Raw genomic sequence first — 288,358 nt, 5'->3', positions numbered from 1 at the left:
AGTTCGAGGGGTGGAGCCTGGGCAGAGTCTCAGGGGGCCCTGAAAATGTTGCCAGTATGGGGCCCCAAAATTCCTAGTGGCAGCCCTGCTCCTTCCATTTCAATATGATGGCTTGCACAGTACTTCTTGGGATGTTTAAAGTTTTGGAAATCATTTTCTTTCCAAATCCAGCTTTAAACTTCACACCAGTATCACGGACCTGCCAGTTGTTTTCCTTGGTCTTCATGATGCTGTCGGCGCTTCAAACAGAACCCTGAGACTATCACAGAGCAGGTGCATTTATACGGAGACTCTATCATCATTAGGCATTAAGGACAACATTGGATCATTCAGAGATCCACAATGAACTTCTGGAGTGAGTTTGCTGCACTGAAAGTAAAGGGGCCAACTATTGTACGCCCCACTTTTCAGTTTTTGAATTTTCACAAAAATTTTAAATAACCAATAAATTTCGTTCAACTTCACAATTGGGTTTCACTTGTTGTTGATTCTTCACCAAAAATTTACATTTGGTATCTTTATGTTTTTTTTTAAATTCGTTTATTTATTAAACATAGAATAAAATTACAGCATACATATTTGTCCTTGTCATTAATCTGCGTGGTTACATTACAGGGATTGGAAAGGACAAAACATACATATGTCAATCATTTCACTTTTAGAAAAACAGTCAGAACATAGGGTTCTTAAACTACAACCCAACTGAGCCTCCAAAACTACTAAGCCGCCACTTGATCAAAGTCAAATACATTACTTATCTTGTTCTTTCCCATTGCGCAATATTTGCAGATCAAAGAACCAGGTAAACCACATTTCTCCCATCTAATCAAGTCACAGAGTGAGATGAGAGGCGTTCCATCTATCCCAAATTTTACTGAACTTATACGGGCAGCCCCTATTTTGATAAAGAGTACGCTCATAGGGGACAACTGCATTCACCAGTTCAATCCAGGACCTAACTGAGGGGGGTGAATTCCCCATCCACCGCATAGCTAGCAACTTCCTTGCCAAGAAAAGTGTTTCTCGTAGAAAAATCCCCGTATAGTGTTCCCAGGCCTCCTCGTCCCACACTCCGAACAGGCAAATTAAGGGTTCAAGAGGAATTGGAATTGATAGTATTGAAGCTAATAATGACGTCACCTCCCTCCAGTAATGAGAGACTATGGGGCACTGCCATATCATGTGTGCAAAATCAGCGTCAGGTGAGTGGCAACGCAAACATTCCGACGTCGAGTATCGACCCATCCGACAAAGTCTCAACGGAGTCAAGTATGACTGGTGGATTATGTATAATTGGGTCATCTTATTATTGGCCGATGGGGAGACTCTGAGGGGTGATTCCAAAATATCCTCCCATTCCTCACTTTGCATATCAGGAAAAAGCCCCTCCCATTTGCCTCTCACCGAATCCACAACAGAGTTCGTTCCCGCTGATAGCAGATATGTGTATAGGGACGAGATAAGACCCTGAGGTCCCTGGGACTTAAGAATACCTATCAGAGGCAAAGAGGAGATGTTACGGTTCATCCCCTCATTCCTGACAAATGACTGAACGGCAGATCTGAGTTGCAGGTATCGGAAAAATTGAGATCTTGGAAGGTCATATTTATCTTGTAGTTGTTCAAAGGACATAAAAAACCCCATGTCATATAAATCTCCCATCAAAAGAACCCCGTAGGAAACCCAAAATTTTGTAGACGGGTGATTCACTAACATCGGAAAATAACTGTTATCCCACAGAGGCATCTCGGCTACAATGTCCCCAAATCCAGTAACTTTTCTAATTTTCTTCCAAGTGGATCTCGCCAATCGAATCATGGGCAGCAAACCAGGAGCACTTATTTTCCCCGATTCCAAAAGACCCAGCGGACACTTAGCACCAACAGAACTAACTAAGTGATTTTCAGAATTAGGGAGATAGTTATGAGGCATCCATTTACATAATGCTTTAGCCTGTCCCGCCAAATAATATAAAAAAAAATCTGGCAGTGCCGCTCCTCCCTCCTGTTTAGGTCTTTGCAGAGTAGTTAGTTTGAGCTTGGGCCTGCCTTTCCCCCACACAAATGAAGTAACGTGAGAATTTAAACTGGTAAAGAAGAATTTTGGTACAGTTACTGCACTATGTTGAAGGCAATAGTTGAATTTAGGGAGCAAAATCATTTTTATGAGATTAATGCGGCCTGCTACTGACAATGGAAGCTTACTCCAAGATGCAAATTTCAGTTTAGTATATTCCAACAGGGGGAGAACGGTATCTTTATGTTTGAAGCATGATATGTGGGAAAAGGTTGAAAAGTTCCAGGGGACCGAATACTTTCGCAAGGCACTGTAGTAAATACAGAGCTCCTATGTATAATGTCACTGGTGATCCCTGAATTATCTGTATACTATACACTATATACAGAGCTCCTGTGTATAATGTCACTGGTGATCCCTGTATTATCTGTATACTTTACACTATATATAGAGCTCCTGTGTATAATATCACCAGTGATCACTGTATTACCTGTATACTCTACATTATATAGTTTATACAGGGTTAGTGTGTATAATATCACCTGTGATCACTATATTACCTGTACACTATATACAGAACTCCTGCGTATAATCTCACCATGGAAATACATAAACATTTTTCCCCTGAGGAAGCTGCTCTTTTTTGCAGCGATATGCGTGGGGGTTCCCCCATTGCTTCCTCTCTAACACCATGGATCCTTCAATCTGTATACTTTTTTATTGATTATTCTCTATGGGACTTGTTTATGTATTTCCACTATTGTACACATATATACTTACTGAGTGATACTATTGCTAGCACTTTTTTGGAGCTCTTTATATATGTCTATATTTGCATGCTGGATCAGGGCTTCTTAACCCCCCCTCCCGACACATGCCGTATATGTGCAGTGTTGTGGACGCTGATTTCCTGCAAAATGCCGTACATATACAGTGTGATGATGGTGCGGGCTCACACCTGCAGCAACACCTACGATCAGTGCTAGCTCCAATCGTGATTATTTAACCTCTCTGATGCCGCTGTAAATAGTGATATCAATGGGCATCACAGAGGAGCTCACTCTCTGCTCTCATCGGCACCACGTGATTGCAATTGCTTTGGTCTCTATGGTGACACCGGGCCAAAATATGGTAGCAGGGTCACCTAGGGATGGTGGTCTGTAAGCTCCTGCTCAGAGCAGTAGCTGACACACCTCCTCCCTGCCTGTGAGATGCTGATCTGATGCCCTGCAATGCAAAAGCTTTGGAGAGTATTAGAGCGCAGGAAACATTGATTTTAAGAAATTGTAAAAAAAATTTTAAAAAACATCACAAAATAAAGAACTAAAAAATAATTCAATAAATACATTTAGTTATGGAAAAACAAAAATAAAGTACAAATATTTAGTATCGGCGTGTCCATTCTGACCTGACCTATAAAAATGTCACACTAGTTGACTCCTTCAGTGAACACAGTAAAAATAAAAATAGAGTGGCAAATAACTTTTTTCTATAAAATAATTGTTAATGTGTAAAAGCACCAAAACAAACAAATGATATAGATGTAGCATCGCTGTAATAGTACTGAATAGGGTTGAGCGAAACGGATCGTTCATTTTCATAAGTCGCCGACTTTTGGCAAAGTCGGGTTTCATGAAACCCGACCCGATCCCTGTGTGGGGTCGGCCATGCGATACGCGACTTTCGCGCCAAAGTCGCGTTCAATGACGCGAAAAGAGCCATTTCTCAGCCAATGAAGGTGGACACAGAGTGTGGGCAGCGTGATGACATAGGTCTCAGTCCCCACCATCTTAGAGAAGGGCATTGCAGTGATTGGCTTGCTTTCTGCGGCGTCACAGGGGCTATAAAGGGGCGTGCACGCCGATCGCAATCTTACTGCTGCTGATCTGAGTATAGGGAGAGGTTGCTGCCGCTTCGTCAGAAGCAGGGATAGCGTTAGGCAGGGTACATTAACCTCCAAACCGCTTGTGCTGTAGCGATTTCCACTGTCCAACACCACCTTTTGTTTGCAGGGACAGTGGAGGCTACATTTTTTTTCCTCAGCGCTGTAGCTCATTGGGCTGCCCTAGAAGGCTCCCTGATAGCTGCATTGCGGTTTGTACGCCGTTGTGCAAACCAACTGCTTTTTTCAAAGCACAAATCCTGTTGCTCCTTCCTTTCTGCACAGCTATCTTGTTTGTTTGTCCACACTTTTGACTTTTTTTGTGCAGCAGTCCACTCCTTGTTATTGCTGCCTGCCATACTTTGCTGAGATTACTGCAGGGAGATAGTAATTGTAGGACAGTCCCTTTTTTTTTTTTCGTTATATCTCTTCAAGCCACTTTCTGCCACAGAAAATATACTCTAATACAGTGGCCCAGATTTATTCACTAGTGTCCCTAAAGAAAAAAAAAATAAAGGGTGCAGATTAAAATTGACAAATCTGCATCAGTGGCAGTCCTGTGTGTGGCATCTGTGTCTCATTTTCTGGCACAGAAAACATACAGTCTAACAGTGGGCCTGATTTCTTGCCAATACTCACATAAATAAAAAAAAATTAGTGGGAGATTAAGATTGGCATTTCTGCTTCGGTGCCAGTGCTGTGTGTGGCATCTGTCTCTAATTTTGTGCCACAGAAACCCAAGTGTGTAATACTGTGCCAGATTTCTTTTAAATTCTCCCGGAAAAAAAAATAGTGGGATATTAAGATTGGCATTTCTGCTTCGGTGCCAGTCCTGTGTGTGCCACCTGTCTCTAATTTTGTGCCACATTAAACCTAGTGTGTAACACTGGGCCAGATTTCTTTTAAATTCTCCCTGGAAAAAAAAAAACAAATAGTGGGAGATTAAGATTGGCAATTCTGCCTCACTGCCAGTGCTGTGTGTGGCATCTGTTTCTAATTTTGTGCCACAGAACATATACTGTATAAGAGTGGGCCACATTTCTTCAATATTCTCCCAGAAAAAAATAAAAAGGGGGAGATTTTAATTGTTAGTGTCTGCATCAGCGTCAGTCCTGTTAGTGGCATATCTGTCTGCCACTGAAGCTGTGTACTGTTATACATTGGGCCTGATTTTCCCTGCAGTCTCACCCACCTATAAAGGGATATATAAATCCAACAGAAGTTTGAGTTCACTTTGTAACTGGTTTTACAGTAACAAATACTGTTAGTTTGGTTACGTTTTTCAAACAATGAGGAAGTCTGGTGGAAGAGGTCGTGGCCGTGGGCGGTCATTGCCAGCTGGTACTGATGGTAGTGGTGGTGGAGCATCAGGTGGTCGTGGGAAAAGCAATATAGCACCTAAGTCTCGAGTTGTTGAGCCAGGTTCGTCGTCTGGCTACACAAGGTCTCGAACGCTCCCTTTTCTGGGAGTAGGAAAACCGCTTTTAAAGCCGGAGCAGCAAGAACAAGTTTTGGCTTTCCTTGCTGACTCAGTCTCTAGCTCTTTCGCCTCCTCTTCTGAAACTGCTAAATGTAAAAGCAGCGCGTCGTTAGTGGATGTTCACGGTCAGGGACAAGTCGCTTCCTTGTCTTCTTCACCAAGAACAACAGAGAAGGATGCGTCAGGCGACATAACGGGTTACTCCATGGAGCTCTTTACACATACCGTTCCTGGGTTAGAAAGTGAAACAGTTAACAGGCCATGCCCATTACAAGTTGAATCGGACATGGAGTGCACAGATGCACAGCCAGATTACTATGCTGTTCCTTTGACTCAGACCAGAACATTGCCCTCGCAGTGTACTGATCCAGAACCAGACCCTGATGAGACTATGGTGCCCCGTCACGAACGCTATACCACCGGCTTACACGGTGACACAGACGAAGTTGCACACGAGATAGAAGAGGAGGTCATAGATGACCCAGTTGTTGACCCCGATTGGCAGCCATTGGGGGAACAGGGTGCAGGCGGCAGTAGCTCTGAAGCGGAGGAGGAGGAGCCGCAGCAGGCATCAACATTGCAACAGGTTCCATCTGCCGGGCCCGTATCTGGCCAAAAACGCGTGGCAAAACCAGTTGTAGGACAGCGTGGCCATCCGTTTAAAGAAGCTCAGTCTGCAATGCCTGAAAAGGTATCCGATAGTAGAAAGAGTGCCGTCTGGCATTTTTTTAAACAACATCCAAATGATCAGCGCAAAGTCATCTGTCAAAAATGTTCAACTACCTTAAGCAGAGGTCAGAATCTTAAAAGTCTAAATACAAGTTGCATGCGTAGACATTTAACCACCATGCATTTGCAAGCCTGGGCTAACTACCAAACGTCCCTTAAGGTTGTAGCACCCTCGGCCAATGAAGCTAGTAAGCAACACTACATCCCTTCCCTCACTGTAAGCCCACCGTTTACTGCACCACCTGCAGTAAATGTGCAGGTTTCGTCGCCAGGCCAAAGCAGTCAGGGAATCACCAGGTTCGTGGTAGGAAACACTGCATGTAGGGCACCAGCAAGAATACCATCTCCAACCCTCTCTCAGTCTGCCATGTCCACCGGCACCCGCCCTAGTTCCACCATCTGCAGCTCTCCAGTCCAGCTCACCCTACATGAGACTCTCGTTAGGAAAAGGAAGTACTCATCCTCGCATCCACATACACAGGGTTTGAACGGCCACATTGCTAGACTAATCTCATTAGAGATGATGCCCTACCAGTTAGTTGAAAGCCCTGATGGACTACGCTGTACCATGCTGCGAGCTACCCAGTCGACACTTCTTTTCGAGAAAAGCCATCCCAGCCCTCCACCAGCATGTAAAAGACCGCATCGTCCATGCACTCAGGCAATCTGTGAGTACAAAGGTGCACCTGACAACAGATGCATGGACCAGTAGGCATGGCCAGGGACGTTACTTGTCCATCACGGCACACTGGGTTAATGTGGTGGATGCAGGGTCCACAGGGGACAGCAATATTGGGACAGTTCTGCCTAGCCCACGGTCTAGGAAACAGTTGGCTGTAGGCGTTCGCCCCCCCTCCTCCTCATCCTCCTGCAGAAGCAAGAGCTCGTCCACAGACTGCAGTCACATGACCACTCCATCCGCAGCTGCCACTGTTGCACACGAGGTGTCCCATTATGGGACAGCTAGTGGCAAGCGTCAGCAGGCTGTATTGGCAATGAAGTGTTTGGGTGACAACAGACACACCGCGGAAGTTCTGTCTAAGTTCTTGCAGAAAGAAACTCAGTCATGGCTGGGCACTGTACATCTTGAGGCAGGCAAGGTAGTGAGTGATAACGGAAGGAATTTTATGGCTGCCATAGCCCTTTCACAACTGAAACACATTCCTTGCCTGGCTCACACCTTAAACCTGGTGGTGCAGTGCTTCCTGAAAAGTTATCCGGGGTTACCCGACCTGCTCCTCAAAGTGCGCAGACTTTGCACGCATATCCGCCGTTCGCCCGTACACTCCAGCCGTATGCAGAACCATCAGCGGTCTTTGAACCTTCCCCAGCATCGCCTAATCATCGACGTTGCAACAAGGTGGAACTCCACACTGCACATGCTTCAGAGACTGTGCGAACAGAGGATTGCTGTTATGTATTTGTGGGAGGATACACATACACGGGCAGGCAGTTGGATGGCAGACATGGAGTTGTCAGGTGTGCAGTGGTCGAAGGTACAAGACCTGTGTCAAGTCCTTCAGTGTTTTGAGGAATGCACACCGCTGGTTAGTGCAGACAACGCCATAATAAGCATGAGCATCCCCCTAATGCGTCTGCTGATGCAAAGTTTGATGCACATAAAGGAGCAGGCATCTGCAGCCGAGGAAGAGGAAAGCCTTGATGACAGTCAGCCATTGTCTGGTCAGGGCAGTCTACAGGACAAGATAGCGGGCGAAGAGGAGGAGGACGAGGAGGATGATGGGGATGAGTATTTTTTGAATGAGGAAGCTTCTTAGGGGCCAATAGAAACTGTTGGCGTTGCAAGGCCGGGTTCAGGTTTTTTGAGGGAGACAAGTGACGTAGATTTGCCTGAATCTGCCCCTCAACCCAGCACAACCGCAGATTTCACAACTGGAACTTTGGCCCACATGGTAGATTATGCCTTACGTATCCTCAAAAGGGACCCACGCATTATTAAAATGATGACCGATGACGATTACTGGTTGGCCTGCCTCCTTGATCCTCGCTATAAAGGCAAATTGCAAAATATCATGCCACATGAGAACCTCGAACAAATATTAGCAACCAAACAAGCAACTCTGGTAGACCGTTTGATTCAGGCATTCCCAGCACACAGCGCTGGTGATGGTTCTCACACGAGGTGCAGGGGGCAACAGGGCAGAGGTGTTAGAGTTCCTCAAATCAGGAGTGGCGTTGGACAGAGGGGTTTTCTGACCAGGTTGTGGAGTGATTTCGCAATGACCGCAGACAGGACAGGTACTGCAGCATCAATTCAAAGTGACAGGAGACAACATTTGTCCAGTATGGTTACTAACTATTTTTCATCCCTTATCGATGTTCTCCCTTAACCGTCATTCCCATTTGATTACTGGGCATCCAAAATAGACACCTGGCCTGAATTGGCAGAATATGCATTGCAGGAGCTTGCTTGCCCAGCAGCTAGTGTGCTATCAGAAAGAGTATTCAGTGCTGCTGGTTCAATATTGACCGAAAAAAGGACTCGTCTGGCTACCCAAAATGTTGATGATCTAACCTTCATTAAAATGAACCACTCATGGATTTCGAATTATTTTGCCCCACCTTTCCCGGCTGACACCTAGCTTTCCTATAAAAATGTCTTGCTTGTGGACTGGTCTTACTGACTGTTCCAATCTCTTAATCTGCAGCAGCTGTTTGTCCAGCATACGACATGTTTACACCTCCCTAAATGCGCTAACTCCCCCCCCCAACGGGGCCGTGTTCTCGCCACTTGGCGCAAGCACCCGTGAGAGTGCCGTTTGTCTGAAGAGGTGGGTGTGCCCGCTTTTGGCCAACGGCACTGCCACTGGGTCCCTCATAGTACAATAAAGTGTCTCTGGCGGTGGTGGCGCGCAACCAACGTCAGACACACCATTGTAACATGAAGGGCCCTGGGCCTGTACCGCCGGCCACAAGAGAGTTCCCCCCCCCAGCTCAAACAGTGCTCTACCACTTCCAAAATTATCTCTCTCAGCTCCACCAATGTTTAGTCTATGCGCTGACATCCTTCAATGCCTGGCACTGACAATACCAATTTGTTGACATGTATGATGCTAGTTAAAATAGTCAGGGTCAGTGTCCTATATTGACACCAGTAAATACTTAGCGGCGCCAAATTACTATGTCTGAAACTCAGCAGAGGAACCCACCCCTGTACCTAAGTATGCCACCCTTTTGTTTTTTGGTTTAGTTGTTTTGAGAGACATTAACATCTATTTATTTTTGGGGAGTACTAACTGTGTCAGACACTCCTTACAATCGTCCTCCGCTGAACAAACCAATGCTGCCTGTGTACCCCTGCAAGATAATTCTTACTGCATTCAGCCTAATTTTTTTCATTTTAGGACTACTAAGTCTGTCTGCGGTCCCTCCTTCCAATAGTCCTCCGCTGACCACACCAATGCTGCGTGTGTACCCCTGGAACCTATTTAAAAGTGCATAGAGCCTACTTTCTTTATTGTAGGCCTACTAAGTCTGTCTGCGGTCCATCCTTCCATTTGTCCTCCGCTGAGCACACCAATGCCGACCGTGTACTCATGTACCTTTTTTTAAACCTGCAGTGAGCCAACTTTGTGGTGTAAGGCCTACTAGCAGTGTCTGTCTGCGCCACTTAATTCAGCTGTTCTCCTCTAAAAAAAAAAAAAAAGGCTGGTTTTCAGCCTGTCAGAATTATAAAACTGCATTGGGGCCACAAGTTTCGTTGTGGTCTACAAACTGATTCTTCCGCTCCAAGGTGTTCTCCTGGTTGTCTTTCCTGAGCTTCAATCTTCAGGCTCTCATTAAATAGTTTTTTAATTGAACAACTGCAGTGGGGCTACTAGTTGGGTTGGGGCCTACTACCAGTGTCTGCCGCACCAAGGTGTTCTCCTGGTTGCCTTTCCTGAGCTTCAATCTTCAGGTTCTTGTTAAATAGTTTTTTAATGGAACAACTGCAGTGGGGCTACTAGTTGGGTTGGGGCCTACTACCAGTGTCTGCCGCTCCAAGGTGTTCTCCAGGTTGCCTTTCCTGAGCTTCAGTCTTCAGGCTCTCGTTAAATAGTTTTTAATCGAACAACTGCTGTGGGGCTACTAGTTGGGTTGGGGCCTACTACCAGTGTATGCCGCTCCAAGGTGTTCTCCAGGTTGCCTTTCCTGAGCTTCAATCTTCAGGCTCTTGTTAAATAGTTTATTAATGGAACAACTGCAGTGGGGCTACTTGTTGGGTTGGGGCCTACTACCAGTGTATGCCGCTCCAAAGTGTTCTCCAGGTTGCCTTTCCTGAGCTTCAATTTTCAGGCTCTCGTTAAATAGTTTTTTAATGGAATAACTGCAGTGGGGCTACTAGTTGGGTTGGGGCCTACTACCAGTGTCTGCCGCTCCAAGGTGTTCTCCTGGTTGCCTTTCCTGAGCTTCAATCTTCAGGCTCTCGTTAAATAGTTTTTTAATGGAACAACTGCAGTGGGGCTACTAGTTGGGTTGGGGCCTACTACCAGTGTCTGCCGCTCCAAGGTGTTCTCCAGGTTGCCTTTCCTGAGCTTCAATCTTCAGGCTCTCGTTAAATAGTTTTTTAATCGAACAACTGCAGTGGGGCTACTAGTTTGGTTGGGGCCTACTAAAAGGTGTATGCCGCTCCAAGGTGTTCTCCAGGTTGCCTTTCCTGAGCTTCAATCTTCAGGCTCTTGTTAAATAGTTTTTTAATCGAACAACTGCAGTGGGGCTACTAGTTGGGTTGGGGCCTACTAACGGTGTATGCCGCTCCAAAGTGTTCTCCAGGTTGCCTTTCCTGAGCTTCAATCTTCAGGCTCTTGTTAAATAGTTTTTTAATGGAACAACTGCAGTGGGGCTACTAGTTGGGTTGGGGCCTACTACCAGTGTATGCCGCTCCAAGGTGTTCTCCAGGTTGCCTTTCCTGAGCTTCAATCTTCAGGCTCTTGTTAAATAGTTTTTTAATGGAACAACTGCAGTGGGGCTACTAGTTGGGTTGGGGCCTACTACCAGTGTCTGCCGCTCCAAGGTGTTCTCCTGGTTGCCTTTCCTGAGCTTCAATTTTCAGGCTCTCGTTAAATAGTTGTTGAAACAACACTGCATTAGGCCTACAAGTTGGGTCTAGGTTCTACAAACGGTGTCTTCCGCTCCAAGGTGTTCTCCAGGTTGCCTTTCCCTAGCTTCTATCTTCAGGCTCTCGTTAAATTGTTTTTAATATAACACTGCATTTGGCCTACTTTTTTTGTTGGCCCTACCAACGGTGTCTGCCGCTCCTTGATGTTCTCCTACACTGCACAAACCAGTGACACCTGTTTACTACTGTTACCAATTTTGAACTGCATTTAGCCTACTCACTGATTTGGGCCTACTCACTGTGTCAGCCTCTTATTACAGTTGTACTCCACTGAACAAAGCAATGCCCCCTGGTTAGTCCTGTTACCAATTTTGAACTGCATTTAGCCCACTTTATTCTTTGGGCCTATATCTTTGTTTCTTCCTCATCCTGCCCATTGCCCAGCCAGTGATAGATGCGTCTGCTGGTACATTGACCCAGAACGCGCATGGGAGGCGCCCCCGCTGTGCAAACACACCGCCGTACTTTGAGGGGCCCTGTGCCAGTGCCAACGAGTGGGCCCCCCATGCTTGCTCAGGATCACAGCACTTGCAAAGTTTAAATACTTACCTCTCCCTGCTCCACTGCCCTGAGGTGGTCCAGATTACCTGGGTCCACTAAATACTTGAACCAGCCCTACCCCCCACAACTTTAGCCAAATGACTCCCAATTTCCAATGCCTAACTATTATTATAAGGTAAATTAAGATTGACAAGCTTCAGTAACAAGAATGGATGTTTTTGCCATTAAAATGGGCACTGTAGGTGTTTTCCTGGCCTCCACTCACTGCCGACTATGCTTCCCCATTGACTTGCATTGGGTTTTGTGTTTCGGTCGATCCCCGACTTTTCGCGATAATCGGCCGATTCCACTCGACTCGACTTTTGAGATAGTCGGGTTTCGCGAAACCCGACTCGACCCTAAAAAACTAAAATTCGCTCAACCCTAGTACTGAACAAAAGAATTAAGCTGTCATCACTTTTACCTCATGGTGAATGGCTTAGGCTGCTTTCACACATCAGGTTTTTTGTTTCAGGCGAATTCCGGCTCTTCCGATAAAAAACGGAATAGAAAACCGGAGAAATCGGATCCGGCATTTCCCCCATTGAATATTATTGGTGCCGGATGGCCCAGCGTTCCTTGCGGTCCGATGCCGGATCCGGCGTCGAGTCGATTCCGGCGTCTGGAAAAAACGTCTACTGTAACGTTTTTTGTCTCCGGCGAAAAAGCCGGAAAGGCCGGATCCGGCCTTTCTGGCTTTTTACAACAATGCATGTCTATGGACGCCGGAAAGCGCCGGATCCGGAAAAAGTTGGATCCGGCGGCCGTATCCGGCTTTTTACACTGAGCATGCTCAAAAAACTTTGATCAGCCCCCTGGACTATATATAAAGCAGGGCCATGAGGCCTTCAGCCATTTCCAGCCCAAAAGCAGAAGAGCCAACACCCTGCCACACCCTGCCAAGACGAAAGGAGCCAGAAACCTGCCAGAGAGCCTGCCCGAGAGCCTGCCACAGAGCCGAGAGCCTGCCACGGAGCTGAGAGCCGAGAGCCTGCCACAGAGCCGAGAGCCAGCCAGAGCCGAGAGCCTGCCACAGAGCCGAGAGCCTGCCACAGAGCCGAGAGCCTGCCACAGAGCCGAGAACCAGCCACAAAGCCCAGAGCCAGCCACAGAGCCGAGAGCCTGCCACAGAGCTGAGAGCCTGCCACAGAGCCCAGAGCCAGCCACAGAGCCGAGAGCCTGCCACAGAGCCGAGAGCCTGCCACAGAGCTGAGAGCCAAGAGCCTGCCACAGAGCGGAGAGCCTGCCACAGAGCTGAGAGCCGAGAGCCTACCACAGAGCCCAGAGCCAACCACAGAGCCGAGAGCCTGCCACAGAGCCGAGAGCCTGCCACAGAGCTGAGAGCCGAGAGCCTGCCACAGAGCCCATAGCCAGCCACAGAGCCGAGAGCCAGCCACAAAGCCGAGAGCCCAGAGCCAGCCACAGAGCCAAGAGCCGAGAGCCTGCAGCCATGTCTTCGGGGAGCCCTCCTCCTCCTCGCCGTCCTCTGTTATGATTAGGTAATTCAGAACCACAATGGACCTTGAAGTTCAGAGCACACAAAGTGACCTGACAATAACCAAAAGACATAGGACAAGCTCTGAGACGTGGGAACTCTGCTGACCGCAATCCCTAATCCTATCCAACCACACTAGAGGCAGCAGTGGATTGCGCCTAAGGCTCCCTATGCAACTCGGCACAGCCTGAGAAACTAGCTAGGCCTAAGATAGAAAAACAAGCCTACCTTGCCTCAGAGAAATACCCCAAAGGAAAAGGCAGCCCCCCACATATAATGACTGTGAGTAGAGATGAAAATACAAACGCAGAGATGAAATAGATTTAGCAAAGTGAGGCCCAACTTACTGAACAGACCGAAGATAGGAAAGATAACTTTGCGGTCAACACAAAACCCTACAAACAACCACGCAGAGGGGCAAAAAGACCCTCCGCACCGACTAACGGTACGGAGGTGCTCCCTCTGCGTCCCAGAGCTTCCAGCAAGCAAGAAAAACCAATTAAGCAAGCTGGACAGAAAAAATAGCAAAACAAAAATAACACAAGCAAAACTTAGCTTATGCAGAGCAGACGGCCACAGGAACGATCCAGGAGGAAGCAAGACCAATACTAGAACATTGACTGGAGGCCAGGAGCAAAGCACTAGGTGGAGTTAAATAGAGCCGCACCTAACGACTTCACCACATCACCTGAGGAAGGAAACTCAGAAGCCGCAGTACCACTCGTGACCACAGGAGGGAGCTGTGCCACAGAATTCACAACAGTACCCCCCCCTTGAGGAGGGGTCACCGAACCTTCACCAGAGCCCCCAGTCCGACCAGGATGAGCCACATGAAAGGCACGAACAAGATCGGCAGCATGGACATCAGAGGCAAAGACCCAGGAATTATCTTCCTGACCATAACCCTTCCACTTAACCAGATACTGGAGTTTCCGTCTCGAAACACGAGAATCCAAAATCTTCTCCACAATATACTCCAACTCCCCCTCCACCAAAACCGGGGCAGGAGGATCAACAGATGGAACCATAGGTGCCACGTATCTCCTCAACAATGACCTATGGAATACGTTATGGATGGAAAAAGAATCTGGAAGGGTCAAACGAAAAGACACAGGATTAAGAACCTCAGAAATCCTATACGGACCAATGAAACGAGGCTTAAACTTAGGAGAGGAAACCTTCATAGGAATATGACGAGATGACAACCAAACCAAATCCCCAACACGAAGTCGGGGACCCACACAGCGTCTGCGATTAGCGAAACGTTGAGCCTTCTCCTGGGACAAGGTCAAATTGTCCACTACATGAGTCCAAATCTGCTGTAACCTGTCCACCACCGTATCCACACTAGGACAGTCTGAAGACTCAACCTGCCCTGAAGAGAAACGAGGATGGAACCCAGAGTTGCAGAAAAACGGCGAAACCAAGGTAGCCGAGCTGGCCCGATTATTAAGAGCGAACTCAGCCAAAGGCAAGAAGGACACCCAATCATCCTGATCAGCAGAAACAAAGCATCTCAGATATGTTTCCAAGGTCTGATTGGTTCGTTCGGTCTGGCAATTAGTCTGAGGATGGAAAGCCGAGGAAAAAGACAAATCAATGCCCATCCTAGCACAAAAAGCTCGCCAAAACCTCGAAACAAACTGGGAACCTCTGTCAGAAACGATGTTCTCTGGAATGCCATGTAAACGAACCACATGCTGGAAGAACAATGGCACCAAATCAGAGGAGGAAGGTAATTTAGACAAGGGTACCAAATGGATCATCTTAGAGAAGCGATCACAAACCACCCAAATGACCGACATTTTTTGAGAGACGGGGAGATCCGAAATAAAATCCATAGAGATATGTGTCCAAGGCCTCTTCGGGACCGGCAAGGGCAAAAGCAACCCACTGGCACGAGAACAGCAGGGCTTAGCCCGAGCACAAATCCCACAGGACTGCACAAAAGAACGCACATCCCGCGACAGAGACGGCCACCAAAAGGATCTAGCCACTAAATCTCTGGTACCAAAGATTCCAGGATGACCAGCCAACACCGAACAATGAACCTCAGAGATAACTTTATTCGTCCACCTATCAGGGACAAACAGTTTCTCCGCTGGGCAACGATCAGGTTTATTAGCCTGAAATTTTTGCAGCACCCGCCGCAAATCAGGGGAGATGGCAGACAAAATTACACCCTCTTTGAGAATACCCGCCGGCTCAGACAAACCCGGAGAGTCGGGCACAAAACCCCTAGACAGGGCATCCGCCTTCACATTTTTAGAGCCCGGAAGGTATGAAACCACAAAGTCAAAATGGGAGAAAAACAGCGACCAACGAGCCTGTCTAGGATTCAACCGTTTGGCAGACTTGAGATAAGTCAAGTTCTTGTGATCAGTCAAGACCACCACGCGATGCTTAGCTCCTTCAAGCCAATGACGCCACTCCTCGAATGCCCACTTCATGGCCAGCAACTCTCGATTGCCAACATCATAATTTCGCTCAGCAGGCGAAAACTTCCTGGAAAAGAAGGCGCATGGTTTCATCACCGAGCAATCAGAACATCTCTGCGACAAAACAGCCCCCGCTCCAATTTCAGAAGCATCAACCTCGACCTGGAACGGAAGCGAAACATCTGGTTGACACAACACAGGGGCAGAAGAAAAACGACGCTTTAACTCTTGAAAAGCTTCCACAGCAGCAGAAGACCAATTGACCACATCAGCACCCTTCTTGGTCAAATCGGTCAATGGTTTAGCAATACTAGAAAAATTACAGATGAAGCGATGATAAAAATTAGCAAAGCCCAGGAACTTTTGCAGACTCTTCAGAGATGTCGGCTGAGTCCAATCATAGATGGCCTGGACCTTAACAGGGTCCATCTCGATAGTAGAAGGGGAAAAAATGAACCCCAAAAATGAAACCTTCTGAACACCAAAGAGACACTTTGATCCCTTCACAAACAAAGAATTAGCACGCAGGACCTGGAACACCATTCTGACCTGCTTCACATGAGACTCCCAATCATCAGAGAAGACCAAAATATCATCCAAGTATACAATCAGGAATTTTTCCAGGTACTCTCGGAAGATGTCATGCATAAAGGACTGAAACACCGATGGAGCATTGGCAAGTCCGAAAGGCATAACTAGGTACTCAAAATGGCCCTCGGGCGTATTAAATGCAGTTTTCCATTCATCGCCCCGCTTAATACGCACAAGATTATACGCACCACGAAGATCTATCTTGGTGAACCAACTAGCCCCCTTGATCCGAGCAAACAAATCAGATAGCAGCGGCAAGGGGTACTGAAATTTGACCGTGATTTTATTTAGAAGGCGGTAATCTATACAAGGTCTCAGCGAACCATCCTTCTTGGCCACAAAAAAGAACCCCGCTCCCAATGGCGACGATGACGGGCGAATATGACCCTTCTCCAAGGACTCCTTCACGTAACTCCGCATAGCGGCGTGCTCAGGTACAGATAAATTAAACATTCGACCTTTAGGAAACTTACTACCAGGAATCAAATCGATAGCACAATCACAATCCCTATGCGGAGGTAGGGCATTGGACTTGGGCTCATCAAACACATCCCGGTAATCAGACAAGAACTCTGGGACCTGAGAAGGGGCGGATGACGAAATAGACAGAAATGGGACATTACCATGTACCCCCTGACAACCCCAGCTGGACACAGACATTGATTTCCAATCTAATACTGGGCTATGGACTTGTAGCCATGGCAACCCCAACACGACCACATCATGCAGATTATGCAACACCAGAAAGCGAATATCCTCCTGATGTGCAGGAGCCATGCACATGGTCAGCTGGGTCCAGTACTGAGGCTTATTCTTGGCCAAAGGCGTAGCATCAATTCCTCTCAATGGAATAGGACACTGCAAGGGCTCCAAGAAAAACCCACAACGCCTAGCATACTCCAAGTCCATCAAATTCAGGGCAGCGCCTGAATCCACAAATGCCATGACAGAATAAGATGACAAAGAGCAGATCAAAGTAACGGACAAAAGAAATTTTGACTGTACCGTACCAATGGTGGCAGACCTAGCGAACCGCTTAGTGCGCTTAGGACAATCGGAGATAGCATGAGTGGAATCACCACAGTAGAAGCACAGCCCATTCTGACGTCTGTGTTCTTGCCGTTCAACTCTGGTCAAAGTCCTATCGCACTGCATAGGCTCAGGTTTATGCTCGGATAATACCGCCAAATGGTGCACAGATTTACGCTCACGCAAGCATTGACCGATCTGAATGGCCAAAGACATAGACTCATTCAGACCAGCAGGCGTGGGAAATCCCACCATGACATCCTTAAGGGCTTCAGAGAGACCCTTTCTGAAAATAGCTGCCAGCGCACCTTCATTCCATTGAGTGAGCACGGACCACTTTCTAAACTTCTGACAATAAATCTCTATCTCATCCTGACCCTGACAAAGAGCCAGCAAATTTTTCTCTGCCTGATCCACCGAATTAGGTTCATCGTACAGCAATCCGAGCGCCAGGAAAAACGCATCAATATTACATAATGCAGGATCTCCTGGCGCAAGGGAAAATGCCCAGTCTTGAGGGTCGCCACGTAATAAAGAAATAATGATCCTAACTTGTTGAACTGGGTCACCAGAGGAGCGAGGTTTCAAAGCCAGAAACAGTTTACAATTATTTTTGAAACTCAGAAATTTTGCTCTATCTCCAGAAAACAAATCAGGGATAGGAATTCTTGGTTCTAACATAGAATTCTGAACCACAAAGTTTTGAATATTTTGTACTCTTGCAGTGAGATGATCCACACATGAAGACAGACCTTTAATGTCCATCACTACACCTGTGTCCTGAACCACCCAAATGTCTAGGGGAAAAAAAAGGCAAAACACAGTGCAAAGAAAAAAAAATGGTCTCAGAACTTCTTTTTTCCCTCTATTGAGAAGCATTAGTACTTTGGGCCTCCAGTACTGTTATGATTAGGTAATTCAGAACCACAATGGACCTTGAAGTTCAGAGCACACAAAGTGACCTGACAATAACCAAAAGACATAGGACAAGCTCTGAGACGTGGGAACTCTGCTGACCGCAATCCCTAATCCTATCCAACCACACTAGAGGCAGCCGTGGATTGCGCCTAACGCTCCCTATGCAACTCGGCACAGCCTGAGAAACTAGCTAGGCCTAAGATAGAAAAACAAGCCTACCTTGCCTCAGAGAACTACCCCAAAGGAAAAGGCAGCCCCCCACATATAATGACTGTGAGTGGAGATGAAAATACAAACGCAGAGATGAAATAGATTTAGCAAAGTGAGGCCCAACTTACTGAACAGACCGAAGATAGGAAAGATAACTTTGCGGTCAACACAAAACCCTACAAACAACCACGCAGAGGGGCAAAAAGACCCTCCGCACCGACTAACGGTACGGAGGTGCTCCCTCTGCGTCCCAGAGCTTCCAGCAAGCAAGAAAAACCAATTAAGCAAGCTGGACAGAAAAAATAGCAAAACAAAAATAACACAAGCAAAACTTAGCTTATGCAGAGCAGACGGCCACAGGAACGATCCAGGAGGAAGCAAGACCAATACTAGAACATTGACTGGAGGCCAGGAGCAAAGCACTAGGTGGAGTTAAATAGAGCAGCACCTAACAACTTCACCACATCATCTGAGGAAGGAAACTCAGAAGCCGCAGTACCACTCGTGACCACAGGAGGGAGCTCTGCCACAGAATTCACAACAGTCCTCGCCGTCAACGCACAGAGGTTAGTATGAACCTAAGGTGTGTGTGTGTGTGTGTGTATCATGTATTTTTTTATCTTTCATCGTAGGAAGCTGATGAGGCTGAGTCCCCAGGAGAAGAGGAAGAGGTGGTCCCCGAAGATGAGGGAAGGGGTGGAGAAACCCACGGAGAGGGCTCACAATTGGTATGTATCTGATGTATTGCGGAAACACACCCTACACTACACACAAAACATAACACTAGATTCTTACAACAAAATACATAGAAACGGATACTTTCAAACCTCACACAACACATACAAAACATATATATCACATGGCACACAACACATAGAATGGCTACCAACAAGCACATAAATTTTTATTTTTTTCTTCTACAGTTTGGAATCTGGTGCCCAAGCAATAGGTCCTTCCAGTGGCTCCCAGGGTTGTCGGCGACATTCACGTGGCGGCCGTCATCGTGTAGGTTTTTTGTTATTTTTTGGGTGGAGGTTAGCAATGTTTCAAATTTGGTGTTAATTTTTTTCCCCCTTTTCAAACAGGTTTCACAGCGGGCTCCAGATTCGGACGGTGAGGAGGTCGGCCTTGATATTGACCTCCTCATCGATCTTGTCAGAGACGGAGCCGTTGTGGAATATGGGTGACCGCCGCCATGCTGATCTCTCAGTGAGAGCAGCAGGCCACAGGAACGATCCAGGAGGAGACAGGTCCAATACTAGAACATTGACTGGAGGCCAGGATCAAAGCACTAGGTGGAGTTAAATAGAGCAGCACCTAACGACTTCACCATATCACCTGAGGAAGGAAACTCAGAAGCCGCAGTACCACTTTCCTCCACCAACGGAAGCTCACAGAGAGAATCAGCCGAAGTACCACTTGTGACCACAAGAGGGAGCTCTGCCACAGAATTCACAACAGCAATGACAGAATATTGTTTGTTTCTCTCTTTTTCCACAGTACTGTTGGGAGCACTCGGGAGCACAATTGAACACTTCTGGGGCGATCCCTCAGGAGGCCGCCACCGAGGGACACTTTGACAGTGAGGAACCCTCTGCACCTTCCCACTCTGCACCTTCTCACTCTGCACCTTCCCACTCTGCACCTTCCCACTCTACTGATCCCTCTTTCCCATCCACGAGCGCTGGAGCATCCTGGCCGGTTCTATTGCATGTAGCTGCTGGTGAGAACATAGCATTTCCTGTACCCCACCCCTCTGCTGCAGCCACCTCTAGTACACCTGTAGCATCGGGGCGGTTTCGCCAGAGGGGTCAGGTACATAGTTATGCTCCCGAGTTCTTGCACCTGAACGCATCGTCGAAACTGTCTGAAAGTTTTGTCTGAGCAAATGGCTGCAAGATTCAATTTCATAAATAAAAGTATGCTCGAGATGCATACACTTCTGGTAACGATGCGTTCAGAGGCAAAACAGTCACCGAACAACACTTTTTTTCAGTCGGTGCTTGAGCAAATGGAGACGCTATCTACTTCTCAGCAGATGCAAGTAATGTAATCCTGCCAGTCTACTCTAGCGCTAATTGCCTCTAGAGCAGATAGTCTTTCCAACCATCCTCCAACTGGCCCCCCTTCCTCCACTGTCCACCACTACAGCCAGTACCATCCTCCTGACCCGTATCGCCAAACTGACCTTGCCCCATCCCGCCCAACTCGCCATCACCCACATCATGCCCCGTCCCAACAGCCACAACACTTTCAGCGTTCCCGTGCCCCTTCCCACCAGCCACACCACCAGCCCCATGCCCCTTCCCACCATCCACACTACCAGCCTCCCGCCCATGCCACTTCCCACCCATATGATCCCGACCCATACAACTTCACATCTACTTCATCCTCGCCTCCTCTCCCTGCCCACATCCAACAGACTCTATCACCCTCTTCCCAAACATCTTCTACACACATCACTCATTCTGCCACCCAATCCTCACAAAACATTTCCTACACCCCTCCATCCTACCAAATTTCTAACCCCAATCCCACTTTCTTGTCCACCCGCTCAATAGCTTTCTCCACTCCTTCACCCCTAACCGTTGAACATTCTCCACCACCATCACATTCCTCTTTCCACACTCCCACTGTCGAAGTGTCCCTATCAGACAGTGCCTCCGATAGTATCTCCACCCCGACGTATGAAAACATTTAGTACCCCATTTTTTTGCGTGTTGTTACATTATGTTAATAAAACTTTCTGGTTGAAAACGCTCTTGTATTTATTCATTAGGCACAAATAACACTTTTGTTAAAAAAGGTTTATTGGTAACAGTAGTACTTTGGGTAAAACCCAAAAAGATGCACATCTTGGTTTAAAAATAAACTCAAACAGGTACCCAACATGGGTAAAAGGTAAACCCAAACAGGTACGCAACATGAGGGTAAAAACCAAAATGGTACACAACATGGGTAAGGTAAAAACAACAGGTACGCAACATGGGTAAAAGGTTAACCCAAACAGGTACGCAACATGAGGGTAAAAACCAAACTGGTACAAAACATGGGTAAGGTAAAACCAACAGGTACACAACATGGGTAAAGGTTAAAGTTATTACTAGGTACATTCAAAGTGTTTAAACTCTATCATCCTGCCAGTGTATTCTTCCTTGGGGTGAAATAAAATATTCTGCAAAGTGATCCCGTATTCTGGAAACTGTGGCAGAACTTCTGTATGTCTGGTTGCTATAATCCATCAAGGTGGTTTCGGCAGAGTGGTCCTCAATGGAAAGCTGTTCCTTGGATATAACATAATTGTGTAGGACAACACACGCTTTCACCACCTCATCCACAGTGTCTGTCTTTAAGTTTATGGATGTCAAGAGAACTCTCCATTTGGCGGTTAGGATCCCAAACGCACACTCCACCATTCTCCTTGCACGTGTGAGTCTGTAGTTGAAAATTCTTTTAGTATTGGTTAAACCACGGCTGGAGTAGGGTTTCAAAACATGCTCTGAAAGCTGAAAAGCTTCATCCCCAACACATACAAATGGCATTGGTGGCTCAGAGGTTTGAGGCAGTGGTCTTGGGGGGGAAATTGAAAGGTTTGTCCATATAAATGCCGCCCCATAGAAGACAGTTTGAAAACTTGCGAATCATTAGAACGGCCATACGCCCCAATCTCCACCGCTACAAATTTGTAATCCGCATCGGCGATGGCCATCAGCACGATGGAAAAGTACTTCTTGTAGTTGAAATACTGAGATCCAGAACCAGCCGGTTTCACGATACGGATGTGTTTCCCGTCCACCGCACCCAAGCAATTGGGAAACTGGCACACTTCCAGGAATCTGTCAGCTACTTCCAACCATGTCTGCATTGTGGGATGTGGAATGTATTCTTCATGCAGACAGTCCCACAGTGCACGGCAAGTGTGCCTCACTATTCCTGATATTGTGGAAATGCCCTGTCTGAATTGAAAATGTAGGGAAGACAGGGATTCACTGGTTGCTAGGAATCTGTGAAGAAAAGGAAGGCAGAAATTACTACAAATTCAAAATATCAAATAAAGAGTCCACAACAAAAGTTGATTCAAAAAGAATGCTTACCGAAGAGTTACCATCAGACGCTCAGCTGGGGTAATGGAGAATCGGCAATAGGTATCACTCCTTATCAGATGTTGAACCCGCTCCACCAATATATCAAAGTTCTCCGCTTTCATCTGAACATAGCAGAAAAACTTTTCAGGGTCACCCCGAAGCTCCATATACAACGTTGAAAAGACTCCCCGGGTCATTCTCTGTGCCGTGATGGGGTGGATCCACAAACGGCGTCGTCGTGTCAGACGCATGACACGCTGTCTCTCTTCCTCTTTCTCAATCACAATAGCTTTTAATCGATTCGCCTCTGTGATGAAATCCACGTTGTTCTGCAGAATCTTTGCAATAATGCCATCCATCTTGCTCTGTATCTTGCTCCTCTCCAACCCGTCACAGATGTTAAGAACACTGTATATATAGTTTTCAGCCGGCCAATCACCTTTTTAGCCTTTCAGGGGGCGTTTTTAAAGCCGGATCCGTGAAAAACCGGAAAGAAAACCGGACGAACCGGAGGCAACCGGATGAGCCGGATCCGGTTTTTCGCCGGATCTGGACACCTGATCCGGCAAAAAAAAAAAAAAAAAAAAAACGGATCCGGCTCATCCAGTTGCCTCCGGTTTCTTTAAAAAAAATACGGATCCGGCGATGCGGCGCGATGCCGCATCCGGCATCCGGCAAAAAACCTGATGTGTGAAAGCAGCCTTAAAAGAAAACCCCGAAAAATAGTTCCTAAATTGCTGTTTTTTGTTCATTCTGCTGCCCAAAAATCGTAATAGAAAGTGATAAAAAAAATGTTGTGAACGAAAATGGTACCATTTCGTCAATACGTCTTTTGACTGACCTGAGACATAAGAGACTAGCATCCCCATACAGGTGACAATCCAGCAGCTGTCGGCTGTACACTATAGCTGACAACTTGCTGCATCAGCCACGATCAGTGTTGTCACCGTCCATATCTGTTTAACCCCTTAGATGCTGCAGTCAATAATGACTACATCATATAAATGTTTAAAAGTGTGGCTTCTCCCTTTTTATCCCCATAGGCGCCCTGAGATCATGATTGTGTGGTCCTGATGTTTGCCATGGCAATTCACGACCAAATAGCGGCCTTAGAGTCTGCCGGCTACAGTGACCTGTTCAAAAGTCAGCGACATTTAGGTGGTAAAAATACACTTTTTAATTCTGTCATGTCTCTTTGCATTAATTCCTGAAAATCACCTGAAGGGTGACGGCAAATTTAATATGACGAGGGGGGCTGTTTTTAAAATGGTATCACTTTTGGGGGTTTTCCAATATATAGGACCCCTAAAGTCACTTCAAACATGGATAGGTCCCTAAAAAAATAATTTTGTAAATTTCCACCCACGAAAAGATGAAAAATTACTAATACATTTTTAAACCTCCTAAAATGCTAATAAAATAAGGCTACTTTCACACTAGTGTCGGAATCTCCCTGTCGCAATGCGTCTGGCAGAGATTCCGACGCTAGCGTTTGACGCACTGCACAACGGGTGCAGCGGATGCATTTCTCCGGCGCATCCGCTGCCCCATTGTGAGGTGCGGGCGGAGTTCCGGCTGCGCATGCGCAGTCGGAAAAGGCGGTCCGTCAGGAGCAAAAAACGTTACATGTAACGTTTTTTGCTCCCGGCGGTCCGCCACAACACGGCGCAACCGTCGCACGATGGATGCGACGTGTGGCAAAGCGTCGCAATGCGTCGCTAATGTTAATCTATGGGGCAAAAACGCATCCTGCAAACAACTTTGCAGGATGCGTTTTTTGCCATAAACGACGCATTGCGACGTCTGGCAAAAAACGCCAGTGTGAAAGTAGCCTAAAATAACATTTTACAAATGGAGCTGATGTAAAGCAGACATGTGGGAAATATTATTTATTGATGTTTTGCTATGGTATGACTATCTGAATTAAAGGGACTCTGTCACCTGAATTTGGCGGGACTGGTTTTGGGTCATATGGGCGGAGTTTTCGGGTGTTTGATTCACCATTTCCTTACCCGCTGGCTGCATGCTGGCAGCAATATTGGATTGAAGTTCATTCTCTGTCCTCCATATTACACGCCTGCGCAAAGCAATCTTGCCTTGTGCAGGCGTGTACTATGGAGGACAAAGAATGAACTTCAATCCAATATTGCAGCCAGCATGCAGCCAGCGGGTAAGGAAAGGGTGAATCAAACACCCGAAAACTCCGCCCATATGACCCAAAACCAGTCCCGCCAAATTCAGGTGACAGGTTCCCTTTAAAGGGATAATCAAAGTTTGAAAATTGCTAATTTTGCTTACATTTTTGTCAAATTTCTGATTTTTATAATTAAACACAAAGCATAACCTAAATTTACCATTATCATAAAGTATAATGTGTCACGAAAAAACAATTTCAAAATTACTGGAATTTATTGAAGCATTCCAGAGTTATCACAAAGTGACACTGGTCAGATTTTTAAAATTTGGCTCTGTCATTAAAGGGTTAAAAACACACCACAAGAACAAGCCCTAATATGACTGTCAGCAGACATATGGAAAAGTTATAGTTCTCAAAATATGGCGATGAAAAAATTAGTTTGCAAAAAAAGTGTCCTTTAGTGTGTGACAGCAGCCAAACATAAAAAAAAAACTATATACATCTGGTATCGTTGTAATCGCACCGACCCGAAGAATAAAGTCGTCTAATCACTTATACCGGACAAGGAACGGCGTGAACAATAAATAAAACTAATTGTTCACTTGCTGTTGATTTGTTCTTTCTGCCTCCCAAAGATCGCAGTAAGGCTTGGCTCACATTTATCCTACACTGTATGCTGAGCGGTTACATCGGGGCTTCCATGTAAATCTCTAAAATACATGATTCAGACGGTACCCCTGGCGAAATATTCCCTATGATGAGTAGAGATGAGCGAACCTTTTAAGGTTCGTTTTGCCGAAAATGTTTGCCAAACAGTTCATTGAACCTCATTAGAATGAATGGCAGGTTAAACCAAATGTATATACAACTCCTTAAGGGGTGTGTACACAACACCTTAAGGCCCCAAACAGCTAAAAATAGGGTCAGACATGAGAAGTGGCATCAATTGACCCACAGTAGAAATTTGCAAATGGCACAGCAGCAGTCAGCCATGGGCCATGCATGAGGTATCAGGATCTTGCCCTGCATTTACAGCTTAGAATTGAAGTTTCAATGAGGACCTGGTGGTTAAAGGAGAGGTGTAAGCCTTCTTAGCTGGGAGCCCTGATACCTCATGCAACACCTAAATAATTTTTTTTAAGCCGCACTCAGATTGCACAAAAATCCATTTCATACAGTACAATTGGTAGAAAAATGTAAGGAAAGTAACACAGGTAGTTGACTGAAAGTGCAGGCCTGCATGTCTGGGAGCCCTACTCATACAGTCAACCTACCAGATGACATCAAACCCGGAGTTTCCACATTTCAAAACATTATTGACACACGCTACTAAAGTGGTATCAATTTCCACAGCATAGAAACAGTATAATAGGCCTCCGATACACCTTCCACCGCAGGTAACCCACCAGATGAAGTCCTGTGATTGCCAGCCCCTACAGCCACAAAAGGTACCCAGTCAGTGAAATGCAACGCCCCGGGCCCCCATGTTTGTTCATCCAGGTGTCAGTGGTGAAATGCACCCTGGCAGATATAGTTTTTTTTCAGAGTGGGTGATGTTGTCTGCGACATGCTGGTGTAGCGCAAGCACAGTTTTCGTTGAGAAGTAATGGCCAACTGGTACTGGGGGTCTGCGACTACCATCAACTTTCTGAACCTGTCTGTATGCACCAGGCGTAAAGGCAGCATTTCCATGGCCAACAGATTGGAGATGGTGGCGTTTAAGCTCTTAGCATGTGTAGGATGAAACATTTTACATGACTACAACTGTGTGACCGAAGGCTGGCTGCTGTGCCGAGAGAGGGTGGAGTACACGACAAACTGCTGGACTGTAAGTAAGGTGCTGGCAGAGATGTTATGGTGGACTGAGAAAAATGTGTTGCGCTAGGTTACACAAAAATAGCACTCATGTCCACTTTCATAACAGCTTAAGGACTCTCTCACCACAAATTTTAGGGGATAAACAAGTGGAGTTTCTGCGGCTGGAGACCTGTGTGAGAAGATTTGGCACGGTGACGAGGAAGAAGCAACAGATGTTGTTGATGGGACGACCGGTGGTTGGCTACGACCAATAGTCTGCATTTTAGTGCAGTGATATTCCCACACTAAGGTTGATCGCGCATGTGCCGGGTCATGCATGTACTTGTAAAATTATTGCAATTTTTGCCGGAGTTTTTTTTTCCAAATTTGGCAGACAACGTGAATTGAATCATCCTTTGCAGTCTCAAAAAAGGAGCAGGCTAGGCCGCCCTTGCAAACTCGTGACCGATGCTGGTCACAGACAGAGTTGGGGCTGAGGATGCAGTGCTTGTCGTGGTTGCATCACTTTGTGTCTGTGTGGAAAGCCGCAAAGCGGCTGCGTACCTCTGAGTTCACACCAAGGGGAATCTAAACCTCATCGTCATACTCTCTGTTCTCACACTTCCCACCCCGAGAGTCACCCTTCTCTTCCTGCCCTGACACCACAGTACAGTCCGCGTGCACCTTTGGTATCTGAGTCTCATCAGGATCACCTTCAACCCCCGTGGTTAACGTCTGGTGACGAAAGTCTGGATTCTGCTCGGACCCTACTTATTTCGGCCCCGCATCTAACACAAAAAAATTTTGGGCATCGGAACAGATTTCCTCCTCTGGATTCTGTGATTCTTCAGAGTAGACCTCTGATGCCCATGGAATAGAATGTGTGAACCACTCTGCAGAATGGCTCATCTGTGGTTCAGCACAGTCAGTTGTGTGTTTGGAAATTTGTGATGCGGGGGAAAGTCTTAGTTACTCACCGGTTAACGGTGTTTTTCGGAGTCCATGACAGCACTACGGAGAGAGGGGATCCGCCCTTCAGGAACAGGAAACCTACAGATACATAAGGGCGGCACCTCTACCACGCATCAGTTGGTTTACAGAGCACAAGAGGACCACCAAGGTTAATAGCATACATAATAAACAATAATACAATAACTAACTATTCACTACCCGTGAATTATATAAACAAAGGAAGAGGTGTACACCCAGAACTTAAGAAGACGGGAGGGTATGTACAGGTGCTGTCATGGACTCTGAAAAACACCGTTAACCGGTGAGTAACTAAGACTTTATTCGGTCGTCCATGACAGCACTACGGAGAGAATTACAGAGAGTAACTAACTAGGGAGGGACTACAGCTTGCAGCACCCTTTCACCAAAAGAGAGGTCAGAAGAGGCACCCAGGTTCAATCTATAGTGGTTATAGAATGTGTTTGGGGAAGACCAAGTAGCAGCCTTACAAATTTGGTTGATCAACACCTCCAATCTTTCCGCCCACGAAGCCGCCATAGCTCTAGTGGAATGCGCTTTAAGACCTTCAGGCGCCGGCTTGCCCTTTGAGATGTATGCCAGCGAGATAGCCTCCCTGATCCATCTAGCTAAAGTAGATTTCGAAGCTCTATGCCCTTTCCTACTACCCTGATAGGACACGAATAGGGCGTTATCTATCTTCCAGGGATCAGTTACTGCTAGATATTCCAGGATACATCTTTTTACATCTAAAGTGTGGAGCTTCCTTTCCTTATCATTAGTAGGATTGGGGAGGAAAGATGGAAGAACGATTTCCTGTGTTCTGTGGAATCTGGACACTACCTTAGGAAGATATGCTGGATCAGGGGACAGTATCACTCTATCATCCCTAAGCTGCATGTAAGAGGGAACCCTGGATAATAGAGAACAAAAGAAGGATTCCAGCTCAACGAGGCAGTGAAAAAGTAAAAACTTGGTACTTTATTCACTTCATATTAGAAGCAGAGGATAAAACATCAGCACAATATAGATAAAAGCACTATCTACGCGTTTCAGGTGGCACAGCACCCTTAATCATGATATTTGGTGTATAGCCTGTTCCGTGCTTTTTATGTTAGCATCCGGTGAACACACCGGTGCAGTAATCAGGTGGAGAAGTGATCTGCTGAGAGTAAAAACACCTGATGGTAAATGTGAACCACCAATTGGCCACATAAGACAAAAAGTTCACGGAACAGGCATAGAGAAAAAAAAAAAAATACACATATATACTTTGGCTATACATAGAACGAGAATATATGGAACACAACAAATCTAGTTACTCAATCATTTAACATTGGTAATTTTGTGCAAAGACAATGTCCGAAATTACATGAATACGCAAACTGCATGATGGTGAATTTTTCTTGAGATGGAAAAAGGTAGAACTTAAACGAAATCCAAAGAGGAAACTTCGTAGGGTAATCCGCATGCATTCACCTTGATTAGTATTAGGAGATGCCATCGCATATGGAAAAGATGAACAAATTACTCTAGATAATTTGACTAATCCAAAACCTGTAAAAGTATATATGTAAGCACAAATATGATATGATGAACAAACAAAGTAACTAAATAAATGACTATAAGGAGCATATTGCGCGTAAACATGGCGTAAACATGAGAATAACATAACAATGTAGTATAGTAAAGTAAAATAAAAAACAATAGGAAAATCTGCTTACTAGAGAATTCGCAGGCTCCAATATGTACATATAATAGCTCAGATACCCTACAGGAGCAATAGACAGGTGACTACGTAAGAAAGGTGAAAACCATAGAAGCTGTAACACTAATGAATGTTATATAAAGTGCGTCGCAAAAGCGACAAACTGTGCAAGAGGAAAAAGAGGAAAGCTAAATGGTAGTGTGTACCGAATGACATAACGTCGTACATGAACGAGACAGCACGTGCACACATAGTGTGCCGATACAGAGAAGACATTAAAGGGAAATAAGGTGCGTGTAAGGAATAATAGAACTAATAAAAAAGCATGATATCCCTTCTTTTATTAAGGCCATTCGGTATTCTGGTTCCCAATTTGAAAATCCACCATGTCTCCCTGTTTCTCAAGGTTACCTCAATGTCCCCTCCTCTAAAAGGTCTATGCGTTTTTTCAATTGCATAGACCTTGAGGGAAATCAAGATTGGATTGATGGAAATTAATGAAATGTTTTGACACCTGAGATATATTTCTATGGATATTAGCATTATCTATATCATAAATGTGCTCGCGTATTCTAGTTTTCAACGGGCGTATGGTGCTCCCAACATATTTAAGATGACAAATCGTGCATTCCATTATGTAAACTACATTGTTGGTGTTGCAATTAAGGAATGTTTTAATTTGGTATGTATTTTGGTCATTAGCATCCGTAAAATCGGAGCGCTTCTGTGCAAATTTGCAGGTTTTGCATACTGAGGCACCACATTTATGAAAGCCCTTTACGCTGAGCCAATTGGAAGGTTGTACATGGGGCATATTGAGGGAACTGGGGGAGAGGCTATTACCTAAGGATGGTGCTTTTCTAGATACGATTCTACATCCACGTTTAAGTACAGCAGCGATGTCAGGATCCTCTCTTAAAATAGTTAGATTATTTCTGATCAATTTGCTTATAGAAGCAAATTGATTGCTGTATTGGAAAACCAGAGTAATGGGATTAGTGGGAGATGTTGTTTTATTTTGTTGGGATTTAAACCGGGGTTTTTTGTCAACTATTTTTTCTGCCCTTTGTAGGCACCATTTACTATAACCTCTCTGTGTGAGTCTACCTTTAATGTCCTCGACTTCTTTAGCATAGTCCTCCTGGGTACTGCAATTGCGTTTTGCTCTAATCATTTCACCTACAGGTATACTTTTAATTGTATGTTTGGGATGATGACTATTTGCTCTCAAGATTGTGTTCCCCGCTGTAATTTTTCTGAATGTGGTTGTGACTACAGGATAGTTACTCACACCTTTGAGTTTTAAATCCAAAAACTCTATGCATGTGTGTTCCTGACGAGCAGTGAAACTAAGGTTGAAGGGATTATTGTTAAAATATTCAATTAGTCTGTGCACGGTAGATACATCGGAATTCCAAATCAATATGATATCATCGATATATCTACCGTACCAAAATATGTGATCCCTAAATGGATTCTCAACATTGTAAATATAAGACTCCTCCCACCAACTCATAACCAAATTGGCAAGAGAAGGTGAGTACTTGGCCCCCATTGAAACACCACTAATTTGCATGTAATAGATTTGATTAAAACAAAAAAAATTAGTAGTGATAAGGAATTGAGTAACTTCTATTACATAAGATTGAAGATCTAAGGGAAAATCACTATATTTTTCCATATGAAATTTCAATGCATAGAGTGCTATCTTAGGTGGTATAGACGTGTACAATGAAACGACGTCTGAAGTGATCCAAGAGAAGTCAGTCTGCCATGTGAGATCTCTCATAACATTAAGTACATCTGTACTATCACTAAGATAGCCAGGTGTTCTCCGGACGAGAGGCTGAAGGAGCTGGTCAAGCCACTCCCCCAGTCTCTCACCCAGAGACCCAATACCTGAGACAATCGGTCTCATAGGTGGAGGATATACATTTTTGTGCGTTTTAGGCAAAGCGTATAGTACTGGGGTAATAGGAGTCGCAACCTTGAGGTAATCACTCTCTTTTTTGTTGAAAAAACCCAGACTAGAGCCCTCATCAATCATTCCAAAGATTTTATCCCTGATAGATGGAGTGGGATTGGCAGATAAACATTTGTATACAGCGGAATCAGATAACATTTTGTCAACCCAAGCTATATAGCTATTTTTATCCATAACTACAACGGAGCCGCCTTTATTGGCGTTTTTAATGACAAGATTATCATTGTCGCGTAATTCTCGTAGTGCCCGTTGCAGTTTAGGTTTAAGATTACTGTTATGTGAGCGTGCGTCAGAGGTAGTCTCAGAGAGAAGCCTCAGCTGTGTTTCCATGACAGTTTGAAACCTGTCCATCACAGATCTGCGTGCTTGTACAGGATAGTAATGGGGATTAGATATCTTAATGCAATTCCTGGGAGGGTTAGGGCTATTGCTAGAACTAAGACTTTCCTCCTGCAATTCTAGTAAACAAATAAGTGACAATTGGTCAGCGAAATTGAAGGATTTAAAAACATTATCACATTCATATGCATTACCTTCAATCTCAGCCACATCGTCCTTAAAGTGTAGCTTGAGCGCAATGTTTCTAATAAACCTGTTTACGTCACAAATGGTGGAGAAAAGATCAAAGTTACAGCTGGGCACAAAATTAAGACCATAAGACAGGAGTTCTTTCTGATCATTTGTAAGAGAAGACGAGGAAAGATTGATCACATCAAATTGTCCTAACGTTGATGTCTGAGATGATATCTTGGAGGATTTTTGTTGGCATCGATGTTTCCTTCCCTTTCTCCGATAAACCTTCTTCTGTTGTTGTTCGGTGGAGGCTTGCTTTTTTTGAAATAGGAGTTTTTTGATGCCTGCAAAGGTTCTGAGTCTGAATCTTCAGTTACTCCAGTGGACGTATCCAATTCAGATGAACTGAAAGTAACCTGTCTTTGCGTGCGGTTTTTCGATGCACGACGTTTGTGGGATTTAAGGATTGGTTTTTGGGATTGAGTCATCCTATCCCACCTTCCCCACTCATAGACTTGTTCGTGAGCATAGTCATATAAATCGCGATCCAGTTTGCGTTTTTTCATGTCCATAATGTTTTCCTCTGCTTTCACAATTTTGGAGTTGCTGGTGTTCATGAACTTGTCAAATTGGACGGAAGTCATTTTGTCTTTGGCGTCTTTAGTTGCAGTTTCAATGTCCTTTTGTAAATTTAATAACATTTCTTCCTCATGATGAATGATTAATAAAATAAGTTTCAAAGAGCAGTCAGATAAAATTGTGTTCCATTCTTTAACAAACGTATCCGAATAAACAGTACTAGGGATTTTCTTTAATCTCAGCCCTCTCGGGATCACATTTTTGTCTTTATAGTTCTTAAGTGAGCTGAGATCCCTCCACACACGGTTTTCTTTCAGCATTAATAATAGCAAATTGTCCAATAATGCGTCTTTGTTACCGGGCGGTGAAATGTCCTCTGTAGCTGTTGCCGCAAACAATTTTTTTTTGTTTTAATCAAATCTATTACATGCAAATTAGTGGTGTTTCAATGGGGGCCAAGTACTCACCTTCTCTTGCCAATTTGCTTATGAGTTGGTGGGAGTAGTCTTATATTTACAATGTTGAGAATCCATTTAGGGATCACATATTTTGGTACGGTAGATATATCGATGATATCATATTGATTTGGAATTCCGATGTATCTACCGTGCAGAGACTAATTGAATATTTTAACAACAATCCCTTTAACCTTAGTTTCACTACTTGTCAGGAACACACATGCATAGAGTTTTTGGATTTAAAACTCAAAGGTGTGAGTAACTCTCCTGTAATCACAACCACATTCAGAAAAATTACAGCGGGGAACACAATCTTGAGAGCAAATAGTCATCATCCCAAACATACAATTTAAAGTATACCTGTAGGTGAAATGATTAGAGCAAAACGCAATTGCAGTACCCAGGAGGACTATGCTAAAGAAGTCGAGGACATTAAAGGTAGACTCACACAGAGAGGTTATAGTAAATGGTGCCTACAAAGGGCAGAAAAAATAGTTGACAAAAAACCCCGGTTTAAATCCCAACAAAATAAAACAACATCTCCCACTAATCCCATTACTCTGGTTTTCCAATACAGCAATCAATTTGCTTCTATAAGCAAATTGATCAGAAATAATCTAACTATTTTAAGAGAGGATCCTGACATCGCTGCTGTACTTAAACGTGGATGTAGAATCGTATCTAGAAAAGCACCATCCTTAGGTAATAGCCTCTCCCCCAGCTCCCTCAATATGCCCCATGTACAACCTTCCAATTGGCTCAGCGTAAAGGGCTTTCATAAATGTGGTGCCTCAGTATGCAAAACCTGCAAATTTGCACAGAAGCGCTCCGATTTTACGGATGCTAATGACCAAAATACATACCAAATTAAAACATTCCTTAATTGCAACACCAACAATGTAGTTTACATAATGGAATGCACGATTTGTCATCTTAAATATGTTGGGAGCACCATACGCCCGTTGAAAACTAGAATACGCGAGCACATTTATGATATAGATAATGCTAATATCCATAGAAATATATCTCAGGTGTCACAACATTTCATTAATTTCCATCAATCCAATCTTGATTCCCTCAAGGTCTATGCAATTGAAAAAACGCATAGACCTTTTAGAGGAGGGGACATTGAGGTAACCTTGAGAAACAGGGAGACATGGTGGATTTTCAAATTGGGAACCAGAATACCGAATGGCCTTAATAAAAGAAGGGATATCATGCTTTTTTATTAGTTCTATTATTCCTTACACGCACCTTATTTCCCTTTAATGTCTTCTCTGTATCGGCACACTATGTGTGCACGTGCTGGCTCGTTCATGTACGACGTTATGTCATTCGGTACACACTACCATTTAGCTTTCCTCTTTTTCCTCTTGCACAGTTTGTCGCTTTTGCGACGCACTTTATATAACATTCATTAGTGTTACAGCTTCTATGGTTTTCACCTTTCTTACGTAGTCACCTGTCTATTGCTCCTGTAGGGTATCCGAGCTATTATATGTACATATTGGAGCCTGCGAATTCTCTAGTAAGCAGATTTTCCTATTGTTTTTTATTTTACTTTACTATACTACATTGTTATGTTATTCTCATGTTTACACCATGTTTACGCGCAATATGCTCCTTATAGTCATTTATTTAGTTACTTTGTTTGTTCATCATATCATATTTGTGCTTACATATATACTTTTACAGGTTTTGGATTAGTCAAATTATCTAGAGTAATTTGTTCATCTTTTCCTTATGCGATGGCATCTCCTAATACTAATCAAGGTGAATGCATGCGGATTACCCTACGAAGTTTCCTCTTTGGATTTCGTTTAAGTTCTACCTTTTTCCATCTCAAGAAAAATTCACCATCATGCAGTTTGCGTATTCATGTAATTTCGGACATTGTATTTGCACAAAATTACCAATGTTAAATGATTGAGTAAGTAGATTTGTTGTGTTCCATATATTCTCGTTCTATGTATAGCCAAAGTATATATGTGTATTTTTTTTTTTTTTCTCTATGCCTGTTCCGTGAACTTTTTGTCTTATGTGGCCAATTGGTGGTTCACATTTACCATCAGGTGTTTTTACTCTCAGCAGATCACTTCTCCACCTGATTACTGCACCGGTGTGTTCACCGGATGCTAACATAAAAAGCACGGAACAGGCTATACACCAAATATCATGATTAAGGGTGCTGTGCCACCTGAAACGCGTAGATAGTGCTTTTATCTATATTGTGCTGATGTTTTATCCTCTGCTGCTAATATGAAGTGAATAAAGTACCAAGTTTTTACTTTTTCACTGCCTCGTTGAGCTGGAATCCTTCTTTTGTTCTCTGGTTTCTTCACGCCTTGACACAGCGTTTCCGTGCTCCGAGTTCTTTTTGGGATCGTCACTATGGTGAGCTGGATTTCTTTTTTCGTAACCCTGGATAATGCCTGGATGTCGCCTATCCTACGTGCCGATGTTAGGGCCACCAGGAAGGCTACTTTAAGAGATACATTTTTAATAGAGGCTGAAGTGATTGGCTCAAATGGGGCCTCTGTCATGGCTGAGAGGACTAGGTTCAGGTCCCATGGCATGACCCTATTTTTCACCATTGGCCTAGACCGTTTTGTTGCCCTGATGAATCTATTGACCCAGTAGTTCTCAGCAATGTTGCAGTGAAAGAGGGCCCCCAAGGCTGATACCTGCACTTTAAGAGTATTTGGGGATAACCCCATATCTAACCCCTTCTGTAAGAATTCCAAAATCTGGTTTATCGTTATTGACTTACCAGCTATTACCCCCGAGTTCTGAAGAAATCTTTTCCAGATCCTGACAAATTTTTGTGTGTTAATGAGGCCCGGAGAGAACCCCTATCTTTTAATAGCGCCTGCTCAAAATCCACGCCGTCAGATGAAGGCCAACCGCCCGAGGATGGTAGACTGGGCCCTGGGATAGGAGATCCGGGATGTCTGGCAAGACCCATGGGTCGGATATCGACATAGCCCTTAGGCATGGAAACCACATCCTTCTGGGCCAGAAGGGGGCAATTACTATTACTGTGGCTCTGTCCTTCCTGATTTTCCTCACCACCAGAGGAATTAGAGACAGGGGAGGAAAGGCGTAGGTTAGCCTGAAGTCCCAGTCTATGAGGAGGGCGTCTACTGACAGAGGATTTTCTCTGGGGTTCAGAGAGCAGAATTGTGTCACTTTTCTGTTTTCTTTTGTGGCGAACAGGTCTACCTCCGGTTGACCCCACCTTTCCACGATGAGGTTGAAGATGGAGCCGTTCAGGGACCACTCTACCTTTCTTAATGTGTTGCGGCTTAAGAAATCCACCATAGTGTTTTCTGCTCCTCTTATGTGAAGAGCCGTCAATGAGAGGAGATGTTGCTCTGCTAGCTGGAACAGATGATCTGCTATGCACATTAGGGATTTGGAACGGGTCCCGCCTTGGTGGTTTATATATGCCACGGTGACCCGATTGTCCGAGAAAACCCGCACGTGGTGACCCTGTAGATAGACAAGGAGGGTTTTAACTGCCTGTTCCACTGCCGTTAACTCCTTCAGGTTGGAGGACATTTCCATCTGACACTGATCCCAATGCCCCTGGACCAATATATCCCCCATGTGAGCCCCCCACCCAGAAGGGCTAGCGTCCGAGGTGACTATACGAGTTACATTATATTCCCAGGGGACCCCCGTGGACAGGTTCTCCCGGTCTAGCCACCATTTGAGGGATACAATAGCGTCTTCGGATAGGGTCAGCAGGCTCTCCAGACATCCCCCCAACCTTTTTTGTTGTAACAGCACCTCGCCCTGAAGTATTCTCGTATGATACAGGACGAGAGAGAGCCTAACAGAGACATGGCTCTTCTAAGGGACATGGTGGGGTTTTTAGAGGCATTCAGCACCTGAAGGTGCAGGCGATCAATTTTCTTGAGAGGCAGACAGCATTCCTGAACCTGAGAATAGAGGGTCAGGCCTAAAAATCGCTGCACCGTCATGGGCTGTAACCGTGATTTTTTTAACATTTAGCATCCACCCCAAACGCTCCAGAGCAGACATTACTTTATGTAATTGTTCCAGACAGTGATCCGTCGTTTTACCTATGATAAGATCGTCCAGGTAGCGGATTATTAGGATATCAGATTCATGTAGGTGTGACATAACTTCAGCCATTACCTTGGTAAACACCCGAAGGGCGACCGATATACCAAAAGGGAGGGCCCTATACTGGAAATGTCTGACTACCCCATCCAACCGCACCGCCACCCTCAGGAATCGTTGGTGTCCTGCATAAATGGGGATATGGTAATAGGCGTCCTTTAAATCCAATACTACCATAAAGCAGTTTTTAAACAGTAGCTCTATTGCGGTGTTAAAAGTCTCCATTTTAAACGATTGTACGGTCAGGAAATTGTTAAGAGCCCTAAGATTAATAATAGTTCTAAAGGAGCCGTCAGGTTTACGTATCAGGAATAGAGGAGAGTAGAACCCTCTACCTTGTTCTCCTTCCGGAACCTCCAATAGGACATTCTTAACGAGCAGGTCGCGAACTTCCATTTCCAGGCCGCCTGTTCTGCTGGAGAGGACCTGAGTGGCGTAATTCTGAAGCAATTCTGAGGGATAAAGAACTCTAGCCGCAGACCCGTAGCTATTATTCCCAAAATCCAATCACTACTGGAGTTTTTGGACCAGGCCGGGTAGAAGGCAGATAGTCTACCTCCCACCGGGGCGACTAGTCATTGGGGTGGTTTTTTGACTTCCCGGGATGGTTCCTGATGTCCCCCACCTCCAAACATAAATCCAGTACCTTTCTTCCTTTTATCGTCCCATCTGCCCTGGTCTCTAGCTGGTCTCCTTCGGAAGAATCTCTTCCCTGAGAAGGGACGCCTGTAAGAAGTGGTCGGTAGACTGGGAATTTTTTTCTTCTCGTCTCCAGCAGCTTGTCCAGGACCGGACCGAACAGGTATTCCCCTTCGCATGGGATAGAGCACAGATGGGATCTGGACTGAAGGTCACCCGGCCAATATTTCAGCCACAGGGCCCTGCGTGCCGCATTTGATAATCCTGCCGCTCTGGCCGCCACCCTTGCCGAATCTGCAGATGCGTCCGCGAGAAAGGCAGTGGCATTCTGAATTGTTGGCAGGAATTTTAACATAGAATCCCTGGAGACTCCCTCTTCCAATTTGGACCCTAGCCATCATTGATCTGGCTGCACATGTCGCCGCTACTGCAGGTCTTAGGGCACCCGCCGACATCTCCCATGTCCCTTTAAGAAATGAGTCAGCCTTCTTATCGAGGGGATCCCTTAGGGAAGCCATGTCGTCAAAGGGGATAGATGATCTTTTAGATGCTTTAGCCACCGCTGCGTCCAATTTTGGTGCTTTATCCCACGTGTTCACCAGGGGGTCCTACGTTTAATGGCCGGTGGAAAGGAGCCTTTTTTCTCTGGCCTTTTCCATTCCCTTTTGATAAGGTTCTGAACCTTGTCATTAAGCGGAAAAGACCTACGCTTTTTTGGGTCTAGACCGCCAAACATCAGGTCCTGCGCTGAAAGTTCTGGCCTTTCGTCAGCCACTCCCATGGTGGATCTAACTGATTTGATCAGTTTGTCCATCTGGTCCAGCGGGAAACAGAAACGATTAGAATCCTCTTCTGAAGAGGACGCTGAGAGGCATCTGAATCATTCTCCTTTCTAGGGCCAGCGGACGAATCCGAATCTGAGGCGCTAGGCTCCCTTCTTTTGGAAGGCTCCCCCAGGGACAGGGATTTCAGGGAATCTTTCACCTCCTTCCTGATAATCTCCCTAAGGTCTGGACGTAAAATCAGGAGACTCTTCCGCCACCTATGGGAGCAGAGAAAAATGCTATGTAATTTTACCCCGGTGCTACCGCTATACCGTGTTCCCATCAATTTATTTCCTACCGTCTGCCGCACACACGACTGACAAAGTCTCTTAGGGTAGGCGTCTGGCAAAGGGCAAGCGCATAGCGCGCATTCCTTGTTTTTTACCTTACCAGCGCATTTTTTCCCCTACGGAAATAAACATAGGAAAAGACTGCATCAGGGTACATTCACGTACAGTGCCTACAAGTAGTATTCAACCCCCTGCAGATTTAATAAGATGCAAATAAGTTAGAGCCTTCAAACTTCAAACAAGAGCAGGATTTATTAACAGATGCATAAATCTTACAAACCAAAAAGTTTTGTTGCTCAGTTAAATTTTTATAAATTTTAAACATAAAAGTGTGGGTCAATTATTATTCAACCCCTAGGTTTAATATTTTGTGGAATAACCTTTGTTTCCAATTACAGCTAATAATCGTCTTTTTTAAGACCTGATCAGGCCAGCACAGGTCTCTGGAGTTATCTTGGCCCACTCCTCCATGCAGATCTTCTCCAAGTTTCTAGGTTCTTTGGGTGTCTCATGTGGACTTTAATCTTGAGCTCCTTCCACAAGTTTTCAATTGGGTTAAGGTCAGGAGACTGACTAGGCCACTGCAACACCTTGATTTTTTGCCTCTTGAACCAGGCCTTGGTTTTCTTGGCTGTGTGCTTTGGGTCGTTGTCTTGTTGGAAGATGAAATGACGACCCATCTTAAGATCCTTGATGGAGGAGCGGAGGTTCTTGGCCAAAATCTCCAGGTAGGCCGTGCTATCCATCTTCCCCTGGATGCGGACCAGATGGCCAGGCCCCTTGGCTGAGAAACAGCCCCACAGCATGATGCTGTCACCACCATGCTTGACTGTAGGGATGGTATTCTTGGGGTCGTATGCAGTGCCATCCAGTCTCCAAACGTCACGTGTGTGGTTGGCACCAAAGATCTCGATCTTGGTCTCATCAGACCAGAGAACCTTGAACCAGTCAGTCTCAGAGTCCTCCAAGTGATCATGAGCAAACTGTAGACGAGCCTTGACATGACGCTTTGAAAGTAAAGGTACCTTACGGGCTCGTCTGGAATGGAGACCATTGCGGTGGAGTACGTTACTTATGGTATTGACTGAAACCAATGTCCCCACTGCCATGAGATCTTCCCGGAGCTCCTTCCTTGTTGTCCTTGGGTTAGCCTTGACTCTTCGGACAAGCCTGGCCTCGGCACGGGAGGAAACTTTCAAAGGCTGTCCAGGCCGTGGAAGGCTAACAGTAGTTCCATAAGCCTTCCACTTCCGGATGATGCTCCCAACAGTGGAGACAGGTAGGCCCAACTCCTTGGAAAGGGTTTTGTACCCCTTGCCAGCCTTGTGACCCTCCACGATCTTGTCTCTGATGGCCTTGGAATGCTCCTTTGTCTTTCCCATGTTGACTATGTATGAGTGCTGTTCACAAGTTTGGGGAGGGTCTTAAACAGTCAGAAAAGGCTGGAAAAATAGGGATTTTTGTGTACTCACCGTAAAATCCTTTTCTCTGAGCCATTCATTGGGGGACACAGACCGTGGGTGTATGCTGCTGCCAATAGGAGGCTGACACTAAGTGATACCAAAAAAAGTTAGCTCCTCCCCTGCAGTATACACCCTCCTGCTGGCTCTCAGCTAACCAGTTCGGTGCAAAAGCAGTAGGAGATCAATAACAATATATGAGCGTATAGCATGTCATATTCTAAAAAACAAGCATAAGCTAATAACAGGGTGGGAGCTGTGTCCCCCAATGAATGGCTCGGAGAAAAGGATTTTACGGTGAGTACACAAAAATCCCTATTTCTCCTTCGCCTCATTGGGGGACACAGACCGTGGGACGTTCCAAAGCAGTCCCTGGGTGGGGACAACAATATATCAGGCCCTGTGTAACCGCTACTTACAAGTGCGCCACCGCGGCCTGCAGAGTCCGCCTGCCCAGACTCACATCTGTGGAAGTATGGGAATTATAGTGCTTCAAGAATGCATGTGGACTGGACGAATCCGCAAGCTTGCAGGCGTGCCTTGCCGACGCCTGGTGCCTAGAACCCTTGATAGACAGGGAGATAGGCTGACATCTAGCACGGAAGGACTCCTGTTGTGAATTCTGTGGCAGAGCTCCCTCCTGTGGTCACAAGTGGTACTTCGGCTGATTCTCTCTATGAGCTTCCGTTGGTGGAGGAGAGTGGTACTGCGGCTTCTGAGTTTCCTTCCTCAGGTCATGTGGGGAAGTCGTTAGGTGCTGCTCTATTTAACTCCACCTAGTGCTTTGATCCTGGCCTCCAGTCAATGTTCTAGTATAGGACTTGCTTCCTCCTGGATCGTTCCTGTGGCCTGCTGCTCTGCATAGCTAAGTTCCGCTTTTTTTATTTTGTTTGCTGTTTTTTTCTGTCCAGCTTGCTTATTTGTTTTTTCTTGCTTGCTGGAAGCTCTGGGACGCAGAGGGTGTACCTCCGTGCCGTTAGTTCGGTACGGAGGGTCTTTTTGCCCCCTTTGCGTGGTTGTTTGTAGGGTTTTGTGTTGACCGCAAAGTTACCTTTCCTATCCTCGCTCTGTTCAGAAAGTCGGGCCTCACTTTGCTAAATCTATTTCATCTCTACGTTTGTCTTTTCATCTTACTCACAGTCATTATATGTGGGGGCTGCCTTTTCCTTTGGGGTATTTCTCTGAGGCAAGGTAGGCTTCTTTTCTATCTTCAGGCTAGCTAGTTTCTCAGGCTGTGCCGAGTTGCATAGGGAGCGTTAGGCGCAATCCACGGCTGCCTCTAGTGTGGTTGGAGAGGATTAGGGATTGCGGTCAGCAGAGTTCCCACGTCTCAGAGCTCGTTCTATGTTTTTGGGTTATTGTCAGCTCACTGTATGTGCTCTGACTTCTATGTCCATTGTGGTACTGAATTACCTCATCATAACAGTACTGGAGGCCCAAAGTACTAATGATTCTCAATAGAGGGAAAAAAGAAGTTCTGAGACCATTTTTTTTTCTCTGCACTGTGTTTTGCCTTTTTTTTTCCCTAGACATTTGGGTGGTTCAGGACACAGGTGTAGCGATGGACATTAAAGGTCTGTCTTCATGTGTGGATCAGCTCACGGCAAGAGTACAAAATATTCAAGACTTTGTGGTTCAGAATTCTATGTTAGAACCAAGAATTCCTATTCCTGATTTGTTTTTTGGAGATAGAACTAAATTTCTGAGTTTCAAAAATAATTGTAAACTATTTCTGGCTTTGAAACCTCGCTCCTCTGGTGACCCAGTTCAACAAGTTAGGATCATTATTTCTTTTTTACGTGGCGACCCTCAGGACTGGGCATTTTCTCTTGCGCCAGGAGATCCTGCATTAAGTAATATTGATGCGTTTTTCCTGGCGCTTGGATTGCTGTACGATGAACCTAATTCAGTGGATCAGACAGAGAAAAATTTGCTGGCTCTGTGTCAGGGTCAGGATGAGATAGAGGTATATTGTCAGAAATTTAGAAAGTGGTCCGTACTCACTCAATGGAATGAAGGTGCGCTCGCAGCTATTTTCAGAAAGGGTATCTCTGAAGCCCTTAAGGATGTCATGGTGGGATTTCCTATGCCTGCTGGTCTGAATGAGTCTATGTCTTTGGCCATTCAGATCGGTCGACGCTTGCGTGAGCGTAAATCTGTGCACCATTTGGAGGTATTATCTGAGCATAAACCTGAGCCTATGCAGTGCGATAGGACTTTGACCAGAGTTGAACGGCAAGAACACAGACGTCAGAATGGGCTGTGTTTCTACTGTGGTGATTCCACTCATGCTATCTCTGATTGTCCTAAGCGCACTAAGCGGTTCGCTAGGTCTGCCACCATTGGTACGGTACAGTCAAAATTTCTTTTGTCCATTACCTTGATCTGCTCTTTGTCATCTTATTCTGTCATGGCATTTGTGGATTCAGGCGCTGCCCTGAATTTGATGGACTTGGAGTATGCTAGGCGTTGTGGGTTTTTCTTGGAGCCCTTGCAGTGTCCTATTCCATTGAGAGGAATTGATGCTACGCCTTTGGCCAAGAATAAGCCTCAGTATTGGACCCAGCTGACCATGTGCATGGCTCCTGCACATCAGGAGGTTATTCGCTTTCTGGTGTTGCATAATTTGCATGATGTGGTTGTGTTGGGGTTGCCATGGCTACAAGTCCATAATCCAGTGTTAGATAGGAAATCCATGTCTGTGTCCAGCTGGCGTTGTCAGGGGGTACATGGTGATGTCCCATTTCTGTCTATTTCGTCATCCACCCCTTCTGAGGTTCCAGAGTTCTTGTCTGATTACCGGGATGTATTTGATGAACCCAAGTCCGATACCCTACCTCCGCATAGGGATTGTGATTGTGCTATCGATTTGATTCCTGGTAGTAAATTCCCAAAAGGTCGACTGTTTAATTTATCTGTGCCTGAGCACGCCGCTTTGCGGAGTTACGTGAAGGAGTCCTTGGAGAAGGGGCATATTCGCCCGTCATCGTCGCCATTAGGAGCGGGGTTCTTTTTTGTGGCCAAGAAGGATGGTTCGCTGAGACCTTGTATTGATTACCGCCTTCTAAATAAGATCACGGTTAAATTTCAGTACCCCTTGCCGCTGTTATCTGATTTGTTTGCTCGGATTAAGGGGGCTAGTTTGTTCACCAAGATAGATCTTCGTGGTGCGTATAATCTTGTGCGTATTAAGCGAGGCGATGAATGGAAAACTGCATTTAATACGCCCGAGGGCCATTTTGAGTACCTAGTGATGCCATTCGGACTTGCCAATGCTCCATCAGTGTTTCAGTCCTTTATGCATGACATCTTCCGAGAGTACCTGGATAAATTCCTTATTGTATACTTGGATGATATTTTGATCTTCTCGGATGATTGGGAGTCACATGTGAAGCAGGTCAGAACGGTGTTTCAGGTCCTGCGTGCTAATTCTTTGTTTGTGAAGGGATCAAAGTGTCTCTTTGGTGTTCAGAAGGTTTCATTTTTGGGGTTCATTTTTTCCCCTTCTACTATCGAGATGGACCCTGTTAAGGTCCAAGCCATCCATGATTGGACTCAGCCGACATCTCTGAAAAGTCTGCAAAAGTTCCTGGGCTTTGCTAATTTTTATCGTCGCTTCATCTGCAATTTTTCTAGCATTGCTAAACCATTGACCGATTTGACCAAGAAAGGTGCTGATGTGGTCAATTGGTCTTCTGCTGCTGTGGAAGCTTTTCAAGAGTTGAAGCGTCGTTTTTCTTCTGCCCCTGTGTTGTGTCAGCCAGATGTTTCGCTTCCATTCCAGGTCGAGGTTGATGCTTCTGAGATTGGAGCAGGGGCTGTTTTGTCGCAGAGAAGTTCTGATTGCTCGGTGATGAAACCATGCGCCTTCTTTTCCAGGAAGTTTTCGCCTGCTGAGCGAAATTATGATGTTGGCAATCGAGAGTTGCTGGCCATGAAGTGGGCATTCGAGGAGTGGCGTCATTGGCTTGAAGGAGCTAAGCATCGCGTGGTGGTCTTGACTGATAATAAGAACTTGACTTATCTTGAGTCTGCCAAGCGGTTGAATCCTAGACAGGCTCGTTGGTCGCTGTTTTTTGCCCGTTTTTACTTTGTGGTTTCGTACCTTCCAGGCTCTAAAAATGTTAAGGCGGATGCCCTGTCTAGGAGTTTTGTGCCCGACTCTCCGGGTTAATCTGAGCCGGCGGGTATTCTCAAAGAGGGAGTAATTGTGTCTGCCATCTCCCCTGATTTGCGGCGGGTGCTGCAAAAATTTCAGGCTAATAAACCTGATCGTTGTCCAGCGGAGAAACTGTTTGTCCCTGATAGGTGGACGAATAAAGTTATCTCTGAGGTTCATTGTTCGGTGTTGGCTGGTCATCCTGGAATCTTTGGTACCAGAGAGTTAGTGGCTAGGTCCTTTGGGTGGCCGTCTCTGTCGCGGGATGTGCGTTCTTTTGTGCAGTCCTGTGGGATTTGTGCTCGGGCTAAGCCCTGCTGTTCTCGTGCCAGTGGGTTGCTTTTGCCCTTGCCGGTCCCGAAGAGGCCTTGGACACATATCTCTATGGATTTTATTTCAGATCTTCCCGTCTCTCAAAAAATGTCAGTCATTTGGGTGGTTTGTGATCGCTTCTCTAAGATGGTCCATTTGGTGCCCTTATCTAAATTACCTTCCTCCTCTGATTTGGTGCCATTGTTCTTCCAGCATGTGGTTCGTTTACATGGCATTCCAGAGAATATCGTTTCTGACAGAGGTTCCCAGTTTGTTTCGAGGTTTTGGCGAGCCTTTTGTGCTAGGATGGGCATTGACTTGTCTTTTTCCTCGGCTTTCCATCCTCAGACTAATGGCCAGACCGAACGAACCAATCAGACCTTGGAAACATATCTGAGATGCTTTGTTTCTGCTGATCAGGATGACTGGGTGTCCTTTTTGCCTTTGGCTGAGTTCGCCCTTAATAATCGGGCCAGCTCGGCTACCTTGGTTTCGCCGTTTTTCTGCAACTCTGGGTTCCATCCTCGTTTCTCTTCAGGGCAGGTTGAGTCTTCGGACTGTCCTGGTGTGGATACTGTGGTGGACAGGTTGCAGCAGATTTGGACTCATGTAGTGGACAATTTGACTTTGTCCCAGGAGAAGGCTCAACGTTTCGCTAATCGCAGACGCTGTGTGGGTCCCCGACTTCGTGTTGGGGATTTGGTTTGGTTGTCTTGACTTCGTGTTGGGGATTTGGTTTGGTTGTCTTCTCGTCATATTCCTATGAAGGTTTCTTCTCCTAAGTTTAAACCTCGTTTCATTGGTTCGTATAGGATTTCTGAGGTTCTTAATCCTGTGTCTTTTCTTTGACACTTCCAGATTCTTTTTCCATCCATAACGTATTCCATAGGTCATTGTTACGGAGATACGTGGCACCTATGGTTCCATCTGTTGATCCTCCTGCCCCGGTTTTGGTGAAGGGGGAGTTGGAGTATATTGTGGAGAAGATTTTGGATTCTCGTGTTTCAAGACGGAAACTCCAGTATCTGGTTAAGTGGAAGGGTTATGCTCAGGAAGATAATTCCTGGGTCTCTGCCTCTGATGTCCATGCTCCTGATCTTGTTCGTGCCTTTCATATGGCTCATCCTTGTCGTCCTGGGGGCTCTGGTGAGGGTTCGGTGACCCCTCTTCAAGGGGGGGGTACTGTTGTGAATTCTGTGGCAGAGCTCCCTCCTGTGGTCACAAGTGGTACTTCGGCTGATTCTATGAGCTTCCGTTGGTGGAGGAGAGTGGTACTGCGGCTTCTGAGTTTCCTTCCTCAGGTGATGTGGGGAAGTCGTTAGGTGCTGCTCTATTTAACTCCACCTAGTGCTTTGATCCTGGCCTCCAGTCAATGTTCTAGTATAGGACTTGCTTCCTCTTGGATCGTTCCTGTGGCCTGCTGCTCTGCATAGCTAAGTTCCGCTTTTGTTATTTTGTTTGCTGTTTTTTTCTGTCCAGCTTGCTTATTTGTTTTTTCTTGCTTGCTGGAAGCTCTGGGACGCAGAGGGTGTACCTCCGTGCCGTTAGTTCGGTACGGAGGGTCTTTTTGCCCCCTTTGCGTGGTTGTTTGTAGGGTTTTGTGTTGACCGCAAAGTTACCTTTCCTATCCTCGCTCTGTTCAGAAAGTCGGGCCTCACTTTGCTAAATCTATTTCATCTCTACGTTTGTCTTTTCATCTTACTCACAGTCATTATATGTGGGGGCTGCCTTTTCCTTTGGGGTATTTCTCTGAGGCAAGGTAGGCTTATTTTCTATATTTAGGCTAGCTAGTTTCTCAGGCTGTGCCGAGTTGCATAGGGAGCGTTAGGCGCAATCCACGGCTGCCTCTAGTGTGGTTGGAGAGGATTAGGGATTGCGGTCAGCAGAGTTCCCACGTCTCAGAGCTCGTTCTATGTTTTTGGGTTATTGTCAGCTCACTGTATGTGCTCTGACTTCTATGTCCATTGTGGTACTGAATTACCTCATCATAACAGACTCCTGGATGGTGAAAAGAATTCATGGTCGATGAAACGGCTAAACCCTTCCTGAAAATGTCAGGAAGCCTTCCTCTACCGTCAGGAAGCCCAAATAAAACGTCCAACCTTCAGAAGGACGCCTTCCTCAAGACGTACCTACTCAGAGCACTCACTTCGTCCAGAATATGGGGGATCTTATTCCATTTTGTGGACTGGAGCCAAAAGAGATGAGGGAAGAACTATGCCCTCATAACAGTGGTAATACAGTACCACCTTGGTAACAAGGGATGGAGATGGCCTGAGGACAACCTTGCCTCGAAGGTAATAAGGGAAAAAAGTCTGAAAGAGCAGAGAAGCTAGCTCCGAAGACTCATCAGAGTGAGAATATTGCAGAGGAGAACGAGACGACTTTCCCTGATAGTAAAGTCTGCCCGGATTAAAAAGGAGCCTACTGTAAGGTTCCTAGGAATAATAAGGTCCCAATGATCTAACGGTATGCGATAGGGAAGAACTACGTGTGAGAACTCCCTGTGAGGAAGTCCCTACTTGCAGTTCTGCGATAAGGCGAGAAGATACTAGCTCCGCAAACAAAAAACGGATGTGGTCAGTGCGGATCTCTGAGGATCACTGGGGCCCCTTTCTGCTTCCGAAAGGCTTTCGGAAGCAGTGGAAGGGGAGTTATGGAAACTGGTACCACGGCAGAGCCAGAGCATGGAGAGCGATGGCTTTTGGATCTCGAGGCCGAACCACGAACTCGAGTACATTGGCCTTCAGTCTGGATGTCATCCCACCTACAACTGGAGAGCTCCAGTAAGGACAGATCTGATGGAAGACTTCGGGGTGAAGTTCCCACTGACTTGAGGCGGAATCCTGACGGCTGAATTTGTTTGCCGTTCAGAGTTCTACTTCTGGGATATATACTGCCGAGATCACCGAATAATAGACTTCGGCCCATCTGAGAAAGTGAGGTACCTCGGTCATGGCGCCTGACCGTGGGTACCTGCTAGATGACTGACGTAAGGCACCGCCGTGGCATTATCCAATTGAATTCGGATAGGGTGACCCGCCAGAAGGCAGTGGACCTGCTGTAAGACTACCGTTCGGATCTCCAGAACAATGATGGGGAGAAGAAGACTGGCATTGGTAGTTACTAATAACCATTGAACCGGGAGAAAGGCCCTGGATGAAGAAGCTCAGAGACTATTGTCTGAAAGTCCGTTTGACTTGCTGAAAACAAGCGGAGCGAAGGAAACCGCTTCCATTGTCGTCACCATTTTTCCTCAGAACTCTCTTAGCAAATCGAATGAAATGAGGGGGTGAGTAATCAAGTCCTCAGAACTCTCCTTGCACGAGCTCCCTGTTGAAGGGCCATGACCTTGTCTCGAGGAAGAATTACCATCCTTCTAGAAGTGTGCAGGATCATCCTCAAAAAAGATATCTGCTGGGCTGGAAATGAGGAGAACTTGTCTAAAGGTACCTTCACACATAACGATATTGTTAACGATATCGTTGCTATTTGTGACGTAGCAACGATATCGTTAATGAAATCGTTCTGTGTGACAGCGACCAACGATCAGGCCCCTGCTGGGAGATCGTTGGTCGCTGAATAAAGTCCAGAACTTTATTTCGTCGCTGGACTCCCTGGAGACATCGCTGGATCGGCGTGTGTGACACCGATCCAGCGATGTCTTCACTGGTAACCAGGGTAAACATCGGGTAACTAAGCGCAGGGCCGCGCTTAGTAACCCGATGTTTACCCTGGTTACCATGCTAAAAGTAAAAAAAAACAAACACTAGATACTTACCTACAGCCGTCTGTCCTCCAGCGCTGTGCTCTGCACTCCTCCTGTACTGTCTGTGAGCCGGAAAGCAGAGCGGTGACGTCACCGCTCTGCTTTCCGGCTCACAGCCAGTACAGGAGGAGAGCAGAGAAGCAGAGCGCAGCACTGGAGGACAGACAGAGGTAGGTAAGTATCTAGTGTTTGTTTTTTTTTAACTTTTAGCATGGTATCCAGGGTAAACATCGGGTTACTAAGCGCGGCCCTGCGCTTAGTTACCCGATGTTTACCCTGGTTACCGGCATCGTTGGTCGCTGGAGAGCGGTCTGTGTGACAGCTCTCCAGCGACCAAACAGCGACGCTGCAGCGATCCGGATCGTTGTCGGTATCGCTGCAGCGTCGCTTAATGTGAAGGGGCCTTAAGTGTAGCTGCCAGCCCAGGAGAGAAGGTATCGCAAGAGATATAGATGACTCAGCGTAGTCCTGGAAGGGCGGCTAGACAGACCAAACAGGGTAGGACGAGAACGCCTCTAGAGTGCAAGAGAAACATGACATCCGCCATGACCCGAGCGAACACTCTGGGTGCGGAAGCAAGGCCGAAGGACAAGGTTGTGACTTGAAAATGCTGTTGACGAATGGAAAGGCGAAGGAATTTTTGCAGAGGGCAAGCAACCCGAATGTCGATGGATGCCGGAAACGGCACCTTTTTCTGTTGAAGTAATGGCTGAGCGGAGGAACTCCATCCAAAGAAGGAGGACCATGTCAAAGGTTGTTAGAAGTTTGAGGTCCAGGGTCGATCTTACTTTTCGTTCCCCTGTTTGGAACCAAGATCCCTTAGAGCTGGACAATCCTTATACAATCCTTTGTCAGTCTCCCGCTCAAAGGATTTGATTGGCCAGTTGTTGCTGGTGTAGGCAGTTAAGGTCTCCAGCCAGGAGACCATTGCTCTAGCAATCCATGCGGCCGCTAGGGAGGATAGAGCGCTGGACCCGAAGCCGCAAGACGGAACGAACCAGATCTGCTATCTGACAGTCCGTGGTATTTTTAATTGATGACCCATCGGGTAGGGATACTGGTAGGTATACCACAGGAGATTCTACCCGGTTAATCTGTCCCATGGCAGAATGTGCGGCTGCATCCAGCAGGTCATAGTCTCTTGCCATCTCCTCTTTTCACGGTGCAGAGATAAAAATTAGGAACCCTCGATCCATCAACCTCTTAACAAGGAAGTGGAGAGGAATTGTCCGCCTTCTTGCATCTTCCGCTAAATAGTGGTGATGCAGAGGGGGGAGCTCGTACGCCAAAAAGGGTGCCTCTATGTCCACAGAGTTCAGGTCTCCGGGTGGACAGGACAGGTTGTTTGGCGTTAGGCCTGGATGCAGAAGAGGAAACATGGAGATGACACTCCGTGTGCTCGTCTGTTGATGGTGTGGGGAGATCGGTGCCCTTTAAAGGACCCGTCGCCCTTAAAAAACAGGCCAGGCATGGCATCCCACGTAGAGGCTTCTGTCCAGTGAATCGCTTATCCGAATTGAATGGCAAATGCTCTCGAGGGAGTTTAGTCTCTGAAGCTCTGGCAAGCTCAGGCAATATCCAATCCATATTCAGAGCCTTGTTGTCATCAAATCATTGGTGAGGGAGCAGGGAACGAAAAACTTCCGTTTTCTAGATGCCTGTATGTTTCTAGACGCCTGCACGTTTCTAGAATACTTGCGGCCCCTGCTAGCCGACGGCTCCCATGTAGGATAGGGACCATGTACCTGTATATTGGTCCTGCGAGCACTCCAAACACAGAGGGTACACAGAGGGATTCAATCTCTTGGTCAGATAACCATGGATTGGTCAGTGAAGAAGTCCACTGAGGGGAACTAGAGGATAAAGCTGGGGTCGGCGGCGGAGGACTCCTCGGATTGATCAAGTGCCTTTAAGACCAGGAAATACTGGTCATATGCCTTTAAGACCAGGGAATACTGGTCATGCGCCTTTAAGACCAGAGAATCCTGGTCATGCACCTTTAAGACCGGAGAATCCTGGTCATGCGCCTTTAAGACCAGAGAATCCTGGTCATGCGCCTTTAAGACCAGAGAATCCTGGTCATGCGCCTTTAAGACCAGAGAATCCTGGTCATGCGCCTTTAAGACCAGGGAATCCTGGTCATGCGCCTTTAAGACCAGGGAATACTGGTCATGCGCCTTTAAGACCAGGGAATACTGGTCATGCGCCTTTAAGACCAGGGAATACTGGTCATGCGCCTTTAAGACCAGGGAATACTGGTCATGCGCCTTTAAGACCAGGGAATACTGGTCATGCACCTTTAAAGGGACACTGTCACCTGAATTTGGAGGGCACAATCTTCAGCCATGGAGGCAGGGTTTTTGATTCACCCTTTCCTTACCCGCTGGCAGCATGCTGGCTGCAATATTGGATTGAAGTTCATTCTCTGTCCTCCATAGTACACGCCTGCGCAAGGCAAGATTGCACCTTGTGTAGGCATGTACTACGGAGGACAGAGAATGAACTTCAATCCAATATTGCAGCCAGCATGCAGCCAGCGGGTAAGGAAAGGGTGAATCAAAAACCCCAAAACCCCGCCTCCATGGCTGAAGATTGTTCCCTCCAAATTCAGGTGACAGTGTCCCTTTAAGACCGGGAATACTGGCCATATGCCTTTAAGACCAGGGAATACTGGCCATATGCCTTTACGACCAGAGAATACTGGTCATGTGCCTTTAAGGCCAGGTATTTCCTTACCCGGGTACTGATGTAGAGTCGATGTGACCCTTTAATGCAAAAATACTGTCACCCCAGTGTGAGCTGGCCGGGTGGACCAAGATGGCCACCGGGAGTTGCAGAGCTGATAAAATCTCGCAGAGAGCGAGAAGCGCCAATTTGGGGGGCGGAGCCACAAACACGATGTTGAATAGGCCTAAGCCGGGGCCTAAATTTCTGTAGCCGGCGGACGTCACCAGTGGGTCGTTCCAGGCAAGACATCCAGGATGCGGCCTACAAATCGGCCGAAGCCGGGGACTAAATTTTTGCAGCCGGCCAGAGCGTTACCTCAGAGAGGTGGGCCACAGGGAAGTGGCTGAGGCTGCCTGTCAGCATGTGGATATCCCACTGAAGATGGATCCACTCACCATTGGTGCGCGTCCCGGCATGGAGCCGCCACGGATGTGGGTTTCAGCGCTATTCTGTGCAGCGTGGACGGTGCAGGGATAAACCTCAATCCATCATCCGTTTGTTAGGGAGGTGGAGAGGAACCGTCCGCCTCCTTGTGCCATCCGCTTTCACAGTGGTGGGACAGTGGGGGCTGCTCGGACGCCATAGAGAGGGGCCTCTGTACAGCCACGGAGTTCAGTCCGAGTGGACAGGGCCAGTTGTCCGGCATTAGGCCTGGCTCCAGGAGAGGATACATGGAGGCGACACTCCATGTGGTCGCCTGCTGCTGCTGTGGGGAGATCGGGACCATGAAAGGAACAGTCGCCCCTGAAGTGAGCTCAGGCATGGCTTCCCACGTCGCAGGAAAGGGTACGGGGAGGTATACTCGCCATGCTCGCCTGTTGATGGTTCGGGGGAGATCGGAACCTTGAAAGGAACCGTCGCCCCCTTCACTCCGTTAATTAAAAAATAAAAATTTACAGAAAAGTAAACAATAAAATAAAAACGTTGGGGTCTGAAACAGACCCATGTGCCTCCTACAGACACTAAGCAAGAACTGGTTAGCTGAGAGCCAGCAGGAGGGTGTATACTGCAGGGGAGGAGATCACTTTTTTTTGTATCACTTAGTGTCAGCCTCCTATTGGCAGCAGCATACACCCACGGTCTGTGTCTCCCAATGAGGCGAAGGAGAAAGAGATAATTAATCCAAACATGTGAAGCTCATTGTTCTTTGTCCCTGAACTACTTCTTAATACTTTAGGGGAACCAAACAGAATTCTGGTGGGTTGAGGGGTTGAATAATAAATGACCCTCTGAAAAGACTTTTCACAATTAAAAAAAAAATAAAATAAAAGAAATAACATTCTTTTTTGCTGCAGTGCATTTCACACTTCCAGGCTGATCTACAGTCCAAATGTCACAATGCCAAGTTAATTCCAAATGTGTAAACCTGCTAAATCTGCAGGGGGTTGAATACTACTTGTAGGCACTGTAGATCTCTTACCCGGGCAGTAGCGGTAGGTACCGGATCACTGGGGGGTTGGTCCAGATCCTTCTGTCTAGATCTGCGACTGGTCTGATTACTGCGTCCGCGGGTCTTCGGCTGGGGGTTCGCAAGGGACCTCTCAGAGGCTCTGTCCTGCTCCAGCAGACCGACGGCAGCTTCCGGCTCATCCATAGCTGCAGATGGGCACACAAGCAGCCCTGCAGCACTCTGTATGGCTATATATAGCCCTTCCCCCGGATCCGGAACATGTGCAGGTGCATGGCCAAATCCACCCCCACACCTGCAGATCCTTGCGCCACCCCCCTCCACTCCCAATCGCCCCTCCCCGCATGCAGGATAGCGGCGTTTTTTTCAAAAAAAAACGGCCGGCGTTTCACTTCCGGTCCAGGCCCCGCGCGTCACTTCCGGTATCGGGCAGTGAGCTCAGGGACGCGCCCGGAAGCCGGGGACGGCGTCGTCGGACCCTCCAGCCGCCCACCGCCACACTATCGCCGCCCACGGCCGCAGCACAGCGGCGATTGCGGCACAAGCCGGCGACCGATTCCCGACTCCGGTCCCACCCCCCCCCCCCGAACCAGAAGGAGCGCACAGGAGGCTGCACCTCACCAACGGGGACCAGAGGTGGGGGAAGACCGAGGCCCAGGAGGATGAACAGACCCCGGGGGGCATCCTCACCTTGCTGTCACTGGGGACGGACCACCACCGGACGCCGCTTCACCACTCACTGTCGTGGAGTCCTACCCGGATCCACCGTGGCACTTCCAGGGACCCGCACTGCCCGAGGTAGGAGACCCCCTCGCTACCTGGGTCAGACTGCCGGCCTGGGTGTTGATAGGTGAACGAAGTCGTCGTATCTGAAGGGAATCCTGTCCTCCAGGAACAGGAAACCAACTGATGCGTGGGAGAGGTGCCGCCCTTATGTATCTGTAGGTTTCCTGTTCCTGAAGGGTGGATCCCCTCTCTCCGTAGTGCTGTCATGGACGACCGATAAACAAGGGTGATTGGGGTGTCACCTCTGAGGATTGTACTGTGTGATGTTAAGGTGGAGGAAGAGGAGAGGCCACTTGAAGCAGCGCTTGCCATCCACTGAAGCACATGCTCTTTCTGTCCCTCATCTACAAAGCGTACTGCTGTTTGACTGCCAAAGAAAGGGAGTGGACTAGCCTGTCCAGTAACAGATGTTGTCAGTGGTCTTTGGATAGGATGAGACCGTGTTTGTTCAGTTGAGCTTTCATCAACACCTAACCAATGTACACGTTGAACACCAAAAAATATACTCATTTCCCCAAAACAGAAAGGAGAAAAACCGAGGCATACAAAGATAAAAATTGTATAACAAAATTTTATTAAAGAAACAATAAAGAACAAAAATTGATGAGCCCAACGGATATATAAATACAGAAAAACTCAATAAAAACAAACAGCAACGGACCAACATGAGAAACAATAAAGAAATTGCCATACAATGGCATGGGCTATGAAATAAAGGCGCTGGAAAAAATATATATACAACCAATTATAAACATGTACCAAAATCACGACTAAAGTGCTCAGTGCTAGAGAAAAGCAGTCTCAATGGAACTGCAAATCACTAAAAGTGCTTAAGTACATGTCAAATGAACATTTACCAGCTTCCTGCCTCAAATACTGAACGCTATTGTAGCAGCCCAACCGCCATAAGTTACATCCATTTGTATATTAGCCTTATGGCGGTTGGGCTGCTACAATAGCGTTCAGTATTTGAGGCAGGAAGCTGGTAAATGTTCATTTGACATGTACTTTAGCACTTTTAGTGATTTGCAGTTCCATCGAGACTGCTTTTCTCTAGCACTGAGCACTTTAGTCGTGATTTTGGTACATGTTTATAATTGGTTGTATATATATTTTTTCCAGCGCCTTTATTTCATAGCCCATGCCATTGTATGGCAATTTCTTTATTGTTTCTCATGTTGGTCCGTTGCGGTTTGTTTTTATTGAGTTTTTCTGTATTTATATATCCGTTGGGCTCATCAATTTTTGTTCTTTATTGTTTCTTTAATAAAATTTTGTTATACAATTTTTATCTTCGTATGCCTCGGTTTTGGGGAAATGAGTATATTTATCGTTTTTGAGGTTTATTTGTGCTAATTTTGGATTGTGGTTGATTTTACGTTGAACACCAAGCCTATTCCACCTTCCACCACGACTTGGCTTTTTCCCCACTCATGTTGTATGTAGCCTTCCATTCTTGTAACCTGCTGTTTCACAACCTGAGGCCCACACCTGTCACTAAATCAACAATTACTATTTATTTTCGTAGATAGTGTGCCTGAACAACACTGTTATACCGATTTTTAAGTGGAAATCTGGCCTTCTGCTTTCTCATTGAAACACAGTTTTAGCACAAACTATTTGGATCAGCTAATTGGGCCTCCTGGCTTCACCCCAATAATAGGCCAATGATTTTAAAGTGGAAATCTGGCCTTCTGCCTTCTCATTGAAAGTCTTAGTTACTCACCGGTTAACGGTGTTTTTCGAAGGTCCATGACAGCAGCACCTGAGAGAGGGGATCCGCCCTTCAGGAACAGGAAACCTACAGATACAAAAGGGTGGCACCTCTCCCACGCATCAGTTGGTCTCCTGTTCCTGGAGGACAGGATGCCCTACAGATCGTCCGTCTTTTGATCATCAGGATTCCCAGGCCGGCTGTCCGACTCAGGTAGCGAGGGGGTCTCCTACCTCGGTAAGTGCGAGGTCCCTGGAAGCGCCATGGTGGGTCCGGGTAGGGCTCCACAACAGTGTGCAGAGCAGGTGGAGCGGGGTCCGGAGGATTGCAGTCTCCAGGAGCCAGCACCGGACGTAAGTATACCCCCGGGCCATCCTGGTGTGTGGTTCCTTCTTCCGCTTCAGGTTGCCTGTTGGCGCTGGCCAGCGTGGTGGTGCGCATGGGGGCCTGGCCTTGGCGCCGCTGCCCTCCTGCACATCCCCGCAAGTTTTGAGCGCCGGAAGTGATGCGGCGCGTGCTCGGGGCTAAGGCGCCGGGCTGGATGTCGGGTGCTGGACGTCTTTTTTCCACATAGGCATCCCCGGGTTGCGGCTGTGTGGTGCGGGCACGGCAGATTGGGCGGAGGGGAGGGGCAAAGCACTGTGAGATGGGCTACGGAACGGGGGGGGGGGGGGGGAAATCCTCTGGCCACACTCTCCTGCATGACTCGGAAGATTCGGGGGAGGGCTATATAAAAGCCTCATGACATGCTATGGGGCTGCTTTTGGTCCATTACAGCAATGGATGAGCCAGAGGCTCCCGTGGAGGTGGTGCAGGAGCGTGCCTCTGAGAGGTCCCATACAAACCCCAGCTGAAGAACCGAGGACGAAGCAAGCAGCTCAGCCGCAGAGAAGGATTCAGCTCGTTCCCCCCGTGATCCGCTACGTTCCGCTACTACTTGGGTAAGAGATCTCCGTGAATGTAACCTGATGCAGTATTTCCCTCATTTATTTTTCTAGGGGGAGAACTGCTCTGGTAAAACGAAAAACAGGGAGTGTGTCCTTTGCAGTTGTCCCTGCCAGATGCCTGCCCTAAAAAATTGTGTCAGCCATGTTTGCGATAGACGGTAGGGGGTTAAATAAAGGGGAGCAGTAGTCCCTAGTTAAGACATAGTCCTTTACTCTATCCCCCACTTCACAGGTTGCGGAAGAAACCCCTGACTTCACCGCAAGCCTAAGGGAAATTATTAGAATGGAAGTAAAAGATTCCCTAAAGTCCCTATCTCAAGGGGATTCTTCTAAGGGTACCGTCACACTATACCATTTCGATCGCTACGACGGTACGATTTGTGACGTTCCAGCGATATCGTTACGATATCGCTGTGTCTGACACGCAGCAGCGATCAGGGATCCTGCTGAGAATCGTACGTCGTAGCAGATCGTTTAGAACTTTCTTTCATCGCTGGATCTCCCGCTGTCATCGCTAGATCGGTGTGTGTGACACCGATCTAGCGATGCGATCCAGCGATGCGTTCGCTTGTAACCAGGGTAAACATCGGGTAACTAAGCGCAGGGCCGCGCTTAGTAACCCGATGTTTTCCCTGGTTACAAGCGTAAAACTAAAAAAAAAAACAAACAGCACATACTTACATTCTGGTGTCCGTCAGGTCCCTTGCCGTCTGCTTCCCGCACTCACTGACTGCCGGCCGTAAAGTGAAAGCACAGCCGCTGTGCTCTGCTTTCACTTTACGGCCGGCAGTCACAGTGCGGGAAGCAGACGGCAAGGGACCTGACGGACACCAGAATGTAAGTATGTGCTGTTTGTTTTTTTTTAGTTTTACGCTTGTAACCAGGGTAAACATCGGGTTACTAAGCGCGGTCCTGCGCTTAGGAACCCGATGTTTACCCTGGTTACCCAGGGACCTCGGCATCGTTGGTCGCTGGAGAGCTGTCTGTGTGACAGCTCCCCAGCGACCACACTACGATTTACCTACGATCACGGCCAGGTCATATCGCTGGTCGTGATCGTAGGTAAATCGTATAGTGTGACGGTACCCTAAGAGGAGCAAGTTTCTCAGGGTCAGAGTCCTTGGCTGCCCCTGCCACCTCTCTCAGGTGGTGATGTCATAGATGTTTGAATAAACACAGTTTTATCACAAACTATTTGGATTAGTTAATTAGGTCTGCTGGCTGCACCCATATATCAGGTCTAATGATTTTTTAAGTGGAAATCTGGCCTTCTGATCTGTGACTGAAAGTTGTATCACAAACGATTTAGATTAGAAAATGGGGCCTCCTGGGACAGCAACAGTTTTTGCACAGTCTAGTTAGATTCTGGAAGATCGATTTCAAACAGCATAGGATCCTACCTAGCAAGCTAACAAGTTCACTTGCAGCACTAGCAGGAGAGTGGAATGTATGCTTGTAGTAAATGCTACTGTCAAGAGATTAACAGCGGGATTTAACATGTTAACAGCTGCAGACAGTGCTCCCCTCCACCCGTGGCTGTTAAAGGCATGACGGCTGATTAAATCAAGAGTCATATGCCGGGATTCCAGCATTATATCCAGATTGGGTTTTAAAATTGCTTTTATGGTCTTTAAAGGGAACCGGTCACCTCCCCCACGGCGTTTTTTTAAGTAACAGAGCCACCTTCAGCAGCACTAAGGCTGCATTCTGTGAAGGTGGCTTTTATGTTTAGCATCCCTAGGAATGCTGAAATAATCACTTTTATAAATTTGGCGCCATACCTCTATTGAGTCAGGGAGGTAGGATTTCTCCGTGACTCAAGCGCCTCGCAGCCGTCCAGTGCTGCTGAAGGTGGCTCTTTTACTTAAAAACGCCCTGGGGGGGTGACAGGTTCCCTTTAAGTTGATACGTAGGTCATTTTGTAGCAATATCAATATCATGCTGGTTTATTTTTTTGTGTGAAAAAAAAAAACCCGACACCATTCATATCTAGTGCTAGCAGAAGTGATATAGAAACAGTAAGGAAAATGTTAAAAGTGGAAACAGATGATCGCTGAACATTTACCATTTTCTTGTCAGAGTTGTTGGGAATGATCACATGAAGTCAAACAAGAATAGAAGCGACAGGCCACTTTTACGTGGGTGTTTATTTGTCGTTTAACACCTTAACAGATTTATGTTCTTTAAAATGAGATTGTACATCTGATGGCAGCATTTTAAAAACCATATTTTAGAGAAATACAGTTTAACCAATCTGTACAATGAGCATTGTTGCACAAATAAGGAATGAATGACAAATCCCTTTTCCTTGCCAGGCAGTAGTTTTGGGTGATCGCACTGGACATTTACACTGTAGCACAATGCAGCATGGAGATTCCTCTGGGTCTTTAGAAAAGCCATAGGGCTTCATACAGTAAGTTTCAAATTTAGAAGATGGAGCAGAAGAGCTTTCTAATCTGCTTTAGTCATCTAAGAAAAAATAGTTTCCACTCTTCTTCTGATCCACATCCTGAAATTTAAGAAAAAAAATTAAATCGGCAACAGAAAAAAAATGAAGAACAGAATATCTTTTCTCCTGTCGACGAAGTGGTGATTTGTATTTCACTAGCGCAATAATCTGATGTAATAAAACCAAGTGACAACAAATAGATTACTACTAAAACACCGATGCACTGGAACGGTCTCATCTCCCTCACTGCAATATACCGTCAAAATAGTGCACAGACCTCCGTACAATTGTTCTGCTCCTCTTTATTGCACTATAAGCCTTCCACATAGAATAATGTACATTTACGCCATCTTCTGGGTCTAGTAAGCACAGAACGCTGTACACGTAAACTCCGTCTGTTAGTGTGTCTTTGACTAAGTGCAACACATGGGAAAGATGATAAGAGGCTGGGATCTGATCAATAATAACCATGAAACGATGGGGTTCGCTTGGTAACCTTTTCATCTATCAACAGCCTACAATGAATTGTTACCCGAAAAAGACCTCTAGCCCTTCCATGTCATGGCTGTGTGCCATAGAGGCCCATCTTAATAGATTTCTCAGTATGCCATTATTGCAATACTGACAAATTAACACACACAGGGTGTAAAGGGACTTATGTTTCTGTCGATAACTGTAGGAAGGTTTTTTTTTTTGCAAGACATGTAGATTTGAATGACACCACTCATTATACCATATCATATACCGAAAACAGGAAAAACAAAGTCCAAGTGGAATGAAATAGTGAAGAAAAAAACAACTAATTTTGCATTAGTTTTTCAGGTTATGTTAACTGTGATGATTCTCCAGGTCAGTATTATTTATGCGAGACCAATAGTTCTTTTTCACATTGTAAAAATTGCTATCATTTTGGGATACACACACGTGTTGTCCTGGAAAATCAGCTGTCCAGAGCATTTTTGAGGGAAGCCGAAATTACTGAAAAATCACAATATGTTTTAAATAATTTTATATTTCGATAGACCAATCTTATAGACAATGATATCAATTATAAGCATATTTTTATTTAAAAATTTAAAATACATTTAAAAATTGGGAAAAGATAGGATATATATAGACATATTATATTTTTTAGTTCCCTTAGGGGACTTTAACCTGCTACTGTTTCATTGCTTATAGTATATATTGCAATTCCACAGTATAAGGTTAAAAATGAACCCGCTTTAAAAACTCAGCCTGTAGCTGAACTAGCTTCAGAGGAGAGCCAATATGGTAGAGATGTTAACTCATCAGTTCTCTGCAATCGCATTGCAGGGGCCTTGAGGACCCCACTGAGCGTGCATACAAGCAATTTAAGTGCCTCTGTCAGTAATCGACAATTGCACTTAAATAGTTAAAAACCAGGGATTGTGACCAGTGCTGATCAATGCATTTGTGAGCAAATGTTGGCTATGGAGGAGGGAAAGCTTCTGAGCCTGTTCCATGCGCATATCCTAACCTTGACATACATGTACGGCAGGGTGAAATAAGTTAGGCTGGGTTCACATTGCGTTCTACGCCTCCGTTAAACGGACTACGTTACACCGCAGCATAACGTGGTGTAACGTAGTCCGTTAATGCCGCCATTGAAAGCAATGTCGGACGCATCGCTAGCGCACGCCCATTGTGGGCCATTGAGTGACGGACCCCGAGACGCAGGCTGCAGCGTTTCCGGGTCCGTCAGCGCTAGCGCAGATAGAGCTAGCAGATGCTCTATCTGCGCTAGCACGCTGCAAAACCAGCACTTGTGTTAACAGCAGCCCGTTAACGTATGCGTTGAACGGGCTGCTGTTAACGCAATGTGAACCTAGCCTTAAAGGCAACAGGGCACTTATTGATAAGAGACTAGACAGACAGTCCTGTCCGCGGAGTCCATGCACACAGGGAGAGACCTTTCACTCTCAAGGGGAGCAGGCAGGGAGAAACCGCCGGGGACCTGGCTATATCCAACCAGCCATACGTGCAGCTCTTTCAACCAGTGACTTTTCAAATACACTTCTCTCTGAAACGCAGCAGTGTTTCATAATCAATGATACAGTAAAGATTTGGTACAAATTATACCATTTTTGATAAATGTGGCCAATTGTATTTTCTGTCAAGCTGTTTAACTATTAATTCTAGTAGATTCCTCAGTCAGCATCTGTTCCATTTAATGGGACTGACCAAAAACCACAAGAATTTGATGGTAGATTGCTGTATATTTCTACAATGTAACATCTTGACGAGGTATGTTTTTTCAGAAAAGTTGAGAGTGAGACCAACCCAAACCTTTTTCTGCAATATGGACGTTCCTGCGCCCCACAGTATTCTTACCTTAATAGAATTATGCTTGTTTATTCTTGGTCTGTAATTGTTGGGATCTCTCCTAAACGTGATTTCCAGCTGAGACAAAAACTTGTTCATACCAGCAAGAAGAGTTTGGGGGCTGTTAAAGAAAATGTGCTTTTTATAAGTAAACATTAACAATATAAGAATAGAACAAGCAAGAAAATAAATGAATGTTACCTGTTTGCCATAGTGTCTTTAGAAGGGATACCATCGAAAACGATGACACGGTCAGCAAGGTAAGTGGCCATTATAAAATCGTGCTCCACAATAAAGGCGGTCTTCTTGGCGTGTAGTATAAATCTACAATAAAGAGTGAGAAAACATTTACACAACAAGGTTTTTGTTGGGAGACATCAGCAAACATGGCCAAACAGATTCACTGTATTTTACACCAGAAATCAATGCAAAATAGAGCAGAAATCTTCATCACAGTGCTCACCAGCAGTTATTGGCGTTGGCAGCTGCCAGTTAATCACTTGCGTAGCTGGCAGTCTTATGATTGAGGCTGCCGCACACAATGCACATTCACTTCCCATTGATTTGAATAGAAGGCGGATGTGCAGTACCAAGCCCCCAGCACTATCAGAAGAAAACCAGCTCCGCAAGTGAGTACTTCCGACCCTCGGCCACTAACAACAGCTGATTGGCAGGGGTGCCGGACCAAGACCGATCAGATATTGATGACCTATCCTTTCATTTTACATGCCTAACAATTTAAATAATAAAAAAAAAAAAAAAAAAAAAAAAAAACTTTTCTCACTTACTTCAATCAATAATGCCCTACCGCTACTTCAACTCTAAATTACTGTTATTCTTTCTTACATGTGCTGACTTTTCTTTCGAGTCTCCCAGCATGCACTGTGGATTGTCAAACAGGATGTCATCAGGAGGCGGGAATGTGGTCACGGCCGTAGCTGCTGTCACCGCCTTGAAACAGGTCGTCATCAAGAGGTTGGGCTAGTCTCTGCTCTACGGAGCATGTGACAGTTGTCATTTCGGACACATGCTCAGTTTGAGCTCCCTTCTCGCTGCTCTATTAACCCCTCTGTGACCTTAGACGTACTATCCCGTCGAGGTGCCCTGGGCTTATCTGACCCTGGACGGGATAGTACGTCATAGCCGATCGGCCGCGCTCACGGGGGGGAGCGCGGCCGAGTGTCAGCTGCTTATCGCAGCTGACATCCGGCACTATGTGCCAGGAGCGGTCACGGACTGCCCCCGGCACATTAACCCCTGGCACACCGCGATCAAAGATGATCGCGATGTGCCGGCGGTGCAGGGAAGCACCGCGCAGGGAGGGGGCTCCCTGCGGGCTTCCCTGAGCCCCCCGCAGCAACGCGATGTGATCGCGTTGCTGCGAGGGTCTCCTCACCTCCCTCCCTGCTCGAGCCCCGGATCCAAGATGGCCGCGGATCCGGGTCCTGCAGGGAGGGAGGTGGCTTCACAGAGCCTGCTCAGAGCAGGCACTGTGAAGGCTGCAGCGCTGCATGTCAGATCAGTGATCTGACAGAGTGCTGTGCAAACTGTCAGATCACTGATCTGTGATGTCCCCCCCTGGGACAAAGTAAAAAAGTAAAAAAAATTTTTTCCAAATGTGTAAAAAAAATAAAAAAAAATATTCCAAAATAATGAAAAAAAAAAAAAAATATTATTCCCATAAATACATTTCTTCATCTAAATAAAAAAGAAAAACCAATAAAAGTACACATATTTAGTATCGCCGCGTCCGTAACGACCCGACCTATAAAACTGTCCCACTAGTTAACCCCTTCAGTAAACACCGTAAGAAAAAAAAAAAAGAGGCAAAAAACAACGCTTTATTATCATACCGCCGAACAAAAAGTGGAATAACACGCGATCAAAAGGACAGATATAAATAACCATGGTACCGCTGAAAGCGTCATATTGTCCCGCAAAAAAAGAGCCGCCATACAGCATCATCAGCAAAAAAATAAAAAAGTTATAGTCCTGAGAATAAAGCGATGCAAAAATTATTATTTTTTCTGTAAAATAGTTTTTATCGTATAAAAGCACCAAACCATAAAAAAATGATATAAATGAGGTATCGCTGTAATCGTACTGACCCGAAGAATAAAACTGATTTATCCATTTTACCAAACGCGGAACGGTATAAACGCCTCCCCCAATAGAAATTCATGAACAGCTGGCTTTTGGTCATTCTTCCTCACAAAAATCGGAATAAAAAGCGATAAAAAAATGTCACGTGCCCAAAAATGTTTTCAATAAAAACGTCAACTCGTCCCGCAAAAAACAAGACCTCACATGACTCTGTGGACCAAAATATGGAAAAATTATAGCTCTCAAAATGTGGTATTGCAAAAAATATTTTTTGCAATAAAAAGGGTCTTTCAGTGTGTGACGGCTGCCAATCATAAAAATCCGCTAAAAAACTCGCTATAAAAGTAAATCAAACCCCCCTTCATCACCCCCTTAGTTAGGGAAAAATAAAAAAAAATGTATTTATTTCCATTTTCCCATTAGGGCTAGGGTTAGGGCTAGGGTTAGGGTTGGGGCTACAGTTAGGGTTGGGGCTAAAGTTAGGGTTTAGATTACATTTACAGTTGGGAATAGGGTTGGGATTAGGGTTAGGGGTGTGTCAGGGTTAGAGGTGTGGTTAGGGTTACCGTTGGAATTAGGGTTAGGGGTGTGTTTAGATTAGGGTTTCAGTTATAATTGGGGGGTTTCCACTGTTTCGGCACATCAGGGGCTCTCCAAACACGACATGGCGTCCGATCTCAATTCCAGCCAATTCTGCGTTGAAAAAGTAAAACAGTGCTCCTTCCCTTCCGAGCTCTCCTGTGTGCCCAAACAGGGGTTTACCCCAACATATGGGGTATCAGCGTACTCAGGACAAATTGGACAACAACTTTTGTGGACCAATTTCTCCTGTTACCCTTGGGAAAATACAAAACTGGGGGCTAAAAAATAATTTTTGTGGGAAAACAAAAAGATTTTTTATTTTCACGGCTCTGCGTTATAAACTGTAGTGAAACACTTGGGGGTTCAAAGTTCTCACAACACATCTAGATAAGTTCATTGAGGGGTCTAGTTTCCAATATGGGGTCACTTGTGGGGGGTTTCTACTGTTTAGGTACATTAGGGGCTCTGCAAACGCAATGTGACGCCTGCAGACCAATCCATCTAAGTCTGCATTCCAAATGATGCTCCTTCCCTTCCGAGCCCTCCCATGCGCCCAAACGGTGGTTCCCCCCCACATATCGGGTATCAGCGTACTCAGGACAAATTGGACAACAACATTTAGGGTCCAATTTCTCCTGCTAACCTTGGAAAAATACAAAACTGGGGGCTAAAATATAATTTTTGTGGAAAAAAAAATATTTTTTATTTGCATGGCTCTGCGTTATAAACTGTAGTGAAATACTTGGGGGTTCAAAGCTCTCACAACACATCAAGATGAGTTCCTTAGGGGGTCTACTTTCCAAAATGGTGTCACTTGTGGGGGGTTTCTACTGTTTAGGTACATTAGGGGCTCTGCAAACGCAATGTGACGCCTGCAGACCATTCCATCTAAGTCTGCATTCCAAATGGCGCTCCTTCCCTTCCGAACCCTCCCATGCGCCCAAACGGTGGTTCCCCCCCACATATGGGGTATCAGCGTACTCAGGACAAATTGGACAACAACTTTTGGGGTCCAATTTCTCCTGTTACCCTAGGGAAAATACAAAACTGGGGGCTAAAAAATAATTTTTGTGGGAAAAAAATTTTGTTTTATTTTTATGGCTCTGCATTATAAACTTCTGTGAAGCCCTTGGTGGGTCAAAGTGCTCACCACACATCCAGATAAGTTCCTTAGGGGGTCTACTTTCCAAAATGGTGTCACTTGTGGGGGGTTTCAATGTTTAGGCACATCAGTGGCTCTCCAAACGCAACATGGCGTCCCATCTCAATTCCTGTCAATTTTGCATTGAAAAGTCAAACGGCGCTCCTTCCCTTCCGAGCTCTCCCATGCGCCCAAACAGTGGTTTACTGCCACATATGGGGTATCAGCGTACTCGGGACAAATTGGACAACAACTTTTGAGGTCCAATTTCTTCTCTTACCCTTGGAAAAATAAAAAATTGGGGGCAAAAATATAATTTTTGTGAAAAAATATAATTTTTTATTTTTACGGTTCTGCATTATAAACTTCTGTGAAGCACTTGGTGGGTCAAAGTGCTCACCACACATCCAGATAAGTTCCTTAGGGGGTCTACTTTCCAAAATGGTGTCACTTGTGGGGGGTTTCAATGTTTAGGCACATCAGTGGCTCTCCAAACGCAACATGGCGTCCCATCTCAATTCCTGTCAATTTTGCATTGAAAAGTCAAATAGCGCTCCTTCCCTTCCGAGCTCTCCCATGCGCCCAAACAGTGGTTTACTGCCACATATGGGGTATCACCGTACTCAGGACAAATTGGACAACAACTTTTTGGGTCCAATTTCTCCTGTTACCCTTGGTAAAATAAAACAAATTGGAGCTGAAGTAAATTTTTTGTGTAAAAAAGTTAAATGTTCATTTTTATTTAAACATTCCAAAAATTCCTATTAAACACCTGAAGGGTTAATAAACTTCTTGAATGTGGTTTTGAGCACCTTGAGGGGTGCAGTTTTTAGAATGGTGTCACACTTGGGCATTTTCTATCATATAGACCCCTCAAAATGACTTCAAATGAGACGTGGTCCCTAAAAAAAAATGGTGTTGTAAAAATGAGAAATTGCTGGTCAACTTTTAACCCTTATAACTCCCTAACAAAAAAAAAATTGGTTCCAAAATTATGCTGATGTAAAGGAGACATGTGGGAAATGTTACTTATTAAGTATTTTGTGTGACATATCTCTGTGATTTAATTGCATAAAAATTCAAAGTTTGAAAATTGCGAAATTTTCAAAATTTTCGCCAAATTTCCGTTTTTTTCACAAATAAACGCAGGTACTATCAAAGAAATTTTACCACTATCATGAAGTACAATATGTCACGAGAAAACAATGTCAGAATTACCAGGATCCGTTGAAGCGTTTCGGAGTTATAACCTCATAAAGGGACAGTGGTCAGAATTGTAAAAATTGGCCTGGTCATTAACGTGCAAACCACCCTTGGGGGTAAAGGGGTTAATTTCCATGTGCGCTGACAGTGCGCTCCACTGCAAGCTATGTGAGAAGTTATGAGCCGGAAAGAGAGCCAGTGTATCACTTCACTTTGTAGTTGGATGTGCATGGTCAGTGAGCATAGAAAGTAATAGGGCGGAGAGCAAGGAGCACATACTGAGCAGGTGGTGAAGTACCCAATGGCACATGTAGAGTAGAGCAGAGGTTGGCCCAGCCGCCTGATGATGGCCTGTTTCTGAGTGGTGACGGCAGCGCGCCTCTGCTGTGATGTCCAGTCTGCCCCCATGGAGAAATGCTAAATTGAATTCATGGTTCAGATTAAAACATCAGAATTGTGGCATTGAAATGGTGAATCAATCAAATTTATCTTCAGTCTCATTTTCAAATAAGAAGAGTCCAATCGATCTCTTGTGAATAACCCAAGTGTACATTACCGCTTGATCACTCTGGCAGCTGTGAGACGCTGTTCAGAGTCGAGGTACGCTGAAGGCTCATCAATAAGGTACACGTCTGCGGGTTTACCCAGACACAGGGCTAAAGCCACACGCTGCAACTCTCCCCCAGACAAGGTTTGGACCTGTCATTACAACAGAAACATTAGATCAGTCTGGTGAAAAATAACATTGTTTTTTTGTTAATAATTTTCATTTGCTGACAAAATGTTACTACCGTATTTTTTTTTTTTACCTCTTGATCAATAATATTTTCAATCTGCATTGGCTTCATCACATCTGTGACAAATTGAGGGTGTGTGTAGGCATCTCGGATCTTTTCATGCAACAACTGGCGGACAGATCCCTATTATGAGAAACAGAAAATTGAGTACTTATTCATTTTTTAGTACAACAGTCACGAGCAGGCGATACCCATAATCATAGTTACAAACGGTTCAGGTTCGACCAGGTGGAAATCTATGGAGTCGCAGTTTAATATATGACACCGTACTGTACAAAACATTTAGACAGCTGTGGAAAAATATTGGAATACTAGTTCTGTTTTTTCATTTGTATCAATTAACATGCAAAGTGAATGAACCAAAGAGAAATCTTAATCAAAAATCAATATTTGGTGTGATCATCCTTTTGCCTTCAAAACCACATGAAACCATTAATTGTTCTAGGTACACTTGCATAGTCTTGGAAGGAACTTGGCAGGGAGACTGTTCCAAACATCTTGGAGAACTAACCACAGATGTTCTATGAATGTAGACTTATGCAAATCCTTCTGTTTCTTCATGTAATTCCTGACAGACTCAATGTTGAGGATCAGGGCTCTCTCATCACTTCCAGGACTCCTTGTTCTTCTTTATGCTATGACATTGGCTGTATATGTGGGGTCGTTGTTCTGCGGCAGAATTAATGTTCACTGCTCCCTGATGGTATTTCATGATGAATCAATATCTGCCTGTAATTTCCAGCATTGAGGACTACAAGAAATAAGCAATGTTCAGGACTGTAGATGCAGTGGTTGGCCAAGGAAACAGTGCAGCAATAGAAAGATTGAGCTAACATCCCTTTGAGATCAGATGTCCAGCACTGCCATCAATAGAGAATTGGCAGCAAAAACAAGTGGGGAAAAGCTACACCCATCTATTGTTCTAAGAAGTCTGTCCAGAAGTGGTTTTCTTGGAAGTATTACGGATAAAAAGCAATACCTAATCACAAGGCCAAGTGACTCAATTATGTGCAAAAACATTGGAACAAATGCAGAAAACTGGCTGCAGGTGCTCTGAACTGAACAGTCAAAACGTGAAATATCTGGCTGTAACAGAAAGGGCTGTAGAGCAAAACAAAAATGATTATCTGCAGGCAACAGTGAAGCATGGTGGTGGCTCCTTGAAAGTTTGGGGCTGCATTTCAACAAAAGGAGATGGGGATTTGGTCAAGGTTGGTGGTATCCTCAATACTGAGAAAGGCATATACTTATTCATTATGCAATACCATCAAGGAGTAAACAAAATGCCTCCAAATTAATTCTGCAGCAAGACAACAACCCAATAGATACCGAAAATGTTACCAGGAACTATCTTCAGCATAAAGTAGGAATAGTCCTGGAAGATGGCATGGCCCCAACAGAGACCTGATCTCAACATAATCAAGTCTGAAAGGAATTACTATGAAGAGACAGAAGAATTTACATAAGCCTACATCTGCAGAAGATCTGTGGTCAGTTCGCCAATATATGTGGAACAACCTAGCTGCCGAGTTCCTTCAAAAACTGAAAAATTGATGTTGCTTTGAAGATGTGAAGATAAGACGTCCCCCTCAGAGAAGCCGCTAAGGACATAGATTGGCTGCCAACCGGACGTCAGTGCCGCAGCCAACACCAGACACCAAGAGCAGCGCCAGAGACTTGGTGCTCAGCTCAGGGAGGGCGAGTCAAGGGCCGTGTCTGATTTTATAACAAACTGCAGCTGAAGACGAACATTCTCTGAAAGGAGAAAATCCCTTATAGGTCACTTCTAGAACACTACAATACTTGTGTATTGCAGTAAGTCGTGCCCTTCCTGAGCTGGATAGAAATCCTAGGATGGCAGGGTTTCCATTGGGCCCTCAGCTGCCAAACCTTCTGCACATTTTCATTCGGCTGCTGTTGGGTGGTACACAGAAAGATCCCCCTACCGACACCTCAAGGCTTCCATTAGGCAGTTTCTATTGATAGCAGTATCTTAAGGATTAAACAATACACACAGATGACATCAGCAGCATGTAGAGCGAGCTTAGCTACTGAGCCTGCTCCTTACAAATAATATCTGATGTTTGGGATTTAATGACTTGAAATTATTAGCATGGTTGTGCACAGATTACACACAAAAATAAAGGTGTTACAAATATGCAACCTCCCCTCCTTACCCCACCCACCTAAAAAAAAAGACAAAATTAAGATCAGTAAAAAAAAGATGATTAATGTTAATTGCTCAAACCAATTTTCGAGTATGACTAACAGGAATCCATCTTAAAACGATGCAGACACCTCTATTTAGCATTTTCAGGCAGGAGAACACTTACTGTTGATTTTGGACTGATCTTCTGGGGTTTGTAGCTCACATTAAGAACGGGTACATCACCTGCAACATAAAAGCAGTTTCTGGACATTAGCGGCTCCGCAATGTTTTCGGAATTCAAAATACAGAAATGAAAACCATAGTGTTCAGAGAGAAACATCAGGCATGCCGAAAGCATCAGTGTAATTGAAATAGAAAATAAACATGCGCGCCTGTAGCGTTTCTTACCTCCTTCATCCGGCTTCAGTCTCCCAGCCAGCATTCGGATAAATGTGGTTTTACCAGTTCCTGATGGAATAAATGACAACATTTACTGTTAGCTGCATTAAACAGAAAGGTGGAAAATGTAGCTACTTCACAATATAATTCCTGTGTCAGTGCCACATTAACTGGAAGTAATGGGGCTGTGCCGCAATGCTAGACGCCGACTGTTCACAAGTGTTTCATGGCTTCTGATTTTCCTTAAAGGAAATCTGTCAGCAGGTTTTTCTTATATAATATGAGAGCACCATTTTGTAGGCAGGGTAAGGGACACTGATTTCAGCAGGTAAGATCTCTTTTGCCCTTTCAATAGAATCAGGATTTTATCAGCAGAAGATTATCAGTACAGGACAAGCTGCCTGGTGCCTTGTAGTCTAACCTACCTTGCCTGCTCCCATCCCCACAACCGATCTCTATTCAATGTACACAGAAAGGTGTGGGGGCGGATTAAACACAGCTCAACTACTGAGCTCTGCTAAATCTGTGCCAGAGAAAACTATGACCATCATTACTGCTGTATCCAGTAAACTAAGTGATATATCTCTGGAATCAGGGTCTCTGTCCATACCTGATGCTAGTTTACATAGCAAAACCTGATGACAGATTCCTGTTAAGTAATAGGGAGGTAGAAGACCAATTCTACCACATACCAAGGTGTGACCATAAGTATTGTCTCAGGATCTTTGCCCTGTCCATGTATTTTGGAAAAACTAGGAGAATATTTTCACAGAAAATGCCACGTGTGAATTTATACACCACTCACCATTCTCTCCCAACATGACCATGATTTCGGAGTCTGTGAACTCTCCAGAAACAATCTTAAGCTGGAACTCGCCCATCTGTTTTCTCATTGATGGATACTTGTACATGCACATCTTCTTGATCTCTTCCTCAGTGGCAGTTTCAGCTACCTTGAACACCAAAGAGCAGTCTCTGAACCTTAAATTTTCAGTGGGAACATAGCCATCCAAGAAGATGTTAATGCCTGATAGAGAGCAAAAAAAGATAAAAGGGGTGACAATATGATTAATGTTAATAGAAGGCACTGAAACATTCAGTATAGGCACGGCCAGACATAGGCATTCACGATAATATTAGCTAGGCTGCCCATACTCATACAAAACATACCAATACTCCTCACTGACAAAGCAAAACCTACCTTCCCTGACGCTGAAGGGCATAGTGACCACACCGTAAGCACTTGGCACACCGTACAAGCAGCAGATGAAGTCCGAGAGATAGTCCAGGACACTCAGATCGTGCTCTACAACTATAATGTAACTGAAAAGCAGAAACAGTCATCAGCGGCATGTCCCATGATTACATCTTCATTTATTAGATCAAATAAACTGAACACGTTCACAACTGGAATCATTTACCAATTGCTCCTGTGCTGAGATTTAACCCCTACAGATGTGGCATAGCGTCCACTATGTTCTTAAAGACACGACACTCCCATAAAATTAATTAAAAATGCTGTCATTTTGTACACTAGAAAAGCTTCACCAGTCCCTGGCTCATAGATGTGCGCGCCACTCAGCAGAGGCGCCAAATTCAATAACTGGCGTGCACCTATTAATGAATTTGGTGCCTCTTGAACTACGCCAGTCTTGAGGAATCGGCCCCAATGTCCAATATCTATCCTCTCGCGCAGTGCCAATTAGACTTTAAGTTAAATAGTAACAAAGCATTTGAGATTATATATATATATATATATATATATATATATATATATATATATTGTATTATTTACAAGTAGATCTGTGGGATTGCAGGTTTTGACACCAACACCGATAGGTCAAAGTAGTTCCAAGAGGTGCACAGCTCCTGGCTAGTGGGGTAACTCACTAAGGGGGCACTGAGGCAGGTGCTGTGCACACCTTTTGGGGTGTTTTTAAGTGGTTGGTGAGGGTTCTCAAAGATCTACTTGCAAATAACACAACAAATAGTCAGTCTGGAAGGATTTGTGTGCTAGGCTCAAAGATTGACTGACAATCCCAGCAGGAGAAAGAGGTAACGCAGCTCTGTAGCTATTCTTCAGCTGAATTGCTAATAAAATGAGACTTGTGAACAGGATAGTTCTTTTACCGGTCCGGATCGATGAGAGATCTGATGGTAATAGCAGCTTTAAGACGCTGCTTCACATCTAAATAACTGGATGGTTCATCAAACATGAAGCTGGGAAAAGAAAAATACAAGTGTTAAAACCGCACTTGACATAGAGACTGCTGTTAATAATGACTTGTGGGGGGCTCCGGTAAGCAGCTTCTCTTACATGTCAGCTTTCTGGATACAGACGACAGCACAGGCAAATCTCTGAAGCTCGCCTCCGGAAAGGTCCTCCACATTTCGGTCCCTCAGATGAGTAAGATCTACGACAAACCAACAATGGGATTATGGCAATATACAATGTGAGCAGAGCCTTCCCGATATTTACACCTTTGGCCCCAGGGGGGAATCATTTCTCGCATTACTCAGCGCTCCAAAACCGCTTAGGTAGCATGGCTGTGTACACCTGGGTACAGATCTACGGCTATATTGTTTGACCACACTATAAGAGACTCAAGGCTTTTTCTTTTCATTTTTAATAAACTTGTTAGGTGTCCTATTGATTTCAGTGATTACAGGGCCATTCCTAAAGACACACATTTATTAAATCAGTTGCGCCAGAATTCTGGCTCTAACACGTCCCCTCAATGTGAACAGTGCCGACCTTAAGGAATCGGGGCCATAGCCCCGATGGAGTAAGATGCGCCAAATTAATTAAGACAAGTGCGCCTCTTAATTACTGGTACATTTTATAGCTGCTGTGTACCAATGCAATATATGTGATTTGGCCAGGGACTAATTTCTGCCCACTTTATAGGAGGTGGCCAGAAAAGGTGTGAAAATGTAAATTGTCGCACTCGCAAACCGACGAAACTACGATCTGTGCTACATTTTTACAACATTGGATGCATTTCGTGTCAAAATTATGGCAAACACAGCTTGAAGAATCACCTCATAGGCTAGTCGACACTTAAAGCGGCAGTCCAATCTCCAAGATCCTATCCCAATATGTAATAGGTGTAATAATATTAGCAAATACTTCCAAATAGACATGTAGTACAGTTCTTCTGATTCACTATGTCACTACCCACTGGATAGGTAACCCTTTACATCTATGTTGGTTCCACCGCTGTGCTGCCGACCATATCTAACAATGGGACACTTGTGCTTCAGTTTTCCCCTGGCTAGAAGACCACGACCAGGAAACACTGAATGGAGTGTGCACACGTACCCTGCATATAGCGCTTTACTATCTTTGTCAAGTCTCAAAGACCTGAAATGTTGCACGTCTGCCCCACTACAATTCAACACGTTCAGGCTATGGGGACAACTTGATTAGGCTGTTAACTTGCTTGATCCTTTTTTCCATGGGTAATAAGTGGCTTCTACGATGCCTGAAAGCCACTACTGAAAAACATGCATGCTCAGCAGTCTGTATGCTCAAGTCTATGCCTAGCTTTAAGGGGCCGTCTCCATACTGTACTTACCAAGCTGCTCACAAACAATAGTCTGGGTCTTGGTTTCATCCTTACGATCCAAAATGGTCCCCACTGGGCCCTTTGAACACAAATATTGTACATTAACCTTTTTGCACTGAAAACACTCTTAATTTAGGTCAGTACGATGTAATAAAAAAAGCATTAAATATTAGCAGCACTTCACTTTTATATATTTCACTTATAACCACCCCCTGAGAAACTAAAGACACAAAAGTGCACACTAACTTTTGCAGCTTTTGGAATTTGGTCCACATATTGAGGCTTAATAATGGCTTTCAAGTCATCCTCAAGAATCTTGGTGAAATAGTTCTGCAGCTCCGATCCCCTAAAATAAGTCAGAATTTCTTGCCAATCTGGAGGATCCTGAAATGACAAAGATAACTCAAGGGTTGGACGACATGCTAAATTATAATGACATGGTGCAGATTAGAAAAAGCTAAAAATGGGATCACATTCACCTCCCGCATCAAGAAATCTAACATTTCTACCTGCTGCAACTTAATCTGGATATAAAGAGTAGTAACGGAGGTCATTATGAGCGGAATAATGCACTAGATAGGATGATTTAGTAACTGGAGGAGATGGCCGTAGTGGTACTTTGTTCACAACTACAAAAAGGAGTTTTAAAGGGGTTGTCCCGTAGGAAAATCCCTGCGCTCATAGATGAGAAAGAGGTTGTTACTTGCTTGGGTGTTGTATTCCATAGTTCCTGACACCAAAGATGACCACAAAAAGCACCTGTAGTTTACTTACGTCATACTTCCCAAGATTAGGTTTTTGTTTTCCAGCCAGAATTTTCAATGCAGTTGATTTTCCAATACCGTTGGTGCCAACTAATCCAAGCACCTCACCAGGCCGGGGAATAGGCAACCTGGAGGTAGAATTAGTTATAGCCTTGAGAAGAGGTATTATTACATTTGTTAAAGGTTCACTTAGTGGTCAAAACTCCATCAGTCTAACATACACTTATTTTCTTTACAGGGTTCATCACTGCCATGCCTCCCGACTTCCTGATTGCTGGGGAAATGAGGGCTGGGGGCGCGGGTGCTAGTTACCTAAAACAGTGCGCTCCCGATGTCGCTGTATGAGGCAGCTTTGTCTCTGCAGTATCAGAAGTAAAATGGAAATGAAGGTGACGCTCCTGTGATCTAAGGCTACTCTCACACTAGCGTCGTACTCGGCCCGCGCAGTGCGTCGGGCCGACATACCGACGCTAGCAGTGAATGCGCCGCACAACGGGAGCAGCGGATGCATTTTTCCAGCGCATCCGCTGCCCCATTGTGAGGTGCGAAGAGGTGGGGGCGGAGTTCCGGCCGCGCATGCGCGGTCGGAAATGGCTGACCGTCGGCAGCAAAAAAGTTACATGTAACGTTTTTTGCAGCCGACGGTCCGCCACAACACGGCGCAACCGTCGCACGACGGTTGCGACGTGTGGCAAAGCGTCGCAGTGCGACGCTAATGCAAGTCAATGGAGAAAAACCGCATCCTGCAAGCACTTTTGCAGGATGCGGTTTTTCTACAAAACGACGCATAGCGACGTGCAGTGCACGACGCTAGTGTGAAAGTAGCCCAAGGTGGCCTCAGTACAGTGCTTGCAAGCTCACTGCAAAACAGCTTGTAAGCACTAAACATTTTCCCCTTGTGAAATACACAATGAAAAAGTAGAGGTTTGGGGGAAATAGGGCCAAATGCGAATACGTAAATGGAAAGTTTTTAGTTTTAACTGACTTTTTCCACATTTACCAGTCCCAGAAGATGGGAATAATCCTTTAAGCAACTCACAAAATTGAGATAGACACACTAAAGACCTTAAAATGCTTCAGCAGTACATCCAGTAAAAAATATGACTTATTCCAATGCAATTAAAAGGAAAATGGACACCTCCAAATACATCCAATAACATGTGATCCTACCTGTTTAAAGGTGTAAACCAGCCCGTAGTCATTGCTAGGCTAAATGTGTAGGATCGCATCACATTACTGGATGTATTTGGAGATGTCAATTTTACTTTTAAATTGCTTTGGAATAAAGTTGTATTGTTTTTACATGGAAAAATGGTTGGAGGATTGTCCTATTGGGTTCACAGAGAGAGAGACAAGGTTTAAAGGACAGGATTGCGTCCATGTTGATGCGCACAGTGTTTCAGAAGGGGTGAGCTGGTTTTCCTCCACCAATGCTAAAGAACTTGACAGAAATTCCAAACCTTCATGACATACATTTACGTCATATGTCGTGTCCCTGACTTTGATGCAGGCTCACACACTGAGCCATCTTTCCCGGCTGACAGTGGCTGAATTATTCAGCCATCATCTGCTTTTAACAACTGGCAGGGTGACATGACCACAGGGCAGCAATGGGTTACCGAGCCAGATGGGGAATGCTGAAGACCTCTGTGCCAGTCACGACAATTCACCTGTGAAAAGCCTGCATTTAGCTGGCGTTCATTGGGTACCGTGATTTTCGCTATATACGGCAGTGCTAATGCACTATGTATAGCACAAGAGGGAAGACAATCGTAGGTTCAAGTCTCCTAAGGGGACTGTTAAATACAGTAAAAAAAAAGTTTTAAAAATATGAACAAAAATGACAAAACTTCAAATAAAAAAAATACACATTTGGTATTGCTACATTCATAAAAGTCTGATCTATCAAAATCTAAAATAAATTAATCTGATTGGCAAACAAAATAAAATTGAAACACCAGAATTACGTTTTTTTTTTGCTGCTGCAACATTGCAATATAATGCAATAAGAGGCGATCAAAACATTGCAGCTACCCTAAAATGGTAACAGTAGAAAGGTCAGCTTAGGACAAAAAAATAAGTCCTCACACAGCCCCAAATGCTGAAACTTGAAAATGTTTTGGGTCTTGGAAAATGGCAACATTAGCAATTTATTTATTTATTTTTAATAATTTCAAATTTTTTTTTTCACAAAAAAAAAAACAAACGCACTTTTTTTGCCATTTCAATGTACCTTGAATTTATTTCCGGCTTTCCAGTACAACTGATAAAATTAATGGTGTCATTCAAAAGTACAACTTGCCCGCAAAAGACAAGCTCTCATACGACTATGTGGACGTAAAAAAAAAAGCTATGCCTCTTGGAAAAATAAATTTCAAGAAGTCAAGGGGTTAAAAGGGTTTCATCTGGTACAACAAAGCTATACTCTGGTCCATGGGCTGGGTCTGGAGATGTGACCGTAATTGGAACCACATTCAGGACACAAGTGGGGCAGAACCTTTTCCTAATCTTACAAAACCCCTTTTAAACTACCATTAAAGACTGACGCCATTTATCGGATTATTCTTACCTGTGAAGCTTAAAGGCATTGGCACAATATCTGTGGGTGGTTTCCTTCTCCAAGTTGCTTGGCAGGTTAACAATGGACAAAGCGCCAAAAGGACATTTCTGTTAAGAGTTAGAAATCCATTTAGTCTCAAATATGTGACAAAAGTGTAAAAGCGAATTATTTTTTGTTAATACCAGCCTTGTTCTTTTTCTTTGTAGCCGGTTGAAGCCTAAAGTGAACTGAACCAGAATTCTGGTGTAAAACAGCTTGAAATGTCGCAAAGTATTTGTGCAAAAAAAAAAACCTGTTGTGACACTTGCCGTTTTTACACCTGTTTCGGCAAACCAGGCAAAGTCATCATAATTTAGGCCACAAGAGTGGAGTTAGTGACAAGAGAAAGGTACTCCAGTTAGTGACTGGAGTACATTCTTTGTTACGTCACACGCCAGCCGAAAAACGTGCACCACTCCTACGCTTTTTTATTTCACTTATCAGCCGCAGTCTATATGTATGACAATCTTAGACTCATGACTGAGTTATGTCTCATATTACATAATGTTATGTATAATCTTTTTAATTTATTTCGTTATACATTGGGAATCATGATTATGGAATTCCGCTTTATCTTTATACTTGTCCCTTGTTCTCCAATATATACATGGCCTATGCAAATGTGTTACTTTCCATAGGGCGTCTTGCACAAACACCATTATCCATCATGATAAAATGAATATACAAGCACTTTTTATGATGGTTATTTATTGGATGGTATTTAGCATTAATGTTAGGGTAAGTTCACACAGGACGTTTTTGCTGCTTTATTTTCTGCAGCAAAACCTGATCTTCTTGGCAGGCAGGTTTAGGCGCTTTTTTGTTGCGTATTTGGAGCGTTTTTTTTTTTTCACTTTCTCCATGCTAATGTCCTTGAATTTTCAGCAGCAAAAACGCAGCAAATAACGATACCTGTGTTTTTTCAACACCCACTCAAGTCAATGTGTGAAAAACGCAGAAAAAAAACGCAGAAAAAAAAATGCTGAAAGAAGTGACATGCTCTATGTTCAAAAAGCGCAAAGCACAAAATACTGATCACACAAAAAACCAATGTGTGTGTGAGATTTCTGAAAGCTCATAGGCTTTGCTGGTCCTGTAAAAAGCAGCTGAAAATTAGCATAAAAAACCGCAGCAAAAACGCCCTGTGTGAACTTACCTTTATATTTATTTAAATAATTGTGATCAACTCATTAATTGGATGGAAAATCTTAAGTCATTGGTATTCCTCATTTTGACAATTGTGATTTACATATAGATTTTTATTACTTATTTTGTTTAGTTCTTTTGTACTTTCTGTTATCTCATTTTTATGTGTTGCTTTTACAATGAAGATCTATGGAGCCTAAGGACAAGGTTTTTACATTGTAAAAGCGACTTCGAGGTTACACAGAGCATCGTGATCCTGCAAATTGGAACAGCAGTCAAACCCAGAAAACTAGCGCAGTGGTGATGAAAACTGTAATAGATGGCCTCGAGAGTATATTACTGCTCTTCACTACAGTACGCATTTATTTACACAGGTTTAGGCAATCAAAAAAAAAAAAATGATTGGGATTCAGTAAGTTGCCAACAGCTTTCTCCCATTAACCGAAGGATGCTGGTTTCATCGACACTTTACGGGGTGTCGAGAGCTAATCTTTAAATTAGGTGACGTATTCAACTCTCAGCTGTTATGTGACCACGTCATTTTTCGCTTTGCTTTAGGGTCTGTATTGGGAGGGATACGGATTCTTTCCTTAATCATTTATACATTTGTACAAATTGAGCTTTTGTGGCCTTATAACATGCTGCGATTTGGATTAATGTGCTTGTTCATGCGGATTTAATCTTGTCGTGCTGTCTTTATACATCTTTTCGATAATAAAAACATTGATTCTTATATGTTGGATGTGCCAGGATTTGTTTAATTTGGCATACTCTCTTGCTTTTTTAATTGTTCATATTGACAACGATTACAGTGCGCTCTCTTGCAGTCTATTTCAGGTTACAGTGCGCTCTCTTTCACGTTACAGTGCGCTCTCTTTCACGTTACAGTGCGCTCTCTTTCACGTTACAGTGCGCTCTCTTTCACGTTACAGTGCGCTCTTTCACGTTACAGTGCGCTCTTTCACGTTACAGTGCGTTCTCTTCAGGTTACAGTGCGTTCTCTTCAGGTTACAGTGCACTCTCAGTCTTTCAGTTTACAGTGCGCTATCTTTCAGGTTACAGTGCGCTCAGTCTATTTCAGGTTACAGTGTGCTCTCTTCAGGTTACAGTGCGCTTTCAGTCTATTTCAGGTTACAGTGCGCTCCCTTTCAGTCTAATTCAGGTTACAGTGCACTCGCTTTCAGTCTATTTCATTTTACAGTGTGCTCTCTTCAGGTTACAGTTCACTCTTTCAGGTTACAGTGCGCTTTCTTTCAGTCTATTTCAGGTTACAGTGCGCTCCCTTTCAGTCTATTTCACTTTACAGTGTGCTCTCTTCAGGTTACAGTGCGCTCTCAGTCTATTTCAGGTTACAGTGCGCTCCCTTTCAGTCTATTTCATTTTACAGTGTGCTCTCTTCAGGTTACAGTTCACTCTTTCAGGTTACAGTGCGCTTTCTTTCAGTCTATTTCAGGTTACAGTGCGCTCCCTTTCAGTCTATTTCACTTTACAGTGTGCTCTCTTCAGGTTACAGTGCGCTCTCAGTCTATTTCAGGTTACAGTGCGCTCTCAGTCTATTTCAGGTTACAGTGCGCTCCCTTTCAGTCTATTTCATTTTACAGTGTGCTCTCTTCAGGTTACAGTGCGCTCTCTTTCGGGTTACAGTGTGCTCTTCGCTCTATTTCAGGTTACAATGTACACTCTGCTATATTCATTAATGTTGCCCACCTGTGCAGAGCTTTGGTTGAAAGTAATCAAGAGGTGCATAGCTCTTAAATTTGGCACATCTTCAACACACCATATTCTTCTCTACAGGCTTAAAGGGAAGGTGCCATCAAATTTTTTTCCCCCCAGTAATTGAAAAAATGTAAAGAATTAATGTTTACATTTTCTTTAAAAATATTATCGGGGGCATGGGGTGGGTGTCCGTGGGCACGGGGTGTCAGTGAGCTTGGAGGGGCTCAGCCTCAGTCTTTCCTCTTCTGCTCCCTGGATCACTAGTCTCAGACTGCTGCAACCTGCTCTCTTCTCTGGAATGTAAAGTAGGACGATCAGGCATGAGACCTAAGGAGCTGCAGGACTACAACACTTAGGAGCTCAGTCCTGGCATGCTGGGACTTGTAGTGACACTGCAGCTGGAGGTCTGCTCCCTTGTAGGGTCTGCTTCGTTGTGGGGTCTGCTCCCTTGTGCCAACCATAGCCCAAGTATTAGAACAGCATTATTATGGCGCTCCCAGGAGATGGACATGTGCCAGGGCGGCTGTCGGACCTTCTGCAAAATCCTGGATCCATCACCGAAGCTGCCGCCCACCTCTTTACCCTGTGCAGCCCTCCCACCTGATCCATTGGTGAAGTTCCCCGGCTGCTGCCTGTCTGCACACTGATCCCCCTGCACCATGCACAGCAGGCAGGGAAGGGTTAACCATTACAGGCCAGCCTGGCTTTCGGTGCCGCTCCTTGTAAGCACAGCAGGGACCCTGTGGTGCAGAGAATTGCTCTATTTTCAGAAGCATTGATCTCTGTGGAGCTTCGCACCGAGCAGGGAGACTCCAGGCTGCGGTCTGCACAGAGTCACTATCAGGGTATGTGCACACGTCCGGATTTTTAGCGTTTTTTTTTGCGGAATTTCGCTATAAAAACGCTATAATTCCGCATCAAAAACGCGAAAAATATGCATCCTATCATTTAGAATGCATTCCGGATTTTTTGTTCAGATGGATGCGTTTTTTACCGCAAAAAAAAAACGCATTCCGCAAAAAAAATGGACATGCTCATTCTTTTTGCGGATTTTTTGCGGATTTCTAAGCCAAAATGACTTTCAGGGAAAAAAAAAAAAAAAAAAAACGCTAAAATTCCGCAAAAAATCCGCGCAAAAAACGCGATAAATCCGCACGGAATAAAACGCGATTTTCTGCCAGAATTCTCCGGATTTTGTCAGGAAAAAAACCTGACGTGTGCACATACCCTCAGGGTGGTGAAGTGCAACACATCCAGCCACATATCAGTAATGCACAGAAAAGCAGCAGACATAGCACTCCATGTACAGGGAGACAGTACTGCTGCTGGGCTGATTTCCTGCCAGTGGACCGAGGGTGGAAGCTCAGTGCAGGTCGGCAGTGAGCGGTGATCGCAGCCTGTACTATAATACTAATTACAGGCTGCGATCACCACTAGCGCTGCGGATACTTACCCTGGACCCTGGCTTCCCAGCAGCTTCTCCCCGACATCTCCTGTCATCGCAGCCCACAACATACTCTGCGGGCTACAATAAAATGGCCGCAATCTCCTCCTACAGCTGTGATCTGGATAGCCCAGGGTGGCGTGCCCAGGTCACAGCTGAGAGGCAGGAGCGGCCTCAATGTCAGAGATACGGTCGGTGTTCGACTGCAGTCTCTTATGCCCATGGCTGCTGTAAGTGAAGTGCAAGTGTGGTGCCCAGACACTTACGCCCACACTAACGAAAATGGCAGCCCAGAGTGGCAAAAGTAAAAGTTAATAAAACTATGAAAGTAGTTCATTTAATTTTGTATTAAAAATAAACTGGGGGAGAGGTGGGGGAGGATTGTGATTTTTTTTTTCCAATTCTGGACAAGAATTTAAAGTGACCCTCCAGTCTAGAGAACATTTTCTATGTGGTGTGGTGTGCCTGACGTTATATTATTTGGTGCCCTCCTGTGCATGCCTCTGCTGCCGATCTATGGTCACTTGTGCAGTGCCATAAAATAGCCACAGCACTTCTGACTATCCAAGACACACAAGGCTTGAGACTTCTCCGTAGTCTGATAGGCATGTTGAATAGACAGCAAGTTGGGACAAGCAGACCCCGTGGAAGTTCAAATTCTGGAACACGACCCGAACTTTATTCCAAAGTTTGATTCGGGTACCAGAACTGTACCTGATCTTGCACCAAAACCCCATGAATACAATAGGGACCCAAACGTTAGAACTTGAATGTCTCTTTCTCAACGGGAAAAGTCAGAGTTTGGTGTTTTCATAAATCTTGCTATTATGTGCCACTGAAAACATCCACTGTATTTATTTTAGCAATATTACCTTTAATCATGCTGTAGCAGCACATCTTCAGTGCTGGATCCAGCTCTCATGGGGTTAATGGACAACTTCTTTTCTCCTGACTTATTGTGCTCTAATACTACAAGTTCCATGATGCATTGCACTGGCCTCTAAGCCCAATCCTAGCACAACCACTCCAAAAACACACCCAAACCCCTCCCTCCTCTCTCTCCAAAAAGATTTGTGATGTTATTTCTTGTCCAACCCACACTCCATTACACACAGGTAGGTAGGTAGATAGATACATACATACAAAGATATATCTATCTATCTATCTATATCTTTTTCCATAGATATGTCCATATCCATGTTTCTAAACCCCTTCATCCCTGGAGCTTTTTTCGATCCCCTTCTTTCCAGAGCCATAATTTTTCCGTCAATATGGCCATGTGAGGGCTTATCTTTTGCGGGACAAGTTCTACTTTTGAACGACATCATTGGTTTTACCATGTCGGGTAACAGAAAATGTGAAAAAAATTCAAAGTGTGATGAAATTGCAAAAAAAGTGCAATCCCACACTTGTTTTTTTGCTTGGCTTTTTTGCTAGGTTCACTAAATGCTAAGGCTGTGTGCACACGTTGCAGATTTGATTGCAGATCCGCAGGGTTTTTTGCCACACGGAATTGCATCAAATCCGCAGAGTAGTGCACAACCAATGTAAGTCTATGGGAGCCGCAAACTTGTTGTGCACATGCTGCGGAAAAGGCCGCACCGAAACGCAGCTTTTTTTTTTCCTGCAGCATGTCACTTCTTTTGTGCGGAACTGCAGCGTTTCTGCACCCTTAGACTTTCATTGAGTCGAGCACATCCGCAGCAAAACCGCAGATGTAAAAAAGATCTGCAGTTTTGCTGCGGATGTGGGTCCGAGAAACGCTGCAGTTCAGGAGGAGGGAAGTGTGTGGGCGGTGACTGTGTGCGTGTATGTGTGTGCGGGCGGGGCAGGCGGGCTGTTCGGATGTGTGCGGGACTGTCAGGGTGTGTGCAGGTCTGTGTGTTTAGGCCTGTGTGTGCAGGCATCATCCGACTACATGTACGCAGCATCCAATCTGCAGCTAATCCGGATGTAATCCGGATAGTGGACACGCACCCTACACATACATCTATCAATAGATATATCTATAGATATATGAATAGATAAATGTATGCATCTGTAGATCTATCTATATGTAGATCTGTCTATCCATCTCATCTATCTGTCTATGTGTGTTTAATGGAGTGTGGGTTGGACAAATGTAAAAGAGAGGTTAGACAATAATGACATCACAAATCTTTTTTTTTTTTTTATTGTTCAATAGTACATCTTTATTTAGCTTTCAAAAACGCATTCAAAAACGCACAAAAACTGCGCAAAAAGCGCACCAAAAACGAATAAAAAAGCATCGAAACCGCGTAAAAAGCGCACCAAAACTGCATCTAAAAAGCACAAAAACCACACCCAAAACTGCATCAAAACCGCGCAAAAAACGCATCAAAACTGCACCAAAAAGTAAAACTGCACCAAAAAAGCATCAAAAACTGCACCAAAAACTGCATCAGGCTATGTGCACACGTTGCAGATTTGCCTTGCGGATTTTTCTGCACTAAATCCGCAGCTCTTGGCAGAAAATGGAGATGCTTTTTTGCGCGGTTTTGATGCAGTTTTTGAGGCTGAATAAAGATGTAATATTGAACAAAAAAAAAAAAGACTTGTGAGGTCATGTCTTGGCCAACCTCCTCTTTTACATTTGTCCAACCCACGCTCCATTACAGACATAGATAGACAGACAGACAGATACCGTATTTTTCGGACTATAAGATGCACCGTACCATAAGACACACCCCAAATTTGGGGTGAAAATTGCAGAAAAAAAAGATTTTTTTATAAGATGGGGGTCCGTCTTATTTTCCGAATTTAAGATCTCTTACCTGAGGGCAGGCAGTGGCAGAGCAGGGTCACAGTAGGCATGGTGGTGGCAGAGGTGAGGTGATGCTGAGGTGCGGTGGGCGGAACGGCGTGCACCTGAGCAGGGTCCCATCCTGCTTAGGTGGGTGACGCCATGGCCTGGTGTCCATGGGGAGGTTGCGGCAGTGCTGTGGCGGCGGCAGATGTGCGGTCACATCCTCAGGTGGCGGCAGCCAGGGTCCCTTCCACATTTGAGGTGACGCCACGGCAGTATTGAAGGAGAGCAGCAGAGCTGGGTGAGTCACGGTTTTCCCGGTGGTGGCGGGCATACCGGCATTGTGGCGGCGACAGAGGTGCAGGGATGATGTGGCGCGGTGACCAGTATGGTGTGAGCAGGGTTCCGTCCACATTTGAGGTGAATCCGCGGCCCGGTATTGAAGGAGAGCAGCAGAGCTGGGTGAGTTACGGTTTTCCCGGTGGCGGCGGCCATCTTTCTGAGGCCGCACGTGCGCAGATTCAGTACTCTGCTTCCCAGGGCTTCAGGAAAATGGCCGCGGGAGGCCGCGCGTGCGCAGATGGAGATCGCGGCGGCCATTTTCTTGAAGCAGAGATCTCAATCTGCGAACTCGGCTTCAGGAAAATGGCCGCCGCGATCTCCATCTGCGCACGCGCGGCCTCCCGCGGCCATTTTCCTGAAGTGCGAGGAAGCAGAAAACTCAATCTGTGCACGCGCGGCCTCAGGAAGATGGCCGCAACCACCGGGAAAACCGTAACTCACCCAGCTCTGCTTCTCTCCTTCAATACTGGGCCACAGATTCACCTCAAATGTGGACAGGACCCTGCTCACGCCATACCGGTCACCGCGCCACGTCATCCCCACACCTCTGTCGCCGCCACAATGCCGGTAAGCCTACGTTCCAACTATAAGACGCACCCCCCCATTTTCCTCACAATTTTTTTTGGGGAAAAAGTGCGTCTTATAGTCGGAAAAATACGGTAGATAGATGGAATGAGATAGATGTAGATAGATATATGGATAGCTAGGCTAGGTTCACATTGCGTTAAGGCAATCCGTTAAGCGCATAGCGCTAGCAGATTGCGCTAATGCAATGTTTGTTTAGGGTCGGCGTTCGGCGTCCCCGCTAGCGCAGCGTCCGAGGTCCATCACAAAAGAATGGCACATCGCTAGCGCGTGCCGAAAATGGCATGCGCTAGCGATGCGCTACAGGCAGAAATCACATTGCTGTCAATGGGTGCGCTAACGGACCCGTTGCACGGCGTTAATTGCGACATTTTCGCCGTGCAACGCAGTCCGTTAGCGTTAACCCATTAACGCAATGTGAACCTAGCCTTAGGCTACTTTCACACATCAGGTAATTGCCGTCAGGCATAATCTGGTGAGTTCTGAAAAAAAACGAATCCGTTTTTTTTTTCTCATAGAGTTGTATTAGCGCCGGATTGTGCCTGATGGCCTAACGTTTCATCCGATTTTTGACGGATCCGTCAAAAGAAACTGTTTCCGACGGACAGACAAAATGTCCAGAGGAAAGTTTTTTCTGGCCGGCGAAAAAAAGCGCAGCGACAGATCCGGCGAAAAACATATGAAACAGAGATGTGAAATTATGAATCCAGCCTTCGAATCAGTTTTTTGCCTGCATTTTTTCAATTGAAATCATGCACATTTTCTGTTCTCTCTTTAAAAAAACCAACGGATCAGTTGCATCTGTTTTTCACTTTTTGCAACGGATCCATTTTTTTTTAAAAATTCGCTGGATTCTGCCAGATGGAAACAAACTGATGTGTAAAAGTAGCCTAGCTATCCATATATCTATCTACTTCTATCCATCAGGCAGGATCCGTTGCAAATAGTGAAAAATTGATGCAACTGATCCGATTTTTTCTGAGAGAGAACGGAAAATGTGCATGATTTCAATGAAAAACTGGATATAGATATATATATATATATATATATATATATATATATATATATATATATATATATATATATATATATATATATATATATATATATATATAAACTGAACGTTTAATTCAACAAAAAAAAAAAAAAAAAAAAAAGAAGGAAAAAAAAATGGCATGGGCTCCCACACAATTTTCTGCGCCAGAGGGGGAAAGCCGACGGCCAATATTTGTAGCCTGGGAAGGGGTAATACCAATGGCCCCTCTCTAGGCTATGAATATCAGCCCGCAGCTGTCTGCGTAGCCTTTACTGGCTATTAAAATAGGGGCACCCCCCCCCCCCCAAAAAAAAAAAAAAAAAAAAAAAATGACATGGGGTCCCCCTATATTTTATAGCCAGAAAGGCTATGAAGACAGCTGCGGGCTGATATTCATAGCCTAGAGAGGGGCCACGGATATTGCCCCCCCCCCCCCGGCTACAAATACCAGCCCGCAGCCGCCCCAGAAATGGCGCATCTGTAAGATGTAATATTCCGGCAGTTAGCCCCTCTCTTCCCACTCCCCTGTAGGGGTGGGATATGGAGTAATAAGGGGTTAATGTCACCTTGCTATTGTAAGGTGACTTTAAGCCGGGTTAATAATGGCGAGGCGTCAATTCAAGCCTATCCATTATTAATCTTATAGTAGTGAAAGTGTTAAAAAAAAAAAAATAAATAAATAAAGACACAGCCAGAAAAAAGTATTTTAATATTCTTAATTTAACCATACTTACCATACTCGATCGCCTGCAAAAATTTAAAATAATAAACTAAAAATAATAAACCGAATACTCCCTGTCCGACGCAGTCCAATTAATAACGAGTGTCTCATGACGATATCCCCTATAGAACAGTGACATCGGGTGATGTCACTGCTCTATAGGACCTCCAGTGACATACTGACAGGAGACAATGGCTCCTGCAGTGTATCACTGAGGTTACCTGAGTTCATTGGTCTCACTTTATGGCATTGCTGCGTGGGAACTTTCTCACACAGCAGTGACAAGTGCGAAGGATACCTTCCGTCATTGTATTCCTGGAGCCCCTGGAGAGCGGTCGCATCAGCTGATGCTGCTGTTCTCCACGGAAGAGCGTCGTTGGACACTCGTTTTAATTGGATTTCTGCGGATCAGGGAGTATAGTGTTTGTTTATTATTTTAATATGTTTTACAGGTGACACCGGCTTCGGGGATCAAAGTGAGAAGTGATGGTGAGTATGTCTAGATGTAGCACGTAGCGTGCTGCATGCACGTAGCGTGCTGCATGTTGTATGTATGTTGCATGTATGTAGTATGTATGTTGTATGTATGTAGTATGTATATAGTAAGCATGTTATATGTATGTATGTTGCATGTATGTATGTTGTATGTATGTATGTTGTATGTATGTATGTATGTAGTATGTATGTATGTATGTATGTATGTATGTTGTATGTATGTATGTTGTATGTATGTTGTATGTATGTGGTTTTTTTTTATACATTCAACACATTAGCCAGATGATGAGACTACTACTGTCCCATCATTGGCTAATGTGTCACTCACTGTAGCAGGCATAGCCAGATGGGATTTGTAGTCCCATCGGAAGATGCCTGCACACAGAGACACACACACCAATGACCCCACCGCACAGCCCTGCAGACCCCTCTGCCCCGCCCGCACATCCCAGCCCCGGCTGCAGACCCACCGTGCACACCCCCCGCCACACATTCCAGCACAGCCAGCAGAGCAGACCACGCCGCCCCTCCCCCAGCACAGCCCCACAGTGTGACCCCAGCACCGCCCACAGCCCAGTCACTCTTGATGAGTGACCGCTGTCTGTGGAGGCTGGGTCACGCCTGCTGCTGACATGACGTCAATTTCCAGAGTCTGGAAATTGACGAGACGTCAGCGGAAATTAGCGGCGGCTGACCTGTGACCACAAGACCCGGACTCAGCCGCCGGCATAGCGCCGCTCACAGGCGAAAACGGCAACATAAGTTATTTGTAAAATTCATTAGGGGCCCCGGGGGGATACATTGGGGGGTTAATTGAAAGTAATGGACAACCCCTTTAAGTTTGGGATTACTCATCTCTAACAGCAAGGAGAAGCTAAAGAGAGCACCAAGTACTAATACTCCATATACACCACATCAAACTTCATCACTGTACAAGAGTCACTTAAAGATATTTATGCATATACAGTTTTGCTCAAAAGTTTACATACCCCGGCAGAATTTTTGCTTTCTTGGCCTTTGTGGAGAAAAAGTTTTGGTGTTATTATTCGTATTCTCTGAAAAAAGGCCAAGAAAGCAAAAATTCTGCAGGGGTATGTAAACTTTTGAACACAACTATATGTCATGTTATGCTTAGGCCTCATTCAGACGTGTTTTTTTTTTCTTGCAGGATAAACAACCAATTTTCATCAGTTTTTACCATCAGCATTTAATCACTTAAAAAAGTAAATAAATAAAAATCTGGTGGTTTCTAAGGCTTCTCCAAGCAGAGCATTAGGATGCAATCAGTGTGGTGCTCCAATTCTCACAGGCCACAGACATTAATGTGCGATTTTAAACTGTGACAGAGTAGATAAAAATTGGACATCTCAGTTTTTGTTTTTTTTTTCAGTTTCCAAGATGAGCTTTTGATGTTGCAGATTTTCTGCATCTACTTAGTAAATTAGGTTACTTGTGTTTTTTCATTGTGCAAGTGCGTTTTTACATTTTTGTATTTTCTGTCCCTTGTTGCTCTATCATGTTTCAAATAAAGCTGCTTTGTTTTTGATAATTTCTGATTTTTATCAAAACTTTATTGATAGCCATGTCCCCTTAGCTGGAACTGTAAGACGCTGCGTTTTTCATGCAGCAAAACCACCGAAAATCTCATTGTGGGAAAATAGCCTTAGGGCGGAGACAGACTGCTGTATTTCTCGTGCAAGAATCGCATCGTAAAACTCGTACTGGCTGTCTGCTCTACTGACCGGAGCTTGACATGCGGAATAGTAATCCATCATGCGGTCATGCTCGGGTCAGGAGAGGTGCCGGTTAGTCCCTGCAGTGTGATGCGATTCTCTCGCACGAGAAATACGGCAGTCAGTCTCTGCCCTTACAGTCAGCAAAAAACACATGTGAACAGCCCCTAAGACCATAATGAATCCATTTAAAGGGAACCTGTAATTGGGAATAAACCAAACCTATCACCATTAAATCATAAATGGGGTTCCTAGAACACTTTTATACCGTCTAAGTGCCACGGCACACTTCCAAAAGAGTGTTTTGCAATCAGCACTGCCCCGGTTCCTTCAAACACCACCTCTTCTACCTGGATGGAAGTGTATGACATCTCTACGGCATCCACATGGTGCTCAAAAATCACACTGACACAGCGGAATCAGAGACCATCAATGCGAAGTCATGTAATGCACAGGCTTCACTTGTACGTCACCAGCTCTCTGGCTGTTCAAAATGGCAGTGAGGTGCAACAGGTCTCCGATAACACTGCGCAGGTGCGAGACTTCAAGCACTGTGTGGATGATGGCATTGGAAGGGACCGGGTGGTGCTGGATTAGCCCAATGGACCAAACCGCGCAATTTACATGTACTGCGGGGCAAGTAGAAAACGCGATTTCAAAAGGTATGCAAGGGCACCTATGAGGATTTAAAGGGGTAGAACGTTGCAGGAACCCCCTCTGAATGATTTCAAAGATTATGGGCATGGTTTATAAGCCAAAAAATAAATAAATAAAAGAAAAACATTTCAATCATCTCACTTTGATGCAGATTCCACACCCGATGCAAAGGGTTTCTGAAATCCATACAATCTTACTTTGAGGAGTGACTTCAATGCACAATTTTCCTAAAATTAAATGAAAAAAGATCAATGCAAGGTGGTTAACCATTTTATAATTTACATGTAAATAGATCTGCAAGCAATGTTGTAGAGCATGTGAAAGGAGCAGACTGATATATCACATTGTGTGGGAAAAGATTCAATACAGCTAACATATTATTCATTGCAATCTTTTCATTCTCATTCTATTTTTCTATGTTTGTGACTTATAAAAAAAAAAAAAGTCAATTGTATTTTTATTATTTGTGCTTTTGATCTATCATTTTAATGGTCTTGCGCTGGAATACCTGAGGCATCTCTTGGCAGAAAATGCAGGCCAAAATGCTTGCGGATTTAATGAGGAACTGATGCGGATTGTCATGTGTTTTTTGATATGCGGATTTGCCTTACTCGATGTATAGTCAATCGGCGCAGAAACGCTGCGTTTTCACACAAAACTGACATGCTGCGGAATCCGCACGGATTTTTCCGCAGCATGTGCACAGCAATTCTCAAATTCCCATTGACTATCTTTGTTACTGGACTACACTGCGGATCTGATGCAATTCCACGATTCCAAAAAACGCTGCGGAAACGCATCAAAATCTGCAAAGTGTGCACACAGCCTAAATCCTATACTAAGGATTCTCCAGTGCTGAGAGTGGGCAATCATGTAGGCAGGTGGAGGAGCCGGGAAGTCACAGACAGGGAGGAGACTTACCAGAGTACAGCCAGGCCCATGTGCCCCAAACAGGGCTGTGGTGAGCCGAACCTCCGACTGCCTCATAAAGGCTTCACTACTGAGCACGTCCATAAATTGTAGAATAGATTAATCAACTAAAACTGATCAGGAACAGAACAGACATTTATAGGACATTTCACAACTTTCCCAAATTCCTATGAAAAAATATTCATCACATCTTGCATTGTACTCCTGTAGTCATCTGATTATATATTTTTGGAGTTGGACCATTTTATACCGACTCCATTAAAATGGATACAGACTCCACAGCTCAGGCACTAAAATCTAATCAGTAGCAAACTTCAGATGGCAGCTAAAGAAAAACAAAGCAGATTTCTTCAAAGCAACCAATTCCATCAGCATTACAGCGCCATTGCAGCTGTGTCTAAAATCAAGCTGACAGGTTCTCTTTAATATGTCAATCTATGGCAAGGTGTTAAAGGGAACCTGTCACCCCCTCCCCAGGCATTTTTAACTAAAAGAGCCACCTTGTGCATCAGTAATGCTGCATTCTGACAAGGTGGCTCTTTAAGGCCGGTTTCACATTTGCGTTTGTGTCCGCAGCGTTTCTACCGCATATATCCGCATGCGTTGTGTATTCCTATATTTAACATTAGGTACGCATGCGTTTGATTGTTCGCGTTTTGCCGCGTTTGACGACGCATGCGTCGTTTCGGCGTTTGCGGCTTGGTGCGGAAATGCAACATGCAGTAATTTTTAGAGGCGTCAATTTGCCGCCAGGAAACGCATGCGGTCGATTGCGCAAGGTTTGCGCCAAAAAAAAGCATTGCTGTTAATATAAACATATGCGTTCAGTAGCACAAGCGTTTGGTTGTGTTAGTTAACGCATGCGTTTCAATTGAAAAAAACATGTCTAGACACTGATAAGCCACCCCCCACATAGTAGGTGATAAAGGGAGATAGTGGACATTTGCAGGTCACTACTCAGCAAACACTGAAGCAGACGAGAGACAGGCTACATCTTGGAGGAAAACACTGAACAATGTGAGTATATCCTAGCCAATGCCTTTATTTTCTATTTTCTGTCTCTACATGTCCTAATTTCTTGCATTTCTTTCTTTCTACATGCATCAGAATGTCTTCTTCTTCTGAGGAGCAACGCCCTGGCATGGCCTTCCGTACCGCCACCACCACGATGCAGCAGGACCCTGGCATGGCCTTCCTTTCTACGAGCGCTATGGACTCTGGCATGGCTGCCCAATCTACGAGCACAATGGACCCTGGCATGGCCTTACGTTCTACGAGCAATATGGACTGTGATATGGCTGCCCGCTCTATGAGCACAATGGACCCTGGCATGGCCTTCCGCTCTACAAGCGCTATGGACTCTGGCATGGCTGCCCACTCTACAAGCACAATGGACCCTGGCATGGCCTTACGTTCTACGAGCAATATGGACTGTGATATGGCTGCCCGCTCTATGAGCACAATGGACCCTGGCATGGCCTTCCGCTCTACAAGCGCTATGGACTCTGGCATGGCTGCCCACTCTACAAGCACTATGGACTCTGGCATGGCTGCACGCTCTACAAGCGCTATGGACTCTGGCATAGCTGCACACTCTACGAGCACTATGGACTCTGGAATGGCTGCACGCTCTACGAGCACTATAGAATCTGACACGGTGCAGCCGGACCCTGACAGGTCACCCACCACCACGCCACGCCATATGAGCCCACCAATACCTCCCAGAACCCGTCAAACTAAAAAAACAAACAAAAAAAAAAATACAGAAAACTTAGCATTCCTCCCCCTTTACCTTCCAATGTGTCTGTAATGTTAGGTTTGTCTCACCCTTCCAGTGCGTCTCAAGCCTCTCACGTGTCAAGCCCCATCCCCGAACTACCAGACCCCACTAGTTTCATTGCCCCTTCTCCTGTCACCTCTGCGTCGTCCATGGTTAGCCAGGCCTCAGTGCTTCACACACCCCGTTTACATCACTCAACCCCAAGCCGGCACAGTTAAATAAATGTTTTTGATTGTTAAAAAAATAAATGTTCGCCACAATTATGTTTGGTTTATTGTGTCTATTGCCGCCGGCAACACACACCGTGCGCCAAATAAGAAACTTCGCCACACACTTAATTTTTGGGCCACATCATATCTCCAGTAGTTATAAAAAAAAGACTGCAGCTTTGTGTGTCTTTAGTATAAAGATATGAGGTGGGCCAAAAAATAATAGATGTATTATCATCAGGCGCACAAAAAACGCAAACGCAGGAAAAACTGCATATAAAAGCGTACAAACGCAGCGATTTTTTTACACCATGCGTCTAAAAAACGCAGTGTTTGTACGCGTTTATATGCGTTTTTTCCACCCCTTGCGGATGCGTATTAAACGCTGCGGATTTAAACGCAAATATGAAACTAGCCTTAGTTCTGGGTGCTGTAACTGCCAAAATAATCAGTTTTGTAATTTGTCCTAAATACCTTTTCTTCAGTCAAGGAGGCAGGCCTTTCCCACCTGCTGCAGACACCTCACAGCCGTCACTCAAATCTTCTTGGCGCCGCCTCCTCACCACTGTTTAGAAATGAGTCGGCGCCTGCACTCTTTTCTCCTGCCTTGGGCAGGTGCAGTGAGCGCTGCCCGTCTGTCCTCATATGCAGTCCAGCTGACTGCGCCTGTGCCCCGCAGTGTCTTCTTATTTATTCATACTACGGGGCTGGGATTCACAGGCAGGGCGTCCGCACAGGCGCAGTCAGCTGGACTGCATATGAGGACAGACGGGCAGCGCTCACTGCACCTGCCCAAGGCAGGAGAAAAGAGTGCAGGCGCCGACTCATTTCAAAACAGTGGCGAGGAGGCGGCGCCAAGAGGACTTGAGTGACGGCTGTGAGGTGTCTGCAGCAGGGGGGAAAGGCCTGCCTCCTTGACTGAAGAAAAGGTATTTAGGACAAATTACAAAACTGATTATTTTGGCAGTTACAGCACCCAGAACTAAAAGAGCCACCTTGTTAGAATGCAGCATTACTGCTGCACAAGGTGGCTCTTTTAGTTAAAAACACCTGGGGGGGGTGACAGGTTCCCTTTCAAGAGGTAGTGTAGCACCGCTCACTTCTGGGTTAGGTGGTGACAGAAGAAGCATTATTCCTTTAAAGGACACAGGAATAGAATCGACTAGGAGCTTGTACTTCTAAACCGGATATCCGCATCAGTCTTCACAAAACTGTACTTACCCATTCTCACAACAGGACAACTTTTTTTGCACTCTTGACGACATTTCTTTGGCTTACATTTGTCATGGTTAACAATGGCTATTCTGGTCAGTTTGTCGGCCATCTTGAATGTACTATTGGCTGTTCCTGTTAGGCAATTTTAAAACCTAAAATAAAAAAAATGCTAAATATTAATACATTATTTTATGAATAATTTGATTCTAGATCCATAACTTCTTGTAGCACAACATTAACCCCTTAATGACAGCAGAAGTTCGCGCTCTATGAAGGGGGCTCAAACTAGACAACACAGAGCGAGTATCGGCATTTACAGAGCTGGCACCTTGACTGACTCATATGACCGGAGATAGCTCTAATCAAATCAATTTTCCACTGTTAAGCTTATGCAGACATTATAGTATGGGATCGCAGCTGATTCTTTTTTGTGAGATAAAACATTCCATTGCTTGTTTTGAAATAATATTTTATCGCAAAGAAAGAATCAGCTGTGATCCCGTGCTGTAATGTCTGTATACCTTTTGCCTTCTCCCCTGTGGTATGATCAGCCCATGTCCCTGTACGATCAGACACAGCCATTACACAGTACACAGCAGGGGCACATTAATAAGATTATCTCAGCACAGGTACATTTTATTTAAACACATCCAATTGTGGAACTTATATTAATTCCAAGATCTCTTGATTAAAATTAACTTTTATTCATGGCATGACCCCTTTAACTTACACAATATGTTTTTAGCATTGGTGAACAAAAGGCCTAACAGTGGTAAACACCCATAGACTAACATTGGATAAATTGTAAGCTACTTAAAGAGAACCGGTCACCAGAATAAAAGCTATTAGCCTGCACATATGGTGTTAATCTGCAGAATAATAGCATTATTAACCTGACTGGCGTCCACACTTATCAAGTGAACTTTATCCCCCCCCCCCAGTGTTCTGGTTTCAGTCACAGGGATGGTGCCGGTTCAGTCATCGCTCTGAGTATGGAGAGCGGCCGGTTACCGCTCTGCATTGGGGCCGGCTGTCTCTCAGTGTGGGGGAGGGGAGTGTGCGGTTACAGCTGACGCTCCGTATAATGGGAGTGGCGAATTAACCAGCATCGGAACCGCTCCTGTGACGGACACCGGAACGCTGCAGGAAGGGGGATTCGTTTTCTACCCGGCTAAGAGTAGTCACTGGGCAGGTTGGTAATGCCACTAACCTGCACATTAAGTCCATATTTGCAGGTTAATAGTGTTTTTTTCTGGCGACAGTTTCCCTTTAATGTCATAGGTTAAGCTTTGTTTATATTATCTGTCACCCATACATGAGATGTTTAAATGTTTGCTCATGAAAGCAGTAAAAGGCTCATGACGTGCCCAGTGAAAGGATGTCCCTCACCGATTCCGTAGAGTCATATGTCTCCCATCGACTTCCATAACAACAGTAAAAGTTTAAAGGGAACAGCCCTTTACAGCCCCCTGCATCTCCCCAATGACTGGAAGTGAGCAGAGAGAATATCACTTCATCCCTTCTTTGCAGGTAACTAGCCTTTCTCAGAGTGACATGTTCCCTTTAAATTGGCCCAAATATGTAACAATTGGAGCTCCAGGTAATCATGCTTGCATTTGGGAAACATGACACTACCAAGTAATATAACTTTATAAAGGGGTTCTTACACAAGCACATGATAAACAATGCAGCTTTGGATAAAATCTATTACCATCTAGTAACAATGCCTATCGGGAGCCACATTCTGTGACCATACCGACCACAAAGATAGCTGTGGAACATGCTAGTCTGCAAAAACCTGACAGCAGCCCAAGCACAGCTCAGCAAAGGTTACACAAAAGCTAGAAAGATAAGACTGAGGACCGGAGTGCTGCATAGGCCACTAGGCTCTACTGTCCCAGCACATTACACCAGCGCAGTTACTGAGCGGTCCGGAGGCTCTTGCAAGAAATCAGACAGTTTGAGCACTTCTAGCTCACTACAATAGAAAGAAATCACTAATTCCTGGCTACTGACTAGAGCCATTACATCGGTAATTAGTAGTAATGAGTAGTGTTGAGCCACCTCCCTAGTGTTCGGGTTCGGTTCGTCGAACAGAGGGAAGTGTTCGACGAACAACGTCGAACCCCATTGAAACCAATAGCAGGCAAACACAAACACATACAAACAGATTGAAAACACATAGAAAACACCTTAAAAAGGTGTCCAAAAGCTGACAAACTGCTCAGAAGACACAACAAACACATGGAAAAGTCACAACTACATATAGTCATGCAAAAAGAAAAGAGGTGGAGGAGTAAAAGAAGGAGGAGACACAGATATAGGCAGGTCATGCCCTTCTAAAATCAAGAAAGGCTGGAGTAAAAATCTAAACGCACTCTACCAACTCCCAGACGTCTTGACAAAAAAATAAAAAAATAAATATCATTAGGTAGAATGGCAGGGGGTCCATTCAGACCACTTTCCTTAGAAGACGTAGTGGTAGCCCCCGTTGGGAGTTGTGCCAAAAATGAACCCAATACATTCAGACTAATCCACCATTTGTCATATCCAAGGGGCAGGTCAGTAAACGACAACATCGACGCGGAACCAAGTACAGTACTATGTACTGTACCTCCTTTGACGAGGCAATCAGGTGGGTTAAGAAGGAGCACCCTAATGGCCAAAACAGACATTGAGGGGGCGTTCCGGTTACTACCTGTGCCTCTGAATAGTGTCCTCCCATTGGGCTGCTTCTGTGAAGGAGCATACTACATAGATCGCTGTTTGCCCATGGGGTGTTCCATATCCTGCTCACTATTTGAGGTGTTTAGTCGCTTCCACGAATGGGTCGTCATGGACGTTTGTAAGGCAGCACATATTATCCATTACCTCGACGACTTCTTATGCCTGGGCCCAAAAGATCCACCACAGTGTGAAAACACACGATAGTCCACCTGTGAGAAGGAGAGAGCTGGAGGGAGAGTGGACACCCCAGAGCCGAGGTGTTAGATTGTGAAAGGAAGAAGTCGGTGTAGCTTGCTTCAAGGGTGGGGCACTCTGCTGAGTAGGAGAAATAGCTACTAGGCCCAAAAGGATTTCCTGGGCCAAATGCCGTTAAAAAAATAGTACTTAGGTAAACAGGCGGTGTAGCTTGCTTCATGGGTGGGGTACGCTGCTGAGTAGTACCAAATTCTACTAGGCCCAAAAGGATTTCCTGGTCTAGATGCTGTTACAAAATAGTACTTAGGTAAACAGGCGGTGGGTGGCTGGGCTACTCTGCTGACTAGCAGACACTGAAGCTTTGGAGCAGACCTCTGAATCCCAGGCCATAGTATGAGGAAACAACTCTGCAGACGACCCCACCCACCTGGAATTGAAGATGGCAACATCATGCAAAACTCAGCAAGGGGACTACATAAAAGAGTCCATTTTTTCCAAAAATTCGGCCACAGACACCACTTAAGTGGCATCAATTTCGCCAGAGTTTTTTTTTTTAAAACGGATGGTGAGGTGATTTTCAAAAATCATCAAGCTTTTCGTCTCCCCAAGAGGACACAGGGGTAGAAAAGTCCTTGTGGATCCAGGATTTGTTCATCTTGATGAACGTTAGTCTGTCTACATTGTCACCGGACAGCCACATGCGCTTATCTGTCAGCACACCACCAGCGGCGCTGAACACACGTTCAGAGAGAACGCTGGCTGCGGGGCATGACAAGATCTCCAAGGCGTGATTGGCGAGCGAGCTCAGGCCATTTTTCAAGATTGGAAGCCCAAAATGAGCAAGGGTCCAGTTCCACATTCACGGCATCGATGTTAACTTGGGAGATATTCTTGTACCATCCTCTCTAGGCGTTGGCTGTGCGTCAGATTTCTTGTCTCCTGTGGCCTTGCAAAGGATGGTCTAAAAAAAAAATCTTGAAACGATTGGAAAAAATTGCTGTTACCACCAGATACGATGTTACGGTTACGGTTTGAGTGATGACTCGATAGTCCCACGGTTGGCAAGTTAGAACTCAGAGATTCACTACGTGCACCACTGGTGTTTTGTGGAAAAGCAGATGTTAGATTCTGTAACAGTCTCTGCTGATACTCCTGCATGCGTGAATCCCTTTCTATGGCAGGAATTATTTTGCCAAATTTGCTTTTGTACCAGGGATCTAAGAGTGTGGCAACAAAGTAGTCGGCATTACTACGGATTCTGACAATCTGAGGGTCATGTTGCAGGTAGTGCAGCAAGAAGGCACTCATGTGACTTGCGCATCCAGGAGGACCAAGTCCTTGTTGTCTTGGTGGTGGCGAGGTGAGAATCATGCTTCCTTCGTCAGCCCTCTCCCCCCAACCTCGCACAACAGAAATTTGATCAAGGTCTCCCTCATCTGATGAGTCTTCCATGCCCAGCGCCAGTTCATCCTCCACTTCTTCCTCACCTCCTGAACCTTCCTCAACAGTTTGGCTGCTACCATGTGCCCTCGGTAATCCCTCTCCCCCAGCCTCCAATGCCAGCTGCATTGGTGCTGCCAACCTTCTTGACCTTGGAAATATGATCCCTTCCGCATACGACTCCTTCTGTTCCTCCTCCTCTTGTTCCACCACCTGACTCCGAACACTGTGTAAGGCAGTGTTCCAACTCCAGTCCTCAAGAGCCACCAACAGGTCATGTTTTCAGGATTTCCTTAGTATTGCACAGGTGATAATTGCATCATCTGGACAGGCAAGCATTCAATCACCTGTGCAATACTAAGGAAATCCTGAAAACATGACCTGTTGGTGGCTCTTGAGGACCGGAGTTTGGGAACACTGGTGTAAGGTGTGCTCCAGCATGTAAATCACCGAAATGGTCATGCTGATAATGGCATCGTCAGCACTAAACATCTTCGTCGCTATTTCAAAACTGTGCAGAAGGGTGCATAGGTCCCTGATCTAAGACCACTCCTGCAGCGTGATTTGCCCCACCTCTTGATCTTGTTGGTCCAGGCTATACGTCATAACGTATTGCACCAGGGCTCGTCGGTGCTGCCACAATCGCTGCAACATGTGCAGAGTTGAATTCCACCGTGTGTGCACATCGCATTTCAGCCGGTGAACTGGCAGGCCCAACGACTTCTGTAGAGATGCAAGTCGTCGACCTGTGGAAGTGAGCAGACAGCGACCGTGCCCTCTGCAGAAGCCCACCTAGTCTGGGATAGTGGGATAAAAATTGCTGGACAACCAGGTTCCAAACGTGAGCCATACAAGGCACATGTGTGACATTGCCCCGGCGAAGGGCCACCCACAGGTTTGCAGCATTGTCGCACACAGCCTTCTCTGGCTGCAGGTGGAGTGGAAACAACCATTGATGGAACTCTGTCTCCAGAGCTTACCACAACTCCTCAGATGTGTGATTCATATTTCCAAGACATTTCAATGTAAACACTGCCTGATGCCATTGAGCCCTGGTGACACCATAGTGAGGAGGTGTGCAGGATTCCTTCTGCTCAGTTACAACGAGGGTGGCATTACCAGACAGGCTTTGTGTGCAGGTGGAGGACCGAGAGGAGGTTGAGGAGGCAGAAGCAGTGGAGTAATTTCTAGATACAGAGGATCGACGAGCAACTCTTGGCGACGGCAAGACTTGGACAGCAGCCCCTTCTACTGATGTCGCCGTAGTTACCCAGTGCCCAGTCACCGACATGTAACGCCCCTGTCCATGTCTACTCGTCCAAGTGTCTGTGGTGAAATGCACCCTGTCACACACAGAGTTTCTCAAGGAAACGGTGATGTTGTGTGCGACATCCTGGTGCAGCGCAGGCACAGCTTTCTTTGAGAAGTAATGGCGACTGGGCATCTGGTACTGGGGCACTGCGACGGACATAAGGTCTCGAAAATCCTCTTTGTCCACCAGGCAGAAAGGCAGTATTTCTGTAGCCAACAGCTTGCAGATGGAGAAATTCAACCTCTTAGCTTTGACATGGCTAGGAGGAAATGGTCTTTTACTTGTCAATATCTGAGGGACTGAGGGCTGGCTGCCGTGCTTAGACGGAGTTGAGTAGGGTGTCCCCGGCAAACTGCTGGTCTGTGAGGAAGGTGCAGGCGGAGATGTTATGTTGCCTTGATCAAAATGTGGTGTCGATGTCGGACAGCGCTTAACACCAGCAAGTGTTTCCACTTGAAAATGTCCTGACGACCTGCCAATCACACTGGCTGTTGCGGGTAAAGAGGTGGAAGGTCTGCATCCAAAACCATGTGCGACTTCTGTCCCCTCAGTCACAGAGGATGAAGAGGACGCGGATGCACTTGATGGGGCAGACGGTGGTTGACCCGGCCCACTAGGCCGCATTGTAGCACAGTGAGCTTCCCACTGCAACTTATGCCTCATATCCATGTGACGGTTCATGCATGAAGTACTCAAGCTAGTGATTTTTTGGCCTCTACTGGAGATTTTGTTGACAAATCTTACAGACAACATGAGTTGGGTCATCCTTTGCGATGTCAAAAAAATTCCCAGGCTATGCAAGGCTTAGAGCCCGTGCGATCTGAAGAGCCACCACGACTTCTGGTCTGAGGCACAGTTGGGGTTGAGGATGCAGTTGTTGACGTGCTTCCAGTTCTCCGTCTCTGTTCAGGAAGGTGCACCGCTACCTCGTCGTCAGACTCGTCACTAGCATCCTCCTCCACCTCCTCTGCTGACCTAATGGACTGGCAGACTGGGGGTTGACAGTAAGTGGGGTCTACAACCTCGTCATCATCGTCCTGTGTGTTCTCACGCCCGTTGTCCTCAGAGCCAACCTCTTCCTGCCCTGACCGAAAAGTCAAGTTTTCGTTCCAATCAGGTATCTCAGTCTCATCATCATCTTCCTCATTGTCTCCACCAACAGGAGTTACAGTTTGGGAACGAGGGTCTGCATTATGCTCAGAACCTGCTTCATCTGGGCCTGGATCCGACTCACAAAGATTCTGGGCATCAGTGCAGATCATTTCCTCGTCTAGATTCACAGAAATTCTGGAGCAGACCTCTGATTCCCAGGCTATAGTATGCGTAAACAGCTCTACAGACTCAACCATGTGTGTTACCCCATGCTCAGACAGGCAGCTGGAGACTTGGGAGCTGTGAGGAAGCAAGTGCGATTGGGGTGACAACTCTGAGGACTGGAGTAGTTGTGATGTTGAAGTTGACATGGAGGAGAGCCCACTTGAACGAGCACTTGATATCCGTTCAAGCACCTGCTGTTTTTGTGCCTGATCTGGAATTTTTTGCGATGCTTGTAGCGATGGTCGTAAGAAAAGGATCATATCAGATTGTCCACAAAAAGAAGTAGACATCTTACTTTGGCTGGAAGATTGTCTTTCTTCTGCAGATGTTACTGTTGCTTTACCACCTACCCCACGGACACAACCTTTTTTTCCCTTTCCAACACGCCTATTCCCTTTTCCACCAGCAGCAGGCCTTTTGCCACTCATTTTAGTGCTTAACTAATTGTCAACTCTGTATCTGTAGTTGTTGGCACAACAACCGATGGATGAAAACCGAGCAGAACTGAGTGGCCAAACTGTGGTACTAGGCCCAAAACTAATAATTGGATTAGATGCAGTGAAAATTGAGATACACAGGCGGTATAGCTTGTTTCATAGGCGGGCTACTCTGCTGACATGCAGACACTGCTCCTAGGCCCTAAACTATTAACTGGATTAGATCCAGTGAAAATAGAGATACACAGGCGGTGTAGCTAGCTTCACAGGCGGGCTACTCAGATGACTATCAGACAATGCTACTAGCCCAAAAGGATTGGCTGAGCTAGATTACACCAAATGCTGTGACAAACACTTGCACAGCACTGGCACAGACCTGCCTGGCAAACAGTGCTATGAACTGCTGTAACCTACCCTGAAAAGGGCTGATATTACAACTAGTCCCGATTCCTCCCGACTCCCTAAACCTATCTCTCTGACAATTCGCTCCCCAAAAAAAAAACAAGACTCTAAAGGTACCTTCACACTGAGCAACTTTAGAACGATAGCGATCCGTGACGTTGCAGCGTCCTGGATAGCGATATCATTGTGTTTGACACGCAGCAGCGATCAGGATCCTGCTGTGACATCGCTGGTCGGAGCTAGAAGGCCAGAACTTTATTTCGTCGCTGGATCACCCGCTGACATCGCTGAATCGGCGTGTGTGACGCCGATCCAGCGATGTGTTCACTTGTAACCAGGGTAAACATCGGGTTACTAAGAGCAGGGCCGCGCTTAGTAACCAGATATTTACCCTGGTTACCATTGTAAATGTAAAAAAAAAAAAAAAAAACACTACATACTTACATTCCGGTGTCTGTCGCGTCCCCTCGCGTCAGCTTCCCTGCACTGTGTCAGCGCCGGCCGGCCGTAAAGCAGAGCACAGCGGTGACGTCACCGCTCTGCTTTACGGCCGGCGCTTACACAGTGCAGGGAAGCCGACGCCGGGGGACGCGACAGACACCGGAATGTAAGTATGAAGTGGTTTTTTTTTTAACATTTACAATGGTAACCAGGGTAAACATCGGGTTACTAAGCGCGGCCCTGGGCTTAGTAACCCGATGTTTACCCTGGTTACCCGGGGACTTCGGCATCGTTGGTCGCTGGAGAGCTGTCTGTGTGACAGCTCTCCAGCGACCACACAACGACTAAACAGCTACGATGCAGCCATCGGCATCGTTGTCTATTTCACTGCAGCGTCGCTTAATGTGACGGTACCTTTAGTCTGTATAGCGCCCACAGCAGCAGCGGTGCCGTCTAACACTAAGCTGCAGCAGTGAGGAAATGGTGGCGACGGGGCAAATAGCTGGTTCTTATAGGGCAAGGAGGACATGTGACATACACAGCCAATGACACATGCCCTTGCTTGTGTGCATCACATGCACATTGCTGTGTGTGTGCGCACTGCTGATAGGGTGAGAGACTGCACCGCCCCACTGTAAATGCAGGAACGAAAAAAAACGGAGATCGGCGTTATTTCAGCGCAGCTCTATCCTCCCCCCCCCCGCCCACTATACACTGACACAGTCTATTAACAAAGATAAACAGTTGTAATGTGCAAATCAAGTTAGGCTTTTGGTGAACGAACAGTTATTGAACAGAAACTCGAACAGCCGACTTTTAGGCAAATTGTTCAGGTTTGACGAACGACTCGAACACCTCCCAAAACAGCTCGAATTTGAAATTGGCGAACAGTTCGCCTCGAACACCGCTCATCTCTAGTGATGAGCGAGTGTGCTCGTTACTCGAGTTTTCATAGCATGCTCAGGTGTTATCTGAGTATTTCGGCATGCTTGTAGATTATGTATGTCTCCGCAGCTGCTAGACAGGCTGAATACATGTGGGGATTCCCTAACAAACAGGCAATCCCTGCATGTATTCAAGCTGTCTGGCAGCTGCAAATAATGCAGCTGCGGAGACATAAACTAAATCTCCAAGCACGCAGAAATGCTCGGAGAAAGTCGAGTAACAAGCACACTCGCTCATCACTAGTTATAGAAGGGAGGCAGTGGCCATGACACCAGCGGTCGCTAACTAGTATACAAGGGTTTTAGTTAGGACATGTTCACACAGTGCGTTTTTTTCTGCGGAACCGCAGCGTTTTTGCCGCTGCGGTTCCGCAGCTGTTTTCCATGCAGGGTACAGTACAATGTACCCTATGGAAAACAGGAACCACTGTGCACACGATCCTGAAATTCAGAAAAAAAGCCGCGCTGAATAGCTGCGTGAAAAAAGAAGTACCATGTCACTTCTTTTTTCGGAGCCGCAGCGGTTCTGCACCCATAGACCTCCATTGTGAGGTCAAACCCGCAGTAAAACCCGCAGATCAAAAATATATCTGCGGGTTTTATTGCGGTTTGTGGTGCCGAACCGCTGCAGCAGGAAGTGCGGGGAAGCGGGCGGAAGTGCGCGGGCGGAGTGTGGCTGCCCCGATCCCACCCCCCCATGATCCGATGCCCCCCCGTGCTCCGATGCCACCCCCCGTGCTCCGATGCCCCCCCGTGTCCTAATCTACCCCCCTTATACTTACCCGGCCTCCCGGTGTCCGTCCGGCCGTCTTCTCCCTGGGCACCGCCATCTTGCAAAATGGCGGGCGCATGCGCAGTGCGCCCGCCGAATCTGCCGGCCGGCAGATTCGTTCCAAAGTGCATTTTGATCACTGAGATATAACCTCAGTGATCAAAATAAAAAAAATAGTAAATGACCCCCCCCCCCCCCCTTTGTCACCCCCATAGGTAGGGACAATAAAAAAAATTAAGAATTTTTTTTTTTTCCCACTAAGGTTAGAATAGGGTTAGGGTTAGGGTATTTTCAGCCATTTTAACCCTAAAAAACTTCCTAGAAAACACACAGACTCTGCATAGAAAACTGCATAGAAAAACTGCATCAAAAAACGCACCAAAAAACGCACCAAAAAAAGGACCTGCGTTTTCTGCAAAGAGCTGCGGTTTTTAGTCCTGAAAAAAAGGATGGAAATCAGGAACGTGTGAACATACCCTTACTGTTGAAAGCAAGTCTGGACTACTAAGGCTATATTCACACTTAGCGGTTTTTACCGCGGAACCGCCACGATTTTGATGCTGCGGGTCCGCAGCAGTTTCCATAGCGTTTACAGTAACATGTAAACCCTATGGAAACCGCAAACCGCTGTGCACATGCTGCGGGAAAAACCGCGCGGGAACGCAGCGGTTTACAACCCGCAGCATGTCACTTCTTTGTGCAGAATCGCTGCGATTCTGCACCCATAGGAATACATTGAACCGCTTACTTCCCGCATGGGGCTGTGCCCACGTTGCGGGAAGTAAGCGGATAATGTGCGGGTGGTACCCGGGGTGGAGGAGAGGAGACTCTCCTCCAGGCCCTGGGAACCATATTTGGGGTTAAAAAATAAAAAATCTGGTTATACTCACCCTCTGATGTCCGGAGCTCCTGGGCGCTGCAAGCGGCCGTCCGGTCAGAGTTGCTGTGCGACCAGGACCTGCGGTGACGTCGCGGTCACATGACCGTGACGTCACGAAGGGTCCTTCTCCCACAGCATCTTTGGAACCGGACCGCCGGGTGCAGCGCCCAGGAGATCCGGACATCAGAGGGTGAGTATAACCAATTTTTATCATTACTATTGATGCTGCATATTGCTGCATATGCAGCATCAATAGTATAGGCGGAAACCCGCAGCGGAAAACGCGGAACAAACCGCGATAAATCTGCAGGGAGAACCGCAGTTGTTTTGCCCTGCAGATTTATCAAATCCGCTGCGGGAGAACCCGCAGGGACCCGACGCAAGGTGTGAACATAGCCTAAGTGTCTGAAGAGAAGATATAGGGAACAGCATTTCCAATGGCTTCCTGATTCTGATTGCTGGCATGAGAACAATTCAGATATTGGGTATTCCAAGAAACAAAGTACCATATCCCTAACTGATGGGGAACATTATTGGGCAACACCTGCTCGCTTGTGATTTCCCCCTAATAGCCTGGTGGCTGTGTTCACAAGTTGTGTTTTTGCAGCCTTTAGTAATGCAAATTTTAAGCTGCATTTTAGTGTATGTGCAGATGACCAGAAAACACTGGGGGTTGGACGCTGTGCTTATGCCGTGTCCAGATGTTACAGCATAGTGGAGAAGATTTCAAGAAATCCCATGCACACTATAAATCCAGAGACGCCTGCAGATCACCCGTGGAGACGGACATGCGGTGCGTCTCTCCAGACAGCAAGTCAATTTCACCAATAGGACGCAGTAAATCCGCACCTGCATCCAATACATGACAGCGCTTTGGTCACAGCAAACATGCGCTGCGTCCAAAGCGCTATCACTTCCAGATTGTGTGCACCCGACCTTGCAGTACCAGCAAAGTCTATGAGATTTCAGAAATTTCATACACACACTTTTTTGTTTCCTGACTGATTTGGCACACTGCAGCATATCTCCAGCGTATTTGCAGCGTTTTTTCACCCATAGGAAACAATGGGTAAGTGCAAAAACACAGGAAAAACGCAGATATCTGTTTTTGCTACGTTTTTGGTGCAAAAACCTAAGGAAGTTTTTTTTGGGGGGCCACTAAACTTTTATCAACATACATAAGAGATAGCAGAAAACGCAGCAATAAAAATTGCAGCAAAACCTGCTTTTTGTAAGCAGCTTAAAATTTGCATTTAAAGAAAAAAAGCAACGTGTGAACATAACCTTGGGGTATGTGCACACGTTGCGGATCCGCAGTGTTTTTTGAGGTGCAGAAACGCTGCAAATCCGCAATTGATTTACAGTACAATGTAAATCAATGAGAAAAAAAAATGCTGTGCACACGTTGTGGAAAATCCGCTGCGGAAATGCTGCGGTTTAAAAGAAGTAGCATGTCACTTCTTTTTTGTGAATCTGCAGCGTTTTCGTACCAATTCCATTATAGAAAACCGCAGGGGTAATAACCGCAGCAAATCCGCAAAAAAAAAACAGCAGCAAAAACGCACAAAAAACGCGACAAATCCGCAGGTGCGTTTTCTGCCAGGAGAGGCAGAGTCCGCACCAGAAATTCCTAAGCCTAAGTCGCAACGTGTGCACATAGCCTAAGGGTTTGTGCACACGTATAGAGCTCCTCTGTGGATTTTTCCGCAGCGGATTTGATAAATCCGCAGGGGAAAACCGCTGCGTTTTCTACTGCGGATTTACATCTGCAGTTTTCTATTGGAGCAGGTGTAAAAACGCTGCGGATTCCGCACAAAGAATTGACATGCTGCGGAAAATAAAACACTGTGTTTCCGCAGCATGTGCACTGCGGATTTCGTTTCCCATAGGTTTACATTGTACTGTAAACTCATGGCAATCCCTGCGGATCCGCAGCAAAATCCGCATCGTGTGCACATACCCTTACACTTTCAATATCTGGACTGGCTGTGGGTCTCCTGAGCTGAACTCAGCAGCCTCATAAAGGTCTATGCTGAATGTGAGAATCCGGCTTAGCCAGAGCAGAGGGCTGCGGCACAGATTGACTGACGGATGATCATGAATGTCACTATTCCTGGAAGAACCGAGTGTAGGTGCAGGTAAGACTGCTGTCAGTTAATGGAAAGGCATCTAGTTTTCACGGTTGAGTTGCGCAGATCTGCCACATGTGGCTTGTCCAATGCTATGATGACTACAATGGCACATCGGAAAGTGTCATCACTACTGAGTGGCAGCTTGTAAAAACATTCTTTGATCTGTGAGGAGCACATTGTCCACCATGGGTGGATACACTGATAATTTTCAGGAGAGATTTTGTTTAGGCAGAAAACACGCAGCAGACTACAATAGAAGCAAAGTTGCAGGATCTGGTTCCCTCTCAACAGTCATTAAATGGCGCTCAGCTGAGCAAGCGCCAGCGATGGGCCGAATGGCCATTTCTTGTGTGAAGAGGAGACCGTGAAAACATCAGAACAGAAGTAGAGGAGGGGAATCCGCTAAGGCTTTCTTAAGAGGAAATCCAATAACGCTCAAGTGAGTGATGGCATTAGAGTGGTGTTCCCCAGACTCCAGTGCTCACGGCCCCAACACGCCATGTTTCAGGATTTCCTTAGTATTGTACAGGGGATGGAAACTGCCACAGGTTCTCTCACCTGTACAATACTAAGGAGATCCGGAAAACATCAAGTGTTACACAGAACAGCTGGTTGATTTCCCCCAACTCACTGGCAAATATGGCTCCTGGGGAGTCAGAGACTAGTCTGCCTAACAATGGGGCCGGAGCACTGGACGGGCCATACAGAACATTGGGGTCTCAGTCCTAGCACTAGTCATACATCCAGTATATATAGTACAGTGTATATACATATATATACTGTACTATATATAGTCTGCTGCCTCTCCTACAACCACAGTGCTGTGGACGGACAGGAGTTAATACAGAGCAGATGTAGACTACAGGCAGCTAACGTGTTACTACTATAGACACATACATACATATATATATATCATACACACACACGGGAGTCCCAGCAGGCCGCCATACAGCGGAGAGCAGATGTCAGGCCGTGACGGCCACTCACCAGAGGAGCCGCCGCCGCTGAGGAGGCAGGAGCCGGTCGGTAGGGAAGACGTACGACCGCCTCTCCCCCTTTTCTCAGCAGTAACACTCGCGCTTCTCCCCCGAGCACCGGCGTGCAAAGAGCACGCAGAGAAACCGGCCAAGATGGCCACCGCTACCACCCCCTCCCACACCACCGGCGTGCAGAGCTACGTAAGCGCTGCGTGTCACCGTGGAACGCTTCGTTGGGCTGCGAGTCGCGCTGGTGACGTCATCAGCTGGAGCCGAGCGCCTGCAGACTGGCGGGTCTGGTTGAGTGTCTTTGGTGTAGAGCTGGTGTCCCTGGGATGTCGTGAGCAGCAGCTGGACGGAGCAGGCACATACCCGTGTCCTCACAGCGTGTGCACAGTGTGTGTGTTGGGGGGTCGGAGGAGTAATGACTCCGTACGGTGCATATGTCTCCCTGTATGGCTCCATGCTCCTGCCCGTCCTTGTAGAGTAATGCATTTAGCTATCAGGATACTGAGGGGTAACGGAATTTCTCTGTCCTTTTCAGGTTAAGTGCCAGGTTTTCTTCCCCTTTCTGTTCCTCAGCTTGGGTGTCGGAGCTTCCTCTCAGAGAAGAACAACAAGGTTTGTGGCTATCATTATAGGTTTTCTGTAAAGTGGAGCAGTGGACCCCCCTGTAATAAGCAGAGCCAGACCCTCCAGCAGCCAGTCCCCTCCACTCTGTAATAAGAAGAGCTGGACCTCTCCAGAACCAGTCCCCACCACCCTGTAATAAGCTGAGCCAGACCCTCCAGCAGCCAGACCCCCCCTGTAATAAGAAGAGCTGGACCTCTCCAGAACCAGTCCCCTCCACCCTGTAATAAGCTGAGCCGGACCCTCCAGCAGCCAGACCCCCCTGTAATAAGAAGAGCTGGACCTCTCCAGAACCAGTCCCCACCCCCCTGTAATAAGCAGAGCCAGACCCTCCAGCAGCCAGTCCCCTCCACTCTGTAATAAGAAGAGCTGGACCTCTCCAGAACCAGTCCCCACCACCCTGTAATAAGCTGAGCCAGACCCTCCAGCAGCCAGACCCCCCCTGTAATAAGAAGAGCTGGACCTCTCCAGAACCAGTCCCCTCCACCCTGTAATAAGCTGAGCCAGACCCTCCAGCAGCCAGACTCCCCCTGTAATAAGAAGAGCTGGACCTCTCCAGAACCAGTCCCCTCCACCCTGTAATAAGCTGAGCCAGACCCTCCAGCAGCCAGACTCCCCCTGTAATAAGAAGAGCTGGACCTCTCCAGAACCAGTCCCCTCCACCCTGTAATAAGCTGAGCCAGACCCTCCAGCAGGCAGACTCCCCCTGTAATAAGAAGAGCTGGACCTCTCCAGAACCAGTCCCCACCACCCTGTAATAAGCTGAGCCGGACCCTCCAGCAGCCAGACTCCCCCTGTAATAAGAAGAGCTGGACCTCTCCAGAACCAGTCCCCTCCACCCTGTAATAAGCTGAGCCGGACCCTCCAGCAGCCAGACTCCCCCTGTAATAAGAAGAGCTGGACCTCTCCAGAACCAGTCCCCTCCACCCTGTAATAAGCTGAGCCGGACCCTCCAGCAGCCAGACCCCCCCTGTAATAAGAAGAGCTGGACCTCTCCAGAACCAGTCCCCTCCACCCTGTAATAAGCAGAGCCAGACCCTCCAGCAGCCAGTCCCCTCCACTCTGTAATAAGAAGAGCTGGACCTCTCCAGAACCAGTCCCCTCCACCCTGTAATAAGCTGAGCCAGACCCTCCAGCAGCCAGTCCCCTCCACTCTGTAATAAGAAGAGCTGGACCTCTCCAGAACCAGTCCCCACCACCCTGTAATAAGCTGAGCCGGACCCTCCAGCAGCCAGACTCCCCCTGTAATAAGAAGAGCTGGACCTCTCCAGAACCAGTCCCCTCCACCCTGTAATAAGCTGAGCCGGACCCTCCAGCAGCCAGACTCCCCCTGTAATAAGAAGAGCTGGACCTCTCCAGAACCAGTCCCCTCCACCCTGTAATAAGCTGAGCCGGACCCTCCAGCAGCCAGACCCCCCCTGTAATAAGAAGAGCTGGACCTCTCCAGAACCAGTCCCCTCCACCCTGTAATAAGCAGAGCCAGACCCTCCAGCAGCCAGTCCCCTCCACTCTGTAATAAGAAGAGCTGGACCTCTCCAGAACCAGTCCCCTCCACCCTGTAATAAGCTGAGCCAGACCCTCCAGCAGCCAGTCCCCTCCACTCTGTAATAAGAAGAGCTGGACCTCTCCAGAACCAGTCCCCTCCACCCTGTAATAAGCTGAGCCAGACCCTCCAGCAGCCAGACCCCCCCTGTAATAAGAAGAGCTGGACCTCTCCAGAACCAGTCCCCTCCACCCTGTAATAAGCTGAGCCGGACCCTCCAGCAGCCAGACTCCCCCTGTAATAAGAAGAGCTGGACCTCTCCAGAACCAGTCCCCTCCACCCTGTAATAAGCTGAGCCAGACCCTCCAGCAGCCAGACCCCCCCTGTAATAAGAAGAGCTGGACCTCTCCAGAACCAGTCCCCTCCACCCTGTAATAAGCTGAGCCAGACTCTCCAGCAGCCAGACCCCCCCTGTAATAAGAAGAGCTGGACCTCTCCAGAACCAGTCCCCTCCACCCTGTAATAAGCTGAGCCAGACCCTCCAGCAGCCAGACCCCCCCCTGTAATAAGAAGAGCTGGACCTCTCCAGAGCCAGTCCCCTCCACCCTGTAATAAGCTGAGCCAGACCCTCCAGCAGCCAGACCCCCCCCCTGTAATAAGAAGAGCTGGACCTCTCCAGAACCAGTCCCCTCCACCCTGTAATAAGCTGAGCCAGACCCTCCAGCAGCCAGACCCCCCCTGTAATAAGAAGAGCTGGACCTCTCCAGAACCAGTCCCCTCCACCCTGTAATAAGCTGAGCCAGACTCTCCAGCAGCCAGACCCCCCCTGTAATAAGAAGAGCTGGACCTCTCCAGAACCAGTCCCCTCCACCCTGTAATAAGCTGAGCCAGACCCTCCAGCAGCCAGACCCCCCCCTGTAATAAGAAGAGCTGGACCTCTCCAGAGCCAGTCCCCTCCACCCTGTAATAAGCTGAGCCAGACCCTCCAGCAGCCAGACCCCCCCCTGTAATAAGAAGAGCTGGACCTCTCCAGAGCCAGTCCCCTCCACCCTGTAATAAGCTGAGCCAGACCCTCCAGCAGCCAGACCCCCCCCCTGTAATAAGAAGAGCTGGACCTCTCCAGAACCAGTCCCCTCCACCCTGTAATAAGCAGAGCCATACCCCCCTCCTGGAATAAGCAGGGCTGGACCCCTCCATTTGCAAGAACCGGCCCCCCTCCTCCCCCTGTAATAAGCGGAGCCGGACCCCTCCAGCAGCCAGAGCTTCTCCGTCACTCTGCGTCTTGACTGCTGTTATCACTGTGGGGGCTCGTACGTGGTGTTTATGGTCGGTGGCCACAGGCAGATCCTTGGTGAGCAGCGGACTCCTGGCTTCTTTGACAGTTGTCTGGTAATTTTCTCACACATTGGCAGAGGCAGCAGGTTCTCGCACACAAAACTCCAAATGTGTAGCTGGTGTACACCATGGAGGGGGGGTTTCTCGCCTTCATTCATTCTTTAGGTGCGCTCCGGGAGCATCACTGTGCTGCTGATGCATACATGCTGCTTGAGCCGCTGGCTACACGGATCAGGCACTGGCTGTGATCTCAGTCATGTATGTATGACTCTAATGCTGCAACGTTGCAGACAAAAACATGTGGTGCATTAAAAGCTTATTGGAGACCAAACCACATGGGAGACTAGTCAATCTGGTGGCTTCTCCCTGTCCATTCTGTTTGAGTGACTGGTTCCTCCCTGTGTTCCTGTGCAGGGGGAGCCCTGTCAGTCATTAGCAGCAGGCGTGGAGAAGCTAGCAGGTGTCTGCCTTTTCAACTAGTCATTCGTGTGGCTCGGTTCCAGCAGCTTTCACAGTATGCTTTTCTCAGAAATGCTGCATCGTTTCAGAACCAAACATAGATGGCTGAAATCCTAGTCAGTTTGCTGTTTCTGAATTTTTGATGTCATATTAAAGCAAGTTGGATGGTGAAGCCACCTTCTTTAAAGGGACACGGTCACCTGGATTTGGAGGGAACAATCTTCAGCCATGGAGGTGGGGTTTTTGGGTTTTTGATTCACCCTTTCCTTAGCTGCTGGCTGCATGCTGGCTGCAATATTGGATTGAAGTTCATTCTCTGTCCTCCATAGTACACGCCTGCGCAAGGCAAGATTACTTTGTGCAGTCATGTACTACAGAGGACAGAGAATGAACTTCAATCCAATATTGCAGCCAGCATGCAGCCAGCGGGTAAGGAAAGGGTGAATCAAACACCCGAAAACCCCGCCTCCATGGCTGAAGATTGTTCCCTCCAAATCCAGGTGACAGTGTCCCTTTAACTTGGATCCTACCTACGTGCTCATCAGTTCCTTTAAAGGGACACTGTCACCTGAATTTGGAGGGAACAATCTTCAGCCATGGAGGCGGGGTTTTTGGGTGTTTGATTCACCCTTTCCTTACCCGCTGGCTGCAATATTGGATTGAAGTTCATTCTCTGTCCTCCGTAGTACATGCCTGCATAAGGCAATCTTGCCTTGCGCACGCGTGTACTATGGAGGACAGAGAATGAACTTCAATCCAATATTGCAGCCAGCGGGTAAGGAAAGGGTGAATCAAACACCCGAAAACCCCGCCTCCATGGCTGAAGATTGTTCCCTCCAAATTCAGGTGACAGTGTCCCTTTAAGAAGCAGCTTTGTGGAGTGTCAGAGTAGGTAAACTGATTCTGGCTCAGAAAGAGCTTGTAAGTGCTGTGCTCCTTACCTAGGAGACCAACCACCCCTCATAGACTGCAGAGGTGGCCAGTAATCTAGGCAGCAAGCAGGAAACATGACATTTATAAGTCCCTCCAATCTTTGGGAATAGAACACTTTGCAACTTGTTTACTACAGGGTCTCACCCAATTGAAGCAGACAGAATCAGAAGAGGTGTAGCCTCTTCATTCTCTCAGGTAATGCATGTCTCAGCTCTAAACTATCTTTCAGCAAGACTCAAATCTGTATGTTTCAGCAAATTCTCTGCACAAAGGTACCTATACAAATTGGTTTACAATAGATGCTACCATGGCAACCGCAGAGCAAGCAGTAATGTAACTTGTATTGCTGCAGCTGCCAGGAGAAGGAGGAAGAAACAAAACATGTTAACTAGATTGATATCCTGTACAGGACCTGATCATTTGTACATTTCAAAAACCTGACCTGCACATCCAAACATAGACTGAGTGTGAACAGGTGCTGAACCTAGAGTCGCCAACTCGCATATAGTTAAGTAAATAAGGCAGCACACTGCAGCGCTAGAACATACAAACTTGAAATACGAAATTTGAACTGCATTACTGCACTAGAAATATGAAAAATGAGAGCATTTAGCGCATAAAAATGGCCAATTTTATGTGTACCTGGTAGCCCCTTACGGCATCTCTCTTATACCAGGTCCTACGCTTGCCTTACCTCGCTGAGAATAAACGTCTCCATCTGAATGGGTGCATGTGAAACCTCTTCTTAGACTAAAATTCTCTCTCTCTGTGGAGGGGTATTGGACCTACTGTATTTGTACTAACATTCTGTCATCAGTTATCACAGTGCAGATTTGTAACTTCTCTCCAGATAATTGGAAATGACAACACCCAACAAGACTCCCCCGGGTGCCGATCCTAACCAGCTGAAAAGAACTGGAACTGTACGAGAAATTGGTTCTCAAGCTGTTTGGTCATTGTCGTCTTGCAAGCCAGGTATAATGTTAACAATTTGTGATATTTGTCAAGAAAATGATATATAAAAGAACTAACAAATCTGAGTTTGGCTGGTTGGACCCACATGGATCACAGAACCTGGGAGCGCACAGTTCCCTGTGTGAAAGGAGCAGATGTGCGCCACAGTATGGAAGTGGCGCTCGTGTACAAAGTACACATGTGCATCACCTCTACATTCACACAGGCGACTTTGGGGACCACACTCTCATGATCTATGGGTGTCCATCGTTCAGTTTTCCCATTATAATAAATGTGGTTTATGGGACGACCTTTTTGAACTCAATAATGTCATTGGGGATACAGAGATGAAGGTCTTTTGTAGAGACTGTGCTCCTACTGAGACCATTGTGAGAAAAGTGCTATAAAAATGTTTGATAATAAAATAATTGATTTTATGTGTAATTTGTGCACAGCCATTCAGCTCATATGTCGATTGTTCACTAAAAACAGCATTTTCCTATGCTCCTTCTACCAGAGAGGCATCACAACTGAGTCTGCCATACATCCATGAGAAGTGGACCATTTTTTTAAAATTATTATTATTGTGGCACAACTTATTTCCATAGCCGAGGAAGAGTACCGAACGTTAACATTGCATTTTTGCGGTGTTTTTTCAATACAGATTTGTAACAAAACCCATAAGGGTTTCCTGCTGCCAGCAAATTGAATGGGCATTCTAAAGCCTCATGCACACGTTACTTATTAAGAAGTAATCAAAAAACACAAGTTAAATAACGGGTCAAGAGCATGCTAGTATCAGGCTCTCCCCACTAGAAAACAAAAATTGTAAGTTAAGTGGACATCTACTCCCCTTTGATAAAGCTGAATATGCGAAACACGTCAGGGGCGGCCCGGGGGGGGGGGGGGGGGTTGGGGTGTTGCTGTTACGGTCTGGCCCTACTATGCGTAAGCTTTCTAATAGGTGATATACTCTTGCTGCTGCCTTTACATATGGGCACAATCTATATACTTTTGGAATGATTTCCGCTTAATATTATCTAGGTACATTTGAGAGCTTTTCACCCAGCTTTCCCTGGTCCATTTGTTTTCCGACCGCTCATTCCACTCTGCGGGTAACCTGCTAATCCGTGCTCGGGGCTTGGAAGGAATAGATGGCTTGTGGGCAGCTTGTCGTGTAGGAATAATCAGCTAATGAAACACTGTATTGAAACCGCAAAACACAGCCCAGTAAGTGGCACATCACTAATCGCAGTCTATGCCACTACATCATGGTGCTTTCAGCTTAACCCCTTAGTGACAGAGCCAATTTGGTACTTAATGACCGAGCCAATTTTTACAATTCTGACCACTGTCACTTTATGAGGTTATAACTCTGGAACGCTTCAATGGATCCCGCTGATTCTGAGATTGTTTTTTCGTGACATATTGTACTTCATGTTAGTGGTAACATTTCTTTGATATTACTTGCGATTATTTATGGAAAAAACGTAAATATGGCGAAACTTTTGCAATTTTCAAACTTTGTATTTTTATGTCGTTAAATCAGAGAGATATGTCACGAAAAATAGTTAATAAATAACATTTCCCACATGTCTACTTTACATCAGCACAATTTTGGAAACAAATTTTTTTTTGTTAGGGAGTTATAAGGGTTAAAAGTTGACCAGCAATTTCTCATTTTTACAACACCATTTTTTTTTTAGGGACCACATCACATTTGAAGTCATTTTGAGGGGTCTATATGATAGAAAATAACGAAGTGTGACACCATTCTAAAAACTACACCCCTCAAGGTTCTCAAAACTACATTCAAGACGTTTATTAACCCTTTATGTGCTTCACAGGAACTGAAGCAATGTGGAAGGAAAAAATGAACATTTAACTTTTTTTTGCAAACCTCTTAATTCAGAACCATTTTTTTTATTTTGACATGTGTAAAAACAGAAATGTAACTATAAATTTTGTTATGCAATTTCTCCTGAATACGCCGATACCCCATATGTGGGGGTAAACCACTTTTTGGGCGCACGGCAGAACTTAGAAGTGAAGGAGCGCCGTTTGACTTTTTCAATGCAGAATTGGCGGGAATTGAGATCGGACACCATGTCGTGTTTAGAGAGCCCCTGATGTACCTAAACAGTGGAAACTCCCCACAAGTGACACCATTTTGGAAACTAGACCCCTTAAGGAACTTATCTAGATGTGTGGTGAGCACTTTGAACCCCCAAGTGCTTCACGGAAGTTTATAACGTAGAGCCGTGAAAATAAAAAATCGCTTTTGTTTACACAAAAATGATCTTTTCGCCCACAAATTCTTATTTTCACAAGGGTAACAGGAGAAATTAGACCACAAAAGTTGTTGTGCAATTTCTCCTGAGTACGTCGATGCCCAATATGTGGGGGTAAACCACTGTTTGGGCGCACCGCAGAGCTTGGAAGAGAAGGAGTGCCGTTTTACTTTTTCAATGTAGAATTGTCTGGAATTGAGATCGGACGCCATGTCGCATTTGGAGAGCCCCTGATGTGCCTAAACAGTAGAAATCCCCCACAAGTGACCCCATTTTGGAAACTAGACCCCCCAAGGAACTTATCTAGATGTGTGGTGAGAACTTTGAATGCCCAAGTGCTTCACAGAAGTTTAGAATGCAGAGTCGTGAAAATAAAAAATATTTTTTTTTCCACAAAAAAGATTTTTTAGCCCCCAAGTTTTTATTTTCACAAGGGTAACAGGAGAAATTAGACCACTAAAGTTGTTGTTCAATTTATCCTGAGTACGCTGATGCCCCATATGTGGGGGTAAACCACTGTTTGGGCGCACGGCAGAGCTCGGAATGGAAGGAGCGCCTTTTTGGAATGCAGACTTATATAGAATGGCCTGTGGGCGTTATGTTGCGTTTGCAGAGCCCCTGATGTACCTAAACAGTAGTAACCCCCCACAAGTGACCCCGTTTTGGAAACTAGACCCCCCAAGGAACTTATATATATGTGTGGTGAGAACTTTGAATGCCCAAGTGCTTCACAGAAGTTTATAATGCAGAGTCATAAAAATAAAAAATATTTTTTTTTTCCACAAAAAAGATTTTGTAGCCCCCAAGTTTTTATTTTCACAAGGGTAACAGGAGAAATTGGACCCCAGAAGTTGTTGTCCAATTTATCCCGAGTACGCTGATGCCCCATATGTGGGGGTAACCCACTGTTTGGGCGCACGGCAGGGCTCAGAAGGGAGGGAGCACCATTTGACTTTTTGAGCGCAAAATTGGCTGTCGTGCTTGGAGACCCCCTGATGTACCTAAACAGTGGAAACCCCCCAATTCTAGCTCCAACCCCAACACACCCCTAACCCTAATCCCAACCTGATCCATAATCCTAATCACTAACCCTAACGATAATCACAACCCTTACCCCAAAACAACCCTAATGTCAACCCTAACCATAACCATAATCAAAACCCTAAATCCAACACACCGCTAATCCTAATCTCAACCCTAACCTCAAACCTAACCCTAATCCCAAACCTAACCCCAATGCCAACCCTAACCCTAATACCAACCCTAATCCAAACCCTAACCCTAATCCCAACTCTAACCCTAACCTTAGCCCCAACCCTAGCCCTAACTTTAGCCCCAACCCTAACCCTAGCCCTAAGGCTACTTTCACACTTGCGTCGTTTGGCATCCGTCGCAATCCGTCGTTTTGGACAAGAAACGGATCCTGCAAATGTGCCCGCAGGATGCGTTTTTTGCCCATAGACTTGTATAGCCGACGGATCGTGACAGATGACCACACGTCGCGTCCGTCATGCACTGGATCAGTGTTTTGGCGGACCGTCAGCACAAAAAAAGTTCAATGTAATGTTTTTTTGTACGTCACATCTGCCATTTCTGACCGTGCATGGGTGGCCGTAACTCCGCCCCCTCCTCCCCAGGACATAGATTGGGCAGCGGATGCGTTGAAAAACTACATCCGCTGCCCACGTTGTGCACAATTTTCACAACGTGCGTCGGTATGTCGGGCCGATACGTCGGTACGGGGCCGTCGCAATGCAAGTGTGAAAGAAGCTTAACCCTAAATTTAGCCCCAACCCTAACCCTAAATTTAGCCCTAGCCCTAACCCTAGCCCTAACCCTAATCCTAGCCCTAACCCTAGCCCTAACCCTAATTTTAGCCCCAACTGCTCTTCTGCCGGCCGGCAGATGGAGACAGATGGCGGGCGCACTGCGCATGCGCCCGCCATTTTCTTTTCCCCAGAAGACGCCGGCGGCCAGGAGGAGCAGCAGGAGGACCCAGGGACACCGGTAGGTATAATAGGGTCCCCGAATCCCCCTATTTCTCTGTTCTCTGATGTGCGATCACATCAGAGGACAGAGAATTACACTTTGCTTTTTTTTTTTTTTTGCGGTCGCCGGTAAACAGTTAATTACCGGCGATCACAAAGCAGGGGTCGGTAAAACCGACCCCGTTCATGCTCTTTGGGGTCTCGGCTACCCCCGGTAGCCGAGACCCCAAAGATTCTCCCGGAGCTGGCCGGCGCAGTGCGCATGCGCCCGCCATTTCGGGAGCCACGGGGAGCACCGGGGGAGACAGGTGAGTATCGGGGGGTGATCGGGGACCCCTTTTCTCTGTCCTCTGATGTGCGATCACATCGGAGGACAGAGAAATTAAAAAGAAATCACGTTTTTTTTTTTTTTTTTTGCGATCGCCGGTAAACGGTTAATTACCGGCGATCGCAAAAGCGGGGTCGGTAAACCCCCCCCCGAATCATGTTCTCTGGGGTCTCGGCTATCCCCGGCAGCCGAGACCCCGGAGAAAATCCGACTCTGGGGGGCGCTATTTACTTTTTCCACAGCGCCGTTAATTAACGGCGCTGCGGTTTAAGTACCTTTAGCGGCCGCTGTTAAAAGGCGTATCGGCGGTCGCTAAGGGGTTAAATAACTGTCTGATCTAGGCTACATGTATAACAGGGCTGCACGGTGGCTCAGTGGTTAGCACTGCAGCCTTTCAGCGCTGGGGTCCAGAGTTCAAATACCATCAAGGACAACATCTGCAAGGAGTTTGCATGTTCTCCCCGTGTTTGCGTGGGTTTCCTCCGGGTTTTCCGGTTTCCTCCCACATTCCAAAGACAAAAGACATACTGATAGGGAATTTAGATTGTGAGCCTCAATGAAGACAGTGCCGATAATGTCTGTAGAGCACTGTGGAATTATGGCGCTATATAAGTGAGTAAAATAAATAAATAAAAAAACAAGTAGGCGGGATGGTGTAAATATTTGACCATGCCAATGGTGCACAGAGTGCCTGTACTTGATTTGAGCAGTCATTCTGTGCTGTAAGGGTATGTGCCCACGCTGCGGATTTTGCTGCAGATTTTTCCGCAGCGGATTTCAAAAATCCGCAGTGCAAAACCACTGCGGTTTTCACTGCGGATTTTATTGCGGTTTCTTCTGCGGATTCCACTGCGGATTTTCAACTGCAGTTTCCTATTGGTGCAGTTGTAAAACCGCTGCGGAATCCGCACTAAGAATGGACATGCTGCGGAAAATAATCCGCAGCGTTTTCCGCACGGATTTTTTTGCAGCATTTGCACAGCGTTTTTTTTTTCCCATAGGTTTACATGGTACTGTAAACTTAAGGTACCGTCACATTAAGCGACGCTGCAGCGATATAGACAACGATGCCGATCGCTGCATCGTCGCTGTTTAGTCGTTGTGTGGTCGCTGGAGAGCTGTCACACAGACAGCTCTCCAGCGACCAACGATGCCGAAGTCCCCAGGTAACCAGGGTAAACATCGGGTTACTAAGCGCAGGGCCGCGCTTAGTAAGCCCATGTTTTCCCTGGTTACCATTGTAAATGTGAAAAAAACAAAAACAAACACTACATACTTACATTCCGTTGTCTGTCGCGTCCCCCGGCGTCAGCTTCCCTGCACTGTGTAAGCGCCGGCCAGCCGTAAAGCAGAGCACAGTGTGAAGGTACCTTTAGGGAAAACTGCTGCGGATCCGCAGCGTCAAATCCGCAGCGGATCCGCAGCAAAATCCGCAGCGTGTGCACATACCCATACTTATAGCAGTCTAGGGTATGTGTCCACTGGCCAGATTACATCCAGATTAGCTGCAGATTGAACACTGCGTACAACCACAGCATTCAACCCGCAGCGTCCAGATGTTACAGCATAGTGGAGGGAATTTTATGAAATCCCGTCTCCACTATGCATGCGAACACACATCCAGCGGCCCTGTGTTTACGGACATGCGGTGCATTTTTTAGAAGCCAGCATGTCTGTTTACCTTGCGGTCACGCTACATCGCAGCAAGGTAAATAAGTGTCCTATGTATGGGGTGCGGAGATTCCGGATGTGTGCAACGAACACATCCGGAATCACCGCGCGTACAGAAGGGGGCGGCGCTTTGGGCGGAGCGGGTTTTCCATCCAAAGCGCCGACAATCTGGACCGTGGACACGCACCCTAAGGCTTCCAGAACCATCATTAGGTATACTTACAGTGGGGCAAAAAAGTATTTAGTCAGTCAGCAATAGTGCAAGTTCCACCACTTAAAAAGATGAGAGGCGTCTGTAATTTACATCATAGGTAGACCTCAACTATGGGAGACAAACTGAGAAAAAAAAATCCAGAAAATCACATTGTCTGTTTTTTTAACATTTTATTTGCATATTATGGTGGAAAATAAGTATTTGGTCAGAAACAAACAATCAAGATTTCTGGCTCTCACAGACCTGTAACTTCTTCTTTAAGAGTCTCCTCTTTCCTCCACTCATTACCTGTAGTAATGGCACCTGTTTAAACTTGTTATCAGTATAAAAAGACACCTGTGCACACCCTCAAACAGTCTGACTCCAAACTCCACTATGGTGAAGACCAAAGAGCTGTAAAAGGACACCAGAAACAAAATTGTAGCCCTGCACCAGGCTGGGAAGACTGAATCTGCAATAGCCAACCAGCTTGGAGTGAAGAAATCAACAGTGGGAGCAATAATTAGAAAATGGAAGACCTACAAGACCACTGATAATCTCCCTCGATCTGGGGCTCCACGCAAAATCCCACCCCGTGGGGTCAGAATGATCACAAGAACGGTGAACAAAAATCCCAGAACCACGCGGGGGGACCTAGTGAATGAATTGCAGAGAGCTGGGACCAATGTAACAAGGCCTACCATAAGTAACACACTACGCCACCATGGACTCAGATCCTGCAGTGCCAGACGTGTCCCACTGCTTAAGCCAGTACACGTCCGGGCCCGTCTGAAGTTTGCTAGAGAGCATTTGGATGATCCAGAGGAGTTTTGGGAGAATGTCCTATGGTCTGATGAAACCAAACTGGAACTGTTTGGTAGAAACACAACTTGTCGTGTTTGGAGGAAAAAGAATACTGAGTTGCATCCATCAAACACCATACCTACTGTAAAGCATGGTGGTGGAAACATCATGCTTTGGGGCTGTTTCTCTGCAAAGGGGCCAGGACGACTGATCCGGGTACATGAAAGAATGAATGGGGCCATGTATCGTGAGATTTTGAGTGCAAACCTCCTTCCGTCAGCAAGGGCATTGAAGATGAAACATGGCTGGGTCTTTCAACATGACAATGATCCAAAGCACACCGCCAGGGCAACGAAGGAGTGGCTTCGTAAGAAGCATTTCAAGGTCCTGGAGTGGCCTAGCCAGTCTCCAGATCTCAACCCTATAGAAAACCTTTGGAGGGAGTTGAAAGTCCGTGTTGCCATAGAAAAGCCAAAAACATCACTGCTCTAGAGGAGATCTGCATGGAGGAATGGGTCAACATACCAACAACAGTGTGTGGCAACCTTGTGAAGACTTACAGAAAACGTTTGACCTCTGTCATTGCCAACAAAGGATATATTACAAAGTATTGAGATGAAATTTTGTTTCTGACCAAATACTTATTTTCCACCATAATATGCAAATAAAATGTTAAAAAACAGACAATGTTGCGTCTTGTCCGCTGGGCTACGGGGGCAGCCACACTCCTTCCCTGAATTCCCCACCCCCTCATCCACCCCTCTCTTCTTCTTCTTTCTACCCTCTTTTCTTTCCTCTTTCTTACTTTCTATGTATGTCCTCCTCATATCCAGTTTTGATTTTCATATTGTATTTTAAATATCTACAAAGGAATTTAATAATTGTTACCAACTATCCCGGTAGTTCTTTATTGTTATTAACCCATAATTTCGGGATAGTCAAGAGCATTATTAATTAGAAAATTATATCGTAAGACATAAATGTAACTATGCTCTTCCTGTTCGATTTAAAATTACTGCCTATCATTGCACAGATTTATCAGTTTGTACTGTTTACCTTTATTCTTTATTGCTGTGACCAATAAAAATGATTTATACAAAAAAACAGACAATGTGATTTTCTGGATTTTTTTTTCTCAGTTTGTCTCCCATAGTTGAGGTCTACCTATGATGTAAATTACAGACGCCTCTCATCTTTTTAAGTGGTGGAACTTGCACTATTGCTGACTGACTAAATACTTTTTTGCCCCACTGTATGTAAGCAGTACACAGTGTCTTGTGAAAGTTTTTTAAACTCTTCCCCCTTCCCTTGGCATTTTTCGTGTTTTTGGAACCTCACAACCTGGCATTTCACAGGCTTTGTTTCTTTTTTGAGAGTTTTCATCAGTTCTTGTGAGGAACGTGCCTCCAACTGTGAAACTGAACATTTTAGGTTTCTTTGTATTGTGAAGCAAATAAAGTAAGACAAAATAACTGAAAACTTCATTGTGCATAACTATTCACCCCCCTAAAATCAGTACTTTGTAGAGCCTCCTTTTGCGGCAATTACAGCTGCAAGTCTCTTTGGATAAGTCTGAGATTTCCATATCTTGCCACTGGGATTTTTACCCATTCCTCTAGGCAAATTTGCTCCAAATCCTTCACGTTAGATGGTTTCCTCTGGTGAACAGCAATGTTCAAGTCTGACCACAGATTCTCATTTGGATTAAGGACTGGACTTGGAATAGGCCACTCCAAATCATTTACACATTTCCCCTTAAACCACTCGAATGTTACTTTAGCAGTATGCTTTGGGCTATTGTCTTGTTGGAAGGTGAACCTCCGTCAGTCTTAAATTACTAAGTAGGTGCTGCTAGAGAAAATAGCACAAATAGGGTCTTATCCAAAATATTATTGTTTTAAAACAATCAAATTGCACTCACCAGATGGAGCTATAAATTAAGTTTATAGGAGATTCACAGGTCCAGTAACGGCCACCAGATAAATAGAAATTGGGAAAAAAACGTGGACTTATTCTGCGCTGCTGAATAACTGAAGATGTGGTATTTCTGAAAAAGTCTCAGTACTTTGAAAGGCGTTGAATAAAGCCACATTTTATTTAATATACCCGGATCTTCAGTTATTCAGCAGCGCAGAATAAGTCCATTTTTTTTCAAAATTTCTATTTAGTCTCAAATTACTGACAGACTGAAACAGGTTTTTCTAAAGAATATACCTATTTTTCGCACCATCCATCTTCCCCTCAACTCATACCATTCTCCCTGTCCCTATGCCCACAGCATGATGCTGCCACCAGCATGTTTCACTGTGGGGATGGTGTCCTTGGAGTGATGAGCTATTCTGCTTTGGCGCCAGACATAGCATTTACCTTGGTGGCCAAAAAGTTCAGTTTTGGTCTCCTCTAACCACAGCACCTTCTTCCATACATTTGTGTAGTCTCTAACATGTCTTTTGGCAAACTCAAAACAAGCTTTATAATTTTTTTTTTTTTGTGTGTGTAAGTAAAGGCTTTTTTTCCCCACCTTTCCATAAAGGCCACCTCTGTGGAGCGTATAGCTTATTGTGGTTGTATGGACAGATATTCTAGTCTCTGCTTGGGGACTATCTAGCTTCTTCAGGGTTACCTTTTAACCTTTTAAGCTCTGTTCTACCTCTCTGATTAATGCTCGCCTTGCCCGGGCTGAGAGTTTTGGTGAGCAGCCCTCTCTTGGCAGGTTTGTTGTGGTACCTTGTTCTTTCTGATTTGATGATAATGCATTTGATGGTGCCTTCGGAGGATCATCAGAGATTATTATTATTTTTTTTTTTTTTTATAACCCAACCCTGACTTGTACGTCTTGTCAACTTTGTCTCTGACTTTCTTGGAGATCTCCTTGGTCTTGATGGTGTTTGGTTAGTGTTGCATCTTGCCCTGCAACTACAATTGCAATTTTGAACATCCAATTACAACTTTTTCTGGCAATGAAATTGTGTGAAACACTGATGTCCAGCCTATGATCGGTCTGATAACTGCACCAATCAAAGGCTGGAGTCTAGCAATGATAGCGTTACTAGGGCCAGCTCTGATTTGTGTGATTGGATGATGATGCCAATCGCACCAGTCAGAGTACACAGATGTGGTCTGTCCCCACTATGACCGCCTTGCACATCCTCATTCTAGCTGCAGAGCGGTCATAGTGCTATCTATTGTGGTGTGCTGGTCTTCTGGTGCCAAAGACTTTTTCAAGCCTGTGCCATCACTACTGCTGGTGTTGTGATTCAAGAATGAAGCCACTCCTGATCACAGATTTTTCCTAGCCACCCCCAACCCCCTCTGCCGCCGATTGCTAAACAGTACTTGATTGGTTGACTTTTTTTCCCCCGCACATCCCGCAGCTGTTGAGTGCTGATCAGTGACACAAATCACTGATCGGCACTCATGCTTTGTTTTCCAGGACTGTTTTTTAAGATCAACTCTGTGCATGTGTCCTACAGCCGCCGAGCAGCTGATCAAATGTACATCAATGATTGGCAACCTTGCTTCTGGCAAGGATTTTTTTTTCTCCTGCTTGTGCACCACATCTGTGCGTTTGTCCTACAGCTGTTGAGCACTGGTCGGTGACTAAGGCTGCCGTCACACTAGCAGTATTTTGTCAGTATTTTACATCAGTATTTCTCAGCCAAAACCAGGAGTGGGTGATAAATCCAGAAGTAATGCATATGTTTCTGTTATACTTTTCTTCTATTTGTTCCACTCCTGGTTTTGGTTAACAAATACTGATGTAAAATACTGACCAAATACTGATAGTATGACGGCAGCCTAACATTACTGATCGGCCTCTGGTTGTTTATTCTTTTGTCAAAAAAAGAAAGAAACTTAGATTACTTGATTGAACTAGATTAGGGATAGTTAAAATGTACTGTAGTAACCGGTGAATACTACAGTACTTTTTTACTGAATGTAGTCAGGGTTAGTGTCATATAGTTGCGGGAACTCAGTAATTTTTTTTTTATTTTCATTTAGTAAATCTTTTTTTTTAACAATTTTTTTTTTTTTTTTTTAATATTTTTAGCTTTTTCTTTAATTGTAAAGTGCTGCAGAATATGTTGGTGCTATATGAATAAAAAATATTTCTTTTGCAGATACAGGTGCTTCTCACAAAATTAGAATCTCTTCCAAAAGTTAATTTATTTCAGTTTTTCAATACAAAAAGTGAAACTCATGTATTAAATAGTTGATACAAACAGAGTGATGTATTTCAAGTATTTTTCTGTTAATATTGATGATTATGGCTTACAGACAATGAAAACCCAAAAGTCATTATCTCAGTAAATTAGAATACTTATAACACCAGCTTGAAAAAATTATTTTAAAATCAGAAATGATGGCCTACTGAAATGTATGTTCAGTAAATGCACTCAATACTTGGTTGGGGCTCCTTTTGCATCAATGCGGCGTGGCATGGAGGCGATCGGCCTGTGGCACTGCTGAGGTGTTATGGAAGCCCAGGTTGCTTTGATAGCAGCCAATAACTTAGAATAACTTAACAAAAAACACCTGCAAAGGCTTCCTAAGCATTTACAAAGGTCCCTTAGTCTGTTTCAGTAGGCTCCACAATCATGGGGAAGACTGCTGACTTGACAGATGTTCAGAAGACATTGACACACTCCACAAAGAAAGTAAATTTTGCATTTCAGTTGGAAATCAATGTCCCAGAGTCTGGAGGAAGAGTGGAGAGGCACACAATCTAAGCTGCCTGAGGTCTAGTGTGAAGTATCCACAATCGATGATGGTTTGGGGAGCTATGTCATTAGCTGGTGTAGGTCTACTGTGTTTTATCAAGGCCAAAGTCATCGCAGCCGTCTACCAGGAAATTTTAGAGCACTTCATTCTTCCCTCTGCCAACAAGCTTTTTGGAGTTGGAAATTTCTTTCTCCAGTTCTCCAGCAGGACTTGGCACCTGTCCACACTGCCAAAAGTACCAATACCTGGTTTAAAAACAACAGTATCAGTGTGCTTGATTGGCCAGCAAACTCGCCTGACCAGGTATTGTCAAGAGGAAGATGATACACCAGACCTAACAATGCAGACGAGCTGAGGCTGCTATCAAAGCAACCTGGGCTTCCATAACACCTCAGCAGTGCCACAGGCTGATCGCCTACATGCTACGCCGCATTGATGCAGTAATTGATGCAAAAGGAGCCCCGACCAAGTATTGAGTGCATTTACTGGATATACCTTTCAGTAGGCCAACATTTCAGATTTTAACCCCTTAATCCCATATGACGTACTATCCCGTCCTGGTCACCTGGGACTTAATTCCCAGTGACGGGATAGTACGTCATATGCGATCGGCCGCGCTCACGGAGGGAGCGCGGCCGATTGCGGCCGGGTGTCAGCTGACTATCGCAGCTGACATCCGGCAGTATGTGCCAGGAGCGGTCACGGACTGCTCCCGGCACATTAACCCCCGGCACACCGCGATCAAACATGATCGCGATGTGCCGGCGGTACAGGGAAGCATCGCGCAGGGAGGGGGCTCCCTGCGTGCTTCCCTGAGACGATCGGTACACGGTGATGTACTCACCGTGTACAGAGCGTCTTCTCCCTGCAGTCCCTGGATCCAAAATGGCCGCGGGGCTGCATCCGGGTCCTGCAGGGAGTACTTCCGGGTCGCCTGCAGGTGCTGGTAAGCCTGCAGCGATGTCAGTGAGATCGCCGATCTTACAGAGTGCTGTGCAAACTGTAAGATCGGCGATCTGTGATGTCCCCCCCTGGGACAAAGTAAAAAAGTAAAAAAAAAAAAATTCCACATGTGTAAAAAAAAAAAAAAAAAAAAAAAAAAAAAAAAATTACTAAATAAATAAAAAAATATTATTCCCATAAATACATTTCTTTATCTAAAAAAACAAACAAAAAAACAATAAATGTACACATATTTAGTATCGCCGCGTCCGTAAAGACCCGACCTATAAAACTGTCCCACTAGTTAACCCGTTCAGTGAACACGGTAAGAAAAAAAAAGAGCCAAAAAACGCTTTATCATACCGCCGAACAAAAAGTGGAATAACACGCGATCAAAAAGACGGATATAAATAACCATGATACCGCTGAAAACGAGCCGCCACAAAGCATAATAAGCAAAAAAATAAAAAAGTTATAGTCCTGAGAATAAAGCGATGCCAAAATAATTTTTCTATAAAATAGTTTTTATCGTATAAAAGCGCCAAAACATAAAAAAATGATATAAATGAGGTATCGCTGTAATCGTACTGACCCGAAGAATAAAACTGCTTCATCCACTTTACCAAACGCGGAACGGTATAAACGCCTCCCCCAAAAGAAATTCATGAATAGCTGGTTTTTGGTCATTCTGCCTCACAATATTCGGAATAAAAAGTGATCAAAAACTGTCACGTGTCCAAAAATGTTACCAATAAAAACATCAACTCCTCCCGCAAAAAACAAGACCTCACATGACTCTGGACCAAAATATGGAAAAATTATAGGTCTCAAAATGTGGAGACGCAAAAACTTTTTTGCTATAAAAAAGCGTATTTTAGTGTGTGACGGCTGCCAATCATAAAAATCCGATATAAAAAACGATATAAAAGTAAATCAACCCCCCCTTCATCACCCCCTTAGTTAGGGAAAAATAATAAAATTAAAATTTTTTATTTATTTCCATTTTCCCATCAGGGCTAGGGTTAGGGTTGGGGCTAAAGTTAGGGTTAGGGTTGGGGTTAAAGTTAGGGTTAGGGTTGGGGCTAAAGTTAGGGTTAGGGTTGGGGCTAGGGTTGGGGCTAGGGTTAGGGTTGGGGCTAAAGTTAGGGTTAGGGTTTGGATTATATTTACGGTTGGGATTAGAATTAGGGGTGTGTCAGGGCTAGGGGTGTGGTTAGGGTTACCGTTGGGATTAGGGTTAGGGGTGTGTTTGGATTAGGGTTTCAGGTAGAATTGGGGAGTTTCCACTGTTCAGGCACATCAGGGGCTCTCTAAACGCGACATGGCATCCGATCTCAATTCCAGCCAATTCTGCGTTGAAAAAGTAAAACAGTGCTCCTTCCCTTCCGAGCTCTCCGGTGCGCCCAAACAGGGGTTTACCCCAACATATGGGGTATCAGCGTACTCAGGACAAATTGGACAACAACTTTTGGGGTCCAAGTTCTCTTGTTATCCTTGGGAAAATAAACATGTGGGGGGCTGAAAATCATTTTTGTGGGAAAAATAAGATTTTTTTTTTTATTTTCGCGGCTCTGCGTTATAAACTGTAGTGAAACACTTGGGGGTTCAAAGTTCTCACAACACATCTAGATAGGTTCCTTGGGAGGTCTAGTTTCCAATATGGGGTCACTTGTGGTGGGTTTGTACTGTTTGGGTACATCAGGGGCTCTGCAAATGCAACGTGACGCCTGCAGACCAATCCATCTAAGTCTGTATTCCAAATGGCGCTCCTTCCCTTCCGAGCTCTGCCATGCGCCCAAACAGTGCTTCCCCCCCACATATGGGGTATCGGCGTACACAGGACAAATTGGACAACAACTTTTGGGGTCCAATTTATCCTGTTACCCTTGTAAAAATACATAACTGGGGGCTAGAAAATCATTTTTGTGAAAAAAAAAAGAATTTTTATTTTCACGGCTCTGCGTTATAAACTGTAGTGAAACACTTGGGGGCTCAAAGCTCTCAAAACACATCTAGATAAGTTCCTTAGGGCGTCTACTTTCCAAAATGGTGTCACTTTTGGGTGGTTACAATGTTTAGGCACATCAGGGGCTCTCCAAACGCAACATGGCGTCCCATCTCAATTCCAGTCAATTTTGCATTGAAAAGTCAAATGGCGCTCCTTTCCTTCCGAGCTCTGCCATGCACTCAAACAGTGGTTTATCCCCACATATGGGGTATCAACGTACTCAGGACAAATTGTACAACAACTTTTGGGGTCCATTTTCTCCTGTTACCCTTGGTAAAATAAAACAAATTGGAGCTGAAATAAATTTTGTGTGAAAAAAAGTTAAATGTTCATTTTTATTTAAACATTCCAAAAATTCCTGTAAAACACCTGAAGGGTTAATAAACTTCTTGAATGTGGTTTTGAGAACCTTGAGGGGTGCAGTTTTTAGAATGGTGCCACACTTGGGTATTTTCTATCATATAGACCCCTCAAAATGACTTCAAATGAGATGTGGTCCCTAAAAAAAAAAATGGTGTTGCAAAAATGAGAAATTGCTGGTCAACTTTTAACCCTTATAACTCCCTAACAAAAAAAAAAATGTTGGTTCCAAAATTGTGCTGATGTAAAGTAGACATGTGGGAAATGTTACTTATTAAGTATTTTGCATGACATATCTCTGTGATTTAACCCCTTCCCGACCTGTGACACAGCGTATGCGTCATGAAAGTCGGTGCCAATCCGACCTGTGACGCATATGCTGTGTCACAGAATGATCGCATCCCTGCAGATCCGGTGAAAGGGTTAACTCCCATTTCACCCGATCTGCAGGGACAGGGGGAGTGGTAGTACAGCCCAGGGGGGGTGGCTTCAACCCCCCCCCCCCCCCCCCCCCCGTGGCTACGATCGCTCTGATTGGCAGTTTCACTTTCAACAGCCAATCAGAGCGATTTGTAATATTTCACCTATTATAACTGGTGAAATATTACAATCCAGCCATGGCCGATGCTGCAATATCATCGGCCATGGCTGGAAACACTGGTCTGCACCCCGCCACCGCCACCGATCGCCCCCCCCAGCCCTCCGATCTGTCCTTTACACTGCTCCGCTCCCCTCCGTCCTCCTGTCCGCTCACCCCCATGCTCTTGTCCGCTCACCCCCGTGCTCCAATCCCACCCCCGTGCTCCAACCACCCCCCCCAGCAGTCCGATCCACCCCCCCTGCAGTCCGATCCACCCCCCCTGCAGTCCGATCCACCCCCCGATGCTCCAGTGCACCCCCCCGTGCTCCGATCCACCCCCCCCAGCAGTCCGATCCACCCCCCCTGCAGTCCGATCCACCCCCCCTGCAGTCCGATCCACCCCCCGATGCTCCAGTGCACCCCCCCCGTGCTCCGATCCACCCCCCCGTGCTCCGATTTACCTCCCCATGCTCCGATCCACCCCCTGTGCTCCCCCCCACCCCATCATACTTACCGAGCCTCCCGTGGTCCGTCCGTCTTCTTTCCTGGGCGCCGCCATCTTCCAAAATGGCGGGCGCATGCGCAGTGCGCCCGCCGAATCTGCCGGCCGGCAGATTCGTTTCAAGTGCATTTTGATCACTGCGATAAAACCTATCGCAGTGATCAAAATAAAAAAAATACTGAATGACCCCCCCCCCCCCCCCCCCTTTGTCACCCCCATAGGTAGGGACAATAATAAAATAAAGATTTTTTTTTTTTCCCTTCCATGAAGGTTGGGGTAAGAACTAGGGTTAGGGGTAGGGTTAGGGTTTCGGTATGTGCACACGTATTCTGGTCCTCTGCGGATTTGATAAATCCGCAGTGCTAAACCGCTGCGGATTTATGGCAGATTTACCGCGGTTTTTCTGCGCATTTCACTGAAGTTTTACAACTGCGATTTTCTATTGGAGCAGTTGTAAAACCGCTGTGGAATCCGCAGAAAGAAGCGACATGCTGCGGAATGTAAACCGCTGCGTTTCCGTGCAGTTTTTCTGCAGCATGTGTGCAGCGATTTTTGTTTTCCATAGGTTTACATTGAACTGTAAACTCATGGGAAACTGCTGCGGATCCTCAGCATTTTCCGCAGCGTGTGCACATACCTTTAGAATTAGGCCATGTGCACACGGTGCGGATTTGGCTGCGGATCCGCAGCGGATTGGCCGCTGCAGATTCGCAGCAGTGTTCCATCAGGTTTACAGTACCATGTAAACCTATGGAAAACCAAATCCGCTGTGCCCATGGTGCGGAAAATACCACGTGGAAACGCTGAGTCGTATTTTCCACAGCATGTCATTTCTTTGTGCGGATTCCGCGGCGTTTTACACCTGTTCCTCAATAGGAATCCACAGGTGAAATCCGCACAAAAAACACTGGAAATCCACGGTAAATCCGCAGGTAAAACGCAGTGCCTTTTACCCACGGATTTTTCAAAAATGATGCTGAAAAATCTCACATGAATCCGCAACGTGGGCACATAGCCTTAGGGTTAGGGTTGGGTTGGAATTAGGGTTGTGGTTAGGGTTAGGGGTGTGTTGCGGTTAGGGTTGTGGTTAGGGTTGTGATTAGGGTTATGGCTACAGTTGGGATTAGGTTTAGGGGTGTGTTGGGGTTAGTATTGGAGGTAGAATTGAGGGGTTTCCACTGTTTAGGCCAGGGTGGATTTGATTTAAATGTAACTGATTTAAATCACGATTTAAATCACTAGTCAGTAAGGCTTGATTTAAATCAGTGATTTAAATCAAAGTTTCTACCTAACTGAATTTGACTCCGCAGAGGTCCCAGCCTCTTCTTCACGGCAAAAATGTTACAACATGAACCGAGTTGAGAAAAAGACCTTAATCCTATTGTTCTACAAACCTATGAATACAGAATCAACCCCTTCAGTGCCAAGTCCAAGAAGTTAGACAATATGTTTCTGATTGTTTGGAGTGGAATAGATCTGCACAACACAAGAAGAATGTGAATCTAAGTGTGAGGAGGAGGAAGGGCAAGCAGACAGGAAAATGAAAGTGAAACTTTGAGCACAATACTGCAGCATAGCCACAGACAGACAAGTCTGGATCTGTTTGTGTGTAGGATCTGAGGTTTATTACATTCTTTCCTTATAATGGCAGCAGGGCGTAAAAGAGACCCAGTTTGGGAATATTTTAATGAAGCTCCTTCGCCTATCGATAAGGCAGGCATGCGTGCAAAATGCAAACAGGGTTACAGGAGAAATTGGACCCCAAAAGTTGTTGTCCAGTTTCTCCTGAGTACGCCGATACCCCATGTGTGGGGGTAAACCACTGTTTGGGCACACGTCGGGGCTCAGAAGGGAAGTGGTGACTTTTGAAATGCAGACTTTGATGGAATGGTCTGCGGGTGTCACGTTGCGTTTGCAGAGCCCCTGGTGTGCCTAAACAGTAGAAACCCCCCACAAGTGACCCCATTTTAGAAACTAGACCCCCCAAGGAACTAATCTAGATGTGTGGTGAGGACTTTGAACCCCCAAGTGCTGCACAGACGTTTACAACGCAGAGCCGTGAAAATAAAAAATCATTTTTCTTTCCTCAAAAATTATGTTTAGCAAGTATTTTTTTTATTTTCACAAGGGTAACAGGAGAAATTGGACCCCAGTAATTGTTGCGCAGTTTGTCCTGAGTATGCTGGTACCCCATATGTGGGGGTAAACCACTGTTTGGGCACACGTCGGGGCTCGGAAGTGAGGGAGCACCATTTGACTTTTTGAATACAAGATTGGCTGGAATCAATGGTGGCGCCATGTTGCGTTTGGAGACCCCTGATGTGCCTAAACCAGGGTGGATAAAAATCAATGTTTTTTTTTTTTAAAAATCAAAAAAAAAAAAATCGGATTTTTTTTTATTTAAATCGGATTTTTTTCAATAAACTGCTTTTTGAGGAATGTTACAACATGAACAGAGTTGAGAAAAAGACCTTAATCCTATTGTTCTACAAACCTATGAATACAGAATCAACCCCTTCAGTGCCAAGTCCAAGAAGTTAGACAATATGTTTCTGATTGTTTGGAGTGGAATAGATCTGCACAACACAAGAAGAATGTGAATCTAAGTGCGAGGAGGAGGAAGGGCAAGCAGACAAGAAAATGAAAGTGAAACTTTGAGCACAATACTGCAGCATAGCCACAGACAGACAAGTCTGGATCTGTTTGTGTGTACGATCTGAGGTTTATTACATTCTTTCCTTATAATGGCAGCAGGCCGTAAAAGAGACCCAGTTTGGGAATATTTTAATGAAGCTCCTTCGCCTATCGGTAAGGCAGGCATGCTGCATCGTTTGCATTTTGCACGCATGCCTGCCTTATCGATAGGCGAAGGAGCTTCATTAAAATATTCCCAAACTGGGTCTCTTTTACGCCCTGCTGCCATTATAAGGAAAGAATGTAATAAACCTCAGATCGTACACACAAACAGATCCAGACTTGTCTGTCTGTGGCTATGCTGCAGTATTGTGCTCAAAGTTTCACTTTCATTTTCTTGTCTGCTTGCCCTTCCTCCTCCTCACACTTAGATTCACATTCTTCTTGTGTTGTGCAGATCTATTCCACTCCAAACAATCAGAAACATATTGTCTAACTTCTTGGACTTGGCACTGAAGGGGTTGATTCTGTATTCATAGGTTTGTAGAACAATAGGATTAAGGTCTTTTTCTCAACTCTGTTCATGTTGTAACATTCCTCAAAAAGCAGTTTATTGAAAAAAATCCGATTTAAATAAAAAAAAATCCGATTTTTTTCTTTTTTTTTTTTTGATTTTTTAAAAAAAAAAACATTGATTTTTATCCACCCTGGTTTAGGCACATCAGGGGTCTCCAAACGCAACATGGCGCCACCATTGATTCCAGCCAATCTTGTATTCAAAAAGTCAAATGGTGCTCCCTCACTTCCGAGCCCCGACGTGTGCCCAAACAGTGGTTTACCCCCACATATGGGGTACCAGCATACTCAGGACAAACTGCGCAACAATTACTGGGGTCCAATTTCTCCTGTTACCCTTGTGAAAATAAAAAAAATACTTGCTAAACATAATTTTTGAGGAAAGAAAAATGATTTTTTATTTTCACGGCTCTGCGTTGTAAACGTCTGTGCAGCACTTGGGGGTTCAAAGTCCTCACCACACATCTAGATTAGTTCCTTGGGGGGTCTAGTTTCTAAAATGGGGTCACTTGTGGGGGGTTTCTACTGTTTAGGCACACCAGGGGCTCTGCAAACGCAACGTGACACCCGCAGACCATTCCATCAAAGTCTGCATTTCAAAAGTCACCACTTCCCTTCTGAGCCCCGACGTGTGCCCAAACAGTGGTTTACCCCCACACATGGGGTATCGGCGTACTCAGGAGAAACTGGACAACAACTTTTGGGGTCCAATTTCTCCTGTAACCCTTGGGAAAATAAAAAATTCTGGGCTAAATAATTATTTTTGAGGAAAGAAAACGTATTTATTATTTTCACGGCTCTGCGTTATAAACTTCTGTGAAGCACTTGGGGGTTCAAAGTCCTCACCACACATCTAGATTAGTTCCTTTGGGGGTCTAGTTTCCAAAATGGGGTCATTTGTGGGGGATCTCCAATGTTTAGGCACACAAGGGCTCTCCAAACGTGACATGGTGTCCGCTAATGATTGGAGCTAATTTTCCATTTAAAAAGCCAAATGGCTTGCCTTCCCTTCCGAGCCCTGCCGTGCGCCCAAACAGTGGTTCACCCCCACATATGGGGTATCGGCGTACTCAGGACAAACTGGACTACTACATTTGGGGTCCAATTTCTCCTAATACCCTTGGCAAAATAGGAAATTCCAGGCAAAAAAATCATTTTTGAGGAAAGAAAAATTATTTTTTATTTTCATGGCTCTGCGTTATAAACTTCTGTGAAGCACCTGGGGGTTTAAAGTGCTCAATATGCATCTACATAAGTTCCTTGGGGGGTCTAGTTTCCAAAATGGGGTCACTTGTGGGGGAGCTCCAATGTTTAGGCACACAGGGGCTCTCCAAACGCGACATGGTGTCCGCTAACAATTGGAGTTAATTTTCCATTCAAAAAGTCAAATGGCGCTCCTTCCCTTCCGAGCCCTGCCGTGCGCACAAACAGTGGTTTACCCCCACATGTGAGGTATCGGTGTACTCAGGAGAAATTGCCCAACAAATTTTAGGATCCATTTTATCCTGTTGCCCATGTGAAAATGAAAAAAATGAGGCTAAAAGAATTTTTTTGTGAAAAAAAAAAAATTACTTTTTCATTTTTACGGATCAATTTGTGAAGCACCTGGGGGTTCAAAGTGCTCACTATGCATCTAGATAAGTTCCTTGGGGTGTCTAGTTTCCAAAATGGGGTCACTTGTGGGGGAGCTCCAATTTTTAGGCATACGGGGGCTCTCCAAACGTGACATGGTGTCCGCTAAAGAGTGGAGCCAATTTTTCATTCAAAAAGTCAAATGGCGCTCCTTCCCTTCCAAGCCCTGCCGTGCGCACAAACAGTGGTTTACCCCTACATATGAGGTATCAGCGTACTCAGGACAAATTGGACAACAACTTTCGTGGTTCAGTTTCTCCTTTTACCATTGTGAAATCAAAAAAATTGTTGCTAAAAGATAATTTTTGTGACTAAAAAGTTAAATGTTCATTTTTTCCTTCCATGTTGCTTCTGCTGCTGTGAAGCACCTGAAGGGTTAATAAACTTCTTGAATGTGGTTTTGAGTACCTTGAGGGGTGCAGTTTTTAGAATGGTGTCACTTTTGGGTATTTTAAGCCATATAGACCCCTCAAACTGACTTCAAATGTGAGGTGGTCCCTAAAAAAAAATGGTTTTTGTAAATTTCGTTGTAAAAATGAGAAATCGCGGGTCAAATTTTAACCCTTATAACTTCCTAGCAAGAAAATTTTTTTTTTCCAAAATTGTGCTGATGTAAAGTAGACGTGTGGGAAATGTTATTTATTAACTATTTTGTGTCACATAACTCTCTGGTTTAACAGAATAAAAATTCAAATTGTGAAAATTGCGAAATTTTCAAAATTTTCGCCAAATTTCCATTTTTATCACAAATAAACGCAGAATTTATTGACCTAAATTTACCACTAACATGAAGCCCAATATGTCACGAAAAAACAATCTCAGAACCGCTAGGATCCGTTGAAGCGTTCCTGAGTTATTACCTCATAAAGGGACACTGGTCAGAATTGCAAAAAACGGCAAGGTCTTTAAGGTCAAAATAGGCTGGGTCATGAAGGGGTTAAGGGTATGAAAATTCAAAGTTGGAAAATTGCAAAATTTTCAAAATTTTCGCCAAATTCCCGTTTTTTTCACAAATAAACGCAAGTTATATCGAATAAATTTTACCAGTAACATGAAGTACAATACGTCACGAGAAAACAATGTCAGAATCGCCAAGATCCGTTGAAGCGTTCCAGAGTTATAACCTCATAAAGGGACAGTGGTCAGAATTGTAAAAATTGGCCCGGTCATTAACGTGCAAACCACCCTCAGGGCTTAAGGGGTTAAAGTCATTTTTCAAGCTGATGTCATAAAGTATGCTAATTTACTGAGATAATGACTGTTGGGTTTTCATTGTCTGTAAGCCATAATCATCAACATTAACAGAAATAAACACTTGAAATACATCACTCTGTTTGTAATGACTTAATATGAGTTTCACTTTTTGTATTGAAGAACTGAAATTAACTTTTTGATGATATTCTAAATTTGTGAGATGCACCTTTAGACCCTCAGTCACTTCAAATGTGATATGGTGCCAAAAAAAACAAAAAATGGTTTTGTAAATTTTGTTGCTGTAAAGTAGACATGTGGGGAAATGTTATTTATTAACTACTTTTGTGTGACATAACTCTCTGGTCTAAGGGCACAAGAATTTAAAGTTTGAAATTGTGAAATTTTCAGAATTACGTATGCACTTTCCAAGTTTTAGTTATTTGATCCCATAAATGTAATTTATGCCTATATTTTTCTCACTTCACCAACTTAGACTGTTTAGTGCTGATAAATCGCAAGCCACTGTATAGTATGGTTACAATGTTTGCTGAGTACGGGCCTAGGCACTGTAGTTAAAGGGGTTGTCCGGTCCAAACCGATTAGTCTGTAGTCACTCTGTGTGACTGCAGATCTATGAATTCGAATCCCCCCCCCTAGCTGACACACTGTGCGTTGCAGGGGTTCCGCTTTTTCAGACCCGGTAGCGGAGGGTATGTGTGAGTTATACATGCTCCCGGTCAGTGGGCGTGGCTTTGGGAGTATGTATAACTTATACATATCTTCTGGTCCCGGGTGTGGAATGGCGACTCCCCGCTGCACACAGTGTGGGCACTGGGGGAATTCATAAGTCTGCAGTCACACTCAGTGACACACTCAGTGACTGCAGACTTACAGGTTTGGACCTGACAAACTGTTTAATAAAAGTGTAAGTTATATCTTTTAATGAATGAACACATTTTTATGTTTGTTTAATATTAAAATCCTGGAATTTCGCTTTCTTGTACCTTTTTTATTAAGGCTTGTCTAAATTTGTTGGTTGATGATGGTATTTTGCCTTTTTTCTGTTTTCTTAGGCTTTGGTGTCGACCAGCTACGAGATGATAACCTTGAAACTTACTGGCAATCTGATGGATCTCAGCCTCATTTAGTGAACATTCAGTTTCGGTAAATATCTTGTTTCATTCATTCCTCTTATAATCCTGACTTTGCAATGTTTGAACATTAATAGAATTTTTTTTACTTCAAAATTGAAATGTATAGAATCAAAAAATGTATACTTCTCTTTCAATGTGGTCAACGGTAGGCTATGTTCACACGTTGCGTTTTTACTACGTTTTTTTTTTTATGCAAGCAATACCTGCTCTCTTGGCAGTAAATAGGGTTCTTACATAAAGCAGATTTTGCTGGGTTTTTATTGTCTGTTGTGCATGCTGGTAAAGTTTAGTGGAAAAAAAAAACAATGCAACTTCATTAGGTTTTTGTACCAAAAATGCAGCAAAACCTTGATACCTGCGTTTTTGCACTTACTCATTGGTTTCTGTGGGTGAAAACAGTGCTGAAGCAGTTTTCCAATTCAGTCAGAAAAAGCCCCAATGTGCGAGCATGAGATTTCTGAAGTGTCATAGCTTTTGCTGGTACTGTAAAACGCAGCTTAACATTTGCATAAACCGCAACGTGTGAACATAGACGTGTACTGTAAAAGTCCCTCAAATACTTCCACAAGTGTATTTGTGATTACACGTTACTGCTGCTGGTCTATGCGTTCATCAGTTGCTTGCGATATATGCTGCAGTCCTACTCCCTTCCTTTTTTCTTTTAGCATGGCTCATTGTAATATAATATGTCGTTATTTTTGTTTTTAAAAACCATTCAACTTTAAAGGGGAAAAAAATGCTGGCAGGCACTTATCTGTAAAACACTGACATAACTAGATTCTCGTCTTTACACAGGGTAACCCCTGCAGTGAATATTCTGAACAGATAGACCCCTATTAATGCAGCATATGAAATAAGAGTCTTTTTGGGCCTATACGGGGCGTGCTTGTAGTGATGAGCGAGCGTGCCTTGATACTGAGTTATCTGAGTATCTCGGGTGTGCTCGAGGAATGAGTCCCGCGGCTGCATGTAAACATAAGGCAATACGGTTACATCAGTTTTCTGTAGACTAAAGTTAGATGTCTAGCTTTTGGGTTTGTTTTTTTTTTTTCAAGGTGCAGCAGAACTTCCTATTTTAGTCCTGCAAAATAGACAGATCCGAATGGAAATCTGCACAAGCTTGTGTCAAACGGATGCCTATCTGACATTCGTTTTACCCATCGTATCTTGTGTGGACATTGAGTTATCTGTTTGCGTTCATTTATCTTTGTGATTCAAAGGGTTATGTCGGACACCAAAAATCGTGGTGTGAAACTGGCCTAAATGGAGTGCCTTCATCAGTAGACAGCTGCAGATACCATGTTTTACTTTCTACAGGAGTCCAGGAGCGAAGTGATGAAGTAGGTCAGACAATATGACCAGCTGCCATGGCAGGAGAAACGCTGCTATGCTTCTCTGCCATGTGGGTGTGCTGCGTGTAGGTGGTATTTCTAAAAAAAATTCAGCGTCACACCCTCCTTCCCGTCTCATCCACAAGCAGAAGGCAGGGCGACAGGTTTTTTTCAACTTCTTGTTTTATTAGGAAAAAAATTAATTTAAAATCTTATTTTCTGATACAAATGTTGTGGTGAGGACTCCTGAACAGAAATGTATTGTTATTATTTTAAGAAGTCTTGTCCTATTAGTGTTGGGGAACCATTTTAAATGGGACCATATGAAACTTGGTAGTATGTCCCACGCTGGTCCCTGGGATCCACAACCAGCTGGGGCATGACGTGACTGCTATAAACAATCAGCAACCGCTGATTGGCTGCAGCGTTTTTTTGTTGCCCCCGTGGAAGTTGATTGTGAGCACGGAGGAGTAGCGTCGGCGCAGTAAGTACATTTTGTGTTGGTGTTTTTTTGTTTTTTTTTTGTGTGTAACTCCTCGCTGGTTTCATTTACTATTGGGTTGTTTCATAGTGGGAAAACCCCTGTAATAGTAAGTTACCGTATATACTCGAGTATAGGCCGAGACCCCTAATTTTGCCACAAAAAAACTGGGAAAACTTAATGACTCTAGTATAAGCCTACGGTGGAAAATGCAGCAGCTACCGGTAAATGTCAAAAATACTAATAGATACCAATAAAAGTAAAATTAATTGAGACATCAGTAGGTTTAAGTGTTTTTGAATATCCATATTGAATCAGGAGCCCCATATAATGCTCCATAAAGTTTATGATGGCTCCATAAGATGCTCCATATTAAAATATGCCCTATATAATGCTGCTCAAATGCGGATTATGGCCCTATAAGATGCTCTATAAAGATATTTGCCCCATATAATGCTCCACAAACGTTGCTTATGGCCCCATAAGATGCTCCATACAGTCATTTGCCCCATATGCTGTTGCTGGATTAAAAAAAGAAAAAAAAGTTACATACTCACCTCTCAGGCCCCCGACACTTGCTATAGTCACCTGCTCCTCGTTCCACCGCCGCCAGGCGCAGCTGTGTCTTCCATCCTCCGCGCTGACATTCAGGCAGAGGGCGGCGCGCACACTAATCTCGTCATCGCGCCCTCTGACCTGAGTGTCAGTGCAGAGGACAGGGAAGACGCGGCGGCTGGCGGCGGTGGAACGTGGAGCAGGTGAATATCGTGCACTGCGTTATATTCACCTGCTCATGGCGCGGTCCCTGGCTCCCCCGGCGCTACAGCTTCTTCCTGTATTGAGCGGTCACATGGTACCGCTCATTACAGTAATGAATATGCGGCTCCACCCCTATGGGAGTGGAGTCGGGTTCATATTCATTACTGTAATTAGCAGTACCATGTGACCGCTCACTACAGGAAAACGCTGCGGCGCCGGGGGAACCAGGGACCGCGCCAGGAGCAGGTGAGTATTTATTGCACAGCTCCGCACCCCCTCCCCTGCCGCCCCCTGGGTATGACTCGAGTATAAGTCGAGAGGGGCAATTTCAGCCTTAAAAAAATGGGCTGAAATTCTCGGCTCATGCTCGAGTATATGCGGTATCTATGATTGCTGTTATAAAAACATTATCACTTTTATCTTAATTGCTCATTTTGTCCCTAAATTAGTGTTTTGTCAGAGTAAAATATGGTTTTATGATCGCCTTTAATTAAACCCCTTTTGATGTACAGGTTATAAATAGGTTGTAAATAGGATCTTGTTTTATAGAGTTGCACAATAGTCCTGAAATGATTATTTTCCTTCCATGGTCTCCTAATTACCGCACTTCCGAAACATCCTGCAGTGTATTGTGTAGTGGAACCGCTTCCATATGCCCGCATGTGCCAATTCTTTACTGATTATTTACAGCAGAAAAGTACACGGTGGCTATGGTTTTATTACGCTACTGAAGCATTTTAATGAGCTCTGAATGTGGTTGCATTGCTTTATTTTTCTGGCTTTCCAGAAGAAAGACTACTGTGAAGGCCTTATGTATTTATGCTGATTACAAGTCGGATGAGAGCTACACACCAAGCAAAATCTCGGTCAGAGTGGGGAACAACTTCCACAACCTTCAAGAGATTCGGGTAGGTTTCTTTTTTTCTTCATGTTTTGACTTTTCTTAACTAAACAGTATTTCAATTTTTAGCAGTGTAAGTTATGGACTGTGAAGTTTATAAACTTTAACCATTTCCAAGTTGACATCATGGGCCTTTGAGACTGTTCTGACTGTGTACTTGCTTTCAGTGGATTTTAGTTCCTAATATCCATTTATTTTTCAAGTTCTTCAAAATATAAACTGAACCTGTCAGTGGTTTTATGCTGTCCGGACCTAGGCAACCTGAGATCTGATGTTCTCCCTCATCACAGTAAGCGGTGGTTTCCTCTGAAATGTAATCTCTTGAAAGACTAGCCGGGCAGGTGGCCAAGAGTCCTCCGGGTGGCTCCCTCCAGCTCTTCCCTGCCCATCTTGGCCAGATTGTCAAGACTTTCATTATATACAAATAGATAAACCCTAGCTACGAGAAATTTAGTAAGGAGGAAAGTACTCTCTGAGCGTAGTAAATGGTGATATAATGGTTTATGTGGGTAAAGATTAATCTTGCTCACCTGAGGAGGTTGTGCAGACTAGGGATAATACTAGGCATCACTTGACAGGTTGAATCCTTTCAATGGCATGCTACTCATCAATAGACTGTGGGAATTGCTTTCCTTGCCCAAAAACTCATCTACATGGATGTGATGCAGGGAATGGAGATCCAGAGGCGCTTCCGTTTGTAGGAGGGGTCCTAATTTGTGTGTTTAAATGTTGAGAAAAATTCAGCAAACTCATTAAAAAAAATTGTATTTGCTGTAATTACAATCCAGCACTCAGGGTGCAAAAAAGTGTATTCACATACTAATAAAATGGAACATATTCAAATTGGAACTTTAAAAAAATAAAAATTGCACAACGCATGCCAACTATGTCTTTGTCAGGTGCCTACAGACACACAGCCCATAAAAACTACTTATACCAATGTTTATTACTTTTGGGTGCAGAAGAGATCCAATAATTCTTACTTATTCTACTGAGGATCTCATAGGCTAGGATTTAACTAGAATTTGCTTAAAAGTGCCTCCCCCCCCCTTTTTTTTTTTTTAACCCCTTCATGACCCAGCCTATTTTGACCTTAAAGACCTTGCCGTTTTTTGCAATTCTGACCAGTGTCCCTTTATGAGGTAATAACTCAGGAACGCTTCAACAGATCCTAGCGGTTCTGAGATTGTTTTTTCGTGACATATTGGGCTTCATGTTAGTGGTAAATTTAGGTCAATAAATTCTGCGTTTATTTGTGATAAAAACGGAAATTTGGCGAAAATTTTGAAAATTTCGCAATTTTCACATTTTGAATTTTTATTCTGTTAAACCAGAGAGATATGTGACACAAAATAGTTAATAAATAACATTTCCCACATGTTTACTTTACATCAGCACAATTTTGGAAACAAAATTTTTTTTTGTTAGGAAGTTATAAGGGTTAAAATTTGACCAGCGATTTCTCATTTTTACAACGAAATTTACAAAACCATTTTTTTTAGGGACCACCTCACATTTGAAGTCAGTTTGAGGGGTCTATATGGCTTAAAATACCCAAAAGTGACACCATTCTAAAAACTGCACCCCTCAAGGTACTCAAAACCACATTCAAGAAGTTTATTAACCCTTCAGGTGCTTCACAGCAGCAGAAGCAACATGGAAGGAAAAAATGAACATTTAACTTTTTAGTCACAAAAATTATCTTTTAGCAACAATTTTTTTATTTTCCCAATGGTAAAAGGAGAAACTGAACCACGATAGTTGTTGTCCAATTTGTCCTGAGTACGCTGATACCTCATATGTGGGGGTAAACCACTGTTTGGGCGCACGGCAGGGCTTGGAAGGGAAGGAGCGCCATTTGACTTTTTGAATAAAAAATTGGCTCCACTCTTTAGCGGACACCATGTCACGTTTGGAGAGCCCCCGTGTGCCTAAAAATTGGAGCTCCCCCACAAGTGACCCCATTTTGGAAACTAGACCCCCCAAGGAACTTATTTAGATGCCTAGTGAGCACTTTAAACCCTCAGGTGCTTCACAAATTGATCTGTAAAAATGAAAAAGTACTTTTTTTTTCACAACAAAATTCTTTTCGCCTCAATTTTTTCATTTTCACATGGGCAGTAGGATAAAATGGATCATAAAATTTGTTGGGCAATTGCTCCCGAGTACGCCGATACCTCATATGTGGGGGTCAACCACTGTTTGGGCACTCGGCAGGGCTCGGAAGGGAAGGCGCGCCATTTGACTTTTTGAATGGAAAATTAGCTCCAATTGTTAGCGGATACCATGTCGCGTTTGGAGAGCCCCTGTGTGCCTAAACATTGGAGCTCCCCCACAAGTGACCCCATTTTGGAAACTAGACCCCCCAAGGAACTTATCTAGATGCATATTGAGCACTTTAAACCCCCAGGTGCTTCACAGAAGTTTATAACGCAGAGCCATGAAAATAAAAAATAATTTTTCTTTCCTCAAAAATGATTTTTTTAGCCTGGAATTTCCTATTTTGCCAAGGATAATAGGAGAAATTGGACCCCAAATATTGTTGTCCAGTTTGACCTGAGTACGCTGATACCCCATATGTGGGGGTAAACCACTGTTTGGGCGCACGGCAGGGCTCGGAAGGGATGGCACGCCATTTGGCTTTTTAAATGGAAAATTAGCTCCAATCATTAGCGGACACCATGTCACGTTTGGAGAGCCCCTGTGTGCCTAAACATTGGAGATCCCCCAGAAATGACCCCATTTTGGAAACTAGACCCCCAAAGGAACTAATCTAGATGTGTGGTGAGGACTTTGAACCCCCAAGTGCTTCACAGAAGTTTATAACGCAGAGCCATGAAAATAATAAATACGTTTTCTTTCCTCAAAAATAATTATTTAGCCCAGAATTTTTTAATTTTCCCAAGGGTAACAGGAGAAATTTGACCCCAAAAGTTGTTGTCCAGTTTCTCCTGAGTACGCTGATACCCCATATGTGGGGGTAAATCACTGTTTGGGCACATGCCGGGGCTCGGAAGTGAAGTAGTGACGTTTTGAAATGCAGACTTTGATGGAATGCTCTGTGGGCGTCACGTTGCGTTTGCAGAGCCCCTGATGTGGCTTAACAGTAGAAACCCCCCACAAGTGACCCCATTTTGGAAACTAGACCCCCAAAGGAACTTATCTAGATGTGTGGTGAGCACTTTGAACCCCCAAGTGCTTCATAGAAGTTTATAATGCAGAGCCGTGAAAATAAAAAATCATTTTTCTTTCCTCAAAAATGATGTTTTAGCAAGCATTTTTTTAGATTCACAAGGGTAACAGGAGAAATTGGACCCCAGAAATTGTTGCGCAGTTTGTCCTGAGTATGCTGATACCCCATATGTGGGGGTAAACCACTGTTTGGGCACACGTCGGGGCTCGGAAGTGAGGGAGCACCATTTGACTTTTTGAATACGAGATTGGCTGGAATCAATGGTGGTGCCATGTTGCGTTTGGAGACCCCTGATGTGCCTAAACAGTGGTAACCCCTCAATTCTACCTCCAACACTAACCCCCCCGCACCCCTAACCCTAATCCCAACTGTAGCCATAACCCTAATCACAACCCTAACCACAACCCTAATTCCAACCCTAGCCCTAAGGCTATGTGCCCACGTTGCGGATTCGTGTGAGATATTTCCGCACCATTTTTGAAAAATCCGCGGGTAAAAGGCACTGTGTTTTACCTGCGGATTTTCCGCGGATTTCCAGTGTTTTTTGTGCGGATTTCACCTGCGGATTCCTATTGAGGAACAGGTGTAAAACACTGCGGAATCCGCACAAAGAATTGACATGCTGCGGAAAATACAACACAGCGTTTCCGCGCGGTATTTTCCGCACCATGGGCACAGCGGATTTGGTTTTTCATATGTTTACATGGTACTGTAAACCTGATGGAACACTGCTGCGAATCCGCAGCGGCCAATCCGCAGCCAAATCCGCACCGTGTGCACATAGCCTAATTCTAAAGGTATGTGCACACGCTGCGGATCCGCAGCAGTTTCCCATGAGTTTACAGTTCAATGTAAACCTACGGGAAACAAAAATCGCTGTACACATGCTGCGGAAAAACTGCACGGAAACGCAGCGGTTTACATTCCGCAGCATGTCACTTCTTTCTGCGGATTCCGCAGTGGTTTTACAACTGCTCCAATAGAAAATCGCAATTGTAAAACCGCAGTGAAATGCGCAGAAAAAAAAGCGGTAAATCCGCCATAAAGCCGCAGCGGTTTAGCACTGCGGATTTATCAAATCCGCAGCGGAAAAATCCGCAGAGGACCAGAATACGTGTGCACATACCGAAGCCCTAGCCCTAGCCCTAACCCTACCCCTACCCCTAACCCTACCCCTAACCCTACCCCTAACCCTATTCTAACATTAGTGGAAAAAAAAAATGTCTTTATTTTTTTATTGTCCCTACCTATGGGGGTGACAAAGGGGGGGGGTCATTTATTATTTTTTTTATTTTGATCACTGAGATTGATCACTGAGATAGTTTATATCTCAGTGATCAAAACGCACTTTGGAACGAATCTGCCGGCCGGCAGATTCGGCGGGCGCACTGCGCATGCGCCCGCCATTTTGGAAGATGGCGGCGCCCAGGGAGAAGACGGACGGGACCCCGGCAGGATCGGTAAGTATGATAGGGTGGGGGGGGGACCACGGGGGGGATCGGAGCACGGGGGGGGGGGGGGGGGGAATCGGAGTGCGGCAGGCGTGGAACGGAGCACGGGGGGCTTTAACGGAGCACGGGGGCTGTAACGGAGCACGGGGGGGGGGGGGTGGATCGGAGTGCAGGGGGGGTGATTGGAGCACGGGGGGGTGATTGGAGCACGGGGGGAGCGGACAAGAGCACGGGGGGGAGCGGAGCACTGGACGGAGGGGAGCCGGAGCAGTGTACCGGCCAGATCAGGGGGCTGGGGGGGCGATCGGTGGGGTGGGGGCACATTAGTATTTCCAGCCATGGCCGATGATATTGCAGCATCGGCCATGGCTGGATTGTAATATTTCACCCGTTATAATAGGTGAAATATTACAAATCGCTCTGATTGGCAGTTTCACTTTCAACAGCGATCAGAGCGATCGTAGCCACGAGGGGGTGAAGCCACCCCCCCGGGCTAAACTACCACTCCCCCTGTCCCTGCAGATCGGGTGAAATGGGAGTTAACCCTTTCACCCGATCTGCAGGGACGCGATCTTTCCATGACGCCACATAGGCGTCATGGGTCGGATTGGCACCGACTTTCATGACGCCTACGTGGCGTCATGGGTCGGGAAGGGGTTAATTACCGTATATACCACTTTTTTGGGCTGAAAGTCACCCTCTCGGCTTATACTCGAGTCATACCCTGGGGTCGGGAGGGGGAACGGGGGCTGTCTAATTATACTCACCTGCTCCTGGCGCTGTGCAGTCCCTGCTTCCCCAGCGCCGGCAGCTTTTTCCGGTCACATGGTACCGCTCATTACAGTAATGAATATGTGGCTCCACCTCCAATAGAGGTGGAGCCGCATATTCATTACTGTAATGAGCGGTAACGGTGACCGCTCAGCACAGGAGGAAGCTGCGGCGTCGGGGAAGCAGGGACTGCACAGTGCCAGGAGCAGGTGAGTATAACGGGGAGGGGAGCGCTGCGCGATATTCACCTTCTCCCCGTTCCAGGCGCCGCTCCGTCTTCAGCAGTGACGCTCAGGTCAGAGGGCGCGGTGACGTGGTTAGTGCGCGCCCTCTGCCTGAACGTCACTGCTGAAAACAGAGTGGCGCCGGAACGAGGAGCAGGTGAATATTGAAAGTGCCGGGGGCCTGAGCGACTGAGCGGTGAGTATGTGATTTATTTTTTTTTATCGCAGCAACAGCAAATGGGGCAAGTGTCTGTATGGAGCATCTATGGGGCCATAACGTTTGTGCAGCACTATATGGGGCCATAAAGTTTGTGCAGTACTATATGGGGCAAGTGTCTGTATGGAGCATCTATGGGGCCATAACGTTTGTGCAGCACTATATGGGGCAAGTGTTTGTATGGGGCCATAATTAACGTTTGTGGAGCATTACGGTATATGGGGCAAATATCTTTATGGAGCATCTTATGGGGCCATAATCAGCATTTTTGCAGCATTATATTGGGCAAATGTGTCTATGGACCATCTTATGGGGCCATTATTAACCTTTATGCAGGATTATATGGGGCATATTTTAATATGGAGTATCTTATGGGGCCATCATAAACTTTATGGATCATTATATGGGGCTCCTGATTTCAATATGGATATTCAAAAACACTTAACCTACTGATGTCTCAATTAATTTTACTTTTATTGGTATCTATTTTTACTTTTGACATTTACCGGTAGCTGCTGCATTTCCCACCCTAGGCTTATACTCGAGTTTTTAAAGGGCCACTGTCACCCCCTCCAGCCGTTATAAACTAAAAGAGCCACCTTGTGCAGCAGTAATGCTGCATTCTAACAAGGTGGCTCTTTTAGTTTTTGTTTCTGTTATTCCCACAATAAATGTATTTATAATTCTGCTGAAATACCTGTCTTTGTCCATGGAGGCGGGACTGAAGCCTCCTCTTAGAAGCGTCCAACTGCCGTCAGTCATCTCTTGTGTAGATTTTCGCCGCCCCCTCAGCACTGTTATTGTGTGAATTCCGGCGCCTGCGCTCTGCTCTTCTGCCTTGCGCAGGCGCATAGAGCATTTGCCGTCCTAGCGCTGGTGCCGGGTTCCGTTCTGCGCCTGTGCGGGCAGTGCGGCCACCCTGTGTCATACCGGCCTCCTCTGACGCTGCGGCCGCTTCTCCTATCAGTCCCGCTCTCTCCATTTCTCCTCGCCGCTCTCAGTGTCGCGCCGGTTCCCCGCGTCCTCTTCCTGCTGCTCGGGGATTTCGGCGTGGGGTGCGCGCTCCTCTTCCCTCCCGTCCTGTACCTGCTCCACACATGCGCCTTAGGACGCGGGCGTGCACTTCTTCCTCCAGTTAACCATTTCTGACCCTCCCTGCTCCTGTCTCCTCCAATCAGGTACTTCTTTGGGCTATATCAGGCCTCGCCTCCATAATGGAGGGGCCTGATTGTTGTGTGCAGTTTGTACCTTCGTTTGGCCCTGTCTGGTTCAGATCCTTTTCTGCTCCGGTCTGGTCCGTTTTCTCAGGCTCATTCTCCTCCTGTCTTCCCTCCATTTTCCCAGCCTGTCTCCCTTGGTTCGTCCCTTCCTCCCCTCTCCCTTTTACTTTCATTCCCAGGATTTCTCCTCCACTTCCGTCCTTCCCTTCTGTCCTTTCCAGAGCCGTCCCTCTTGGTGCCAGCTGTTGCGGTATTGTTCCCCTCGGGCCTGCTCCCCAACTATCCCTGTATAGGGGTTGTCATCTCGGGTTCGCTCGCCCCTGGGTGTATCAGTACCGTGACCCAGAGGGTCCACTCTCTGTCCGGTTCTTCCGTCCTCACGGTCACTATAGGACTGCGCTCAGATTTCATCAGAGTGCAGTCAGATTGTCACAGTACAATCAAGCCATGGACCCCGCTGGTGCCTCCGCAGCAACCCAGAAGGAGTTGTTGTTCTTACGGGAGATTCAGACCCGTATTATGTCTGTTATGAAGTCTATGGACTCTCGTTTAACCGCCCTACAGATTTCGGATCCTGGTAACGCCCCTCTGCTGGTGGGACTCCAGCAGGAGCTCGCACAGCAGCGAGATACCCAGTCCCATATTCTTACTTACATGGCATCGGTCGACGACCGCCTTCACTCTCTTCAGTCTACCGCCGCTGCTTCTGCCTCTCATCGAGATCCTGTACCCCTTCCTCCTCCTCGTTTGGGAAAGCCCCCTCGATACAGCGGCGATCCCAAATTGTGTCGCGGTTTTTTGAACCAGTGCCGTCTACGCTTCGAGCTCCTACCCCAGCAATATCCCTCTGATTGTGCTAAGGTGGCCTTTATTGTGTCCCATCTCGAGGGAGAAGCTCTGTCCTGGGTTAACCCCTTATGGGAGCGGGATGACCCGGTAGTTGCCAGTATACAGATTTTTCTGGACACATTTCGTAAGGTCTTTGATGAGCCAGGTCGGGTGGCATCTACCACTGAATCCCTCTTTAATCTTCAACAGGGGAACCTTACTGTTGGACAATACGCCATCCGCTTCCGGACACTTTCTTCTGAGCTTGGGTGGAATAACGAGGCACTGGTAGGGGCTTTTTGGAGAGGGCTCTCGTCCAAGATTAAGGATGAGCTCGCAGGTCGGGATACCCCTACTATCCTGGAGGACCTTATATCCCTGGCCACACGTATTGATTTACGTTTCCAGGAGCGCTCTCGAGAATTAGTCAGGGAGAGGAGATCCTTTAGGACTAATTGGGTGCCTGGTTCCTCCTCGGTCAAGTCCTCTGCTTCTTCCGCTCCTGAACCTATGCAGGTGGATCGAGTTAGGTTGTCGGAGCAGCGTCGCAGGGAGAGGTTGGCGCAGGGCTTGTGTCTTTATTGCGGAGGGGTAAATCATTTCCTGCGTTCCTGTCCAGAGAGGCCGGGAAACTCCTCCACCTAGGCCAGGTAAGAGAAGCCTTCCTAGGTGATTCAAATTCCTCTCTACCCCTAACCCCTACCCCCTCTAAGGGTTTCATCCGGAAGTCCTCTTCTCCAGCTGGAGCCGGTTTTTTCTTCGTTCGGAAGAAAGATGGATCCCTTCGGCCATGTATAGACTACCGAGGTCTGAATTCCATCACAGTCAAGAATAGGTATCCCCTACCGCTGATTCCTGAACTCTTCGACCGACTGAGAGGAGCCCGAATTTTCTCCAAACTAGATTTATGCGGAGCCTATAATTTGATCCGAATTCGCGCTGGAGACGAGTGGAAGACTGCCTTCAACACCCGGGATGGCCACTATGAATACCTGGTCATGCCCTTTGGTCTCTGTAACGCTCCAGCGGTCTTCCAGGAATTTGTGAATGAGATCTTCCGTGATCTACTGTATTCTTGTGTGGTGGTGTATCTTGACGACATCCTTATTTTTTTCACCCGACTTGTCCTCTCACAGAAGAAGTGTTCGTCTGGTTCTACAGCGTCTTCGGGAGAATCGCCTCTACGCAAAGATCGAGAAGTGTTTGTTTGAACAGACTTCTTTGCCTTTCTTGGGATATATTCTTTCTGACATGGGGTTGGAGATGGATCCTGAGAAACTATCTGCTGTACTTAAGTGGCCTCGTCCTATTGGAGTGAAGGCCATCCAACGATTTTTGGGCTTCGCTAACTACTATAGACAATTCATTCCGCATTTCTCTTCTGTGACCAAGCCTCTCGCCGCTCTTACCCGGAAAGGAGCGGTTCACAATGTTTGGCCTCCGGAGGCAGAAGACGCCTTTCTCTCCCTAAAAAGGGCCTTCACATCTGCTCCTGTTCTTCATCGGCCTGTGGCCAGCAGGCCTTTCATCCTTGAAGTGGATGCCTCCTCTTCGGGTGCTGGGGCAACTCTCTCCCAAAGATCTCTCTCCGGTCGTCTGGTTCCTTGTGGGTTCTTCTCGAAGTCATTTTCGCCCGCGGAATGCAATTATTCAATTGGAGATCGAGAATTACTAGCTATAAAGATGGCTCTACAGGAGTGGCGTTATCTCTTGGAAGGGGCCATTCATCCCTTTAAAATTTTCACAGACCACAAAAACTTGGCTTAAATTCAATCCGCCCAAAGACTTAATTCCAGACAGGCCAGATGGTCTTTGTTCTTTTCTCGTTTTGATTTCAAGCTTCATTTTCGACCCGGATATAAGAATTCTAAAGCGGATGCACTTTCCCGATCCTTGCAATCTCCCGAGACAGAAGAAGGTCCTTCACATATTATTGATCCTGCCAAAATCATCATGGTGGCTCCCTCTAACCTCCTCTCTGTTCCCCCTGGCAGAACTTTTGTCCCGTGTGACGAGAGAACAGAGGTATTGCATTGGGGACATTCTTCCAAAGTTGCTGGACATGTCGGCACCAAGAAGACTCTCGCTCTTCTCTCCCGGTACTATTGGTGGCCGTCTCTCCGACAAGATACTTCGGATTTTGTGGCCTCCTGCACGACTTGTGCTAAAAACAAAGTACCTAGAGAGCTACCTTCTGGTCTCCTGCATCCGTTACCCGTTCCCGAGGCCCCTTGGCAACAAATAGCTATGGATTTCGTTACAGATTTGCCTCGTTCCTCTGGATGCACAACCATCCTGGTGGTGGTGGATCGGTTCTCCAAGATGGCCCATTTCGTTCCATTGCCTGGATTACCCTCGGCTCCAGAATTGGCAAGAATTTTCATCCATCAGATCTTCAGATTACATGGACTTCCTCAGCGAATTGTGTCGGATCGAGGGGTCCAATTTACCTCCAAGTTCTGGAGAGCACTTTGTAAGCTATTGGGCATTTCGCTGGATTTCTCCTCCGCCTATCATCCTCAGACCAACGGGCAAGTGGAACGGATAAATCAAATCTTGACCTCCTACCTCCGCAATTTTACCAACGCTCATCATGATGACTGGGTAACTCTTCTTCCTTGGGCTGAGTTTGCCCATAATAATCATCCTAGTGGGGCAACTTCTAAATCTCCATTCTTTGTGGTTTCTGGTCTGAACCCGGGAATACCTCTTCCTATGTCTTCCCCTTCTGGAGTGCCTGCAGCAGACGCTTTTTCTTCTGAATTTTCCCAAATTTGGAGAGAGACCAAGGAGGCTCTCGTTCGGACTGCAGCCCAGATGAAGAGACACGCCGACAAAAGGAGAAGGGATCTTCCACCGTGTCATCCTGGTGACAAGGTCTGGCTTTCGACTAAACACATTCGCTTGAAGATTCCTTCCTACAAGTTGGGTCCTCGATAAATCGGTCCCTTCGAGATTTTGGGACGTATTAACAACGTGGCCTATAGATTGAGATTGCCGGCTTCTCTCCGAGTCCCTAACGTCTTCCATGTCTCGCTCTTGAAACCTCTCATTCTTAATCGATTCTCTCCTGCACCCATGGACTCCCCTCAGCCCTTTAGCTTTGACAATGATTTTGAAGTAAAGGATATTCTGGCCATGAAGAGGGTTAGAGGAAGGGTCTTCTATCTTATTGATTGGAAGGGGTTTGGTCCTGAGAAGAGATCGTGGGAGCCTAGGGAGAACGTTAATGCTCCACGGATTCTGAGAAGATTCACAGCCAGTCTCGGAGGGGGGAGTCTTAGGAGGGGGGGTACTGTCATACCGGCCTCCTCTGACGCTGCGGCCGCTTCTCCTATCACTCCCGCTCTCTCCATTTCTCCTCGCCGCTCTGTGTCGCGCCGGTTCCCCGCGTCCTTTTCCTGCTGCTCGGGGATTTCGGCGTGGGGTGCGCACTCCTCTTCCCTCCCGTCCTGTACCTGCTCCACACATGCGCCTTAGGACGCGGGCGTGCACTTCTTCCTCCAGTTAACCATTTCTGACCCTCCCTGCTCCTGTCTCCTCCAATCAGGTACTTCTTTGGGCTATATCAGGCCTCGCCTCCATAATGGAGGGGCCTGATTGTTGTGTGCAGTTTGTACCTTCGTTTGGCCCTGTCTGGTTCAGATCCTTTTCTGCTCCGGTCTGGTCCGTTTTCTCAGGCTCATTCTCCTCCTGTCTTCCCTCCATTTTCCCAGACTGTCTCCCTTGGTTCGTCCCTTCCTCCCCTCTCCCTCTTACTTTCATTCCCAGGATTTCTCCTCCACTTCCGTCCTTCCCTTCTGTCCTTTCCAGAGCCGTCCCTCTTGGTGCCAGCTGTTGCGGTATTGTTCCCCTCGGGCCTGCTCCCCAACTATCCCTGTATAGGGGTTGTCATCTCGGGTTCGCTCGCCCCTGGGTGTATCAGTACCGTGACCCAGAGGGTCCACTCTCTGTCCGGTTCTTCCGTCCTCACGGTCACTATAGGACTGCGCTCAGATTTCATCAGAGTGCAGTCAGACTGTCACACCCTGTTACTGAATCCCCGCCCCGCACTGTTATGCATTATGCACAGTGCGGGGCTGGGATTCCTGGGCATGTGCACTGCGCTTCTCAGACGCTCCCCAGGTCCCCCGTTTTTCAGCGTTGCCGGAATATACAGGTATCCTTGCCGGCGTTTGGAACAGCCGCACAGAACAATGCTGGAAGGCGGGGGACCTGTGGAGCGTCTGACAAGCGCATAACACAGTGCGGGGCGGGGATTCAGTAACAGGCTGACCGCACAGGTGCAGAAAGGAACCCGGCACCAGAGCTCGGACGGATAATGCTCTATGCGCCTGCGCAAGGCAGAAGAGCAGAGCGCAGGTGCCGGAATTCACACAATAACAGGGGCTGCGAAAATCTACACAAGAGATGAGTGACGGCAGTTAAACGCTTCTAAGAGGAGGCTTCAGTCCCGCCTCCATGGACAAAGACAGGTATTTCAGCAGAATTATAAATACATTTATTGTGGGAATAACAGAAACAAAAACTAAAAGAGCCACCTTGTTAGACTGCAGCATTACTGCTGCACAAGGTGGCTCTTTTAGTTTATAACGGCTGGAGGGGGGTGACAGTGGCCCTTTAAGTTTTCCCAGTTTTTTGTTGCAAAATTAGGGGGGGTCGGCTTATACTCGAGTATATATGGTATGTATAAATCCCAAAACAATTAAGAAAAAAAAAAGTTCTAATTTTAATGTTCCATTTTATTGGTATGTGAATACACTTTTTTTGCACCTTGAGTGCTGGATCGTAATTACAGCAAATATATACAAAAACTTGTTTATAAGTTTGCTGCATTTTTCTCTACATTTCAAAAGCAAATTGGGATTCCTCCTCCAATGGGAAGCACCTCTGGATCTCCATTCCCTTCATCTATATACAAATGATTGACAGGTCTCTCCCTATCTGGGTAGGTGGAAGCCTCTTCTTTCCCTGGCCTACTTCTTGCTCTGCACCACCTTCTACATCTATAAGACCTAGCTGTCTGACTATTTCACTCTGCAAGGGGTTCGGACATCCATCAGGTTCTGTTTAAATGGAAACTAAAGTGTTCTGCTGTATTCGCTCTTAGCCCACAAATGGCTCATTACCTTTAGTCTTGCCACTTTAAAAGTAAGGTGGAGAAGGCAGAAGGTGGCGCTTACATTTTTGTTTTGTCAGAATGTTGGGCATTCAAAGGGAGGTGTAATTAGAATATTATGCGTTGGATTTTTTTTAGCTCAGGTTTTTATGCGAAAAGTTTTTCTTTGCAATTTTCACACTGGCCACAAAGCCAAATTTAAGGCTCCTATTTCTTGTTGGACACATAGCCTAGGTCTCTTTTTATTAATGTCTATGTTCACATGTTGCTTTTGTTTTCATTTTTTTTTTTTTTTTTTGCAGCCAAAACCTGATCTTTTGGCAGTAAAAAAAAAAAAAAAATCTGCAATCAAAAAGCAGGTTTTGCCATGTTTTCTTGCTGCGTTTTTCAGGATCGTAAAGTTCAGCTTTTCCTCCTCCATGCAAGCATGAACAGTACAAGGTGTTAGGTCACCAATTCAAGACGCAAAACGTTTTTGGGAAAAAAAGCAATTTGGTCAAATTATTTAGTGAAAAAAGTTTGTCTGGAAAAAAAAAAGTGACCGTTCTGAACAAAAAAGTTGATATGAGTTCATGAAATAGTTGGTAATTACAAATGTAAAGCAAAAAAAAACAGGGAAGAAGCCAGCACTGCTTATGGTCAGAACGCAATAACTGAAGTGCAATTGCACATAAATTCTAACTGTATTTCAAATATGAGACATTTAGCAAACAATTGATCAATTCTTTGAGCTACCCCGCCACTTCACGGCAATCTCATAATGGGGCAGTCCTAATCTTCGTATTTTATTTACGTTGTGCCATTATGGCCTCCTGAATGTATAAAGAGTATAAAAAAAAAAAAAAGGACCACATTAAATGCTAACTGTACCTGGAGCATTTTCAGAATCACTCCCTTGGTGCCAGGAAAGGCAAGCGCAGGTAAAGGCCGATCAGGTCCAGTGCGGACATTTCAGATCTGGCTTCCCTTTTTTTTTTAATTACAAATGTAACAATAGCAGAGAGTTGAATTGGTCTGACATTGTTTACCTAAGACGTTGGCGGAGCATTGAGTTGGCCAATCATTGTTCAGTGTAACACATTGGTCAGACATTCTTGTACACATTGGTCAGGCATTCTTTACTTGTACACATTGGTCAGGCATTGAGATGGTCATGCTTTATTTACTTTTACAAAAATTTAGTTAAACTGTAAGGCTGTGTGCAAACGTTGTGTTTTTGCAGATTTGCCACTGAGGTTTTCTAACCTAATACGAACAGCTGTGTTCATGTGAAAGAAAAACATTATGGTTTAACCCCTTAATCCCATATGACGTACTATCCCGTCGAGGTGGGGTGGGCCTTAATTCCCACCGACGGGATAGTACGTCATAGCAATCAGCCGCGCTCACCCCCCGTGAGCCTATCGCAGCTGACATCCGGCACTATGTGCCAGGAGCGGTCACGGACCGCTCCCGGCACATTAACCCCCGACACACCGCGATCAAACATGATCGCAAGGTGCCGGCGGTACAGGGAAGCATCGAGCAGGGAGGGGCTCCCTGTGGGCTTCCCTGAGACGATCGGTACAAGGCGATGTGCTCACCTTGTACCGAGCATCTTCTCCCTGCAGTCCCCGGATCCAAAATGGCTGCGGGGCTGCGTCCGGGTCCTGCAGGGAGTACTTCCGAGTTAGGTGCAGGCTGCAGCTGCAGCTCTAATCCTGCACGGCTGTTTGTCAGATCACCGATCTGACAGAGTGCTGTGCACACTGTCAGATCAGTGATCTGTGATGTTCCCCCCCTGGGACAAAGTGAAAGAGTAAAAAAAAAAATTTCCACATGTGTAAAAAAAAAAAAAAAAAAATTCCTAAATAAAGAAAAAAAAAAATATTATTCCCATAAATACATTTCTTTATAAAAAAAAACAATAAAAGTACACATATTTAGTATCGCCACGTCCGTAACGACCCAACCTATAAAACTGTCCCACTAGTTAACCCCTTCAGTGAACACCGTAAGAAAAAAAAAAACGAACCAAAAAACAACGCTTTATTATCATACCGCCGAACAAAAAGTGGAATACGCGATCAAAAAGACGGATATAAATAACCATGGTACCACTGAAAACGTCATCTTGTCCCGCAATAAACGAGCCGCCATATAGCATCATAACCAAAAAAATAAAAAAGTTATAGTCCTCAGAATAAAGCAATGCCAAAATAATTATTTTTTCTATAAAAGAGCTTTTATCGTATAAAAGCGCCAAAACATAAAAAAATGATATAAATGAGGTATCGCTGTAATCGTACTGACCCGAAGAATAAAACTGCTTTATCAATTTTACCAAACGCAGAACAGTGTAAACGCCTCCCCAAAAGAAATTCATGAATAGCTGGTTTTTGGTCATTCTGCCTCACAATGTAACAAAATGTCACGTGCCCGAAAATGTTACCAATAAAAACGTCAACTCGTCCACAAAAAACAAGACCTCACATGACTCTGTGGACCAAAGTATGGAAAAATTATAGGTCTCAATGTGGAGACGCAAAAACTTTTTTGCTATAAAAAGCGTATTTTAGTGTGTGACGGCTGCCAATCATAAAAATCCGATATAAAAAACGCTATAAAAGTAAATCAAACCCCCCTTCATCACCCCCTTAGTTAGGCTAGGTTCACATTGCGTTAATGGGTTAACGCTAACGGACAGCGTTGCACGGCGAAAATGTCGCAATTAACGCCGTGCAACGGGTCCGTTAGCGCACCCATTGACAGCAATGTGATTTTCGGGTGTAGCGCATCGCTAGCGCGTGCCATTTTCGGCTCGCGCTAGCAAGGTGCCGTTCTTTTGTGGCGCGCCTCGGACGCTGCTTGCAGCGTCCGCGGCGCGCCCGAGGTCCGATCCCCGATCTGCCAGAGCGGGGACGTTAACGCGACCACTAAACGCGACACCTAAAAAGACATTGCGTTAGCGCAATCCGCTAGCACTAAACGGATTGCCCTAACGCAATGTGAACCTAGCCTTAGGGAAAAATAATAAAATAAAAAAAAATGTATTTATTTCCATTTTCCCGTTAGGGTTAGGGTTAGGGCTAGGGTTAGGATTACATTTACGGTTGGGATTAGAATTAGGGGTGTGTCAGGGTTAGAGGTGTGGTTAGGGTTATAGTTGGGATTAGGGTTAGGGGTGTGTTTGGATTAGGGTTTCAGGTAGAATTGGGGAGTTTCCACTGTTCAGGCACATCAGGGGCTCTCTAAACGCGACATGGCGTCCGATCTCAATTCCAGCCAATTCTGCATTACAAAAGTAAAACAGTGCTCCGTCACTTCCGAGCTCTCCCGTGCGCCCAAACAAGGGTTTACCCCAACATATGGGGTATCAGCGCACTCCAGACAAATTGGACAACTTTTTGGGTCCAAGTTCTCTTGTTATCCTTGGGAAAATAAAAATTTGGGGGGCTAAAAATCATTTTTGTGGGGGAAAAAAAGGATTTTTTTATTTTCATGGCTCTTCGTTATAAACTGTAGTGAAACACTTAAAGTTCTCACAACACACCTAGATAAGTTCCTTAAGGGGTCTACTTTCCAAAATGGTGTCACTTGTGGGGGGTTTCAATGTTTAGGCACATCAGGGGCTCTCCTAACGCAGCATGGCATCCCATCTCAATTCCAGTCAATTTTGCATTGAAAAGTAAAATGGCGCTCCTTCCCTTCCGAGCTCTGCCATACGCCCAAACAATGGTTTACACCCACATATGGGGTATCAGCGTACTCAGGACAAATTGGACAACAATTTTTGAGGTCCAATTTCTTCTCTTACTCTTGGGAAAATAAAAAATTGGGGGCGAAAAGATAATTTTTGTGAAAAAATGATTTTTTATTTTTACGGCTCTGCATTATAAACTTCTGTGAAGCACTTGGTGGGTCAAAGTACTCACCACACATCTAGATAAGTTCCTTAAGGTGTCTACTTTCCAAAATTGTCACTTGTGGGGGGTTTCAATGTTTAGGCACATGAGGGGCTCTCCAAACACAACATGGCGTCCCATCTCAATTCCAGTCAATTTTGCATTGAAAAGTCAAATGGCGCTCCTTTCCTTCCGAGCTCTGCCATGCGCCCAAACAGTGGTTTACTCCCACATATGGGGTATCAGCATACTCAGGACAGATTGTACAACAACTTTTGGCGTCCATTGTATCCTGTTACCCTTGGTAAAATAAAACAAATTGGAGCTGAAATAAATTTTGTGTGAAAAAAAAAAAGGGTTAATAAACTTCTTGAATGTGGTTTTGAGCACCTTGAGGGGTGCAGTTTTTAGAATGGTGTCACACTTGGGTATTTTCTATCATATAGACCCCTCAAAATGACTTCAAATGAGATGTGGTCCCTAAAAAAAAAAAAATGGTGTTGTAAAAATGAGAAATTGCTGGTCAACTTTTAACCCTCATAACTCCCTAACAAAAAAAAAATTTGGTTCCAAAATTGTGCTGATGTAAAGTAGACATGTGGGAAATGTTACTTAAGTATTTTGTGTGACATATCTCTGTGATTTAAGGGCATAAAAATTCAAAGTTGGAAAATTTCAAAATTTTCGCCAAATTTCCGTTTTTTTTTTCACAAATAAACACAAGTTATATCGAATAAATTTTACCACTAACATGAAGTACAATATGTCACGAGAAAACACTGTCAGAATCGCCAAGATCCGTTAAAGCGTTCCAGAGTTATAACCTCATAAAGGGACAGTGGTCAGAATTGTAAAAATTGGCCCGGTCATTAACGTGCAGACCACCCTCGGGGCTTAAGGGGTTAAACTTGGGATAAAACACGAATATAAATAGGTTTCACATCCTTCTGTACCTGCATTTTTCTGCTTTTATTGCATTTATTGCTGTCTATGGGTTATCAAAAAATCTCATGTCTGTGCATGAGATTTCTGAAATCTCATAGCTTTTGCTGGTACTGTAAAGAGCAGTTTTTAACGCAACATGTGAACATAACCTTAGGGCTGTCCCACACGTCCAGATAATTCCGGTACCGGAAAAATCGGTACCGGAGTTATCCGTGTCCGTGAGCTCACGTAGGCCATCTGTGTGGCACACGTGTGCCGACTGGGTACCACACGGAGCGTGCAGGAGACAGCGCTAGAGATAAGCGCTGTCCCCTGCATCTGGTGCTGAAGCCGTCATTCATATCTTCTTTCCAGCAGCGTTCGCTGGAGAGAGGATATGAAAAATCCTTTTTTTTTTTTTTTTCCGTGTTTAAAATAAAGATCCCTGTCCTCACCCCCCTCCCACCCCCTGTGCGCCCGCCCGCTGTTAATAAAATACTCACCCGGCTCCCTCACAGCGTCCTGTCCTCGCCGCACCTTCTCCTGTATGAGCGGTCACATGGTGCCGCCCATTACAGTCATGAATATGCGGCTCCACCCCTATGGGACCACGTGACCGCTCATACAGGAGAAGCTGCGGCAAGGACAGGACGATGCGAGGGAGCTGGGTGAGTATTTTATTAACAGCGGGTGGGCGCACGGGGGTTGGGGACAGAGATCTTTATTTTAAACACGAAAAAAAAAAGGATTTTTCATATATTCTCTCCAGCAAACGCTGCTGGAGAGAAGATATGAATGGCGGCTTCAGCACCACGTGGGGGGGGACAGCTCTTACTGTAAAAAATAAATAAGACTGGACACAAAATCTTCGCTTTTTCATCATTTCGCCAAAAAGGAATAAAGCGCGATCAAAAAGATGAATGTAAATAAAAATGGTATCTCTGAAAACGTAATTTTGAACTGCAAAAATCAAGCAGCCATACAGCTCCATCAGCGGGAAAAAAAGTTATAGCTCTCAGAATAAAGCGATTAAAAAATATTTTCCCCTATAAAATTCATTTTAATTGTGTAAAAGCTTCAAAGCATTAAAAAGATACAAATGTGGTATATCTTTAACCCCTTAAACACCGAGGGTGGTTTGCACGTTAATGACCGGGCCAATTTTTACAATTCTGACCACTGTCCCTTTATGAGGTTATAACTCTGGAATACTTCAACGGATCTTGGCGATTCTGACATTGTTTTCTCGTGACGTATTGTACTTCATGTTAGTGGTAAAATTTATTCGATATAACTTGCGTTTATTTGTGAAAAAAATGGAAATTTGGCAAAAATTTTGAAAATTTCGCAATTTTCCAACTTTGAATTTTTATACCCTTAAATCACAGAGATATGTCATGCAAAATACTTAATAAGTAACATTTCCCACATGTCTACTTTACATCAGCACAATTTTGGAACCAAAATTTTTTTTTTGTTAGGGAGTTATAAGGGTTAAAAGTTGACCAGCAATTTCTCATTTTTGCAACACAATTTTATTTTTAGGGATCACATCTCATTTGAAGTCATTTTGAGGGGTCTATGTGATAGAAAATACCCAAGTGTGACACCATTCTAAAAACTGCACCCCTCAAGGTTCTCAAAACCACATTCAAGAAGTTTATTAACCCTTCAGGTGTTTTACAGGAATTTTTGGAATGTTTAAATAAAAATGAACATTTAACTTTTTTTCACACACAATTTATTTCAGCTCCAATTTGTTTTATTTTACCAAGGGTAACAGGAGAAAATGGACCCCAAAAGTTGTTGTACAATTTGTCCTGAGTACGTTGATACCCCATATGTGGGGATAAACCACTGTTTGGGCGCATGGCAGAGCTCGGAAGGAAAGCAGCGCCATTTGACTTTTCAATGCAAAATTGACTGGAATTGAGATGGGATGCCATGTTGCGTTTGGAGAGCCCCTGATGTGCCTAAACATTGAAACCCTCCACAAGTGACACCATTTTGGAAAGTAGACCCCTTACGGAACTTATCTAGATGTGTGGTGAGTACTTTGACCCACCAATTGCTTCATAGAAGTTTATAATGCAGAGCCGTAAAAATAAAAAATCATATTTTTTCACAAAAATGATCTTTTTGCCCCCAATTTTTTATTTTCCCAAGGGTAAGAGAAGAAATTAGACCACAAAAGTTGTTGTGCAATTTGTCCTGAGTACGCTGATACCCCATATGTGGGTGTAAACCATTGTTTGGGCGCATGGCAGAGCTCGGAAGGGAAGGAGCGCCATTTGACTTTTCAATGCAAAATTGACTGAAATTGAGATGGGACGCCATGTTGCGTTTGGAGAGCCCCTGATGTGCCTAAACATTGAAACCACCCAAAAGTGACACCATATTGGAAACTAGACCCCCCAAGGAACCTATCTAGATGTGTTGTGAGAACTTTGAACCCCCAAGTGTTTCACTACAGTTTATAACGCAGAGCCGTGAAAATAAAAATTCTTTTTTTTTCTTCACAAAAATGATGTTTTAGTCCCCAGTTTTGTATTTTCACAAGGGTAACAGGATAAATTGGACCCCAAAAGTTGTTGTCCAATTTGTCCTGAGTACGCTGATACCCCATATGTGGGGGGGAAGCACTGTTTGGGCGCATGGCAGAGCTCGGAAGGGGAGGAGCGCCATTTGGAATACAGACTTAGATGCATTGGTCTGCAGGCGTCACGTTGCATTTGCAGAGCCCCTGATGTACCCAAACAGTACAAACCCCCCACAAGTGACCCCATATTGGAAACTAGACCTCCCAAGGAACCTATCTAGATGTGTTGTGAGAACTTTGAAACCCCAAGTGTTTCACTGCAGTTTACAACGCAGAGCCGCGAAAATAAAAAAAATCTTATTTTTGCCACAAAAATAATTTTTAGCCCCCCACATTTTTATTTTCCCAAGGATAACAAGAGAACTTGGACCCCAAAAGTTGTTGTCCAATTTGTCCTGAGTACGCTGATACCCCATATGTTGGGGTAAACCCCTGTTTGGGCGCACCGGAGAGCTCGGAAGGGAAGGAGCACTGTTTTACTTTTTCAACGCAGAATTGGCTGGAATTGAGATCATACGCCATGTCGCGTTTAGAGAGCCCCCTGATGTGCCTGAACAGTGGAAACTGCCCAATTCTACCTGAAACCCTAACACACCCCTAACCCTAATCCCAACAATAACCCTAACCACACCCCTAACCCTGACACACCCCTAATTCTAATCCCAACCCTAATCCCAACCATAAATATAATCCTAACCCTAACTTTAGCCCCAACCCTAACCCTAACTTTAGCCCCAACCCTTTCCCCAACCCTAGCCCCAACCCTAACCCTAGCCCCAACCCTAACTCTAGCCCTAACCCTAGCCCTGATGGGAAAATGGAAATAAATACATTTTTTTTTATTTTATTATTTTTCCCTAACTAAGGGGGTGATGAAGGGGGGTTTGATTTACTTTTATAGCATTTTTTATATCGGATTTTTATGATTGGCAGCCGTCACACACTAAAATACGCTTTTTTTATAGCAAAAAAGTTTTTGCGTCTCCACATTTTGAGACCTATAATTTTTCCATATTTTGGTCCACAGAGTCATGTGAGGTCTTGTTTTTTGCGGGACGAGTTGACGCTTTTATTGGTAACATTTTTGGACACGTGACAGTTTTTGATCACTTTTTATTCCGATTTTTGTGAGGCAGAATGACCAAAAACCAGCTATTCATGAATTTCTTTTGGGGGAGGCGTTTATACCGTTCCGCGTTTGGTTAAGTGGATGAAGCAGTTTTATTCGTCGGGTCAGTACGATTACAGCGATACCTCATTTATATCATTTTTTTTATGTTTTGGCGCTTTTATACGATAAAAGCTATTTTATAGAAAAAATAATTATTTTGGCATCGCTTTATTCTCAGGACTATAACTTTTTTTATTTTTTTGCTTATTATGCTTTGTGGCGGCTCGTTTTTTGCGAGACAAGATGACGTTTTCAACGGTATCATGGTTATTTATATCCGTCTTTTTGATCGCGTGTTAATCCACTTTTTGTTCGGCGGTATGACAATAAAGCTTTTTTTTTTTTTTTTTTTTGTTTGGCTCGTTTTTTTTTTTTTTTTTCTTACGGTGTTCACTTAAGGGGTTAACTAATGGGACAGTTTTTTATAGGTCGGGTCGTTACTGACGCGGCGATACTAAATATGTGCACTTTTATTGTTTTTTTTTTTGTTTTTTTTAGATAAAGAAATGTATTTATGGGAATAATATTTTTTTTTTCTATTTATTTAGTAATTTTTTTTTTTTTTTTTTTTACACGTGGAATTTTTTTTTTTTTTTACTTTGTCCCAGGGGGGACATCACAGATCGCCGATCTTACAGTTTGCACAGCACTCTGTAAGATCGGCGATCTCACTGACATCGCTGCAGGCTTACAGAGCTGCAGGCGACCCGGAAGTACTCCCTGCAGGACCCGGATGCAGCCCTGCGGCCATTTTGCATCCGGGGACTGCAGGGAGAAGACGCTCGGTACACGGTGAGTACATCACAGTGTACCGATCGTCTCAGGGAAGCACGCAGGGAGCCCCCTCCCTGCGCGATGCTTCCCTGTACCGCCGGCACATCGCGATCATGTTTGATCGCGGTGTGCCGGGGGTTAATGTGGCGGGAGTGGTCCGTGACCGATCCTGGCACATAGTGCCGGATGTCAGCTGTGATAGTCAGCTGACACCCAGCCCCAATAGTCCCCGGTCCCCCCCCTTGATCAGAGACGCGGGATGTCTACGTCCTTTATGACATCATCGTCGCTGTGCCCGGCCTGGCGGCCTCGACCAATCAGAGACGCGGGATTTCCAGGACAGACAGAAAGACAGACAGACAGACGGAAAAACCCTTAGACAATTATATATATAGATGCCTTATCAATTTTACCACACTCGGAACGGTATAAAAAAATGCCCTAAAAATAATTCCTCAATTGCTGGTTTTTGTTCATTCTGCCTCCCAAAAATTGGAATAGAAGGCGATCAAAAATGTCATATGCCCAAAAATTACCAATAAAAATGTCAACTTGTCCCTCAGTAAACAAACAAGCCCCCACATGACTATTGGCCGCTGTGAAGAATATAGGAGATATAATTCTACGTCAATCATTTGTATCCTATTTGGCATGGGATTATATAACCCCCTTCAGTGTGCAGTTGTAACAGAACACAGCAGCAGGAAGGGGGGGGGGTCAAGAGTTAAAAGGCTGGGAGTGACAGATCTCACACATTGACCAGCTCAGAGCTGAACATGAGGCTTGCTTGCCATTTGGATACCATGCGGTCGAAATTGCTTTGTCAGCTATGATTCCATATGGAGTCATGGAGTATACTATACGTCCTAGCTGTACATTGTGTATGTTTCCGAGATACCCAGACCGGACCAAACACCTTCCAGGGTCTCGATCTAGTCTAGCCTCAGGCCGGCGTCACACTCGGCGTATGAAAATATGGTCCGTTATTTACCCCAAAATAGTGATCCGTATGTCATCCGTAGGCAGGGTGTGTCAGCGTATTTTGCGCATGGCATCCTCCGTATGTAATCCGTATGACATCCGTACTGCGATATTTTCTCGCAGGCTTGCAGTACGGACATACAATGGATCCATGGGCTCAAATAATCGTAAAAAAAAAAAAAAAAAAAAAGATATATGGCTATGTGGGTCGATTAAACCTTTCACATTTTTTCACCTTAACTATGGGGTGCTGCCTCTTTTTGAGTCTCTGTGAATCTGGTGCAATCGCTGGACTGGTTGCTTGAGGCCCTGCACCTAAAGATAAGTAGAAGTCGTGCTGTTCCTTTTTTTCATATATATATATATATATATATATATATATATATATATATATATATATATATTTATATATTTATTTATTTAAAAGCCGGTAATTCAATTGCCGGCTTTACCTATCTCCTTCACAAACCCGACATGATATGAGACATGGTTTACATACAGTAAATCATCTCATATCCCTTCTTTTATTACATATTCCTCTTTAGTAATGTAAGAAATGTCTGTGTGTCAAATTTGGGGTCTCTAGCTATTAAATTAAAGGATTAAATTAAAGGGTTAAACCGCGGAAAAAATTGGCATGAGCTAACGCGCAATTTTCTCTGCCAGAGTGGTAAAGCCAGTGACTGAGGGCAAATATTAATAGCCTGGAGAGGGACCATGGTTATTGCCGCCCCCCCCCCCTGGCTAAAAACATCTGCCCCCAGCCACCCCAGAAAAGGCACATCTGTAAGATGCGCCTATTCTGGCACTTAGTCCGGGGACACACACAACGTATAAAAAAACGGACCGTTTTTGACGGACGAGAATCGCACAAATGTTACCAAAACATTGATCCGTGTGCAGTGCGAGGATGCGATTTTCTCGCATCATATGATCCGTGTGACATCCGTATGGCATCCCTACTGCGTGTTTTTATCGCAGGCTTGCAAAACCGACATACGGCTATACAAGGGATCCATGTGACCCAAAAAAAAAAAAAAAAAAATATATATATATATATATATATATATATATATATATACTAATGACAGTAGTGTGTATATGCAAAATTTGGCCGTTCTAGCTAGTAAATTAAGGGGTTATATGGCGGAAAAAATTGGCGTGGGCTCCCGCACAATTTTCTCCGCCAGAGTAGTAAAGCCAGTGACTGAGGGCAGATATTAATAGCCTGGAGAGGGTCCATGGTTATTGCCCCCCCCCCCCGGCTAAAAACACCTGCCCCCAGCCACCCCAGAAAAGGCACATCTGGAAGAGGGCGCCCTCTGCTGGTTGTCCTCATATGAGCTCGAGCCAGGGAGCTTTCTAGTAAAGTTCCCACGATCTAGGAGCAGCCAGCAGAGGGCGCCTCACCGCAAATGAAGCTAAATATAGATCATTGACCTATATTTAGCTTCATTCGCCGGGGTTTTGCAGAAATGAGCATCCTGCATTAGCAAAGCTCGTGTCTGCAAAATATTTTAACCCCTTCAGATGGGTCTACATCGTTGGACGTGCCAGATCCTCGGAAGGTAAGGATATTGTTGGTTTATTATGTTTTTTTATTTACAGATCGAGGGTCTTCAGTGAGTGGATTGAGAGTAGAATAAATTAATACAACAACCTTTGTGTTTATTTCATTAAATTAATTTTTAATAATGTGTTTGTGTATTTTTTTAACCCTTTACTAGTATTGGATTAATAATGGATAGGTGTCATAATTGACGCCTCTCCATTAGTAATTAGGCTTAATGTCACCTTACAATAGCAAGGTGGCATTAACCCTTCATTACCCCATATCCCACCGCTACACGGGAATGGGAAGAGAGTGGCCAAGTGCCAGAATAGGCGCATCTTCCAGATGTGCCTTTTCTGGGGTGGCTGGGGGCAGGTATTTTTAGCCAGGGGGGGGCCAATAACCGTGGACCCTCTCCAGGCTATTAATATCTGCCCTCAGTCACTGGCTTTACTACTCTGGCGGAGAAAATTGTGCGTGAGCCCACGCCAATTTTTTCCGCCATTTAACCCCTTAATTTACTAGCTAGAATGGCCAAATTTTGCATAGACACACTACTGACATTAGTAGTGTGGAATATGCAAAAAAAATGGTGATATGAGATGGTTTACTGTATGTAAACCAGGTCTCATATCATGTTGGGTTTTAGGAAGGAGAAAGCAAAAGCCGGTAATTGAATTACCGGCTTTAAAGCTGTCTAGCGCTGGAAGAAATATATATATATATATATATATATATATATATATATATATATATATATATATATATATATATATATATATATATATATATATATATATATATATATATATATATATATATATATATTACATCCTATGTGTACACATTTATTCGACCTATTCTATTGTAAGCTGTCAGTGTGATTTTACTGTAACATACATAGTAACATAGTTACACCGTACACCGCACTGAATTACCGGCTTTTCTCTCTAACAGCGCTGCGTATTCCTCGCAAGTCACACTGCTGGTCCGTGTGTGATCCGTATTTTTGGGCCTTCCATAGACTTTCATTGGCGATTCTCGGCCGAGAAACGCTGACAATCGCAGCATGCTGCGATTTCACTCGGATCCTGAATACGGCCGAGAAAATATCGGATGATGGGAGCTGCCCCATTGATTAACATTGGGACGAGTGCTATGCAATTTTTTTATCGCATTGCACTCGTCCGTATTACGGTCTAGTGTGACCCCGGCCTTAGCCTCTCTCTTCCCACTCCCCTGTAGCGGTGGGATATGGGGTAATGCTATTGTAAGGTGGCATTAAGCCAGGTTAATAATGGAGAGGCGTCAATAAGACACCTATCCATTATTAATCCAGTAGTACGATATGGTTAATAAAACACACATTATTAAAAAGTGTTTCAATAAAATAAAGACGCATGGTGTTTTAATATTTTATTATACCCTTAATCCACCTGAAGACCCTTGTCACCTGAAACAAATTTTAAAAAACAAACAACAATATTCCATACCTTCCGTCGTTAGTCTTGTCCCACGCTGTAAATCCATCTGAAGGGGTTAAATCATTTTACACCCAGGAGCCTGCTAATGCAGCTGTGCTCCTGACTGTAAAACTTGGTGAATGAATGGAATGCAGGGGAATGTACTGTAGTTACCTCGAGTCGTGGTGATGCGCCCTCTGTTGGATGAACTCATATGAACTTGAGCCTGGTAAAATATTCTGAAAAGTTCCCAGGCTCGAGTTCATATGAGTTCATCCAGCAGAGGGCGCATCACCGCAACTCGAGGTAACTACAGTACATTCCCCTGCATTCCATTCATTCACCAAGCAGGCTCCTCGGTGTAAGATGAGAATAAATGTGTACACATAGTATAGATATATGTATATCTATACTATGTGTACACATTTATTCTACCTATTCTATTCTATTCTGTCAGTGTGATTTTACTGTACACTGCGCTGAATTGCTGACTTTTTTCTAGATCACCGGTGCGTATTTCTCGCAAGTCACACTCATGGTCTGTGTGTAATCTGTATTTTTTGCGCTCCCATAGACTTTCATTGGCGTTTTTTTGCGCAATACGGTGACAAATGCAGCATGCTGCGTTTTTCTACGGCTGTACAAGACCGTATAATATGGATCCATAAAATACGGCAGATAGGAGCTGGGCTATAGAGAATCATTGTACCGTGTTCAATCCGTATTTTCTGCGCCTCTCATACGTCCGTAAAACTCGCTAGTGTGACGCCGGCCTTAAAAGAGGGTAAATCATCACGCAATGTTGCAAAAAGATGGTGGTTGTTCAGTCAGCTGTGTCTAAAATCTGGACCAAATACAAACATGGGAAGGTTGAACATCCTCCAAGGCCGGGGACTCCATAATTTTTGCCAGGGTTTGTAGACTGTGCTCAGACAGCGAAAGTTGCACAGGTGAAATCCACCTGAGAAAGCACTCTGAAAACGCTCACAAGAATGAGCATCTGCATTTCAACGTAAAAATGACTTGCCGTTCACATGTTCAGTCTTCTGATCACGACTGCTTCAGGTTTCCAAAGACACCAAGTGGTTTAAAAAAAAAATGACCCGACTGTTCTTCAGGTGTTTTCCTCTTTGTATGTATACTTTACGATACAAGTCAATGGAAAGGCTAAAGTTGCCCGGGAAATTTTTAATCGTTTTGCAAGTGTTTTTAACTTGAAAATCCACTAGTGGTTTCTCTATTGCTTTTAGTGATTTTTTTTTTTTTTTTGTACTCCATTGGACAAACCTCCAGAAGGTGCTGGAGAAAAACGCCACAGGTCAAAAACATTGAGAAAGCTTTCAGGATCCGACCTAAAGACTATTCAAGGAAAAAAGCACTAGCATTTATTGAAGCGTCTTCTTCTTATAAAACATGGTGGGTTTGCCTGCCGGAAAAAGACGTAGTGTGTGCATGGTTAATAATAATAATCTTTATTTTTATATAGCGCTAACATATTCCACAGCGCTTTACAGTTTGCACACATTATCATCACTGTCCCCAAGGGGGCTCACAATCTAAATTCCCTATCAATATGTCTTTGGAATGTGGGAGGAAACCGGAGTGCCCGGAGGAAACCCACGCAAACACGGAGAGAACATACAAACTCTTTGTAGATGTTGTCCTTAGTGGGGTTTGAACCCAGGACTCCAGCGCTGCAAGGCTGCTGTGCTAACCACTGTGCCACCGTGCTGCCCATGGTTATCGGAGCTCATTTATGAAACCATGTTGAAAGAAAATCTGACTTTGCCTCCCATAGCAAGTGTACCAATAATATTTTATACAGCTGCGGTAAAATGAAAGCGACCCTGTGATTGATTGCTTTGACCCCGTTGTCTCCATAACTTTCATTGTAACTGCTGGATGTGAGTGGGGTCTCTGTGTGCGTCTGTCAGTCTGTCTCCTATTTTATACTCTTAGGCTTCTTTTACACATACCGTGTTTTTGCAGCCCATTATTGCGGGTCTTTTTTGCAGGCCATATTGCCGCAATTTTCAAGGTCTTCCGCAATAACGGACTGCAAAAAACTTGCGGATCGCCGTTTTCCAGGTTCCCAAAACGATAGCAAAAGTATTGGTGAAAAAAAAAAAAAAGCGGCGGTCCGCAAAACCAGAAGTGACAGTACATTGATTTTCAATGGGGCCCGTGTCCGTAAGCCGTGAAATATATCAAGCAAGCTCAATATTTTTTCACGGCCTTAAATACGGCCCTCACAGCGTTCGGTGCACCTACGAATTTTTGCAGCCCCATAGAAATACATTGGGGCCACAAAAATGGGCCAAGAAAACACGGCAAGTGTAAAACCAGCCTTAGGATAGGGGACCAGATGCTGATCTTTGGGATATTTTGTTTTATGTGATTTTATATGTGCTTCCAGGACTCGTAGAGAGCCTGTGAGTCCTACGTAACCCCACTCTTAGTGATTAACAGCTTTTTTTCATCATACATGACGCCACCACGAGCGGATTTGCCCTTCAAGGACAGGAAACCTTCACGATAAAAGGGGCGGCTCCTCTCTCCGCACCAATATGTCTGATACCAGCAGTTCTGAAGAAGATTAGAGAGGACAAGGCCAGGGTGATTGTAATAGCTCCTTTTTGGCCGAAAAGACTATGGTTTTGCTGGCTAAGAGTGATGTCAGTGACGGACCTATGGGTACTCCCAGAAGACCGGGACCTTCTAACACAGGGTCCCTTCAGCCACCCGCAGAATTCCGGGCTGCATTTGACAGCCTGGCATTTGAGAGGTCGTTGTTAGAAAAAAGAAGGGTTCTCAGCTGGTTCACCTTACTCAGTAGCAGAAAACCAGTAATTACCAGGATTTATGGGAGGATATGGAAAAAATTCTGGTCTATCTCCGGGCCAATACAGGAAGGGAGGTCCCGATAGTGGCGATACTGGAGTTCCTGCAAAAAAGTTTAGATCTGGGATTAGCTGTTAGTACCCTCAAAGTGCACATTTCAGCTTTAGCAGCATTATTTAACTATGACCTGGCAAGCAATAGGTGGGTGACCAGGTTTATCCGAGCCTGTAGTAGATCTGACTCTGTTCCATCCCCTACTCCTCCACCATGGGATCTAAATTTAATGTTGACAACTTTGACAGAAGGCCCCTTTGAGCCATTAAATACAACGTCAGATAAGATACTAACATTAAAAACAGCCTTGTTAGTGGCACTTACGTCAGCCCGTAGGGTTGGGGATTTACATGCGTTATCAGCAGACCCCCCCCCTTACACGCAAATTATGGAGTTGTATTAAAATTAGATCCAGCATATCTCCTCAAGGTGGTGTCAAGATTCCATAGGGCTCAGGATATAACCCTACCCTCTTTTTGTCCTAACCCTAGCAACACGAAAGAGGAGAGGCTCCATTGCCTAGACTTCAGGAGATGTATCTTTCAGTATTTAGAGGCGACAAAATCCTGGAGGAGACAGAGGGCTTTATTTGTTTCATTCCAGGGGTCAAGAAAGGGTCTTAAAGCCTCAAAACAAACTATTGCTAGATGGGTGAGAGAGGCCATTATACTAACGTATAGTAGTGCAGGCAGGGTTGTTCCACAGGGTCTGAAAGCCCACTCCACGAGGGCCATGGCGACGTCGTGGGCGGAGAGAGCAGATGCTACCATCGACCAAATCTGTAGGGCGGCCGCTTGGTCCTCTCCGTCTACATTTTTTAAACATTATAGGTTAGACCTATCTGCTACCTCTGCTCTCACATTTGGGAGAAGAGTGTTACAAGCCGTGATCCCTCCCTATAGAGAATACAAATCTCTGTAACTCTCTCGTGTGCTGTCATGTATGATGGAAAAACACGGGTATTACATACCTGGTAATGTGTTTTTTTTTCATGACACATGACTGCACCCTTATTCCCACCCTTTTGATAACGTCATTAGTTGGGTGCATTATTAGTATTATACACTCCCTCGGGTGTTGGTAATTAGAATCATAAAGGATGTATTATTCATGTATACACTAACCTGCGGAGTTCCTCTCGTGCTCTGTAAAACATCTGATGTGGAGAGAGGAGCCGCCCCTTTTATCTTGAAGGTTTCCTGTCCTTGAGGGGCGGATCCCCTCTCTCGTGGTGTTGTCATGTCTCATGAAAAAACACATTACCAGGTATGTAATACCCGTGTTTCTGGATTGTATCCTGGCTGAGCAGTTGCTCTACTGTGAGCGGGATGAGTTCCATGCAGCATTTTACATGAAATACCCAAACTAGAAAAATAGTTTCTATAACTGTCCAAAAGCCCATAATTCTGACATGAAGACATTGGCTTCACACTCTTAACTGTAAAATGATAATTAGACAAAATAAGCTTTAATTTTTTTTTTTTTTTTTACAGAAAGGGCAAAACAGTGCCCTATTTTTTTTTTTTTTAGACCGCCTTGAAATTTATGGACAGTTGGCAGCCAGCCCTGCCTACGCCACATCATGTGAAAGTAGATGCAATTATGTAAACATCCCAACCTCTTTTGAAAATAAGTACTCCCTCTTGAAAAATAAAAATGACACATACTCACCTGCACTGGGTGTCCTGGTGTTCGCATGGCATTAGCTGCAGGGCTCATGTGGCATAATATTCAGCGACCACTATATTGTTGCTGCACTCACTAACTCCTATTGGGAAAGGGAAGTGAGAGCCCAGCAGCTCAATAGAGACCTCTAACTCTCTGCAGGACTCACGTGGAATAACAATGTCGCGAGAGACCCGTCACCAACATCCCTGCAATGGCGCTGGTGTGGGAAAGGAGTATCCTTTATTTTTATTTTATGAGGGAGAGTCCTTCTTTTATAGAAAAATATTTAGAATTGAGAGTCCTCAGTGGTTGATACCTTTTAATGGCTAACTGAAAAGATGGTAACAAATTGCAAGCTTTCGAGACTACACAGGTCTCTTCATCAGGAAAAGACTAAAACAAATTCTGAAGAATCACATATTTATGCACAACATGGCATAGAAAAAAAAAAGGGGAAAACCATGGATAAGGCTAGTTTCACATTTGCGTTTAAAAACGCAGCGTTAAAAACGCAAACGCAGGTGGTGAAAAAAACGCATGTAAACGCGTGCAAATGCTGCCTTTTTTTTTAGACGCATGCGTCTCTGTATGCGGTAAAAAAAAAGCGGCGTTTTGACGCGTTTACATGCGGTTTTTCCTGCGTTTTTGAAACGCATCATGAGAAGTGTGTGACAGCTGCCAATCATCAAAATCAACTAGAAAACCCACTATAAATAGAAATAGCTAGGGTTAGGGTTAGGGTTTGGATCCCTAGGGTGAGGGTTAGGATCCCTTTATTACCTTGATAATTGGGGGTTAGGGTTAGGGTTTGGATCCCTAGGGTTAGGATTAGGGTTAGGGTTTGGATCCCTAGGGTTAGGGTTAGGATTAGGGTTAGGGTTTGGATCCCTAGGGTTAGGGTTAGGATCCCTTTTATCACCTTGATGGTGGGGGGTTAGGGTTAGGATTAGGGTTAGGGTTAGGGTTTGGATTTGGATCCCTAGGGTTAGGATTAGGGTTAGGGTTTGGATCCCTAGGGTTAAGGTACCTTCACACTGAACGATATCGCTAGCGATCCGTGACGTTGCAGCATCCTGGCTAGCGATATCGTTGAGTTTGACAGGCAGCAGCGATCAGGATCCTGCTGTGCCATCGTTGGTCGGAGCAGAAAGTCCAGAACTTTATTTTGTCGCTGGACTCCCGCAGACATCGCGGAATCGGCGTTTGTGACGCCGATTCAGCGATGTCTTCACTGGTAACCAGGGTAAACATCGGGTTACTAAGCGCGGCCCTGCGCTTAGTAACCCGATGTTTACCCTGGTTACCAGGGGACTTCGCATCGTTGGTCGCTGGAGAGCTGTCTGTGTGACAGCTCTCCAACGACCACACAGCGACGCTGCAGCGATTGGGATCGTTGTCTAGATCGCTGCAGCGTCGCTAAATGTGACCGTACCTTTAGGGTTAGGATCCCTTTATCACCTTGATGGTGGGGGGTTAGAATTAGGGTTAGGGTTTGGATCCCTTTATCACCGTGATGGTGGGGGGGTGGCTTATCAGTGTATAGACTTGTTTTTTTTCTATGGAAACGCATGTGTTTAAAAACGCAACCAAACGCATGTGCTTAAAAACGCATGCGTTTACATAGACAGCAATACTTTTTTTGCCGCAAAAAACGCCTCTAGAAATTACTACATGTTGCATTTCTGCAACAAAACGCAAGCAGAGAAACTACGCATGCCTCGTCAAACGCGGAAAAACGCATACAAAAAAACGCATGCATTTTTAATGTTAAATATAGGAAAAAACGCATGGTTTTTTTGCGCTAAAACGCAGCGCCAAAAAATGCAAATGTGAAACCAGCCTAAGATAGGTGACATGAAAGCTTGCAATTTGTTACCATCTTTTCAGTTAGCCATTAAAAGGTATCAACCACTGAGGACTCTCAATTCTAAATATTTTTCTATCTACTGGCTAACACGGTACCAAGATATATTTCTTTCCTGTATCCTTCTTTTATAGTGAGGTTTTCCAGTAAGGGGATAACCTCTGCATTTGGACTGTGGTTACTTTAAGCCATTGATTTTTGGTGTGGTTTCTGAGAATTGGACCCCTCCTCGATCTATTATAGATGGCCTAGTCTAGTGAATTTATAGGGCTCCCAGAATGGAACTTCTTCACGTTGAATGTTTAGCTGAGAAAACACAGAAAAGTGTGTTTCTACTATCGGGCTTGCTATAAATTGGACATCAAATTGTGCTACACCATAAGGTGTACCCCCACCCGCAACCACAGACCACATCAAAGTTGAAATAAACTTTAATGTGCTCATATATCAGTTGAGGAGCTCAGAAAAACACGAGGCTCATTCAGACGTCCATGCAATTCGGTCCGATCTCTGACTGCAATGCACGGACTGTCCGCAGTTCTCCCAACTGAGCGTCACAGCCTCATAGACATATGATGTCTTCCATCAGGAGTTTCGTGGCATTGTAGTTTCAGATCGGGACCATGTGCTTGGACGTCTACATGAGCCCTAAAGGTTACAGATGTTCGGTCAGACCAAACTTACTGTCTTGTCGTACAGTCACTAATCCGAAGGGAGACCTAGTAAAAACCCATGCAAAATTTATAATGAAAATACTATTGTAAACATTGATTTTGTCCCAAAAGACATAGCTTTAATAAGATAAAATGCTCTCTAAGGCATCCTTAGTCTTTTAAAATGGTGTTCTGGAAATAACTTTTTCCTCTCCATTGGCTTCTGCTAGGTTAAAATATTGAAATTGTGTTGCTCACCCTCCAGATCCAGTACTGCGTTTCTGCTGGTAGATGTGCCAGTAATGTCAAGTATAAACCTCATGTAACTGCTGTAAGCAGTCATGAGCCACTGTGCCCAGTGTTTGGCTGCAGCAGTCATACGAGCTGTAGTCTGCTGTCGAGGCAGCATCAGAATACAACCCCTGGCAAAAATTATGGTATCACCGGCCTTGGAGGATGTTCATTCAGTTGTTTAATCCCTTTCTGACATCTGACGTACTATCCCGTCAAGGTGGTATGGGCCCGTATGACCACCGACGGGATAGTACGTCCTCACCGATCAGCCGCGCTCATGGGGGGAGCGCGGACTATTGGGGCCGGGTGTCAGCTGACTATCGCAGCTGACATCCGGCACTATGTGCCAGGAGCTGTCACGGACTGCTCCTGGCACATTAACCCCCGGAACACTGCGATCAAACATGATCGCAGCGTTTCGGCGGCATAGGGAAGCATTGCGCAGGGAGGGGGCTCGCTGCGTACTTCCCTGAGAACCTTGGAGCAATGTGATGTGATTGAGTTGCTCCGAGCGTCTCCTCCGTCCTCCTCCCTGCAGGCCCAGATACAAAATGGCCGCGGGGCTCCTTCTGGGTCCTGCAGGGAGGCGGTAAATGGAGTGCTGCCTGCTTTTTGGAACTTTATGTATCTGAGATAACCAGTGGACAGGTTACCTGGAGGATTTGCACCCAGAGATAAGTTAGAGATGTGTGCCGTTCCTTTTCAATGAATATATATATATTATATATATTAAATTCCTGAATAATAATGAAACAATAAAAGTGCACATATTTAGTATCACCGCATCCATAACGACCCGACCTATAAAACTGTCCCACTAGTTAACTCCTTCAGTGAACTCCGTAAAAAAAAAGAGCCAAAAAACAACGCTTTATTATCATACCGCCGAACAAAATGTGGGATAACGCGCAATCAAAAAGAGGGATATATATAAAAAAAAGGTAGCACTGAAAACGTCGTCTTGTCCCGCAAAAAACGAGCCTCCATACAGCCTCATCAGCGAAAAAATAAGAAAGTTATAGTCCTCAGAATAAAGCGATGCAAAAATAATTTTTTATATAAAATCGTTTTTATTGTATAAAAGCGCCAAAACATAAAAAAAATTGAAAAAATATATAAATGAGGTATCGCTGTAATCGTATTGAGACCCGAAAAATAAAACTGCTTTATCAATTTTACCAAACGTGGAACGGTATAAACGCCCCCCAAAAATAAATTCATGAATTCCTGGTTTTTGGTCATTCTGCCTCACATAAATCAGAATAAAAAGCGATCAAAAAACGTCACGTGCCTGTAAATGGTAGCAATAAAAACTCCAACTCGTCCCACAAAAAACAAGACCTCACATGACTCCGTGGACCAAAATATGGAAAAATTATAGCTCTCAAAATGTGGAGACACAAAAACAATTTTTTGCAATAAAAAGCGTCTTTTAGTGTGTGACAGCTGCCAATCATAAAATTCCGCTTAAAAAACGCTATAAATAGTAAATCAAACCCCCTTCATCACCCCCTTAGTTAGGGAAAAATAATAAAATAAAATAATTTATTTCCATTTTCCCATTAGGGTTAGGGTTGGGGCTAAGGTTAGGGTTGGGGCTATAGTTAGGGTTTGGATTACATTTACGGTTGGGATTAGGGTAAGGGGAGTGTCAGGGTTAGGGGTGTGGTTAGGGGTATGGTTGAGATTAGGGTTAGGAGCGTGTTCGGGTTAGGGGTGTGGTTAGGGTTGGGATTAGGGTTAGGGGTGCGTTTGGGTAAGGGTTTCAGTTAGAATTGGGGGGTTTCCACTGTTTAGGCACATCAGTGGCTCTCCAAACGCTACATGGCGTCCGATCTCAATTCCAGCCAATTTTGCATTGAAAAGTCAAACTGCGCTCCTTCCGAGCTCTACCATGCGCCCAAACAGTGGTTTACCCCCACATATGGGGTATCCGCGTACTCAGTGCAAATTGCACAACAACTTTTTGGGTCCAATTTCTCCTGTTACCCTTGGTAAAATAAAACAAATTGTAGCTGAAGTAAATTTTTAGTGAAAAAAATTTTAATGTTCATTTTTTGTTAAACGTTCCAAAAATTCCTGTGAAACACCAGAAGGGTTAATAAACTTCTTGAATATGGTTTTGAGCACCTTGAGGGTGCAGTTTTTAGAATGGTGTCACGCTTGGTTATTTTCTATCATATAGACCCCTCAAAATGACTTCAAATGTGATGTGGTCCCTAAAAAAAAAAAAAGGTGTTCTAAAAATCTAAAATTGCTGGTCAACTTTTAACCCTTATAACTCCCTACAAAAAAGATTGGTTCCAAAATTGTGCTGATGTAAAGTAGACATGTGGGAAATGTTAATTAAGTATTCTGTGTGATATATATGTCTGTGATTTAAGGGCATGAAAATTCAAAGTTGGAAAATTGCAAAATTTTTGCCAAATATCAGTTTTTTTCACAAATAAACACAGGTAATATCAAAGAAATGTTAACACTATCATGAATTACAATATGTCAGGAGAAAGCAGTGTCAGAATCATCAGGCTCCGTTGAAGCGTTCCAAAGTTATAACCTCATAAAGAGACAGTGGTCAGAATTGTAAAAATTGGTCCGGTCATTAACGTGCAAACCACCCTTGGGGGTAAAGGGGTTAATTTTCTAGAAACAAAGCAGAAGTCATTTCAAATGGCAACTTTCTGGCTTTAAGAATCACTAAAAGAAATCAAGAACAAAAAGTGTGGTAGACAGTAATGGTTAATTTTTTAACCCCTTCCCGACCTTTGACGCCACGTAGGCGTCATGAAAGTCGGTGCCAATCCGACCCATGACGCCTATGTGGCGTCATGGAAAGATCGCGTCCCTGCATTTCGGGTGAAAGGGTTAACTCCCATTTCACCCGATCTGCAGGGACAGGGGGAGTGGTAGTACAGCCCAGGGGGGTGGCTTCACCCCCACGTGGCTTTGATCGCTCTGATTGGCTGTTGAAAGTGAAACTGCCAATCAGAGCGATTTGTAATATTTCACCTATTATAACTGGTGAAATATTACAATCCAGCCATGGCCGATGCTGCAATATCATCGGCCATGGCTGGAAACACTAATGTGCCCCCACCCCACCGATCGCCCCCCCAGCCCTCCGATCTGTCCAGTACACTGCTCCGGCTCCCCTCCGTCCTGTGCTCTGCTCCCCCCGTGCTCTTGTCCGCTCCCCCGTGCTCCAATCACCCTCCCCGTGCTCCAATCACCCCCCCTGCACTCCAATCCACCCCCCCGTGCTCCGTTACACCCCCTCGTACTCCGCTTCACCCCTCCGTGCTCCGTTCCACCCCTCCCGCGCTCCGATTCACCCCCCCCGTGCTCCGATCCCCCCCCACCCCCCCCGTGCTACCCTCCCCACCCCATCATATTTACCGATCCTGCCGGGGTCCGTCCGTCTTCTTCCCGGGCGCCACCATCTTCCAAAATGGCGGGCGCATGCGCAGTGCGCCCGCCGAATCTGCCGGCCGGCAGATTCGTTCAAAAGTGCATTTTGATCACTGAGATAGATTATATCTCAGTGATCAAAAAAAAAAAAATAAATAAATGACACCCCCCCCCCCTTTGTCACCCCCATAGGTAGGGACAATAAAAAAAATAAAGAATTTTTTTTTCCCACTAATGTTAGAATAGGGTTAGGGCTAGGGTTAGGGTTTCGGTATGTGCACACGTATTCTGGTCCTCTGCGGATTTTTCCGCTGCGGATTTGATAAATCCGCAGTGCTAAACCGCTGCAGATTTATGGCGGATTTACCGCGTTTTTTCTGCGCATTTCACTGCGGTTTTACAACTGCGATTTTCTATTTGAGCAGTTGTAAAACCGCTGCGGAATCCGCACAAAGAAGTGACATGTTGCGGAATGTAAACCGCTGCGTTTCCGTGCAGTTTTTCCGCAGCATGTGTACAGCGATTTTTGTTTCCCATATGTTTACATTGAACTGTAAACTCATGGGAAACTGCTGCGGATCCGCAGCGTTTTCCGCAGCGTGTGCACATACCTTTAGAATTAGGCTATGTGCACACGGTGCGGATTTGGCTGCGGATCCGCAGCAGTGTTCCATCAGGTTTACAGTACCATGTTAACATATGGAAACCAAATCCGCTGTGCCCATGGTGCGGAAAATACCGCGCGGAAACGCTGCGTTGTATTTTCCGCAGCATGTCAATGCTTTGTGTGGATTCCGCAGCGTTTTACACCTGTTCCTCAATAGGAATCCGCAGGTAAAATCCGCACAAAAAACACTGGAAATCCGCGGAAAATCCGCAAGTAAAAGCAGTGCCTTTTACCCGCGGATTTTTCAAAAATCATGCTGAAAAATCTCACACGAATCTGCAACGTGGGCACATAGCCTTAGGGTTAGGGTTGGAATTAGGGTTGTGGTTAGGGTTAGGGGTGTGTTGGGGTTAGGGTTGTGATTAGGGTTATCGCTACAGTTGGGATTAGAGTTAGGGGTGTGTTGGGGTTAATGTTGGAGGTAGAATTGAGGGGTTACCACTGTTTAGGCACATCAGGGGTCTCCAAACGCAACATGGCGCCACCATTGATTCCAGCTAATCTTGTATTCAAAAAGTCAAATGGTGCTCCCTCACTTCCGAGCCCCGACGTGTGCCCAAACAGTGGTTTACCCCCACATATGGGGTACCAGCATACTCAGGACAAACTGCGCAACAATTACTGGGGTCCAATTTCTCCTGTTACCCTTGTGAAAATAAAAAAATGCTTGCTAAAACATCATTTTTGAGGAAAGAAACGTATTTATTATTTTCACGGCTCTGCATTATAAACTTCTATGAAGCACTTTGGGGTTCAAAGTGCTCACCACACATCTAGATAAGTTCCTTTCGGGGTCTAGTTTCCAAAATGGGGTCACTTATGGGAAGTTTCTACTGTTAAGCCACATCAGGGGCTCTGCAAACGCAACGTGACGCCCACAGAGCATTCCATCAAAGTCTGCATTTCAAAACGTCACTACTTCACTTCCGAGCCCCGGCATGTGCCCAAACAGTGGTTTACCCCCACATATGGGGTATCAGCGTACTCAGGAGAAACTGGACAACAACTTTTGGGGTCAAATTTCTCCTGATACCCTTGGGAAAATAAAAAATTGCAGGCTAAAAGATCATTTTTGAGAAAATAATTTTTTTATTTTTATTTTCATGGCTCTGCGTTATAAACTTCTGTGAAGCACTTGGGGGTTCAAAGTCCTCACCACACATCTAGATTAGTTCCTTTGGGGGTCTAGTTTCCAAAATGGGGTCATTTCTGGGGGATCTCCAATGTTTAGGCACACAGGGGCTCTCCAAACGTGACATGGTGTCCGCTAATGATTGGAGCTAATTTTCCATTTAAAAAGCCAAATGGCGTGCCTTCCCTTCCGAGCCCTGCCGTGCGCCCAAACAGTAGTTTACCCCCACATATGGGGTATCAGCGTACTCAGGACAAACTGGACAACAACATTTGGGGTCCAATTTCTCCTATTACCCTTGGCAAAATAGGAAATTCCAGGCTAAAAAATCATTTTTGAGGAAAGAAAAATTATTTTTTATTTTCATGGCTCTGCGTTATAAGCTTCTGTGAAGCACCTGGGGGTTTAAAGTGCTCAATATGCATCTAGATAAGTTCCTTGGGGGGTCTAGTTTCCAAAATGGGGTCACTTGTGGGGGAGTTCCAATGTTTAGGCACACAGGGGCTCTCCAAACGCGACATGGTGTCCGCTAACAATTGGAGCTAATTTTCCATTCAAAAAGTCAAATGGCGCGCCTTCCCTTCCGAGCCCTGCCGAGTGCCCAAACAGTGGTTTACCCCCACATATGAGGTATCGGCGTACTCGGGAGAAATTGCCCAACAAATTTTATGATCCATTTTATCCTATTGCCCATGTGAAAATGAAAAAATTGAGGCGAAAATAATTTTTTTGTGAAAAAAAAGTACTTTTTCATATTTACAGATCAATTTGTGAAGCACCTGAGGGTTTAAAGTGCTCAATAGGCATCTAAATAAGTTCCTTGGGGGGGTCTAGTTTCCAAAATGGGGTCAATTGTGGGGTAGCGCCAATTTATTCGGATTCCCATGACAGCACTACGAGAGAGGGGATCCGCCCTTCAGGAACAGGAAACCTACAGATACAAAAGGGCGGCACTTCTCCCTATGCATCAGTTGGTTTCCTGTTCCTGAAGGGACAGGATCCTACAGATGAATCTCGTAATGGATCCCAGGCCGGCCGGACCGAATCAGGTAGCGGGGGGGTCTCCTACCTCGGCCGGTGCGGAAGCCCCTGAAAGACGTCACGGTGGTCCTGGCTGGACTGCACGTCAGTGACGTAGACAGCAGGGAGCAGAGTCCGGAGGATTCCTGATCTCCTTCAGCGCCGGTAAGTATAGCGCTCCTTTGGTTCATGTGGTGGTGCAGCGCGGTGGTGAGGTAGCGGTGCCAGGAAGGGAACGCTATCCGGAGCGCTGCTGCGTGCTCTTCGGCGTCCTGCATCGCTCTCAGCGTTAGCTGGAGCGTTTCCGGGTGCAGTGACGTCGAGGGGGCAGAGTCAGCAGGCGCTTCCGGGTCACTGGGGAACTGCGCATGCGCAGTTCATCCAAGATGGCGGCGCCCATCGATCCTGAACGCCGGACTCCTCACACACGGCGCTGACCCCCCAGCTGTAGCCTCATCAGCAGGAACCAAGGAGAGTGGCGCCAGGCAGCCTGCTGACCGGATCTGAGGGGGATTTAAGCAGGAGCTGGATTTAGAGCTCTGCCTTTGGTCACATCCACATCATGGAGAGTGATGGTGAGCGGCAGCTTCAGCTGTCGGAGGAGGTGCGACAAAAGCCCACGGAGAAGGAGCATGCCAGGAGTGACCAGTCCAGCCGTAAAAGCTCGTCCAAGCAGGGATCTAGAGCATCGACTGGCAAAGAACCCCCTCGTGTTCCGGTACCTTTTTTGGCGTACACTGGTAAGAGATCTACGTGAATGCTCACTCAGTGACGCGGGCCCCTTATACTTTGTCATTCTAGGGGAAGAAAAGTGCAAAGTCGAAACATAAGGAGTGTGCCCTGTGTGAAGTCCCGTTACCAGATTCTTATACTAAAAAATTATGCGCCTCCTGTATACAACAGACGGTGAGGTCTACAGGAGTGGAGGGGTTGAGTGGCATCAGGCTAGATAGATGGTATCACCCTTATTGTCCTCCCCTAGGTAGCGGAAGAATCTGCTTCTACGGCTAATCTACGTGAGATGATCCGTACAGAAGTAAGGGAATCCCTGCGGTCTATGTCCCAGGCGGGAAGTTCAAAACAGAGAGCCTCGGTGATCTCTGATTCGTCAGAGGAAGATAAAGAGGAAGGTTCTTATGGCTCAAATCTCTCTTCCTCGTCATCAGAAGAGGAATCTGGCCGATTCTGTCTGCCTCTGGACCAGGTGGATAAATTAGTTAAGTCGGTCAGAGGTACGATGGGCCTAGAAGAACCTAAGACTCAGCTTTCCCGTCAGGAGCTAATGTTCAGTGGCTTGGAACACAAGAAGCGTAGATCCTTCCCGGTGAATGATAAAATTGAAGACCTGATTCTCCGAGAATGGAAGAAACCGGAGAAGAAAGGCTCATTACCACCAGCTTTAAAACGCAGGTATCCCTTTGAGGATACGACTGTGGGATACCTGGGACAAGGCCCCTAAATTAGATGCCGCGGTGGCAAAGGCATCAAAGAGAGCCGCATTACCTTTCGAGGACATGGGATCCCTTAAAGACCCTCTTGACAGGAAGGCGGATACCTTCCTTAAAGGTACTTGGGAGATGGCAGCCGGATCCTTGAGACCGGCAGTGGCTGCGACTTGTACAGCCAGATCCCTAATGGTCTGGCTGGAACAGTTGGAATCCCAGCTTAAAGAAGGCGCTTCCAGAAGTTCTATTCTAAGTGCGCTTCCGGTGATTCAAGATGCTGCGGCTTTCCTGTCGGACGCGTCGGTCGATTCGGTCAGAATGGCGGCCAGAGCAGCAGGACTCTCCAACGCGGCTCGTAGAGCCCTGTGGTTGAAATGTTGGTCGGGTGACATTCAATCAAGGTCCAAATTATGCGCTATTCCATGCAAAGGGGAATATCTCTTTGGGCCAACCTTGGATGAGCTGCTTGAAAAGGCTGGAGATGACAAGAAAAAATTCCCTAGTTTGTCATCAGCCTCTTATCGGCGTCCATTCAACAGGAGGAGATTTGGTCGCGGAAGGAAGCGCGCATCCTCGCCCTCTAGAGAGAATTTTAGATGGGAGGATAGACGCAGGAGAGGTACGGGTTACATGTTCCGCCGTTCCTCAAAAGAACGTAAGAAACCGGACCAATGACTAGCAATCCCTGTGGGAGGGAGATTGTCAGCCTTCTCTTCCGCATGGACTAACATCTCAAATAGTGACTGGGTCCGAGGTATTATTTCAGAAGGCCTGAAATTGGAATTTATTCACTGGCCTCGGGATAAGTTTATGCTAACCCCCTTACGCTCCTCCACTATTGAACAGACGGCTTTAGAGGCAGAAGTTGTGAGTTTATGCCTTAAAAACGTGCTGATTGAGGTCCCAGAGTCAGAAAGAGGGAGTGGATTCTACTCTCCTCTATTTCTGATTCAAAAACCGGACAGGTCATTTAGGACTATTATTAACCTTAAATCCCTTAATGAATACCTGGTTAAGGCCACATTTAAAATGGAGTCAATCAGCTCTGCAATAAAAATGTTGTTCAAACACTGCTTCATGGTAGTTGTGGACTTAAAAGATGCGTATTATCATGTTCCTATCCATGAGCACTTTCAGAGGTTTCTACGTGTGGCAGTGTCTATGGGGGGTACTGTTCGACATTTTCAATTTAGAGCCCTTCCCTTCGGCCTCTCAACGTCTCCCCGAGTATTCACTAAAGTTGTTGCGGAGGTCATGGCACACTTACGTGAATTTGATATCCTCATAATCCCTTATCTGGATGATTCCCTGATAGTTGGAAACTCAGCAGACCATTGCCTTGCTCAAGTAAAACAGCTATGTCTAAACTAGAGCATCTGGGCTGGATTATAAACTATGAAAAATCCCGATTACAACCCCTAAAAACCCAGAGATTTCTAGGGCTGCTGTTAGATTCCGAGTCCCAACAATGCCGTCTTCCACCTGATAAACTGCTCCATATCCAACAACAGGTATTAAAAGCAATTAATAAACCAACCATGACTCTTAGACAGGCTATGTCTTTGTTAGGTTCCCTAACTTCCTGTATTCCGGCCGTCCGTTGGGCACAGTTCCACTCCAGACCTTTACAGTTTGACGTACTGAATTATGATAGAGTCTTACAAGGTTCCTTGCAGGGTCAGTTGACGTTGAGTCCAGAGGTTCTGACATCTCTTAGATGGTGGCTGAAGGAAGACAATCTGTCAGCAGGAGTTCCCTGGGTGACTCAAGTGACTCGGGTAATTACGACGGACGCCAGCCCCACGGGGTGGGGGGCACACATGGGTGACGTAGTAGTCCAGGGTTTATGGGATCCCCAAACATCAGCCTCTTCCAATCAGAGGGAGTTAATGACAATTGAATTCTCAATTAAAGAACTCCTCGTATATCTACAGGGTCACCATGTCAAAATCCTCTCCGACAACCAGGTGGCAGTGGCCTATGTGAATCACCAGGGTGGAACACGCTCCAAGTCCCTGATAGAAGTAGCGGATCGCCTGCTCCAGACAGCAGAAAACCATTTTCTATCTTTAGCCGCAGTTCACATAAGAGGGAGAGAGAATATAAGAGCAGACTTTCTAAGTCGAAGCACCTTAAAACAAGGAGAATGGTCTCTGAACACAAAGATCTTCAACCGGATTGTCCACATGTGGGGTCATCCAGAAGTGGACTTATTTGCCACCAAGCACAACAGAAAGACGATAAATTTCTGTTCCTTAAATCCCAGGAAATATCCACTGGCAGTGGATGCCTTCCTGATCAGATGGGATTTCCGATTGGCATATGCGTTCCCCCCGCTCAATCTATTGCCGCTGGTGGTCAGAAAGATAAGGGAGGATCAAGCGAGAGTCATACTGATCGCTCCGTTCTGGCCCAGAAGAGCTTGGTTTTCCTGGCTCAGGACCATGTCCGTGAAAGACCCCTGGGTGCTGCCGGACATTCCGGACTTACTTCATCAAGGTCCGATCAACCATCCACAAGTGAAGGGTCTCCATTTGACGGCATGGTTTTTGAGAGGTCATTGTTAAAAAGCAGAGGTTTTTCTCCAAACCTAATTGATACCCTTATGAAGAGTAGGAAAAACATAACAACTAAGATCTACTCTAGAACTTGGAGGAAGTTTCTGGCCTCTTCAAATTTTTAATATTGAAGAGGGTATACCAATCAACCAGATTCTAGAATTCCTGCAGAGGGGGCTAGAGCTAAATCTATCCACAAGTACACTAAAAGTACAAGTATCAGCCCTGGGGGCTCTATTTTCTTGTAACATTGCGGGTAATTATTGGGTATCAAGGTTTATCAAAACATCTAGTAGATCCAGACCTATACACAGGAATAGGTCAATGCCTTGGGATCTCAATCTAGTCCTTTCAGCCTTGACTAAGGAACCATTTGAGCCCTTACATTCAACCTCACTTAAATTACTATCCCTCAAAACAGCGTTTTTGGTGGCAATTACATCTGCTCGTAGGGTAGGAGACATACAGGCTCTTTCTAGGCTGTCCCCTTATACAGAATTTCTACAGGACAGAGTAGTCCTCAGACCAGATCCAGCTTATTTACCAAAAGTGGCCTCAGATTTTCAAAGATCTCAGGAGATAGTGTTACCGTCATTTCTCCCTCCCTTCTCACGTTATGCTAATGTGGTGGGGTCATCTTCCATGTAATTATGCACTGCTAAAGCAAATCCAAACACAGAACGCTTTGAGCACGAGAGATGGCCGAGAACAGTTTCCATTTTGCACTGAAAAGGGTTTGTTGCAGCTCTAGAAAAGTAGTAGCAATTCAGTTTACTCATGTCTCAGTGGGCTCAACCAAAATAGATTTTCAATGATATTTCTAGCCCACAGGGGATTTATTTTATATGCATTTTCCTTTTAAGATGTAGACTCTTCCTGAGTAGGCAGAATATAAAAATAAATGTTAAAATGGAAGCTGGATACACACAGCTGTGTGCCCGTCTGTGTGAGTGATGTCTGGCCGGGGACTATTTGTAGTCCTACAAGTCTGTCTGTATGTTTAGGTTACTGATAATAACTGTTCTACGTTACCCATTTTCCTGAAGAGCCTGAAGTCATTGCACAATTCTAGAATAAGCGTGCCAGGCACAATGTTCTACAGGGCGCTCTGAACACGAGGGAAATAATGTTTCAACATCAGATTAGTCGCCATGTATTCATCAAAAAGTCTATGCAAACAAGTAAATGCTTCGCTTCCAGTACCTTTGGCAGCCAGGAATTTCTATGCGTTTGGGCAAATTTAGTAAAAGTCTTTAGTGTGACGGTAACTTAACAAACATACCTGGTGCTCTCCTGTCGATATGTTGCTTTTTTTTCTATGGGTCCGTTCTCTGCCTCATGAAATGGCCTCTGCTACCTTAGACTTTGCTATGTAGAGTGTTTTTGGAAGTTTGAGACCTTCCTCTCCTCCTTCACTGCCCTTTGACAGGACAAGAGTCAATGAAATAAGTGAGTAGTGGGGCATGTCTCAGACTTCGTAGCAATAATCTCCAGTCTTCAGTAAAAAGAGGCTATTTTGTGAAGCAAGTAATGAGGCTCTGAAACAGAGGAATGGCGGTAGCTGTATACACTCCCAACATTTGAGAATGCAACACTGAAAAGGAAAAGCCATGAAATTATCGAAATTGCAAGAGACATATTAATAATAAGCAAATGATGAAAACATGGAAGTAAAACATCTGTATATTACTTAGTATAGAGTATGAGCTCTACATGCAGAAATACAGGCACTTACACTCTTTGGCTGCTATTATTGAAGTTAATAACGGTTGTCTGAGGAATGTTTTGCTGAAAGCACTTGGTAAAACATGGCATCAAAATCTTCTGCTGCCAGCTCCCTTTGACAATTAAAGACGTCCCAGATGAGCTTGATGAGAGACAAATCCAGAGACGGTGCAGGACATGGTAGCACGTTTAGGCCATGTAGTCTGCTCACAGTAGCACGAGCAACATGCATCCTGGCATTGTCATGTGGGACACCTTGAGGAAATGACCTGGCATCAGAATCCAATCATTGTAACACCGAGGTATTAGTGTACCTAGAGAGGTAGGACTATTGTTATGCCACACCATAATCTCAGGAGCAGAACCAGCATGAGGTTTCCCTTTAAAGTTGTGTTCAATGGCAGGGGCCACATAATTTTCAGAGACCACAGGCTGCAATGACAGTCTATACGCTACAAGTCACATTTTTGTCTTGGATGCATTGATAGCTGGAGGTTGGTTTAGAGACCACATAGACAACATCATGAGGAGGCTTTAACTAGAGCATGCTGCATTGGACCTACTCCCGGATTATGGTGTGCATGTATGATAGACGCTGTAGTCTTTATTTCAGGTACACAAACGGCTGTTTTTTATGTTGGTAGCAGTGGTACTGCCATTTCTCCAAGTGTTCAAGGTTCTTATTTTCAACATGACCGTGTCAGACCGCATGATGCTTGTGCTGGTGTAAGAAGCTTGCATCATTGGTCGGCAAATACAAACGGAGTTGCCAGCAGTGGATCTTGATAATTTTTGTGCCTAAATGCATTCAGCTTGGCAGAACATTCCTAGACCATTAATAACCACATTGATGGCATGCAAGTCTATCAATACTGTGATTTTCATAATTTCACAACGTTTCCTTTTACAATTGCAATTTTAATGTTGAGAATCGATTGATTTCTAGTTAGATTTTCAGTTTTAACTAAAGGGTCTCTTTAAATACAATACCCAAAGCTTTCATGTTAAATAACATAAGTCCGTGCCCCACTATACTTGGTATAGAAATGACGTAATCCGATAATGGCGTTTTAGTCCTGGGCTTTAACCCCACATTATTGTAAATTTACAGCACAGGGTTAAAGCTCTTGCAGTTTGTTAGGAACATGTCTAGTTCCCGGGTTTCTGTGGTCTCTGAAGAGACAAAAGAAGTGGTTGGTTACCGCTTCTGTATTTTTTCTTTTGCCGGACACATAGTGCTCAGTGGGCGCTGTGCAGCAGACACAAGTATCTGCATTTCCGATGCTTTTGTTGGACATAATCCACATAATCCTGGTTTACTCAGCATAACATTGCTGCTAGGTCCTAGCCGAGCGAGTTCTACTCTGTTGGTGATTGCTGTCAGTATTGCGATTTCTCCTGCAGCTTGGGCTCCTATGGATGCCCAAGGAAAGTGGGGAACAAAATGAGCAACAAAAAATATTCCCCCTGAAATTTTTTAGTATTTTTTTTTTTGTAGGCAAATTTTCCATGTCAAATATGTATATGTATTTTTAAATAATAAAAACGCAGAAAAAACCTACACGTTGGGTATCCACACGATCGGACTAACTTTGAGAATTCGTTCGATGTGAAATGTAAAAAGTAATGTACTCTAAACAGAAAATAGCTTCTTAAATTTAGTATTGTAAAATATTTAAAATTGGTGTTATATATATTCTAACCCAAAATGCCCATAAAAATAACTTTAAAAAAAAATGTAAAAAAATTAGCACTACTAAAAGGTGAGACTAACATATAGAAATAAAGGCAGGTCACTAAGGCCCATTCAGGCGTGGTCACTAAGGGGTTAATATACCTAATCTAACATTAGAAATCCCAGCAGTGATGTTGGATTTCAGCTCTTCCTGCTGTAGAAGAGAGCAATGGTCCTCAGACGGACACCTAGGCCGCCGTTGGCTTCCACTAGATGTCAGAGTTGCATTGGTTTAGTGCTGTGATGGTTCTCTGCAAGGTGTTACTTTACATACGGTACATCGACAATGTGGTCAGATTTCTTCTTACGTGTGGTGATAATTACATCCTCCCTGATTAGACAAGCAGTCGTTTTAAATTTTCCTGGGTAAAATTTCAGTTTTAAAAATATTGTACCTACGTGTATTATGCTTTTTATTCTAGCACCCTAATCCTGTTTTGCAGAATAAATCCATTTTGTTATGTTTTAGCGAAGTTTATGACGTTTGATATTGTAATTGTTTTACGTCTGTGTATTGTTAAGTATTTGACATCTGCTCTGAATATGCTCGTACTTTGTAATGTCAGGTACCAAGTAATTTTATCTTGTGGCAGATTTAGGGAAGATGTTTATTGGTGTTGCTGTGTTTGCTCATATGCAACAGGTCCATGGTCAGTTTGTGTGTGTTTTCTGGGCGACACATCAAAGTATAGGTTTCATAAGGAAAGTCTTGAAAGTTTACAGTATTGGGGAATCCCTGCTCTTTCTAACCTTAAAGGGAAGCTACCGCGTTTGTAGATCATTAATAAATCAATGTAATGTAGCATAACATGCTGTTATAACCAAGTTTTGATTGAATTTGAAACATATAACACACGAAATAAGCGTTTAAAGATGCCACTGGAGGCTGACATCTTGCTTTCACAGTAGCGGCACGACACTATCAGTGTCATAATACGGCACCCCATGCTCATAGGGTCCGTGTACATCTGTTATGTCCTATCTACTGTGATAGAACTTTCACTGCTGTGAACTGGGCACACCTCTGTGGGTTGCACAATTTACAGTAGTGGGCGTGTTCTGCTGCCATATTCATGGAGCACTGGGATCTGCTAACATAAGCAATACTGCTTCCAGCAGAACAGATCCTAGATTGACAGGAGTAAATTGCAGGAAAAAAGCCTGGGCAGAGTATCAGACACTGCGAAGACATCAAGGAGGAACAGTGTACCATTAGCATTATCAGAATAGGAGCTGTCAGCTGCTCTGCAGGAACTGTGATTAATCCCTCTGATAAGATAAGGAGTTGCAGTCTGCAGTGAATGGCCAGACATTGTGGAGGGGGGTGGGAGAATCATGTATTCTGGGTGAGAGAGACAGTAACTACTGGTGATAGCAGATCACAAGGCAGTCACACACAAAATGGCGCTGCCCTGTGATGCCACTCTTCATTCTGCCCCAGGGATACTAGACCACCCAAAAGGGGAGGGAAATGGTGATGTCAACAGTTACTGCCCCAATTTTCCAGCTAACAGTAAAGCTGGTAAGTCTTACTATAGCTGCTTGAGGTCTAAAATGGAAAATTCTCCTCCTGGTGTAAATTATAAATATTTGTAAAAAAAATATAATATTTTTCATATAGAAATGTTTGCAAACATTGCATTAATACATTTTAATTACTATTAAGCTTAATTTCACAAAAAACAAACTACAAGAAAACTGGTGGCACCTTCCCTTTAAAGAAACTTGGAATTAAGATGATAAAGCATAATATCTTATGATCATGATTTAAAAACGAGTCGGTCAGTTTGATTTTACACCCCAAACTATTTATATGCAACTATAGCTCAGAGAAATCCAGCAATACCTCTACATGGCCAGTCCGTTTCTAAAGGTACCGTCACACTAAGCGACGCTGCAGCGATACCGACAACGATCCGGATCGCTGCAGCGTCGCTGGAGAGCTGTCACACAGACCGCTCTCCAGCGACCAACGATCCCGAGGCCCCCGGTAACCAGGGTAAACATCGGGTTACTAAACGCAGGGCCGCACTTAGTAACCCGATGTTTACCCTGGTTACCATCGTAAAAGTAAAAAAAAAACAAACGCTACATACTTACCTTCCGCTGTCTGTCCCTCGGCGCTCTGCTTCTCTGCCCTGTGTAAGCACAGCGGCCGGAAAGCACAGCGGTGACGTCACCGCTCTGCTTTCCGGCCGCTGTGCTTACACAGGGCAGAGAAGCAGAGCACCGAGGGACAGACACCGGAAGGTAAGTATGTAGCGTTTGTTTGTTTTTTACTTTTACGCTGGTAACCAGGGTAAACATCGGGTTACTAAGCGCTGCCCTGCGCTTAGTAACCAGATGTTTACCCTGGTTACCAGTGAAGACATAGCTGAATCGGCGTCACACACGCCGATTCAACGATGTCAGCAGGAAGTCCAGCGACGAAATAAAGTGCTGGACTTTCTGCAGCGACCAACGACATCACAGCAGGATTCTGATCGCTGCTGCGTGTCAAACTGAACGATATCGCTAGCCAGGACGCTGCAACGTCACGGATCGCTAGCGATATCGTTTAGTGTGACGGTACCTTAAGTTGCTGAGATATCAGTGTTTGAATTGAAATGCAAATGAGGCTAAAGAACTATTTGTAGATCTGAAGCCTTTGTCACTCCAGCTCTGTTCCCCGCACACTGACAGCTGCTCTGCCTGATGTCTTTCAGCATAGAGGCTACCAGTTAACACTGCCTTTTGATGTGTGGTCAGAAGCTGAGCCCGAGTCTTCCCTGGCAGATGATGGCTGATTTAGCTAGAGACACAGGATATTTGAAATGCAAGGCCCTGGCCCTTAAATTAGCCCACCATCGAGTTGCAAACAGCAATTTTTAAATAGTTCCATCCAGGTGGACCTGGAAACATGAGCCCAGGGTAAAGTATATAAAAGATGGGTTGCACAAAAGAAAGTTGTTCATATGTAGGGGACTGCCTATGCTGGTTGTGATCCATAATTCATTTCCTTCCCTCAAGAAAACAGAAGATAACTGTAGACAGAAACATTTACCTATTTCTGTTATTCCTTTCTTTTTATTTTATAACTGTTTTGCATATTTTTTTTTTAATTATCTTTTCTTGTAAGCACTGTATTATTATAGCAAAGCTTAGTTTTATGTTCTAAAAAATCCTTAGGTTTCCAGAGAGTTTGTGGCCTTTTTTGATTGTTGGACAGTAACATATTTCGGGGACTACTCACCCTGTGTGTTTGAGTGGTGGCAGCGTATTTTGTGTCCAGGGTACATAATCTATGTTAGGGGTGTGATTTATGCTCACTTTCTAGCCTGTAACAGGTTGAGTGCTGGATTGAGTGAGAGGAGATAAATTATCCCTTGCAGACATATCCAGATCACAAGCTGGGAAGTGTGTACATGACAACTTGTCAAGGCCAAACATTTTGGTGCACCTTCCCACCTACTTGTTTGCATTTACTTCCACACCCTCTTCCTTGATTGACGCCTCTTGGTTTAGCCAGAAAAGGGCAGAGATGAATAGCAAACGTGTAGGTGGGAAGGTGCACTGAACTCTCTAAGGGTGCCAATAGTTCACAAAGCGCCTGTGCGCATGGTTGCAACAGTATTTTATGCAGACAGATTCCCTTTTTAATATTATGTTTAATATTAAAAACTTAGGTCATCGAAAAATAATCTTTTGTTTATCGAGAAAGCTGTGAGCTGGTATTCTTTCCAGATTTTATAATAAGATGACTGCTGACAATGGATCTCTACAGAATAGTAAGTGTCCACCTAATGTGAGGCTTGGTGGTCCGTGTGATATTTTATTTTTTCTAAAATATTGTTTTGACTTTATTTTTCCACTGTTTAACATACGACTTGTCTTTTCCTGAAGGTGAATTCTTGAGAAATATTCTCTGACCTAAAGATGGTTAGTGATCCTGCCACCCTCTCAGTACTTGGACTTCGCTAACATTTCTTCGTTGTTTGTTCTTCTAGTGGATTTTACATGCTCACCGGATCTATTTTATAGGCTAATTTTAACTGACTTTGCTTTCTAAAGGTATCTCTTTCTTTGAGTTGGTTTCATTTCCAGTAAACAGACGTTGTTGGTTTCCTCTTGCTAAAATGAATTTCTTATTCAAATAGTCTCGTAACGTCAGGAAATCTGAACAGAAGATTCTATTTTTCAGGACTCCCCATGTGGCTCATCTGCCTCCAGACCCCACATTTCCTTCAGGAGGTCTGCTAGAGTAAAAGAAAAAAAGTTATATGGAACATAAAGATGGTTGAATTTTTTTTTTTTCCCTTCCTCCTGTGAGTTCTGTTTTCATCTTGCTTTTTGTCTATATAGTCTTGATGCATTTATGAAGGCTGTAAATCCAGGCATGCATTTTGCCAATTCTGTCCTTTGTTTTATAACCCATGTCCTGATACAGTCAAGATCTTTTAAACGTGACCTTTCCCTGCTTATTTCTGTATTTATTTGTAAGCATCTCTATAATGGCAATCTTCTGTGCAATGCTGTGACAATAATATATAAATCAGTTGCCCAAAAGAAGGAAATTGAAGCCCCAAAATATTTCCTGCTGCCAGAGTCAATGATATTTGCTGGGGTTTCAGTCTTAGCTATCACTTGCAACCTTTTATCTAATTCCATGATAATTAGGGCTGACTATCAGTCATGTGTTTGGCTTAAAACTAAAGATTGGTTCTGTAACAGGGCGGTAGCTGAGGGTGAGGTATTAGTCTTTTACTTTCTGGCACATTACATGAAGGTGTGGAGTTCTGGCTGGGTGTGTGGACTTGTGCCATTGCAGGCCATATGTTACTGATGATACAGGTTGGCCAGGACCAGATGTTGAACAGTTCAATAAGGGAGACCACCAGTCAAAAATAAACTTTTTATTGAACGATATCTTGGTGGGGATTATGTAGAGTAGATAGCGGGTACACAGCTTGAGAGAAGTTGCCTTCACAATACAGAGCATTTCCACACACAGTCTTGGTTCCTTTCTCTTAACTTACTTAGGCTAGTTTCACATTTTCGTCTATGTACGTAGCGTATCATCCGCAAAAGCATGCAAAAACGCATGCTAACGCAGTGTTTTTTATCCGCATCAGCTTACGCATGATGGCAAAAAACGCTACGTGTCCATGCATTTGTATGTTTTTTGTTTTTTTTTGCCTGCGTTTGCGTTTTTTATGCGCATGCGTTCAATATTTCCAGGAGGGTGCGTCTCAATGGGCGTGCCTCAATCCGTTCCTGGACATGCGAAGTCCGAAGTACGCAAGCGCATTGAATGCATGCGTACCCAAGACATGCATACGCATGCGTTCCCATAGACAGTAATGCGTTTTTTTAACGCACTCATCCGAATGCGCATGCCTGCGCATATTTGATGCATTTTTGACGCTTCCAAAAATGCAACATGTTGCGTTCGCCGGACCCCGCCACACATCGAGAAACGTTGCATGCGTACGCATCCGCAGGCGAACACATGCCCCTGCGTACACCAAGATATGTACGCAGGACGCATGTGGATATATGCAGATGAAACGCTGCGTACACAGACGTAAATGTGAAACCAGCTTAGTCTCTCTTTCCACTGTTTTGCGTTACTTCAAGCAACCCAGCTCAAAACTACAGTCAGCTAGTGAGAGTCCTATTCTTAACCTGTGGTTCCGCATCTTCTTTCCACAGAAGGGAATTAGTTTGCCAATATTGACAGTATTTAGCTTCTCTGCTACGGATGCCTTGGAACTCCCGCCTGGAGCAATCTTTTCATCTCACGCTCTGTCTCTTCCTAACCTGTTGCATTTTCAAGTTATAAACTCTGGGACCGTACTATTAGATGTCCTGTTCCATGACCCATCTCTGGTGCATCACTCTGTCCTTCGGTAACTTCTCTTTTCCTGTTTCTTTACTCAGGATCACGCTAGCCACTGTCTTGGTCTCCTCTCCCTTTGGGACACCCAAGTCATGTGGTACTGCTTGTCGTCTAGACCAGAGGTCCCCAACTCCAGTCCTCAAGGCCCACCAACAGGTTATGTTTTCAGGATTTCCTTTGCATTGCACAGGTGATGTAATTATTACCTGGGCAAGACTAAGGAAATCCTGAAAACATGACATGTTGGTGGGCCTTGAGGACTGGAGTTGGGGACCCCTGGTCTAGACCTTAGGTCTGTTCTTGACACACCCTGGGCCCTATCGGACTGTCTTGGTCCCTGCACCTTAGCCCATCCCACTCTAGGCTAGTCCCGATCATTAACTCTTAATTCTCCCTACTGTTGGGCACAACACCATACCAACACTATTAACACATATCACAGTTCACATTATACAATACAATAATATGAGTGTTCAAGGCAGTATGTCCACCTTCTTAGAGTTCTACCCAGTTTGGAGCAAGCAGTATCGCTAATAAAACTAGAAAACATCCCTTAAAATCATCAAACTTCAGTCTGTTACACATTAAAAGATGTGTTTTGCAGTGCCTTTTGTTCTTCCTTGCAAAAGACTCATAGAACTGTTTTTATTTTAGAATGGTTGTAACAGTTGAGGAACATGAGATTTTCTGCTTATGTAAATTATCAATTTACTTAATCTGAGGATGCCAATAAAACCGAAAAACAACAAACAAAACGGTCAATCAAGATTAGTCCTGGCGCACTCGGTGCACTATTTCCTAATTACAGTTTCACAACTTGGTGGTGCTCACCATCAGAATAGCATGTAGTTCAATTTAAAAGAATAAATTCTAGCAGATGGAAAGGCTAAGGTGGTAGTCACCAGTAATTAAAATGCTTAGGCTTTTATTCCAGTTACATTGAAGCATATAGATGATACAACACTTATTGATCACAACCGTTTTGCGCTTAAAGAGAACATTTCACACATTTTTTTTCACTTTTACAAAAATATGTTCTATAATTAGTGCTGCTATATTGATTCTGGATCAGCTTTTCTTTTTGTTCTGGGCCCCTAGGTTGCAAAGTTTTCTGCCCCCCAGTAATTACGATGTAAATTCACTTGTTAACCGACTGGACGTATACCACAGATATTTTCTGTGGGTGCAGCCAAATTTTTATTGACCCTGAGCTCAGCAGCTTTGCCAATGCAGATGGGACAGCAGTGGAGACCTATTTTTTTTTTTTTATAACTCCTAAATGAACCTATCTAACCCATTTTACATGTCTTTAGGACATTTAAATAAACTACGATTCTTCACCTAAATTGTGGCTTTAGAGTTATGGTCAATTACTATGTACATATCTGGTATAAAAATTATCACTGTTCCACTCGCATTGGTTTGTTGAGGCGTGTTTGGCCTTCGCAGGGTAGCAGTATGATTTTGTCATTAATACTTTCTGCAGAATATGTTAAATTGTTGTGGTTTTGCACTTGTCAATGGTTTAGCTCTTAAGTTTTATTTTTTTTAGTCTAGTGATATATGTTGTTAACAATTTGTCTTGGAACTACTATAAATTAGTTTGCAATTTGTGTGGAAAGAGTAGACTGGAATTATCTGCGTAGTATTAATGATTTCAGGACACATCTGAAAACACTTGTGTTGATTGTCGAACAGTCTACATACAATACCTGCAAAGTCTACATCAGGGACATATAGGCAGTATTATAGCAAAATATAGATCTGTAATCATGACATACTAACGTGTTGTGGCAAATATTTTTGAAGGCCATGGTGTGCACACAGATAATGGTAATTCCACAATGGTAATTGCTGAGCCATTGTCAGTGTTCACCAGCAGTGAATAAGCATCAAATATAATCTTTCTTTGAGGAAATGTCTGAAATCTATTCATGCACACAGTTTTCCTAACTTTTTTTTTAAGTATTCAGTATACATTGTACATTCAGTAGTTCAGATGTTTGCAATATAAGAAAAGCAGTGACAGACAGAATATGTAATGGTGTCAATAGACTTACATTTCAAAGACCTGCATGCACATTTAGGCTATGTGCACACGCTGCTGATTTTGCTGCGGATCCGCAGCAGATTTGATGTTGTGGATCTGTAGCAGTTTTCCATGAGTTTACAGTACTATGTAAACCTATGGAAAACAAAATCCACAGTGCACATGCTGCGGAAAAAAATGCACGGAAACGCAGCGGTTTATATTCCGCTGCATGTCAATTCTTTGTGCAGATTCTGCAGCATTTTACACGTGCTCCACAATAGGAATCCGCAGGTGTAAAAGGGCAGGTGGAATCCGCACAAAAAACACAGTAAATCCGTGGTAATTCCGCAGTGTGCTTTTCCTGCCGGATTAACAATCAGTGCGGAAAAATCCGCACACCATTCCGCAGCGTGTGCACATACCCTTATGAGGTATGTGGGGTTGATCTTACTGACTTTCCCTTTTAAGCTATGGGAACACACTCCAGATGTACCCGTTTGGGTCCATTCACATGACAGGTGATGTAAAAGACTGCTGTTCAATACAGAGTTGTACAGTATAAATCGTTATACCACCTAGTGTTGAATCCTAGTTTATCCCGATAGTGATATACGTTGCAGTCTTCCATAAAACGTCATCCCCAAGAATACTCTTGAAGTTGGTTTTTAACCCCTTGGTGATGGAACGCTTCAATGGATCCCAGTGATTGAGATTGTTTTTTTTTTTTTCGTGATATATTGTACTTCATGTTAGTGGTAAATTTTGGTCGCTATAATAAGATATGCGTATATTTATGAAAATATCGGCAATTTGATGAAAATGTTAAATTTGTATGCCCTTTAACCCCTTACCGGCATCGGACGTACTATACCGTCCGATGCCGGCTCCCCTGCTTTGATGCAGGGCTCCGCGGTGAGCCCGCACCAAAGCCGGGACATGTCAGCTGTTTTGAACAGCTGACATGTGCCCGTAATAGGCGCGGGCAGAATCGCGATCTGCCCGCACCTATTAACTAGTTAAATGCCGCTGTCAAACGCAGACAGCGGCATTTAACTACCGCTTCCGGCCGGGCGGCCGGAAATGACGTCATCGCCGACCCCGTCACATGTCCGGGGGTCGGCGATGCGTCTCCATTGTAGCCATAGAGGTCCTTGAGACCTCTATGGTTACTGATTGCCCGTCGCTGTGAGCGCCACCCTGTGGTCGGCGCTCACAGCACACGTGCAATTCTACTACATAGCAGCGATCAGCAGATCGCTGCTATGTAGCAGAGCCGATCGGGTTGTGCCTGCTTCTAGCCTCTCATGGAGGCTATTGAAGCATGGCAAAAGTTAAAAAAAAAAGTTTAAAAAAATGTGAAAAAAATAAAAAAAACATAAAAGTTTAAATCACCCCCCTTTCGCCCCAATCAAAATAAATCAATAAAAAAAATATCAAATCTACGCATATTTGGTATCGCCGCGCTCAGAATTGCCCGATCTATCAAATAAAAAAAAGTATTAACCTGATCGCTAAACAGCGTTGCGGGAAAAAAACTCGAAACGCCAGAATTACGTTTTTTTGGTCGCCGCGACATTGCATTAAAATGCAATAACGGGCGATCAAAAGAACGTATCTGCACCGAAATGCTATCATTAAAAACGTCATCTCGGCACGCAAAAAATAAGCCCTCAACCGACCCCAGATCACGAAAAATGGAGACGCTACGAGTATCGGAAAATGGCGCAATTTTTATTTTTTTTTTTTAGCAAAGTTTGGAATTTTTTTTCACCACTTAGATAAAAAATAACCTAGTCATGTTTGGTGTCTATGAACTCGTAATGACCTGGAGAATCATAATGGCAGGTCAGTTTTAGCATTTAGTGAACCTAGCAAAAAAGCCAAACAAAAAACCAATGTGGGATTGCACTTGTTTTGCAATTTCACCGCACTTGGAATTTTTTTCCCGTTTTCTAGTACACGACATGCTAAAACCAATGATGTCGTTCAAAAGTACAACTCATCCCGCAAAAAATAAGCCCTCACATGGCCAAATTGACGGAAAAATAAAAAAGTTATGGCTCTGGGAAGGAGGGGAGCGAAAAACGAACACGGAAAAACGAAAAATCCCCCGGTCATGAAGGGGTTAATCAGATGGTTATACCACACAATAGTTAATAAATAGTATTTCCCACATGTCTACTTTTACATCTTCATCATTTTTGGAAAACAGGTTTTTTTTTCTTTCTTTTTTTTGTTAGAAGGGTTCAAAGTTGACCAGCAATTTCTAATTTTTCCAACAAAATTTTCAAAACCATTTTTTTTTAGAGACCACATCATATTTGAAGTGACTTTGGGGTGGCCTATGAAAAAATGGTAAAACGTGACATTATTCTAAAAACTGCACCATCTCAAAGTCCTCAAAACCACATTCAAGAAATGTATTAACCCTTCAGATGCTTCACAGGAATTAATGGAATGTAGAGGGAAAAAATGAACATTTTTACTTTTTTCTCAAAATTTTTTACTTCAGCCCCAAATTTTTCACTTTCTCAAGGGTATCCGGATAAATTGCCCAACAAATTTTGGGGGTAATTTTCTTCTGAGTACGCGGAGACCCCAGATGTGGTGGAAAACTTCTATTTGTGCACACGGCAGGGCTCAGCACCATTTGATTTTTTGAGTGGAAACATGGCTGGAATTAAGAGTAGGTGTCACGTCGCGTTTGGAGAGCCACTGATGTACCGAAACAGTGGAAACCCCTCAAGGATTTTATCCAGGGGTATAGTTTGGATTTTGAACCCCGAGGTACTGCACGAAATTTCGTAATAGAAGGTTGTTATATTAAATAAGTTATCATTAGTTTTGAGCACAAGTCTTCTCTACTGGAGTTCAATTGGGTGCTCGGGTATGCTCCGACTATCACAGGTGCTCGAGTCCACGTCCTGCATGTTTTGTGACTGATAAGATGTGTGGCCACGTTGCATTTTTTAAGCGTCTTCACTGCGTTTTTCCGATGCGGAAATGCTTAAAAAAACGCTCACAAAACGCATCCCATTAATTTTAATAGCATTCCGCGATTGCTATACCCATGCTGCGTATTTTTCAGCAGCGGAATTGCATCGCGGAAAAATACGCAGCATGTTCATAAATTTAGCAGAATCGCGGCGATTCCACCGCCATAGAGTTGTATACGAAAATGTTTGGAAAAAAAAACATGAAAAACGCAACAAAAACGCATTAAAATCCGCAAGCGTTTTCCTCATCAAGAGAGTACGGACTTGAAGCAGAAAAATCTGCTTCTATTCTGCAACGTGGGCACATAGCCTTAGCCAAAAAACATGCGGGAATTATATTATGGCAGGCACGTATGGCAGGCGATTCTCTGGGCAAACTTGAGTAGCGAGCATTTGAACTCGACACTGGTCGTCATATCGTTTTGTTTTTTTGTTTGTTTTTTAACCCAACTCTAACCCTTAGCCCAACTCTAACTGCAAAAAATATAAATTATAAGATAAAAAAAATTATCTGACCAAGGGGATGACACTGGGGGTATTGGCTTTTTTTGATGGAGTTATCACAAAAGCAACCAATAGTAAAAATCGATTCTGGTGCCGGCTGGCAGATCTTGGCAGGAGCACTACACATGCGCCCGATATTTTTTTTTATTTATTTTTTCTCAGGAAGAGGATGTAGAGGGTCAGATGGAGCAGGATGGCACAGGGGCATGGCGGAGGTACCGAGGGGGGCTTGGGGACATCGTTTCTCTCTCTTCTGACATGTATATCATGTCAGAAGAGAGAAATGATTTTTATAGCGGACACTTTTTTTTTTTTTTTTACTTGATTGCTGTTCTTCATTAAATAATGTAGATCACGTGAATGGGACCGGAAAATCTGGCCTTGATAGTGTCCTCCAGAGTCTCTCGGCTACCCCTCGTAGCTGACATCCAGAACATCTTTGGAGGCGCTATACCCTTATTCCCGATCTCTGTTTTAAAACGGCGATGAGTGAATAAGGCCCCTTAGCGGCCACCATTTTTATGCATATCAGCAGGCGTTAAGGGGTTAGAGAGGTTGTCCACTACTTTTTCATTGATGACCTAAGGTCTTCAATGTCTGATCGTCCGTGTCTCACGTTTGGCACCTCCGCCGATTAGCTGTTATCGGTGTCTGCAGCGGTGGCCATCTGCCAGATGTACTCTCCTACAGATCTGGCTGTCTTCTTAGTGGCTGCAGAGTACTACACATCCGCCTCCTATTCAACTCAACTCAATAGTTGGCGGATATGTAGTGGCCATCACGTGTAGTCATCATGTGTAGTGTGGTCATCATGTGTAGTGGCTCATCAGAAGACGGCCACCCCTGCAAGTGAGTACTTCACTGCTGGCGACGCGGGTAACAGCTGATTGGCGGGGGTTCTGGGTTTTGGACCCTGGCCGATCAGACATTGATGACCTATCCTTAGGATAAGTCATCAGTGAAAAAGTAGTGAACAACCTCTTTAAGGTGATGTGAACAGAACCTTTCCTACATGTTTTCTACTGCCTATTACAAAGGTTAATCAGGCATTATGTCCTAAGGTAATGATCACGTTGTGGTTTCCTACCTCCATCGGTTACTCCTTTCTACATTATCTTTCTCCTTCGCCTCATTGGGGGACACAGGACTGTGGGTGTATGCTTCTGCCGCCAGGAGGCTGACACTAAGTAAACGTGAAAAAAAGTTATCTCCTCCTCCATCGTATACACCCTGACACTGGCTACCAGAGACTCCAGTTTATGCTTAGTGTCTCAAGGAGGCACACCTCTGGGTCCTGGATCCTTTGGACCCCATTTTCAACATCTTTGGATTGAGGGGGCAACGGACCCTTTTGAGGGTCCGATCTCCCCAAACCATCAACTGGCAAGTACGTGCGATTTTTCCACGTATCCTTTCCCGCTACATGGGATCCTTCACCGGACTTGGCCCTGACCACCCTGAGGTAGTTAGACTCCAGGCTGTACAGGTGCCCTTAGATGTCTGTGTGTTCCCCCCTGATTCCTACACCCCTGCTCTGGCGGTGTTAGCTGGGGTGGTGGACGGTCCCTCTCCTTATCCTGGGGATAATGGAGATAGGGTTCCTGCACCGTCATTTGCTTCCCCCTCGCTGGATACTCTGGAGGGACAAGGGGGGGCTCCTGGCACACAATGCATCTGTTTGATGCGAGTTTACCTGCTGCTGCGTCCTCTGGGAGTGCTGTGTCGCCGGTTCTATCGGCAGTGCGGTGCAGTTTTCTCTGCTCTGCAGTCGGCTCTGCGGCTGTGCGGGCCGCCGGCGCCGTTTCTATCTCGGCGGCCGGCGCTGCAGCGGTATGATGCGGCCGACGCTGCGGCGGTATGGTGTGGCGGCGCCGCTATCTTTCCAAAGGGTTCAGGCCCTGCCTGGCCTCCTGCGGGCGTGGGGCAGCTTCCTGGAATAGTTCTGGGCCTGGACTTTCGACCAACAGACTGCGCTGTGAGGCCCCGCTCCCTCCGGCGCGTCACTTCCGGTTCCGGCTTTCCTCTCTCAGGATCGAGATGAGAGGGGGAAAAATTGAGGCCCCGGCTTCGAGCCTGCTACATGCCGCATCGCTGCATGGCGGTCCCTCTCCCTGAGGCCTGCTGTGGATAAAAGGTAGCTCATTTGGCTCTGCATCGTGCGTTCAGGATCCATCGCTGTATTCGTGGGGACACAGGACTGGGGTAAGTGCTTCTCCCTCCTGCTGACAGAAGCTTTATTTTTTTCTCAGTCTCAGGCCCTGGGTATAGCTTTACGGATCACTATGTCTAGAAGGCTTAAAACTCACACAGTTCTTTTTACCGGTTGTGTAGCTTGTCGTGCCCCATTTCCGCACGCCCAGAGTAATCGCCTCTGCGAGGTCTGTGACTCTGAACGCGCCCAGAAGCTCCCCCCACCTGCCAGCTCTCCAGCAATCTCTCTGGCTCCTGCCCCTTAAGCAGATGCTGGGGCAGCTCCGCCGGAATGGGTCATGTCCTTGACGCAATCCATGGCGTCCCTTACTGAAGCAATCAAATCCCTTCAGACCCCGGCAGTCAGGGCCAGTAGTCCATCTGTCTCGGAGAGGGCCTCGGGGTCTCAGGAGCCTTTGGCCTGCAGGGGCCGCGCTCACACTAGACAGACGCATGGAAAACGGATTTGCACTGCGTCGCCCAGGCCCTCAGGTGCTTCCGCATCCTGGAGTTCTGTATCACTTTCTCTTCCTGCAGAAAGCGGGGAAGTTGAGACTGACTGAGTCAGAAGGGTCCCTTAATTTTGAGAATCCTGGGTTTCAGGAGTCGGTAGATAGCCTAATTGAGGCTGTCAATCAGTCATTGGGGATAGAGGACGAGCTCGCCTCATCCTCAGATCATAAGGTCTCATTTAAGCGGGCTAAACGGGCCCATAGGGTGACTTCCTCTCACCCTGAGTTTCAGGACCTGATTCGACGCAACCAGGAGCACCCGAACAAGCGTTTTTCGGGGCAAAGGGCCCTGAAGGTTAGGTATCCCTTTGCTACTGAACTTTGTAGTAAATGGGCAGAAAATCCTTCTGTAGATCCTCCAGTGTCCCGATTAGCCTCTAACACGTTGCTATCTCTCCCTAATGGCTCATGAATTAATGACCCTACGGATCGTCTTATAGAAAGCTTGGCTCGTTCCGTTTTTGATGCCTCAAGTTTGTCACTTTTCCTTTTCTTCGCGGCAGCTTGGGTTGCCAAGGCTATGATGTCTTGGTCAGAGTCTTTAACAAAGGCTTTTCAAGAAGGTGATTTGTCAGCGGAATTGGCGGAAATGTCATCTCAGTTAGCACTGCTGGTAGCTATCTGATTAACGCATCCCTAGATGCTGCAGATTGTGCCTCTTCGGCTGCGGCTAACGCCATTGCTATCAGAAGGGCTCTATGGTTAAGAACATGGCGGGCTTACTCTACCTCTAAAAAATCACTTATAACTCTACCGTATCAGGGTGGTCGTTTGTTCGGAGAAAAGCTGGATCAGCTTATTTCTGACTCCACAGGAGGGAAGAGTAAGTTTCTTCCTCAGCAGAGGACTAGACAGCCTTTTCGTCGCCAATTTCAGGCCCGTTTTAGAACCTTTCGCAATGTTAGATGGGCCCCAGCATCGGGCTCTCCTGCTCAGGGTCGAGCCAATCAGGACCGAGACGGTCGGATCTCTTATACGGCCAGCCAGGGGGGAAGAATGCGTTCCCAGTCAACTAGATCCAGAGGATCTAGGACTCAAAGATTTTCGGCTAAGTGACTGGAGGCCTCCTCAGTGTGCCTCCAACAGAGTAGGCGGACGTCTACTTTTGTTTCGCCAGGTCTGGCTTCAGGTAATCCACGACCGGTGGGTGGGAGAGCTCGTATCATCAGGTTACAAAATTAAAGCTGGTTCGGCTGCCTCCTCCCCGGTTCTTCCCATCCTGTCTTCCCAGGTCCGAGTCCCTCCGACAAAACCTGTACAATTCCGTAGAGTCCCTTCGTCTCAGCGGAGTCATTTCTCCTGTTCCAAGGGAGGAAAAGTTTCAGGGCTTTTATTCCAATCTTTTCGTAGTACCCAAAAAGGACGGAGCAGTAAGGCCTATCCTAGATCTCAAACTTTTAAACAGGTTTGTCCGCGTTCGTCACTTTCGGATGGAATCACTCCGGTCAGTCATCGCCTCACTGGAAAAGGGAGAGTTTTTGGCCTCAATAGACATTCAGGATGCTTATCTACATATTCCCATTTTTCCGCCTCATCAAAGATTTCTCCGGTTTGCCTTAAACAATCTACACTTCCAGTTCACGGCGTTACCCTTTGGGCTGGCCTCCGCTCCCAGGGTGTTCACGAAAGTCATGTCAACTGTGGTGTCCATTCTGCACTCCCGGGGCATAGTTGTCTTGCCATACCTAAACGATCTGCTGATCAAGGGGCCGACTTTTCAATCTTGCAGGGAAAATGTCGGCATCACTCTGGACACCCTTTCTCGTCTAGGTTGGCTAGTAAATTTAAGGAAGTCATCCCTACAGCCGTCTCAGAAGATCTCATTTTCTAGGCATGATCTTCGACACCTCTCAAGCCCTATCAATCCTCCCCAGGACAAGGTCCTAGCCCTTCGGCGGAAAGTGAGGAATCTTCAACAACCGTACTCTCATACGATCCGGTCCGGCATGAAGGTGTTAGGAAAGATGGTTGCAACTATAGAGGCAGTTCCGTTTGCGCAGCTTCATCTTCGACCTCTGCAATAAGCAATCCTAGCAGTGTGGAACAGAAATCCACTCTCCCTCAACCGCAGATTTCGGTTGTCTCTCCAGGTCAGGCAGGCCCTCTCTTGGTGGTTAAACAGCTCATCCCCCAACCAATTGGCTAGTGGTTACAATAGATGCCAGTCTCCTGGGTTGGGGAGCGGTGTTCTTTCACCACACAGCTCAGGAGCGCTGGTCTCCTCGGGAATCAGATCTCCCCATCAATATCTTTGAGATTCGAGCAGTTCGGCTAGCCTTGCTACATTTCCACCATCTTCTGGCGGGTCGCCCTGTCCGAATTCAATCGGACAACGCCACAGCGGTGGCCTACATAAATCACCAGGGGGGCACCCGCAGCAAGGCAGCCATGCAGGGGGTAAAACAAATACTACTCTTGGCAGAGAGAAATCACTCAGTGATCTCAGCAGTCCACATTCCGGGCGAAGAAAACTGGGCGGCAGATTTCCTAAGCCGTCAGGGTCTAGCTTCCGGGGAATGGTCTCTCCATCCCGAGGTATTTTTGCAGATATGCCATCTTTGGGGGACTCCGGACGTGGATCTAATGGCGTCCAAGGAGAATGCCAAGGTACCCAGATTTGTCTCTCGGTACCGAGACCCACAGGCAATCACCGTGGATGCGCTAGTACTGTCTTGGAACCAATTTCATCTCTCTTATCTGTTCCCTCCTCTGGCACTGCTCCCAAGGGTAATCAAGAAGATCAAATCGGAGAGAGTACCTGCTATTCTGGTCGCCCCGGATTGGCCACGGCGGACCTGGTATGCAGACCTGGTACAACTTCTCGCCGGGGTTCCGTGGCGGCTCCCCGATCGGCCGGATCTTCTATCTCAAGGGTCGATGTACCACCAGAACTCAGGGGTCCTACGTTTGACGGCCTGGCCGTTGAATCTTGGGTTTTAACTCAGGCAGGGTTCTTCCAAGAGGTAGCAGATACCATGATCAGTGCACGTAAGACTGTTTCGGCCAGAATTTATTATCACACTTGGAAAGTTTTCCTTTCTTGGTGTAGAGAGCGCGGGCTGCCTCCTCTGCGTTTTTCCGTTCCAAACATTCTAGCCTTCCTTCAAGCAGGCCTGGATTCTGGGCTTGCTCCAAGTACCCTTGAAAGGCAGATTTCGGCTTTATTAGTCCTTTTTCGGCGCAGGATTGCTACTAATCGTCAGGTCAGGACTTTTTTCCAGGGAGTCGCTCATAAGGTCCCTCCTTATAAGACTCCTTTGGAAGCTTGGGACCTTAATTTGGTTTTAAGGGCTTTACAGGATGCTCCTTTTGAGCCTCTTCAAGATATTTCCTTGACGTTCCTTTCTTGGAAAGTCGTATTTTTAGTGGCCATAACTTCTATAAGGTGGGTATCAGAGCTGGCAGCCCTTTCCTGTCGTACCCCCTTTCTACATTTTCATCAGGACAAGGTAGTGCTCAGACCAGCACCATCCTTTTTGCCGAAGGTTGTTTCCTCATTCCACATTAATGAGGATATTGTTCTGCCCTCTTTGTCCGGCGCCTACGCACCGTGTAGAAAAAGCTCTCCATACGTTGGATCTGGTGAGAGCACTGAGGAGGTACATTTCCCAAACGGCCCCTTTTCGCCAGACAGATGCTCTGTTTGTCCTTCCGGAGGGTCGCAGGAAGGGATGCGCGGCTTCAAAATCTACCCTGGCCAGGTGGATACGGGCGACCATTCAGGAGGCCTATTGCACTAGGGGCGTGATGGTTCTGGCTGGAATCAAGGCTCATTCAACTAGAGCTGTGGGGGCTTCCTGGGCCATTCGGCACCAGGCCTCAGCAGAACAGGTTTGCAAGGCTGCGACCTGGTCTAGTCTGCATACGTTTGTCAAACATTATAATGTCCACTCCCAGATCTCTGCGGATGCAAGTCTGGGTAGAAGGATTCTTCAAGCGGCAGTGGCGCATTTATAGACAACCATTATCTGGATGACTTTTACTGGTGAGTTATTTTCCCACCCAGGGACTGCTTTAGTCTGCTGTGCAGTCCTGTGTCCCCCAATGAGGCGAAGGAGAAATAGGGATTTTTGTGTTACTCACCGTAAAATCCTTTTCTCCGAGACACTCATTGTGGGACACAGCTCCCTCCCTGGTAGCCTAATGGCTGCTTTTGCTATATCTGATTTCATTAGTCAGTAGGATCTTTTCTAGACATAAGTTTTCTGTATTTATGCTGTTATATTATTTTTTGTTTTGTTCTCCTACTGCTTTTGCACCAAACTGGAGTCTCTGGTAGCCAGTGTCAGGGTGTATACGATGGAGGAGGAGATAACTTTTTTTCTTGTTTACTTAGTGTCAGCCTCCTGGCGGCAGAAGCATACACCCACAGTCCTGTGTCCCCCAATGAGCGTCTCGGAGAAAAGGATTTTACGGTGAGTAACACAAAAATCACTATTTTATTGTATTTCTTTTTTTCTTTGCATTTTTTTTTCAATTGTGATTGTTGCAGTTATAGTGGGCACAACATTTCCATAGTATACAGGCTTCCTTTCCGCTGCGTGCTTACATCGAGAATCTTTTTCCCAGTAGGAGGACCAGTCAGTTGGAGTTTTACATACCGTACTTTCTCATTTACATTTATTAACCCCTTCCCGACCTTTGACGCATACGCTGCCCTGATCTCCCCCCCCCCCCCCCCCGTGCCCTGATCTCTCCCCCCCTTATACTTACCTGGCCTCCCGGGGACCGTCCGTCTTCTTTCCTGGGCGCCGCCATCTTCCAAAATGGCGGGCGCATGTGCAGTGCGCCCGCCGAATCTGCCGGCCGGCGGATTCGTTCCAGAGTGAATTTTCATCACTGAGATAGGTTATATCTCAGTGATCAAAATAAAAAAAAGTAAATGACCCCCCCTCCCCCTTTGTCACCCCCATAGGTAGGGACAATAAAAAAAAATAATTTTTTTTTTTCCCACTAAGGTTGGGGTAAGAACTAGGGTTAGGGTTAGGGGTAGGGTTAGGGTTTCGGTATGTGCACACGTATTCTGGTCCTCTGCGGATTTTTCCGCTGCGGATTTATGGCGGATTTACCGCGTTTTTTCTGCGCATTTCAATGCGGTTTTACAACAGCGATTTTCTATTTGAGCAGTTGTAAAACAGCTGCGGAATCCGCAGAAAGAAGTGACATGCTGCGGAATGTATACCGCTGCGTTTCCGTGCAGTTTTTCTGCAGCATGTGTACAGCGATTTTTGTTTCCCATAGGTTTGCATTGAACTGTAAACTCATGGGAAACTGCTGCGGATCCGCAGCGTTTTCCGCAGCGTGTGCACATACATTTAGAATTAGGCTATGTGCACACGGTGCGGATTGGCCGCTGCGGATTCGCAGCAGTGTTCCATCAGGTTTACAGTACCATGTAAACATATGGAAAGCCAAATCCGCTGTGCCCATGGTGCGGAAAATACCGCGCGGGAACGCTGCGTTGTATTTTCCGCAGCATGTCAATTCTTTGTGCGGATTCCGCAGCGTTTTACACCTGTTCCTCAATAGGAATCGGCAGGTGAAATCCGGACAAAAAACACTGGAAATCCGCGGTAAATCCGCAGGTAAAACGCAGTGCCTTTTACCCGTGGATTTTTCAAAAATGGTGCTGAAAAATCTCATACGAATCCGCAACGTGGGCACATAGCCTTAGGGCTAGGGTTGGGTTGGAATTAGGGTTAGGGTTAGGGGTGTGTTGGGGTTACGGGTGTGTTGGGGTTAGGGGTGTGATTAGGGTTATGGCTACAGTTGGGATTAGAGTTAGGGGTGTGTTGGGGTTAGTGTTGGAGTTAGAATTGAGGGGTTTCCACTGTTTAGGCACATCATGGGGTCTCCAAACGCAACATGGCGCCACCATTGATTCCAGCCAATCTTGTATTCAAAAAGTCAAATGGTGCTCCCTCACTTCCGAGCCCCGACGTGTGCCCAAACAGTGGTTTACCCCCACATATGAGGTACCAGCATACTCAGGACAAACTGCGCAACAATTACTGGGGTCCAATTTCTCCTGTTACCCTTGAGAAAATAAAAAATTGCTTGCTAAAACATCATTTTTGAGGAAAGAAAAATGATTTTTTATTTTCACGGCTCTGCGTTGTAAACGTCTGTGAAGCACTTGGGGGTTCAAAGTGCTCACCACATATCTAGATAAGTTCCTTTGGGGGTCTAGTTTCCAAAATGGGGTCACTTGTGGGGGGTTTCTACTGTTTAGGCACACCAGGGGCTCTGCAAACGCAACATGACGTCCGCAGACCATTCCATCAAAGTCTGCATTTCAAAAGTCACTACTTCCCTTCTGAGCCCCGACGTGTGCCCAAACAGTGGTTTACCCCCACACATGGGGTATCAGCGTACTCAGGAGAAACTGGACAACAACTTTTGGGGTCCAATTTCTCCTGTAACCCTTGGTAAAATAAAAAATTCTGGGCTAAAAAATTATTTTTGAGGAAAGAAAACGTATTTATTATTTTCACTGCTCTGTGTTATGAACTTCTGTGAAGCATTTGGGGGTTCAAAGTGCTCACCTCACATCTAGATAAGTTCCTTTCGGGGTCTAGTTTCCAAAATGGGGTCACTTGTGGTGGGTTTCTACTGTTTAGCCACATCAGGGGCTCTGCAAACGCAACGTGACGCTCGCAGAGCATTCCATCAAAGTCTGCATTTCAAAACGTCAGTACTTCACTTCCGAGCCCCAGCATGTGCCTAAACAGTGGTTTACCCCCACATATTGGGTATCAGCGTACTCAGGAGAAACTGGACAACAACTTTTGGGGTCAAATTTCTCCTGTTACCCTTGGGAAAATAAAAAATTGCGGGCTAAAAAATCGTTTTTGAGAAAAGAATTATTTTTTTTTATTTTCATGGCTCTGCGTTATAAACTTCTGTGAAGCACTTGAGGGTTCAAAGTGCTCACCACACATCTAGATTAGTTCCTTTGGGGGTCTAGTTTCCAAAATGGGGTCATTTGTGGGGGAGCTCCAATGTTTAGGCACACAGGGGCTCTCCAAACGCGACATGGTGTCCGCTAATGATTGGAGCTAATTTTCCATTTAAAAAGCCAAATGGCGTGCCTTCCCTTCTGAGCCCTGCCGTGCGCCCAAACAGTGGTTTACCCCCACATGTGAGGTATCGGTGTACTCAGGAGAAATTGCCCAACAAATTTTAGGATCCATTTTATCCTGTTGTCCATGTGAAAATGAAAAAATTGAGGCTAAAAGAATTTTTTTTGTGAAAAAATAGTACTTTTTCATTTTTACGGATCAATTTGTGAAGCAGCTGGGGGGTTAAAGGGCTCACTATGCATCTAGATAAGTTCCTTGGGGCGTCTAGTTTCCAAAATGGGGTCACTTGTGGGGGAGCTCCAATTTTTAGGCACACGGGGGCTTTCCAAACTTGACATGGTGTCCGCTAAAGAGTGCAGCCAATTTTTCATTCAAAAAGTCAAATGGCGCTCCTTCCCTTCCAAGCCCTGCCGTGCACCCAAACAGTGGTTTACCCCCACATATGAGGTATCAGCGTACTCAGGACAAATTGGACAACAACTTTCGTGGTTGTTTCTCCTTTTACCATTGGGAAAATACAAAAATTGTTGCTGAAAAATCATTTTTGTGACTAAAAAGTTAAATGTTCATTTTTTCCTTCCATGTTGCTTCTGCTGCTGTGAAGCACCTGAAGGGTTAATAAACTTCTTGAATGTGGTTTTGAGTACCTTGAGGGGTGCAGTTTTTAGAATGGTGTCACTTTTGGGTATTTTCAGCCATATAGACCCCTCAAACTGACTTCAAATGTGAGGTGGTCCCTAAAAAAAATGGTTTTGTAAATTTCGTTGTAAAAATGAGAAATCGCTGGTCAAATTTTAACCCTTATGACTTCCTAGCAAAAAAAAATTTTGTTTCCAAAATTGAGCTGATGTAAAGTAGACGTGTGGGAAATGTTATTTATTAACTATTTTGTGTCACATACCTCTCTGGTTTAACAGAATAAAAATTCAAAATGTGAAAATTGCGAAATTTTCAAAATTTTCGCCAAATTTCCGTTTTTATCACAAATAAACACAGAGTTTATTGACCTAAATTTACCACTAACATGAAGCCCAATATGTCATGAAAAAACAATCTCAGAACCGCTAGGATCCATTGAAGCGTTCCTGAGTTATTACCTCATAAAGGGACACTGGTCAGAATTGCAAAAAACGGCAAGGTCTTTAAGGTCAAAATAGGCTGGGTCATGAAGGGGTTAATCTTAAATGTTCTCTTGCATTTCGGTTTCATCATGGATATTCATTGCTGAGCTTCTTCTTGAGATGAGGGCAAGCGAACTGTCCCATAGGTTTCTACTAACAGAGGTTGTAGAAGAAGACCTTTATATTTTGAAATGTTATAAAGAAATACCTACATTAGTTCATATGTTGCTTTTATTGCCCTTTTTTTCCTAATCTTTGACTGAACTTTCTTGGCTGATAAGACCGAATGGTGTAATGCGGGTGGAGTCCAAGAGTGTGCTGAAAGATAAATACTGTACATTGCCTAAAATCCACGCGGTACATTTAGACTGTGATCCGCCTTAGAAACCATATAGAGTGTATAAATTACCTAAAATGTTTTTACTTGAGCTTCACATGCCAGTAATCAGGAGCAAGAACACATAACCAAATGTATAAACGATCATCTGTTAGGTACAAGAGAGGTGTACATTAACAATATAGAGGGAACTTACAATATGTTTTTGACCATTTCTGTTGCATTAGAAGTGGATCTCCTACATAAAGGCTATTTTTAAGCAAATCTTTTCAGCTTTGAAAATGTGATCTGATTGTTTGCTATATGCAGTGCTCTTCCTGTGAAAAGTGAAAATATATATATTTTTTTTGCATGTTCCTTATAACATTTCACTGAGCACTTATCTAAATTTGAATCTTAATTTCTTGAAATTAGGAGGGTGCAGTGTTCAGATAGTAGAGGCTCTTCCTTGCTACCTGGTTTGAAGACAAGCCTGGTTCTTAGCTTTGTCCTCCTTCCACTTCTTGCATTTGTAAGCTCTCCTTCCTCTGTAAACTCTCCAGACCATGGTCAACAACAAAATTTTGAGAGCATCTATTACTTCATATTCTTATACTGGTTGTTCCTATCTTTATAGACTGTTATCGTTTTAATAATGCTTGTAAATGACTAACTATGTAAGGAGGATACCCACTACTTAAACGATTTCTTCTTAAATACAGTGTTCTCCAGCATAAACTAAGAATTAGAAACCTTCAGCGTCGGTGCCGTTCCTGTGAAAATTGCATCAAGTCTCCCAGTTCTTGTTAGGTGTTGGTCACATGGCACAAAGCCAATCAGCAGTTAAAATTTGCATGTAAGAACTGGAGCCAGTCAGTGTCCACTGTGGCTGCAGCGTTTACATGGTATGGTATAACCATGTCGCATGAGCAGTGGGAGAATTTGAACCAACATCACAGGTCGCATGATGGTGCAGGAGGCGAGTATCTGTTATTTTTATTTTACACTGGGGTATACATTATTTGAGATGAGGTTTTTTGACAAGTGGAGAACACTTTTTTAAATAAGGTATATTCACGTGTTGTTTTTTTTTCTTTCTTTTTTCTAAATTTGTCTGTGTTCTTTATTTTCATTTGAATATCTTTTATTAAAAAAACTATTTGTAATCTTGCAATTCTCACACTGGCCATTAGACTTGAACTTCCTGTCCTTTCAGGAAGAGATTTCTGGCAGGGTTACAATGACAGATAACACGTCTACACACAGCTAATAACAAGACTGGACCCACCAATCACAATATGCGATGGAACAGCTGACACTTCCTCCACAATGACCTTAGCCAACACTCATTAGATACTCCAACACAAAACATATGGTCAGAGCCTAGTCCTTGCGAACAATGTACAAGTTTTGCATACATGCATACTGAAACAATTACTAGAATTAGAAAAAGTAAGGTCTACTAAAGCCTCAGTGGTGTGGCCAGTGTTGGATTTTCACTATTTAATACTGACTATATGGCTAAAAACTTATATTTCCCAAGTAAAATAAAAAAAATAAGCTGTATTGTTATTGGCTGCCGAAAGATGCAATATGTCAAGTGAGCCCTACAGCCAATCAGCAGCTGCTATACGGCCGCTTCACTCACTTTATTTGGACGTGTCATGTGTAGGTAGTCGAGAGAGCAATAGCAGGTCTTTTGGATGTCATTTTTTTCCGACGGACGTGAGTGAAGCTGCCCATTAGCAGTCGCTGATTGGCTTCAGATCTCACAACAAGGTCACGTGCACATCGGGAGATACGGCACCAGCATCAAAGGAATGTAGAGAATGCTTTTGTTTTATGTGGGAGAATATAGTAATTGAGAAAGGGTTCTCTGAGTAGTGGACTACTTATTTAACCCCTTACTGCCATCGGATGGAATAGTACGTCCGATGGCAGTATCGCCTTCTTTGATGTGGGCTCCGGCGGTGAGCCCACCTCAAAGCCGGGACATGTCAGCTGTTTTGAACAGCTGACATGTGCCCGCAATAGGCGCTCGTGGAATCGCGATCCACCCACGCCTATTAACTAGTTAAATGCCGCTGTCAAACTCTGACAGCATTTCACAAGCGCATCCGTCCGGAAATGCGTGCATTGGTGACCCCATCACATGATCGGGGGTCATCTCCCCTCACATAAACATATTGATGGAAAACTAAAAAAAGTTATGGCTCTGGGAAGGAGAGGAGCGAAAAGTGCGAAACTGAAAAAAGCTCCCGGGGTTAAAGAGAAACCTGTCAGTTGATTCATATGGCCCAAACTACATGCAGAATGAAAAAAACACAATGTTATTGCTGCTATGCATGTTTTACTGTGAACCTCTGCAGAGAAGACCTTACAAGTGCGTCTCCCTAAATTAGGATATTATCATGACTTTTGGGTTTTCATTGGCTGTAAGCCATAATCATCAACATTAACAGAAATAAACACTTGAAATGGGTCACTCTGTTTGTAATGACTCTATATAATGAGTTTCACTTTTTGTATTGAAGAACTGCTGGGGCTGTGTAATTATACTCACCTACTCCTGGCACGGTCCCTGCAGGTCCCTGCTTCCCGGCGCCCCAGCTTCTTCCTGTAATGAGCGGTCACATGGTACCGCTCATTACAGTAATGAATATGCGGTGCCACCTCCCATAGGGGTGGAGCCGCATATTAATTACTGTAATGAACGGTGACCGCTCAGTACAGCAAGAAGCTGCAGCGCCGGAGAAGCAGGGACTGCACAGCGCCAGGAGCAGGTGAGTATAATGGGGAGGGGAGGGCTGCACGATATTCACCTGCTCCTCATTCCGGGCGCCGCTCCATCTTCAGCGTCTTTTGCAGTGATGCTCAGGTTAGAGGGCGCGGTGACGTGGTTAGTTTGTGCCCTCTGCCTGAACATCCGTGCAGAAGACGCTGAAGATAGAGCTGCGCCCAGAACGAAGTCAGGTGAATATTGAAAGTGCCGGGGGCCTGAGCGACAGAGGTGAGTATGTGATTTTTTTTTTTTTTTTATCGCAGCAACAGCAAATGGGGCAAGTGTCTGTATGGAGCATCTTATGGGGCCATAACGTTTGTGCAGCATTATATGGGGCAAATGTCTGCATGGAGTATCTTATGGGGCCATAACGTTAGTGCAGCACTATATGGGGCAAATATCTTTATGGAACATCTTATGGGGCCATAATTAACGTTTGTGCAGTACTATAGGAGGCAAGTGTCTGTATGGGGCCATAATTAACATTTGTGCAGCATTATATGGGGCAAATGTGTTTATGGAGCATCTTATGGGGCCATTATTAACCTTTATGCAGGATTATATGGGGCATATTTTAATATGGAGCATCTTATGGGGTCATCATAAACTTTATGGAGCATTATATGGGGCTCCTGATTCAACATGGATATTCAAAAACACTTAACCTACTGATGTCTCAATTAATTTTACTTTTATTGGTATCTATTTTTACTTTTGACATTTACCAGAAGCTGCTGCATTTCCCACCCTAGGCTTATACTCGAGTCATTAAGTTTTCCCAGTTTTTTTTGTGGCAAAATTAGGGGGGTCGGCTTATACTCGGGTTGGCTTATACTAGAGTATATACGGTAAGTGGGTTTTGTTTTGCAGTTTGGGCACTCAGTCTCTAAAAGGTTCGCCATCACTGCTCTAGTGTGTGGTGAATTTGCCGATGAATTTTTAACGCAGCAGAAACGCTGTTCTAAAACAGACTGGGAAAAGTGTTACCTCAGAAAGCAGCAGTTTGGAGCCACTGCTGTTTCGTCTTTATACTCTCTTGTCATAAGTAACTTATAATCCCTAAATTGCCCAGGAACTGTTGCATGTTCCGACCATAAACTGGAGCAACTCTGCATTAAGTCATTCACAGTACATAGCAGGGGCACCTTTTTTTTAAATTGTAATTTATATTGACAATTTAAAATTTTTACAGGAAGTGTCTTGCCCAGCCCGCGTAGTACATTGCCCAGCCCGCGTAGTACATTGCCCAGCCCGCGTAGTATATAGCAATGTAGGCATTATATCCCTGTTAAAAAAAAGAATTAAAATAAAAAATAGTTATATACTAACCTTCCGTTGACCCCTGGATCCAGGAAGGGTTTACAGACGCTCCTCGCGCGCTCCGGTCTCAAGAGTGCATTGCGGTCTGGCGAGATGATGACGTAGCGGTCTCGCGAGACCGCTACGTCATCATCTCGCGAGATCGCAATGCATGGACCGGTCACTGGAGCGTCACGAGGAGCGGGAAAGGCGCCGGAAGGTGAGTATATGACGATTTTTTATTTTTTAAAATTATTTTTAACATTAGATCTTTTTACTATTGATGCTGCATAGGCAGCATCAATAGTAAAAAAGTTGGTCACACAGGGTTAATAGCAGCGTTAGTGGAGTGCTTTACACCGCGGCATAACGCGGTCCATTAGCGCTGCCATTAACCCTGTGTGAGCGCTGACTGGAGGGGAGTATGGAGCGGGCACTGACTGCGGGGAGGAAGGAGCGGCCATGTTGCCACCGGACTGCGCTGATTGGTCGTGGGCATTTTGCCACGACCAATCAGCGACTTGGCTTTCCATGGCAGACAAAGGCGGCGACCAATGAATATCCGTGACAGAAAGACACAGACAGACAGACTGAAGTGACCCTTAGACAATTATATAGTAGATGACTGTTTCTTTTATATTTTATTTTAGAGAAATCAAATTCCAAATTTAATGACTCGAGTATAAGTCTAGGGTGGAAAATGCAGCAGCTACCGGTAAATGAGACATCAGTAGGTTAAGTGATTTTGAATCAGGAGCCCCATTTAATGCTCCATAAAGTTTATGATGGGCCCCATAAGATGCTCCATATTAAAACATGCCCCATATAATGCTGCACAAATGCGGATTATGGCCCCATAAGATGCTCCATACAGACATTTGCCCCATATAATGCTGCACAAACACTGATTATGCCCCATAAGATGCTCCATGTAGACATTTGCCAGATTTAAAGCTGCACAAATATTGATTATGCCCCATCAGATGCTCCATGTAGACATTTGCCCCATATGCTGTTGCTGCGATAAAAAAAAATCACATACTCACCTCTCGTCGCTTAGGCCCCCGGCACTTGCTATATTCAACTGCTCCCCTTTCCACCGCCGCTAAGTCTTCCCCGTCCTCTGCACTGACTGTTCAGGCAGAGGGCGTGCGCACTAATCGCATCATGACCTGAGCGTCAGTGCAGAGGACGGGGAAGACGTGGTGGAACGGGGAGCAGGTGAATATCGCGCACTGCTTTATACTCACCTGCTCCTGACGCGGTCCCTGGTGACGCGATCCCTGGTTCCCCGGTGCCGGCAGCTTCTTCCTGTATTGAGCAGTCACATGGTACCACTCGTTACAGTAATGAATAGAGGGCTTCACCCCAATGGTAGTGGAGTGCGGTCCATATTCATTACTGTAATGAGCGGTACCATGTGACCGCTCGATACAGGAAGAAGCTGCGGGCGGCGGGGAACCAGGGACTGCGCCAGGAGCAGGTGAATATGATTACACAGCTGCTGCTCCCCCTCCCCTGCCAACACCTGGGTATGACTCGAGTATAAGCCGAGCGTGGCAATTTCAGCCTAAAAAAATGGGCTGAAATTCTCGGCTTATACTCAAGTATATACGGTATATATAGAAACACAAAAAACAAATACCGACGTTCCAGAATAAATACATCTTAATCACCATAACACAACTTGCTCTGCATTTTCAACCTGAATGCATTGAACAAGCCAAAAGAAAAAAGGTGATCATATCCTCAGGTGTGATATTCTAAATACAGTCTCATCCTAATTGTATGTTAAAAACAAGATTAAAAGAACCAATATTTTTACCACCTATTTATACATGTAACAATTTTTTTTCTATTATATCACTAAATATGTCATTTATGAAGTGTTTAAGAAGAATAGTACAGTAGTTAAATCCTCGTTCTATAAGATATGAACTAATCAAACAATTAATAGTAACTTTTTAGACTGGCCTGTTATCGATTTGTCCCTTCTAGTGGGTGAAATGTAATCTTGTCCATAAGCGCTTACTAGCAGTGGACGGCCTGTCATGGTGTTCGGCTCCACCGGAGTTAATATCTGATTTTTGTAACTTTTAAAATGTCTGGTTTTCTTGGATACACAATGGACGGTGTTGGACCAGAAGGTGCAAAAAAGTCATTTGTACTTCTTCATTTCCACAATCTTTGGAGAGTACAGTAGCCGCCACCAGCGCCAATCATTCACAGGTCACATAACCAGTTCTGCCATCCATTGCCGATCTTGTGCCGCCTTCTACCACTTCATGGACTTTATGGTCTTTGCTGAATGAAAAAACCCTTGTTTTTATTTCTGTTTCACTACATGGAATGACAGTCCGGTATTGCTGAGTCCCTGTGATGGGTTCTGCTTCCTGTAACCGATGTTTTCCCAAACTCTCCTCCTCCTCTTCGTAGTCCTGGTTTGTACAATACATGAACTGGATGTTAAGAATATTTTTCTCCCTCCATTTGAGGAGTTGCCTGGGTGTTAAGATTTGGTGTGAATACGGCCTCTGGAGGCTGGAGCTGCCGGCCGGTCATCTGCTCTGCATTCACTGTCTACCCCTGGCCATTCTCAGGCCTAAGGTAACGTTCACATTAGCGTTATGCTAGTTTGCGTCGGGCGACGCAGCGGAAACGCATGCGTCATGCGCCCCTATATTTAACATGGGGGACGCATGCGTTTTTGTTTGTTGCGTTGTGCGATGCATGCGTCTTTTTTGCCGCAAGCGTCGGACCAAGAAAACGCAACAAGTTGCATTTTTCTTGCGTCCAAATTTCGGCAAAAAACGACGCATGCGACGCAAAACGCAGCGTTTTTGCGTGCGTTTTGGCGCGTTTTTGCGTGCGTTGCGTCGCCGACGCAGCGGCGCACAACGCTAATGTGAACGTAGCCTAACAAAGCTTTCTCCTCTGCCCTCTCCTGCTTCTAAGCTCTAACATAATAAAATACAATATCTAAAAATCATGGATTATTTGGTAAATATGGACCCCACACATTTAGACCACAGGCTGAACAGATCTGAACTCCAGATTTTCGGATTGACACTGTAATAATTTTTTTTTTTTTTTAAATATGATCCCATCACGATCCCAACTTGTATTTTGGTACAGATGTGGCTAGGAGCATAGCAGGCACATGTGCAGTTTTTGACATTTTTAAATTAAATGTTTATATTCGGAAATGCGTTTTAAAAGTTTGCGTTTGCATGGGTAAAATATTAATAAAGATACTCTTGTGACATATCTTGTGAAAGCCTGTACAGTTCTGAGTAGAATGGTGTTAATTTTCATTCTCTATTTTTTCTAGCCTGAGCTATGAGGAGAAATGTAAAGGCAGGCAACACCGAAATTTGCACTTTTTCCGAACTTTGAATATCAATTAAAAAAAAAATCTAGAATTTTTTTTCTTCACATTTTGCATTCTCTAACACACTATTACCAAATAACAAAATCTCAAAAGAATTAAAAATATAGAGGTAAAAATCATTGGTTCACTTGACATGGAATAACCCGAGAAAGAAAAAATTAGCCAGTTTAGATCTTTCACTATCATTTATAGGTTAACAACCAATCTTATGCTTTAGTAACAGTTAAACATTTTCAAGTAAAGAGTAAAATTTTACAAACACACAGACTCAGACAAAAGGAAATGGCAGGGAAATGATGTGGAATGTTACGACCCAGTTATAGCCATCTCATATACTGTATTTTTTGTATTATAAGACTGTTTTTTTCCCCCCAAATTTTTTTTTGGGGGGAAATGGGGGTGCGTCTTATAATGCGTATATACCTTAACCGGTACCGTTGATGCAGACTGGGATGGGGGGGTGCCCGGAGGTGCTGGGTGTGCCCCGACAGTGCCGCTGCTGGGGTTTCTGGTGCTTTGGGGGGGTTCTGTCAACATTTTGTGAAAGGCCAGAGCCCCCCGCAGTTCCATGGTTTCCTGTGCGGTGGACTACGGGAAAATGGCCGCCAGGGGGAGGCACATGTGCAGATGGAGATCTGGGCACCAAGATCTCGGGAGATAAGATCTCCGCTCTGAAATCTTGCGCAATCTTGCCTTGCGCAGGCGTTTACTATGGAAGACAGAGAATGAACTTCAATCCAATATTGCAGCCAGCGGGTAAGGAAAGGGTGAATCAAACACCCGAAAACCCCGCCTCCATGGCTGAAGATTGTTCCCTCCAAATTCAGGTGACAGTGTCCCTTTAATCAAGCCAGATTGAGTCCATACCTCTATAAATGAGTTGGTTATAAACTTTCAGGGAAATTCGGATGGAAAAGGAAGGAAGAGCAGAATTCGTTGATGTCAGACTGAATTTTTTAGAGCAGACCCTCCATATACACTGTGTGCAGAATTATTAGGCAAGTTGTATTTTAGAGGATTATTTTTATTATCGATCAACAGCTATGTTCTCAATCAACCCAAAAGACTCATACATATCAAAGCTTAATATTTTTGGAAGTTGGAGTGGGTTTTTCTTTTTAGATTTGGCTTAGGAGGATATCGGTTTGTGCAGGTAACTATTACTGTGCAAAATTATTAGGCAACTTAATAAAAACCAAATATATTCTCATCTCACTGTTTATTTTCACCAGGTAAACCAACATATCTGCGCAAAATTTAGAAATAAACGTTTGACATGCAAAAACAAAACCCCAAAAAATTAGTGACCAATATAGCCACTTTTCTTTACGTTGACACTCAACAGCCTTCCATCCATAGATTCTGTGAGTTGCTTGATCTGTTTATGAACAACATTGCGTGCAGCAGCCACCACAGCCTCCCAGACACTGAGATGTACTGGTTTCCCTCCCTGTAGATCTCACATTTTATGAGGGACCACAGGTTCTCTATAAGGTTCAGATCAGGTGAACAAGGGGACCATGTCATTATTTTTTCTTCTTAGAGACCTTTACTGGCCAGCCACGCTGTGGAGTAGTTGGAGGCATGTGATGGAGCATTGTCCTGCTTGAAAATCCATGTTTTTCTTGAACGATACCGACTTCTTCCTGTACCACTGCTTGAAGAAGTTGTCTTCCAGAAACTGGCAGTAGGTCTGGGAGTTGAGCTTCACTCCATCCTCAAACCGAAAGGCCCCACAAGTTCATCTTTGATACCAGCCCATACCAGTACCCCACCTCCACCTTGCTGGCGTTGGAGTGGAGCTCTCTGCCCTTTACCGATCCAGCCTCTGGCCCATCAAGAGTCACTCTCGTTTCTTCAGTCCATAAAACCTTTGAGAAGACAGTCTTAAGATATTTCTTGGCCCAGTCTTGACTATTTATCTTATGTTTCTTGTTCAAGGACGGTCGTTTTTCAGCCTTCCTTACCTGGCCATGTCCCTGAGTATCGCACAAATTGTGCTTTTTGTTACTCCAGTAATGTTGTAGCTCTGAAATATGGCAAAACTGGTGGCAAATGGCATCTTGGCAGCTTCACGCTTGAGTTTCCTCAATTCATGGGCAGTTATTTTGCGCCTTTTTTGCCCAACACGATTCTTGTAACCCTGTTGGCTATTTGCCATGAAGTGCTTGATTTTTCGGTGATCACCCTTCAGAAGTTTGGCAATTTCAAGACTGCTGCATCCCTCTGGAAGACATCTCACAATTTTGGACTTTTCAGAGCCCGTCAAATCTCTCTTCTGACCCATTTTGGCAAAAGAAAGAAAGTTGCCTAATAATTAAGCACACCTTATATAGGGTTTTGATGTCATTAGACAACACCCCTCCTCATTACAGAGATGCACATCACCTGATTTAGTTACTTGGTAGTTGGCTCTCATGCCTGAACAGCTTGGAGAAGGACAACATGTATAAAAAGTATCATGTGATCAAAATACAACTTGCCTAATAATTCTGCACACTGTGTAATTCTCGTGTGCATCATTGGACCCAATAGGTCTATTGACGGGGGATTGTAAGCCCCATTCCAGATCAGGGAGATGCGGTGAGCTGGGGCTAACCATAATTTTTCAGTCTCCATCCATTTCTTATAGGCAGGTTTGGAAGACCACGATGGGATCGTGCGGAGGTGACATTTTGGTATGTCAAGTTCTTGAGCACTTATTGACTACGGAGAGGTAGTGTGCACCCATCCTTGTGGAGTACTGTGTATCTTGTTTATCAATCTTTTTTTTATATTCCTTTATTAAATTTAAAAATAAAGTAAGCATATATATATATATATATATATATATATATATATATATATACATACATACATACATACATACATACATACATACATACATACATACATACATACATACATGAAAGTTGAGTTGTGAAACCGCAGTTTCCAAGTCTGCTCATAGCTTCATCCATTTTATGTGGTGGTGAATTAGATAGATAGCTGTTAAAAGCAATAATAAACTTTTGTAGTTGAATTAACATCAATATTTTTGTATAATTACCGTTACTTACATCAGTCACACCTATTTTTGTAATCACATCTAAGGGTTGTGAAAGATTATTTTGATATTTGGCTTTTTTTTCAATTTCCACATTAATCTTTATTTTTTTTGTTAACAATATTTGTTCCCCAAATTAACAATACTGTGTTCTTGAAATCTAATCCTACATGTAATGCCTGTCCAGTAGGAAACGAAAATTTATAATATACAAAAAAGAGTGAAAGATAAAGCTAAGTAGCAGATGTCAAACCTCCATGTGTTTCTTTTCTGCAAGAAGATGCTTTTTTTTTTTTTTTTTTTTTTATACCCCCTTCTGGAACAAAGCAGACAAATCTGAAATACAGACATAGAGGGTGGATTAATCTGGATAATTTTTGAGTTTATTCAAAAAGCACAAAGTTAAAATAAACCTTAAATCAGCAGTAGAAACAAAATGGTGTATTTTATCTAAACTGCAAAGTACAATGTGCAATAAGGGATTTAGTGGTTTTACAGCTCAGTGCTTGTCCTCGAAAGCTGTTCTCTCAGCAACGTGGGTGGCAGGTTATGCTACTATATAATGTATTGTAGTTGGCTCTCCACACTTGTCAGGGTTCGCGTTCAGCCATTCGTAAAATTTTCCCATTGTTCTATCATGTGAACCAAGGCTGTTTTAAAAGTGCCCTCAACCACTGAAAAGAGTCTAATTAGAAAGTATGATATTGAACCACTTAATATAGTGGCACTATCTGTTGTGTGCCATTGAGAAACTTGTTTTTTCCAATAAGACTGTCGCAAATAAACTCACAGTTGTATTTCTGTAAATTCTTTTCTTTCTTATTTTGAACGTTTGCATTTTTGTCCTATTTCCATCTTTCTTTCTTTTGATGTACCTTCTCTTTTGGCAGCTTTTTCTATTTTAGCAAATAATGCTGTTTCTAGTAGAAGTTACGAAAGAAGAAGAGAGGGGAAAAAAAGCACTTTGTGTGAGGTCCTTGTAAAACGAACCTCGGGAACTTTGCGTTATTGCTGCATTTTATTTTCCTTTCCTTATTACTTTCCCTGTCCTTGACGTGTTGTGATTAGAAAGTACATCTCTTGAGTAGACAGAATGAATACATTTTATTTTATCATGGCCGTAATTTACATACATTTTTTTTGTACCTGTTATTTCAGAGATTGGCACCCAACGAAACAAGCAATTATGGTATTTAAATTCCATTGTGCCAGCACCTCTAGAGCACAGTCCAAAAAAAATAAAAAAAAACTTGCCTGCTGGGCTGCCTGCAGTATGCTTGTGTGAACATCGGTGCCTGCTGTTCACACATCATTTTTCACAGAAAGTTCTGTTTGGAATAAAGGCTCAGTGTTACTGAAGGGCATTGGAACATTTGTTCTTCTCTGTTTGTAAGGCACCAGATTAATTTTGTTTGCCTCTCTAGGTTTTTAGCGCCGCTGGTTTATGTTTTGCTCATTGCCCCCATCAGGATAGTTTATTAAATTTATAACCAGCTCGGGAGTTCTGCTACCATAATTATTCTATTCCCTATTTTGCTAAACCAATTTAATATTTTTTTTGCATTACAACTCTTATTTGGATGTGGAAGAATGGGGGAGTGAATGAAAAGTGACACATTTGCAGATTTAGAAAGAGTAATTGTGCAGATCAGAGATGAATTTAATGCAAAATATTTAGCTTTTATGACGGCTTGCATTATTGTTGAATGCCCTTTTAATTGTTTTGGTAATAGGAAAAAAATTGCTAAATTCGTGGGTTTTTTTTTTTGGGGGGGGGGCATATACCTTTGCAGATGTAGTTGTCCAGTGAATGACATAGGCAAGACCAAGAGGGAGCTTTAGAACACATTTAGGGGAACATTTATGTATCTACAAGATAGTGGCCCGATACGAACGCATCGGGTATTCTAGAATATGCATGTCCACATGGTATATTGCACAGCCCACGTTGTATGTTGGCCAGCCACGTAGTATTTTGCCCAACCACGTAGTATATTGCCCAGCCACGTAGTATATTGCCCAGTCATATACTATATTGCCCAGTCAGGTAGTATATTGCCCAGCCACGTAGTATATTGCCCAGCCACGTAGTATATTGCCCAGTCACGTAGTATATTGCCCGGTCACGTAGTATATTGCCCGGTCACGTAGTATATTGCCCGGTCACGTAGTATATTGCCCGGCCACGTAGTATATTGCCCAGCCACGTAGTATATTGCCCAGCCACATAGTATATTGCCTAGCCACGTATGTACCAGGTTAAAAAATAACAAACATATACTCACCTTCTGAGGGCCCCTTGTAGTCCTGTCGCCTGTGTGCGGTGCACGCGGCAGCTTCCGGTCCCAGGGTTGGTATGAGCGCAGGACCTGTGATGACGTCGCGGTCACATGACCGTGACGTCATGGCAGGTCCTTTTCGCATAGCATCCTTAGCATCGGAACCTGCCGCTTGCACTGCCGAGGACAGGACGCAACGTCGGAGGGTGAGAATAACCTTTTTTTTTATTATTCTTATTTGTAACATTAGATCTTTTTACTATTGATGCTGCATACGCAGCATCAATAGTAAAAAGTTGGTCACACAGGGTTAATAGCTGCGTAACCAGAGTGTGTTACACCGCGCTCCGGTAACGCTGGCATTAACCCTGTGTGAGGGATGACTGGAGGGGAGTATGGAGCGGGCACTGACTGCGGGGAGGAAAAAGCGGCCATATTGCCGCCGGACTGTGGCCGTCGCTGATTGGTCGTGGGCGTTTTGCCACGACCAATCAGCGACTTGGATTCCATGACAGACAGAGACTGCGACCAATGAATATCCGTGACAGAAAGACAGAAGGACAGACAGAAAGATGGAAGTGAGCCTTGGACAATTATATAGTAGATACATGTCTTTTCAATTCATAGGGGATATTTCCCTGCTCCATTTTGCTTGCATGTAATCATAATATAGGTTCTAGCCCTTCCCTTCTCCTTTTCCCCTTTAAAAAGTGAAGATGGATAGAGTGTTGGTGAGTGTAAATTTGCTGTTTGGACACTATAGCTATATAGTTAGGGTCATTCAAAATTATGCAGAATTTTGGTATGGCTATAAAAGGCATTGGGGTAATTTAAAAAAAAAAAAAAAAAAAATCAGTAAGCTGCAGTGGTCTTGTGTATACACCCTAGCAGTCTGTTGAGGCAAAGTGTCACTTTTGTGGCTAGATAAGTTAAAGATGTCACCCAAGAATGCACTCTTTGTAGTGATGAGTGCGCATGCTCGGGTAAGGCGTTATCCAAGCATGCTCAGGTGATAAGTGTGTCTTTGGCGTGCTCGAAAAATATGTTCGTCACCGTGGCTGCATGTCTCGCGGCTGTTTGACTTCCCCAACACATGCATGGATTGCCTAACAAACAGGCATCCATGCATGCATTGCGGCTGTTAACAGTTATGAGACATGCAGGCATGGGTTCTCGAACATATCAGACCATGTCCCGGTACGATCAGACACAGCCATTACACAGTACACAGCAGGGGCACACTTATAAGATTGTCTCCACACAGGAACATTTTTATTAACCCCTCTGTGACCTTAGACGTACTATCCCGTCGAGGTGCCCTGGGCTTATCTGACCCTGGACGGGATAGTACGTCATAGCCGATCGGCCGCGCTCACGGGGGGAGCGCGGCCGATCGCGGCCGGGTGTCAGCTGCTTATCGCAGCTGACATCCGGCACTATGTGCCAGGAGCGGTCACGGACCGCCCCCGGCACATTAACCCCTGGCACACCGCGATCAAAGATGATCGCGATGTGCCGGCGGTGCAGGGAAGCACCGCGCAGGGAGGGGGCTCCCTGCGGGCTTCCCTGAGCCCCCCGCAGCAACGCGATGTGATCGCGTTGCTGCGAGGGTCTCCTCACCTCCCTCCCTGCTCGAGCCCCGGATCCAAGATGGCCGCGGATCCGGGTCCTGCAGGGAGGGAGGTGGCTTCACAGAGCCTGCTCAGAGCAGGCACTGTGAAGCAGCCTGCACTCCTATCAGATCAGTGATCTGACAGAGTGCTGTGCAAACTGTCAGATCACTGATCTGTGATGTCCCCCCCTGGGACAAAGTAAAAAAGTAAAAAAAAAAATTTCCAAATGTGTAAAAAAAATAAAAAAAAATATTCCAAAATAATGAAAAAAAAAAAAAAATATTATTCCCATAAATACATTTCTTCATCTAAATAAAAAAAAAAAAACCAATAAAAGTACACATATTTAGTATCGCCGCGTCCGTAACGGCCCGACCTATAAAACTGGCCCACTAGTTAACCCCTTCAGTAAACACCGTAAGAAAAAAAAAAAAAAAACGAGGCAAAAAACAACGCTTTATTATCATACCGCCGAACAAAAAGTGGAATAACACGCGATCAAAAGGACAGATATAAATAACCATGGTACCGCTGAAAGCGTCATATTGTCCCGCAAAAAAAGAGCCGCCATACAGCATCATCAGCAAAAAAATAAAAAAGTTATAGTCCTGAGAATAAAGCGATGCAAAAATAATTATTTTTTCTGTAAAATAGTTTTTATCGTATAAAAGCACCAAACCATAAAAAAATGATATAAATGAGGTATCGCTGTAATCGTACTGACCCGAAGAATAAAACTGATTTATCAATTTTACCAAACGCGGAACGGTATAAACGCCTCCCCCAATAGAAATTCATGAATAGCTGGCTTTTGGTCATTCTTCCTCACAAAAATCGGAATAAAAAGCGATAAAAAAATGTCACGTGCCCAAAAATGTTTTCAATAAAAATGTCAACTCGTCCCGCAAAAAACAAGACCTCACATGACTCTGTGGACCAAAATATGGAAAAATTATAGCTCTCAAAATGTGGTATTGCAAAAAATATTTTTTGCAATAAAAAGGGTCTTTCAGTGTGTGACGGCTGCCAATCATAAAAATCCGCTAAAAAACTCGCTATAAAAGTAAATCAAACCCCCCTTCATCACCCCCTTAGTTAGGGAAAAATAAAAAAAAATGTATTTATTTCCATTTTCCCATTAGGGCTAGGGTTAGGGCTAGGGTTAGGGCTAGGGCTAGGGTTAGGGCTAGGGTTAGGGCTAGGGTTAGGGTTAGGGCTAGGGTTAGGGCTAGGGTTAGGGCTAGGGTTAGGGCTAGGGTTAGGGCTAGGGCTAGGGCTAGGGTTAGGGCTAGGGTTAGGGCTAGGGTTAGGGCTAGGGTTAGGGCTAGGGTTAGGGTTAGGGCTAGGGCTAGGATTAGGGTTAGGGTTGGGGCTACAGTTAGGGTTGGGGCTAAAGTTAGGGTTAGGGTTTAGATTACATTTACAGTTGGGAATAGGGTTGGGATTAGGGTTAGGGGTGTGTCAGGGTTAGAGGTGTGGTTAGGGTTACCGTTGGAATTAGGGTTAGGGGTGTGTTTAGATTAGGGTTTCAGTTATAATTGGGGGGTTTCCACTGTTTCGGCACATCAGGGGCTCTCCAAACACGACATGGCGTCCGATCTCAATTCCAGCCAATTCTGCGTTGAAAAAGTAAAACAGTGCTCCTTCCCTTCCGAGCTCTCCTGTGTGCCCAAACAGGGGTTTACCCCAACATATGGGGTATCAGCGTACTCAGGACAAATTGGACAACAACTTTTGTGGACCAATTTCTCCTGTTACCCTTGGGAAAATACAAAACTGGGGGCTAAAAAATAATTTTTGTGGGAAAACAAAAAGATTTTTTATTTTCACGGCTCTGCGTTATAAACTGTAGTGAAACACTTGGGGGTTCAAAGTTCTCACAACACATCTAGATAAGTTCATTGAGGGGTCTAGTTTCCAATATGGGGTCACTTGTGGGGGGTTTCTACTGTTTAGGTACATTAGGGGCTCTGCAAACGCAATGTGACGCCTGCAGACCAATCCATCTAAGTCTGCATTCCAAATGATGCTCCTTACCTTCCGAGCCCTCCCATGCGCCCAAACGGTGGTTCCCCCCCACATATCGGGTATCAGCGTACTCAGGACAAATTGGACAACAACTTTTGTGGACCAATTTCTCCTGTTACCCTTGGGAAAATACAAAACTGGGGGCTAAAAAATAATTTTTGTGGGAAAACAAAAAGATTTTTTATTTTCACGGCTCTGCGTTATAAACTGTAGTGAAACACTTGGGGGTTCAAAGTTCTCACAACACATCTAGATAAGTTCATTGAGGGGTCTAGTTTCCAATATGGGGTCACTTGTGGGGGGTTTCTACTGTTTAGGTACATTAGGGGCTCTGCAAACGCAATGTGACGCCTGCAGACCAATCCATCTAAGTCTGCATTCCAAATGATGCTCCTTCCCTTCCGAGCCCTCCCATGCGCCCAAACGGTGGTTCCCCCCCACATATCGGGTATCAGCGTACTCAGGACAAATTGGACAACAACTTTTGTGGACCAATTTCTCCTGTTACCCTTGGGAAAATACAAAACTGGGGGCTAAAAAATAATTTTTGTGGGAAAACAAAAAGATTTTTTATTTTCACGGCTCTGCGTTATAAACTGTAGTGAAACACTTGGGGGTTCAAAGTTCTCACAACACATCTAGATAAGTTCATTGAGGGGTCTAGTTTCCAATATGGGGTCACTTGTGGGGGGTTTCTACTGTTTAGGTACATTAGGGGCTCTGCAAACGCAATGTGACGCCTGCAGACCAATCCATCTAAGTCTGCATTCCAAATGATGCTCCTTCCCTTCCGAGCCCTCCCATGCGCCCAAACGGTGGTTCCCCCCCACATATCGGGTATCAGCGTACTCAGGACAAATTGGACAACAACATTTAGGGTCCAATTTCTCCTGCTAACCTTGGAAAAATACAAAACTGGGGGCTAAAATATAATTTTTGTGGAAAAAAAAATATTTTTTATTTGCATGGCTCTGCGTTATAAACTGTAGTGAAATACTTGGGGGTTCAAAGCTCTCACAACACATCAAGATGAGTTCCTTAGGGGGTCTACTTTCCAAAATGGTGTCACTTGTGGGGGGTTTCTACTGTTTAGGTACATTAGGGGCTCTGCAAACGCAATGTGACGCCTGCAGACCATTCCATCTAAGTCTGCATTCCAAATGGCGCTCCTTCCCTTCCGAACCCTCCCATGCGCCCAAACGGTGGTTCCCCCCCACATATGGGGTATCAGCGTACTCAGGACAAATTGGACAACAACTTTTGTGGTCCAATTTCTCCTCTTACCCTAGAGAAAATACAAAACTGGGGGCTAAAAAATAATTTTTGTGGGAAAAAAATTTTGTTTTATTTTTATGGCTCTGCATTATAAACTTCTGTGAAGCCCTTGGTGGGTCAAAGTGCTCACCACACATCCAGATAAGTTCCTTAGGGGGTCTACTTTCCAAAATGGTGTCACTTGTGGGGGGTTTCAATGTTTAGGCACATCAGTGGCTCTCCAAACGCAACATGGCGTCCCATCTCAATTCCTGTCAATTTTGCATTGAAAAGTCAAACGGCGCTCCTTCCCTTCCGAGCTCTCCCATGCGCCCAAACAGTGGTTTACTGCCACATATGGGGTATCAGCGTACTCGGGACAAATTGGACAACAACTTTTGAGGTCCAATTTCTTCTCTTACCCTTGGAAAAATAAAAAATTGGGGGCAAAAATATAATTTTTGTGAAAAAATATGATTTTTTATTTTTACGGTTCTGCATTATAAACTTCTGTGAAGCACTTGGTGGGTCAAAGTGCTCACCACACCTCTAGATAAGTTCCTTAGGGGGTCTACTTTCCAAAATGGTGTCACTTGTGGGGGGTTTCAATGTTTAGGCACATCAGTGGCTCTCCAAACGCAACATGGCGTCCCATCTCAATTTCTGTCAATTTTGCATTGAAAAGTCAAACTGCGCTCCTTCCCTTCCGAGCTCTCCCATGCGCCCAAACAGTGGTTTACTGCCACATATGGGGTATCAGCGTACTCAGGACAAATTGGACAACAACTTTTGAGGTCCAATTTCTTCTCTTACCCTTGGAAAAATAAAAAATTGGGGGCAAAAATATAATTTTTGTGAAAAAATATGATTTTTTATTTTTACGGTTCTGCATTATAAACTTCTGTGAAGCACTTGGTGGGTCAAAGTGCTCACCACACATCCAGATAAGTTCCTTAGGGGGTCTACTTTCCAAAATGGTGTCACTTGTGGGGGGTTTCAATGTTTAGGCACATCAGTGGCTCTCCAAACGCAACATGGCGTCCCATCTCAATTCCTGTCAAGTTTGCATTGAAAAGTCAAATAGCGCTCCTTCCCTTCCGAGCTCTCCCATGCGCCCAAACAGTGGTTTACTGCCACATATGGGGTATCAGCGTACTCAGGACAAATTGGACAACAACTTTTTGGGTCCAATTTCTCCTGTTACCCTTGGTAAAATAAAACAAATTGGAGCTGAAGTAAATTTTTTGTGTAAAAAAGTTAAATGTTCATTTTTATTTAAACATTCCAAAAATTCCTATTAAACACCTGAAGGGTTAATAAACTTCTTGAATGTGGTTTTGAGCACCTTGAGGGGTGCAGTTTTTAGAATGGTGTCACACTTGGGCATTTTCTATCATATAGACCCCTCAAAATGACTTCAAATGAGACGTGGTCCCTAAAAAAAAATGGTGTTGTAAAAATGAGAAATTGCTGGTCAACTTTTAACCCTTATAACTCCCTAACAAAAAAAAAAATTGGTTCCAAAATTATGCTGATGTAAAGGAGACATGTGGGAAATGTTACTTATTAAGTATTTTGTGTGACATATCTCTGTGATTTAATTGCATAAAAATTCAAAGTTTGAAAATTGCAAAATTTTCAAAATTTTCGCCAAATTTCCGTTTTTTTCACAAATAAACGCAGGTACTATCAAAGAAATTTTACCACTATCATGATGTACAATATGTCACGAGAAAACAATGTCAGAATCACCAGGATCCGTTGAAGCGTTTCGGAGTTATAACCTCATAAAGGGACAGTGGTCAGAATTGTAAAAATTGGCCTGGTCATTAACGTGCAAACCACCCTTGGGGGTAAAGGGGTTAAACAAATTAAATTGTGGAAATTATTATTATTCAAAAATCTGTTGATTAAAGTGTTAAATAAAATTAACTTTCTGTGTGAAAACCCTTTTTTCCATGGGGAGTCATCATGGAGCTTGTAGTAGAAGATGAGCTTATATGTCACAGACTTGATTTATGATGATCACGCAAGATTAGTGAAGTAACAGAAACACTCGTTCCTGTGATGAAACATGTTGGCAGATGCCTGTCGGTCTAGATGGGTTGAGTTGATGTTTTTCTCTGGGAGGTCACAGAATTTGGACTGATGATGTTGCCTCTAATTTGTGCTGCCAGTGGTTCTGACAGTGTGAATTGTGTAACGGATTCCCTTCAAGCTGGTCATATGCATTGGATGTTTGTTTGGGCTATCCTGTCTGTTGTTTGCTTCCTATTTTTTGCTGGACCTGCCAACCATCTATTGCCATATTTACTCTGTGTTTTCTACAGTGCATTTGGGTTATTCCATCTGACTCCCACTAAAAAAGCATTCAGAAGGAGCCCTGACCGGGCCAAAGACTGCAATGACATAAACAGAGTTCAATTTCTGATTTACCCCCTTTGTTCAGACAGGCACAGAAACGTAACAGACACAAACTGAGTTTGTTTGAACTTCTTTCTTGTCATTGGGAGTCCATGGCCCCATCGGGAACTTGTCAGAATCCCATTTTTAGGGGGATACAGATGAAATCACTAGAGCGCACTACAGTAGTGCAAAATGAGCAGAGCTTAAGGTGCCTTCCAGCTCTCTCGTGAGAGTTAAGAATTGAACCGTTGTATTGCAACTGTCTGATACCCAACGTTAGTTACAGGATATTCCCATCTCAGACATTTATGGAATGTGATATAATTGATCCCTTCTCAAAATAGAGGAGGGTCCCAAAGCGGGGCTACGTCTCACATTCACACTTGCAGTGGTTGGAGAACTATCCATGCGTGCAGGGCTGTGGAGTTTGAGGCGTTATAAAGTGGATGGATTCCAACTCCTAAAATATGTAATAAATTGGGTTCAGTGCAGGATGTGCTGTAACTAATAATTTGGGAAAGTTATAAAATGGCCTATAAATGTTTGTGCTATGTCTGATGTAAGGATCTCGGCTTTTAGTTGAGAACAATCTGTGCTGCACTTTGTGTATATGCTTGGTAGTGAGGCCGTGCTGTGGGGTCGGAGTCTGAGTTGAAGTCGGAAGTCAAGGAAATGGAATCTGTGGTTTGGCTTACTGACTCCACATCCCTGCATACATGCGCATCTTTCTCCTTTCACTAGACCGTTTTTTCGGATCTCGGTGAATGGAGAGAGATTTGTATGCATGAATTCCTCTCCTTTCACTGCACTCTTCCTCTGAGGTGTATGGACATATTTCGACTACATGTACATGACGCTGTAATGTTGCTGCATACAGTTGTACCATTACTACACTTCCATATATGAATCTACGGTAGTTCTCATATGTTGTATAATAAGAAGCTATTATGATGCTTGTCATATTAGACACAATTGACATTTGAAATCGGAAAATATTTTCTATATTTCTATACAAATATTTAAGACACTTGTGTCTGTCTCAGTTGAGTGTGTGGGGGAAGCCTCAAGCACCAGCAATTTAGACTGTACTTTTATTATGCTTTACGAGGGGAATTAGACCGTTTAAAATAAAATTATATATTCGCATTTGCTTTCCCTGGAGAATGTAAAGTCATGTATATCTATTAATTTGAGATCAAGTAGTATTTCAATGATTATGCAATGTAATATATACACTTAAAATATTAAGTATTAATGGAAAGAGGGGGTGTTTTATAACAGGCGTTTCTCAAACTGTACTTTTTATTAGGCCTCTGAAAAATGGAACAAGTTATGAAACCACTTCTAGAATTAAAAATTTTTAAACAATGTTTTGGCAAAAAAAATTATAATCAAAGTCACTTCGATGCCTTTTCATGGCCCTAGAGAGTAGAGCTTTTATAATGGGGTAAGTGCAATGATTTTATCAGGATTGGTTTTCTGCCAGTCAAGATGGCAATAAAACCAGAATATAAATACCTTAAGAACTAAAAGGGGTCTTCTGAGTGCCTTTCATTCATTTTAATCTTATTAAGCTATTCAACATTGTGCTGTATTCACTGGCAGCCAAGAAGCAGAAGACAGTGAGCGCAGAATGTTGGCACTGAGAAACTTTAGACGCATTTCATAAATCATGGTGTAAAAAGTGTTTCCTCCTTGGTCTGTAACTGATTTCAAAGTGAACACATTCCTTCTGCAATGCTCTGGAATATTTTGGTATATAAATAATATTTTTTGTTTTTTTTAGCGATCATTAGGCAATAAATCATTAATTTATTTGTTCTATCTGGAAATTGAAGGTTTGCTCCACAGTTAGGTTGGGTAATCCAATTGTGAGCCCCTGAGCATTATATGGCTTTCTCCTGTGAAGAGGGAACATAATTTTTGGATCACAGATATTGATGATGACTGCACAGTTCCTGTTGCATAGCTATAATGTAGAAGATCACAGATCAGCCTTCTGACAGAATATTAATATACAATTTGCTTACTGTATATACTCGAGTATAAGCCGAGATTTTCAGCCCATTTTTAAGGCTGAAAGTGCCCCTCTCAGCCTATACTCGAGTCATTGTCCCAGGGGGGTCAGCGGGGGAGGGGGAGCAGCGGCTGTCTCATACTCACCTGCTCTTGGCGAGGTCCCTGCATCTCCGATGGTCTCCAGGCACCGGCAGCTCTTCCAGCTTTGAGCGGTCACATGGTACTGCTCATTACAGTCATGAATATGGACGGGACTCCACTCCCATAGGGGTGGAGCTGCATATTCATTACTGTCATGAGAGGTACCAGTGACCGCTCAACGCTGGAAGAAGCTGTCAGCGCCCGGAGAAGACCATCAAGGAAGCTGCCAGGGACCGCGCCAGGAGCAGGTGAGTATAATGGGGAGGGGGAGCACTGAGATATTAACCTCGTCTCGTTCCATCGCCGGGCACCGTCTTCTGCATCATCTGCCTGTGACGCCCAGGTTTTCCAGTTTTTTGTGGTAAAATTAGGGGTCTCGGCTTATACTCGGGTCGGCTTATACTCGACTATATACGGCACTTAAGAAAATAGATGAAGAAATGTATTGTTATCAAATCAGACATGACAAGCTACTAGCGGTAGCTGGTCATGTGATTCTGTACTGATGCATCATGGGATATATAGGGCAGCATGGCGGAATAAAATGCAGGATGATAACTAGTAATTAAGATGTCCTCTGAAGAGAAGAAAGCAGAAGAATGAGCTATATGGATTTAAGCACACTATGGATAAGTGTATGTGCATACGGCGTCCTTTGTAGGCTGGTTCTGGCAAGAACTGACCAGAAAAATTGCTACAAAAAAGCCATAAAGAATGAACATGTGCACAACGTCTAAACAACCTGGTAAAGTAAAAATTGGTTTTAGTAACTGTCATACAGTGATGACATTGCGTCCAAAAGATGCGTCCTCTACAGTCTGTCACTATCCTCAAGGTTCTTCTGCCGTACGTACAGTTACCATTGGGAGAATTGATTGGCTGCAGCAGTCAAATGCTTATTGCTGGGATATCACAGTAGCACAGTTAACAAAACTCTCAGAGCAGCCGAGGATTAAAGGGAACCTGTCACCCCCAAAATCGCATGTGAGGTAAGCCCACCAGCATCGGGGGCTTATCTACAGCATTCTGGAATGCTGTAGATAAGCCCCCGATATATCCTAAAAGATGAGAAAAAGACGTTAGATTACTCACCCAGGGGCAGTCCCGCTGTTGGTCAGGCACCTCCCATCTTCATCAGATGACGTCCTCTTGGGGTCTTCAAGCTGCGACTCCGGCGCAGGCGTACTTTGTCTGCCCTGTTAAGGGCAGAGCAAAGTACTACAGTGCGCAGGCGCCGAGAAAGGTCAGAGAGGCCCGGCACCTGCGCACTGCAGTACTTTGCTCTGCCCTCAACAGGGCAGACAAAGTACGCCTGCGCCGCAGCGTGAAGACCCGAAGAGGACGTCATCTGATGAAGATGGAAGGCGCCGGACCAACAGCGGGAACGCCCCTGGGTGAGTATAATGTAACGTCTTTTTCTCATCTTTTAGGATTCATCGGGGGCTTTTCTACAGCATTCCAGAATGCTGTAGATCAGGGGTGTCAAACTGCATTCCTCGAGGGCCGCAAACCATGCGTGTTTTCAAGATTTCCTTAGCATTGCACAAGGTGCTGCAATCATTATGTGTGTAGGTGATTAAATTATCACCTGTGCAGTACAAGGAAATCCTGAAAACATGACCTGTTTGCAGCCCTCGAGGAATGCAGTTTGACACCCCTGCTGTAGATAAGCCCCCGATGCCGGTGGGCTTGCCTCACCCGCAATTTTGGGGGTGACAGGTTCCCTTTAACCAGGTGACTATTTCTTTGACATCACTTTTTAGGATTTTTTTTTATTTTAATCCTGGTCAACTTGTCTTAGAATGTCTCATACATGTGAGCGAAATTGTTCTTTATAATGTTTTGGCAGGAACTCCTCAAACTTTTTGTTCTAGAAATAGAAGTAAATTGCCCATACAATGTAAACCAAAACTTCTCAAATAAGATTCTTATTCACAGCGAAGCTTGAGGGCTTTGTGCCAGTGGACATGTCTTGCTGAAAAATAACATATCATAAAAGATAATTCAAGGCCTATTGCCTGTCCACATGTGCGTCTAAAATTTACCATGAGGATCTGATGAATGTGTCTGTATACACAGACGCTAGATGTTCTGTACCGTTGTGTGTGGCTCTCCAGGGCAGCCAAGAGGGCAGGTCCCTTATTACTTCCAATGTTGACATCAGTGATGTCTTATGAATCAGCTGCTGTAAGCCACTGAAATGTTCTTCTCATGGTAAGTGGTGAGCGCTCCTTGTTTTTTTTATACCATTGGACTAGATAATCTTTCTTTTTAGGGTATATATCTGAAAAACCGAATTTAACTGTATGAAGAAAAAAAACACACAAAAAAAATCTACATTTTATTTTTCTTATATTAACATACTGACCAACAAAATCGGTTATTAAACCGTACGCTGAATCAAAAAGTGTTTTTGCTTTTTTTTGTAAAAAGTTATAGCTTTATTGAAACACACATTACACATAAAATTCGTTTAAAACAATACCTCTGAACCACATAAATAAGAATAGCTGACAGGTAAGCGTTTAAGCAAATATTGTTTAGCGGATCACTAGTAATTCAATAGGAGAGTTTTAATTAGCTCTTATAGTTTTGCAACTTTGGACAAAATATCCCACTTTTTAGTAGCATTATACTGTGCAAAAAATATAAACAAACTATAATCTTTCTGTGCAAATTATACTCTGCTAGATAGACCAGAAGAGGTGGCAATATATATATTGGTGCAATTTATTTCAACCAAAATAGTACAGACCGCTATCAATAATTTAGTATCCTAGAATAACTGCAGCCCTATTGCCAAAGTGCTTTTACCATTTTGGGCGCTAAAACCCCATGATGAGCTGGACTATATACAACAAATTGTCATTCATCTATTGCTCCAGTGTATAAGCACTATCAAACCAGTAAATTCCATGTCATCAGTTGTTCTCACTATAATCAGATATTGCCTGGCTATTCACTGCCTGCATTGAGAAACACGTGATGGTGTCTCCGCAGCTCCTCTACATGCTATAGGTAAAGCTGGCGCACTCACACTACATTGCTTTGCTCTGTCCTTGGCGATAGCGCAGGAGCATGACATGGGACCATTCATCCACACGAAGTGGGGAAGAAGTTTGGCGATCGTAAGAGAACAGCAGGTGCCAGATAAAAACCAGCAACGCCATTGGACCTGACCGTGCTTTCTGTGACTACAATAAAAGGTAACACATACAGCATACAAGAATGCTCTTAAAGATGCTGACCACACTTTGTATGGGGAAAACCTGCTGACAGGTTCCTTTTAAAGGGAAACAGGAACACATGGGCTACTTGCACAGTGAACAAGTCTGTATGATCATGTTCACACACCACCAAGAAACCTGAAGACACAAAAGAGAATAGTAAAACCAAAAACACTCAGTTTGAAAAAATGTTGCAGTAATCCGCAAGTGCTAGTAAAAGATGTAAAAAACAGGGTATTTGGTTGATACGTTTTTTGCAAAAAATGTATACTAAGCTGCTCTACCAATCTTCACGGTATACCCTTATCAGAGCAGTCCTAACTAATGTATGCAATCCCTATCTGATGTATTTAAAAACCTGATCATCTGTATATAACCTGTGTGAACAGGGTTCAGAGAGGAAAAATCCATGTGTGCATACAGGGCAGAACAGCTTTTGTGCAGATAGCCCAAGAGGAGTGGTGGAACTCCCCAGTCTTGTAGACACAAGAGAACAATTATGGAAACAGGAACACATGGGCTACTTGCACAGTGAACAAGTCTGTATGATCATGTTCACACACCACCAAGAAACCTGAAAGGGAACCTGTTATCCCCCCCGATTGTAACTAAAAGAGCCACCTTGTGCTGCACTAATGCTGCATTCTGACAAGGTAGCTTTGTTCGTTTGGGTCCCTGGCACTGCTGCAATAATCGCTTTTGAAATTTGTCCCTCATACCTGTGAAATCGCCAGGGAGGCAGGTCTTTCCCCCAATCCAGACTCCTCACGTCCGTCACTCATGGCCTCTGCGTGCCGGGCGCCGCCTCCTCTTCTTTCAGTAGCGTCCCCGGCACCTGCGCTGTAAGTTCGATTTCACAGGTACGAAGGACAAATTTCAAAAGCGATTATCGCAGCAGTGCCAGGGACCCGAAATAAAAGAGCCACCTTGTCAGAATGCAGCATTAGTGCAGCACAAGGTGGCTCTTTTAGTTAAACGCATGGTCACATTTACTTAAAGGGAACCTGTCTGGCACAGCTGCTACCAAATGTCAAGATGTGAGCCTGTAAGTAACACTGAAGGAGATGCAGCTCTCAACGCAGCAGAGTGGACCCAGCTGTCACATTGGTGGGGAGAACCAATAGTTTGACACCCAATATTCTTGTAATAAACATAGTCTGTCAATTTTCTAGTCCTGAAAAACCCTTGAAATCTATATACTGTTGCAATTTCAGGATGTAATAATGCAAGCTCTTATTCTGATGAGTGAAACAAGAGGCTGTAGTCTAGCATAACAGTAGTAACATTATCAGTATTAGCCACCTGAGAAGTTGGCTGAACAGTTGGTTTAAGGGGCTTTGAATGTGTGCCTGAACACCTGGGGTTAATGGTTTTCCCAGTATCGAAAACAATGATGATGATTTTACATCCCACCCGATGAAAACCTGCGGTTAGGAAGTTTGACCAACGCTATACAGAACTTAACGGTTGTATGCATCTCTAAACATGGGCTTCTGAGCAATCAGGAAATCCTGGTGATAGAATTTTATGGCATTTATGTGACTTCTGGGATGTGCACATGCTTCTAAGCCACATTGCAGTTTTCACAGCCAAATAAATGGTTGGTGAAGAAAGTGGTGTCATGTAAGGAAGGATTGAACAGCGTCCACTGCATTGTTGGGGAAGGTACATGTCGTGCATAGTGCACATCTATGCTTGTACATTTTGACAGATATAATTTGTATTATATGCAATATTTGTATTTTCTTTTTGTGGTTATCGGTGCTCGTGCGGCTATTGTTTTATAGCTTCTGTTTCAACCTTTCATTGCATGGTATGACATGAACTTTAAAAAACATCACAAGGTGGAAGTCCAAGTTCCCACACAAATTGGGGCAGGACCTGCTGATCAGCTAGGGGCGCCTATCAAAAAGGGCTGGTTCAAGCCAGATAACGATCAGCCTAAAGGACAAGCCCAGCTGAAAACAAAAAAAAAGTAAATGTCTTGATGCAACTTTCCAATACTGTATACTTCTGCTCTGAAACGTGTCGTGTGTTTGAAGCTAATTTTTCAGCTGTATATTTAGGATTAAAGAGATTTTTCACTTTCATGTTTTTCCACTTTGACATTCATAAATGATATAGGTCATCAATATCAGACCTCTGGCCTGAGCCTATGCACCACCACCACCACTCCATACACTTATCAATATCCATGGTGGAAAGCCCCTTCCACAATTATCATTGTATGGAATTTCCTTCCTAAATGTATATTGTATTGTTTGAACTGTTTTCCACGTTGTGCCTTTTTTTTTCTCCTGCCTCCGAGTGCTTTGCCTTGTTCCTACCGTAGTTTTACTTTTCTGTAGCCATTTCAAGTGAAAATCTAAAGCTTTTGATCTAGCAGAAGAAACTGCCAAAGATGCCGAAGTCCTCTCCTTACATGGTGGTCTTAATGTCTCATAACTGCAGCTATAAAAGCGCTTTCTTCCTACAATTGCCTCTTTCACCAGAATCCATTCTGCTTGTTTTTGTTTGGGTTTTTCTTAAAGCGTCTCTTGTAGGGGCTCTCCTTTTTAACTTGCTTGGAACTGTGGAAGTTTCTTTTGGATCTAGCAGCATCTCCCTTTTTGGAACTACTGCCTCACTTCTACAAGATCGTCTTCTTCCTACATAAAAAGGAGGTGGCTTTAAGCCAGAATGTAACACTTTCAGTGTTGACAGGTACAGTGCCTACGGCAAAGCCGAGATATCTGATACAGGACAAGTGACTATAGATTAAAGAGTGCGCTTTCTTTCTGTGTGACATTGAGGACCTTCCAGACAGGAAAGCATCCATGCAGGTCTACTGGCTCAGTTTCTCCATGACTTTCTCTGATTTTCCACATATATATGCTTAACTTTTTTTTAGTCTTTATTTCAAGTGATTCATACACTCATTATACCTTTTGCCTCAAATTGTAAACAATTTGTTTCTGGTTTTGTAACAAAAACTTTCAACCTGAAAATGTGTCCAAATTACGTTGACATATATAACAAACAACGTTTGCGTTTAGAAAGTTATCGGGCAATTTTTAATGGTAAGCCTGGGTAAACGGGAAAATAATGGGACTTCTTTACAATTGCCATATTTTATTTTGGGAAGCTTCATGATCACTTATTTTTTACAAGCTTAAAACGGTGAACAAAACACTTCTAATGATATTGGAATAATTGTACGCCTTTTAAGGTTTAAGACCTAGCCCCGCATCATTTGTAACATCTCCGCTAAAAGTAGCATGGCAAAAAACAATTGCCGATTAGTGGGTGTGAATAACTGCCGTATGTGTCTGAGACTCCTGTGTAGTAATTAAAGGGAATCTGCCACCTCATCTGAACGCAGCATAATGTAGGAAAAGGGACCCTGATTCCAATGATGTATCACTTAGTTTACTGGGTGCAGCAGTTGTGACGTAATCAGCATTGTTAGATGAGGCATGTAGCAGAGCTCAGAAAGCTAACACCACCCACACCCCTGATTACCAGCTTTGTATGTACATTGCATATTGACAATAAGCTGCTAATAAGTACTTGGGGTGGTGTTGGAACAGGATGAACCCAGACAGCTAGTCCTGTAGTGATAATCTCCTGCTGATAAAATGATGATATTGAAACAGCACACAGCCTAGTAAATGACACATCTCTGAAATCAGTATCTCTGCCCCTATCTCGTGCTGCTTTCGGATTACATGCCAAAACCTGCTGACGTATTCTCTTTAAGTGTTGTGTGGCACTTTTTTTTTTTTCATCTCTATAGTATAAATTTATCTTCTGACTTGACACCTAGATACCAACCAAGGAACATATCGGTGTTCTATATGGAATATAGATATTATACTCTTTTTTTTTTTTCATGTACTGATGCTGTAAGTTGTCAGGGAAGCAGCCAGACGTCTTCTGCTGACGGGTAGGGCTGGCAGATATAAGCTGGTGTCTTCCCATGTTCTTATCGCCCTCTGGCCAAACATGTATGTGTATTTTAAAAAACGATCTTTATGCTCTAGTTTATAGAAAGGTGCAATTAAAATCAGAAGGGTCTTTCAGGATGGCACGTTTCAGATGCGCTCGGCGTCTTTAACCACAGTCCGATTCTTAGAGAAGTAACGTTCACAGCACATTCAGTTGCGTATTGGGAAGGTTTTCTTTTTGGTTTACTGTCTGAACCAGTGACTTGTCCTTATAAACTGCTGCAGCCGAACACCAGTGATTGGCTTCAGCGGTCTTATGGGCAGACTGTGGCAAAATTGCTGCTTCCAAGTAAATGGAGGCTGCTGCGGTGCTCTGTGGAGGTATTGGATCTAGCAGGTGGGTATTGGTTCTTTTGGATCTTGCAAACTGCCTGTACTTCAATGCAAGAGCAAGAATCACTTATTGTTTCTTGATATCCCAGTTGTTGCTGCTGCTCGCCCATATGGCTGTGGTCTAGTTTAATCCTTTAGCTATTTTGTAGATGTGTTGTAAATGTCATTTGTATTTGGGTCGCCTGCCCTTATAACATACGCTTTGTCATGGATCTAGACTTACACATTCGGTGCAGAGATTGTATATGTTTCTCCTATTGCTGTGCTTTATTTTAATGTCTGTCGTCTTTTGTGTTCTTGTAGCAATTGGAATTGGTGGAGCCCAGCGGCTGGATACACGTGCCCTTAACAGATGCACATAAAAGGCCCATCCGAACTTTCATGATCCAGATAGCCGTTTTAGCAAATCATCAGAATGGAAGGGATACTCATATGCGACAGATTAAAGTGTTCACCCCAGTGGAAGAAAGCTCCATAGGCAAGTTCCCCAGATGCACAACGATTGATTTTATGATGCATCGTTTCATCAGGTGATCTAACCAACATCCAATAAATGGTTGGCATTCACATGTTCCCTTATGGACACTTTTATTTTATTATTTTTTTTTATTGATGTAGTAAAGTATAATTTTATTCCTTAGCACAAGTTTTTATTACGTTTTCAAGCCCTTTTATTTGAACAAAACATCCTATATAATTTCTACTCTGACCAGTAGTTTATTTATTAAGATGTTATATATACATTTTTTTTTCTTTTTAATGTTCCAAATTTTACAAGAGAGAAATTCTATTAGAAGCGGTCTTTATGCCAAAAATAGGTGGACTATTCATTTTAATTCCTAGCACCATTAAAGTAGCGATAAATAGACAAAGCAAACGTAAAAAAAAAAACATATAATTCTCTTTAGTAGCTTATTATGTAATCTACTGATGCATATGTAGTCCATATTTTTATTTCTGAAAAATTATATTAACAATGTTGGCAGTTTTTTTTTTTTTTATAGTTTGCTGACATTTCATTTGATTTTGCAAATTTGCTCCAGAAAAGTGTTTGGGTCCGGATCAGACCAGTCTTATTGATTCTGCTCATAACGGAGCCATGACTGTTACTACTGATCCATTGATCCAATTTCCAGGAAATATGCAGTTTCCAACGTTGGTTCCTGTGCTTTTGATACTTCCCACCTAGCTCTACCTTCCATTAAAAATGGCGGAGCCTCTAATAGAGACCACATAACGCATAGGTGTGAACAGACCCTCGCCTCTAAATTATTGTATATATTTATCAAATTAACTACCTGTTCCACAATTATTGTAGTTGGAAGTTCTTATTGAGATGTCCGCTTATTGTTCTTCATTTGCCATCGCCATGTCCTCATTTATGTCTGTTGTCCAGAATGCAGAAGATTGTTTCAAACTCTTCATTATATTACTCTCACTGTAACTGACTGCTTTTATCTATGTTTCTTGTTTGATGTGTAGTAATGTTAGAAAAGCAAAGTGATTACATGAACGTGATTCATTTCTAGACCCATTTTTTTTTCTCTTTTAATTTTACAAATAAACTATTATTTACCATTGCCTTTATATACATGCTTTTATTTTTTAATTTAAAAAAAGCACTGAAAGCATTGAGTTTATATTAATCTATACAGTTCTGGAGGAGGGAAGAGCAAAAATATCCCAATTGCTCAGCTTGTTTGGGAATGTTTCTGATATGGTTTGTGTGTCTTAATTTTGGAGGCAAAAAGGGAAAGGACATAAGACTTCAGCTTTCCATTACATATAATACGTTTTTAAGCTATGTACACCTCTTCTACTACATTTTATTTTTGTTCATTTGCTTCCTAAATGGAAAATTAAGCACCATTGGATACAGTCTTCATGAAAAAAATCATACTATTAGCAGTTTGTTGTTACAGAGTGTCTGTAAGGCTGCTTTCACACATCAGGTTTTTTCTTTCAGGCACAATCCGGCAGTTTCAGGCACAATCCGGATCCGTTTTTTTCTTACGCCAGATCCATTTTTTCCCATAGAGTTGTATTAGCGCCGGATTGTGCCTGAAGGACATGCGTTTCATCCGTTTTGTGCCGGATCCGTCCCTTCAGTCTTTTTTGCCGGACACAAAAAACGTCTCCTGCAACTTTTTTGTGTCCGGCGAAAAAGCCTGAAGGGACGTTTCCGGCAATAAATGCATGGAACGGATGTGGGAATCAATGTTTCCGGCGACCGAATCCGTTTTTTACACAATGAGCATGCCCAGAAGCTTTGTTTTTGTTTCTGGCATGCATGCATTCTCTCCCTCTCCCTCTTCCTCTCCCTCTCTCTCCTCCCACCACCAGGAAATCAAAAACCATGCGCAGTACAGAGAGCCGGATCCAGCTAAAAAACGGATCCGGTGCATCAGTTTTTCACAATTTACGCCGGATCCATTTTTTAGCAAATTTGCCGGATTTAGCCTGAAACCAAAAACCTGATGTGTGAAAGCAGCCTTAGTTCTTTTTATCTGGCTGAATGCTTTGCAAAAAGAATAAATTTGTCAGACCTCTTTGTTCGGAGAGTTCTCTCTGCTCCATTTGCTCAGTGCTGGGGTTCGTTCACACAACCATATTTTTGGTCCGAGGGCTACTCGTGGAAAAAAAAATGGACAGCACTCGTGCCAGAGTAGATACGGTAAGCGACTTTTTTTCTCTCCCCCACTGACCAAATCTATTTGAAAAAAAATTGCAGCACAGCATGCACTAGATTCTTCTATAACTCAGGTGAGACTCAACCATTCAAGTCTGTATCCTAAAAAAAAAAAAAAAAATCTGATACTGTACTGAGCTATGGTATGGAGTCTGATTTTTATGGATACATTGCAATTCTTTATTTACACGTACTATTACTATTTACTTGGTTACTTAATACAGGTATATGCTCATTTTGTTTTTTTTCTGGGTTTTGTCTGTGAAATGGTCAGTGTGTAAATATGCTCTTACACGTTTTGCATATACTAACTTATACGCATACTGACTCATTTCTTTCGTTTTGCTACATTGCAGTTCTGTAGCATAGGAAAGTGTAAATGGTCTGTAAATGATTAATAGCTGCTGCTGTAAAAAAGAACAATCCCCGGATTGCATATGGGGTTCGCATAGTAACAAATGAGAAAAAATCATGCCACTCTTCCCAATACCCATGACCGCACCTGAAAGAGAGAGGGATCGGCCTTTATCGCTGGACAAGAAGCCAAGAGCACGAAATAAAGGGCAACTCCCACTTCCTCCTGCTTTTTATTCTTGCCATAATACAAAGTCTTAACAGTCTATTCAGTAGGACTATCAGCTGTGTATCCATCAGACTTCTGCACAACACAACTGATGGTCCCAACCCCATTCATAAGGCAAGAAATCCCACTTATTAAACCTGACAGGGCACACCTGTGAAGTGAAAACCATTCCCAGTGACTACCTCTTGAAGCTCATCAAGAGAATGCCAAGAGTGTGCAAAGCAGTCATCAAAGCAAAAGGTGGCTACTTTGAAGAACCTAGAATATAAGACATATTTTCAGTTGTTTCACACTTTTTTAAGTATATAATTCCACATGTGTTAATTCATAGCTTTGAAGCTTCAGTGTGAATTTACAATTGTCATCGTCATGAAAATACAGAAAAATCTTTAAATGAGGTGTGTCCAAACTTTTGGTCTCTACTGTGTGTATATGTGTGTATGTATATATGTATATACAATGTGTGTGTGTGTGTGTGTATATATATATATATATATATATATATATATATATACATATACATACATATATATTGTGTATAAATATATATATATATATATATTGTGTATGAATATATATATATATATATATATATATATATATATATATATATATATATATATATATATAGCGCCACACACACACAGCTGCTTCTCACAACTGTTTTATGTTGATTATTATGGCTTACAGCCAATGAAAACCCATAAGTCATTATCTCAGTAAATTAGAATATTTTATTATTTTAGAACACCAGCTTGGAAAATTATTTTAAAATCCAAAATGTTGGCCTGCTGAAATGTATGTTCAGTAAATGCACTCAATACTTGGTCGGGGTTCCTTTTGCATCAATTACTGCATCAATGCGGCGTAGCATGGAGGCGATCAGCCCAGGTTGCTTTGATAGCGGTCTTCAGCTCGTCTGCATTGTTGGGTCTGGTGTCTCTCATCTTTCTCTTAACAATACCTCATAGCTTCTCTATGGGGTTATGGTCAGACGAGTTTGTTGGCCAATCAAGCACAGTGATACTGTTGTTTTTAAACCAGGTATTGGTAATTTTGGCAGTGTGGACAGGTGCCAAGTCCTGCTAGAGAATGAAATTTCCATCTCCAAAAAGCTTGATGGAAGTATGAAATGCTCTAAAATTTCCTGGCAGACGGCTGCGCTGACTTTGGTCTTGATAAAACCCAGTGGACCTACACCAGCAGATGACATGGCCCCCCCATACCATTACTGATTGTGGAAACTTTGTACTAGACCTCAAGCAGCTTGGATTGTGTTCCTCTCCACTCTACCTCCAGACTCTACGACCTTGATTTCCAAATGAAATGCAAAATTTACTTTCATCTGAAAACACCTTGGACCACTGAACAATAGTCCAGTTTTTTTTCTCCTTGACCCAGGTAAGACACTTCTGGTGTTGTCTATTGGTCATGAGTGGCTTGACACAAGGAATGCAACACTTGTAGCCCATGTCCTGGATACGTCTGTGTGTGGTGGCTCTTGAAGCAATGACTCCAGCAGCAGTCCACTCCTTGTGAATCTCCCCTAAATTTTTGAATGGCTTTTCCTTAACAATCGTTTCAAGGTGGTGGTTATCCCAGTTGATTGTGCATCTTTGTCTACCACAATTTTTCCTTTCACCATTAATATGCTTGGATACAGCACTCTGTGAACAGCCAACCTTCTTTAGCAATGAACTTTTGTGGCTTACCTCCTTGTGGAGTGTCAGTGACTGCCTTCTGGATATCTGTCAAGTCAGCAGTCTTCCCCATGATTGTGGAGCCTACAGAAACAGACGAAGGGACCTTTTTGTTTTTGTTATTCTAGTTTACTGATATAATGACTTTTGGGTTTTCATTGTCTGTAAGCCATAATTATCAACATAAATGAAAATAAACACTTGAAATAGATCACTCTGTTTGCAATGACTCTATAATGTGAGTTTCACTTTTTGTGTTGAAGAACTGAAATATATTAACTTTTTGATATTCTAATTTAGTGAGAAGCACTTGTATATCAGTAATCCTCTTGATTGAAGTTTCAAGATTGACTTGGCTGCTTGAATAAACTACTAGAAGTCCAGTTAGTACTCCCTAGTTTGAAGTGCTAAGAAGATGAGCTTGTCAGCATTAAAGTGGTCACAGCTATCCTCCTAGATTGTAATCATAAGATGGACATGGTTGTGCTAAGCCAAATTAAACCACTAAGTCCAGTTAACTTACTACTTGAAGTCATAAGATGGCCTTGTGAACATGGTAAGAGGTTAAACTCTCTCAATGTCCCAATCTACCCTCCTGGTATGAAGTGGTAAATGAACTTGATTGCGCCAAGTCTGGCAGTATTATTTCAGTTGCCGGTCTGCCCTCCTAGTTTGGAAGTGGTAGTTAGACTCGCTGGTATGAGGCTGTTAAACCATCAATATCCTAGTTTATCCTCCTAGTTGGTGTTGTGTGACAAACATGGTTATACTGGATCTGGTGAAAATATTCCAAGACCAGTGAATCATCCTGGTTGCAGTTGAAAAATGGGCACATTGACGTTAAGGAGCCATTATACTGAGTCAATATTCTGGGACTGAAGTAAAAAAACAAAACAACTGGTGGATTGAATTAAAGGCTGTCGGTCAAAGATCGTCAATGCTCTTTTGAAGTCATAAAATAGCAACTCTGCAATAAACCTATAAGTTGAAGAATCGATGAATGAATTGGTGTTCCCTTGCCTGTCATGCTTCTTTAACAAAGGAGGAACATTTTCGCTAGATAAACAAGAGCCTTGGTATTAAGGTAAGACTGTTCTGATTATTACACACAAACAGGAGGAAACATCCATAAGTTACATGGTTTAGGGGATGGGTTTCTAATACCATTGGTTTAAGACCATCTCAGCTTTGACCAATGCCCTATGAGATTTGTCACTTTCTGCCTGAGTCGCTTCCTCATGTTTAGAAAAAGAAAAGTAAACAAATTTGATTTTATCCTTCCAGTTTTTAGTTTCGCTTCATAGGAAGTTTATCACATGGCTTCTTAGTCTTTTTTTTTCTCTAAGACTAATCTGTACTGCATTTAACATTTTCAACTAAAAATCTTCATGGTTGGATTGTATTATACTCATAAGCATCCATTTAGATTGCAGTATTGATGTTGATGCCATTATAGAGAAGAGGATAAATTCTAATGTCTCCTGATGAGTGTTTGATCATTGCTGTACTTTATAATGAATAGTTCAGACCTATTTTTACCTGCTGTAGTTTTCAGATCGTTCGTACTTGACTGCGATGCGGTAACTAGAAGTTCTCAAGGATAGAATAGTCAAACTGCAGAAGTTTTTTTTTGTTTTAAAGGACTATAAATTTACTTGGGAGGACGTAATGTTGCACCATTAGGGACACTCAAAAAGAGAAGTTATATTGAAATCCTTTAGGTACTCTCCACAGTAATAAATCTTTATTTTAGTTTCTGGATTCGTTTTGGCATTTTTGGATGCTCAATCTAGACTTGATAGCATAGAGTTTAAATTAATACCTGTAGGTAGTTGTTGTTAGATATTTGCAAATCACTACGGATTATAGTATGTTCTACTGTTATTGACAGTAGAAGGGCTTCTTTACCTGTCAGATCTTGGCCTTATTGCAATGTAGTTTGTCAAAAATATCTTAAGCAAGTGCAGTTGTGGGGCCTATCGCCACTTTGACATCGCAAGTCTTAGTACTAGTTCCTCTATACTTCATTTGTTATTATAGTAATTTAGCAATTGCAGACTATCTAATTAAATCTGAGAAAGATGACTATCCACACTCATAAAATAGTTGTAACTTGTTCAAAGTATTTCTTTTTGTTTTGGTGCTTTCTTTGTCGGAGCTCGATATAAAAAAAAAAATATCTTGATGGAAAGATATCTGAAACTTTCACGATCCACTTTCCTTAAAGGGACTCTGTCACCTGAATTTGGCGGGACTGGTTTTGGGTCATATGGGCGGAGTTTTGGGGTGTTTGATTCACCCTTTCCTTACCCACTGGCTGCATGCTGGCTGCAATATTGGATTGAAGTTCATTCTCTGTCCTCCGCAATCTTGCCTTGTGCAGGCGTGTACTATGGAGGACAGAGAATGAACTTCAATCCAATATTGCAGCCAGCATGCAGCCAGCGGGTAAGGAAAGGGTGAATCAAACACCCCAAAACTCCGCCCATATGACCCAAAACCAGTCCCGCCAAATTCAGGTGACAGGTTCCCTTTAAGCACTATTTGTTGAACTAGTATGTTCTTGAGATCTGTTCTTCGCGGATGAGATCTAACAGGGATGTTCCCTCCTTAGAAGATGACCACGGAATCCTCTTATATCAGGTGTTGTAATGGGAAAAAATAATTACCATGAATTTGATTTTCCTCTAACACATGACAGCATTCCTATTTATTTCTTTCCTCTGGCTTATGGTTGTTTGAGGTTCTCAATCTTTCTATTATCAAAATGAAGAAAGGGCTTCAGTGAATATATAAAGAACAATGACAATAAATTTGAATGACTCCTATTTGGCTTCCTGGAAACCACATTGAAGAAGGAAGTTGGAGTTGCCTTTTTTTCTATTTTTTTGTACTCTTGGTTTCCTGTCCAGCGATGTGTTGGATCCCCATCTTTCAGATGCTGTCATGGGTTTCGGGAAAATCAAATTACCAGTAATTCTTTTTCTTTCTTTTTCTTATTTTTTTTTTTTTACTGGATGAAACTTTGAACTATTTTTTTTTATACACTCATGTGATGTTACCCTTACAAAGTTGGGAGGGTGTTGTTCTCCAGTGTAAAGAGCGTTAAAAGCACGTATGGTCTTATGAAGGGCAGCAAGAGCAGACTGTGGACGAGGAGAAATAACAGAGGAATAAACGCTCTTCAGTTACATGCACTGATGAATTCAGCAGCATCCTGAACACACGCAGATCTCACAACATATTACAGATAGGAATACTCCCATAAGAGCTGAAACTTGCAACAATGGTGACATGAAAATTGCAGACTGAAGCTTAGTTCGAATCTATTAACTAATGATGACTGCTAGCATGTTTAAGAATAATTTTCCCATGTCAAAGGTGACCCCCGCTTTTAAATTCCAGGTGTATGGCCAGACTAAATGGGTTTCCTGGGACTATGGATATCTTTAGGGTATGCCATCAATTTTGAAATCCAGTAATCTAAGAAGTATCGTTTCTCCTTGCGGAGAGTGACATGATAAGCATGTCGAGGTGAGGAGACTTAAAGCCGCAATGCTCCTCTGGGAAATATGCAAATTGTCTCTTTAGAGAGGCAGGGGACTAGAACTCTAGTGCCACCTATTGGAAGTAGCAATCCTAACAGTCAATGTCGACCCTTTAATGAGCCTTGTCACATGACTTAGGATAATAGCCAAAACCGAATCTCAATTTGCAGACACTGTGTTTCGGGATCCCGGTCAGACGCCTCTCAATCAGCCAAACCAGATCTCCACTTTGTACTGATGAGGGGCAGTACCCCGAAATACAGTGTCTGCAAATTGAGATTCTGGTTTGGCTATTATCCTAAGTCATGTGACAAGGCTCGTTAAAGGGTCGACATTGACTGTTAGGATTGCTACTTCCAATAGGTGGCACTAGAGTTCTAGTCCTCTTCCGCTCTGAAGAGACAATTTGCAGAAATCCAGTAAAACACTTTAACCGCTCGGCTGAGCCTCCTTCAATGGGAGAATGCAAGGTGTCTTCAGTGGTGAAAGAGCTCTCCCTACTGTGGGCATCCCATACTTCTCCTATAGATCTGCATCACAGTTTGATCCACACATCTCTGCAAAAAAACATCTGTCTACATGATTGAAGGTCAGAGTCAATGATCGAAACATTGTACTCTCCCTTTTGGTCTAGAAATTTCACACAACATCATATCTATATGAATGCATAGTTCTCTTGATATACAGAATACAAAGGCTGGGCTACTACTAGCGCACCATCCCATCTCAAATGTCAGGGTTTAAATTGAAATCATCTTGCTCAGGAGATTAGCAGATCAGACAGACATGGTGGCCGTAGCACTGACCGTAAAATATTGGGATACAAAATGTGATAAGCAGTCTAAATAAGCTATCACCCCCTCTTTCTCCCTGCACCCCATCCCCAACACCTTTACCTCCAACACAAAACATTTAGACTAGGTTCCCCTATTACACTTGTCGCACTGCTAGCTCAAGCTATTTACTCTCTTATGCTGCTGTATGAGGCACCTTTGCCTCTACGGCACCAGTGGAGCACACTGAAACTGGGTGGTCGAAAGCTAATATCACTCTCCAGTTATCCAGCCAACTTCAGAGCAGTGCTTACAAAAGTTATTCGAAAGAGCTTGTAAACATTGCACATGTATTCCCACTGTTGCTGGTAGCCAGTAAACAAGGCAACAATCAGAAAAAAAATAAATATGAAAAACAAATCCCTGCGTTTATCAAAACAGAATTTTTTTCACAAATAAATTACTTTTACTTACAAAGTTACTTGTTTGAATGACTGTAATTTTAACAATTAACCCCTTAAGATAAAAACAACTTTTGGCCTTAAACCCTACCAGACAGTGTGTTTCTGCAAATTATCGTACTCGTACTTCTAGGCGTGAGAAGGGGGAGAAGCTCCTTCTCTAAATCCTCCCCCATTACCTTTTGCCCTCTATATAGAATCTTATCAGTAGCAACTTCCATCTCCTTTCTCAGTAACGTAAAAATCTGTCTTTACTGAATATAGAGTGTGGATACACAAGGGTCAGTGAGTGCTCTGGCCCAGCTGTCTTAAGAAAGACCGCGTGGACCAGGACTCATCCCACTGAACGCTTGCACTTTTTTTTTTTTTTCTCCCTGTTGGCAGATTACCACTCAAACAACACAGGGTGAGGAAAAAACAGTGTTTAATTTATTGAACTGCCAACAGACCATACCATATAGAACAGCCCCAGCAAATATTTCACGATCTTGGGTATCGCTTCTATTGTCTCGCCGTGATTAGAGCAGCTGTGACTTCGGGGCTTCCAGGACTGACTACCCCCACAACTGACACCAGGATTTCAACGAGCACCAACAGAAAGGAGGTAACAACAACTTTAGGAAGCTGACAGTTCATTGAGGTACGTGGCCAGGTGACTTGATTGTTCCAACCTGGCTTCTCTAAACGTCTCCATGGGGACAGCTGACAGGAGGGTCCCAACCTGGCTTTTTCAAATGTCTCCATAGGTTCAGTGATTACCAGTGAAGATCTGTATTCCTCCAGCTAAGGCCGTGGTATCTTAAGCTGGCATCCTGTAGAATGTCAAATCTGTACTCCTCTTGATGGAGCCATGGTGACTTGGCTGTTCTGTAGATTCTCTTAGCAATTGCAGAAGGCTAGAGATAGCTTTTTATAGCCACAGCTGTCCTCCATGCCATCATCTACAGGTTAGGGAGAAGGTAACATAGTTAGTAAGGCCGAAAAAAGACATTTGTCCATCCAGTTCAGCCTATATTCCATCACAATAAATCCCCAGATCTACGTCCATCTAAAGAACCTAATAATTGTATGGTACAATATTGTTCTGCTCCAGGAAGACATCCAGGCCTCTCTTGAACCCCTCAACTGAGTTCGCCATCACCACCTCCTCAGGCAAGCAATTCCAGATTCTCACTGCCCTAACAGTAAAGAATCCTCTTCTATGTTGGTGGAAAAACCTCTCCTCCAGACGCAAAGAATGCCCCCTTCCTTGGTATAAACAGATCCTCAGCAAGATATTTGTATTGTCCCCTTATATACTTATACATGGTTATTAGATCGCCCCTCAGTCGTCTTTTTTCTAGACTAAATAATCCTAATTTCGCTAATCTATCTGGGTATTGTAGTTCTCCCATCCCTTTATTAATTTTGATGCCCTCCTTTGTACTCTCTCTAGTTCCATTATATCCTTCCTGAGCACCGGTGCCCAAAACTGGACACAGTACTCCATGTGCGGTCTAACTAGGGATTTGTACAGAGGCAGTATAATGCTCTCATCATGTATATACCTCTTTTAATGCACCCCATGATCCTGTTTGTCTGGGCAGCTGCTGCCTGGCACTGGCTGCTCCAGGTAAGTTTATCATTAACTAGGATCCCCAAGTCCTTCTCCCTGTCAGATTTACCCAGTGGTTTCCCGTTCAGTGTGTAATGGTGATATTGATTCCTTCTTCCCATGTGTATAACCTTACATTTATCATTGTTAAACCTCATCTGCCACCTTTCAGCCCAAGTTTCCAACTTATCCAGATCCATCTGTAGCAGAATACTATCTTCTCTTGTATTAACTGCTTTACATAGTTTTGTATCATCTGCAAATATCAATATTTTACTGTGTAAACCTTCTACCAGATCATTAATGAATATGTTGAAGAGAACAGGTCCCAATACCGACCCCTGCGGTACTCCACTGGTCACAGCGACCCAGTTAGAGACTATACCATTTATAACCACCCTCTCCTTTCTATCACTAAGCCAGTTATTAACCCATTTACACACATTTTCCCCCAGACCAAGCATTCTCATTTTGTGTACCAACCTCTTGTGCGGCACGGTATCAAACGCTTTGGAAAAATCAAGATATACCACGTCCAATGACTCACTGTGGTCCAGCCTATAGCTTACCTCTTCATAAAAACTGATTAGATTGGTTTGACAGGAGCGATTTCTTATAAACCCATGCTGATATGGAGTTAGACAGTTATTCTCATTGAGATAATCCAGAATAACATCCCTCAGAAACCCTTCAAATATTTTACCAACAATATAGGGTAGACTTACTGGCCTATAATTTCCAGGTTCACTTTTAGAGCCCTTTTTGAATATTGGCACCACATTTGCTTGCGCCAGTCCTGCGGAACAGACCCCGTCGCTATAGAGTCCCTAAAAATAAGAAATAATGGTTTATCTATTACATTACTTAGTTCTCTTAGTACTCGTGGGTATATGCCATCCGGACCCCGAGATTTATCTATTTTAATCTTATTTAGCCGGTTTCGCACCTCTTCTTGGGTTAGATTGGTCACCCTTAATATAGGGTTTTCATTGTTTCTTGGGATTTCACCTAGCATTTCATTTTCCACTGTGAATACCGGTGAGGTTAACTCTCAATGTTTGAGTATTTAATTAATCTGCATATTTTGACCTGGAGATCAACCAGCGACATGGACTTCTACAAAGGGTAATCAACATATTAAAAAACATTGATTGTTCAATGACCCTGCGTACCTGTCCTCCAAAGACAGCAACACAATAAACCATGGATCTGATATAAATAGGAAAACGGCAGCCTTTCAACAATGTGAAAACATCAGCTCAAAAGTCAACATTCAGACTTGTATGAACAATTGTCAATGTCTACTGGCCTACTGAAACTATACGTCTGGCATAATTAAGATGCTGTGTCGTCATATAGTTAAAGGGACACTGTCACCTGAATTTGGAGGGAACAATCTTCAGCCATGGAGGCGGGGTTTTGGGGTTTTTGATTCACCCTTTCCTTACCCGCCGGCTGCATGCTGGCTGCAATATTGGATTGAAGTTCATTCTCTGTCCTCCGTAGTACATGCCTGCACAAGGTGCAATCTTGCCTTGCGCAGGCGTGTACTATGGAGGACAGAGAATGAACTACAATCCAATATTGCAGCCAGCATGCAGCCGGCGGGTAAGGAAAGGGTGAATCAAAAACCCCGCCTCCATGGCTGAAGATTGTTCCCTCCAAATCCAGGTGACAGTGTCCCTTTAACCTAGATATTGAAATTTGAAAGAATTTTGAAAAATAAATGCTTAGTCCTGGCAGAGAAAAGCAGATTTCTCTGATAAGAGAGATAACAAAATTGTTTATTTTCATGTGTCTTTCACTACTAAGCCTGATATTGAGGAGCTCACAGTGAACATATAGTATTTTCACATCCGATTCCAGCGCATGGAATATATACATACTCCAGTGTGGTCCCCGCCAAGCTTCCAATAATCTACGAAAAACTATCTTCCACCACCAATCGTTTATACAGGCCAACTTGCGGTTTATTGAGCAAACTGAACTCCCACATACCTCCCATTGCTGAGCTCCTGTTAGGGCTTGCTATGGGATGTGGCTAGGTCCTTAAAATTAGGAGATCCGGCTCTTTCAGCATGTCTCCACTCCTGGAGGTCACAGGCAGGAGAGATTACCATATTTCCTATCATGATGTTAGCATTGCATAGATTGGAAACTAATGTCATCCATCTGGCTGATAATAGGTTGGAGGTGTCAGGCTACGTTCACATTAGCGTTGCGCCGCCGTGCGTCGGCGACGCGACGCACGCTAAAACGCGCAAAAACGCGCGCGTTTTGCGACGCGTGCGTCGTTTTCCGACGAAAATCGGACGCACAGAAAATGCTACATGTAGCGTTTTCTTGCGTCCGACGCTAGCGTCGGAAACGACGCACGTGGCGAAAAACGCCACCAAAACGACGCACGCGTCCCCTATGTTAAACATAGGGGCGCGTCGCCGCTGCGTCGCCGGCGCAACAGCGACGCACATTGGCGGAACGCCAATGTGAACGTAGCCTTAGGCCAACCTTAAAGTGATGAGTAAATGTGTAATATTCGTCACAATGCTGAAAATATATCTTCCATAAATAATGGACTGATGCAAACCCCAATATTCATAAATGAACACTGGCTCTAAAATGTCTTAGATTCCTTTTGAATAGAGGAAGCCCCAGCCTCTGAAAGTGTCCTTCTCTACCTCTGAGTATAAGAATCCTAGACTTGGCTGGCTCTCAGCAGATACCCTGCCCTAATTACCTATTCACAGCAGGAGGTCCTAGTTCAATAAAGGTTCACGTGTCAGCTCTTTCTCACCTCCACAGATATAACTAATCCCATATGTTCAATGTGAGAGTGATATGTTCCCTCTCTGGAGATGTCTTTATGAATTTTACAATTTCATTTGACATGTATGTTATTGATTTATTAATTAAAAATTAAAACAACGGTTACGCTTTAACTAATAGCCGAGCTCCTGCTGTAAGAGCCAGTGCCAGCATCAACCATGGCTGTTGGACCCGCTAAATGTCACAATGATTAGTGATCAAGACATTTAGAAGGTTGTGAGAAGGAGTTGATTCCCTCTGTCACTTCATTGCCACCACCTGAATGTGATCACAGGGAGCTAACGGTTGTCATGTCAGCTGCAGGTCTAATAATCTCTAGGACTGCCAAGTATGGTGGCCTGTTATACCCTGTCATAAGCATTTTGTAAGTATTCTAGTCAATTAAACCATGGATAAGATGAATTAAAGTTAGTCGTATAGAGCCAAGTTCAAAACAAATGTTAAAAATAAAGAATGATAAAAGAAAACACAAAACAATTAAGGCAATAAATATGTATATGAATGTACAAACAAAATGTACACATTTGGTATTTCCACATCAAATATAAATGGTATCGCTGTATTTGTACTGATTTGTAAAGTTAAACTGTCTTATTTTTAGCACATGGTGAACAGCGTAATCCCCCTCCACAAAACATTCAAATTAGAAAGTAGTCAAAGTGTTATATCCCAAAATGGCATATAATAACCATATTAAATATAATAACTTCTCCCACAAAAGACAAGTCCTCACTTGACTCTATCTGTAGAAAAACAGAAAAAATGTACATAATCCATTTAAGGATTATGGAGGTCATTGTGCTCTTAGGAACCTTGAGTACTGCAGAAATTCTGTTCTAACCTCGGCCAGATCTGTGCCTTGCCACAATTCGTTCTCTTAGCTCCTTGGCCAGTTTCATTGATTTCATCATTCTCATTTGGTCTGACATGCACTGTGAGCTGTGAGGTCTTGTATAGACAGGTGTGTGCCTTTCCAAATCAAGTCCTATCAGTTTAATTAAACACAGCTGGACTCCAATAAAGGAGTAGAACCATCTCAAGGAGGATCACAAGGAAATGGACAGCATGTGACTTAAATGAGTGTCTGAGCAAAGGGTCTGAATGCTTATGACCATGTGATATTTCAGTTTTACTTTTTTAATAAATTTGCAAAAATTTCAATATTTGTTTTTTTAGTCAAGATGGGATGCAGAGTGTACATTAAAGGGACTCTGTCACCTGAATTTGGAGGGAACAATTTTCAGCCATAGAGGTGGGGTTTTCAGGTGTTTGATTCACCCTTTCCTTACCCGCTGGCTGCAATATTGGATTGAAGTTCATTCTCTGTCCTCCATAGTACATTCCTGCGCAAGGCAGTCAGTCTTCTGCACTTCCGATCATGCGCAGAGCACCTCTCTGAAGCCGGGACATCTGACTTCGGAGGACCAATGATGTGAGGGGAAGAAGCCGTGCGCATGCGCGAGGCACTTGAGTAGTAGTAAGAGCACCCACCTCTCGTCATAACGCCCACTTCTGGTTTTAGATAGGTGCCCCGCCCCTTTTGACACCTTCTAACACTAAGCCCATCCCACTTCTGGTCTTAACCCCTCCCCGCTTCTCCCCATTCTCCCACTCTCCGCCCCTCTGTGTGTCAATATCTGTTATGTCAGTTCCGTCCCCACCCCGGAAGCCACCCTGTTCAGCCTCTGTTACGTTCCCCATGACCGTCCATTCGCCGCCCATCTTGTGGGCTTATGTGTCAGTCCTTGATAGGTGGAGAGACCAAGTACGCCTCACTTCCTGTCTAAACCTCTCCAGTGTGTAAGAAAACATGTCTTGACATGTTTTGTGAGAGTAGGCAGTCCCAGGATCCCAAGGGTTAATGACAGTGGGCTGTAGTGTTCATAACCCTCCAGGGTGTGTAAGAAAACATGTCAAGACATGTTTTGTGAGAGAAGGCAGTCTCAGGATCCCGTGACATCTGGTTGTAGCGTTCATAATAATGACGTAATAAAAAAAATCAAAGCGTACTTCACGGCATTGCTTAAAAAAACAAAATGCATTTATTGTAACTTCACGTCGAAGTATGCACAAATCAAGAAATGAAAAAGGTGTAAATAGATCTAAAAATACAACGTTATACAAACAAGCCTATAGGTTACAATACAGTCATTTCAAAGTTAATATTTACAAAGTTAACCACGCGCCTGGCGATTAGTGGCAAGATTCTCTGTTTCGGCAGCAAACGACCTCTAGTGTCCAGAGTTCAGGTAGCGAGTACTTGTGATATTTTTTTTGAAGGGGTTTGACTAGGTGCTCAACATCGTTTTTAATTCATTCAGAGCGGCTCTGGTCGTATGGTGACCGATCACAGACAAAGGTATGTTAAATTCGGCCATAGCCCTCATAAAAACATCCCATCTGTGTGGAGCGTTCTTTTTGGTTAGTCCGTGAGTTTGCAGAGTGGTTTGTACAAGGTCCAACAAATGGGTGCCGGGAACGACGGAACCTTTGTAGACAAATTCACCTTTCTCAGTCCATGTAACAATATCTTTGTGTTGCAAGAAGCTGCTGAGTAGTATATCAGCATTTTTCAGAAACGGGGGTTGATGTGTTCTATAAGCTCGGGGGCAGAGGGCCGTATCTCTTTCAGCCGCTGGTGATGGTGATTGTTCACCGTCAGGAGGGATCACAAGTTTTAAACGCGTAAGCTCAGAAACGTCGCGTTTAGCATGCAGCAAACTTCTCTGTAGTATTTCGGTGTACCTTTTAATCATATCATCAGGCTAATCAGTACGTCATAGAATGGTGCCGATTTCGTCATCTAACCTTTGGAAGGTCGTCTGACGTACGGTAGGCTCCGACATGCTGATGGTTTTAGTCTGTTAATCTCGTGCACTGGAACCAAGTACATTTTCTCCGCAAGTTCCATCATCTACCGGTTATTAAACTCGTTATTAGCGGTATAGCAATAGCTAGAAGAGGTCCTATGAAACCTCCAGACTGAGTCAATAGATGTTGTTTTCTCCGAATGGACACTTTTTTGTCACTCAGGTTTCTTATAGGTCTATGCCATTTCTGTAATATTTTTCTTTGGCGCTCTTTGAGAGGAAGCTGTTTTCTGCGATGGCAGCGATTAAATCTCTGCCAGCGGTCTTCAGAATAAACTTTCCGACGAGGTTGCTTTCATCAGCTTTTTCAAGAGGCCCCAGTTACGCCTCACTCTGACATGTTGATAGAATGAAGGTTACGGGGTTGAATAATCACCGCAGAGAAAAAATTCACTTTTTAGAACGAGTTTTTTCTTTTTGAACGTACGCTGCGGGTAAAGCTGGTGGAAACAACCCCGTTCTTAAACGATTTTCCTCGGGCGTATCACCTCTCATCTACGAGCAAGAATCGGTAAGGCTCTCGCATAGCATCCTCGAAAGCTTCTAAGAAGAAACGCGAGTTCCTCGGGTACATCTGCCGGGCTAGCGTTACAATTTGTATTTTATCGCGGGGGTTCTTAAATAGAACCATGTACTTGGTATTCAAGGTGATGGTTCTACTCTTTTTTTTTCCCCTGACAAAAAGCATTTTGAACCAAATAGAATAGGCTCAAGCTTCTATGATGAACGTACTTGGTAAACGCTTTTTCCAGTTCTGAATTTCAGCTCGACCACCACCGCCAAGTTGATCTTGTCAGGCGGGAATAGTTCATCATCTACAAACGTCTGCGACAAACCTTCAATAAAATGAATACTGGGGAAGGAATGACTGAGTTCATCGTACATTTTTTGCCAGCAAGAATAAAACCAAACAATATTATCGGGTTTGTGAGATAAATGTGTTGTCGCATGAACTAAAATCTGTTTGACAAAATAGGATTAGTTAGAAGGGCCCGCTAGAATGCACGAGAAGGGGTGCTGTAACCGTGGGTCCATGATGTTTAATGTTTAAGAACTGTGGCGCGGCTGTGTAAATTCCAGAGCACGTTTCTCTTTATACGTCATGACGCTGTCTATAGCTACGCTTTTGTCGCTTGATGGTGCTGTAGTCTGTACCATATTCTGCACCTGTAGCAGAGATAAAGGGACATCAGTTTGAAGAAAAGGGGAACTCTGCTCTCATACCCGGAGGGTAAAGAAGTAAAGTCATCAAACAACTGCCTCTTGGTATAGACGCAGCATTGAGTTTTGCGTAGGGGTCGAGTTACAATGTCCCAGTACTTTTTGACCCGCACAATACCATTATGCTCTACAACGGGCGTCTTTTCATTTTCAGGAACTGTAGAGGAACTGTAAGCTAACACTAAATCTTTTAGACTCTCAAAATTGATAACGCCAGCGTTAGCGATATTAAGGGTTATGCCTTTCGCTTTCAAGATGCCAAGGAGCTTGCAAAAGCTTTGAGATGATTTTTAAAAGTGAGCGCCGTATCCCGCAAAAACTATGATTTAATCGCACATTGAAAGCATATGTAGCGCTACTTAACGGCTAATAACACGTTTAGATATATAGACGTATTACCTGATATAGTGCACTCTTACAATAACGCTTATCACACTATAAAATGTCTTCCTGCCACTGTCCCGAAAGCTAACTCCATGACCGTATGGTGCCACGCTTATTATCAAGACGTCTCCACAGTGAAAAGATTTAAACCTCTATTTAAATTTTCGTGGTCTCTGCCCTAAATACACGATTCAGAAAACCTCTCTACGCATTAAGGGATTTGAGCGGTGAAAGCATAGTATTCATTATAGACGAAGGTCGCGGTGGAGACACAAAAGTTTAATTAAAATCGTGTAGGACTTCTCGACGATGGTTAATCTCAGGAACGGCCACGTCGATCGCATAAACGATCATATTCACCGTGTGGGGAGTGGCATCCGCAAAATGAATTTCGGCCTGTAGGTTACCCATTTTAATGAGTGAAAAGTGGGCGCTCGGCTCCTGATCCGGCGACAAATTGAACGCAAAGAAAGTGTAGCCGCTCATAAAATCGTCACGGTCTACGCTTAATCCGACATCGGCTTTTTGTTTTCCGGAGATGTGAACGAGCGCCATATATTCCCTCACAACATGTTCAGCATCAAAATTAGGGGGAAACAGCTTGGCGGGAATCTGCTGCCCGTCGAAATACAGAGCTGTGTGACTGATCCCATAGTGGTGAAAACAAAGCGGGTTTTTCTGATGACTTCTGCTGAAGGCCTCGTCCACAAAGCATAGAATCACCGTTTTTGGTATCTGTCCCAGAAAAAGATTTTCATGATTACTATTTCTCATTCCTACAGGGATGCTATAGACTTTCAAACAGGCTCTGTCTAGAGCGTATTTAGCGGAACTTGATAGAAGAGCTTGGCTGTGACCGATCCTGACGGCAGGAGAGACTTGTACTCTTTTTACATAGAGAGCTGCTTTCACGATCTGAACCTTTAACTGTTCGTGTTCAGCGGTCATAAGGCAAAACGCATCCTTATTTCTTGATAACTTGATCTTGAGATCTAGGCCGTTCAAAATGAGTTTCAGTTGATTAAAAATGTCACAGAAGATCGGTCCAATGAGTTCCACAGGCCTTGAGAGACAGGTTGCGTGGGCTCTGTGTGCAAACCCTTGATTTTGATATTGGCCATCGAGTTCGGTGGTCTGGTGATGTCCGGCCGTGTCTTTATAGAATAACCCCGCTGTAAATTGTGATCTCAACGCATGCAGACTATAGTTTAAAAGCGTTTCAATGTAGGCGCGGTAACTATAAAGGTTATCAGATTGTGAAATCAAACGGTCCCCCAGAGTAATGTCCACTTGATTGAAAAATTTGGCTATGGGGTAATTATTAAGGCCCACACGCATGCCGGCCGTGAGAGCCGCACCATCCTGTTTCAGGATGCGGCACTGGACGTTCAAGAGTGTATTATTCAAGTCATAATATTGCCCGCTCCCCAATATGAAAAATTCCAGGGGTGCATTATCGGCTAGAGCGGCTATTGGTTGCACCTCGATTGTCTAGTTGCCGCTTTCTAACTCTATCACGATTTTACATATGCCATTATGCTGCTATAATCAGGCTTGCAAACCGCCCTGCGCAACATGATCTTGCTCTGTTTCTGTTATATTACTAAAGTGTTTTTATAATATTTAATTTTTGTAATGTCTACTATACAATGCTTAGATCTAATTATTTCATATTCAATAAATCATTGTCTATTTTGGTGTGTTAATATGACACACTCATGTCAATAGTTTATTGAAAATCTTGTTTAGCTGTGCCTTCTAGCTAAAAACTCCTGGAGCTATAGAAAAACTTGTTTATATTAGCTTTCTAGATAAAAACTGTCCTGGAGCTGTAAAGCGGTGGGTACTAAAAAATAGTTTGCAGAAAAACTTGTTTAGATTAGCTTTCTAGCTAAAACTGCCCTGGAGGTATAAGGCAGTGGGTACTAATAAATAGTTTGCTGAAAACCTGATTAGATGAGCTTTCTAGCTAAAACTGGTTGAACGACCCTGGAACTATAATATGATAGATTTGTTTGTATAACATTGTATTTTTAGATCTATTTACACCTTTTTCATTTCTTGATTTGTGTATACCTCTACGTGAAGCTACAATAAATGTATTTTATTTTTTTAACAATGCAGTGAAGTACGCTTTGATTTTTTTATTACGTCATTATTATGAACGCTACAACCAACTGTCACAGGATCCTGAGACTGCCTTCTCTCACAAAACATGTCAAGTCATGTTTTCTTACACACTGGAGAGGTTTAGACAGGAAGTGGGGCGGACTTGGTCTCTCCACCTATCAAGGACTGACACATAAGCCCACAAGATGGGCGGTGAATGGGCGGTCATGGGGGACGTAACAGAGGCTGAACAGGGTGGCTTCCGGAGCAGGGATGGAACTGACGTAACACGTATTGACACACTCGGGGCGGCTTCCGGGGAGGGCACGGAACTGACGTAACATATTGACACACAGAGGGGCGGAGAATGGAGAGGGGAGGGGTTAAGACCAGAAGTGGGGTGGGCTTAGTGTTAGAAGGTGTCAAAAAGGGGCAGGCATCTGTCAAAAAATGGAAGTGGGCATTTTGATTAGAGGTGGGTGCTCTTACTACTCACTTGTAAGTTGTTATCATTCCCATAGAGGCGTGATAAGATGCTAAGTGGGTCGACTAGTCAAAGGCCTCCTTTACATATCATAAACCGACTTTAGAAATACTTTTTCTATAGAGTGCTTTCACATGCACCTTAAATTATTTGGTCTTTGGATCCATTCTTAAATCAGCAGCACGCTTGAAGTCCACTTGTCAGGGCTCGTTCTATACTGCAAACCTCTTTCTGCATCTAGCTGCTGCTGACAACTATGTTACAACAGTGGTTGAGTCACACAAACCCATGCAGGTGAGCAGATTACAGTAATCCTCAACCTTATCACACAGATAAGTACCTTTTGCACTTTTCATAGTGAACCTACATAAGAAAATGATGATCATTATCATGTTTTGTGTAATCAGTTAACACCTGACAATAATTTTACAAATCCCTGACTTTGTGCAGACATCTAGAAGAATCAAGTGTGAAACAAAACAGAATGTGTTTTGATTTCTCAAAGTACCACCCTTTTACTCTGATGACAGATTTAGACACTCATGGCTTTTTCTCAAGCAGTGATATCGGGTAGTCCCTGGAATGGCTTCCAATAAAGTTAGGCTACATTCTCACAATCAGGAAGTAGCAGCGGTTTGGACGCTGCATATGTTCGCTGCGTCTAAAGCGATGCCTTCTATTGAACACCGGTAAATCCGCGTGTGTTCACTGAACTATGCGGATTTACCGCATTCAATACTTTCTAGATGCTTTTGAGATGCTCTACAAGGAAAAGACCAAGAATTATTTTGCTGCAGAAAATAAGTTAGTTACTTGCCTCATAAAAAAATAAATTGACAGGATGTCAGATAACAGCTCTCATAAATGATGCACAGATATCAAGTAGCAGACACATCTCAACATCAACTGTTCAGAGGAGACTGAGAGAAGCAAACCTTTGTGGTAGAATTGCTGCAATGCAAGCACTATTTATGACCACAAACAATGAGAATTGTTTGGGCCAAACAACACAAATACTGGATATTAGATCAGAGGAAATCTTTACTGTGGTCTGAAGAATCAAAATTTTCAGATTTTTTTTTTTTATGGTACCAATCGCCAAGATTTTATGAGATGCAAAAAAAAAAAAAAAAAAAAAGCGAGCAGATGGTTTCTACATGTATGGTCTCTGAGGCATGCAAGGAGAGATGTGATGGTGTGGGGTGCTTTGCTGGGGACATTGTTAGTGATGTATTTTAAATTCAAGGGACATTTACCCAGCATGTTTGCCATAGAATTCTGCAATGACATGCGATCCCATCCAGTTCGCATTTAGTAGAACCATCATTTGTGTTTTAACTGAACAATGACCCAAAACATACCTCCAGTCTATGTAAGAGCTACATGACCAAGACGGGGAGAGAGTGCTGCAGCAGATGACTTGGCCTCTACAATCACTTGACCTCAACCCAATTGAGGCTTTTTTTGTTTGTTTGTTTTTAAGAGTTGGACTGCAGAATGAAGGCAAATCAGTCAACAAGTGCTTAGCTCTCATCCTTAAAGACTGTTGGAAAGCCATTCCAGGTAAAGATGTTTGAGTGAATTCCATGGGAGTGTAAAGCTGTCATCGGAATAAAAGGGGGGTACTTTGAGGAGTCTGAGGTTTAACATATATTCTGGTTTGTTTCACGTTTCTTTACTTCTTGTTTCCATATGTGTTCCTTCCTTGGTTTGCTGCCGTCAGTCTGAACCTACAGTGTGCACATTTTAATAGGAACAGGGAAAACCATTGCATGAAAAGGGCTGTTCAAAATTTGACCAATACTTTATGCTTATACTGTACCCCATTATTAACATAGAAACACATATTCTTCATCAAGCATTGAAATATAGTGGGATCTACAGCTTGAAGAAAAACAGAAACCACAGTGTGTAAAAGCAGGACTGCTTTTTGTACTCCTGCTCTCAGTTGAGCCCAGTCTGCACACACTCCTGCCCTCTGTACCGACCTACCTTTACACTGCAGTGCTGCATTCATCAGTCCTGGTAAGGACCTTGTGTCTTGTGTAGCTGATCTTGTATGTGATGAGGACCACATGCCTATCTTGGGCCTTGTACATTTCTCAAATTTCTCTTCCTTTAGAATATCTGATGATTAGATGGCCGAGATAGTTATGGCTATTACTGTTGCTTTGAGGTTCTGAAAGCTTGCAAGAAGCGTGTACTACCTTCATGGCTGTATATAGCCTGCAGAGTTTCAATGAGAAGGCATTTTAATATACTGGGAAACTGAGCCACATGTTTTGTCAGAAAGCATTTGAGCCCCATACAACAGTGCCAGATGTACTACTCTGATGGCCACCCTGCGTGTTCATATGGTTCCTGCACTGGTGGACACAGACAGCTGCGGGCCCCCGTGCAAGAACAAAATATGGGCCCTTGGTAGTCCAATAGCTCATCAAAATGCAAAATCCTACCTGCTTTGTAGGTGGAAATGGACCTCCTTACCTCTTGGGCCCCTGTGCAGATGCACAGGCTGCACCAATGATATGTCCGCTCCTGGATTCCTGTGTAGGTGCACAAGCAATGCACAATCGTTTTCTTGTAGTACAGTAAGAACATCATAATTTAAGACTAGAAACAATAGTACGAGAAACATTCATTTCTGAAAACCACTTATCTCTTGGCAAAATATTAGGCATTTTGGATTTTGCCTGCTTTTGGGACTCAACCTTCTGACATTTGCCTAAAGAAATCAAGATGAATAGTTCATTGTTGTTCATTTACTATTTCTAATATTTTGGAAGCCAATTCCTTACTTTATTAGTCATCAGCCTTTCATTACAACCACATTGGTTTCCAAACTGTTTTCACAGGTTTAACTACAAAGGCAGATCCCCTATGACAAAAGTGAAACACAACGTCTGGACACAACCACTACTGTCAGCATTGACCAGTCACATCAAAATTGATTATGATTGGAACTGAGACCTATCCTGGAAGAAGTGTTTTATTTAGGTTATTAACCCCTTCAAGACCCAGCCTATTTTGACCTTAAAGACCTTGCCGTTTTTTGCAATTCTGACCAGTGTCCCTTTATGAGGTAATAACTCAGGAACGCTTCAACGGATCCTAGCGGTTCTGAGATTGTTTTTTCGTGACATATTGGGCTTCATGTTAGTGGTAAATTTAGGTCAATAAATTCTGCATTTATTTGTGATAAACACGGAAATTTGGCAAAAATTTTGAAAATTTCGCAATTTTCACATTTTGAATTTTTATTCTGTTAAACCAGAGAGATATGTGACACAAAATAGTTAATAAATAACATTTCCCACATGTTTACTTTACATCAGCACAATTTTGGAAACAAAATTTTTTTTTGTTAGGAAGTTATAAGGGTTAAAATTCGACCAGCGATTTGTCATTTTTACAACGAAATTTACAAAACCATTTTTTTTAGGGACCACCTCACATTTGAAGTCAGTTTGAGGGGTCTATATGGCTGAAAATACCCAAAAGTGACACCATTCTAAAAACTGCACCCCTCAAGGTACTCAAAACCACATTCAAGAAGTTTATTAACCCTTCAGGTGCTTCACAGCAGCAGAAGCAACATGGAAGGAAAAAATGAACATTTAACTTTTTAGTCACAAAAATTATCTTTTAGCAACAATTTTTTTATTTTCCCAATGGTAAAAGGAGAAACAACCACGAACGTTGTTGTCCAATTTGTCCTGAGTACGCTGATACCTCATATGTGGGGGTAAACCACTGTTTTGGCGCACGGCAGGGCTTGGAAGGGAAGGAGCGCCATTTGACTTTTTGAATCAAAAATTGGCTCCACTCTTTAGCGGACACCATGTCACGTTTGGAGAGCCCCCGTGTGCCTAAAAATTGGAGCTCCCCCACAAGTGACCCCATTTTGGAAACTAGACGCCCCAAGGAACTTATCTAGATGCATAGTGAGCACTTTGAACCCCCAGGTGCTTCACAAATTGATCCGTAAAAATGAAAAAGTACTTTTTTTTCACAAAAAAATTCTTTTCGCCTCAATTTTTTCATTTTCACATGGGCAACAGGATAAAATGGATCCTAAAATGTGTTGGGCAATTTCTCCTGAGTACACCAATACCTCACATGTGGAGGTAAACCACTGTTTGGGCACATGGTAAGGCTCGGAAGGGAAGGAGCGCCATTTGACTTTTTGAATGAAAAATTATTTCCATCGTTAGCGGACACCATGTCGCGTTTGGATAGCTCCTGTGTGCCTAAACATTGGCGCTCCCCCACAAGTGACCCCATTTTGGAAACTAGACCCCCCAAGGAACTAATTTAGATGCCTAGTGAGCACTTTAAACCCTCAGGTGCTTCACAAATTGATCTGTAAAAATGAAAAAGTAATTTTTTTTCACAAAAAAATTCTTTTCGCCTCAATTTTCTCATTTTCACATGGGCAGTAGGATAAAATGGATCATAAAATTTGTTGGGCAATTTCTCCCGAGTACGCCGATACCTCATATGTGGGGGTAAACCACTGTTTGGGCACTCGGCAGGGCTCGGAAGAGAAGGCGTGCCATTTGACTTTTTGAATGGAAAATTAGCTCCAATTGTTAGCGGACACCATGTCGCGTTTGGAGAGCCCCTGTGTGCCTAAACATTGGAGCTCCCCCACAAGTGACCCCATTTTGGAAACTAGACCCCCCAAGGAACTTATCTAGATGCATATTGAGCACTTTAAACCCCCAGGTGCTTCACAGAAGTTTATAACGCAGAGCCATGAAAATAAAAAATAATTTTTCTTTCCTCAAAAATGATTTTTTAGCCTGGAATTTCCTATTTTGCCAAGGATAATAGGAGAAATTGGACCCCAAATATTGTTGTCCAGTTTGTCCTGAGTACGCTGATACCCCATATGTGGGGGTAAACCACTGTTTGGGCGCACGGCAGGGCTCGGAAGGGATGGCACGCCATTTGGCTTTTTAAATGGAAAATTAGCTCCAATCATTAGCGGACACCATGTCACGTTTGGAGAGCCCCTGTGTGCCTAAACATTGGAGATCCCCCAGAAATGACACCATTTTAGAAACTAGACCCCCAAAGGAACTAATCTAGATGTGTGGTGAGGACTTTGAACCCCCAAGTGCTTCACAGAAGTTTATAACGCAGAGCCATGAAAATAAAAAAAAAAATTATTTTCTCAAAAATGATCTTTTAGCCTGCAATTTTTTATGTTCCCAAGGGTAACAGGAGAAATTTGACCCCAAAAGTTGTTGTCCAGTTTCTCCTGAGTACGCTGATACCCCATATGTGGGGGTAAATCACTGTTTGGGCACATGCCGGGGCTCGGAAGTGAAGTAGTGACGTTTTGAAATGCAGACTTTGATGGAATGCTCTGTGGGCGTCACGTTGCATTTGCAGAGCCCCTGATGTGGCTAAACAGTAGAAACCCCCCACAAGTGACCCCATTTTGGAAACTAGACCCCCAAAGGAACTTATCTAGATGTGTGGTGAGCACTTTGAACCCCCAAGTGCTTCATAGAAGTTTATAATGCAGAGCCGTGAAAATAATAAATACGTTTTCTTTCCTCAAAAATAATTATTTAGCCCAGAATTTTTTAATTTTCCCAAGGGTAACAGGAGAAATTTGACCCCAATATTTGTTGTTCAGTTTCTCCTGAGTACGGTGATACCCCATATGTGGGGGTAAACTACTGTTTGGGCACATGCCGGGGCTTGGAATTGAAGTAGTGACGTTTTGAAATGCAGACTTTGATGGAATGCTCTGCGGGCGTCACGTTGCGTTTGCAGAGCCCCTGATGTGCCTAAACAGTAGAAACCCCACACAAGTGACCCCATTTTGGAAACTAGACCCTGAAAGGAACTTATCTAGATGTGTGGTGAGCACTTTGAACCCCCAAGTGCTTCATAGAAGTTTATAATGCAGAGCCGTGAAAATAATAAATACGTTTTCTTTCCTCAAAAATAATTATTTAGCCCAGAATTTTTTATTTTCCCAAGGGTTACAGGAGAAATTGGACCCCAAAAGTTGTTGTCCAGTTTCTCCTGAGTACGCTGATACCCCATATGTGGGGGTAAACCACTGTTTGGGCACACGTCGGGGCTCAGAAGGGAAGTAGTGACTTTTGAAATGCAGACTTTGATGGAATGGTCTGCGGGTGTCACGTTGCGTTTGCAGAGCCCCTGGTGTGCCTAAACAGTAGAAACCCCCCACAAGTGACCCCATTTTAGAAACTAGACCCCCCAAGGAACTTATCTAGATATGTGGTGAGCACTTTGAACCCCCAAGTGCTTCACAGACGTTTACAACGCAGAGCCGTGAAAATAAAAAATCATTTTTCTTTCCTCAAAAATTATGTTTTAGCAAGCATTTTTTTAGATTCACAAGGGTAACAGGAGAAATTGGACCCCAGAAATTGTTGCGCAGTTTGTCCTGAGTATGCTGGTACCCCATATGTGGGGGTAAACCACTGTTTGGGCACACGTCAGGGCTCGGAAGTGAGGGAGCACCATTTGACTTTTTGAATACGAGATTGGCTGGAATCAATGGTGGCGCCATGTTGCGTTTGGAGACCCCTGATGTGCCTAAACAGTGGTAACCCCTCAATTCTACCTCCAACACTAACCCCAACACACCCCTAACCCTAATCCCAACTGTAGCCATAATCCTAATCACAACCCTAACCCCAACACACCCCTAACCACAACACTAACCCCAACACACCCCTAACCCTAACCACAACCCTAATTCCAACCCTAACCCTAAGGCTATGTGCCCACGTTGCGGATTCGTGTGAGATATTTCCGCACCATTTTTGAAAAATCTGCGGGTAAAAGGCACTGTGTTTTACCTGCGGATTTTCCGTGGATTTCCAGTGTTTTTTGTGCGGATTTCACCTGCGGATTCCTATTGAGGAACAGGTGTAAAACGCTGCGGAATCCGCACAAAGAATTGACATGCTGCGGAAAATACAACGCAGCGTTCCCGCGCGGTATTTTCCGCACCATGGGCACAGCGGATTTGGTTTTTCATATGTTTACATGGTACTGTAAACCTGATGGAACACTGCTGCGGATCCGCAGCCAAATCCGCACCGTGTGCACATAGCCTAATTCTAAAGGTATGTGCACACGCTGCGGAAAACGCTGCGGATCCGCAGCAGTTTCCCATGAGTTTACAGTTCAATGTAAACCTATGGGAAACAAAAATCGCTGTACACATGCTGCGGAAAAACTGCACGGAAACGCAGCGGTTTACATTCCGCAGCATGTCACTTCTTTGTGCGGATTCTGCAGCGGTTTTACAACTGCTCCAATAGAAAATCGCAATTGTAAAACCGCAGTGAAATGCGCAGAAAAAAACGCGGTAAATCCGCCATAAATCCGCAGCGGTTTAGCACTGCGGATTTATCAAATCCGCAGCGGAAAAATCCGCAGAGGACCAGAATACGTGTGCACATTCCTAACCCTAACCCTAGCCCTAACCCTAACCCTACCCCTAACCCTACCCCTACCCCTACCCCTACCCCTAACCCTACCCCTACCCCTAACCCTAACCCTAACCCTACCCCTAACCCTAACCCTACCCCTAACCCTAACCCTATTCTAACAGTGGAAAAAAAAAAATTTCTTTATTTTTTTATTGTCCCTACCTATGGGGGTGACAAAGGGGGGGGGGTCATTTATTATTTTTTTTATTTTGATCACTGAGATATAATCTATCTCAGTGATCAAAATGCACTTTGGAACGAATCTGCCGGCCGGCAGATTCGGCGGGCGCACTGCGCATGCGCCCGCCATTTTGGAAGATGGCGGCGCCCGGGAGAAGACGGACGGGACCACCGCTGGATCGGTAAGTATGATAGGGTGGGGGGGGACCACGGGGGGGGGGATCGGAGCACGGGGGGGGGAATCGGAGCGCGGGAGGGGTGGAACGGAGCGCGGGGGGCGTGGAACGGAGCACGGGGGGGCTGGAATGGAGCACGGGGGGGTGGAACGGAGCACGGGGGGGGTGGATCGGAGTGCAGGGGGGGTGATTGGAGCACGGGGGGGTGATTGGAGCACGGGGGGAGCGGGCACGAGCACGGGGGGGAGCGGAGCACTGGACGGAGGGGAGCCGGAGCAGTGTACCGGCCAGATCGGGGGGGTGGGGGGGCGATCGGAGGGGTGGGGTGGGGGCACACTAGTATTTCCAGCCATGGCCGATGATATTGCAGCATCGGCCATGGCTGGATTGTAATATTTCACCCGTTATAATGGGTGAAATATTACAAATCGCTCTGATTGGCAGTTTCACTTTCAACAGCCAATCAGAGCGATCGTAGCCACGAGGGGGTGAAGCCACCCCCCCTGGGCTAAACTACCACTCCCCCTGTCCCTGCAGATCGGGTGAAATGGGAGTTAACCCTTTCACCGGATCTGCAGGGACGCGATCTTTCCATGACGCCGCATAGGCGTCATGGGTCGGAATGGCACCGACTTTCATGACGCCTACGTGGCGTCATGGGTCGGGAAGGGGTTAATAGGCCTTTAAAGGGAATCTGTCACCTCAAATTGGCAGGATATGTAAATGCCTTTTTTCCAGTCCGATGGGCGGCGTTTCGCCTTCATTTCTCCACCCCATCCGTCCCTGTTGTCTGCAATATGTTTAAGAATTAGAGTACTTGTCCTCCATAGTACGCACGTGCGCAATGCAGTCTTCGCTCGCGCATGCGCAGTATACTTTGCCTAACTGTGGGCAAAGCCAAAAAGCATTACTGCGCATGCACCCACACACTATGTCCCGGAAGTATTTCGCTGTGTTCTGGGACATAGTGCATGGGCGAATACGCAGTAATGCTTTTCGGCTTTGCCCGCAGTTGGGCAAAGCATACTGCGCATGCGCGAGCAAAGATTGCATTGCGCACTCGCGAACTATGGAGGACAAGTACTCTAATTCTTGAACATATTGCGGACAACAGGGACGGATGAGGTGGAGAAATGAAGATGAAACGCCGCCCATCGGGCCGGAAAAAAGGCATTTACATATCCCGCCAATTTGAGGTGACAGATTCCCTTTAAGTATTGGATGTTCAAAAGATGCCTCTGGTAATTCTGGTGGCAAGCATATGGAAGCCAGAGGAGAAAGAGAAACAATCTGTGTTGAGAAATCATGTACTTTGCAGTTTTAGCCAAATTGATATTTTATCTTCCCAACAGTGACTGAAAATCTTGTAAAGAAAATGGAATGGAATTGGGCTTTGATTTATTTGTGAGCATTGAACAAGCCATAAAACATACTATTGAAAAACCACAAAATATGTATAAAGCAGATTTTACAGCTGGAACAACTATGTTCCTTTCATTTTTTTTCCCGGGTGTACACTTAAAATTCACATTTATTGAAACTCTTATTTTAATTTAGTTCCGAATATTTTATGTCTTTTCCCCCAAGTTTCCCAAAGATTAACACAAGGCATATTACTTATTACATCAGTTCGGTTGCAAGTCTAGTGATATGAGATTAAAACAGTTTTGGGAGTTGGGGTCATTGCCTGGTACACTTAGAGTGCCAAGTTGGCAATGCCTCAAGGATTGAAACATTTGTTGAGGTTAAATGCTTTTGTTTCAAATCAACACTTTGTGTCATAAAACCCTTACTTCACATAGATTTATTTCTTGGAAATAAAGTTATGATTCTTGCACAGCAGGGGCTCTTTTTGCCAAATTATGTGATTATTAATAACATTATTAAAGCAATCCCTTCTATTGGGTTTCAGAACAGAGCTGTCTGAGCAGTGGCACTCCCATGCACACAGAAAGGAGGTTCCCATCATGGATCAAACTAACCCCACCAAAATTTCATAAAGAATAAAGCAACACTTTTCACATATCAGCTATTTTTACTTTCACCTAACAAACCTTTTTACTTTTTGCTCTGTTCATCCTGGCCCTCTGGTCTGTAGGCATGTCAGAGGTCCTTTCCCGTGTGACCAGCAGCGGCTCTCATAGTGCATGTCCCAGCTTAACTGCAGAATATGATGCTTTCAAGAGCTCACACTGATGAGATGTGGTCTATGTGATTGAATGGGGCAACACCTACACCTTTATTTGAACTAAAATGTCCAGCTGATTCAGAAAGATAGAAGTTGTCACAAATGAAGCAATGATAGCATCTACACTGTAGAAATAACGTCTGTAACCACACTGAGCTTCCAACATTGTGCTGCAGTTTCATGTTGCCATTTTCAGATCAGTGAAGTTCGCAATTTGCAGATGTGACTGAGTCTTGTTCCAGTTGTGTGTGGTTGCCCACATCATGGACTTCTTGGGCAGGAGCAGCCTGCCATATAAATAAGCAGTGTCTCAAATGTAAAGTGTTCACAAATAATGCGTAATGCAATTTTTTTCACTTGGACCTGTGGTCCATGTGGAAAAATACACAAATGCACTTGCCATTGTGCCAACATTGGACAGCAGACTGAAAGACAATATGTTAATCAGAATGTATCCTTAAGACTATAAAGTGTCTGAATTTCTTGACCTGGCTTATCATTTGTTCCAGGTACCCATGACCACAGAAGCAAAATAAAAGAATATATAATGGCCTGATCATTGTGACAAGGAGAGTAATAATAATAATTTATTTCTATAGCGACAACATATTCCACAGCACTTTACATTTTGGAGGGGACTTGTACAGACAAAAGACAGTACAGCATAACAATAAACACATAGATCAACAGATACCAAGAGGAATGAGGGCCCTGCTCGCAAGCTTACAATCTATGAGGAAATAGGGGAGACAAGAAAGGTGGATGGTAACAATTGCTTTCATTGTTCGGACCAGCCATAATGTAAGAAATCGGGTGTTCATATAATGCTGCATGAACCGGTATGAATCAGCCAGAATACGTAAAAGTACAGACACAGAGGGCTATTAAATGCATAAGGCATACAAGAGCATGATGCAAGGAACCTGGTATGGTAAACATTTTGAATGTGCAACACAGGGAAAGTTAGATGAATGTGTTGAGGCAGTAGGCCAGTCTGAAGAAATGTGTTTTAGCGCATGCTTAAATGTGGGTATTAGGGATTAATTGAATTAACCTGGGTCGTGAATTCCAAAAAAATTGGCGCAGCACGTGAAAAGTGATTTTTGAGGATGTTAACCTCAGGTTATTAGCAGAACAGAGAGCACGACGAGGGAGGAGATGTAGGGTGGTGCTGAGCCATGGAGTGCTTTGTGTGTGAGGGTAATAAGTTTATACTGAATTCTGGAGTGGATGGGTAACCAGTGTAATGACTGGCACAAGGTAGAGGCATTGGTGTAATGGTGGTGAGGAATATGATCCTGGCTGTAGCATTTAAGACAGATTGGAGAGGGGAGAGTTTGGTAAGAGGGAGACCGATTAGAAGAGAATTACAATAGTCCAGACGAGAATGAATAAGAGAAACAGTAAGAGTTTTTTTGCAGAGTCGAAAGTAAGACAGGGTCAAATTCTAGAAAGGTTTTTGAGGTGCAGATGAAAAGAGTGAGTCAGTGATCAGATTGTGGGGGGAAATGAAAGCTCTGAATCAAGTATGACCCCAAGACAGCGGGCGTGTTGCTGGGGAGTAATGGTAGAGCCACATATGGAAATGGCAATGTCGGGCATAGGTAGGTAAGTAGAGGGAGGAAACACAAGGAATTCAATTTTTGCCAGGTTCAGATAGAGGAAGGACCTGATGTTGGTGACAGCGGTAAGGAGGTGTATAATTGAGTGTCATCAGCATAGAGAAGGTACTGGAAACCAGATCTACTGATTGTCCAATAGGGGCAGTATACAGAGAGAAGAGGGGGCCAAGGAATGATCCTTGAGGAACCCCAACATTAAGGGGAAGATGAGAGGAGGAGAAAACAGCAAAAGATACAGTGAAGGAGCGATCAGAGAGTTAGGAGGAGAACCAGGAGAGAACGGTGTCCCTGAGGCCAATGGTGTGGCGCATAGTGAGGAGGAGCTGATGATCCGCAGTGTCGAATGCTGCAGAGAGATCTAGAAGAATTAGCATGGAAAAGTGACCATTAGATTTAGCTGTTAGTAGATCAAAAGAGACTTTAGTGAGGGCAGTTTCAGTAGAGTGTAAAGAGCGGAAACCGGATTGAAGAGGGTCGAGAAGAGAGTTATCTGAGAGATAGCAGATAAGACGAGAGTAGGGAATAGGCTTTGAAGTTTTAAAAACAGTACAATCTTTGTCTATACAACTAGTGGAGCTGTTGACAGGTCACTTTTCGACGGAGACCGATGAGAGCGACGCTGGAAAATGATGAAGTCGGCGGCAGGTGAGTATGAGATGGGGCAGGGGAGTTACATTTAAAACACCACTCCAGCGGTGCAATAGAAAAAAAATGCTGTAGTGGTGCTTTAACCCCTTTCTGACATCGGACGTACTATCCCGTCGAGGTGGGGTGGGCCCCTATGACCACGGACGGATAGTACGTCCAGCGCGATCGGCGGCGCTCACGGGGGGGGGGGCGCGGCCGATCGCGGCCGGGTGTCAGCTGCCTATCGCAGATGATATCCGGCACTATGTGCCAGGAGCGGTCACGGACCGCCCCCGGCACATTAACCCCTGGCACACCGCGATCAAAGATGATCGCGATGTGCCGGCGGTGCAGGGAAGCATCGCGCAGGAAGGGGGCTCCCTGCGGGCTTCCCTGAGCCCCCCGCAGCAACGCGATGTGATCGCGTTGCTGTGAGGGTCTTACCTCCCTCCCTGCTTGCTCCAGGCTCGGATCCAAGATGGCGCGGATCCGGGTCCTGCAGGGAGGGAGGTGGCTTCACAGAGCCTGCTCAGAGCAGGCACTGTGAAGCAGCCTGCACTGCTATCAGATCGGTGATCTGACAGAGTGCTGTGCAAACTGTCAGATCATCGATCTATGATGTCCCTCCCTGGGACAAAGTAAAAAAGTAAAAAAAAAAATTTCCAAATGTGTAAAATAAAAAAATAAAAAAAATTCCTAAATAATGAAAAAAAAAAAAATATTCCCATAAATATATTTGTTTATCTAAATAAATTAAAAAAAACAATAAAAGTACATATATTTAGTATCGCCGCGTCCGTAACGGCCTGACCTATAAAACCGGCCCACTAGTTAACCCCTTCAGTAAACACCGTAAGAAAAAAAAAAAAAAAAGAGGAAAAAACAACGCTTTATCATACCGCCGAACAAAAAGTAGAATAACACGCGATCAAAAGGACAGATATAAATAACCATGGTACCGCTGAAAGCGTCATCTTGTCCCGCAAAATACGAGCCGCCATACAGCATCATCAGCAAAAAAATAAAAAAGTTATAGTCCTGAGAATAAAGCGATGCAAAAATTATTTTTTCTATAAAATAGTTTTTATCGTATAAAAGCGCCAAAACATAAAAAAATGATATAAATGAGGTGTCGCTGTAATCGTACTGACCCGAAGAATAAAACTGATTTATCAATTTTACCAAACGCGGAACGTTATAAACGCTTCCCCCAAAAGAAATTCATGAATAGCTGGTTTTTGGTCATTCTTCCTCACAAAAATCGGAATAAAAAGCGATCAAAAAATGTCACGTGCCCAAAAATGTTACCAATAAAAACGTCAACTCGTCCCGCAAAAAACAAGACCTCACATGACTCTGTGGATCAAAATATGGAAAAATTATAGCTCTCAAAATGTGGTAACGCAAAAAATATTTTTTGCAATAAAAAGCGTCTTTCAGTGTGTGACGGCTGCCAATCATAAAAATCCGCTAAAAAACCCACTATAAAAGTAAATCAAACCCCCCTTCATCACCCCCTTAGTTAGGGAAAAATTAAAAAAATGTATTTATTTCCATTTTCCGGTTAGGGTTAGGGCTAGGGATAGGGCTAGGGTTAGGGCTAGGGCTACAATTTGGGTTGGGGCTAAAGTTACAGTTAGGGTTTAGATTACATTTACAGTTGGGAATAGGGTTGGGATTAGGGTTAGGGGTGTGTCAGGGTTAGAGGTGTGGTTAGGTTTACTGTTGGAATTAGGGTTAGGGGAGTGTTTGGATTAGGGTTTCAGTTATAATTGGGGGGTTTCCACTGTTTAGGCACATCAGGGACTCTCCAAAAGCGACATGGCGTCCGATCTCAATTCCAGCCAAGTAAAACAGTGCTTCTTCCCTTCCGAGCTCTCCCGTGTGCCCAAACAGGGGTTTACCCCAACATATGGGGTATCAGCGTACTCAGGACAAATAGGACAACAACTGTTGGGGTCCAATTTCACCTGTTACCCTTGGGAAAATACAAAACTGGGGGCTAAAAAATAATTTTTGTGGGAAAGAAAAGATTTTTTATTTTTAAGGCTCTGCGTTATAAACTGTAGTGAAACACTTGGGTGTTCAAAGTTCTCACAACACATCTAGATAAGTTCCTTGGGGGGTCTAGTTTCCAATATGGGGTCACTTGTGGGGGGTTTCTACTGTTTAGGTACATTAGGGGTTCTGCAAACGCAATGTGACGCCTGCAGACCATTCCATCTAAGTCTGCATTCCAAATGGCACTCCTTCCCTTCCGAGCCCTCCCATGCGCCCAAACGGTGGTTCCCCCCAACATATGGGGTATCATCGTACTCAGGACAAATTGGACAACAACTTTTGGGGTCGAATTTCTCCTCTTACCCTCGGGAAAATACAAAACTGGGGGCTAAAATATAATTTTGGGGGGAAAGATTTTTTTTTTAATTTTCACGGCTCTGCGTTACAAACTGTAGTGAAACACTTGGGGGTTCAAAGCTCTCACAACACATCTAGATGAGTTCCTTAAGGGGTCTAGTTTCCAAAATGGTGTCAATTGTGGGAGGTTTCTACTGTTTAGGTACATTAGGGGCTCTGCAAATGCAATGTGACACCTGCAGACCATTCCTTCTAAGTCTGCATTCCAAATGGAGCTCCTTCCCTTCCGAACCCTCCCATGCGCCCAAACAGTGGTTCCCCCCCACATATGGGGTATCAGCGCACTCCGGACAAATTGGACAACAAATTTTGGGGTCCAATTTTTCCTGTTACCCTCGGGAAAATACAAAACTGGGGGCTAAAAAATAATTTTTGTGGGAAAATTTTTTGTTTTATTTTTACGGCTCTCCATTATAAACTTCTGTGAAGCCCTTGGTGGGTCAAAGCGCTCACCACACATCTAGATAAGTTCCTTAGGGGTCTACTTTCCAAAATGGTGTCACTTGTGGGGGGTTTCTACTGTTTAGGTACATTAGGGGCTCTGCAAACGCAATGTAACACCTGCAGACCATTCCATCTAAGTCTGCATTCAAATGGCACTCCTTCCCTTCCGAGCCCTCCCATGCGCCCAAACAGTGGTTTCCCCCCACATATGGGGTATCAGCGCACTCAGGACAAATTGGACAACAAATTTTGGGGTCCAATTTCTCCTGTTACCCTCGGGAAAATACAAAACTGGGGGCTAAAAAATAATTTTTGTGGGAAAAAATTTTTGTTTTATTTTTACGGCTCTCCATTATAAACTTCTGTGAAGCCCTTGGTGGGTCAAAGCGCTCACCACACATCTAGATAAGTTCCTTAGGGGGTCTACTTTCCAAAATGGTGTCACTTGTGAGGGGTTTCTACTATTTAGGTACATTAGGGGCTCTGCAAACGCAACATGGCGTCTCATCTCAATTCCTGTCAATTTTGCATTGAAAAGTCAAACGGTGCTCCTTCCTTTCCGAGCTCTCCCATCCGCCCAAACAGTGGTTTACCCCCACATATGGGGTATCAGCGTACTCAGGACAAATTGTATAACAACGTTTGGGCTCCAATTTCTTCTCTTACCCTTGGAAAAATAAAAAATTGAGGGCGAAAAGATAATTTTTGTGAAAAAATATGATTTTTTATTTTTACGGTTCTGCATTATAAACTTCTGTGAAGCACTGGGTGGGTCAAAGTGCTCACCACACATCCAGATAAGTTCCTTAGGGGGTCTACTTTCCAAAATGGTGTCACTTGTTGGGGGTTTCAATGTTTAGGCACATCAGTGGCTCTCCAAACGCAACATGGCTTCCCATCTCAATTCCTGTCAATTTTGAATTGAAAAGTCAAACGGCGCTCCTTCCCTTCCGAGCTCTCCCATCCGCCCAAACAGTGGTTTACCCCCACATGTGGGGTATTGGCGTACTCAGGACAAATTGTACAACAATGTTTGGGGTCCATTTTCTCCTGTTACCCTTGGTAAAATAAAACAAATTGGAGCTGAATTAAATTTTTTGTGAAAAAAAGTTAAATGTTAATTTTTATTTAAACATTCAAAAAATTCCTGTGAAGCACCAGAAGGGTTAATAAACTTCTTGAATGTGGTTTTGAGCACCTTGAGGGGTGTAGTTTTTAGAATGGTGTCACACTTGGGTATTTTCTATCATATAGACCCCTCAAAATGACTTCAAATGAGATGTGGTCCCTAAAAAAAAAACTGATGTTGTAGAAATGATAAATTGCTGGTCAACTTTTCACCCTTATAACTCCCTAACAAAAAAAAATTTTGTTTCCAAAATTGTGCTGATGTAAAGTAGACATGTGGGAAATGATACTTATTAAGTATTTTGTGTGACATATCTCTGTGATTTAATTGCATAAAAATTCAAAGTTGGAAAATTGCGAAATTTTCATAATTTTTGCCAAATTTCCATTTTTTTCACAAATAAACGCAGGTACTATCAAAGAATTTTTACCATTGTCATGAAGTACAATATGTCACGAGAAAACAATGTCAGATTCACTGGGATCCGTTGAAGCGTTTTAGAGTTATAACCTCATAAAGGGACAGTGGTCAGAATTGTAAAAATTGGCCCGGTCATTAACGTGCAAACCACTCTTGGGGGTAAAGGGGTTAAAGAGCAATATAAGAAACCACCGTAATGTCACTGCAATGAGAACTAGTATTCGGATTAGTATAATGTTGGATTACTGTTAAACCAATACTATGATAATAGTTGTCATGAATCTTATGATGGCTATTTTCGACCAGTCAATAACAAAAGAGTTCATTTTGGCTTGTTGGTGCCATATGTTGTAGTAGAAAATTCGGATGTCAGTTTAGTTATGGCCAGCTTGTGTTTGCCTGTCAATTATTGTGACTTAGTGCTGAAGGTCATTATAATATTGCAATATAAAGTCATCATATTAATAATGCAATCTTTTTCCTGGCCACTGTTGGGGTATTAGCATTATCATATCATTGGTATTAGCATTACATGCCACTTATGAGATCTCCAGTATCAAAACCATCGTCATGGGCAGTGTTCTGACTATGCTGCTTAAAATTGCATTTTGGAAAGATTTTACTGTATAATTTTTAGATATCTGTGATGTAATTTTACCAATTGCTATATTATCTTTGCCATGGCTAAGGCTGGTTTCACATTTGCGTTTTTTGCGGCTGCGTTGTAACGCAAAAAAAGCATGCTTTTTTTTGCCTATATTTAACATTAAAAACGCATGCGTTTTTTTGTATGCGTTTAGCCGCGTTTGACGACGCATGCGTCATTTCTATGCTTGCGTTTTGCGGAAATGCAACATGTAGTAATTTGTAGAGGTGTTTTTTTGCCGCAAAAAAACGTATTGCTGTCTATGTAAACGCATGTGTTTTTTAAGGACATGCGTTTGGTTGCGTTTTTTAACGCATGCGTTTCCATAGAAAAAAACAAGTTTACACACTGATAAGCCACCCCCCACCATCAAGGTGATAAAGGGATCCAAACCCTAACCCTAACCCTAGGGATCCAAACCCTAACCCTAACCCTAGGGATCCTAACCCTAGGGATCCTAACCCTAACCCTAGGGATCCTAACCCTAGGGACCCTAACCCTAGCCATTTCTATTTATAGTGGGTTTTCTAGTTGATTTTTAGGATTGGCAGCTGTCACACACTAAAGACTCTTTTTATTCCAAAAAATATTTTTTGCGTTACGACATTTTGAGAGCTACAATTTTTCCATATTTTGGTCCACAGAGTCATGTCACACGCCCTCTGTAGTCCCATTGGCGGTGTCTGGATCTTGATTTTTCTCTTGTGAAATTTCTCATCATGCGTACCAAAAACACAAACGCAGGAAAAACGCATGTAAACGCGTAAAAACCACGTTTTTTTAACCGCATGCGTCTAAAAAACGCAGCGTTTGCACGTGTTTACATACGTTTTTTTCACCACCTGCATTTGCGTTTTAAACGCTGCATTTTTAAATGCAAATGTGAAACTAGCCTAACACTTTGATGTAAGAATGTATGTTAACATTACGATCAGTATTAAGATTCCAACATTGGGCCTTCTTTCTATTCATGCAGCCATTTGTGGGGTTTTTTCCCACCGATGTGGTAATGAAATTGATGTCAGAGCTGTAGATTTCTAGCAACTTTGCTATGTTTCAGATTCCCCAGCAATTATAATATATTTAATGTTGCTGGATGAAAAGATTCTTATCCAGAGGCTTTTCTATTCCTCCTATAATCTTAGAAAATAATACTATTCATTTTAGATAATTATACAGTTGTGCTCAAAAGTTTACATACCTAGTCAGAATTTTTGCATTCTTGGCCTTTTTTTAGGGAATATGAATGATAACACCAAAACTTTTTCTCCACTCATCGTTAGTGGTTGGGTGAAGCCATTTATTGTCAAACTACTGCATTTTCTCTTTTTAAATCATGATGGCAACCCAAAACATCCAAATAAACCTGATCAAGAGTTCATATACCCTGGTGATTTTGACCTGATAACATGCACAGAAGTTGACACAAATGGGTTTGAATTGCTACTAAAGATAACATCCTCACCTTTGACCTGTTTGCTTGTAATCAGTGTGTGTGCATAAAAGCTGAGTGAATTTCTGGGATCCATACATATTCTTGCATCTTTCATCCAGCCACTGACGTTTCTGGATTGTGAGTCATGGGGAAAGCAAAGGAATTGTCAACGGATCTACAGGAAAAGGTAGTTGAACTGTATAAAACTAGAAAGGGATACAAAAAGATATCCAAGGAATTGATAATGCCTGTCAGCAGTGTTCAAACTGTGATTAACAAATGGAAAATCAGGGGCTCTGTAAAAACAAAACGATGGTCAGGTAGACCAACAAAAGTGTTGTCCACAACTGCCAGGAAAATTGTTCGGGATGTAAAGAAAAACCCACAAATAGCATCAGCTGAAATACCAGACTCTATAAAAACTAGCTGTGTGACTGTTTCAAGATGCACAATAAGGAGGCAGTTGAAGAAAAATGGGCTGCATGGTCGAGTCGCCAGAAGAGAGCCATTACTGTGCAAATTCCACAAAGTATCTCATCTACAATACGCAAAACAGCACAGAGATGAGCCTCAAAACTTCTGGAACAAGGTAATTTGGAGTGATGAGACGAAAATTGAAATTTTGGCCACAACCGTAAACCGTACATTTGGAAAGAGGTCAGCAAGGCCTATAATGAAAGGAACACCATTCCTACTGTAAAGCACAGAGGTGGATTGCTGATGTTTTGGGGATGTGTGAGCTACAAAGGCACAGGAAACTTGGTCAAAGATGAATGCAGCACATTATCAGCAAATACTGGAGGCAAATTTGTACTCATCAGCCCGGAAGCTGCGCATGGGACATACTTGGACATTCCAACAAGATAACGATCCAAAACACAAGGCCAAGTCTACCTGTCATTGGCTACAGCAGAACAAAGTGAATGTTCTGGAGTAGCCATCTCAGTCTCCTGATCTCAAAATCATTGAGCCACTCTGGAGAGATCTCAAACACGCAGTTCATGCTAGACAGCCCAGGAATTTACAGAAACTGGAGGCTTTTTGCCAAGAAGAGTGGGCAGCTTTACCATCTGAGAAAATAGAGAACCTCATCCACAACTACCATAAAAGACTTCAAGCTGTCATTGATGTTAGGGGGGCAATACACGGTATTAAGAAATGGGGTATGTGAACTTTTGATTAGGGTCATTTGGATGTTTTGGGTTGTCATTATGATTTAAAAAGAGAAAACAGAGTAATTTAACAATAAATGGCTTCACCAAACCACTAACCATGAGTGGAGAAAAGGTTTGGTGTTATCATTCATATTCTCTGAAAAAAGGCCAAGAAAGCAAAAATTCTGCCGGGGTATGTAAACTTTTGAGCACAACAGTATGTTATCCAAATATCCTGGAGTTCAGACATGTACATTTAGTAACTTTAAAGTACCTTTTTAGTCACTTTTAAGTGTCTGGGAACCTTTTTTTTTCTACCAAGAGCCATATGGATATTTATATCACTATTCACTGACTGTAGAAAATTATCAACTTGAAAATTACCCTGCTACAGTGCCTTGCAAAAGTATTCGGCCCCCTGAAACTTTTCAACCTTTTCCCACATATCATGCTTCAAACATAAATATACCAAATGTAAACTTTTGGTGAAGAATCAACAAGTGGAACACAATTGTGAAGTTGAACGAAATTTATTGGTTATTTTAAATTTTTGTGGAAATTCAAAAACTGAAAAGTGGGGCATGCAATATTATTTGTTCCCTTTAACTTAATACTTTGTTGCGCAACCTTTTGCTGCGATTACAGCTGCAAGTCACGTGGGGCATGTCTCCCAGGTGACTCGTTGCAAACTTTAAACAACACTTTTTATGGATATCTTTGAGAAATGGCTTTCTTCATGCCACTTTTCTATAAAGGCCAGATTTGTGCAGTGTACGACTGATTGTTGTCCTATGGACAGACTGTCCCACCTGAGCTGTAGATCTCTGCAGTTCATCCAGAGTGATCATGGGCCTCTTGGCTGCATCTCTGATCAGTCTTCTCCTTGTTTGAGATGAAAGTTTAGAGGGACAGCCGGGTCTTGATAGATTTGCAGTGGTATGATACTGCTTCCATATCAATATGATTTCTTGCACGGTGCTTCTTGGGATATTTAAAGTTTTGGAAATTATTTTGTATCCAAATCCAGCTTTAATCTTCTCCACAGCAGTATCACGGACCTGCCTGTTATGTTCCTTCCTGGTCTTCATGATGCTCTCTGTGCTTCAAACAGAACCCTGAGACTATCACAGAGCAGGTGCATTTATATGGAGACTTGATTACACACAGGTGGATTATATTTATCATCATTAGGCATTTAGGACAACATTGGATCATTCAGAGATCCACAATTAACTTCTGGAGTGAGTTTGCTGCACTGAAAGTAAAGGGGCTGAATAATATTGTGCAATACTTTTCAGATTTTGAATTTCCACAAAAATTTAAAATAACCAATAAATTTAATTCAACTTCACAATTGTGTTCCACTTGTTGTTGATTCTTCACCAAAAGTTTACATTTGGTATCTTTGTTTGAAGCATGATATGTGGGAAAAGGTTGAAAAGTTCCAGGAGGCCGAATACTTTCGCAAGGCACTGTACATTTGTTTAAACATTTAACTAACCTACCCCTAATGTGATGGCTGGAGCTGTTCATCTCTTTGATGAGGCTGAGTTGTGAGGTGATATTGATGGTGCTGCTTCTTTCAACTGATTTTCCTGGTTTGCTTCCATCTGAAATGCAGTTGACTCTTTGCAATAAGTTTTGTAAAGAATGGCTCGCAACAGTAAGTCGTACCGAACACAGATGTATATTACACTGCAGGTCTCCTCAAAGAGGGAAATTCATCACTGCTCACGTTACATTTAAACTCAAGCTATGAGAAGTTTGCTGTACACATCACATAGGAGACACTGAAACTTCTGGATATATCACATAGGAGACACCAAGACTGTATATATGCAGAGGTCTGTAATTTTTATCGTACGTACACTTTAACTGTGAGAGACAGAATCTAAAAATAAAAAACCTTTGTTTTACCAACTTTACACACACTGCAGCAGGGTAATTAAGCTGTCTTTAATGCAGGTAATAAATTGATTAGGAGCGTCTAACTGGTCTGTAAAAGCCAGAACTCTTAACCCCTTCCCGACCCATGACACCACGTAGGCGTCATGTCTGTGACAATCCGACCCATGACGCCTATGTGGCGTCATGGAAAGATCGTGTCCCTGCAGATCGGGTGAAAGGGTTAACTCAAATTTCACCCGATCTGCAGAGACAGGGGGAGTAGTAGTACAGCCCAGGGGGGGTGGCTTCCCCCCCCCCCCCCCCCTGTGGCTACGATCGCTCTGATTGGCTGTTGAAAGTGAAACTGCCAATCAGAGCGATTTGTAATATTTCACCTAAAAAAAACTGGTGAAATATTACAATCCAGCCATGGCCGATGCTGCAATATCATCGGCCATGGCTGGACACACTAATGTGCCCCCACCCCACCGATCTTCCCCCCAGTCCTCCGATCTGTGGTCCGCTCCCCCGTCCTCCTGTCCACTCCCCCGCGTGCTCCAATCCCACCCCCGTGCTCCAATCCAACCCCCCTGCACTCCGATCCACCCCCGCACTCTGATGCACCCCCCGTGCTCCAATCCACCACCCCGTGCTCCGATCCACCCCCCCATGCTCCGATCCACCCCCCAGTCTCTGATCCACCCCCCCGTGCTCCCCCCACCCTATCATACTTACTGAGCCTCCTGGGGTCCCTCCGTCTTCTCCATGGGCGCCGCCATCTTCCAAAATGGCAGGCGCATGCGCAGTGCGCCCGCCGAATCTGCCGGCCGGCAGATTCGTTCCAATGTGCATTTTGATCACTGTGATAGGTTTTATCACAGTGATCAAAATAAAAAACAACAGTAAATGACCCCCCCCCCCTTTGTCACCCCCATAGGTAGGGACAATAATAAAATAAAGAATTTTTTTTTTTTCCACTAAGGTTGGGGATAGAACTAGGTTTATGGTTAGGGTACGGTATGTGCACACATATTCTGGTCCTCTGCGGATTTTTCCACAGCGGATTTGATAAATCCGCAGTGCTAAACCGCTGTGGATTTATCGCGGATTTACCGCGGTTTTTCTGCACATTTCACTGCGGTTTTACAACTGCGATTTTTCTATTGGAGCAGTTGTAAAACCGCTGCGGAATCCGCAGAAAGAAGTGACATGCTGCGGAATGTAAACCGCTGCATTTCCGTGCAGTTTTTCTGCAGCATGTGTACAGCGATTTTTGTTTCCCATAGGTTTACATTGAACTGTAAACTCATGGGAAACTGCTGCGGATCCGCAGCGTTTTCCGCAGCGTGTGCACATACCTTTAGAATTAGGCTATGTGCACACGGTGCGGATTTGGCTGCGGATCCGCAGCAGTGTTCCATCAGGTTTACAGTACCATGTAAACATATGGAAAACCAAATCCGCTGTGCTCATGGTGCGGAAAATACCGCGCGGAAACGCTGCGTTGTATTTTCCGCAGCATGTCAATTCTTTGTGCGGATTCCGCAGCGTTTTACACCTGTTCCTCAATAGGAATCCGCAGGTGAAATCCGCACAAAAAACACTGGAAATCTGCGGTAAATCCGCAGGTAAAACGCAGTGCCTTTTACCCGCGGATTTTTCAAAAATGGTGCTGAAAAATCTCACATGAGTCCGCAACGTGGGCACATAGCCTTAGGGGGTTAGGGTTGGGTTGGAATTAGGGTTGTGGTTAGAGTCGTGTTGGGGTTAGGGGTGTGTTGGGGTTAGGGTTGTGATTAGGGTTATGGCTACAGTTGGGATAAGGGTTAGGGGTGTGTTGGAGTTAGAATTGAGGGGTTTCTACTGTTTAGGCACATCAGGGGGTCTCCAAACGCAACATGGCGCCACCATTGATTCCAGCCAATCTTGTATTCAAAAAGTCAAATGGTGCTCCCTCACTTCCGAGCCCCGACGTGTGCCCAAACAGTGGTTTACCCTCACATATGGGGGTACCAGCATACTCAGGACAAACTGCGCAACAATTACTGGGGTCCAATTTCTCCTGTTACCCTTGTGAAAATAAAAAATTGCGGGCTAAAACATCATTTTTGAGGAAAGAAAACATATTATTTTCACGGCTCTGCGTTATAAACTTGTGTGGTGAGCACTTTGAACCCCCAAGTACTTCACAGATCTAGATAAGTTCCTTTCGGGGTCTAGTTTCCAAAATGGGGTCACTTGTGGGGGGTTTCTACTGTTTAGCCACATCAGGGGCTCTGCAAACGCAACGTGACGCTCGCAGAGCATTCCATCAAAGTCTGCATTTCAAAACGTCACTACTTCACTTCCGAGCCCCGGCATGTGCCCATACAGTAGTTTACCCCCACATATGGGGTATCACCGTACTCAGGAGAAACTGGACAACAAATATTGGGGTCAAATTTCTCCAGTTACCCTTGGGAAAATTGAAAAATTCTGGGCTAAAAAATTATTTTTGAGGAAAGAAAACGTATTTATTATTTTCACGGCTCTGCGTTATAAACTTCTGTGAAGCACTTGGGGGTTCAAAGTGCTCACCACACATCTAGATAAGTTCCTTTCGGGGTCTAGTTTCCAAAATGGGGTCATGGGGTCACTTGTGGGGATTTCTACTGTTTAGCCACATCAGGGGCTCTGCAAATGCAACGTGACGCCCTCAGAGCATTCCATCAAAGTCTGCATTTCAAAACGTCACTACTTCACTTCCGAGCCCCGGCATGTGCCCAAACAGTGGTTTACCCACACATGTGGGGTATCAGCGTTCTCAGGAGAAACTGGACAACAACTTTTGGGGTCAAATTTCTCCTGATACCCTTGGGAAAATAAAGAATTGCGGGCTAAAAAATCATTTTTGAGAAAAGAAATTTTTTTTTTTATTTTCATGGCTCTGCGTTATAAACTTCTGTGAAGCACTTGGGAGTTCAAAGTGCTCACCACACATCTAAATTAGTTCCTTTGGGGGTCTAGTTTCCAAAATGGGGTCATTTGTGGGGGATCTCCAATGTTTAGGCACACAGGGGCTCTCCAAACACGACATGGTGTCCGCTAATGATTGGAGCTAATTTTCCATTTAAAAAGCCAAATGGCCTGCTTTCCCTTCCGAGCCCTGCCGTGTGCCCAAACAGTGGTTTACCCCCACATATGGGGTATCCGAGTACTCAGGACAAACTGGACAACAATATTTGTGGTCCAATTTCTCCTATTACCCTTGGCAAAATAGGAAATTCCAGGCTAAAAAATTATTTTTGAGGAAAGAAAAATTATTTTTTATTTTCATGGCTCTGCGTTATAAACTTCTGTGAAGCACCTGGGGGTTTAAAGTGCTCAATATGCATCTAGATAAGTTCCTTGGGGGGTCTAGTTTCCAAAATGGGGTCACTTGTGGGGGAGCTCCAATGTTTAGGCACACAGGGGCTCTCCAAACCCGACATGGTGTCCGCTAACAATTGGAGCTAATTTTCCATTGAAAAAGTCAAATGGCGCGCCTTCCTTTCCAAGCCCTGCCGTGTGCCCAAACAGTGGTTTACCCCCACATATGAGGTATCGGCATACTCGGGAGAAATTGGCCAACAAATTTTAGGATCCATTTTATCCTATTGCCCATGTGAAAAAAAAGTTGAGGCGAAAAGAAATTTTTTGTGAAAAAAAAGTACTTTTTCATTTTTACGGATCAATTTGTGAAGCACCTGGGGGTTTAAAGTGCTCAATATGCATCTAGATAAGTTCCTTGGGGGGTCCAGTTTCCAAAATGGGGTCACTTGTGGGGGAGCTCCAATGTTTAGGCATACAGGGGCTCTCCAAACGCGACATGGTGTCCGCTAGAGATGGAGCTAATTTTCCATTCAAAAAGTCAAATGGCGCTCCTTCCCTTCCGAGCCCTGCCGTGCGCCCAAACAGTGGTTTACCCCCACATATGAGGTATCAGCGTACTCAGGACAAATTGCACAACAACTTTCATGGTTCAATTTCTCCTTTAACCATTGGGAAAATAAAAAAATTGTTGCTAAAAGATCATTTTTGTGACTAAAAAGTTAAATGTTCTTTTTTTCCTTCCATGTTGCTTCTGCTGCTGTGAAGCACCTGAAGGGTTAATAAACTTCTTGAATGTGGTTTTGAGTACCTTGAGGGGTGCAGTTTTTAGAATGGTGTCACGTTTGGGTATTTTCAGCCATATAGACCCCTCAAATTGACTTCAAATGTGAGGTGGTCCCTAAAAAAAATGGTTTTGTAAATTTCGTTGTAAAAATGAGAAATCGCTGGTCAAATTTTAACCCTTATAACTTCCTAGCAAAAAAAATTTTGTTTCCAAAATTGTGCTGATGTAAAGTAGACGTGTGGGAAATGTTATTTATTAACTATTTTGTGTCACATAACTCTCTGGTTTAACAGAATGAAAATTCAAAATGTGAAAATTGCAAAATTTTCAAAATTTTCGCCAAATTTCCATTTTTATCACAAATAAACGCAAAATTTATTGACCTTAATTTACTAATATCATGAAGCCCAATATGTCACGAAAAAACAATCTCCGAACCGCTAGGATCCGTTGAAGCGTTCCTGAGTTATTACCTCATAAAGGGACACTGGTCAGATTTGCAAAAAACGGCCAGGTCATTAAGGTCAAAATAGGCTGGGTCATGAAGGGGTTAAACAATCCTACTAGCAGCTGTCACTGAAATTCTGCTTGGTCTTCCAGACCTTATCTTGACTTCCACTGTTCCTGTTAATTGCGATTTCCTAATTACATTTCGAACTGAGGAAAAGGCAACTTGAAAACACTTTTCTATTTTCTTAAAGCCTTCTCCTGCTTTGTGGGCCTCCACCAATTTCATTTTCGGATTGCTAGGCAGCTGCTTACAAGAACCCTTTGTTGCTGTTTTTTGGCACAAGGTTAGAGGAGGCTAGGTTTTTATGAAGCTTGGAAATTTTCATCACCTGGCCTTTCCTATGTGTGTTGCGGAGACCCCGAAACATGGTATCTGCAAATTGAGATTTTAAGAAGTGTTGCTGCCATAATTTCTTGAAATGAGTTTAGTTTTTTTTTCAAATGAAATGCAAAAATGTCTAACAAGTTCTGATATGTGTTCTATGTTCTGTTGTGAATAAAATATGGATATATAACATTTCCCAATCTTTGTAAATTGTAAGGAAAATAAGAATGCAAAGTGTCCTTTTTTTTTTTAGAAAAAAAATGATTTTTGTGAAATTTTAGATATTTTCATAAATAAATGCAAATCATATCGACCTCAAGTTACCGCTGATATAAAGTGCAATGTGTCACAGAAAACAATTTCATAATCCTTGATATGTAGGAGCATCCAGTGTTACTGTATGTAATTTGAGATTTGATATATGGTATGTCATGTCAGATTAGAAAAATTTGGCCTGGTAAAAACAGGTTTTGATGGTAAACAGTTAAAATAAATGGCCCTGTTAGTAGGCACGCCTGAATCCCGTTTTTCAGACTGAAGCCCTGACAGGGCCACTGACCTGTGGCTAAAACATGCTGTAAGCCCATCCTAAACTAATGCAGCACAAATGATTAAAAATGGTAGGACAATGTCTAAATTAATTGGCTTAGAGGCAAAAAAACATTGTCTTGCTTAAAATTTTCATCCATGAAATAAAGAAAAAAGTTCAGAAAACATCTGTAGTCCCTTTTTCTCTATAGCACTTTCTTGTGTTATCTGGGTTATCTCCCCTAACGTTTCTTTCACCAAAATGAAAGTTGGATCAGTGGTGCAATCACAATTAGAATGTTACAAGTAACAACCATCAGTGTTTACCTTTATTGCTTAGAAACTGCTGACGTTAGAACACATGGAACAAAGGTGT

General features: G+C 44.2%; 3 protein-coding genes across 5 annotated transcripts; 1 reads left to right on the top strand and 2 right to left on the bottom strand.

The window, feature by feature from the left end:
* Window positions 1-57,976: 57,976 nt before the first annotated feature.
* ABCE1 (ATP binding cassette subfamily E member 1) lies at window positions 57,977-106,902 on the bottom strand. The gene is made up of 18 exons (XM_069744022.1): window positions 106,722-106,902; window positions 92,742-92,887; window positions 88,743-88,828; window positions 75,930-76,027; window positions 73,371-73,488; window positions 72,843-72,980; window positions 72,606-72,675; window positions 71,345-71,441; window positions 71,158-71,247; window positions 70,229-70,350; window positions 69,833-70,054; window positions 69,037-69,096; window positions 68,813-68,871; window positions 66,492-66,602; window positions 66,239-66,381; window positions 60,855-60,977; window positions 60,663-60,774; window positions 57,977-58,370 (listed from the first exon to the last, which is right to left on the bottom strand). Exons 2-18 carry the CDS (start codon window positions 92,842-92,844, stop codon window positions 58,323-58,325), a joined length of 1,800 nt encoding a protein of 599 aa, XP_069600123.1. The 5' UTR covers window positions 92,845-92,887; window positions 106,722-106,902; the 3' UTR covers window positions 57,977-58,322.
* A 51-nt stretch (window positions 106,903-106,953) lies between these two features.
* On the top strand, window positions 106,954-241,013 carry ANAPC10 (anaphase promoting complex subunit 10). Of its 3 annotated transcripts, none has more exons than XM_069744020.1 (6): window positions 106,954-107,109; window positions 107,256-107,332; window positions 112,402-112,526; window positions 136,004-136,094; window positions 139,443-139,563; window positions 239,730-241,013. In XM_069744020.1, exons 3-6 carry the CDS (start codon window positions 112,412-112,414, stop codon window positions 239,958-239,960), a joined length of 558 nt encoding a protein of 185 aa, XP_069600121.1. In that variant the 5' UTR covers window positions 106,954-107,109; window positions 107,256-107,332; window positions 112,402-112,411; the 3' UTR covers window positions 239,961-241,013. The 3 variants fall into 3 exon arrangements, with proteins under 3 accessions (XP_069600121.1, XP_069600120.1, XP_069600122.1); XM_069744019.1 differs by having other exon boundaries at window positions 106,976-107,164; XM_069744021.1 differs by lacking the exons at window positions 106,954-107,109; window positions 107,256-107,332 and adding an exon at window positions 111,686-111,746.
* A 17,341-nt stretch (window positions 241,014-258,354) lies between these two features.
* LOC138655626 (uncharacterized protein F54H12.2-like) lies at window positions 258,355-259,413 on the bottom strand. The gene has a single exon (XM_069743614.1). The coding sequence runs from the start codon at window positions 259,411-259,413 to the stop codon at window positions 258,355-258,357; it is 1,059 nt and encodes a 352-aa protein (XP_069599715.1).
* Window positions 259,414-288,358: the final 28,945 nt, after the last annotated feature.

Source organism: Ranitomeya imitator, chromosome 1 (assembly GCF_032444005.1).
Source record: "Ranitomeya imitator isolate aRanImi1 chromosome 1, aRanImi1.pri, whole genome shotgun sequence".
Classification (NCBI taxonomy): Eukaryota; Metazoa; Chordata; class Amphibia; order Anura; family Dendrobatidae; genus Ranitomeya; species Ranitomeya imitator.
Note: the sequence above shows the minus strand (reverse complement) of the source record. Positions and strands in the feature narration are given on the sequence as shown.

Coding starts and splice junctions, on each gene's coding strand:
- ABCE1 (XM_069744022.1), bottom strand. CDS start 92,844: ATGGCCGACAAACTGACCAGAATAGCCATTGTTAACCATGACAAATGT. Junction 71,442..72,605: donor TATTGTTTGTGAGCAGCTTG/GTAAGTACAGTA, acceptor GGTTTGTCGTAG/ATCTTACTCATCTGAGGGAC. Junction 60,775..60,854: donor AAAGACACTATGGCAAACAG/GTAACATTCATT, acceptor TTTCTTTAACAG/CCCCCAAACTCTTCTTGCTG.
- ANAPC10 (XM_069744020.1), top strand. CDS start 112,412: ATGACAACACCCAACAAGACTCCCCCGGGTGCCGATCCTAACCAGCTG. Junction 112,527..136,003: donor ATTGTCGTCTTGCAAGCCAG/GTATAATGTTAA, acceptor CTGTTTTCTTAG/GCTTTGGTGTCGACCAGCTA. Junction 139,564..239,729: donor ACAACCTTCAAGAGATTCGG/GTAGGTTTCTTT, acceptor GTGTTCTTGTAG/CAATTGGAATTGGTGGAGCC.
- LOC138655626 (XM_069743614.1), bottom strand. CDS start 259,413: ATGCGTGTGGGCCTTAATAATTACCCCATAGCCAAATTTTTCAATCAA.